The 288,358-nt window shown below is 45.4% G+C and overlaps 2 protein-coding genes and 1 long non-coding RNA gene across 8 annotated transcripts; 2 read left to right on the top strand and 1 right to left on the bottom strand.

Annotated features, from left to right (window-relative positions):
• Window positions 1–161,700: 161,700 nt before the first annotated feature.
• Dll1 (delta like canonical Notch ligand 1) lies at window positions 161,701–169,600 on the bottom strand. Its single transcript, XM_052750713.1, has 11 exons — window positions 169,489–169,600; window positions 168,968–169,261; window positions 168,252–168,312; window positions 167,797–168,054; window positions 165,934–165,994; window positions 165,174–165,304; window positions 164,881–165,050; window positions 164,551–164,767; window positions 162,640–163,438; window positions 162,407–162,524; window positions 161,701–162,308 (listed from the first exon to the last, which is right to left on the bottom strand). The coding sequence occupies exons 1-11, from the start codon at window positions 169,540–169,542 to the stop codon at window positions 162,303–162,305; spliced, it is 2,169 nt and encodes a 722-aa protein (XP_052606673.1). The 5' UTR covers window positions 169,543–169,600; the 3' UTR covers window positions 161,701–162,302.
• Window positions 169,601–170,310: 710 nt separating this feature from the next.
• On the top strand, window positions 170,311–247,853 carry Fam120b (family with sequence similarity 120B). Of its 5 annotated transcripts, XM_052750709.1 has the most exons (12): window positions 170,311–170,424; window positions 177,109–177,253; window positions 193,189–194,602; window positions 200,878–201,058; window positions 205,531–205,632; window positions 216,801–216,973; window positions 219,772–219,864; window positions 235,746–235,952; window positions 237,198–237,306; window positions 239,239–239,325; window positions 245,960–246,011; window positions 246,146–246,259. In XM_052750709.1, the coding sequence occupies exons 3-11, from the start codon at window positions 193,205–193,207 to the stop codon at window positions 245,998–246,000; spliced, it is 2,391 nt and encodes a 796-aa protein (XP_052606669.1). In that variant the 5' UTR covers window positions 170,311–170,424; window positions 177,109–177,253; window positions 193,189–193,204; the 3' UTR covers window positions 246,001–246,011; window positions 246,146–246,259. The 5 variants fall into 5 exon arrangements, with proteins under 5 accessions (XP_052606669.1, XP_052606670.1, XP_052606672.1 ...); XM_052750710.1 differs by lacking the exon at window positions 177,109–177,253; XM_052750712.1 differs by lacking the exons at window positions 170,311–170,424; window positions 177,109–177,253 and adding an exon at window positions 187,239–187,398.
• Window positions 247,854–250,245: 2,392 nt separating this feature from the next.
• LOC128118239 (uncharacterized) lies at window positions 250,246–267,949 on the top strand. Of its 2 annotated transcripts, XR_008221057.1 has the most exons (5): window positions 250,246–253,006; window positions 254,582–254,640; window positions 263,189–263,297; window positions 266,458–266,556; window positions 267,376–267,949. It is a non-coding gene; the product is annotated as an uncharacterized LOC128118239 (long non-coding RNA). The 2 variants fall into 2 exon arrangements; XR_008221058.1 differs by lacking the exons at window positions 250,246–253,006; window positions 254,582–254,640 and adding an exon at window positions 262,738–262,881.
• The last annotated feature ends 20,409 nt before the right edge of the window (window positions 267,950–288,358 follow it).

Below are 288,358 nucleotides of genomic sequence, written 5' to 3'. Positions count from 1 at the left end.
CCTAGGAACATCCGAAGCGACACCCACAAAGTCTCACCAATGCAATTGTTTAAACATGAGCTGAACAAGGACAACAACAGTACACATGCTAATTTGGAAGATGGGTAGCCCAGGAGGACTCAACCCTACACAAAGAACTACAGGAGACTAAAGAATGCTCAGAGTCTTCCCCTGGGGGCTTGCACACCAGTTGGTTATCAAATACCAAATGGTCATCTCCCAAGTATACATAGAAGTAACTTTATGCAGATTGAGTGGGTTAGATTTGTGTATTATTTAGGAATATATATATGTAATAACCATTAATGAAAAAAGAGGCCATGATTTCAAAAAAGAGCAAGGAAAGGTATATGGGAGGATTTAGAGAGAGGAAAGGAAAGGGGAGATGATATCATTATAATCTCAAAAAATAAAACAAATTATTGTTTAAAAAAGAAGCGTTATGAACCTCGAGAACAGAACTATATAAGCACAGAGATGTCAAATGCAGGTCCAGGAGGCAGGCCTCTCAGAATCCCTCTGGAGTAGGCTGAGGGACATGGGCAGAAGCTGCTGGACCTGGGGACAGAAGCAGGAGGCCTTTACTGTGGTGACCAGGTGATGGGCGAGAATGGTTGCCACGTGCTGCATTTCGGTCTTGAGGTTCTCACTGCCCCAGGGGCAGGTTTCCCAGCTGGTGTGATAGATTCCCTCGTATGCCTCTGTTTCTGACTATGATTTGATATATTTTCAAGTGTCATTCCTTAATGGCATTTCTTATCAGTTTGTGCCTCCTGGTGTGTAAACAAGATGTGAAGTCACCCTTTCTCGTCACGTGTGTCTCACAGTGGAATAACTCATGTCAAGGTTGTTGCTTTATAAAGTGGAGTCATTCTAGGCAACCCCAGCATGAACGTTCCCAGTCCACATATCACAGAGGAAGGCACAGTCCCACTCTTCTCAACTAAAACTAAGACTCAAATCTTCGAGTTTATGGTTGGACTGTGACCCAATGGTCCAGGAATTGCCTAGCATGTACAAAGCCCTGAGTTCAATTCTGTACACTCCCAGAAGTAATAAGGCACAATATTTCAAAAGTTAAAGTATCCATTCAGTCTAGTGTGATGGTAGATGCTTGTAATCCCACCACCAGAGAGGCTGAGGCAAAGAGAATCATAAATCCAGGGCTAACCTGAACTATATAGTGAGTTCAAGGCCAGACTGGATGTCATAGTGAGATCCTGTCTCAAACAATAAGTTAGTTGTAAGCAAAAATATTTGAGTATCTAGTATGGTTATTTTTTCTCATAATCTGTATTCTTTGCTCCAAAAGATGCCTGAATACGTTCTCCTAGAAAGTAAACTCAGGACAGCCAGAGCAGCATCAGTGTTGTGCACCGACCTATGTTCTTGGCTTCTGCCACAGCGTTTGGTGCCCAGGAATGACTCAGGAGCTGCCACTGGATAAGCACGTATGCCTGAGACACAGCACATACCCATGTGCACATCATATATAGGCATCGTGCCTGTGTGCACATGTTCATAATACATGTATGACCTTCTTTTTTAATGCCTCTGTTGCTTAAATTGCTCGGGTAGCCTAAAGACTAAAGACAGCCAATTCTCCTACCATGTGTTAAAAAGGAGCACTTTGTAGGAGTGGAAGTATGTCTGGCCCAAAGTCTGAGCCATTACTTCTCAGCCACCTGGCCTCTCTCTTCTAACCAGGGACTCAGATCAGGTCTCAGCTCCTGAGGTTCCGTGAGCACCCAGAATACTTGCTCACCAGCATGCCTTTGTGATTTAAAGGAAAGTCCTATTTTCATCCTTGGCCAGGCTGAAGTGAGGGTCTGGGCTCCAGTCCAGCATGACGCACAGTAGGGTGTCAGGCGGAGTTAAGATGTTGGAGAAAGTAGACAATGAGCAGTGTAAGGTTGTGGAGGGAGGGCATCCACTCAGCTTCTGGAAAGTCTTTTCCTCTGGGTCTCTTCTGACTCCTAGCAACCTCAGATAGCCCTGATGTGGGTCTTAGAATCTGGGCTTTTGCTGCCAGTACCTCAATTAGCTCAAATCTGTTGCCTGGTCATCACATTCCAGTCCCATTAAGTAAGAAAGCAAGGAGGGAAGGAAGAATGAAAGGGAGAGAGCCGAAGCCACCACCCATCTCATGCCTCATCTTTCTGTGTCAAGCATGCTCAAAGGAGGGACAGATGTTAACTACTCGTGTAAGTTGTTAGTTAATCACAAGGTTAAGGGAGTGTAGGGCTTTAGAGAAGGCTCTAGAAACGACTTGAGCTGAGTACTGACCCAGTGCTTATCTTTGCCCTACAGGAATATCAGAGCAAACAAAACAAAAACATTCTGGATCCACTCTATGAACTCCCACAGCCATGCCCAGGCGGACACCTGGCAGGGCTGACTGCTGGGTTATCACTTTCATCCATACACACTATGGCTAGCTAGGGTTCTGAAGAACACAGAGCATGCCAGGAAGTTCATGGTCGGGGGAGAGGTTGAAGGTGGCAGGATGGGATACCCTGATTGCACAGGAGTCAAGGACTGGGGGAAACTGCTCCCTTCCACAAAGAGTTCTACAGAAGACAGCCCTATCTGCTGTTGTCTGGAAATCAAGATGGTGGCTGTGCCAGCAAGGAAGAGAAAAGAGGCCACATAGTCTCTTCAAAGGAAAGGATGGCACCTGAAGAGAAAGTACTCTGGCTTGCACTTCTCATGTAAGAACCAGCCTGGAAGTTCTTTCTTGTAGGTTCAAGGTTGGATCCAAGCATACAAGGCATCTTGCCTCCAGGAAGATGGACTATAAAGCCATGGTATGTACCAGCCTCTGGAACACCCACAACAGATACAGGCTGGAGGACATGGAGGTTCTTGCCTCCCCTGTACATTGAGGAGTTTTTATTTTATCCTCAGGATGGTAAAGCAGTGATAGGTTTTAATGGCTGCAGAACAGAACGTAGACAGAGGATGGGCACAATGGAGACCTGAAAGCCAGTCAGGAGGTTGAGGGCAGTCAGTGGGGGATGAAGACAGAAAGCAAAGGTCAAGGAGGCTTTACCTAATTTGGTTTAATAATTTTACTACAAGAAGGAAGCATCTACAGTAGATAGAACATACAAGTAAGTGTGGGCCTTAGTTCTTTCCCACACACTTAGCTGTGAGAAAAAAAATTCACTAAGACAGAAGGTGAGAAAGGCAAAGGTCTATATAAATGGTCAGAGACTCACCTCATGCCCTGAGCCAGCACTGTGGGCAGGATGGAGAGTTTATGTGCTCACTGAGGTCTGCCTCTTCACAGGTGCACACCTAGAATCCCACGTTCCTATGGACTAAACCAAGGATTTAACTCCTAGGGCTCTTTCTCAACTCTCTGAATCCAAGGAGGTGTCTGACCCTTCCAAGGCATAGGATTTCCTTATTGGTCTGAAAGTTATCACTTTTAAGTTATTAAATATCAATTGGCTATGTAAAAGTAGACTTAATTTCATTGACAATCTAAAAGAGAAACTCTTGGAATGGCTAAGGGATCTGTGAGTCAGCAGAGATCTTGAAAAAATAATCTCTGACAAGATTTCCATAACCAATCAAGGGAAATAACATTATTTCATTTGACATTAATGTTGAGGGACGTTCTTAGTTGGAAAGCCTTGTTTGCTGTCCTGCAAACGAGTGCTGAATTTCAGGAGGCCACTCTTCATATAACTCTATATTCCACAGGGAAGGTTGGGGTAGCTCGAGCTTCAGCGCCCCCCCCCCCCCCCCGTAATGCAGAGATGCTGTGTACAGTTGGTGCTCCTGCCCAAGCATTCTAGTGGACATAAATGGAGGAAATAAATGCTTGTACCTTAAAGTTCATGATCACAGAAAGGGAGCTAAGGCTATTCTGCCTCTGCCAGGATGGGCTAGGTTATGCTTGCTAAGAAACAGCTCCAAGCTCTTCACGGATAAGAACTATAGATTTATTTCTTACTTCTGGCAGGCTTTACTTGTGGACAACAGTGGTTCTTTGGAGGGACTTCTTGATGGGAACACACTGACTGTCACAGAAGAGGAAGAGAACAAACATGGAAGACCATGTGTTCCCATTAACACTTGCTTTCCTTCTGCTGATCATGTGACCACACAAGCAGCCAATTTGTGACCCCAACGTCCACTCTAAGAGAAGCACCAAAGTTTGGTGGATAATGGTGAGCTCTTGCCATAATTGGAGGCAGGGACAGCAATGATTCTTTTATACCATTATTCTTAATGATTCTACACCAAGCCTCTTCTCCAAGATGCTGCCTCTGTGAGAGCATTCTTAGCATTAGAACATTGTGTATAAGGAGAGAACACAGGATGAACTCCACCAGCAGGAAAACCTGATGCCCAGATTCTGCACCCAAGCACTGGAAAGGAGCCCAGTTGGCTCTGTTGCAAAGAAGTCGGGCCAGCAACAGTATTGTGACACAGGGGTGATGACATCATTGATGTCCATGAGGATGAAACTAACACATCCGATGACTACTGAAGGAAATAGTGACAAATCACGGAGCATTACCCATCTGCCACATCTGCCACATCTGCCACAGAGATCTAATGACCTGTAACTACATCAGTGAGCTGAGCTAGATTAGAAAAGGAGATATTCATACCTTCATACTTATGGAGAAAGACAGACTCTCTTACCTCAGACCATGGGAAAGAGAAGGCTTTTCTAACACGGATCCTGTAGAAAACAGTAAGTTCTCCTACCTTGTTACGTGATTCTCTAGCCACAGGTGTTATGGGGAAAGCATAGAGCCACTCACATGAGATCCAGTGGGGTAGAATGGATTTCCCCTCCTGTATTTATGTATTTTCTCATTGCTGTCACCAAACTAAAGACCAAACATCTCACGAGCAGTTGGGGGTTGATTTTGACTTATAGTCTGAGGACCTAAAGTTCGTCATAGCAGCATGGTAGCAGGAGCTTGAGGCAGATGGTCACATTGTAAACACAGTTAGGAAGCAGGGAATCATGAACACTGTTTCCCAGCTTGCTCTCCTTTTTATGCGGTCTGGCCCTCACCTGATGCTGCCCACATTTAAGGTGGCTCTTACCACCTCAATTAACCCAATTTCCAAACTCTTTCACAGACACACTGAGACATCTTCTAGTGGAGTCTAGATCCTGTCAAGTTGACAATATAAACCATCACAAGTCTACTCCTTGTCAACCTGACGCCCAGACACATCACCTTGAAGCCATAACCTCCCAGTTTGAATGGTCCATGGCCATTTCAGTGCAAAATGCATTCAACCCAACTACAAAAGTTCACCAAAATTTTAAAGTTCCAACACTGTTAAAAATACAAATGTAGAGTCTCTTCTAAGACTCCAGCAGTCTCTTAACTCTGAGGCCCTATAATATCAAAGGTAAATCACATATTTCCAACATACAATGGCAGAGAATAAATATTACTATCCTAAACGAGTAGAAACTTGGCATTATGAGGAAAAATTGGACCAAAGCTCCAAACCCAATAAGGAAAATATCAAATCCTGCAACTCTGTGTCTGACATTTGCGGCTTACAATGGAATCATCTAGGCTCCAAAGGGCTTAGAGAGCCCTACCTCTCTAGCTGTACTGCCTAAAGCATATATGGCCTCAGACTTAGTCTGGTTTGGCTCAACTCCTTACAGGAAGGTTTTTGAGCAGATTTCCTTAGTCCTGATATTTTTGGTATCTTGAGGTCTCCATTGCAGCTTAGACCTTACCAAAGCTTCATACAATGTCTCCTCAGGGACTTTCTATGGCGTCTCTGACACTGCCATTCATTGCCTGGCCTCAGAAACTCTCTGGAACTTTGGTGCCAAACCAAAGATTGACTCCCTCAATCTTTGTTCATGTTTTCAAAAACCACATGGATGACACTACCCAGTTCTGCTGTCAGCTTAAGATGGTCCCTTAAAAGCTGTAGTGATCTTTTTTATCCTAGATTGTTATTTCCAAGCCCTGAACTCTCCCAACAGCATCTAACATCCAGACTCTCTCTTTTTTTTTTACATTGACATTTTTTTTTTTTAATAAAAAGCAGTTTTTGATTGGGTCTTTCCCTCGGGGAATCTTTCCTATTGACCCAGTGGAAAGTTACAGGTTTCTCTTTAGTGGCAATAGACTCTTTAGTACATCTGAATTCACAACTTCCTTTTCTGTAACTTTAAACCTGTTCTTTTACCCATCAAAGTGCACATTCTTTAAATCCTTCTGCTCCTGTTGTTCTCTCTCTGTCTTTCTCATTGTCGCTCTCTCTTTGTCTCTGTGTGTGTGTCTGTCTGTCTGTCTGTCTGTCTGTCTGTCTCTCTGTTGACCTGGTTAAGAACAGTGAACTGTAACCATTCGAAAACTTGAATGCTATATTGTTGTGAACTTTTCCTCCACCAAACAAATTAGTCCATTGCTTTTGAACTTGGCCTTAATCGGGTTTTCAGGATACTAGGAAAATGCAACCAGACTCATCCAGACACAACTAAATAACCGGTTACTAGCTGCTTCCCCAAGAGTCTCTGTTCCTCTCTGAAACCTCAAGAACTAGGTCTCCACTATCCACATTTCTCTCGACAGGCTGATGTTCCAAACTCCCACCAGAATGTTCCATTAAGCTGTGCCTGGAGCAAACTAGGACTTTTTTAGCCAAGAATTCCAAATTCTTCTACATTCCTCTAGCAAACCAGTCCCAAAGACGTAAGAACCACAAGGTCAGGTTAACAATAGTCATGGCCCTACTCATCACTACCAATTTTCTGAGTTAGTTATTTTTTTCATTGTTTTGACAAAATATATAATGAAAGCAACTTAAGGAGAGTGTGTTTATTTTGGCATTTACAGTTTTAGAGTAAGCTCATCATGGCAGGGACCAGGAATGTGAGGCAGCTCTGCATCCAGAATCAGGACTCAGAAAGCAATGGAAGCTAGCATTCAATTTGCTTTCTCCTTTTTATACAATCAAGACTCCAGTCCATGGATTGTGCTACCCAGATTTAGGGTGGGTCTTTTCTCACCCATTCTGCAAACTTCCTCACAGACATTTTCAGGTATGACCACCAGAGTTGAATTTGAACTCTATATTTACCAGCTACTTGAGCTTGGGCAAGTTAGTTAATTGTGCTATGCATTCAGTTTTCTTATCTGTTATCTGGGATGAATAAGGCCTTTGTACAGGAAGCTTATTATGAGAAATATGTAAGATATTATTATATAAAAAGTTAGCACAATGGGAAATTCAAAGGCACTATTAATCATAAAACAAATTCCATAAAATAAATTTTAACACATTTATTGATTAGATGATGGACCTAAAAGTAAAAGTCCTTTCTTTGAAAAGCATAACTGGAGATCTGGCCTTGGTTATTAACAAACCTATGTCTAAGCAAGTTGTCCTGCCCTTGTTCCACACAAAGTTTATTGCTGAATATAGAAGTCTGAAAGAGTAACTTTGCCAGAAACAAGTGTCATTGACCCTTCAAATGACAACTAGTTCCCACTTAGAATTTTGGGATTTTAGGAAATTCCCTCAGAAACCCAGAGTCCCATTTCCTCATGGTGCCTCCAATTAGTCAGTCACTCTACACCATGTAACTGGCATTGCTCAGCTAGGAAATTATGGCTCACAAGATGCTTCTTTTCCTTAACAAGCGAGGGATTAGAAAGAAAAAAGGTGTCTTTTTATCTTTTTAAAAAATGATTGTTTTGCCGGGCGGTGGTGGCGCACGCCTTTAATCGCAGCACTCGGGAAGCAGAGGCAGGCGGATCTCTATGAGTTCAAGGCCAGCCTGGGCTACAGAGTGAGTTCCAGGAAAGACTCCAAAGCTACACAGAGAAACCCTATCTTAAAAAAAAAAAAAAAAAAAAAAAGATTGTTTTATATGTGCATTGGTGTTTCACCTGCATGTATGTTTGTGTGAGGGTGTCAGGTCCCCTGAAACTGGAGTTACAGTTGTGAGCTGCCACGTGGGTGCTGGGAATTGAACCCAGGTCCCCTGAAGAGCAGCCAGTGCTCTTAACTACTGAACCATCTCTCCAGTCCCATATCTTTCTTATCTTAAATGTTTTTTTTTTTTTTCATTTTTTTCAGAGCAAGCAACAGCCTTGCAGCTGTGTGTCGCTTCAGTGCATATCTTACTCCTGATTACCTTGAATGCCCAATGGGAAGGCAGGTGGTAACCCAGGGAGGCAAAGCGAATGGTTATAGGGCATCTCCCAAGGCAGCAAGCAGAAAGTCCCAAGTGTCAGGGCTTGAGGGGGTCTGGGCTGCTTTAATCCTGCATGCTGAACAGATGAGAGACTTGGCCAAGGAAGTAGGTAAGCCCAGATCCTCCACAAGGTAAACCTAGGTGGATGCCATAGCCATCCCCCCCCCCCCCCGACCTCCCATGGATTTCCTATGAAGAGATGCTTCAAGAAAGACAATGATGAGACAATAATAACCCTTTCTCTTGGATGGAATAGGTAGAGTCTCAGTCTCAGCCTACACAGGTCGGAGACATGCTAAGGGGAAGCCACGGCTCTTCTGAAAGACCAGGAACCCATCTCCTCATACTGAATCCTTCCTCCTATGGGCTCTTCTTGGCTTCCAGGACTCTCCATTGTCACTTCACTCCTGCCCCTAAGACATTTTTTGGCCTCTTAGGCCTTGGACCAAGGTCCACAGACCCTAGTCCCCACGGCACACATGGAGGCCCCAGCCAAAGGGCTTGCACTGGCATCAGGGCAGAAGTCTTATTGTCCCTCATATTAGCTCTAGCCAGTCTTCCCCAGCCTTGTGAAGCCTATTGGAAACACATATTGCAATTGGACCAGAACTGCTCTGTTGAGCTGGACAAGGTGTCTGTGCCTAGGAAGACCTTTGTGTGATAAAGGTCTAGACCAGTGTTTCTCAACCTGTGGGTTGCAACCCCTCTGTGGGATCCCATATCGATATCCTGCATATCAGATATTTACATTATGATTCATAACAGTAAAAAATTACAGTTATGTAGTAGCAATAAAATAATCTTATGGTTGGGGGTTACCACAACACGAGGAACTATATTAAAGGGTCGCAGCATTGGGAAGGTTGAGAACCACTGGTAGACCAATACCATTCACTGTATAATGATATGATTCATTCACTGTGCACTGTCAAAGCATTTCAAGTTATTGCTTGTTATTTGTGCTGTTCACATTATACGATGGACTCATCTGCTGCTGCTGGACATGGTGGCCTTGTTCTCAACATACAGATGAGGAGGTCAAGGTTCAGCCAGGTCAAACATGTTGGTCGAGGTCAGTTATTTCAGGTCCATTGACCCCAGTCTGCTTGCTTTAAATCACAGTGTGATGTTACCCTCCCCCAATGCCAGACAGGAAGATTAATCATCTTGAGTCCACCCTCTGTGCTAACGGTCCCAGCAGCAACGGTGTTGTGATCATGTGTGCCCCATTTATGAATGATGGAAATGAGACATGCCAGCCCCAAGCTGTGCCTCCAAACATGAAGTCAGAGTTTAGGCTCTAACTTGATCGCTCCTTTTCTGATCTTCCTCCATCTCTCCTCTCCCTCTTTTTCCCACCCTCTAGTTATCAATGAAGTATGTATTATTTTAAATCTGCTCTGTGAAGTGTCAGTCTGTGAGGGAGTAATGCTACAGTAGTATGTGGTGAATATGTTGAATGAATATGTGAGTGTTAGTGAGTGAATTAAATGTGAGTGTGAGAGTGTGTTCAAGAAATTATGAGTGTGGTGAATATGAGTATGTGTGTGGAAAGGTTTGGATGTGTGTATTTGAGAAAGAGAGGAGTGCCTGAGTAGGTGGATGCAAGTGTATGTAGGAGAACATGGATGATTGTTAGTGTAAATCTATGGTGTTTATACAAGTGCATGTGAGTGTGTTGTGCATGTAAGTATGTGAGTATATGAGCATGTGTTTCTGCTGATATTGCCAATGTAGAAAAATGAAGCACCTGAACTTTTAATTGTCATATATTTTAAATATTTGCACTATGTTAATGTTAATGCTTTTATACACAATGATGATGTTTGATGATAATGGTCAAGCTCATAAGCACGTAAACATATTTTGTTATCATTGTCGAGGTATAGAGAAAAGAATGTCTCTGTCATGCTAGTGTATTTTTTTTTTTTTTTTTTTTTTTTTTTTTTTTTTTTTGGTTTTTCGAGACAGGGTTTCTCTGTGTAGCTTTGCGCCTTTCCTGGAACTTGCTTTGGAGACCAGGCTGGCCTCGAACTCACAGAGATCCGCCTGGCTCTGCCTCCCGAGTGCTGGGATTAAAGGCGTGCGCCACCACCGCCCGGCCATGCTAGTGTATTTTTGAGATAGTACGTTAAGCTATATTGGGAGGTGGAAATATTGAAAATATGTGATGCCCTTTGTAGTTAGTAGATTTTGGGAAAGTGTTCCACTGTTTTCCCTGGGATCTTGAGTCAGGGAAAGTATCCAGTTCCATCCTCAAAGGGGCAGAGCCAGGTAACCCCCACCTTATCCCTCTTTGCCCCAAGGCACAGTCCCTCATCCTGCAACAAACCACGGCGGGTTAGTGCCAGTGAGAAGTTCAGAGGATGAGTCCATAGTGATGTTAAAAGGATGTATGCTTGGGGTAAATGACCTGAGAGCACAGGGCAGTGGTCTGCGCTCAGGTGCTGCTGTCTCCACTCCAAGAAAGGTTTAGGCTGCAGAGAACAGCCCACTGATTACTGGGATCCAGGCTTCTGACATCCTTCTCTGCCTGATGTGGGTCCAGGCTTTGTTCACAGGCTTTCGCCTGAAGTACACCCTGATGTGGAATTCAGGCTCAGTTCAATCCCTTCCCTACAATACACTCTTGAGTTGATTTGACCTGTAATCACCCACAAGACAAACCTCTGGAATCTGTATCTGTTTGTCTGGAATCATAACAAATTACTTTCTTTTATAAGTTGCTTTGGTCATGGTATTTCATGAAAGCAACAGAAAAGTAACTAATATAGTCATAATGCCATGAATCATGTCTCAGCACAAAGCCATGGGCCTCTGGCTAAGCCGAAAGGGAAGTCGGCCTGGTCCAACAAGACCTCTGGGAAGTTCCCTTTGGCTACAGTTGCTGAGAACCTAACATAGGAGGACTTGAATAGAGGCAACCACTCTGAGCCTTTACTTTTCCTCCTCCAAAGGGTGAATAACATCCTCCATGTCCCTACAAATGCACAAAAAGCCCAGCATCTAATAGTCACATACCTATGAGACTTGTAAAAATACTAGTGTGTCCTGATTCACTTGTCAGCCACTGATAGTGATGTCAACAAATGAAGGCCACCGCAGTGTCCTTGACCCCGAGCCTTGCTGTTTTGGACACTAAGAGATGCCCTGGCCCCATACACAGTACAGTCTTACCCAGGCATTTGTCTGAGCTGTGGTTTCTCATCATGGATTGAATAGAGGGGGGTCTTCACATAGCCTGGAACAAAGGGCCCATGGTCCCGTCGGTCCAACAAGTGGCAGCTGCAAAGAGCTGTGTGGACACACCCGACCATTCTATGTGTTCAGCAGCAGGGACAAATCCATGCTTCATTTTGTTGTTTTAGACATTGTTTCTCTGACTTTGAGACCTCGGGATGTAATGAGCCAGGAAGTGACTGATGGTGGCAATATGGAGAACACAGAACCTGTAGCAGCAAAGACAACATGCACTATGGGGAGACATGTGTCTGTGGGTGAAGCCATGGGATGGATTTGGGGACTATTCACTTGGAGACCAGCTCAGGTGCCAAGACACCTTCAGAGAATCCGGTAGAGCATTCTCAGTAATGCCTGGACCTGAGGAACCTGCCCAGGCAGCCCACATCTCTGCCACTCGCCCTCGGCACTGGGCTGCACACACGTTTGGATGCTGAGTCACTTCTGCAGATGAAATTCCACAGTGGCACACGGTGCCAAACACCTGCCCCTGGGCCTGCCTGCTCCGGTGGAGGAGCTCTGGTATGTACATGAGGGGACAGGGGCTTGTCAGGTTGTCCATGTGCCTGGAAGACACAGGACAGGTGGGTCACATCCTGCTGATCAAACTAGTCTGAAGCCCATGTGGCCCATGGCATTTCAAAGTACTTCAGTGATCAGCTGTGGCACCTCTCCACTGTCCAACTCCTGCTGGGTCCACACAGGGAGTTACTATATCAGTGGTGTCTATACTTTCACACATGGCAAATGAGAATACTGTCCTGCACACTCAAGGAAGCAGAGGCTCGGAATATGAGCAACACACCACGGCCATATAGCTGGATGTGCCATATGAATATTAACTGTGGCACTGGTCACAGCTCATATCCTCAGCCAGCTCTAAATTTCACACCATCTAATGCATGCTACAATCATAGCCATGTGTCTACTTGGGTCTTCCTTCAAAGGGTCTTCAGAGATGAATAGATGGAGAACTTTGGAAGCATGTCCACAAATGGCCAGGCCTCTGCCAGATGGTAGTATCTGGATATAGCAAGCATATCTTAGGTTAGATAGCCACCCTTCACCAGCAGTCCTTGCCTATGGCCACTGGAACCAATGTAGGGCCAATGTCTTCCTGAGGAGACGACTAGAAACTCACCACTCCATTCGGTTTCTACTCCAAGCAAATTTCTGCTGTGTCTCAGTCGTAAGAGCCTCATTATAGACTGCAGATGGTGCTGGGGGAGCATGAGGTTCTGCTCCTCACTGAGGTTCTCCTCCTCAGCTAGTTAGTCCACCCAGCTGTTCCCTTAGACGACATTATAGCAGACCCAGGCATAAGCAGAAGTTGATCTCACACAAGTAAAATCAGTAAATTTTGTTCTTTTTTTTTTTTTTTTCACTTGAGAAGTTGGTTACAGGTCGTTATCAGGATAAACCATCAATCCCACGTGAGTAAAATGTAGACTCCCTAAACAAAAGGGCAGGTGAAGGGAGAAGAGGCTATATATAATCCAAAAACTCTAACCCAAAGGCAGCTGCAAGTCTAGACCCTGCAGGACTGCCTAGTGGTTGTCCTGCTGAGTCAGAAATGGGGAGCAGATGGAAGGACAGACAGAGGCAGAGACAGGAAGTGAGACAGAGACAAGGTAGAGACTGAGACACACAGGAAGACAAAGACAAGAAGAGGAGAGTTCTTTGGCCTTAATGTCATAGGGACCACTTGCAGAGACTTAAGAGAAATCTCCATATGTACTTTTGTCACCATGATTGTGTAGCTCCCACAGCATCCAGGAGCCCAAGGGCCACATCCCAGGACCAGAGGAGTGGGACCACTCCATGACCTCCCAGGCAATGCCCCGAGCCACCCTAGCCCCATCTCTATAGCAGCAGTGGCCATAACAAAACCCCTCGTGACCCACAGACCACTGACTGATTCACACCTGTCCTGGAGACTTTCACTCCCTCCCCAAGCATCTGGAGTTGGTTAGCCAGCTCTACACCTTCCACAGCTTACAAGGAGATCAACGGGTTGACTTTGTGCCAATTACAAGGGTCTCTGTGTCTTGGGAAGAGCTCTGAGAGCCCCTCCCTGCATCTCTGAGACTCAGTACAGGTCCAGGAGGAGGAAAAAAGGCCCATAAGAGTGCTAACATGCCCAGCATTCCTAACACACATGAGAACGTATGTGCACAGTTCATACACAATCATATACATACACAAGTACGCAATCTCACATATATACATATACTTGTGTGTGTGTGTGTGTGTCTGTGTGTGTGTGTGTGTGTGTGTGTGTCTGTGTGTCTGTGTACCCAACTTACACATGTGTTCAGGTATACACACACACACACACACACACACACGCTTGAGCATAGGATCGCATTGTGTGTACAAGTATATGCACAGACACAATACCTTCACATACCCACATGAGCTCAAGGTCGTACTGTCACATGTGGTACATGTATGTGCATGTGGTCCACCATTATTGTACCCAGTCTCCGGTAGTGTCCAAGAGGTGGGAATGTTAGTAGGTGCTTCTGTAGCCCTTGCTTGACAAGGCCCAAAACCCACCAGCTGCATGCAGCCAGGAAGCACTACCACCCCCACAGTGCCCTTTCCTCAAATGCCCACCCAGTCTGTTTACAGGTCTAGTGGGAAGGTCACGGCCCTGAAGTACACACCAGGGTACCCTGTGTCACCACAGATGACAGCCAACCTAATCAGCTCCTCACACTGCCCATGCCCTTTTTCCTTACTTCTAAAGCACGAGGCCTGAGAAGAAGCAGTGTTGATCAGGCAAGCTGGATTTTCCTCTCCACAACTGCTCAGGTGGAGGCACACATCCCTTCTCCCCATGGGCAGGATTGCTGTAGGTTCAGGGCTTCTGTCCCTCCTGGTAGAGCAGGACCCAGCCTCCCTCCTCTGCAGCCTGCAGTATAGATGTGACTGGCTTCTACATGCCAGCGCCTCTGATGCTAATTTTCAGGAGTATGCCAGTTCACTTTAAAGCTTGTTTTACGATGCGTCAACAGCCTCAGATCACAGTAGCCCAAACAGCCCAGTAAATAATTACACAAACCTGGGCTCCACTGGGATTCTCTTCTTTGTGGTTGATGGGCCTCTCAACTGTCTGGCTGGTGGACCTCTCCTCTGATTGGCTAAAGGACCTCTCCTCTGATTGTGTGGCTGACTGTGAGGGGAGGATGCTTAGATCTAGGTCAGCACTCACCTTGTAGCTCTCCTGCACACGGCTGTGCCTTCCAAAGCTCAAGGAAGCCCATGGCTGATTTTAAGTTTGAAAATATGTTGGAGGGACCTGAGTTTTGATTCTCCAGCAACAGCAACAAAAGGCCTCAGCAAAGCCATGCCCATTGCATGGTCATCGTACATACATGTACCATACACTGAAGTATTCAAAACATTCTAGATCTGAGCTCTGTGTTCTCCCTGGTGCTCTTGCTCTGGGATTAAGAATTGGGTCTATGGAGGCTCATCACCCCACACCTTAACATTTCTGTATTACAACGACTAAGAGACCACACCCCTGTTGAGGGCCGTGGTGAGAAGACACTTGTGTCGATATATGTGTGGACTAGTTCCACATACATCATGACCAGCTCAAGAGACCTAGGTCACCTCTTAGGCCTTTGTCCCTAAATCAGAAAATAAAAATTCCAGTCTTGTCAGCCAAACCACATAGGACGCTGCAAAGAGCATTTGCTGTACATAGGACAAGGATTGTCTCTAGGCTGGAGAACAGGTAGGAGCCACAGTGAGTCTGTCACAGACGTAGGATGGACACTGGGTATCACAGCATCCTCGGGCCTAGAAGTTCATAGAGGTGAGCATCACCCAAAGACTGTAGCCTATGTGTACTTGTCTAACCAACCTGAGTTCCAAGTTCAGAAGTCAAAGACAAGATGGACATCAGCTCCTTTCGTCAGGTCCCATCCACCTGAACAGAGGTAGCGCTTGGTGTTGGGCACCATCCACTTCAAGAGGGACATCTGGGTCTAGGTGTCTTGGCTTCAAAGAGACTAGAACTTTAAGGAAAGAGGAGTAGCCACATTTCCTGATGGTTGGGGTTCCTGTTCTACTGAGTCAGCTCTTCTGGCTAGGACTCAACTCATAGGAGAATATTTAGACTAGTAACCTGAAATGAGGCCCCTCTTTGTGAGTGACTGACAAAAGATAGCTGTGTCAGGGAAGAGGAGGAGGAGACTGTCCAAGTGTGGTTATGCACTTGTGAGCACAACACTGGGCATGGATGCAAGCACGGATAAGAGAACCACAGGTTCACACCATGTGGTTTGGGGGCCCAGGAGATTCTTGGTCTCTAGCCTCCTAGAAACCAGAATGAGTCAGGAAGGGAGTCAACCAGAGCAAAGGTTGGCACCAGCAAACTTTACCAAGGGCTCCTGCCTACAAGTTATTTTTTTCTTCTCCTCTCTATCCTGATTTAGAAAGTGTACCCTGGGGGTTCAGTCAGCATGCTCCTGCCAGGGAACCACCCCATTCAGGAACACTCTTGAGCAGAGACTTGTGGCAGGCTTATTGCCTGCCTAGGGCCAGCCTACTGCCTGCTTCAGGCCTGTGAGTTGACCCTCCCTGTACCCAGGAACCCAACCTTCCCCTACTCTTCAATAAGGCAGACCTGATGCAGATTCAATTCACAAAGGGACAGGTAGTTTCCTGATTTAGGACTCAGATAGACAGATCAGTGAGATAAGGCATCCCTGTTAACCACGTTGGACACGTACCCCTTCCTGTCAGCTGTATGGTTCTGCCCAGCCTGGAGAATCAGTCCAAACAATATTATCTTTGAAATACACATGGAGGTTCTACCTACCTCACATGCTGCTGGGAACATTTCCATTCATAAAAACACTGTGTCAGATACTGAGACTGGGCTTAGAACTGGATATGGAGGCCTCCTCAGGACCCCCTAAGCTGGTCCCTATTCAGTCTCCTTGGCTTCCTTGGCCTGTTCCACCAGTTACAACTGTGCTTTTGTACAATCTGGAGTAATAACCCTCATCCTCAGGGTTGGCAGATCTCCAAGGAGCTCTTAGTTCAGTGCCGGGATCACTGCACCAAGAACGTGCCATGATGCTTTCTTTTTCCTGTGGCCCAACATTGGGGTGCTATTCATACTTGAGAAGCACCCAGACTGAGCCATGGTGGATGGGCTGGGACTGCTTTGCTCTGTGGACCTTTGACAGTGAAGTCCACCCAGATGTAACCAGGCTCCTGTTCTGGTGTGGCTCATCAGCAAAGACTTACAGATGTAAGTACCATGTGATACCATGTGAAAATTACCAGCCATTACAATGCCATTATGCACAGATAAAGCCGTGTCAGAACACAGCTACCTTCTTTCAAGATTTCTCTGCCTGCCTTAACCGAAAGGCTGCAGGTTCATACCTGATGAGAGAGTGCTTTCCTGCCCAGGTAGCCACCTTCCAAGGACAGACTGTCAAGGACCCTGGGGCTGGACTGAAGTGAGCTCCACCCACTATCAGAGGGACAGCTGCTGATTGGACCCTGCAGCGGAAACAGAATTGGGATTGGATGTGTACCGTGGAACTTGTTTGTGTCCTTCCTCAAGCAAGGGTTTGGCTCCTCCTTTCCTCCCTGGGGGAGCCCACCCCACAAAGGGGTGTGGAGCACGGAGTGTAACAGGCACCTTGGGAAAGGAGGCAACATCCACCTACCACCTGCAGGATAAGGCTGGAAGGCAAGAAGCCATCGCACTCCCATACCACAGGCAGAGATCAGGAGGTACGTCTTCAGTTTAAGATTATAAGCCACATTCAGGACAGAGTCAGCCTAGAAGCTGGGTCCCTGTTTCTCCATCCCCAACTTTCCACCTGGGTGGCACTCATTCACCCACTGTCACCTGGAGACAGGACTTCCTTTGGCAGGAGTGTGGCCTTAGAACCTGCTACAATGAGTTACTATTCTGAGCAGATCACACTTAAACCTGGAAAAGAGCTGGATTAGCCAGTGTTTGAGGGAGGAACTGCCCTCCGGTTCTATAACCAGCACGCACCAGGGCAATGGACTGATTAGGCAGAAACTGCTGCCAGGAAGGGAGGAAAGAGGGTCTCTCCTGTATGTCTGCGGCTGGTTCCAAATACAGTCGCCCCAAGTCTGGGTGGGGCTTCATCCTCTGACTGGAGACACGGACATTCAAGCCACAGCTCAAGAGGGGGATGAGGTTAGGGACAAGGAGCCTGGGCAAGCCCGTAATGCTTCTCTGTCAGGCAGAGTCAGCAGTGACAAGCAGATCCCATCAAGGTTACAGCTGCTAAGGCAGGTCCCCCGTCAGATCCCAACGCTGTGCCCCAGGGGCCCTCCGTCTGGCCCCAGCCCATGCCTGCCCCTTTCCTTGGGGGATCTTCTCACGGTGGTGTAGCGCTTTGGGATAAACATCTGGAGACAACAGCATTTCTCAGGCCCCTGTCCCAGGTCAACAAGAAGAAGAAAGCGGGCTGTACCCCAACATTTGTTGCTCTCTCTGCTTCCTGGCCCACTGCGGATGCCACGCGACCAGCCATTTCCTTACTCTTCTGTTGCCACGCCTTCCCCACTGTGAAGGGCTTGGACCTTCGAGCTGTGAGCCAAAAGTACCCAATACAGCACTCCATAGAGTAGAGAAACGGAAACATGTCTTCCCTCACAAACAACACGTTCAAATTGATCGGTTATCGCATTACTATTAAGTCTCTTTGAACACGGTCCCTCTAATGACATTCTTACGGTTTCCTCACTTAGCCATGTTGTGTACCCGTTTCTTTGCTTTGAGTGTCAGCATTAGAGAATCCCATGGCTCATGAATACAAAACCAGAAACTACGATACTGCATTAGATTTAGGGACTGATGGCACATTACAGTGTGGAGCTGCTGTGCCCTGAGTTCACTCTTTGACCTGCAGGCTGCAAAGTCTCATTGGATATCCCGTGAAACCCTCTGCAAACCACACATCCTGGGCCAGACGCTATTAACACAGCCATTGGCGATCATGCCTCTCCTTCAGTGGATGGTGAGGGAAGAGACTCTCCATCAGCGAGGTGGGAAGCTCTCAAGCTGGGCGCAGCTTCAGGTATCCTGAGGTTCCCAAACAGAGCCCCCACAGTTAAGTTAGTGTGAGCGTCCCTCCTGTTCCTCACATTAGTGTGCGATCAACACTCTTTAGCTGCATTTGGTGAAGACGAGCCTGGAGTCATAGTGTCTCTCCATGTGCTTTTATCTACCCCTAAGAACACTTTTGTAATTTTTTTTGGCATTTACATGGAGGGACTCAGCCCCTTTAAAAAGAAACAGTATTAAAACTCAGTGCTTATTAAGTATCTTTTTAGTACAGTAGAGATTGAAGTAATTATCTCTGTCCCTTCCAAAGTCCCTTGTTGAAACACATGGGGGGCTCATCAGTCCCTTCCCCCAACTCCTAATATTTATACCTTTACAGACACCCGAGGGAAACACGTGTACAATAATCTACTTGTAATGAAAGTAGCTGGTGATAAGTGCACACTGAGAAGATGGCCTGAGGACTCCCTAGGTATCCAGCAGGAATTCCCTGCCTTGTGGGGCCCCAAAGCTGCTCCAGTGTTCCCCCTTTTCATCTATGTCTACCACCTCCACTGCAGAGAGGCCAGGAGCCAGCCACCCAGGACATTCCTAGCTCCTGACAAAGGGCCAGGAATTCCCGCCTGCCCTGCAGCATGCTTTCCCGCAAGCATTTGGTCACATCCGCCCTCCTCAGTTTCTGCCCAGGGTTCTGTTCAGTTTTGCAATTTCTCTCATGTCCCCATCCTCCAAGCCTGTCTCCTAATTTTCCAGAAAAAAAAAAAAAAGAGGGACATTATGAAAAGTCTTGTTTATCTTAGCTAAATATCTCAATTAAAACATTCCATTCTGATAGCACGACACAGAAGTTGGCACCTTCCTGGCTGTGTGAAGCAGCTGGCCTGTCGAGGCAGCACCAACACAAGGAAATGCTTCAGGTTACTGGTTCCAGACCCAGAGGAGGGGGAAAGTGGGGACACGTTGTCCCTCTGTGACTGCGGGCAGGGCTTTCATGGGAGTACGGAAGAAACACCCACAGAGTTCTGACGGCCATATTGCTCCTGGGTCTGGCTCTTGGGGTGTCCCATGGAAAACTCTCAGAATAAGGCCCAGTGTCCATCAAGACTGCCACAACTGTCCTGGAACCAGGTGTCCAGACCAAGGACTTAAAGAGCAAATGGCTTCTGCAGAACTGACTGGAACTCCTAGTGGAGTCGATACCAAACACCCTCTCTGTGACACGGAGAGATGAAGCACAGACCAGACAATACTACCAAGGGCTGCTTGCACCCAGCATAGGAAAGTGAGACCCAAGCTTCAAAGTGTAGGCAGAGCTCTGCCTGGGGAGTGACACAGAGGGAAGGGGCACCAGAACCCCTTTACGTTGGTCTTCTTGATGATCCTGAAGATTATCATGGTAGGAGATAGGAAGGAAGGTGCCCTGGGGTATCACATAAGAGGTAAGACAAGAATATGGCCTTGTTGTGCTCAGGTAAGAACACATCCCCAATGTTGAGTAGAATCCCCCAAAGGTCTTAGAAACATGGAAGGAGTGGGTTTCCCAGAAGCCAGAGGAAAGGAGCCTTTCCCTGGAGGTATGCCCAAGAGCCCCCAGGATCAAAAAGAAGGTGGGCAGGAGGGAAGCAGTCCTAGGTCTAACCAGAGAACAGGATCACCAGAGCTGGTGGCCACTCCTAGAAACTTGGCTATGGAAGGAAAGATGTTCTCAAGACAAGTGTTACGTGGAATATAGATAAAATTAAAGAAGATGGATGAGCACCTCCAACATCGAGAGGCCTTTGGGCATGCATAGTCCTTAGATCCCGCCTTTCAAAGATAACAGCAGATCCCTTTCTACCTCTACAAGTGGAAATCTTAGGACTCCTGAAAGCCTGTGTAGTAGTAGTAACATTTTAAATGCATTAAGGAAGTTGACAACTTTTTCCTTAGCGGATTTTCTCAAAGACTTAAGATATACTTTATAAAACATGGCCACCTGGGTCACCTTGAGAGCTTGTCATACCCCACCTTTCCCTCCCCTTTCCCCCACCAGTAGGTTCGTGGCAGGTCTGGAGGAGGCCTAAGGCGTCAGGTAACAGCTCCCTCATGTGAACACAGAGTTGAAGGGGGAAGCAAACACTAGCTTGTGTTCTGTATCTTCAGCTTGACACTGACCATGTTAACTCTTAGAAAGGAGAGCCTTCTTCCAATCCCCACATGCAAACTGTTTTGAATTATGTCAGACATGACGCTAATCTTTTTACAGTTTAACTAGCCTTAGTCTCACAGAGGAGTTAAAAGAATACCCGACTCTTCCTTCCATATTAAAGAAGCTTCCTGGAGCTGTACAGCACAGCCCTGGTGGGACGGAAGCCCTGAACCTCATCTTACATGAGGCTCAGTCAAGCTCTTGTGTGAGATCCAAGCAAGATTAAGGAGAGTCAAAGAGGCCTTGCCAGGGAGTCACAAATGGGCCACCTGCCTCCTGGGTGAGAGGGGACTCTGTGGGACCAGTAGCAGCAACAACAACCTCGGGTGGGCCAGGGATGCTGGCAAATGATGGTCCTAGGGAACCCGTGGCTAGGCAGGAGGCTGGGCTGCAGCCGTGGAACCTGTGAAAGAGTAGGAAGTTGCCCCTGTGCAGCCTGCATGTCCATGGAGTCCTGTGTTCCATAGGGCCCTGTACTTGACCAACCTTGGAGTTCCAGGAGCCCTGAGTTCCAATGAGCCTGCCGCATGGAGCATCCCTTCCATCCCTCCTCTCCCATTTCTTTCTGACATCTATACATCCCTGGCATAGCCACCTGGTGCTGAGGTTGTGTTGGGGGACCCTGTTTTGTGGTGTCTCTGCCTTGGGGACACTCTTGCCTTTCCTTCTTAGTGCAGCTTGAAAGACAGCAACATGCAAGCAGGTCTCGTGGCACCGACTGCTGAAAACTACATGATGTCGTAAAAAGGCATGGGGCAGAGGTGGGTCTCAACTTGCTAACTTTGTTCTTTGTGGGGCAGCTGGACTCTCCTCTCTGAGCCACTCCCCAGGACAGCAGGAGAAGAAACAGGCCTGAATCAGCACCCTTTGCTGGCAGCCCAGCACCAGGGTTATGAAGGGTGTCACCATGTGGTGATACAGGCCAGTAGCTTTCTCCAGAGGCTTTTCTGAAATGAAGAAGATGCCACTGAGAATGTTCTCACATACCAGCAAATCCCCTAGGAGAAAGGAAGAGGTAGTCTTGAGTCTGGATCATGTGACACCCAAGCACAGTGCTTCCAGTAGGGTTGTCTGGTTGTAGATGGAGCGCAGAACCCTGACTGTGAGCCAGTTCTTTTTCTTGTTCCTGTGAGGGTGATGTTATATAGCTTTAATCCCATCCTGGCAACTTGAGATCCTAACACATCAGAGTGATACACAGCTACAGATGGCATATCCACCCAGCTCTAGTCACCTGGAAGGGACAGCCCTCTCTGGGGCTGTGGAAAGGACAAGTGTAGCTAGAGTTTTCCTGCCTAGCCCACAGTCAGGACAAATCTCTCTCACCTGCCAGTCCCACAGCCGCTCAGACCCAACCAAGTAAACACAGAGACTTACATTGCTTACAAACTGTATGGCTGTGGCAGGCTTCTTGCTAACTGTTCTTACAGCTTAAATTAATCCATTTCTATAAATCTATACCTTGCTATGTGGCTCGTGGCTTACCGGCATCTTTACATGCTACTTTTCCTGGTGACAGCTGGCAGTGACTCTGACTCAGCCTTCCACTTCCCACTTTATTCTCCTCCTTGTCCCACCTATACTTCCTCCTGCCTGACTACTGGCCAATCAGTGTTTTATTTACCAACCAATTAGAGCAACACATTTGCCATACAGAACATCCCACAGCAGACAAGTCTGACATACATTGGCTTCTGGTAAGATGAGAAAATGAGAAACCTCAGGGCTCAGTGTTGGTTTAACTTCCCATCAAAGGGAACACTCATCCTCCACACTCTGTAAATAGTACACCAGCCATAACCCTTATTAGTCTGGAGGAGCATCCCTGAGGGAAATTCCACCTGAGTGTCCTTCAACAGGCTGTCCACAAGCATGTGGGAGGCTAGAGGTAGAGACCCAGAGACCACAGACTCACAGGTCTTAGTTGTCCTGATGCCCAAGCCCTGGTTGTCCCTAGGTTCTCAGCAGGATCTTACAAGCTGATCTGTGTTTCCACCAGTGTGACTCACCAGAGCCGTCATTGAGGCTGGAACACCAAGAAGAAGCTGTGCACTGTGAGAGCCCGCACAGTGCCCTGTCCTGCCTAGATGAAGTTCAGGCTGGAGGCTACTGTGAGTGATACAGGCATCGAAATGGCCAAACCATAGCTAGGCTTGGTGGTGCCCACATGTGATCCAAGTACTTGTGAGGCTAAGGCAGGAAAATAGAGAGTTCTAGGTCAGCCTGAGCTACAACGTGAAACCAAGAAGGAGGAGGGGGAGGATGCAGTGGAGCAATTTCCTCAATGCCTTTAGTTTCTTGTGAAATAGGATGTTTTTATTGGGTCCTTGTGAAGACTCAGAGATAATGCTCATAAAGAGCCTTATCTAGTACCTACTGCTCTTGGAGTACTTAGCAAATGGTAGTCACCATGGTGATTCCAAATGATTGACTTCTTCATAAATTCAAAATGAAGTCACATTTCAGAAGGCTGTGTGCTTTTCTTCACAGGCAGAGAGCTCTTGGCCAGCATGATGTTCTTCCTCTGGACCCTGACTTCTGGGCTCTGAAGCTTGTCAAGCTGGATGGCCGAACCATGCCCACACTCTTCCAGGAGCTCAGATCTCAGAGGCCCAGTGAGTGTCTCCAGAAGCTCAGCTTCCCAACACTCTCATGGAGGTCTGCAACTTTTGAATCCTTCTTCCTAGACAGACACCGGTTGACCTGGAGGGGACACCCCACCAGGTACAGGGCTATATGGTCACCAAGCTATGTAGCACTTAGCCAGAAAACATTGCTGGATCATGAAGGTGATGTGCCCACTCGCTGATGTTCAGGAATTGGTGGTTCGTGTTGAACTTTCTTGGAATCCAAGAGAGGAACTCTGCCGGGGAGTTCCCAGGGCTTCCCAAAAATTGTCCTGCCCCTAATCCCTCCTTGAAGAAAACCGTTGAGGAGGGAAGTTCCAGACCCTGAGAAGGGTGGCTGGCCTAGACGGGCTGAGCGTCTGACCCGAGGCAGCAAGTCTTCCGGGCATCTGGAACATCTTAGATTCAGGGAGTTGGCCAGACTTTGTATTTGTACACAGACAGTATCTCATCTAAGCTCCTGATGCAGCCACGTCAGCCTCAGCTAGACCAGTGTCCTCACAGGCAACAGAATTTTGGGGTTTATTCTATTGGCTAATTCCTCCTTGCCTAATTAAGTCAAGGTGCCTCTCCACACATGAAATGTTCCACAAACGTGCCAGCTTACCCGAGCCAGCTGGGAGTGGTTGGGAACTCAAGTGTCCCATCCCTAGCCTGCAGGCTCCCATCCCAGACAGAACTGACAGGCTGAGAACCTGGAACTGTCTCTAGCATTTGGTGCATGGCAGACACTGAGCCTAGGAGCTACCAATGAGTTCTCAGGTGTCAAGAGGAACATGATGAACCTCTTAAAGGGTGATTCTGTGGGTTCTCCCAATTTGTCTCCCTGTCCACATGCTGAGAAGCCATATCCCTTTCCAGATCTCTATACCATGCAGCTGTCCCTTAACAAATCAGATTTGCCACATCAGTTGTTCTTGGACCCATTCTCAGGCCCCACCTCTTCCCTCTGAAACCCAGTCACTAGTTAATCAGAGACTGATGCCCATGGCATCCAAGGTATCCACTGGGGGTTGGAGTAAGTGTGTAGTGCATGGTTCTCTGTCAAGTGCTGAGTTTGCACGTTGCTTCTCTTGATATTGGTCAGCCTGCAAAAGAGTCAAGGACTATTCTTTGGGCCCAGAGAAAGTTCAGCCCAGGGCTCCCTTCTGCAGAACGCAACTTGGCAGCCATATGAGCCACAATGGAGCTTGTAGACACTGCACCCCATGTAGTGACCAAACCAGGCCTTGCTCCCTTTATCCTCAGTATGCCATATAGGGGTGGTGGGAAGGAAAGATCTGAGCACTCCCCTGGGCTCTCAACAGTGGGGTGTGCTCAGAAGGCCAAGATCTGGTGCCAGAGCTTCTGCACAGCAAGTAAGAGTCCCAGGGTCACAGTAGGAACTCTGCGTATCCTATGAAAGTCCCAGTCAGTTTTCAACCACAGTACCTTCGAACTATCAGTGGGCACAATGGCCTCCTGAAGGGAACTATCAGTGGGCACAATGGCCTCCTGGAGGGCAAGAAGCACTTACGGGGAAGACTGACAGGCAAGCCTGGGACAAGAAATGCAAGTCTATAGAAAGAGTAGTAGGCTACTTCAGTGGGACAGTGGCCCCTGGCCCTCTGCTATCTTTGAATCTCTAGTCTTGACCCATCGGGATACTGGTATGACAGGAGTCCAGATGGAGGGCAGATTAGCAGGAATGCAGTCACCGTGAGTCCAACTCTATCTTCTCCCTTCCCAATCTCACAGTGTATGCACTGACTCATCCTCTCAAGGGTGACATACTATGAGTAGACCAGAATGATAATGCTGGACTGCAACCCCCGCTGTATGTCATGGTTCACAGCACTCCAACTACTTGAGTGAAACATGGTGCTCTTCTTAGGGTTTGCTGGGTAACAGGGTCCTGCCTGTCTCTTTCCTGTTTGTTTCTGGGCCTCCTTGAGAACAACAAGCAGCCAGGCTCCTCCATGTCCATTCCTGCAGAGGAGGTCTACTGCTTCCAAGCCTTGGAAGATCCATTTCTTCCTGTGCATTTGTTTTGCTCATGAAAAATAGATGCTCCCCTTCTGCATGAGCCAGGACCCCTGCACAGGGTACTCACATTCCTGGGCACACAAGATAATCCTTGGAATGCTTCAGTTTTAACAGGAGGAAGATGAGTATCAGAGGTCAAGATTATAGCATTGTTTTGTTGCTGTGTTTATTCAACAACCACTGTATAATCAAAACTATTAAATAAAATTTCAAAACATATTGAGAAGAAACTTTAAAGGGTTATTTTCCTTTCCTGTATTTGAACTAAGATGATGACGGATGTAGTTATGATTATGAAGATGAGGAATGAAAACAGATGTTCTCTAGGGCCTTCAGAGTGAACAGTGGAGCACTAGATCTGCCGCACCGGCCTCAGCCCTGCTGGGCAGTTGGGACATGCAGAGGACCCATTCCCCACCCTGCACAGAATCCACACTGCTGACTTCATTACCGTTCGCAGACAGGGTCCAACCATCTGGACCTTCTCTCTTCCCACCCCAACTTCTAATCACTGTGCAGACTCCAGGTACAGAGTGAAAGGCCAGAGGTGCTGGAGGAAGCAGAGGGAGGGAAAGGACAGAAGAGCCTGTATTTGGAGTTTGAGATTATTTACCTGTGTCAGGAAAGTGTGAGTCTGTACATATGTAGTGGAGCTTTGGGAATACTCTTCTCATTTTGATTATTGAGAAGCTTCACATTTTCCACACAGACAAATAATAAGTAATAGGTTAAATATACCTGTGAGTGTTTCAGAACCAACGAGAGAGAGAGAGAGAGAGAGAGAGAGAGAGAAAGAACACTTTCCAAAACATGGTATCAGCCCCTGTTGTATCCAGCTCTGAAGTCCAATGTTTAAAAGTCCTGAGTTTCTTCTTCTCAAGGCAAACCTTTAGTTGTAAGGTCCTGTAAAATAAAAAAAAAAAGTCACATACATTAGTTAACTAATAACACAGAGTAAACATTCCCATTCAAACATGGAGGAATAGAGAACAACAAGAAAAGATTAGGCCAAAGCAAGATCAAAATCTATCAGAGCAAACACTGAGTCCTGAAGCTCTATACCCAGTGTCCGGGGCTCATAGTGGCATCATCTGAACACTGGCCTGTCATGATTTACCCGGTGTCTGCAGCTTTCCTCCATACATGTCCTACTCTTGGCGAGATCCTGGGACTGCTACTGAAATGTGGACTTTTCCTTCACAGCTTTGTTGTTTCCTTAGGGCCTCCCTACAGGCATGACAGCCCTGCTACACATTTCTCGGCCTCACCTGCTTTTCCTGGAACCTTGGTGCAGGCCCTCAGGGCCTCATAATTCTTACACTCTGCATGCCTGCGAAACCAGCACCGTGTATCTGGGCTCCTGTTTATAACAGGTACACATAGCCTCAGAGCACCTGAATCTGAGAAAATGTTTCCCTGTTTCAGTAAGTTCAAGTTTTGGGATGGTGTGACCACATTCAGAGTGATCATTCCCATTAGTATGCTATACGTGGTATACTTCCCCTTAGTATACTTTAAAATCCAATCAAGGTTGACAATCAAAATCAATCATCACATGCCTTCCTCCACCACAGGAGGCTCCCCCACGGCCCCATGAGTGCCTTCCTATTTCTTACCCTGGCTGCCCCATCCATGAACCCTGCCAAGCCACCCCCTGCCACATCCTTCTTCCCAGGACCAAAGTCCCAACATTGCCACTTAATAGATATGGAAAGTAAAACATGATTTAATCCTGTTCTCACAGCCATGGTACCTCCCAGGGTCCAGCCAGAAGCCCAGAGTCCTCAGGCTAGCTTTGGCCCACTGAGAAAGACCTTGGGGAATCTCCCTCTTATAGTAACTCTCCTTGATCAGTGGCCATGGCATGCCAGGGCCCACAGATAGCCATATCACATCTCACTGTGAGAAAGTAGATTCCAGGCTCCCCAGCCAATGGCAGTACCTATGAAGCCCTGTGTTTTGACAGGGACAAGGGGAGCTAGGTTAGGCTCTTTTGAGGGCTTGTCTCTCCACCCACTCACTGCAGGCAGAGCCAGCCAGCCAGCCTATAGTCTGACTGAGGCATCTGCAAGCTGGTGCAGCTGTAACCCAAGGAGCAGCGAGGCTGATTGGCCATTTCCCAGCACCCTGCTGTTTTGCCTGCCCAAAGAGGTTTTTATCTCCCATATACTCTGCTCTCCTTTTCCTTTCTTGTAATGGGACACTCACTCTAACTAGAAAGCAGGACAGCAGGGAAAACCACCTACCAGTTGGATCAGGCAGCCCATGTCTGAGCCTTGACAGCAAGCAGAACTTTCCCATCTCCACTACCTGCCACTGTCTGAACTCACCTGTCTCAGTCTCAAACCTGGAATAGTGGGTCTGGCTCGCTGAGGAGCCTGGGACTAGGGCCTCTGTGGGGGAAAGTGTCACTGCCATCTACCCTGGGCACCAGTGTGCAGACATGGTCACGGCCAGGGAAAACTCCACCATCATCCCCCAGAGCATCAGTGTGTAGAGACTCACCAGGCTGGGTACTGCCCAAAAAAAGGCTTCATCACTGTCCCTCAGCAGTGTGAAGACATGGGATTCCTCCTTCCCATGAGCCTCACCTGGATCCTGACTATGTAGAAATGGAAAAATCTGTCTCTCGAAAGGAATGGGGAAGTGAGTTGTCCATGGAGTCTGGGAGCGGATGACTGAGAGCAGGTAGAACTGAAGCATTTGCTGAGGCATGTACCAATGTGAGCAGGCAGTAAAGCTGGTGGGGGCAGTGCCTTGGACGTCACAGATGCCTGGTGCAGAGGTGATAGAACCTTGGGAAGAAACTCAGGATGAAAGAATCCCCTGGATGCCTTAGATGGTCCTACTTCCTGGGAAAATAACATGGCATCCTGTGGAACAAGCCACCTTTTGAGGGTTCTGCCATTCTCCCATCCACAGTCAACAGGAAACGTTTCTTTGCAAAGTCTCCCAAGGACCCACAGAGTGAAGGACCACCTATCACGTCATCATCCTCAGCCAGAATCTCAACGGCCACGTCCAGAGTATCTGAGGATGCTGGTGATGAAAACTGGGGGCAGGCTCCCTGGCAGCTTTCAGGTGTCCTTGATTCTGGGAATCAGCAGAAGGCGGGGAATGTGGAATAGTCCCTATGGGGTTAGGTCCTTAAGTCAGAATACTTACCATACTCAGGGCCCTTCACTTGCTCTCATGCTGTGTTCCAGACTCACCCTAGGTCTGTAGTAAGGAACAACCTTAGGTCAGGGGTGGGGAGGGGGCGGGAAATGGAGCACTCTGCTGGACGTGGAACTCAACGGTATTCATAAATCCCCCACCTCTTGCACCTCAGCCGAGTATCAACTGGCCACCAACAGTAGAACTCATCTTCAGTCACTCAGCAAAGCTGCTCTGGCAGAGAAGGACAGCAGTTCCATGTAGGGATGGCTGGATTGGCTCTAAGCAGTAACTATGTTTAAAACCATTATCACTTCTAATGGGAAAAACGTCCCACTCCAACAGCTGCTAATGTTGGCTCAGCCCTGCCCCCAGACTTTCATTCAGGTCATCTGTGTTTTCCCATGTCATGGACTATTAACTCTTGAAGCCCTGTGCCTCTCACAGGGTGAGTGCCCCTGGGGAACCATAGAGCTATATAGGTCAGAAGACAAGGACTTTTTCAGTGTCATTCAGACCAGAGCCTGGGCACACTTAATGGCCATGCCTCAGACCAAGGGGTGGAAAATGATACACAGGGTGACCAGTGCTGACTGCTGCACTGTTTCTACCATATGCACTGTTTGAATGGAACACTCATGGCAGGGGGCTGCAGTTTGCAGGTATGAATGGATAGGCTATGGTCACAAACAATAAGTCATAGGTCCCTACGTGGGTATTAGATGCTTCAGCTGTGGCAGAGTCCCCAGGATTCTGATCCTTCCAGTTACCCACTTGGGGCCAGAGGCACCTATTAGAACAGACCACATTGCTGTCTGAGCACCATTGTCGGCCAGGCTGTGCTTCTGCAAGGCAGTGTCTGCCTTTCCCCTTGTACAGTGTCAGAGGGAAACTACAGTTCAGTGTCCCCAGATCTGTACCTGTGATGTCTCAGGAGCTCACCACATCTAACAGGTGACAACACTAACTGATGGAGAGTTACGTAGGAGTAACCATGCTTCTTGTGGCACGTGTTGAAGCAACTATGCTGAGCCAGGTCCACACTGACTCTAGAAAGTCAAGACGGAGCTGTGACATACAAAACAGTCCTCGGTGCTGCCTGGGAAAGGCACATTGGAGAGCTCTAGCCAGAGTCAGTGTGAGGAGAAACTCCGGAAGTCCTGTTCTGGCAGAGTGCATCTCAAACTCTCCAAAGAAGACTGTGGTTAACCATGACCCGATGGTCACCATGCTGTGAGTGCCTTATGGTTAGGATTGGTGGAAATCATCCATATGATCATCCTTTATGTCAGTGCAAGGGAGATGGTCAACCAACAAGATTGGAAGGACCTGCAGACCTCAGCACGAAGAGTTATGTCATCACAACACACTAAAGACCAACTCAACTCTGGCAAATAAATCTTCAGTGGGGCTGCAGGGCTCTGACTGACTGCCTTTTCCTTAGGTTCTCCAGCCAACCCCATTTCTCTTTCCATTCCTGTCCCTCTTAGTCCTTCTCTCTATCCCTGTCATTCTATCCATCCCTATCCTTTCTCTCTCTGTCTTTCTGCCATCCCCACCCCCTATCTATTCCAGGCACCCACCTTTTATTCTCCCTGCATCTATCCCTGCCTCCTCTTCTGACTCTACCCTGTTCTTACAGGTTTCTTCTTGATCTTGCTCTTTGCTGCCCACACAAGCTTCTCTACCCTCTGGTCCAGAAGGTCCTTGTTTTCCCTGGGCTTAGGTCTGCTCCCTCACAGGGCACAATCAAGGCATCGTGGATGCACAATGTCATGAGTGAATGTGGAATCTAATGGCTCACCCTGCACAGAGAACTTATGTGAGGACTTTTGCCTAAGGTGACAAGAATGTCATTGTGCACATGTTTTCACAGACATTACCCATTTTCTCTTGGGTAAATACTTCAGAGTGGAACTTCTAGATCCTGTGGTTGCTGTATGTTTTATTTGTTTAAGGCTCAGAAAAACGTTTTCCAATTCGATTGTGTCACGTCTCATCTCATTAACAGGCAGGAGAATTCCAGATCCTCCACACACCCACAAACACTTTCTGTGGCTGGAGTCTATGTCTTAGCTGTTTATTTCTGGATTCAGTTCTATTGACTTATGTGTCTATCAGAAGGTCAGACCATAGATCGTGATTGTGGAACTTCTTGGCAGGTCTTTAAATTGGCTGTGTGAGTTCTCTAGCTTTGTTCCTTTTTGAAAGATATTTTGAGTGATCCAGGTCCTTTTTATTTCTATATGAATTCTATCATCAGTTTTCATCTCTCTCTGTCTCTGACACACACACACACACACACACACACACACACACACACACACACACACACAGAGGATCCTGGCAGAGGTAGATTGAACATCTGAGTCAGTTAGAGAAACTGAGTTTTTGGCTCCATGAACACAATTTTAGCTATCCCTCTATTTATTATATCTTAGAACTTCTCTCAGTAATGTTTTATAACTTTCAGTCTTTCATGTGTTTTATCAGATTGGTCCTTAAGAATTTTGTGTTTTAGTCTATTGAAAATTGTATTATGTTTTAAATTTATTTTTTTGACCATTCATTAAAAGTATATAAAAATATCATTAACCTTTAGACACTGACTTTTTATACTGAAAATCTGATAAGCACATTTACTGATTGAGTGTTCTCTGGAGATCCTGTCAGATCTTCTATATACACAGTCATGTGGAGTGCCAGGGTGCTCCCCATTCAGTGGCACCTTTTGCACAGGAGGGGAGCATCTGTGTGGTCCTGGGCATCCTCACCATGTTTTGGCTCTTAGAAGAAAAACACCCAGACTCATGTCACACTCCATTAGTTGTATGTAGGCTCTTCAGAGATGTTTTTCAAGACTTGATGAATATTTTATTTTAATCGGGAATAAAAGATGGATATTATCAAATGCTATTTCCACACATATTGGAACAAATGTGGTTTTCTTTCTTAATGTTTGTCTACATTGACTCTTCATTTTTAAACTGGTCATGTTTTAACAATCTCGCATGGCTGCATGGGGCCCTAGGAAGTTGCTGAGCACTGTAACTCTGCTTAGGACATTTTGGTGTCAAGTCCCTCACCTGGTTCCAGCATCCAAGCTGCTCTGCTTTACAGACTACGTCTGGAAGTGTTTCTCTCTCAGCAGTTTCTAGGAGACTGTGTGAAAGTTGTGTTATTTTATTAGACATGTTTAGATGAATTCCCCAGGAAAGCCATGTGTGCTGGGAGGTTTCTGGTGGGAATAGGGATCTCATCTTAGGGTTTTTTTTTTTTTTTTTTTTTTTTAGTGAGTTTTAGTTCTAATAGCTTTTGAGGGATTTGTCCATTTCAAGTAAATTGTTGAATTTATGAAAATGACAAATTAGCTGGTACCTTTATCCAAAGTAAAAGTTTTTGTTTCAAAGTCCAGAATATACTTTCTCTCATATTAATGTCCCCTTGGTTTATCCAGACCTTGTGTCAAGGCTTCCCACACAGACCCTTCTGGCCACAGTCTCTGTGGCCTCTCTGCCCGTTAGTCTGATAAGAGCTAACTCAGGGTTAATCAATCTTTTCAAATAATCAATTTTGGAGTTTTACTGATATTCTCTCTCTCTCTCTCTCTCTCTCTCTCTCTCTCTCTCTCTCTCTCTCTCTCTCTCTCTCTCTCTCTCTCACTAATTTCCAGACAGACTCTATTATTTCCTTTTCTCTGCTCACTGTGGTTTAACTGCTCTTCTAGTTTTTTTAATCACTTGATCTGTCCTCACCTCAGTTCACATAAATACTGGTGGCCAACCCAGAGAACAGCCAGAGACCCTTCTTTCCCACCATCCTGGAACACAAGATAGGCCTCCAGCTTCGCCTAGTCCTCCACTTGCCCAGGCTTCACTGTAGCCCTTCGGCTTAGCTTCCTCCTGGCCCTCCCATACTCTATTCCTCCTGCCCATCCAGACAAGGCTTGTTCATTTCTGTATTTATATATTTGTGATATATTTATGCATTTATTGCTCTGCCTGGGATCAAGCTCATGGTTCATACCTGCTGGCAGGTGCTCCACCGCTCAGCTGTCACCCCAGCTTTCAGAAGAAGCTCCCAGACAGAAGCCAGTGAACATTACTGTTGGAATCCCAGAGATACCACGTCCAACTCCAGCCCATGGCTGCCTTGCCAGAAGAAGCCGCAACCATGAGGAGCTCACATTGCACCAAGAGATGACTTAAAACCCCAGATGTATTCCACACTCCCTCAGTTAAATGAACATTTCAAGCAAGAGGGAACAAGACATTCCCCGCTACACCCCATCCAACTTTCAGAATCTGTGGTGGGTGTGCAAAATAAAAAAGCAGCTTATCTGTGCAAAGAACCATAGTACATTCCTACAGGTGTCATAGTTTGACAGCTCCTCAAAGGCCAAATGTGGAGTTACCATATGAACCAGAAATTCAATTCATAGGTGTGTATGAAGGACAAGTGAAGAGACACATCGGGCCTGGCAGCTTATATCTCAGCATTTGTGAGACTGAAGCAGGAAGATCTCTGAATGTGAGGCTAGTCTTGGATATAAATATGATACTTTGTCTCAGAAAAACAAAACAAAATAAAACAGAAACGGAAAAGCACAGCCACATGAAATGTACACAGCATCACTCTTTGTAATCAAAAGGCTCCAATTATTCCATTATCCATCAACTAATGAGAAAACAAAACATGTTATGTAAAATACCATTTAGCAGGAAAAGGCAATGAAGGGCTAGTCTGTGCTATGATGTGGGTCTCCAACACACTGCTGAGTGGAAGAAAGCAGACCTAAATGCCCAGGGCTCTGGACCTCGTTTATATGAAATGCTCAGAATTAGAAATCCCATGGAAGCAGAAGGCACAGTTTGAGAAGGCTAGAGAGAGAGAGGTATTGGAAGCAGGTTTTCTGTTGAGTGGTAATGTTAGTTAGATTACAGTAGTGCCTATATTTTGTTCCTGAAAGCCCTTTACATAAGCAGACCAAGCTATACTCCGATGAAGCTCTTCTAAAAGGCCTTGTCACTGATCTGTAAAGCATTTAAAAGGAAATCCAACCTTTTCCATGAGTTACAGCTCTCCACAATGGTGTTCTCTGTCTCTCCTATCACCTCAAGTCTCTAGAGCCAGAGTCTAGGGCTCATCCCCCACTCACCCACCTTAGAGGCTCCACATGGTTCTATGCTCTGCCCACAGTTTTCCAGACCTTGCCCAGGCCTACACCAGGGTCAAGTCTCACCCTGATTATCCCACACTCTTCCAGGACACTTTAGAAGAAGCTATGGCCGCATGCTGCCTTCCTTTACGGCACAGGCTGCAAAGCTGTCCCTGGGTCTGCTCTGCCTCCTCAGGTGCAGCCTTTGTGAGGGTGTCTTGCTATCTTCCTCACAGTGAGCACAAGGCTGGGGGGGCGTGTATGATCACACACAGAAGTGTGGATGGACTGGGCATCTAGTGGAAGGGGCACTATATGTTTACACTCCTTCCTGTCCTCCTGACTGGCCGCCTTGCCCCGGTCTCTGATGTTGATTATACAGGAAGCCTTTTCAGCCTGCTTTCTTATACCATCCAGGACCTGCCCAGGAGTAGTACTGCCCAAGTGAGCTGGGCCCTCTCACATCAGTCATTAATCAACACAATACCCCAGAGACTTACCTACGGGCCAAGCTTATGGGGCCATTTTCTCAGTTAAGATTCCCTCTTCCCAGATATGTCCAGGTTTGTGTCAAATTGACAAAACCCAACCAACATAAGTACTTAACTTTTCATCCTAAATGAAGAGATACTGGCCAAGGTGAGACCTGGATTGGGAACTTTTCTCGCCTGTGCCCAAGTCCAGAACTTCTCCTAGGTGACAGGTACCAGTTAGGAAGATGATTCAGGATGATTACCCTATCACTCTTGATCTCTCTGCCTCGGATCCCATTCTCGCGGGGAGCTGTACACTCTACTGACCCTGAGCCCTGTATCAGCTTTACATATTTGGGGCAACAGTGTGCTTGCTTCGCTGGGCCGCTATCTGGAAGCATGGATTTGAGGACCTGCACCCAGAAAGCAGCAACGGATGCTAGAGGGGGAGCCACTGAGATGCTAAATTCCATCACCAGTTCTGCCTCTTTGGCAGCCATGAGGTTACCACAGTCTGAAAGGCTGGCCCTTTGAAAGCAGACAGGAGCCCTACTGTGAACACACAGGCCCCGCCCCTGTGGCCTGTGTCTGGCCTGGCAGGCAAGCGCTGGGTAGAGCTCGGGCTACAGCCTCTCCTCTAGCCTGTGAGGGCCCTGCTGGTTCTGACTGACTCACAGCTATCTTAATGAAGTCCCTGTGAGAGACAGTGGGGCAGCCTCGCTGCGCAGATGGCTCTTTGTCCCCATTGACACCTGCCATCTGCTTGTTTGTCTAAATGACGCTGCTGGGGCAGGGGGCTCCCAATCTGCTGCCCGGGCCCCGCCCACCTCTATGACCTCCTGACCCTGGGCCAGACAGGTCCGCAGAGTTGCTCTTGCAATGCAATGAGCCTGGCCTGCCCATGCTCCCAGCCTCTGCCTGGCTGATGCTCCTGTGGGAGGAGCAGGGGAAGAGGGGGGTCAGGGGGAGGAGCAGGGGGAGGTGAGAGTGCAGGGAAAGGGGGGGGGAGGGAGGAGGATCAAGAAGGAGAGTAGAGAAGGACAAAGACAAGGAGGGACAGAAGACAAAGGGGGAGGGAGGAGAGGATGGGAGGATGAGAGGAAGAAAAAGCAGGCGTGAAGGAGGTAGAGGAAGAGCAGGGATTGAAGGGAGGTACAGCAGCTGCCCCAGGCCCCTGGTTCCCCTGCTCAAGGCCAGGCTGCTAGCTCGAGTTTCAAAGCTGGGCCCTCACACCTGTTCACAAAGAGAATGTCACATAAAAGAGGCAAGACAGGATGGCCCGCCCGCCTCTGGACCAGACAACAGCAGCCACACAAGCTCATAGCTCTTCTTGCCTCCAGTCAGTTAAATACAAAGAGAAAAGTTCACTTTTCAAATTGTAGGAATGAAAGCAGACCAAAAAAAAAAAAAAAAAAAAAAAAAAAAATCTACCAATTAGGACATTTTTGAAAGTGGGGTGATGATGCCAGACAGGCAGGCAGGCTCACCCTGAGCTTCTGAGCTGTTCTAGTTGATCTTTAAAGGGGCCAGTGGTGTGGCCTGGCATTATTACCAACTCCCAAACAAGGAGGAGGCAGTGAAGCAAGCCTAGCCCGCCAGTGCCTGTCTGCAAAGCTCTAGTTTCATGAGGCTAATTAAATGGTTGCTGATAGTCTCAAAAAGACTATTTTCTGCCAGAATGTGGTGAAAACCAGTGGGGTGGGGGCATTTCTACCATTTAAAAAACTTCTCAAGGCCACTGCCTTGTCTCCTCTGGTGACCTTGGATGTGATGTGAAGGCCTGGCCTCAGAGATGGCCTTTAGAGGCCTCCAGCTCAGTTCTCCCAAAGACAGCATAAGTGCTTGTCATAGATTCTGAGGAGGAGAGGTAACCCCATAAATGTGTTCGAGAAAGGGCACTACCTCCACCCCCAAAGTCATCCTCTTCTGAGCACCTGGCCCTGATGCTGTCTTCCTCTGAAGAGAAACTAAAATCGAGGAACCCATGGGGAGAGGGACTACTGATATGGAGACTCCCAATACCTCAAAAGAGATTGGGAGAATCAAAGGAGATTGTGTGTTCAGACTTGCACCTGAAGATGGCTACTCACTGTCATACAACATGCATTGAAGACTGTGGACAGGATGATGGCATAGACTTCAGTCCTCCTGATAGCCCTGTGGGATGGGGCTTTTACATGTATGTCACATGAGAAATAACTGGCACAGACCACAGGCCAGCCCACATCCACAGCTAGGGCTTTGTCCTGGAGCTAGCCCCCAGAGATGTGAATAGTCTTTCCTCTGGCAGTGTCCTGGAAATGTTCCTTCCCTCTTCTATCAGCCACTCGGCCAACAGTTTGGTTTGTAGTCAAGCTCTGTACTTCCTGTCACTTTTATAGAACTGCATATGATGTTCAGCCTTCAAGCCACCTGCATAAGGACAGCATTTCACCCATGCTGACGGAGCCATTGGTCCCTGATTATGGTGGGTCCACACCCCCGCCACCACCACCACCACATTGACCTTCTGTTCAGGCACAGGAACTTCTCTGTGAAGTCAGGAGGTTTGGCTCAGATATCAGACAACCAGGAGTCATGTGAGTTCTTGGCAGAAACTTTGGTGCGGGACATTTGGTAGAACTCATTGATTTTATACACGTTCTTATTTTGAGTTTCAAGAAAGTAGTGGATGTCAGGGACCTAGCTCCAGGTAAGGGTCTGCCTACCTGGTTGTTCAGGGATGGAGACAGTTTGACCCTGTCTGGGTTAAATGCTGGGTCAAGGGGCAGTCTCCTCCCAGAGAACAGATGAACGTTGAAATGGGACGAGAACTACGTGGCTTATCATAGGGTCCACCATAGAGAAACAGCATCATGGGTGGTGTGATGTGGCAGGTAATGGGGTCTATAGGTTGAAATGATCATGACAGGAAAGGCGCTCCAAGAGAGTGCTAAGTGGTCAGGGGGAAAGGTCCTTGCTCACTCAGTCCTTTATTTCTTTTTTCTTTTTATAAATTGTTTTTATTGTATGTATTTATTTTGTATGTGTGAGTATGTGTGTGCACTATGTATATGCAATGCCCATGGAGATCATAAGAGGGCATTGGATCTCTTATAACTGGAGTTATAGATTGTTGTGAGCCACCATGTGGGTGCTGGGAACCAAACCTGGGTCCTCTGCAAGAGCAACAGGTGCTCTTCACCTCTGAGCCATCTCCCCAGCCATGACTTCTGTCTTTTATATCTGCATTCTGTCTTTAGCATCATGAGTAATCAGAAGAAAGCAGTGGCCCCTGATTTTCAGGTCTTCATCCAGCATGAGGGGAGAAGCAGGTCACGTTTTACTAAATTAGAAATTGAAAGAACTAATTGCAGATAACCAGGTTAAACCCATCTAACCACCCAAAGACTGGAGGAGTTGGTCTCAGCATCTCCCCACTTCACAGATGGGAAATGGAGGCAGGTCAAGACACAAAGCTGACCACAAGGAGTGAGACTCTCCTTCCATACATCTGTCTTTTGGCTGCAGGCCTTCAGTGGTTTACAGTAGTTGATACTATGTCTGTTGGGGTAGGGGATGGGGAGATCAGATGAGCGCCACCTCCCTTTGGGAAATAATAAAAAATAAAAGGTGCAATGGATGCCACTTAAGACTGTCCTAAAACTAAACAAACAAAAGATACACACACACACACACACACACATATATATATATATGTGGCACAAGGTGGCCCAGAGGGAGGTAGAAGGAAGACCATGTGGGATTGTAGTGAAAAAAAGAGGCCACTCACCGGGCGGTGGTGGCGCACGCCTTTAATCCCAGCACTCGGGAGGCAGAGCCAGGCGGATCTCTGTGAGTTCGAGGCCAGCCTGGGCTACAGAGCAAGATCCAGGAAAGGCGCAAAGCTACACAGAGAAACCCTGTCTCGAAAAAAACCAAAAAAAAAAACAAAAAAAAAAACAAAAAAAAAAAAAGAGGCCACTCATTTATGATCATCCATGGATCCCTCAACAGTTTCTCAGGTTTAGTACACAGTGTAACCTTGGGAAGGCCTGCCTATAAGGACATCTCCCAAGCTTCCTCATGTCTTCTCAGAAAGATGATGGATGTAACTTATCTTTGGGGGTATAAATAGGCTGACAGTGAATAATTCAGAATTCTCAATGTTCAGAAGTCCCAAGATTTACATGTTTATATGTGCACAGTGTCATACTTTCAGCTAATTATGTGTCTTAAAATAACTGTGTAGTAAGAGTTCTTTCTGATATTCCCTGAAATCCTGGGAAAGGACCTTGTACCAGTTAGCAGCGCTGACACAGTTGGTGGCAAAGGCTTCAGGGGCTGAAACTACCAGGCATTGGTCCATTCCATTGACCCAGTGGTCAGTGGAGGGCTGATTTCACATGCATTTGGGGATGCTCTCTGTTCTAGGGACAAGGTGTGATATAAATGGACTTCCCTGTACCCTAGCTGGTCTTAGGGAAGTGAGGCATATCTGTGTGTGCTCCTCCAAGAACTCTGCAGCTCAAATCACAGGCTGCCATGTTTAGCTGCCACTGGCACATGGGCTGCTTAGGGATGGCTGGATCCCGTTTGCTCTGCTCCTAGACTCTGGGACAGACCTCTGCTGGGATTGTGACTGCAACCTACAGACCACTTAGAGGGCAGACAGGATCCCACAAGAGACTCTTGGGAATTTGGCACCTCTCAGCTACCAGCTTGGTTCCTATGGCATCATGCTATCCCATCCAGCAGGTTCCAGCTTCCTGAGGTGCATGAGGACCCTGGATCTCACTTCTGCCTCTCTTGAGTCTATATTCTCATCTTCCTCTTTGGCTGTTTCCTTTTAGTGTACTCGTCTTTGTCCCTCTGTCTGTCCCCCAACTATAGTGCAATTTTCCCAGGACTCGGTATAAGCCAGAGTCAACACATCCAGTAATTATGTGCTGAACAACATAATTAAGTAATGACCAACAGTTCTCGTTGCCTCTTTAATAAAACCATTTTTTTTAAATACAAGAATAAAAGGCATTTGGATGAACATGTTTCTTGAATTTTCCATTCCTGGTCTCTAGCGAGATCATTGTGTGAGGCTAAATGACCTACTTTCCTGCGCAGGCCTGAGGCTTCAAGAGGCTGCTGTGGTGACAGCCAGGGAGGCATCTTCTCATTTCTGAAAATAGAACACTACTTCAACAAAATGTTTGAAACGTTGTTGGTTGACTAGGACAGTGTCATTAATCTCATTTGCATTTTCAATCAATTGTTTCTAATTGTCTTTATGATGATGGTTTATGAAAGACTAGAAGAATGGTTCTGCTCACACACACACACACACACACACACACACACACACACACACACACATACACACACACACACACGAAGACAAAAACCATTAGGTATGGCCTTGTTTCATTGGAGATCACACCAAGATGGAGGTTACTTCTGGGGACAAGAGAACAGCCAGTTAAAAAGGACCGGAAGGGTAAGGTGAAAACCCACATAGAGCACTTTTGAGTTCTGGGGAAGACGGAGGATGGGTGAGGATGGAGGTACGTGGAGAATGTGGTTATTACTGAGCTCTCTGCAGAACAAGATCAAGAAAAACTTATCCATATATTTGAGAAGTAGAATCTGTGTCATCACCAACAGAAGTTTAGGTTTCTTGGAAGAAAGTTGCTTTGCAACCCTACAAAACCAGCCCCCCATACTGCCTCCATCTCTACCCTCAAGGTAGCACAGAACCTTGCTGTAGCCAACACTCCACATGGTATCTCCAGGAAAACCCACACACGTGGGTCTCCCTCCCCAGCTTGTTCCCATGTAGTGAAGAGATAAGACAGAAATGCAAGAAACATATAGGACAGGACAAGTGAAACTGTAGCTTCCTTCCCCGCTGGTCCCGGATCTCCAGTCCTGAGTCCTGAGGAAGAGCTATGGGGATGAGTGGGTGGCGCTGAAGCCAGGCCTTGCGAGCAATATGGCCTAAGACCATGGACTGTGCTGGAGGGGCCAAGTGGGTGGACAGGAAGGGGGGGTGGTTCATGAGACAGAAACGAAAAAAGACCCATAAAAGAAGCCACTGAATGAAGGGAACCATGAACAGTAGGGAGACCAGATTAGAAAATTTTGAGGAAAGGGGTGAGTGTGAGGCCGCCAAGGAAGATGGGGAAGAAGCTGTTTTGTGGGACTTGGATGGACGTCTCCACAGTGTGGCAGGTTGGCATGGCCTGGAGGGATGGCACCGGGGATAGAAGGAGATATGAGTGATGCAGATGAGCTTCCAAGGCACAGGGCTCAGAGGCAGAGAGGAAATGATGGATGTAGGTGCAGCTCATGAGCATCAGGGGAACAGCATGTGAGAAGGAGATATGCTGGGGTGTGTGGCCACCTGTGGGGAACTCTAGGCTGAATGTACAAGCCAAGGAGAGCAGAGATGAAGGAGACTCTGGCCCAGACCTCACTATAGAAAGTATCTACAGAAAGGGAGATTATAAAAAGGATATGGTGTCTCCCCTAACCCCATACTCAGACTACCACCTGAGAAATAGTAATCCTCAGATCCTTTCCAATGGCTTGTGCCATGGCTTTGGGTCCAGAGAGGTGCCATCTGCATGTGGCCATGTTAAAGGAACCTCACTCCAGGAGCTATACAGCCAAGACAGAGACAAGACTTCATTTCATGCTCAGTCAAAAGCCTGAGATAACCATGAGAGGTCCAAGGGTCCAAAAGTGTGCAAGCCAGGTGACTCACAGGTTTCTTTCTATCTTTTGTTTCTGGGCAAGTCCTCGTGTGGACCATTGGCAGGTAGAAGTTACTTAGTCTTTGTTGTGAACACATACCTGACACATAAGGGAAATTATACCAGGACATGGTCCCCCTCATGGTGCCTCTGCTTGAACCACTGTAGGAAACACCTCAGTCCTGTTCATTGTGTGGCCTGGAATCCTTACACCCTCAATGATGGGAGTCATGGGCATCTGCTCTTTATGGATGTCTGTCATTGGCTGTCTTCAGGGGCTGCAGATAGGGTGGGACTTTTCTTGAGCTTCTCTGGGGAGCTGAGGTCCACTCCTCTGATATATGTTTATTCTTCCCACAAGGTAATAGCTATAACAGAGGAGCCTTGAGTGTTCCCATGGGAGATGCCCTTGGACAAGTCCTGAGCTAGACTCTTTTGCAGATTACCCAGCAAAGGGTCTCAACACACAGCCATGGTTGAAACATGCTGGTGTCTTGACACCAGAAATGTCCATGTCATGGCTTCCTTCACTCACCAAACATTTCCATTTCTAGGTCCTATCTTCAGGAGCATTTCAAAACTGTGAAAAGCAACTGTAAACCCAGGTTTTTATTTTTTTTTTCTTCTTTTAAAAAACAATACTAATGTACATCTTCCTCTGATAATGGTTTGGATGCCATTTTCAAATTAATATTTAAAAACAACAATTTAAAAAAAACCTATGTTATCTAAATGACCCTGAATAATCACTTAGGACTCCAAAGAGAACACTGTTTAAATTGTTCCTTGGAAGTAACATCCTGGACAGTCTAAGGCTTCACTCTCTCTGGCATCTGGTTACTGGGCCTCTTTTATCCAGTCTGTTCCATGGTCTTTGTTCTTTGACATAATTTTCAGCAGTTCTGGTGTCTTAGTTTTTTGTTTTTTTCTATTGCTGTGATAAACACCATGACCAAAAGCAACTATTGAAGGAAAAGGTTTTTTCACCTCACAGATTATAGTCTATCACTGACAGAAGTCAGGGCAGGAACTCAAGGCAAGAACCCGGAGGCAGGAACTGAAGCAGAGACCATGGGGCAATGCATCTTACTAGTTTGTCCTCATGGCTTGCTCAGACTGTTTTCTTATAGTACCTATGCCCACTTGCCCAGGAGTGGCATGCCCACAGTGGTCTGGGCCCTCCCACATCAATTATTAATAAAGAAAATGGCCAAGAGACTTGCCTCTAGACCAATCTTATGGAGGCCTTTTTTCAATTGAGATTTCCTCTTCTGAAATGACACTAGCTTGGGTTAAGTTGTCTTAAAACTAACAAACTGGGCAGGTCATCTTCCAAGTTTCTTGGCCAACCAGTTTCCGTACCATCCTGCACAATCACCCTGTGTTCCTCCTTGACACATCAATACAACTCTGGGGCACACCTGCAGGTCCACGTTCCTGATGACATCTCTTCAGTCCTTTGTTGTGACTGTGCTAGGTGATTTGTCCCATTCCTCACTTACCCCGTTTGTTGTCTAAATGTCCACAGGGTGAATGCTGAAGAAACCTATGGATCATAGAATCAATGTAATTTAAATTTAATTAATACTGATACATTTCCTTCCAAACTACAAGTCCAATTCACACATCCTCCAAAAGTTCCTGAAAGAAACTGTTAATGCACCAGTGATGCTTTCCCTGGCAGTAAGCATTTTCATTTCTTCTGCTCAGATCAGTGAAGAGTTTCCCACTGCATACACTGGCCTCTGTGAGATCACATGGTGTTCATTTACGTTTCTGCTTTTGTGCATTCTTCATGTTTTTGACCACTTACTTCCCTTCTTGTTATGAAGAGAGGACTTTGATTCCCAAGGAGAGTTTGTTATTTGTCCTCAATAACAACCCTTCCAGTCCCACACATTGCCAGTCAGGTTACATGGCATCTTCATACCCTGTAATGCTGACATGCCATGCTTACTAATCTTCCTTCTTTCACAGGTCTTTCTGTTCTATCTAAGGTATCCTTGGCCCTCAAGACTATAAAGGAATTCTTTTCTTTTATCACATATGAATTCTTGCATCACCACCACAACCACTATTCCTGGGTCTTTTGCTTTTTCTCAGGAATTTAATTCTGCAAATGGTATAGACTAGGGCTTGGGGCTCTTAAAATTTTTGCACCATTTTGACAATGCTTCTAGAGTGTTATGTGGAGGGTCTGGGGCTGCTGCTCTGGTACAACCATGTGTCTGCCATTTTCTCCAGCTTCCTGGAAAACCATTCCCACCTGCCTACCCAGTTTGCTGAGCCCACAGTATTGAGTGAGCTTGGCCCAGTCTTTCAGGTCTCGCCTCTCACAAGTACCTGAGTGGGACAAAGAATCATTTATCTAGTCATATGTTCCACCTTGCGCAGTTATGGGTAGTGCTAATATTGTAGAAAACCCCTCTCTCCCAGACCCAGTTGTGTCTAGAAAGCCCACAATGGAGTGCCTGTTTCCCTTGTCCTAACCAAGCTCAGCCATACACCCTCATTAGTGCTACCAAAATAGCTATTTCCTAGTAGGCCCAACTCTCCTCATACTTTGAAGAGTTCTAGAGTATCAAGGCTATGGCTGCTAGGAGACTTCCTGTAGCAAGGATTCCCATCTTCCAATGTGAACCAGAGTCTGGTAATTCAGAGGATCCCAAAGCCAGGTCCCATCTCTGATGTTGCTGTAGCTCAGATTTCAGCAAGTCCCTCCTACTTCCATCTATTCTCTTCTGTTCACTCTTGCACAAGGTATCAGCACAAGGAAAGAAACAAGCTAAAGTTATTCCATATTTGATCTCTCCTGAAGTTTGTTGGGATTCCACAGAATTTGGAGAGCAGTGGACTTACCATGGGTGAGAATCCCCCCTTCACACACACACACACACACACACACACACACACACACACACACACACACACACTTCACTGTTTCTATTGGGGTTCAGGAGGGGAGGGGGATATCAACCCACAGGAATTGGTCCACTGTGTCAGGGTCTCTGTCCTAGTTACCACATACTTGGATTTAGCCAGAGATGTCTCAACTTGATCTTCTTCTGACCACATTTTCACTCATGTTCTCTTGAGAGTATTTTTTTAAGTTGCAGTCTTACTACACTCAAATGGATGATATCTCCTGAGTGTTGTCTGCATACTGAGGCCAGCCCCTCCCCAGGTCAGCTTGATTCTCACATTTCTTACAATGGTCTTTAGTCATCGACAGTCTAATAGGAAGTGATTTTAGTGCTGAGGAGACAGTGAGCAAAAGATGTAAACAGTTAATACAGAGAAAAAGAAAAAAAGGTCAGTCGACAGGTAAAATGTCCAATATCACTACTTGTTGGGAAAATAAAAACAACATTTGGAAATTGTGGTGCAGAGCTGTAATACTAGCACTTGGGTGGCTGAAGGGGGCAGTGCTAACCTGAAAGGGGGCAGAAGCACACACCTCTCCCAGCACTCGGGAGGCAGAGGCAGGTGGATCTGTGTGAGTTCAAGGCCAGCCTGGTCTACATAGTTCCAGGACAGGCGGAGCTATATAGTGAGACCCTGTGGGGGGGGGGGACTAAATAAATTTTAAAAAGCCAGCCTGAGTCCTACCACAAGACATTGTCTTGAAAAGAAAAGGTTAAAAAAGACAAAGAAAGGGGGGAAATGAGGGGAAAATAAATGAGATAAAAAGAAAAAGGGAAAGAGAAAAGAAAACAGTGAACTACCACATGAAGGTGTCGGGACTGGCATAGTCTGAGAGCTGTACCGTGACAAGTGTTCTCTGTGTAAGTGTTCTAGGCAGATACTCATGTGCTCTCTCCATCATGCAAAATATAACTGTGTGAGTTCTCTGGCATCATGTGAAGTGGATACACTTGACATTCCAAGGCTTCTATTCTATGTCAAATCATTGATCCTCAATGAGGTACACTCTCACAAAAGTCACACACACACACACACACACACACACACACACACACACACACACAAACTGACTTCTCATTTGCTTCCCTTGTAAAGCTTTCTCCTCTGTGTGAGTTCTCTGATGTTTAAGGGATTTCTCCATGCTGAAGATTTTCCCACTCACTATATTTACAGGGTTCTTTCCTGAATGAATGTGCTTCTGTTTGACAAAACACATTATTATGTAGAAGGTGTTTCTACAAATGAAACGTTCATATGTTTTTTCTTGAGTGAATTCTCTGATGGCCTAGTGAAATTTTGTCCACACTCATTATACTGTGTGGGTTCTCCAATATTTCTGAGTGTTACCTTCATGTGTAAGAATATCCCATATTCTTCATGATCATAGAGTTTCTGATCTGTGTGAATTCTTTGATGTTGATGTAGGGATTTCTTTGCATTGAAGTTTTTCCCACAGTCCTAACATTCATAAAGGCTTTTGCCCCTTTGGGTTCTCTGGTAAATTGTAAGGACTGCCTTCTCATATTTCCCTACATTCAGTATATGTATGCGGTCTCCCTTCTGTTTTCTGTGATGTAAAATGAGTTGCGGTTTTGTGCCAAAAGACATCCAACATTTGTGATATTTGAAGGCACTCCCTGCCATGTGAATTTTCTGATGAGCAATAAGATATGGTCTCACTCTGCATCTTCACACACTCACCGCTTTCATGGGGGATCTCCCCAGGTGTTTTCTCAGATAGTCAATGCAGTTTGGTTTACTGTGATACACTTTTCCATATTCATGACACTCAAAAACGTGTTTGTTTGCTGTTTGTTTTTCTGTGTGAGCCCTTTTATGTCAAACAAAGCCCATTTCTCCGTGGAAGACTTCCCACATCTGCTATGGTCATAGCAGTCAACATTTTTATTCAAGTTTGAATCTTCTCATGCTGAAGGGGAGTATTCAGGCCCCCCCCCCCCCGCTGCTACTGCCACACAGCAGTGACAGGGGTCCTGAGAGACCAGAGCCTGAAGATTCCGCTAATATCTAGAGCTCTTCTTTTTGCTCTAACTTAAAGATTATCTCTAGTTTGGCCATATATAGGTCTGTTAATAGGACGTGACATAAAATATGAGTCAAGATGTCTATCTGAGTTTATGAGGAGTAGCAATATGTTTATGAGGTACTGCTACCAGGTCAGATCACCTCCTATGATTGGTCCTCTGATCAAGATCCAATCTGTGCCAGTCCTGACAGATGAAATCTACAGTCATATCCTTGAAAGACATGAATTCCCTCGTGGTGGTATAACTGATTGGAATTTGTGACTCACCACTGAAGCTTACCATCACAGTACATATTAATAACTTGGTACAGTCCTAAATCCAATGATGAGTGTCCTCTGAAGAGACAGAGGAGTCGGTGGCACTGTAGTTCCATGTCATTATTACAGTGGTCAAGACAAGCAGCATGGTCTTCATGGCCTTCATGTCAAGTGCCGAGCAGTCTACACAGAGGGTTGTAATGATCTGTCAAGTTCTCCTTTGCTCAGGGAAGGAAGCCTTTGGTTGAATTTCCCACTAGCTGGAATGTTCACTCTTGCCCTGATCTCCTCCCTCTTTCACAGCCAAAGGATCTTGGGCATGTAGGTCTAGTAAGGTGTGAGTCTCAATGGATTCTACAGAGGAACCACAAAATCATCAAGGACAGTATTGATACTGCTAGTGTCATTTCACATTTGCCCCAACAAGTTCACTACCACCAAATCTGCATATTACTATGGGTGGGTTGTGAAAAATCATCTTAATGTCTCTTTTTAAAAGATATATGTGTCTGTGTGAGTGTATGCTACATGCATGCAGATGCCCAGAGAGATGAGAAGAGGGTGTTGTATCTCCTGAAGCTGGAGTTACAGGCAGTTAGTGAGCTGTCTGATGTGGGTGCTGGGAATGAAACTCACACCCTCTGGAAGAGTAATAAGCACTCTTAATGGCTGAGTCATCTCTCCAGACCGTATTAATGTCTCTTAAAGGACATTCTAGTTTCAATTATAATGCTGTGATAAAACACTATGACAAAAAATGTTTTAGGGGAGAAAAGAGTTTATTTCAGCAGTCCATTACTGAGGAGAGTTGAGGCAGGAACTCAAAAAATATGAAGTCAGTCCTTTTTGCAATTCCATGACCAAGGAACTTGTTTCACAGGAAAAGAAGTGTATCAGGAACCATGGAGGATGCTGCTTTCTACCTGGCTTAATGGACTTATGCTCAGCTAGCTATCTTACAGGTTCAAACCCACTTGTACAGGGAATGGCATTACCCACAATGGGTTGGGTCCTCTTGCATCAATTATAAAAATAGTACTCTCCATATACATGCCCATAGACCAATATCATCTGGACAGTCCCTCATCTGAGACTCTCTCCTGATGACTTTAGACTGTGTCAAGTTTACCGTTAAAGCTAACTAGGACAAAAGAGACACTAATAAAATGAAAGAACTCAAGGTGGCACCAATTTGGGAACAGGAAGTTCCGTCAAAACCCATATACTAGAGATTAAGAGGAGGGCTAGGGGAGCCTGTTTCGCACATCATTATCAAATCACATTTATGACAGTCTCTCCCTGCAGCACAGATCAGAAATGTCCTGAAGCAACATCAGTTCATAGGACTAACCCTGTTAAAACTGCCTCTTGCATGGTTTTGTGGTGTGGTCTTCTACAGATCTGGATTCTGTAGCTTAAGGAAGTTCTGTGTTTTTCCAGATCCCACCAGGGGCAAATGGTAGCGTTACAATGCCAAACCCACACGCCTCTCCAGATGTGTCTTCCATGTGTCCTCAGAGTTGGGCAGGGCCTGGACCCCTGAATTCACAGGACTTGAGAGGTCAAGGATAACACTTTTGTGGTGTGTCTCATACCTTACACAGAGGACCTCTAGGTTCTCAGCACCTCACTGGTTCTCAGGATTCAAGATCACACAACTTGTGGTTATGACTCAGCCACGGGAGTACAGTGAACCTGAGTCAGTTCACATGTGGTCGCTATGCAACCTGCCACTTGTTGAGAGCCGCATTATTGATTCGGGTGCCCACAGTTCTGGCTACACTAAGGAGCAGAAATCTGAATGTATCTCATGTATGTGGCATGCACATACTTGTGAGGAACCCAGATCCCTGCCGTATTGCCACCTGAGGAGAGGGACTGCAGGCTTACTCTTCATATCTCTAATGACTGGTTGACTTTGTACGTCAGGTCACTGGCTTGATGGATGAGCCCAGAGATCAGACACACATCCCCAGATAATCCCCATGATGGCTGTGACTCAAGAGGAACTTCCAAATGTCCCTCACTGAGGTGCTGGGGCTGTAACTGGGTAGTCACTCCCATATGTACCATAGAGTGGCTCCAACTGAGGATGGACCCCTAGATGCTCTTTACTGTGACTCTGTCCACAGAGGGATGTCCAGATTTCCCTCACTGTGGGTTTGTCTGGGAATTCTCAGATGTCCTTTATTGTTTCTATCTGTGGAGAGACTCCCAGGTACTCCTCACTGTGGGCCTAAGTGGGGATTTTCAGACATTTCTCACTGTGGATTTGACTGGGAAGGGTCTTCCAGATATCCAAGATGGTGGCTCTGTCTAGTGGGAGAAGCCTCTATAACATTTTTTGGGCCCTTGTCCCATTCCCTCTAGGTGATCTCATCCTACCACACTGTTCTTGTCTTCCTTCATTCCCACAAATCTTGCCCAATAATCTGTTAACTCATATGCTCTAATTTGCTTTCTATTGCTCTAAGTAAATACCTTGACCAAAAGAAACTTGGGGAAGAAAGGGTTTATTTCAGCTTACACTTCCAGGGAACAGTTCATCACTGAGGGAAGTCAGGGCAGAAACTCAAATAGGATCAGAGATAGGTCCCATGGTGGAAAGCTGTTCCCTGACTAGCTCACTGACTCATGCTTAGTTAGTTTTCTTAGACAACCAAGGCCTACCTAGGCACAGAGCTGCCCACAGTGGGTTGACCTACCCCCTGTCAATCATCGGTTGAGATCTCTCTTATAATTCTCAAAGAATTAACAAAAAAAAATTATATTAAAATAAAATATAACACAGATTCTCTTAGACATGGCCACTGACCAGTCTGACTGAGACCATCCTTTAATTGCCATTCATTCTTCTTACTCTCTTGACTCTAGCTTGTATTAAATTGATAATAAAAACTGACCAGCACTTCCTTCCATGGACATATTCCCCACAAAGCCCCTCACCTCTCCTCAGATGCCTCTGACTACATATGCATATTTTCACTCACTGAAGCATGGACAAGTAGGGCTATATCATGGTCTCCCTCTCTCCCACACCACTGAACATCTTTTGCCCACATAAGTCTTGCCATAGCTTACTTGCCTGCAGGGTCCAACCTATCTGCTGAGCTTAAGATCCTCATAAACATATTTTCTCTGCAAGCTCACTTTTTACTTGGCCCTCTACACTAGGAGCAATCCTCTAGAGCCGTCTGGAGCTACCTGCGAATTACTTATGATGCTGGGCACATTGTTATAGCAATCTTGCCTCGTGTTGTCAAGGAACACATTTTCAAACTAATCTATCTCTGCCGTGATGCTTGAGTGTGAAGTGAATACTATCAGTGAGAGCTGGGATGAGAAACCTAACTTGGATGGCCTCTTCAGGAAGTCCCCACTGCCTGTATACCTCTGCAGAAGCCTCCTTCTCTCAGAGCCCCCAACACTCCGTGTCCTCACACCCACGCCTGGAACTGCTTCCAAACAGGGCTGACGGCATGTAATTATGGGGCTTTTACACAACCCCAAGGCAGATTCCTCAAATTAAACTGTTTGTTTTCTTTTTTATCCCCCACATCATGGCTCCTTTTTGGACTAATTATTTCAGCCAACTGGAACTGGTGATGCTCTTGAGATGATTTTATTGCCCCAGCTTAGCTCCAGGTTTTTGAGACTCGTAAGCACTCATCTGGTTTCATGGCATTGCAGCAAACAGCATTCCCCTGATGCTGTGAACCTGCCCTCTGCTGAGACAGTGCCCAGTGCCTTCACCTTTTTATCACAGTTAGGGACAGCAAAGTAAGGAGGACTTGGGGAGGACCCGGGTCACAGTGAGGAGAGCCTTGGGAGTGGCAGCCATGCCCTTAGTCACAGATCAGTAGCCTCCTTCAAGCAGGACAGTGACGTCAGCTGCCTCCCTTTCTCTCTGGGACCCTGGGGTGGAGGTCTGATCGCATTCAATAAGGACAATCACTGCCCTTGAAAGGACCCTGTCATCACCGGGAGGAAAAGACTATTTTTTTTGTACCACGTGACTTCAGCTTTTATGACTAAATGAATGCTTAAATCTTAAAAGTCTAATCATTACCATTTACTTCCTAAAAATAACTGTCTCCCTCAGTCCGTATTTAGAACAGAAAACACTGGGCTCTCCAGAGTCCTTGCCGTCTTAGAAGGGCCGCCCAGAGGAGCAGCTTCCATCACCCCTTCCTGGCTATGCCTGTTTGCTCATAAGCCCTGGGCGTGGAGACCAGAGAGAAGAGAGATCTACATCACAAAGGCTACTCTGTACCTACGTGTCACTAAGGCTGTGGTGGCTGTCCCTGTGAGTTAACACCAAATAGACTGGCTTCCAGGGGTCTTTGCACCCTTGTAGCCTCAACATCTCCATATGCCAGAAAAGGTTCCCATGTCTTTGTTGTACTTGATTTCCCTCTCCTGGGGTGGTATCCTTACTGCACTGGGCTTGAGACACAGCAAACTGAAAGTTCCAGGGCATTGTGGGGGAGGCAGAGCCTCTACACACTCCCTAAGTGGAACCAAGGCCTGAGGGGAGGCTGAGGGGAGGCTGAGGGGAGGCTGAGGGGAGGCTCCCCAAAGTTCAGGAAAACAAGAGGCACCTTCCCCACTCTGCTGTATCCAATGACCAATAAGAGTTTTAGTAGATCCCAAAATCATGCTAGGACTCATAAGAAATTGCTCCGAAATTTAAAGTGGGAAAATAAGAACTTTATAAAGAGTTGGAAATTCTATTCAGGAAAAACCAGGAAGTATGTCTGACAATCCACCATGTTAATCTGGATCTCTGAGGACAGAGAAGGACAGACAGAAGGAGGACAGGAGAACATTGCTGTCTACCTCTTCAGTGTTTGCAGCCAACACTGAGTGGCTCTCTGGATGTCGATGCTCCACTTTGGAGCAGGACAAGCCCCCAGGGCGTTTCTTAATAATGTGGGTTCTTCTCTTTGCTCAGAAACCAAGCTAATTCTGAGTCTTGACCTTGCCTATCTTTCAACAAGCATGCTTTGCTGCATATTTTTCCTTTCTCATCTATTTCTGTTGTCTATACATTCAATTAAAATATGATGCATTCTGTAAATCAATGAACAAGGTAAAACTTGATAAAATCAAATTTTCCTTTCTAAAATCACCTAGTAATACCAATCTTTGGCAACCAATACATCATTCTGCAAAAATTTCTGGCACTCCTTTTCTTTCATTGTTAAGGGTTGTTTGATTAAACACCAGGAGGGGTTATTGTCTTGTACTTAATGAACATTTTCATGTGAAAAATGTCATTTAGAAAAATGTTGGACCAGGTGTGGTGGCACACTTATAATCCCAGCATTCAGGAAAAGGACTGTAAACTGAGGATCAGCTTGGGCTTTGTAGAGACAGATGTTTGGGCATCAGACACAGTAGACAGTTGTTATAATTCACTTAATACTTTTAAGACACTTAACTCGGTAATTTATTTCTTTTCTACCTTCCTCCATCTTTAACTTGAATGTGTCCATGAAAACACACTTGTTTGTATACTGTATTCTCAGTCTGCATACATTTTTTGAATGTATATAGTATCTCATCATAACTATTACATTTTTGAGATTTTTTTCTGAATCCACAGCTCCACCACTAAACTACACTTCCAATCTCTGTTCATTTTGAGATAGGGTCTCACTATGTAGACCAGGTTGGGTTTGAACTCAAGCTTTAGTCTCTGGAGTAGCTGGAACGATAAGCATGGGCCCCAATATGGCTTTCACTTTTAGTTCGGTATTGCATTGAGTTAACATGTATTCTGGTGAGAACTTCAGCTTGTACATCAACAAGTCTTCCTGCATAAGATATTTCCACGGAATATTTTTCATCGGAACTTTTCTAATAATCTTTCATGCAATTCTATACTGCAGATTTTCTGTTACTCGAGTCCTTTAGGGGCTTTGGATCTTTGCTGCTGTAGCAAGTGCTTCTTATTTTCATTAAATCTTCTAGTAGTTTCAGTGTGCATTTATCATAAACCTGGAAATTTTTATGGAATTAATTGAACTCCTGATAATTTGTTTGTTCAGTCCCATGTTTTTCTTTTTTTTTTTTTCATTAAATCAACATGTATCATGCAATTACATGTCACTTTACTTCCAGTTCTTATTTGGTCTGACAGCATGATACATTTACACTGCTTGAAATTGCCATAGAGGATGGTCTGTTTCCAATCTTAGAAGGTTTTTTCCCCAAAGTATGGTTGGCAGCTGGTTAGGCATTAATGTTTGGAAAGGTAAAGAAGCGTTTAAGTCTCTGAAGACTGACCCTTTTACATCTGCCAGGAGAATGTGACTTTTCTCTAAGTCCGCTAACACTGCATTAAAAACTTCTCTGCTGTTGAACCATCCTTGCACTCCCAAATCAAGCCCTCCGAGTCGTATCATTTGGTGCTGCATTCAGTAGGGACCATATTTCATTTAGCAATTTTTGCATCTACATTCACAAGTGAAGTGAAACTAAAATTCTCCTTTCTCATTTTTGTCTTTATTGGTTTTGGAGCCAAGATTATAGCTTTGGTAACTAAGGCAGACATTTTATTTTTGTTTATTTATTTATTTTGCTATTTTCTATTTTCCAAAACAACTTAGAACTAACTCTGAGTTCAGTTTTGTGAGAACAATGAGATTTAATTCCCAGTGTACTTCTTGAGTGGTTTGTCGGCCTTAGCATTGTGTGCTTGGCTTTTTTGTTTTGTTTTGTTTCCATTGAGTGCGTCCATTTTGTCCACATTTGCAAACTCATTACTGTAGTTGTTCATAATGTTCTTTGATTAATTTCTCGTTTCTATTGTAACTAATTGAAGCTAAGTCACTATTACAGCTGTAACTAAAGCTATTCTGCCTTCTTCTTTTTGTGTTTCGATTCTGTATTGTTTGGTTGTGTTTTGTTCCTTGTCAGACTTGCCAGACGCCTCACAAACTAGCGAACCTTGATTTTGTGGATCGTTTCTATTCTTTTGTAGGCTTTGTTTTTTTGTGTGTGTGTTTGTTTGTTTTCTTTCTTTTTGCTCTGTTCTCTATTTAGTCAATCTGTCTCGTATCCATATTACTAACTTCCTTCTTGTTCTTTGGATTTGCTCCATTGGTTCTTTTTTTTTTTTTCTTAAATTCTTGACCTGAAAGCTTAATTTATGTGTCCTGCCATTCTGCCATTTGTTCAGATGAATATATTTAAAATATATATTTCCAAGCATGGCTTAGCTGTATTTCACTAAAAGTACACACACACACCCCACATGTTCATTTATGCATGTGCTTTTGTCTTATCTGTCTGTATTGTGGTGGCATGCAGCACCTCTTCAACCTTCACGGGTATTTTTATTCCTATTTCTTGCAATTTATTACCACCACCTTTCTATTACTGACAGAGATTCCTTTCCATAATTTTTAGGACCTCATTCTGTTGCTACCCTACCTCCCTGGTGAAGATGTTCAAATGCTTCCTCCTGCCTTAAAGACAGCATTCTTTAAGTCAGGAACTTGGCTGTCTCAGCAGTTCCCAGAGATCTTCATTGTTTTGTTGTAATTTTATGGTGGTGTTGTAGAATATTATTTTAAGGTGTGTTTCTTTTGTTTAGGTTGCATTTGTTTAACTCTGTGAAGCTGTGTTGCTTTGTCTGTCTAAAACACCTGATGGTCTAATAAAGATCTGAATGGTCAACAGTAAGGCAGGAGAAAGGACAGGCGAGGCTGGCAGGCAGAGAGGATATAGAGAAGGAGAAATCTGGGAGGAAAAAAAGGAAAGAAGTAGACAGCAAAGGAGGAGGACATCAGAGACAAGCCACCCAGCTATACAGCAAGCCATGGAGTAAGACTAAGATTTACAGAAGTAAGAGAATGGGAAAAGCCAGGGACAAAAGACAGATGGGATAAATTAAGGAAAGCTGGCAAGAAACAAGCCAAGCTAAGGCTGGGCATTCATAATTAAGAATAAGCCTCTTATTTATTTGGGAGCTGGATGGTGGGTCCCCTAAAAGAGTAAAAACAAAACAAAACAAACAAACAAAACAAACAACATGGTGGTTGTGCTTATCTGGGTTCACACTGGCCTCCAAGCTCATGTTTCCTTGAAGGCATCGTCTGTAACCCATGGAATAGTCTTGTTCATTGGAGAACTATGTCCAGGCTGACACCAAACCCCCAGGAAGGAGCTGAAAGAATGGTGGGGAGAGCTGATTACCTAAGGCTTTTTTTTCTTTTTTTTTTTTTTTGGTCTTTTCAAGACAGGGTTTCTCTGTGTAGTTTTAGTACCTGTCCTGGATCTCGCTCTGTAGACCAGGCTGGCCTTGAACTCACAGAGATCCACCTGGCTCTGCCTCCCGAGTGCTGGGATTAAAGGCGTACGCCACCACCGCCCAGTCAGCCACATCTTCTTAAACATTAGTCGAATAGCTATCTTATTTGTGGTTAACTCTTTAATGTTTTTCTTATAGGGCGTGTCATTGGTGGTGGTGGAAATGCTTGTTTGTTGCTCTTAAGAACAGGCTATGCAGCCGGGCGGTGGTGGCACACGCAGGCGGATCTCTGTGAGTTCGAGGCCAGCCTGGGATACCAAGTGAGTTCCAGGAAAAGGCGCAAAGCTACACAGAGAAACCCTGTCTCGAAAAAAACAAAACAAAACAAAAAAACAAAAAGAACAGGCTATGCATATTGTGAAGCTTGTGAAGCAGAAGAGATCTGCAGCTCCCCCTTGTCCAAGGCATCCTTTCTGGGGGTCCCACTTACCCAGCAGTGGCATCAGCGCCTGCCTCAGTCTGACCCACGGAGGGGTATGAGGTAAGAACATCGTTTTCCCTTTACATTTTGTTTGTTGTGTTTTGTTCTTTGGCAAAGAGAAGATAAATGGTTTGCTTGTGTATACATGCATTATGATTTGTTTTGAGTAATTAAGAAAGCAACTTTTATTATGGCTTAGTTATAAAGTTCCTCCCAAAAGTTTCAAGTGTAATGTTTGGTCCCCAACGCACTATTCATCTGAGGTGGGGACTGGGGAAGTGATTGGATTAGAAAGGCTCTGCCTGATAGGCTCATAATCCAACTCATGGCAGCATTGGAAGGCGATGAAAGGAGGTTGGACCTAAGTGAGGAAGTGACCCACTGGGCCATACCTTTGTGGGATGTGTTGTCCCTGATCTTCTTGACTTTTTCTTTCTTCTTTCTGGATGTCACAAAGTAAGCAGTTCCCCGACCTCAAGCCTGTAGCAATAAAGCCAGCTGGCCAAGGACTTTTAAAAATAAATCTTTAAAAAATATGTTTTATTTATTCAGTGTGCGTGCATGGTGTGAGTGTGTGTGTGTGCGCGCGCGCGCGCGCGCGCGCGCACACGCAAGTGCATGTGACACATTCCACATGTAGTGACTAGATAACAACGTAGAAGTTGGTTCTTTCCTTTCACCATATGGGTCCCAGAGATTGACCTCAGATCCTCAGGCTTGGTGGAAGGGACCCATTTCACTGGCCCAAAATAAATCCTTAAATTTTTCTACTTTCGATTTTACTAAGGTTTTTGTCATAGGGATAGAAACTGACTAATCAAGAAAAATAAAAGTCAACACAGAAAAATGTGACATGTAAAGGGCAGCAGCTCCTGCCCCTTATCACTTCACTTAATCAGGAATTCTGTGTTCAGATGATAATCTAGCTATTTGGCTATTCTTCCTTTCACTTTCCATATAAATGGACAATCTCTCTCTCTCTCTCTCTCTCTCTCTCTCTCTCTCTCTCTCTCTCTCTCTCTCTCCCTTTCACTTTCCATATAAATGGACAATGTCACACACACACACACACACACACACACACACACACACACCCCAAGTAGTGAAAAACCAACAGCCAAAACCTTACACTCTCTTTATCCTAAGGATATGTTAATAGGTTTACTGGACTCCAGAGAAAGAATGAAAATCCTGTGTAAACACTGACCCATGAGCACATCAAGAACTTAACCTGACCCTGGAGAAAAACAGGAGTAGACAAAAAATGAGTAATAATGTTAAACTGAGCAAAGAGAATCCATAATGCCAAGGAATTTACATTTCTTTACTTCATGTCTCAATCATGGGAGCTGTTTTTAACAAATTTAGGTATGGCTCTTAATAAATTTCAATTCTTTAATGGCAATTTCAATTCTTAATTCCTTTAAAAGTCTTTTTTTTTTTTCAAAAACATCACTGGCATTTTCAGCAATGCAGCCATTAGCCAGAAACTATTCTTCACTAGGTGGCAACTGTCCAAATTAAAGATTCAGTGAGAAGGAAGAAAATGCAAGACCACAAAGCTCCCTCCTTAACAGCCATCCACAGGCAAAAGCAGGCTCTCCAGCTGTCCAGCCTCAAGGTCTGGACATCCATAGATGATGACTATAGGGTCCAGAGCCTCTTTGGGATGGCCCTCTCACCCCTGGACCCTCAAAGCAGGAAGATAAAGTTTAGGGTTGTCTGGGGAGGACTACTCAGAATTTGCAATCAGTGGTAGAGCTGATATTTATCTCCCTGTCAGAATGTCTATCTGTCAATGTCATGATTGTCAATTTGACTGACTTAAGAGATATCTACACTTGTAAAACATACCTCTGGGCTGTCTGTGTGACATTTCCAGAGTGGGTTGACATCCTTTTTGATCTGAACCAACAGGGGACAGCTGTGTTGCACATCTGAGATCGTAACCTGAAGCCCAGTACCATAAAACCCGGGACATTACTTTACCTGGTCTAAGGTGTGTTCCTTTAGAGCAGACTGAGTTCAGAGCAATGTTCCCCATAGTTGTGAGGATCTGGAGGCTACTTTCCTTAGGTGTTCAGCAATATGGTTTCCAATTCTGGGACGATTTTTGTAGTCACATGAGAGCTGCCCCACCTCTGTGCCTCCAAGACAATTCCATAATGTCTTTCTCTCTGTTCTAAGACATATGGAACTCTGAGGTCATGATAACCCAAAAGAGTTGAGTTTGACTTCTGGTTAGTGTTGATCAAGCTGAAGTACAATGACCAATAAAGAACTGAGCATTCCTCCAGCTCTTCTGACTTCTCCCATGTTGGAAATAGGGCCTTTGCTTCTTTTGTCTAACAGTCCTGGGAGAGCCAACAGTTACCAACAGAATCTCCTGAGTGTTCTCCAGCCTATCCTCCTATTAGCTACAAACCATGAGTTTAAAACTTGCCCACTTATAGCACGTTGCAAGCCCAGACAATAACTCGAGATATGAATACTGGGAATACATAAAAATATCAGGAGTTTTTAGTGTTTCTCTAAGAACTAAGGTTCAGCTTTATACCTGCTTCTCGCTAGCTCATTAGAAATAACATTCAAACTGCCTAACAGATTTTTTTCTTAAGCTTCATTAAAAACGACAAAATAGACTTACTTCAACCACACATGACTGAGATATTTTGTTCACAAGGAGCCACAGAGCCACAACAGTACAGACCCACCTAGATGCTGAAAGCATGTATACACAAGTCACCTGAATGTTCCCTGCATCGCAGTGGCCCTTTGTGGAGCATGTGGAATAATCTCGGGCAGCATTCTTATGACACTACCAATTACTAACAAAAGGCAACTTCCAAGGGGAAGTGGTGAGGGGTCTGCCAGAGTGCAAGCACATTGAAGTCTCCAGAAGGGCCTGGAACACTAGGAGGCTCTGAAGCGGTGAGATGGAGAGGCAGCAGCAAAGTGTTCCAACAGCCGTCTCTGGTTGATCAAACAATGAGCACACAGATGTGAAAACTGTAATCTAAATTGAATTTTGGCGGAAGACATTCACAGATCAGCCACCACAGACTTCATGCACTATTTTCTTCAACAACAGACTTCTTACTGCCCTGCCAATGCAAACTGTTGCTGCTAAGGGCCCTCTGCAGCTCCCAGGCCACTACTAATTAGAGGGTATGCAGATACTTGGCTTTACCTCTTCAACTGTTTTATGTGAACACCCCCCTACCCCCCACCCCAGCAAAGGGCAGTTGTAATGACAGTTTCTTATCACCCGGGGCTAGAATTTCAAGCCAACCTCTACAGGAACTACATTTCTGAGCCACAAACAGGAGAGAATAGCACTATTGTGCTGGCCCTGGAGAGGGTGGGGTTGAGATAGGATCAGTCCCCACTTTAAAAGTCTTCAGCCATATTAGAAGGGAAAACTGGCTTTATTGCATGAATTTTAAAGACACTGTGGGTCAAGCTAACTCAGAGGCAAATTTCCGCTCTCCCTGGTATGTGGGAAACACCAACACTTTCCAATGGTCAGTGACCCACATCCTGCTCTGCAGAAATGCACAGCAGTCTGAGCAGTCAGCAGAGACCTGGCCTACAGGGAGCCAGGGCAACAATGTTGCATAGACAGAGCTGATTCTGAAGAAGTGACATTGTAGGATGGCCAATGACCGGGTAGCCTCATTCCAAAAGTGTGCCATGGGGGTTGCTCCTAGTACATCTCATGTGCCTGATGGTTAGTTTAAATATTACCAACAAATGACACTTTTTAAATGATTTCGTTGTATGAAAATGGAACTTTGAAAATATTTTTTTCCACGTCAAACACAAAGCCATATTTAGTTTGGCTTATATCCCTCATCTCACCTCTAGGCTTTACTGGCACAGTGAGTCATATAGAAGAACGCTTGCAAAGTTCAAACCAGAGGGTCCTTTCTGGTTCAACACAATTACTTCTCTCTTTGCTATGACAAAATGCCTACAAAAGCAACCTAAGGAAGGAAGATTTATTTTGGTTCACAGTCTAAAGGGATACAGTCCATCATGGTGGGATGGCATGATGGCAAGAGCCTGAAGCAGCAGCTGGTCACATTGCAGCCACAGTCAAGGGAGGAAAGCTGGATGAATGCTAGTGTTTAATTCCCTCTCTCCTTTTTATTCAGTTTGGGACTCCAACCTGTTGGGTGGTACGCTAACATTCAGGATGGGTCTTTTCACCTCAGTTAATCCAATCTTGAAATTCCCTTTACAGACACGTCTCCTAGGAAATTTTAGATCCTGTTCAGTTGACAATGAAAATTAAACATCATATACATAATTTAAAAAAGACTCTATAGACTAGGAGTCCCTCCTGAAGACCACTTCTGTGTTCTGCCCTTCAGGATCTCAGCACCATGCGCTAATGGGTGCCAGCTACCAACACTGCCAGGCAGCACAAATTCTTCAGGTTTATACTGGTGGATGAAGGACATAGACATGATTCTTGGCAAAGTACAAGGTCCTAAGAGCTGATGCTGAGCAACAACAGCTCACCGATGAGAAGTGTTGTTATCAGAATACAAAATATTCCCCACAGGTTCGTGTGCTTGAATGCCTATTTCCCAGGCTGAGGCACTGTTTTTGAAGGTGGTGAAAACTTTGGGATGAGAGACATCTATGGTATACCAGCTCCAAGCCCCATAGCACATCTTTGGGATGAGGTTACTCAATTGTCCGCCATCCTAACTCCAGACCTATTTCTAGACAAATTCTCACCTTTCTGATCCACCAAGATATGAACAAACCATGCTGCAGGCTCCTGACTGAAACACCATGAACTCCACCATGCCTTCCCTACCACAATGGACTGATATGTTTAAAACTGTAAGCCCAAATAAATCTTTCCTTTAAGTTTCTTCCATCAGGCTTTTTTTTTTTTTTTTTTTGGTCACAGTTAAGAGAAAAGTTACAAGACGGGGGAAAGAAGGCAAAGAATTAACCTCCAGAATACCCACAGGGCTCAGCTATTCCAGGTGCCAGGTGCCTCTCCTGAAGTCAGAGTCAGCAGCAGGCCGGACAAGAACCCCTGGGAAACCAAGATTAGATGCAGATGGCGAGGCAGACGCAGGTGGAGGTAAAGGTGCAGACAGATGCAGGTGCAGATGCAGCTGTGGATACAGATGCAGGTGATGCAGATTCGAACACAGATACAGGTACAGGTTAAAGGAAGATGCCCACGTGTGCCCCTGACTTTCCTCGTCCCAAGCTTTAGCTGCCAGCCTTCGACCTCTCCCAGTGTCTTTCCTGGCTCCCATAACAGTTCAACCTCTGCAGCTCCTTGTCCGCCTCCCACACCTGTCCTTTCTCCTTGTCACGTGTCCCTCCCTGCAGCCCTGTCTTCTCTCCATTCTCCTCATTCCAGTGGATTTTAGACGAGGCTGCGCCGCTCTAGGTGTGCTCTGTGACCTCTTAACAAGTGCCCGGTTAACTTCAGTACTGCTGATCCTGAGACTATACCTTGGGTAGTCACAAACCAGGTGTTGGCTGATAGTCTGGAACCAACTCTCCAGGAGAGAAGAATGGGGTCAGAGTGAAGTTTGTGGTAGAGGCCTGGGATCACAGAGTTTTATCCCAGCTCTTGAGTAACCTAAAGCACCCTAGGTCACACCCTGGGTCACAATCCTCCCGTTGGAAGCGCAGTAAGGTAAAATCCTCACTGCCCTGCATTGCTGCAGTTGTGTATGTGATAGATCACATGAAGAACAGGCATTGTTTATCTAGGAAAGGCCACTGCTACGAGCTCTACCTTGGCCCAGGGTTCTCCTTGGTCTGAGAGGCCTTGCGGCCTTGGGTGCTGGTGAGGAAGTAGAAGGGTAGGAAGGGGAAGATCAGCAAGGTCCCCACCCAGGGAGTTGCTGGCATCCTGGATGTCCACCTGGCAGTGTCCCTGGTCTCCAGCCAGTGGGGCATCAGAACATCCACATGCTATTAAGCCCTGGCTGTGTGCCAGCCTGCTCTGCAGCTTCAGGGGCCTCTTCAAGAGGCCATGAACTGTAAGAACAGGAAATGGAGGAGAAAATCTTCTGTTTTGTAAACACAATACTTGGTTTTAAGCAGAATGAATTCAAACCAAAGAACCTCTGCCAGACCACAGTCTTTCTGAGGAGCACGGTGTACTGTCTCTGCCCACCTACAGGAGAGAGAACCAGGCCGTGTTTCTGAAGCAAGATGATACGTAATTAATTTCAGGCTACAGAACTGTGGCTCTTAATTAAAACTTTCTTCACAGAATCCCACCTGGGTGGAAGTTCCAGCGCTGTCCAGGGAGACTGTTCAAGGTAAAGAGCAGTCAGTATGATCAGGCACTACAGATGCACTAGACGACATGTTGCACAGTACAGGATCCCTTTTATCATCAGTCTAACTGGATGAAGATGTTCACGAGTGTGCGAGCTCAGCAGCCCCAACAAATCTGCGCACCTTCCTGCAAGTCACTCCCAGAGAAGCAATGACTGCTTCATTCGAGCTGCTTTCCAATTTGGTTTGTGCAGGCCTCACAACACTGAGGGGGTGCAGAGAGGGTGACCAGAAGCAGGACTGTTTCTCTCCTATGCCCTGCTGTGTTGCTTGCTTCTAGGAAGCCCATCAGGAATGTTGGTGGTGTCCCTGTTCCCATTCCTGGGAAGACCTCAGCTGTGACCACTCCTGTGTCTTGGAGGTAACAATAATTTTAAGGAAGGGCTACTCGGCTTGAGCTCAGTGCATAGGACCCAGGCAGCAGGGCCCACTGTCCAGGGCAGAGCTACAGGGAAGAGAACAGGAACACAAAGCAGCGGGGGGGGGGGGGGGGGGGGGGGATTTCCAGCTAGCCTCTTAACAAGTGACAGTGAAGACTATGCATTTAAGCATGCTCAGGTGCTTTTTCCGCCGAATGGCAGCTTCATGTGGGCTCTGCTAGAAAGGGTTGTTGTCTTCTCGAGGGGCCCTGCCAGACTGGACTGGTGGTTAACCAGAGAAACTGCTCTTATTGGCCATGGCCTATATTTGGCTAAATTTTTCAAAGTATTTTCCATATTCCCCCCCCCTTCAGAGGATATTTGTCAAATTAACTTAGTATTTCCTCCATCTAACAGCCGTAGAGAGCTGCCTTCTCCCTACTGGGAGTCCTCACTCCCCAGCTTGGGGCTTTCCAGGACCCAGAATCACTCTGGAATGAACACACAAATAAACCAAGAAGAAGTGTTGGTTTCTAAGCAGCACCCAATGGCCTTCTGTCCTCCTATAGATCTCAGGAGCCTGTTCTCCATCAGGGAGATTGAGGCCAGCACCCCTGTGCCTTGAGAGCCTTGGGAACCAGCCCAGGGCAGGGATAGTAAGCCCTTGAGTAGTATAACATCCCATGACCCTCCACACAAACCTTTACAGTGCCGTCTGGCTCTGCCAACTCCTCCCTCAAGCCCCTCACTGCCTCCTTATTTGACAGCCCATTGGGAACAACTGCAGACATAGGCTGGTGGTGTCGATGGACAATGACTTTTCTGGGTACACAGATCTGTGAGTTCTAATAGCTGTCTGCTAAGCTACAACCAGTCAGGACACGGCACCCTGACGCACATAGCTCCCACCATCTCCCTGCAGCACTGCTTGCAGAGCCCTGTAGCTAAGCACTGCCCTCTACTTCTGTCTCCTGGTGTCTTATAGACGGAACGATATGGACCTAATCTGGGGTCTGACTTCGAGTTGGGAAAATACCTTTAGTTTTACCAGTGTTATTTCTCCTTATTGCTGAATGGCATTCTGTGGCACGGGTGTGCCCAGGGTGTTCACGTAGCCACCTGGGAGGAAAACATTTAAATTCATCTTAGTTTCCTCCAACCATGAACACAGCTGCTATATGTATTTGTAGGCAGACCTCTGTGTGAGCACACAATCTCATCTCCTACAGTAAGACTGGGGAGCAGGACTATTACTATTTAACTTTATAAGAAATTTCCGGGCTGCTTTTTATAATACTGGGCCATTTTACACTCCTGTCAGAAATGTAGGCATAGCTCAGTTGATCTGCAGCCTCATCAGAACCTGATGTTGTGGATCTTTGCTATTTCAGACATAATCTTTTTAGTCAGGTCTTGGTGATTGTACCGGGGGCTTTGTATGTAACTGGCAAGCTCTCTGCTACTCAACCACACTCTCGTCCATATTTTAGCCATTCGAACAGGTAAGGAATCAGAGTCTACCTGATGTTAATGCCAATTTTTTCTTCCCTTCCACTGAATTTCGATTGTTATTTATATATTGAAGACAAATCCTTTGATGTATGTGATTTGCAAGTATTTTCTTGTGGTCTATAATTTACTTGAATTTTCCTTTCCTAGTAGTATTTGTGACAGAACAAAAGTTTTTCACTTTAGTGACATTTTAGTTACTGATCTTTTTTTCCATGGGTTATATTTTGGATATGTTTTAAGACCTCTGTGGCTAACCTAATTTTGAGGCTTTTTCTTTGTTTTCTTGTAAACATTTTATAATTTACATTTAATGTTGCACTTCATAAAGTTCAAGGTTTATATCAACATTCTTTTATTTTTAAATGAATATCCCATTGTTCCAAAAGCATTTCTAAAAACTATATCCCTTATTCACCTGCCTTTGAACTGCTGACAAGGGTCAGTTCTGGGCAGTCTGTTCTGTCCCATTGATTTGTGCATCTATCTCTGCCACTATCAGAATCCTTTAATTACTATAGCTTTTAAAATTGAGTGGTGATTTTTTTTTTTTGTTTTAGTTTAGGCTTCTCAAACTGGCTTTGACCATTTTTGAGTCAGCTGTATAAGTAAAAGTCTAACAAGAATTTCAACTGGAACTGTGTCAAATATGAAGGTTAAGAGGAGTGAGCTGGCACCTTTGCCATCTCAAAGTTTTCAGTCAGAGAAAGGGTGTTTTCTCGTCTATTTGTCTTTTTAAATTGTTTTAAATGGTGTTTTATGACGTTTAGCCTACAGACTGTGTGTATGTGTATGTGTGCACGTGTGGGTGTGTGTAAGATATATAGATACATGCCACAGTCTTTTTGACACTATGACAAATACTTGCAATAAACAGTTTAAGCAAGATTTATTTTGGCTCACTAACTCAAAGGTTATGTGGTTTGGATGTTAAACATCTCCCACAGATTCTGTGTTTGAACAACTTGGTCCCCACCTGGTAGGGCTGCTCTGGGAAATAGTAGAAATTTGGGGAGGTGGGACATGGCTGGAGGAAGTGGGTTACTGGAGAAGAGCCTTGAAGGTTATAAGCAAATATTGCTTCTGACCCCCTGTCTGTTTTCTGATATGACAAGATGTGAGCAAGCAGCACTTCACCATTGCCTCAGGGCTGTCTGCTGCCATGCCGTCCGCACCATGATGAACTATTCCTGTCAAACGTAAGTCAGAATAATTCCCTCCTCCTTTAAGTTGCTTTTTATTAGGTATTTGGTCACAGGAATAAGAAAAGTGACTAATACAGGAGATTCCCACCCGGAGTCACTTGGCCCTGTTACTTCTGGGCCTGTGTATGGTCAAGGAAAAACATGATGGTCAAGATCGAAGTGGCTTGCCTCATGATGGACAAGAGGCAGAGAGGAGACGGGAAGCTACCAGGGGCAAAGTATAACCCTTCAAAACTGTGCCCACTGATCTTCTTCTAACCAGAACCTGCTTCCCAACAATCCATCCAGCTATGAATTCATCAGTGAGCTAACTTGTTGGTAAGGTAGCTCCTTTGTGATACAATCATCACTTAGTAATACCTCCGTATGGGGACCAACTCATGAACATGTGAGAGACATTTCATAACCAAACAATAACATCCCAACCCTCAAAGACTCTCCATCTCACAATACAAAATGCATTCAGTCCAGCTCCAAGAATTTCCAAACTCTCAAAAGTTCCAGAATTATGGCCGGGCGGTGGTGGCGCACACCTTTAATCCCAGCACTCGGGAGGCAGAGCCAGGCGGATCTCTGTGAGTTCGAGGCCAGCCTGGGCTACCAAGTGAGTTCCAGGAAAAGGCGCAAAGCTACACAGAGAAACCCTGTCTCGAAAAACCAAAAAAAAAAAAAAAAAAAAGTTCCAGAATTACTCAAAAATCCAAATCCAAGTTGCCTCTGAGACTCAGGGAAACATGTATCGATAAGCCCCTGTAAAAGTAAAAAGCAACCCGAATAACTGAGGCCTTTGCTAAGACAATGGGTTGCTCTCTGTAAACAGTGGGGTCCCATTGCCAAGGACAGCACTCACACAACTCATTGAACTGGTGCCTACATGGAGACCTCACGCCATGTTCTAGTGTCTTTGGTGCAGGAAGGTACTCTGCACACTGTGGTGGTATTGTGTTCCCCAAAATATTGTGCACCCTAATACACTTATCTGGGGTCAGAGACAGAACAGCCACTAGATACAAAGGCTAGAAAATGGTGGCACTCACACCTTTAATCCTAGCACTCCAGAGGTAGAAATCCCTCTGGATCTCTGTGAGTTCAAGGCTACATTAGAAATGGCCAGGCATGGTGACACACACCTTTAATCCCAGAAAGTGAGCCTTTAATCCCAGGGAGTGATGGTAGAAGGCAGAAAGATATATAAGGCGTGAGGAACAGGAACTAGAAGCATTTGGCTGGTTAAACTTTCAGGCTTCTAGTAGCAGCAGTTCAGCTGAGAGTCATTGGGATGAGGACATAGAAGCTTCCAGTCTGAGGAAACAAGACCAGCTGAGAAGTTGGCCAGGTGAGGTTAGCTGTGGCTTGTTCTGTCTCTCTGATCTCCCAGCATTCACCCCAATACCTGGCTCCAGGTTTGATTTTATTAGTAAGACCTTCTAAGATTCCCGCTACAGCACACTACTAAAAGAGAGACATAAACATCAGCTCAGCCACAAAACCTTTGATCTACAATCTGTCCTCCCTGCAAAATATGCTCGGGCAATGATGGTGCAAAACTTGTGGGAGTAGCCTAATGATTTGACTTAAGGCCCACTCAACGAGAAGGAATTTGTACCCAACACCGCTTAGGTAACCAAGAACCAGAGACTAGGTAGCCCAGAGACCTAGGGTAAAAACAAACACTACTAGTCAAAAAAAAAAAAAAAAAGAAAGAAAAAGAGGGGGTCAATAAAATGACTTCTAATGATATTCTGCTATATTCATAGGTCAGCACCTTACTCAGCCATCATCAGAGAAGCTTCTTCCTGCAGCAGATAGAAACAAATGCAGAGACCCACAGCCAGATATTACACCGAGAAAGAGTCTTTGGAACACACAGCTTTAAATGGGATGTCTCCACCAAATCACTCCCTACCTCCACCCCAGAGCTCAGGGAACTCTGCAGAAGAGGAGGCCAAAAGAGTGTAAGAGCCAGATGGGATGAAGGCTATCAGAACAAGGCCCTCTGAATCAGCTAAGCAAGGCTCATGTGAAGTCAGAGACTGAAGCCACAAGCACAGGGCCTTCAGGGGTGTTTGCCAGGTCTTCTGAGAATATCCTATCGTTTTCAGCTTAGTGTCTTCATAGGACTCTGAGTGTGTGAAGGAATGGGTCTCCGATTCTCGTGCCTGCTCTTGGGGCTCTTTCCATCTGTTGGGTTGTCTTGACACGATGGTTTTTGTTTGACCTTATTATATTTTATTTTGTCATGTTTGGTTTTTATCTCTTAGAAGCCATTCTTTTCTAATGAGAGACAGAAAGGGAGTGGATCTGGAGGGGAAGGGAAGTGGGGGAGGACCTGGGAAGAGTGGGAGGGAGGGGAAACTGTCATCAGGATGTATTGTGTGAGAAAAGAATCTATTTTCAATAAAAGGGGAAAGTGGAAAAAAACACAAGTTTAAAAAAAAATTAATAATAAAAAAAACAATTTACACACTCCCAAGATACAATGGCAAAATTCCAGAAGATAGGAATAGCAACATAGAAACAAGTGAGGACTAGAGCAAAATCAGAGCCCACCAAGGCAAACGTTAAATCTTGCAGCTCCCCTTTAGGCATCCAAGCATGTGGTTGGATATATGAGACTTGAGTAGCATTTCCCTTCTACAGTAGCTAGCCATTGCAATTCCCATGGCCTCTCTGTGAGCTGGCTCTGATTCTGCCTGTGACTTCTTTCAGCACACACTCTAATGACTTGAGATCACCCTGGCATCCTTAGCTTCAGTTTTATAGCTTCATATTTGCCTTCTCTGGGACTCCCTGACACACACTGCCTGGCCTCCTAGACCTTCCTTTGAAGTCTGGGTGGAAGCCTCCATGATCCGTATCACTTGAAGTCTGCATGCCTACAAAATCAATCTCACACAAATGACTCAGAGTCTGCCAACAGTTTGAGCAATAGTCAGACCCTCTTGGTCCGTGGCTACAGCAACCTCAGAATTGTAAGAGGCTGAGGCAAGTGGAGTCTCAGAGAAGCAACTTATTATCTTATGAAACATACTGTGTTACCTCTTCTGACTTTCATAGTTCCTGATGAGAAGTTTACTGTTACACATTTTCCACTAAAGGTAAGAAGTTGTTTTTCTCTGGCTACCTTCAAGATGTTGGTTTTCAGAAGTTTAATTAGGATGTTTCTCGGTGTGGATATGAATTCACCCTGTTTGAAAATTCATTTCTCAAATGTGTAAAGGTGTGTCTTTTGCCAAAATTGGGGAATCCTGTTTAGACTGCATTTCCACAATACAGTTGTTCAATCAAACATTAGTCTCAATGCTTTTAAGAAATGGAATTTTAAGAAATGACTTTCAGAAAGAGATAGTTTCTTTAATGAGCCTGGCATAATCAAGAAAACTCTCAGAAAGGAATGGGGCTTTTCCTGGCAGTCCTGGAAGTGTGAACAGGATTCTACTGGAGCAGCATTCCATCTGCATCTCCTACTGACTTCCAAGATGGTGAGGGAAGAGGGAGACTGAGGACACTTTGAGAGCAACTCATCTCATGGCCTGCAAGACATTATAATCAACCTTTCTCTCATGAGTCCAGGAGGAGAATAAAAATGCATTAGCAGCATGTCTCGGCATTGACAATGGACTTTGGAGACTTAACAGTTAAATCTGGTCACAGACATGTCTGTCTACAGCTAGACCTGTACATTGGACAGCAGACATGTGGACTGAATCAAACTACTACAAATGTTGTTAACCTCCATACACATCTCTCTCCCAAAACCACCCTGGGTCTGAAAGTGCATCCACACTCTTTCTTATAAGACAGTTTGGCTTTCACCACGCCTGTTCACAACTCCTAACCAAAACGCAGTGTGATTCCATTCCTATTCTGGTCTGTAGCTGCAAAACCATCCACCCCTTGTAAAGCCTTGAGTCTCTTGAAGCAACTAGAACCTTCCTTGTGGTGCCCAACCTTACTCTATGCTCACATTCCCCTGGTGTTCTGTGCTGGCAAGCTCCAGAAAATACTGTACCACATCATGAGCTTAAAGAAGGTATGAGCTGCAAATGCAGTCATACAATGATCACTCTGAACTTTGATGACCAAGATAGGGCACAGAGAATCCCGTGGAGGCAGACCCAGACTGCTAATACATAGTTGTCTTAGTTAGAGTTTTTGTGGCTGTGAAGAGACACCATGACTATGGCAATTCTTATAAAGGAAAACATTTAATTGTGGTGGGTAGCTTACAGTTCAGAGGTTCAGTCCATCATCATCATGGTAGGGATCATGGTGGTGTGCAGGCAGACATGGTGCTGGAGAAGTAGGTGAGAGTCCTACATCTTGCAGGCAACAGGAAGTGGTCTCTGTGTCACACTGAGAGAGGCTTGAGCAAAAGAGACCTCAAAGCCCACCCCCACAGTTACACACTTCCTCTAACAAGGCCACACGTATGCCAACAAAGCCACACCTCCTAATAGTGCCACTCCCTTTGGGGGCCATTTTCTTTCAAACTACCACAATAGTAAACAAGATAAACAAATGCGTCTCATTCTAAGTCACAGTTTGTGGTGATCTGTTATACAATAGAAAATGTATTTCCTTTGCCTCCTTTCTCCTCTTCTTATAAAACACTGTGTTTCTTTGTATTGGATCATTTGAGTTTATCTTCAGTTTTATAGACTTTTCCTCTGTCTCATATGCTGTTTGTCTCTGTGCTTTTTATTTAGATTTGTTTTTAGTTCCCAAATTGCCATGTAGTTTTTCTTTGAACATGAATTTTTTTTGCTAAGATAGAAAGACATTTTTACTCACAAATGTTTGCTCCCACTTGTTATAATGTCTTTAAATAGTTGTCCAGAAGTCTCTCCTTGCAAAGCCCAGTACCTTTGTCGTGTTAGCACTGGGGTCTATCGCTTGCCTTTCCCCCATGAAGATTCCGAGTGTTCTGCTTATTCATGTGCCAAATCATTTTCATTGCAACTTGTATATTTTCGCTTTCACGTTATAAGACTGAGTCCTGTTTGACTCCTCCTCAGGGGTTATTTTTTATTTGGCAGGATGTTAACCAGCTACATTCAAGCATCAAGTTCTAACCTGCCTCTGTGGGCTGTGGTGCCAGTGTCAGCTCAGTTTCCACTTCTGTACAGACCTGTCCCTCGTGGGCCATTTAAGAAGCCCAGGCCCATACCTGCACTGTCAGAGGACACACAGAGAACTCAGGAACAGCCTCAGGGATGTTGTCCTATCTCTTCTCTCTGTGACTCATGTTGTTATGTTCAAGAACTGGGTCCCTTAGTGTTCCTCAGAACAGGAAGTTAGGCCATCAGTCTCTGCCATGCTGTGTGCCTCTCTCTACTCCATCCTCCCACCTCTGGGGTCAAGTGACAGGAGGACAGCTGACGCCCAGATAGTAGGCTCACACTATCTTAGACCTCAATCCTGAATCAATAGAGAAGGCCTGTCCTTATATCCCATAACCCCCTCTATCCTTGATACCACAGTGGCTACCAGAGGACAGGGTCCCAAGGTACAGAGCACAGAGAAAAGGGAAGAGGGCTTTAGGTGTTTGCTTCCTGCTGGGTATGCTAGCACCAAGTGCCCTCCTGGGGCCCCCCCAGCCTCCCTTGTCTGTGTTGGGTCTGAAGCTATGGCCAGTGAAGCCAGTAATTCCCAGGAGGAAAAGCCACCTTAATACCAACCAGGTGGTATGGTATGGTGGGCACTGGCATCTCCAGATCACCCACCAGGACTGGCTCAACATCCCAGTTGTAGTTACCAACAACCCAATGAAGCATCAGGGTGGAGCTGCTCAGAAAAAAAGAAAACTGGCCGGGTGGTGGTGGCGCACGCCTTTAATCCCAGCACTCGGGAGGCAGAGCCAGGCGGATCTCTGTGAGTTCAAGGCCAGCCTGGGCTACCAAGTGAGTTCCAAGAAAGGCGCAACACTACACAGAGAAACCCTGTCTCGAAAAACCAAAAAAAAAAAAAAAAGAAAAAAGAAAACTGAAGTTCTGAAGATTGAATTTGAAGTGGAATTGAATTATTTCTTTGATAACTCACACTGAAGCTTTCTTTATTTTTAGCTCTGGTTGCCCTGTACCATGGAAAGCCTTCAAATGGCCTCTCAGGCTCCCTGTGAAAGGATAAATAGCCAATGTGTCAGGAGAAAAAGTCTTTGTTAACAAGAACCCAACAAGTCCTCGGAAAGCAAGACTCCCCTGATGTGAAAAGCCATGGTTTAGTCTGTCTTACAGGTGTGTACAAAACTGAGACCAAGACACCTTCCAAAGAACGTATGCCCGATAAGGACAAGGTCCTGCAAGTGTTTCAGTCTACCCACACAAATGCCCTTCTGGATCAGTCATCTCTCTAGTCAAGGCTAGAGGTCAGTGACTGTGCTAGGCCAAACATACATAGGAAACACAGCCTTTATGTAAAACAAAATGTGACCTGAATACAAATATTTTTACATATCATTGTGCTGGTTATTTTTTTGTCAACTTGTAAGCTAGAATCATCTGAGAAGAGGGAACCTTGGCTGAGAAAATGTCTCCATCAGATTAACCTGTAAGCAGGTTTGTTGGGCATTTTCTTGATTAATGATTGTTGTGGGAAGGTCCATACCACTGTGTGTGGAACCACCTCTGGGCAGATAGTCCTGGGGTATACAAGAAAGCAGGCTGAGCAAACCATGGGGAACAAGCCAGTAAGCAGCATTACTCAAAGGCTTTGCCTCAGTTTCTAACTCCAGGTTCCTGCCTTGACTTCCTGCGCTGACTTTCCTCAATGACCAACTGTGATCCAGACCTATAAAACAGATAACACTTCCAAGTTGCTTTTGTTCATGGTATTTACAGAGATAGATAGAAAGCAAACTAGAACATTATCTGTGACTGCCCAGCATATAAATACTTGACTAGCAAGATGGTCCACCTCTGCCTACAACCAAGGCAGACATTATTAATCAATCTGCACTTATGAGAAGAATTCAGAACTCTTCTCAGTTCTATATTTACAGAGCTCCAACCAAATGACCTAGCATTAACACACAACTTTGCCTCCCCTGTTTTGTCTGTGGTTGGAAGAAGCCAAGTAACAAAAAGAAAATTTTCTGTCTGAAAGTGAGGCTGATTTAGGTTTTGGAAGGCCCAAAATTTAAATAATGTTCAAGCTCCCTTATTAAGAAAACCATCTCCAAGCTATGAACACGACATCCTTCCAGAACCTGAGAAAGAACCCATGAATGGGACCTGGATACTTGGGATCTTGGCTTAACAGTAACTCTGCCTCTAGAAGGCTGAATGACCAAAATCTTTAGCGGATGGAGAAAGCATGGCCCCAGGCTTGACAATGCTTCAAACCCTTCTTCACAGTCTTGACACATTTCTTGGAAAAGCAGCTCTTGATGTGGTGCGCAGCAGCCACACACCACATAGGATTCCTGTTGGAACACGACACCAGATATAACTTCACTTCAGGTTTCTAGCTGAAAGGAAGAAGGGATGTTTCCAGGCAAACCAGAAGACAGCATTCTGAGCTGACTTCCCAGACATATACCACTGCTGATCAGGTACCACATGGTGACCAGGGGCCACAAAAGTTTGGAACTGTCTCTTCTGGAGCAGGAGTCCTCAGTCTGCAAGGCTGGGAAGATGGTGGGAAGGTGCCTGGAAGGAGGTACCATCTCTCCTCATTATGGAAAGAGATCTTGTAACAGCCAGGAGAGCCTAGAATTAGCCCAGCTTCTTCCTTACAGCAGACAAGGGACAGCTGGTTTCGGTTCCAGGCCAGCCTCACTTTGTAAGTAAATTAGGGAGTTAATCACACCGGTGAAAAAGACCAATAATATTCCCATGTTGGGGTGCTGGCAGGCTAACGAGAACTACCTGCTGACAAGTGTTTGAACAGACATACTCTCCTTGGAAGATCTATTTGACAAAGTATTAAATACTCACTGTTTTTTTTTTTAATGTAACCATTCCACTTTTATAAACTGGTGGTATTCACAAACTGAGCAAAGATATATGAGAAGTATATCCGTGTGATAGTGTTTGAAATTGTTTTAAAAAGTAATATACATAAATATACATAAAGCAAAATATAATGTCACCTTAAGAATTTTTTTAAGTTATTAAAATGTTTAAGGGGTACTGCTGTGGGATGGTCTGTACGTCAAATGTGTTGCTGATTGGTCAATAAATAAATCACTGATTGGCCCGTGGCCAGGCAGGAAGTGTAGGCGGGACAAGGAGGAGAATAAAGCTGGGAATTGAAAGGCTGAGTCAGAGAGACACTGCCAGACGCCACGATGACAAACAGCATGTGAAGATGCCGGTAAGCCACGAGCCATGTGGCAAGGTATAGATTTATAGAAATGGATTAATTTAAGCTGTAAGAACAGTTAGCAAGAAGCCTGCCACGGCCATACAGTTTGTAACCAATATAAGTCTCTGTGTTTACTTGGTCAGGTCTGAGCGTCTGTGGGACTGGCAGGTGAGAGAGATTTGTCCTGACTGTGGGCCAGGCAGGAAAACTTTAGCTACAGGGTACTTGATGAGAAAGACAATTTGATTACAATGTTTAGTGTACATCATTTCTGTGAAATAAATACTGTGTGTTTTATGTCTGGGAAAGTTCTAAGACAACTCATGTTGGCTCTTTATGACTACTGTTTGGGGGACGTGTGACTACTGGCATTTTGTTTCCTTTCAAAGTAACTTAAGTATTTTATAAAGAGCATGCATTAATACTACAGGCAGAAAAAACCCCACAAAAATAAGCATGGTATAGAATAAAATACCTGTGATGCTATTTACAGTAAACATTTTACTTGTAACCCATATTTAGTGTTGTTTGTATTTTTTTATACATATTAAAAAATCTAGAAGGACATGTGGACTGGCTAGTTTTATGTCAACTTGACACAAACTAGAGTCATTTTGGAAGGGGAAACTCAATTGAAAAAATGCCCCTACCAGATTGGCCTATGGTCCATTTTCTTAATTAATGATTGATATGGGAAGGCCAAGATCACCATGGGTGGTGCCACCCCCAGGGAAGGCAGTCCTGGGATGTAAGACAGCAGGCTGAGCAAGCCATGAGGACAAGCCAGTAAGCAGCTCCTCTCCATGGCTTCTGCGTAGTTCCTATGTCTGTTCCTGCTTCGACTTCTCTGGATCAGGGACTACAAACACTCCCCTCCCCGAGCTGCTGTGTTCACGGTGTTTTATTACAGTGATAGAAACCTAACTAAGACAACATGCAACATTCCAGAATTACTCTTTCCTCGAGGGCAATATTTTTGGAGAAGAGCATGAATTAGTTTGCAATTATCATGTATTATTGGAAATATAATGCTGGAGTAATTATAGTTCACAAGTCTGAATTCAGTGGCAAATTTCTCATTGTTCTTCCATTCCATAAGCAAGTAACTTAAGGTGTAGAACATACATTTTTTTCCTATGAACTCCATAAGAGGTATTTCATTTTGAATGAACACAAAGAGTGACATTTTTCCTTACTACATACTCCACTGAGATCTAGCTCCCAAGATGGCAGACAGTACAAGAGAGGTTGTATATACCATTTACAATGCAAGTTTGTCTGAGCACACACATATACTACATACATACATACATACATACATGCATGCATATACACACATATATACACAGATACATTGTGAGCTAACACACTCATCAGAAACATACACAGTTATCTATTTTTGGAGAGGGAAGAAACTGAATATGGGTGGAGTTCTGGCCTCAGGTCAAATTTAGCAGGCAGACAGCATCCAAGGTGGTAGGTCCCATGAGAGTGCTGTAGAAACAGAGGCTCCTTCAGGGAGTAAATGCATGGTGGCTAGACACACCCACAATCCTGGACAGTTCAGCAGGAATGCCAATTCATTTGTCCTCCAGAATGACCCTGGTGGGGCCTAGCCTCTTGTCATGGGGCACCTCTCACAGTCAGGACTGCCAACCACACTGCCTCCAAAATTTTACAGCTGCAGAGGTCCAACTTTCCCCATCTAAGATTTACTTCCTCATCTGTGACACCAGGACCTATGACCCAGGTGCCTCTAAGTTGCAACTCTGAGAATCTACCTCCCACAAATGCCACCTCTAGTCTTTGGCATCTGGGAAGTAGCCTCCAAGGTAAGAGGGGAGGCTTCCCCAGCGTCTCCACCTTGAGGCACAAGTGTGAAGACCTGGCTGAGTCACAACAGAAATATGCCTATGTCAGAGTCTAAGGAACCTCCTTCCTGCCTGCCCAAGTCCTGGCTGAGCAGCGTGACAAATGCTTGAGCTGGTTCACCTGATGGCAGAGACTGGGGCCAGAGACGTTAAGAGACAAAGTCACATGGTCATGCTTGACTGGCGGTGAGCACATTGCTCTTCAAGGGAACAAGAGAGAACAACATGAACTTGCTTAGGAAGATGAAACCACCTTCCTGCTAGCAACAGAGGAGAAGCTGCGTGGCTTCCAGCGCCCTGTGAAGCAGAGGCGGCAGAGCAGCCACCATGGAGGCTCCCGCTCGTGAGGAATGACCCCATGTCCCCACTCTGCTTTCTAGTAAGAGTGGGCAACCAAATTTGGGGAACAAAGGGCATAGTACAATACAGAGGAAAAGTAAGGCATCTGTTCTCAGGACCCAGAGCAGGAGGAGGACACAAGCACAGCACCTTCATCCACCTGCTCCCCACACACCAGGCTACAGAAATATCCAAATCCAAGTGGTTCTGTACTTCAAGCTGACCCCTTGGCAAAGTACCTCCTGTCCTGTCACTCAGTCCTTCCTGTGAAAGGACACCTTAGGAGTCCTCCTACTCTGAGGAAGGACCTGGAAGGTCAGGGATGGCTGTGGGTCACAGCTCTCCTGGCCAAGACTTTGCCTGCCCTACCCTGCCAGGAGGGCCTGAACACTACTTTCTATTTACGGTGGGCCAGTGAGCAGCCAGCTGTGCAAGGCATGTGGGAGCTGGGAGCATGCTCTGGCTCTAGCCTGGATCAGCCAGCCTGGCTTAGAGCCAGCCTGGTCTGGGAGTAGAACTGGCAGCTGGCCCAGGAGCTACAGGCGCTCAGAAACTCCACCAGCTTAGCTGAAGGTGAAGGTGTTCCGTTCAGCTCCCCACTCTCCCGCCTCACCCTGAATTCTAGAAAAGAATGCTGCTGGGGATTCTTACATTCTTCAAAGACTAAGAGGCATGCACCCCTGCACTCCACATCCACGTTCCCTTGCTTGCACCCAGCCCAAGTGTTTCCACATTCTTGCCATGTAACATGCCAGGTCATGATGACAGGTGTTGGTAACAGGCCCTCTGAGAGAATATATGCTGCTCTGACATGGCATTGATGCCCCTGGGCCTCTAGGACAAACACACTCATTGCAGGAAACAAAAGTGGTAGCTCCAAGGGGTTTATGGAACAAGTAGCTTGCCCTGCTGGGCATGCAACCTTGATGCCCAAGATCTGTCCATGAGGCTGCTCCCTGGCATCCAGTACTCAGATGAGGCAGATGGTACACCAGGAACAGGTCAGAGAATCCATTTCCTAGGAATCCAAACCCAAACCCAAAGCAGAGCCTCTGGCACTGGGCTAGCCTTCCAAAGGCACCAATTAACAACTTGTAAATTTTCCCAGGAAAAGCCTTGACTGGAGGCTTGCTATCTCATAAACAAGGTGTCTGGGAGTTCAGGGGTTGCATGACACAGCCATAGGTGCCCTCTGTATATCTCTCCTAAAAACTCACAGCTACCTCTGGGCCTCCCAACTACACATTACCTTTGTGAGAATCAGACGGAGTCCAGCTCTGACCCGCTCCCATCTTATAAAGGGTTCGTGGGTGGAGGAGAGAGGGATGAGAAAACATTTGATAGAAAGACAGACCTAGACAACGAGGAGAAAGATAAAGTATAACTTCAAGAGGGCCTGGGTCAATACCCAACAGCCCAGAGCTTAATTCAAAAGGGCTTTTTATAATATGTCAAGGGGAGAGGCAAGAAACCTCCCCCTTGCAAAATCAAAACACACCATGCAGCCAAGTGTAGACCCTTCCAAATATCTGGTAACCATGCCTGTAGCCAAATCATCTCCTTAGGCAGCCCTGCTGAGTAAAGCAAGCTCAGATTCTCTGACCCTGAGTAAGGTCTCACTAAGAAGTCTCTGTGGGTCTCCATGTACCTTCCCACCAGACCTGTAGCTTATGAAGCACCAACCTGGCATTTTGCTTGGGATTGTGTATGCCCCAAACCCAGAAAGGTGAATCTACCTCATGCCTTGGTCCTCAAATCCCCAGAATAACCTCTGAGCCCACCTACTGCCTGGGCTTCCAGTGATACCCAAACACTTCATGTTCTGTAGTGGGCTCTGCTTTCTTGTCCCGTGATGCATCTGAGCAGTCATCTGAAACCCGGCCACAGAGGCCTTTTCTGGGGACTCTGGGCCTTTTCTGTGGCCATTAGAAATATTTGATACCATTAGAAATACTTGACATCCTGTGACTTCTGGAGCCTCGGCCTCTCCTACTGCCAGCTGCATGACCCTTGCAGGTGTGTTTCCAGAGGGCTGAGTACTATCAATTCCTGAAGTCCCCATTGGCCACCCATCAGAGCTTGGACTGGTGCATCTAGAAGCCACCCTCTTTGCCCTTGTCCTCCCACATGTCTCAGGAAGTGGAACCCCTGCCCTAGCCCCAAATACAAGGACAGAGTACACAGTTCTCTGCTCAGGTAGAAGGTGCTCATGACTGAGACCGTGTCCTTACACTTCCTGTCACCACACTGCCCTAACCATGGCACGGTATCACTGATCTCTTATTTTTCAGAATCTCTAGAAAGCAGAGTCCAAGGGTTGTGCGTTCTTTTTCACTCGGGTCTGGGCCTCAGCAACATGTCAGCATGTATTAGGCACCCAGTACTTGTTTGTTGAGTGAATGGATAATTTTAGAATGTTGTTAAATCAGTACCAGTGCCTGATTTCCATGCAGCCTGAGAGGGTAACTGTCTTAGTTAGGGTTTTAGTTGCTGTGATAAAACACCATGACAAAAAGCAAGTAGGGGTGGAAAGGGTTTATTTCATCTTACAATTCTCAGTCATATTTCACCACTGAGGAAAGTCAGGGCAGAGACTCAAGACAGGAACCTGGAAGCAGGAACCAGAGCAGAGACTATGGAGGAACACTGCTTACTGGCTTGTTCCCTCTAACTTGCTCAGCATGCTTTCTTATAGCACTCAGGACCACCTGCCCAGAGTGGCCCTGCCCACGGTGAGCTGGGCCATCCTATATCAATCATCAATCAAGAAAAAATGCATTACAGGCCAATCTTGTAGGAGCCATTTTCTCAACCTGGTGCTGTGAAACAACCTTTGTACACTGTAAATATGTATTACTCTCATTGGTTAATAAAAGAGCTGACTGGCCAATAGCTGGACAGGTACAGGTTAGGTGGCACTTGCAGACAAAAATAGAGCTCAAAGAAGGAGAGAGGAGTCTTGGGAGTCGAGAGACACGGAGAGAAGCAAGATGAATTTGCCATGTTGAAAAAAAGTACTACCATGTGGCAGAGCATAGATAAAAAATATGGGTTAATTTAAAAATGTAAAAGCTAGTTAATAACAAGCCTAAGCTATCGACCAAACATTTATAATTAATAATAAGTCTCTGTGTAGTTATTTGGGAACTGGCTGGTGGGACAGAAAAGTCCACCTACAACTGAGGTTCCCTCTTCCAAAATGACTCTATCTCATGTCAAGTTGACATAAAACTAGCCTGCACAGTAACCATGGTCCCATGAGGAGTTCAATGGCTGCAATAAGTGCCTGTGTCCTGGTCCTCAGGTCTCCAAGGGTGGCCTCAGCAAGGGCCAGCTCAGAGGCCAGGGAACTGATGTAAATTCAAAGTTAGGCCCCATTTCCCCCCATTTTCTTATTTAAAAAATATTTATTTTATCTTCAATTGTGTGTATTGTGTGTGTGTACATGTACGTATGTGTGTGTGTGTGTGTGTGTGTGTGTGTGTGTGTGTGTGTGTTAGTAAAGGTGCCCTTGGAGGCCAGGAGATGATGCCAGAACCTCTGGAGTTTTGGGTGGTTGTGATCTGCCCAGTAGAGGTGCTGTGAACCAAATTCTGATCCTTTGCAAGAGTAGTGTGCACTCCTAACCATGGAGCCATCTCTCCAGGCCTCATTTTCAGCCAAACTATTTGCCGTGGCAGAATAACAGAAACACTGCAAACTTCTACCTTTGTAGTGTTAGCTTAAGAAGCTAAGCCTCAGAAAGGAAGGAGGCCCAGGCCCTGGGGAATCTGAGCCAGGCCAGCTCCAAGGGCACACACGATGGCTCTCCCAGTAGGGCCTATCCCTAAGGTTTGGGAACGAGAACCTACTCTGAACCAAGGAAATGGCTCTGGGTCTGAAGAACAAGGTTCCGAGATTGAAGCCCTTGGAGGAGCTCCAGTCTTACTCAGCTATATGGCTCAGAAGTCATTGCCCAGAAGTGGAAAGATGATGTTCAGGCCAGTCTGTGCAGAAGTATGACTTCCAGGTAGGGATGTTATACTTCAGAATGGAACTTCTCAAAGAGAAAACAAACCCAAGGCTAGTAGGAAAGCAGGCCGGAAAGGGGTTCTAGTACCAGTTCAAGGGTCAGATCCTCCTGGGGCTGCCTTGTCCTGAGATGGGTCCTGCGGAGTTCAGAACACAATGGAGAAACAAGGCTGAACAACTTAGACAGAGCAGCTGCCCCACAAGTGGAGCGGTTCCACTGGACACGGACACAACACAGAGACCCTCATCTTCAGAGAACCCAGCCACAAAACACTCATATCTCAACAATACAGAGTCCTCAAAACATCCTTGCCTTAGCTGGCCATGACCCTCAGAACACCTCCCCATCAACTAGCCACAGCTGTGAAGCACCGGACATGATACTTAGAATACCCTCAGCTCAGCTGATCGTGGACCTCAGAATATTTTTACCTCCAATGGATACAGGCTCCCTTTAGACTTGGTTGCCCCTGGAAACCCAAGTGTGTCAAGCAGCCATCTGCTCTCAGATGTCTACCTCTAGGTGTGCGTGTGTCTAGGTCAATGCCCTGCCTGCACTGGGGGTGAGAAAAGCAGGCAAAGGTCCACACATTGTGGACCTGTCAGGTTTCTCTTCCTCTGAGCCAAGACCCTAATCCTATCACGGCTTTGAACCTTTGTAAAGTTTCCTCTCAGCGAAGACGATGGAGAAGGTCAAATACAAAGTCAGTCTTACAGAAGAGAACACAGATTACACTTTTAAAAAATTAAAAATGAGACATGTGGGGATGAAATACTCAGGGAACAGGAGCTGGTGGCAATCAGACCACCTGTGCGGCTGCTGGTCCTTGACAAAGATGAGGCCAAATCCTCCTTAATGCCCACATTTGTGGAGTGATAATTAGTGTCTCCAAGTTACCTGGGACCCCAGCCATGGCGCAACATAATACACAGCAGCCTCACAGGGTGGAAGGCGGGTGTGCTTGCCCATTGTCTGAGAAAATAGTTGAAATGCATTAAAGACCAGCAAGACCATCCACGAGGAGTGGAGTTTAGAATGGTAGCGTGCACAGGGGATACATCAGGGTTCCAGGAGCAAATCCAGTCACAACACAGAACAATCAATCTCTTCCCGCCAGTGGTAACCATAGGTCTCACAAGTTAAGCAGAGGAAGGGCTGATGAGCTTTTCTGCCAGCTGTATGGGGCCCTGCCCAGGGGCCTCTATATCCCAGCACTGACCAGAGCCAGCCTCTGTTTTTATGTGACTCCCGCTGATACCAGGGGATCTGATATCAGACCCCTTGGGAAGACAAAGAAATTGAGGGTAGGGAAAGAAGGTGAAGGATCCAAGTCTGGAAACACTGGACTTTGAAGCCACTGGTCAGTCCGTGCTCCACTGGGCCAGCCTCTCAGGGGCTATGAGGATGAGGCTGGGAACTGGCCACTCAGGGAGCAGCAGAGGAGAGAAGCCATCAGCAAGGCCTTGACCTGTCCCCAGATTCTTTATGAAGTAAGATCTCCCTAGCTACCAATATCTAGGCTGTTTGTGGGACAGATGACCTCTGTTCCCAACAGGGTCCCTCAAGAAACTGCAGGTTCAACAGGCCTACCGCCAGGTAGACCTATGCAAAGATCCAGTCAAGGGAACCACAACCATCCTCTTCCACAAAATGCCTTACCCCAAAATCACACTCAGCCAGTCAGGGACACATGCCACAATGTGGGACACAGCTTGCCTGCAGGCCAGACCTCTTCTCACTGGCCTTGGACAGGGTCTAAGGTCTCATAGTTCAAGTAGATGTGTATGTGTTCACAAACACTGCCTGTCCCCTGCCTTAGGTCATTATTGCAGAGAGATGCAGTATTCAAGTTCAGTGATTCCAGACTGTATACAAAATTGCTTCATCAAAATCACTTGGGAGTGTATCACAGCTACAAGGATCTTTATCCTCTGCTCTTCAGCCCCAGGAATGCCTTTCCTCTGAATCTATATTGAAGACTGTATAAGCCCCTTCTGGAGAAAGCAGTATAGCACAGCAAGACTTCTGTCACTAACATTACGCTCAGCCTTTGTCACTTAGAAACATCATAGGGGACAGGAACCTCTGAGAATGGTGACGGGACGTCTCTTGGTCCCGGGACTTTTTTTCAATAACTGTGACTTAGTGAAATTATTTCCCCTCTCATCTATAAAAGTAGCTTTCTTCTGAGGTCTCAAGCAACTTCCCTCTTACTTGTCAAAAACAATAACAACAAAAATGTGGTTCCCAAATCCAAGAAAAGATCGGTCAATGTTGAAATTCAGATCTGTATTGTTAAAAAACTTAGGAAGGCCCATGGCCCTCCTGCCATCCAAGTGTCCCTCAGTTGTCAATTGGCACCTGTGAGAAGGATCCTGGACTTGGACTTGGCCCTCAACACTGGCCCGGCCTGACAGCTCAGGGCCATGCCTCACTCCACCCAGATCTAGTTCTCTGCTGTTCCTGCTCTTGACTTGATCTCATCTCACCTTCATGTCTAGGAAGAAGATCCTTTTAAAGTGCTCCTGTGCATCATTGAACTCTATTCCAGTTTTGTCAAATAATAATGTTGTACCCAAGACTACAAGCTAGGAACAGCGAGATGACCCAGGGTAATTACCATCCACCAAATGAACAGGCTCCAGGGGAGTGAAGGAGCCTTGCACCACCTCCCTTACAAGGTGGTCGTTTTCTCTCTCCTATGAGAACGTAACGCCTGCTTCTGGGAAGCAATAGGAAGCCAGCTGGCCATCAGAGACTTACAGGGTCTGCCCAAGCCTTTCCTGTGTCCTAAAAATACAGCCTATTCCTGCAGAAGCTATTTTGGAGTGAGGCAACAAAGTGCTTCCTCAAGATGAAAAGAGCTGAGACTCCATAAACAGCAGCCAGTCCTGGATCCTCTTGGGAATAGAGGCCAAGGCCACACGCCCAGCCAGCTCTGCTGACACCAGGAGAAACTGACTTGAGGGAAACCTGTGCTTTTGTTTTGTTTATATTTTGTATTAAAATTCAAAACTGACCTGGAAAAAGTTGAACATGAAAAAATATTCAGGACTAACCAGGAGCAATGAGACACGACTTTAATCCCAGCACTCAGGAGACAGAGGGAGGCAGATCTCTGTGAGTTCCAGGCCAGCCTGATCTACATAGAGAGCAAGGACATCCAGCACTACATAGAGAGACCTTGCCTCAAAAAGCAAAACAAAAACAAAACAAACAAACATAAATAAATATTCAGGGATGAGAAAGGAAAATCTCAAAGGACTGAGAACTGTAACCTGGGTCTGGGGTCATTCTCCCAAGCCAAGCTCCAACCTTCATTGCCTGTACTCTGTCAAAGCTAGAAATCCTATAACATAAAAAATACATTCTCAGGCTAGGTGTAATGGTACACACCTTTAATCTCAACAGTTGGACAGAAACGCAGGTGGTTCTCCGTGAGTTCGAGGCCAGTCTGGTCTATATATGATTCCAGGCCAGCTAGAGACCCTGACTATTTTTTTTTAATTCTCTCTGGAACTGGGGTTAGGGTCTCCAACCCACAGCAGAGATGAGAAGTGGTTCTCTAAGTCACAAGACCAGCCCCCACAATTTGCATTTCCACCGAGGAAGACCTTGTTGGGCTCATTGGGAGCCCTGTCAGACAACTGTATGGCCTAGAATAGGAGCTGCAGCCCCCATACTATACAGATGTCAGCCTGGACTCTTCTTGGGTCAGTCAAACCCAGAGCTAAATCCCAGATCCCCAGCTGATGCCTCTGGTGTCACCAGCAACATCTTCAATCTAATATAACTGAAATGTAAGAGACTCAGAAAAGCATAAGTTTGCTTGATTGATTTAAATGAGAAAATGAGCTGGAGGATTCTTCCCCTGGCCCAACTCACCTGCTCCCCACAATGCCTGTCTTGTCCTCTAGAAGGACGTTGAACTCAGGGCAAGTGTGTCATCCTGGAAGGTCTGGAGATGGACTCCACTGCTTGGTTTGTCTGTGCCCTGACACCCCCAGGGTTCTTGCCCCCAGGCTCCCCACCATTGAGGCCCTATACTTGCTCTTCACCCTAGACTGGCTCAGATGTCTCTGCAGGCCTCTATCCCCCACATCAGGACCGACCTTCCTGAATTCCCTTCCTCAAGGGTCCTCTTGACTCAGTTGCATCTGCTGTCAGTGGAAGTGGAGCCCAGGGTGGTAGAAGACCTTTTGTTCACCCTCTGTGAAGCCATCTGCCTCCTCACAGCCTCACTTCCATCTGCACCTTTGGATCTTAGTGCTTTGTGTCTCCTCCTCACTTGACCTTCTACCAGCCCCACAAGGGCCCCCTTCTTCTGCCCTGGTTCCTCTCCCTAGCCTATGATGCACAGTGGCATCTATACCCGGATCCCACAGCTTTTCCTAAAACCCAAGACCCAGTTACACTCCTTGTAGACAAATAGGCTGAATTCAACCCTATAAATTCATAGCCAATGTCAGAGACCAAAACTCTATTCACTAAAGTTACTGAAAGGATCTCCGGCAGAGGTATATGAGAGTCCAGGAACCTGTAACTAATCTTTAGGACAACAGTCACCTTGGGCTGACCTTCAGTCTTTGGGGGGAGCAGGAGGGCATCACAACCTCAAAAGAGGTACAAGGCCTAGGGCTAGGACCCGGGCAACCATCTCTTAACAAACTGGACAGCTGTGACTTTTTATTCCTAGTGTAAACAGAAAAGCACCTTCATCCACTATAGGCAAAAAAAAAAAAAAATCACATTTTTTAAACTAATGCAAATGAATTACCATGAGCTAGTGTAAATGGAAGCTTACCATGAGCCAATGTAGCTGAACTCATTCATTGTAGGCCAGTATATGAGATAAACTCACTCACCACATGCTAGTGTAGATGAGGCTTACTCATCACAGGCCTATGGCTGTGTGCCAGGAGGAATCCTCTCCCAGTTTAGGAAAGCCAGAATGTGGGGAGGGCAGCAGGGCAGCAGCTGTGGGATACGACGTCCAGTCTGTAATAAATACAGCAGAGCATCTGCACCTACCCTGGAAAGGCCTTGGAGACCTCCAGAATGTTCCATGATGTCATCTCCGTAATCTGCAGCATGCCTTGAAGCCTAGGGATGGGGACTAGGCAAAGTGAAGGGTGGGGCCCTCTGTGACTGCAGTAGACCCAGGAATTCACCACCACCACCTTCCCATCCCAGACCACCTGAGCACCACTGAAGGTGGTATGGATTGAATACTAGGTAGTTAGGGAAGTGGAGAGGTCAGCTTGTCTCCTATAGAGTGTTACTTACATAAATGCAAACTGTGTTATTTTGGAATTGCTTAATCTTTGGGTTTGATTGGCACTGTTAGAAAACTGTGAAGCGTGTGCAGAGGGAGGTAAGATAATACCCAGTTATGTCCAGTGAGTTCAGAAAGAGCGGCCAATCAGAGCTACCTCTTTTCAGTCCGACAGCTCCTCCATACCCCTCCCCTTAGGGGACAGAAGTTGGCAATTCACAGCCAAGTGTACTTCACATTTACCATTCTAATAATTTGCTTTTTTCTTGGTAAGTTATAAGTTAATAAGCAGAAGCTTGAAGCTTTAAAGAAAAAAGAAAAAGAAAGAAAGAAAGGAAAGTCTTTGCACATTTTCTTCAAAACAATTTGCAAGAATAAGAAATTGCCCCTACAGCAAAGCCACCTCAGCTCAGGTAGCAAAGAGAAGTTTTAGCACTCTGCCTTGACTTAGGAGATGGACAGCCTAATCACTGCCTGAAGCCTACAACGTACAGGAGATCCTGGGACAGCAGGAGAAGCCACATTATAGGCAAGTGTTCACAATGATTGGAACAGTAGGAGACAACACAAGACCACAAAGGGCTGTTGGAAATAAAGCATTGTAGACGCACATGGTGGTTTTCCTGAGAAATATCTCCCATAGGCTCAAGCATTTGAACACTTGGTGGCACTGTTCGGAGAGGTTGTGGGGAGGCATGGTGTTGGTGGAGGAAATACATCGCGGGGAATTGGCTTTGAGAGTTTAAAGCCTTGCCCACTTTCAGTTCTCACTTGGTTTTGAGTTAGAGACATGATCGCTTAGCTCTCCTGCTGCCATGCCCAGCACTCAGCGGGCTCCAGCCTTGGCTAGGCTTACTTATGCTACTCTGAGGGAGCTAAACCACTGAGTTCTTGATGTGCACACACTCAGAACCTTACAGGCAAACATTACGATAATCAGCCTTGATTACGAAAGCAAGAGTGTTTTCTAGGCTAGACTCCATTCACCGTCCAAATCTAAGAAGGAAGGAGATGGTGGGCAAGTCCCCCGAAACAAGCTTTTGTGGTGGTCTACCCACATGTCTATTTGAAAACCCTTTATAGGCAGGAAAACTTCTTCAGGGTACAAAGGCTTTGTCTGGAAGTCTTGAGGGGAGAGGTTCTGTTACATCCCACTAGCCCAGCCCAAGCAGCTCATTAAAGCAGTGCCCACAGCCTGGGTCTTCTCTCTCTTGAGAACCTCCTCCCCTCAGTGACGGGTAATGTGCCCACTGTACCCACAGGCATCTTCACCTGTCTTTAATTAGAAAGCCCCAGGCCAAGCCTGGCCCTGCCCACCCTTGCCTGCTCCATTAATCCAGATTGGTTAAATAGATAATTGATCATCTGCATGTGCATTGATTCCAAGATCCCCACTGACTGAGGGTAGTAAATGATGTGCAGACCTCATTAGGAGTGTTACAAGCATCCCTGGGGGCCAGCCCAGGCCTCAACCCCAAACACAAATAGATGCACATGCCCTTGGCATGAGTATCCTGCCACACCGCCATCAGAGCGGCTTGCTCACCCTGTCCTACAGGCACAGTTTCTTGGCCTTTATCCCATATACCCCAGTAGCCAACTACGCCTCTAAATACCCCCACTGGCCTGCTTTCCACCCACTCTTAGAGAGAGGTCCACTTGGATGGGGTAGATCAACAAAGAGGATAAAAAATGGCCATGGAGTGGGCCGTGTCCTCCACAAAGCAAATAGGAAGTCGCCAGCACCCACGGAGTTCAGGATCTCTCCCCCAGCCTTCCCAACTGGCTTTTGCTTACAAGATAAAATTCCCATGGATCATTTTAGGCTAGGCCACAGTAAGGAGCTAGGACTACAGGACATCAGACAGGTCTCTAGGGGCTAAATTCAAGGTATGGTAGGGCCGGAGGTGCTTTCTGGAAACTCGTGGTGGGGGGGCTATTTGGTAAACGATGCTCCCTAAAAGATAAGTTGAAATCCTAACCCAAGGACCTATGAACATCCTAAGTACCAAATTTCCTATTCGGAAATTGTGTCTTCCCTTATGTGATCGGGTTAAAAAGAAGGCAGTATGATTATTTGGGGGATTATATTTTTTCCTGAAAAACTCACCAAAGGTATCATTTCACAGGCTTACAGAGTGTATTTTTGTGGGTCGAAGTATCTACCTGGACATAGTCCTCTTAATACCTGCACAGATGTGGCACATTGAGTGATGAGTCTCTGAGATTGTGAGCACCCAGATGCCAAATAACATCTGCCTATTTGCCTGGTACTCGGTACCACATATATTCCATTCACCCCCAACCAGGACCTCAGTCCCATCTACACTGCCTTCACTCACCTGGGTCTCAATGTTACCTGCATTTTGTCTACACCAGCCTTGCTCTTGGAACTACCTGCACACTGTCCACACACATCTGCTTTTTAGTACCACCTGTATTCCATCTAACCCCACCTGGGTTTCAGTACCATATTAACACAATCTCCCCCGACCCCACCTTATCTCAACACCACCTGCATATTATTCACTCAGAGTTAGATCTTAGTACACATACACACTGTCTACACCACCTGCGTCTCAGTGCTACTTGTACATTGTCCACATCCATCTGCATCTCAGTTCTCTCTGTCCACCCCCACCTGGGTCTCACTCAGCACCACCTGTTCTGCAGGGTCAAACCCATAATGCAGGGCCTGAGTCCTTGGTACTACTCTTCCACAAGGATGAGGACATGATAGATGTCTGGGTCCTGTGCCCTGGTGGTGGGTCTACGTGCATTTAAACACTTCCCTTCATGCCTGTAGACATGAACTATGGGTTCAGTCTTGGCATCTGGAACCTGAGGATCAACTATCTTTTTCAGCCAACTCCAATTAGAATGACATTTCCACATAGGCAGAAGAGCTGGACACCACAGGTTCCTGAGGGAGCATAACATTGCCCATGGAGACCTGAGACACAGCTTGGCCAAGGCAGCCAGGATAATCTTTCACTTGGGAGGCTGGTCCTAAGGTGGCCCATGACAAAACACAGGGCAAGAAAACCTTTCTGGGTACTTTTTGGAACAGGGCTGGAACTCCCCTACCATCCTCTGAGGTAGAAGTCCTTTTGTTTGCAGATGCATCACTGGTAGCTATTTGGGGTGTCTCTCTTACTTCACCCACAGATATCCAGTGTGTTCTTCTATGAAGTAAAACAGTGGATGAGGCAGACTGGGGTACAGCAGAGAGTCTCTTTTCACAAGTTTCCTCTCCACTGGCCAAATTGAGCGAAGAGGGAACTTGGACCATGGTAGTTCTGAGGAAAACAAAGGTCACTGCTAATCCCAATACAACCTTGACCTCATCTATCTCTGAGAATACTCAACCTATGACTAAGGAAGGGTGTGCCTTCCTTGCAAGAAAAGTACGTCAACTAAAACCCTTTTTTTTTTTTTTTTGGGTGCCTTCCATGTGCAGACAGCTGTACTATCAGTACATCGGCCAGTGAGCACAGAAGGTTGTGGTAGAGCTCTCCCCTCTACCTGAGGAGGCTGTCAAGCTGTTGAAGAAACAGAGCACCCAAAGAGAAGTCCCGCCTGGCCCACAGATGTGAGCTAGAGGGTAGACTCGGAAATAGATTGGGAGCCTGTGTTGTGATCCACGGTACTCATTGGTATGTATTCCTCTTTCACACACATGGTAGCCAGCAACTCCTATCCACATCCGTAATGAGGGAGATAACACATCTGGGCCTGTGTTCTGCATCCACCTCTGCTCAAAGTTGGCACCTGCTGGGGAGGCACCCTAACATTCAGGAGCTGAGTTTACCCCCCTTTCTAAGCAGCTTGTGAGTTGGGGCACAGTCCTAGAGACCAGGTTGTGATGTAACGGACTCTAACCCAGCCAGAGCCGTAGTTGTGATGGGAGATACTCTGCCAGCGTGTGGCACCCTAAGCTCTAACAAATGACGTCAACTGGTGGTGGTGGCCTTAGACTCTAGAGAACTTACATGCCTGACCCAACATTCAGTACTTCATTCAGATTAAGTGGCTTAATGTCATCTTCACAGAAACACTTCGAAGCAGCTGATGTCCTCAGATACAGGTGAGGGTGCTGAGGCTCAAACATTTTACAGACTGCTCAAAGTCAGGCAGTGGTCGATGGTTTAGCCAAGGTTTGAGCCCAAGGTTATGTGCCTTCCCCAAATTCACAGTGACAACTGATCCTCCAGGCACCAAACACCTCTCTTCAATCTCTTCCTTTTGTACCAATTCTGACCCAACAACTAAAATGAACTTTTTCAAATTTCAGTCTCAACTTACTTATCATAGTTCTAACAACCATGACTGCTATCTATCATCATTTTATATGCACTAATTTCAAGAATGGCAACTCATAAAATGTGCTTCTCTAGGCAACACATAGTTCAAGTCTATGCAGAAATGTCCTTTGCTGGCCCCAAGGCCACTTACTGCCTGCTGCCTGGGGTCACCTGCAAAGAATAGCTAAGCCCAGAACACAAGCACACGACGCTCTGGCACCAGCCATCTTTGGCCTAAATCTGCTCCCCCCCCCCAAAAAAAAACCCAGTATCATTGGTTGCCCCCTCGTTTTGCACATTTGTGTTCATTCTTACAACCATAGTGTTGGGTTTGGAGCTATTGTAGGAGTCTGTAAAAAGGAACAAACAGTATGAGGAAAGGAGATAAGCCCTCTGCATTACAGATGAAGACAGAAGCCTGGAGGCTATAAAACCTGACAATGAGGCCCAGTCCACCCCAGAACCAAGGACTACCCTGTCATAGTTGAACGTAAGTCTTTAGGCATTGGTACCCAGTGCAGCAGAAGTCTAGCTTTGGCTGGGTACTCTCTGTGTTCTGGATAAATTCACTCACACATCCAACACACACACATGCTCACATGTGAATGCATGCACACAAGTGCAAAAAACACATACATACCACCACATATACATGCTTGCATGCATTTTCACATCTATACTGAACACATGCCTACATGTTCACATGTGCCTGTGTGTAATACATGTATAAATACATGCATATGCGTGTATACCAAATAGGCATATGTTCACATAGGCACACCAAAGATACAGTTTCCCTGAGATAGAGGCAAGCTCAGCAAACAGCATGTGTCTAGAGTCTCCCAGAAGCATGACTGAACCTTACAATGTGACTTCAAAGCACACCACATATGCAGGGTGCACACAGGGCCTTCCACATCTACATAAGCAGTACACTTCAGTTTTCATGGTCGTATGTGTTTGTTCCACATCTATGTCATCATTCTACAAAGTCAGCACTCATTGGAGAAGAATGGCACCTGCAAGGCTATCCAGAGCTCATCTCTAGAGCCTGTGAATAGACTGTCATAAGGGAATTGCCAGGTTCCATGTGGCACTCGTGTTGGCAGTCTGCTGCCTGGGGAGGAGGTACTCAGAGAATCCTCAGTGGGAAAAGGACTCCAGAGACCCTCTACGAAAAAGATTCAGCTGCTGCTGAGCTCTGAGGAAGGATGGGGCCATATGCCATGGAATGTGGCACCTCCAGATTTGAAGGGGACCAGAAATGGAGAAGGATTCTCAAAGAGCCTGCAGAAGGAGCCAGCTCTGCACACCAGGACACTAGCCCAGCAAGGCCCAGGTCAGACATGTGACCTTCAGAAGGGGGTGATAAGTGTAGGCTGCTGTATGTACTAAATATGAGCTGACAGCAACCACAGGAACCATACCCACTCCAAGGAGAAGAGCTAAGTGGCATGAACTAGCAAGAGTATTGTAGGAGAAGATGGGGTCTGGGAATTTCCAGGAGTGACTTTCCAGGTGTCTTTTCCTGGGGCACCTCTCTGAAAGGACACTGGGTAAGGTTCAGAGTCAGTTGAGGAAAATCTTTGTTCTTTGCACTAGTTAATGAAAACATATCACAAAACTGAGGTTGAGTAAGACCCAGCTCAAAGTCATCCTCTCTCGGACTCACAGGCCACTTCTCATGTCCACTGCTGCAAGTCTAGCCATCTCCGTGCCTAAGGTGTGGTTAACTCATGAACTTTCCTAGGCAGAAAGTCATGGGTCACTTTCCTGCTCAAGCTCTGGGGGGGGGGGGGGGCTCACAGTTAGCCTTTCAAAGGAAAAGCCATGGGAACATTATGATGAGGGACACACAGCAGCAGGAGCTGAGACTCCAGCCCATGCTTCAACCTCTCCTCTCCTCTTCTCTCCACGTGCTCCCAACAGCAGCCCGAGGCCCAGGAAGATAGGAGGGCCTTCCATAGGCTAGGGCCAACATCTCCATCCAGACCCAAGCCCTGCTCAGGACTTTGTACATATATAAGGGTGGTCCCATTTAGTTAGTCCTGGGCTCCAAGGGGCAAAGCTTCTAGGGGCAAAGAGTTTTGTGTCTTAGAGACCTGGAGGGCCCCACAGTGAGGGCAGGAGGGAACCCCTCAAATCCTCCAGACCCAGAGGACTGGAGCCTTGGGGTTGGCCTCAGGGCTACTCATTGGAGTCTCACAGGACTGTACTCAGGACAAAGCCTGGCTGTCTACCTGCCATACATGCATATTGACACAGACGTATGCACAGTGGCACACTCACTGCATGCATATACCCAGATATATGTATGCACATGTAATAATGCACATCCACATGGTCACGTGCCTACTCCTTCACATGTTTATGTGTGCAAACTACACCCTTCCTGCTGAGCAGCCTGGCTGGGTTCCAGCTGCTCCGTGTAAGGACTGGCCAGAGGGTGGGAAATACATCCACATCCTGTGTTTATGCCTCAGTGCTTAGTAATCCCACTTGCTGTAAACTCAAGTCAGTGCCTGATGTGTCACCAGATAGGCGTATGAGCCTCCCAAGCTCATGGTCAGCCACCCAATGAAAGATGGGCAGAGAAGTGCTGTCACAGCACCAACTGATGGCCCTGGTTAGCTCCTACCAGACCCAAGCCATGGGAACCTAGGCACATGACCATTTCCCTCCCAGGACTGTCAACGGGAGCTCCTAACAAGGACACACTATCAGACCACGAAGGTCTCAGGAAGGGAAGAAGGTCTCACTGAGATGTCTCAGCCAGTCCTGGAGCAGCCCAGAGCAAGGCTCCCACCTGTACAGCATGACATACTGGCTTCATTTTCTGGAAAGGAAATGTAAAATGAAAGGCTGGATGTATAAGAATCTTTTAAAAGCCAGTAAGTCAGGATGCTGCATGTCTTAATGGCTGTAATCTGCCTACCTAACAGGTAGAAAGTGGCACATACTTCTCTTGGGCTAGAGCATACATTCAGCAGCGATAGGCACCAGGTTTATTCTCATGACAACATAGGAGCAGCTACTCCTCCAGTAATGTGGGAGAAACTGAACTGGGAGATCTTGAATGTTAACACAAAGGTCAGTAGCAATAGATGAGGGTGATCCTGCTTAGTTAGTCCTGGGCTCCAAGACCATACCTTCTAGGAAAGAGCTTCAGGTCTTAGAGACCTGGAGAGCCCCACAGTGAGGGCAGGAGGGAACCCCTCAAATCCTCCAGATATAGAGCACTGGAGCCTTGGGCTTGGCCTCAGGGCTACTCATTGGAGTCTCACAGGACTGCACCCAGGACAAAGCCTGGCTGGCTACCTGCCCATTCCCTCATGTGGCTTATAACCGAACAGGCTCTGGATAGCATGTGGCAAAGTGGTAATGTATCTATTCCTCTTCCTGCCACTAGTTTCTGTGATGTCAGGACTTCCTGTGTACGTCTGGTTCTGTATAAAAGCCAAATTTGACGTCTCTTACTGTTCTCTGCCAGCCTGTTTGCCCCTGGAGTCGGTTCGACTCATTAGCAGCTCCAGCTGATCCTCTTTGTCTTGTCCCAGTGACATCAGGGGAAACCTGGAGTGGGTGGAAGGCAAGCTGGTGCCTCAGACCTGGTCACATATCAGGACCCACACTGCTCCTACTGATGGGGGAAGGGCTCCTGGCCTCAGACTATTGTTTCCTATTGAGAGGAGGGTCTTGGTGAGCTGCACTCTATTCTGGAGGTCTTAGAACAGTGAGGCATCCTGCCCAGAGCTTCCTTCTAGTCTCCTCGAGTCAATGAGAAAAATCTTCCAACACAGTGACTGACCACAGGCATCTCCAGGGTACAAACTGAAATACTTAGCTGTGCTTCTGTGTTTCACACATGTTGTTTCCAACTCGGGCAATCACCCAGCCTCCACGCTTACCCAGCCTCCACGCTTACTCCCACGTTCTTTCCTATTCCAAGAAAGAGACTGATCTCCCCAGCCCCCAGTTCTGAGACTCTAAGCAACATTCCCAGAAAGGCTGTGTGGACCAGAGAGCCAGTAAAATCCAGGAGTTTCTAGGGGGTGTGTTCCTCCTACCTGATAGAGTCGGGACCCCGTGGGAGGCCTTGTGCTATCTGATGTGTAAAACCACCACACAGGACCCGTGAAAGCCCCTCCACAGCTTTAGAGTTGTTCGTGTTAGAACTCTGCAGTCAGCAGGAGAAGACGTGCAGTTTCTAAAGAAAGCACCTGTGGGAGAACACAATTGGGGGGGGGGGTGGAAAACATAAATTATTCTGGAGATTAAAAAATGCACCGAGGGTGGGATGGGCATTTGAAACTTTGGATGGAGGACAGGCAGGGAGGAAAATAGTAACTAAGGATGAAAGTTGGGTGAAATCTGCAGTACCATTCGAAGATGTTTGCCCTTTTTTCTAAATGTGCCTTAAACTTGGAAACCTCTTTTGACAGTGCAGGATCACAACAAGATCAAGCTGTCTTCAGAAGGGACAGTGTGAGAATGAGTTAATGTCACAGAATAACATATACAACAAAAAATTACAGGTTTGGGGAATGTAGTTCAATTGGTAGAGTGTTTGTCTCGAATGTGTGAAGCCCTGGGTTCAAACCCCAGCACCACATAAACTGGAAACACACCTGTAACCCTAGCACTCCAGAAGCAGAGAGAGGCAGGAGGATTTGAAGTCCAAGGTCATACCTGGATACATAGCCAGTTTACGGCTAGCCTGGCATATATGAAACCCTGTCTCAAGAACATAAAATTATCACTCGTATCTCATGTGAATGGATGGGAAACACACACAGAGATGCGGGGCTCACTAATTAAGAACATCAGGAAATATGTCATTCTCTTGTTGCCTTGGTGACCGTGTTACACAGCAAGACACTAAATGGCCCCAGGCCGTCTCCTGATACCCGCCCCCCTCGTAGACATACTGCTGCCACAGGGAAATGGTGTTAATACAAGTTCAAGTAGCTGAGAGTCTGTTCTTACTCCTAGAAATAACACAAGAGAGACAGTGGTTTGTCTGTCTCAGCCATTCCTAGGCCAGCTCTCAAAGCCTCAGTAAGTGGTTCTTGGGGACACAAGGCTGATCCGCCTCCAGCAGCAGGGAAATCCCACTATGTGAGCAAGGCACAGCTGGGAAGGGAGAAGCCATGAGGGCTCATCACAGCTCAAGGGGAAGACGGCACAGGGTACCTGCCCAGCTCAGAAGAGAGAAACCCACCACAGCTTTAAAGCAGCCCTGAGGACAGGATGCCCTTCCTTCAAACCGTTATCACACGGGAATCAGGTTTGTCCACAGTTTCTGTTTTCCTCTTCCAGGAATGACTTCTTTCCAGCACAACACGATGGGACTAGTTTTTAATATCCCAAATAATTCACCTAAACCTCCATATTCCTAGGTCCACCCATAAGACAGAAGCTGGCTAGTGCAAACTGTCCTTTCTTCCCATGAGAGATGCAAAGATTCTGGCTTTCTCCCTGGCTGGGTCTGCTCTCCACAGCAGTCACCCGGTCCCTTGGTTGGATATGTTCCTTTTCCTTTGCTACCAGAGGTGAGAAATAGGGACTGATTGATGCAAGAGGCAGGTTCTTAGGGACCAGCCAGGACTCAGAGCCCCTCCCCTGGCTTGTTTACATTTCTGACCTAAGGAGCCAGAGGAGGTCACAGTTACCGTGAATATTTAAAGAGACCTTTGCAAGTGCACAGATGGATTACTGCTGTACAGCAATCCACACCACAAGTACTTCCTAGAGACTAGAAAGAAATGGTCAGCATCGGGTCATTGGAGAGGTCACAGCTAAGATCAGTCTATAGAAATAAACACTCCCAGAGACAGGAACTAGGTGAGCAGGGCACCTGGAGCCAATGTTGTGATTCTGCGTGTAGTTTAGAATCCTGGGCATAATCTATCCCTACTTGCCTATCCACCTTCTGCCTTGGCTCTCTGGTACTCCACCTGGGAAGGAAAATGCTGAGCCAACTCAAACTGCAAGAAAGGCAGCCCGTCACCCTGACCTGCTGCCCGCTGGCTTCAGTCAGCTGCTGACTTTTAGCTGCCAGCCCTGGGCAGCCTCGGGTACCTACACGGTCTCGGCCCGGTTCCCTGAGCTCACTCACTCACCTCTGCTGTTGGAGATGAAAACATTACCTTCTTATGTGTCTCTCCTACAGACTCACTGGATGGGCTGATAGTTTTATGTCAACTTGGCACAAGCTAAAGTCATCTGAGAGGAGGGAGCCTCAATTAAGAAAATGCCTCCAGCTAGTGAGATGGCCCAGTGGGTACATATGCCTGCTGCCCAGCCAGATGACCTGAGTTCTATCTCCAGGACCTACAAAGTGGAAGGACAGAACAGATATCTAGATATCCTGTGACCTCCACAGGCACATTGTGGCATACACATGTGCACACACAAAATAAGTAAATAAGTAAGTAAATAAATAAATAAATAAAATGCAATTTTAAAAACAAACAAAGGAAATGCCTCCATTAGATCTGGCTGTAGGCAAGCCTGTGGGGCATCTTCTTAGTTAGTGTTTGATGGTGAAGAGGCCTGCCCATAATGGGCGGTGTCATCCCTGGGCTGGTGGTCCTGGGTTCTATAAGAAAGCAATTTGAACAAGCCATGAGGAACAAGCCAGTAAGCAGCACCCCTCCATGGCTTCTGCATCAGCTCCTGTCTTCAGGTTCCTGCCCTGTTTGAGTTCCTGTCCTGACTTCCTTTGATGAACAAATATGGAAGTGTAAGACAAATAAACCCTGTCCTCCCAAACCTGTTTTTCAGTCATGGTGTTTCATTGCCACAATAGAAATCCTAACAAGACACTGGGCTACCTCTACCTCAATATCTTATCTATAGCTATTAGTCAGCGATGACCCCATTTCTAAATAGTTGAACATAAGAGAAGCCTATACTGAAATTGTGGGTGCCCACCTGCAAAGAGGCCAGACAAAGGGCTGCAGACATGTTGTTTATGTAGTCATAAAACCTTTACACCCAAAGAACTGTTAAGCCTTTGAAAGATAGTAATTAGATATTGACAGCCTTGTAAGGAGACAGCTGACAGCTGGGCTTCTGTGGGGTGCTATGTTGGTTTCTGAGATGCTGTAAAACATCACAGACCAGATGTCCCACAAGATAAAGACCATTCCACCATTCTAGTTCTGGGATGGAACCTGAGACTCGGGGCCCCAGTGCTGTCTCAGTACGGGTCAGGCTCTGCTCGGCTGTTCTCCATGGGCGGCAGACACCTTCTCCACCTTTTCACACCCTCTTCCTTAGCGTCTGTTCCAATCTCGCTATCTCTACAGATGCAGCTGTTTTGGATTAAGATCACCCCAGTGACCTTATCTGGAATAATTGGCCCTCAACGACCCCATCCCTGAACAGAACCATACCCTGAAGTTTTGAAATCTGGATGTTCACGTAAGGACTCCAAGGGCACGGTCCTCTCACATGTGACACATGCTAAGTCACTGTTCTACCCAGCAATCTTACAGTGTATCCCTAGAGACTTTGATACCCAAGTATCAGATGTGCCAGTGAATCTTCTTCACATCTTGATTCTAGAACCTTCCTTTAAACAGGGCAGAGCTTCCTGCCCTCAAGTCCTGGGCTGCACCCCCTGAAAGGGGATGGGACTTCATCAGCTTTGGGCCTCCAGGAAGTAGCCAAGACAACATGTCTGAGTCTTCATTGGTCCTCTTTTTGGGAACCAACAGCTGTTTGGTAGGCTCCTAGGGATCTTTGCCCTCATTTGTCCTTGACAGCTTCAAATAGTCCTGTCTGTCTGCCCACTAGGGAGGATAGCCCATGATATACCTGCTAGTTCATCTCTAATGACTGTGATCATTTCTCACTTTGACCTTGAATTGAAGGTCAATGATTGATGTCCCTCAGACCATGTTAGAAAATTCTAAGACCCTTCATAAAGCAAACAAGCAAACAAACAAGAAAACAGCCCACATTCTTGAGTGTTTTAGAAGAGATCCCCTTAACTAACCAGAGGGTGTTTATGGACTGTTGTGCATGGTGACAATTCACAGGAGAAGCACATTTGGAGAGGTGGTGATTAGGAGTTTGATTTGGACAATTTTAGCTTTGGAGCACAAGTTGTACAAGTGGAGGAGTAGGCAGTCTGTGAGCTATAGAATAGATGTGGGTGCTCAGAGATGGAGACTTTCAGAGACAGTCGTGGTGTCTCTGAAGACACGCAGGGCAGAAGGCACAGTAAGACCTCTGGGATGGAGCCCAGAGAAGAACACAGAGAAAGCCCCAGCCCAGGGATGGGCCTAATGGCTAAACCAGCAACACAAAGCAGTGGGAGGCAGCCCCTACGCCTGACAGGAGCAAGAAACAAGGAAGGGGACATGTCAGAACACCTGTGACAGACAGACAGACAGGTACCAGGAGCAAGAGAGAGCACTAGTCTCCTGCACTATGCACAGTGAAATGTCAATAAAAATCACTTCTGTGAGTTGTTTTCATCTTTGTCCTGTTTCACTTTTTCAAGAACAAACATCTCTTTCTCCTGAGAACATAGTAATTGCCAAGGAGGAGAAAGGAGGAAGAGGCATTACTGATCAGGTCTCGCTGAAGGTACCCACCAGCTGCTGTCTCCTACCCTGTGAATTGTTTTTCTCACTAACTAGAAACACTCCACTCTGGTGTTTCTGAGCTGGCTAGGACACATGAACATAATTTAACCAAGGGCTGGGATGGAAGGACACCCACTAAGGGCTGGGTCCCTGAGAGCCAGGCCAACTACTCGTTCTTAAAGAAAACCTGGTGGTACATGTAGGCATTATATGAGAACACCCAACCTCCTTGGGTCAGAGCTGACCAGGGCAGAGTAGCCTGACCAGTATAGCCAATGCCTAAGCAAAAACATTAAATTTGGAGGCTGTCCTCAGTATACCCTTCAGTCATCATGTCCATTTCTGGAAGGTCGCCAACAGCGTCTCACAGTAGAGAAAAACCACCAGAAATGGAGCCACCGTCCCAATGGTAGGCAAGCATGCGGAGCTTTAGGGAGGAAAGAGGAATGAAAACAATCTGAGGGCTGCCTTCCTGTCTGGCCTAAGTGCCTTTATAAGGACGTAGGGCCTTCATTCTCACACAGGAGGCCGAGGGACTGCAGCTGTTTGCATGAGAATGACCCCTGGAGACCCCGATGTTTGAACACTTGCTCTCCAGTTAGCACTGTTTGGGGGTGACTAGGAGGTGCGGCCTTGTTGGATGAAGTGTGTCACTGGAGGTGGGCTTTGACAGTTTAAAGATTCCTCGCTCTTCTAGTTAGTTCTCTCTGCTTCCTACTTAGGTTCAAGGGTTGAACTCTCAGATTCCTCTTTCTGCTGCCATGCCTTGTAGCGGGCGTCTTAAAAGTTCTTATTAATAAAATCAAACCCGAGGCCAGTTATTGGGGTGAACGCTGGAAGATCAGAGAGACAGAACAAGCCACAGCTAACCTCACCTCGCCAACTTCTCAACTGGTCCTGTTTCCTCAGACTGGAAGCTTCTGTGTCCTCATCCCAATGACTCTCAGCTGAACTGCTGCTAGAAGCCTGAATGCTTAACCAGCCAAATGTTTAACCAGCCAAATGCTTCTTGTTTCTGGCCCTCATGCCTTATATATCTTTCCTTTCTACCATCACTCCCTGGGATTAAAGGCTCGCCTTCTGGGATTAAAGGCGTATGTCACCATGCCTGGCCATTTCCAATGTGGCCTTGAACTCACAGAGATCCAGAGGGGTTTCTACCTCTGGAGTGCTAGGATTAAAGGTGTGAGTGCCACCATTTTCTAGCCTTTGTATCTAGTGGCTGTCTGTTCTCTGACCCCAGATAAATTTATTAGGGTACACAATATTTTGGGGAACACAATACCACCACAATGCCTGCCACCTGTTGCCATGCCAACACTCCGCCGGTGTGGACCCTTCTTATCCTTCTGGATCCATCAACCAAAATAAACTCTCTTCCTTAAGTTGCCTTGGTCACAGTGTTTTGTCACAGCCAAGTGGATAATACAGGGGCATGCTCAGGGGTCTCCAGACAGACTGCCAGCTACTGAAGCAAACTGGCCCACGGCTGTAGAAAGATGGCCCAGTGGTGACTGGGAACTTGGCAGTAAACATCACTGAAGAAAAATAAACCCTTTTCTGTAGCCATTGGATCCCTGGTCTCCATGAGCACTGCTTCCTACACTGTGGAGAACTCCCACTGGACCTGGAGACAGTTCCCTCACACTCAGCTTCATGCTCCAGAACCAACAAATAAACTGACCTGTTACACAGGGGTCCTAACTACCCTTCCCTGAAACCAATGTTATAATTAGAGGCAGGAAACTGAAGGCTACCTACCTGCCCCACATACCTCACCTGAACTCTCCATAGCTGATGCTGACCCGTCCATCACCCTGTTATTATTGGATTGGAGGGTTTTTCTTTTTTTTATTGGTTTTGTTTTGTTTTGTCTTTTTAGATGAGACACCCAAGCTAGTTTACAACTTGTGACCCTCCTGCCTCAGCCTCCAGAGTGCTTGGGTTACAAGTATGTACCATTGTACCAGAACCATTTTCTGAAGGCAGAAATAACCTCTGAAAGTGACTGGAAGGTTGATGAGACAACTTTCAGTTTCCAAAGGCATTGCTGTTGTCTGTATGACCCTGCTGAAGATGTCCCCGTTCCCTGAGGCCACTACCCGGAAGTCAAAACTAGCCACTGGGCCCACAAGGATTCTGGAATGATGAGAACTTGGGAAGATGGAGGACAGTATCAGAGTCAGTAGAGAGTAAGGGAAACAAACCCTAGCTAAACATCTTTGGGCCAAATTGTTTCAGCAGCCAGCAGATTCTAGAGGAAACCCTGACCACGGTCCTTCCAGGGTAGCAGCACACTGATATCCTACGTGTGAATAATGGCTCTTAAGTCCACTTGAAGGAGCACAGGACCAGACAGGCGGATGTCCTTCAGACTCTTAACCTCCTGTTTTTCATAGGCAGTGTGACATTGTCTCCAGCAAGAAGGTCACGGGTCATATTCTACCTAGCTCACTCACTCTTGCTCTGCCCAAGCACCTGAGGTTGATGGAAGAGCAATGGCCAAGGGAAGCTGTGGAGAAATGGGCAAAGACAGGAGAGTTCCCATGTCTGTCTCGCACTGTGCTGCAGCGGCACTAGTGGTGGGAGCCGCCCACTCAGCCACTCACCACAGCCACACCTCGCCTGTTGTAAACAGCTATTATTGCTGATCAAAGAGTCACAAGGACTTAATTACAGAGCTTAAAAATGAAGGAATGGAGAGGGTTTGCCCATAGGAAACAAATGTGCAGTAATTTCACTCTGGCTTACTCTTCATGTCTAGTAGGGTTCTTACCCTCCTCCTGTCTGTCCCCCCATGATCCAGAGGCAGAACGATTCCAAGCACAGATGATCAATTGGTAGCACACAACACCCATTCAGATGATCAGAAGTGAGATTTCACAACCCAAGGGGACAAGAACTAAATCTAGGATGGGATGGGTGGAGATAGGAATGCCGGGACCCAGACAGAAGCATTGTGGATATCATGGACCTCATTTCAGATCCATAGTCAGGGACCTTCAGTCACCGATACCCTCCCTGCTAAGAACAGCCAGAGATGGCAGAAAGAAGAAACTTTACCACTAGATGGTGTGTTGCATGAATCTTAAAGAGTCTTATTAATAAGAACAAACCTGGGCCCAGTAATTGGGGTGAATGCTGGAAGGTCAGAGAGACAGAACAAGCCACAGACACCTCACCTGGCCAACTTCTCAGCTGATCCTGTTCCCTCAGACTGGAAGCTTCTGTGTCCTCATCCCAATGGCTCTCAGCTGAACTGCTGCTAAAAGCCTGAAGCTTAACCAGTTAAAAGCTTCTAGTTTCTGGTCTTCACCTTATATACCTTTCCTTTCTACCACCACTCCCTGGGATTAAAGGCGTGAGTCACCATGCTTGGCTGTATCCTTGAACAGATGGATTTCTGCCTCTGGAATGCTAGGATTAAAGGCGTGTGCTACCACTGCCTAACCTAAGTATCTAGTGGCTTTTCTGTTCTGACCCCAGATAAGTTTATTAGGGTGCACAATATTTTGGGGAACACAATACCACCACAATGGTGTCTTACCCGCTTGTAGCTTAAAGTTTTCCTGACTGGCCCACAGTCAGGACAAATCTCTCTCACCTGCCAGTCCCACAGCCATCAGACCCAACCAAGTAAACACAGAGACTTATATTGGTTACAAACTGTATGGCCGTGGCAGGCTTCTTGCTAACTGTTTTTACAGCTTAAATTAATCCATTTCCATTAATCTATACCTTGTCACATGGCTCATGGCTTACCGGCATCTTTACATGCTGTTTCTCATCATGGCGGCTGGCAGTGTCTCTCTCACCCAGCTTCCTGTTCTCTCAATTCTCCTCTCTGTTAGTTCCGCCTATACTTCCTGCCTGGCCACTGCCAATCAGTGATTTATTCATTGACCAATCAGCAACACATTTGACGTACAGACCATCCCACAGCACTTCCCCTTTTCTTTTCTTAAAAAGGAAGGTTTTAACCTTTACACATCTCCAAAGTCAGCTTGGTATATTTGGGAATTTGGGCGTAGCTTCTCTTACTACTTCCTGCTGGAGGGGGGCGCTGTATCTTCTGGGGAAACAAAGAAAATTTTAGGATCATGGAGTAGTCCGTGAGGCTGTATCGTTTGAGCCAGTTGCCTTGAGACCATTCTGGATGTTGGATCATCTGGGCCTTGGTGTCACCTTTCAGGGGGTCTTGGCTGGTCAAACCTGATGTATCTTAATCTGGAACAAATCCATAGCCTCTGGCTTTTTGTGGGAACAAAAGCAGAATCTCCTTTCCAAAGCAATATATCCTTATATCCAAATTTTGAAGTCAAGGTACCTTTAAAATATACATTTTGGCATAACTCAACAGCTTTTACAATCAAATGTTTTTCTGCAGTTAAAAATCCCAAAAACAACACAATCCAGATTCTCTGTGTAATATTCATCTTCACGTGGCTTATTTTTTATATTAATTTTACTGTCTCTTTAAAGACTTTATTTTTTAAAACTATGTATTTGTTTCTATAACTGTATATATCACCTTTTTTGTCTCTTTCAAGCCTACGTATATTTTACACACATTCTAAACTATTACATCTGAATCTGTCTTATTGTGAGTCTATTGCTTTAAACTGCAGCAGCCGTGGCTGCTGGCTCCACCCACCTCAGCTTCCCAACATGGCGGCGGTATTACCGCCAGCTCTGGGAGCCATCGTGGGTCCATGCCTTTATCCAAGCAGCGTGCAGCCCAAAATACTCTTTTTTTTTGTTTTGTACTAGCAAAGTCTAAATCCACCATGCAGCTTAATGTGCCACTTGCAGAGGCCTCATTCCCGCCATATGGCGGCAGGCCGAGCGCGCACGCTAGGAACCCACCAGTAGCTCAAACCGGCAGCTGCCGCTCATTTGAGAGAGACAATTAGGAAGCTGTTTTAAGCTCCATTTTAGAATCTTTTTTGTCAGTTTTTAGGTGGAAACTCTTGCCACCACGTTGGACGCCATTTGTAGCTTAAAGTTTTCCTGCCTGGCCCACAGTCAGGACAAATCTCTCTCACCTGCCAGTCCCACAGCCATCAGACCCAACCAAGTAAACATAGAGACTTATATTGGTTACAAACTGTATGGCCGTGGCAGGCTTCTTGCTAACTGTTTTTACAGCTTAAATTAATCCATTTCCATTAATCTATACCTTGCCACATGGCTCATGGCTTACCGGCATCTTTACATGCTGTTTCTCATCATGGCGGCTGGCAGTGTCTCTCTCACCCAGCTTCCTGTTCTCTCAATTCTCCTCTCTGTTAGTTCCGCCTATACTTCCTGCCTGGCCACTGCCAATCAGTGATTTATTCATTGACCAATCAGCAACACATTTGACATACAGACCATCCCACAGCACCCGCTTGTTTCCTACTAGTCTAATCAGTAAGTTGTCATGGCCTCTCAGCTGCCATTCTCATATGCCGTCTGCATGTTCAACACCAGTGCCAGGACCAGGCCAGAACTGTCACATCTCAGAGCCCAGTAGCAGCATGACCAGGTCTCCTGAATGTCCCAGGGCCTGAGCCTGCCCACGGATGCTTTTCTGGACACGTCTTGCCGACAGGTGACAGTCTTCCTTCCCTCACCCAGTAGACACAAGCTCCTAGCATTTTTTTTTCCCCTTGGATATTGCAGTGGAAGGAGTGTGTGTGTGTGTGTGTGTGTGTGTGTGTGTGTGTGTGTGTGTGTGTGTAGTGGCTGCAGGCTAAGCCTCTCTGGACCTGTGTCTTATCTAGTTTCTTTTCTGCTGTGGGTGAAAAGACTACATGAGTGGGCCACCTTACTCCTGTTAGAGAATTGTGTAGTCTCAAGGCTTTCTGCTCTTTGCAGGACACGCCCTGGAATCTGAGAATAAGCATACGTGGCGGCTCTTACAGGCCTTTTGGGGGGGCTACTTAAGGCAGAAGGACTGGTTTCCTAAGAAGAGTGATCTGCTAATCAGATTCCCACACTACAGCCCCAGGGTACAGCACCAGGCAGACATGTGTGTCAGACACAGGCACCTCTCTTCTTTAGCTTTTTTTCCCTTCCTCTTCTCCCATTGCTTCTTCACTTCTTCTCTCTCTCTCTCTCTCTCTCTCTCTCTCTCTCTCTCTCTCTCTCCTCTATTCTTCTTTCCTCCTACTCGTTCTACCTCACACCCCTCTCACTCTCTTCGAAGCATTGCCACTTGTAGCTTCAATTAGTCTCAGACTTGCTTGCTATGTAGCCAAGGTTGGCCTTGAACTCCTGATCTTCCAGCATCCGCCTCCCATGTGCTGGGATTACAGGCATGCAGCACCACGCCCAGCTGTGCCACTTAAAACCTGATCTCCCGCTCCAAGCATCAGTGAGTGAAAAGCATCAGAACTGTGTTGTGTGACTCAGCCAGCCTCCCCAGGTGTGTCCTGTTCACTCACTCGACAAATATCTGTTCTTGGCACTTGTTAAAATGTAGATATTGTTACATCCAGTTTTGCATTCTTAGTCTTTAGTTCTTCTGATTAAATTTATTAGGTAAACTGAATGACCAAAGTGTGTACCTCACAATTGGAACAAAATGTCAAGAAATGTGAAACCCCAGAAAATCTTCACAAACATCCAGCAGTTGTGAATCACTTCACCAGATTTGAATATTCCTCCAAAAGGTCATCTCTCAAGTGGAGAATTTTATTGTCAACCTGCTGTCATAATGCAAGTTCATAGAAATTAGCACACAGTTGGCCTGTTATTGGTGTATTTGAAATAGAATTTTGAAACTAAGACATGGTCTTCTTCTTCTTTATAGATTACAACACATTAGCCATACTTTAGAGCCATGGAAACATGTCTTTTCTAAGACTACAGAAAAGATCATATACTAGGTTCTTTCTCATGAAATTCTGAAATAAGGAAAAGACCGTCTAGGGGTCAGAACAAGCCAAGCCAACCTCAAAAGACAGAATTTCATAAAGAATTCACAGCCAGGTTCCTGATTCTCCTATCTCAGGAATGCTGGCTCCAGAAGAGGCAAACTGTCTGGCCTCCAAGAGCCCTGACCCCTGGGACCTGCCTCAGCCAGATCAGAACCAGCAGAGGGGCCAGGTCCTGGCAAAGCAGTGTTGGCAAGGGATGGTCTGGAAACATGAGCACAGAGAGCATCAGAGCAACTGAGTAGCCGCTTCCTGGGAAAGCAACAACTCAGTGTCTGGAAGGTAAGCCCCTTTTCTCCTGTGTTCAGCCATGAACCATTAGGAGTTCAAATCACCAACGCCATAAAGAAGAGCTGGCTGAACAAGTTAAACTGAAAGATCTAGTCAATCCTGTCACACTTTGATTAGTAGAACTTTAAAACAGATATTTTTTTAATGAGATTTTAAAAAAGTTACAGGAGACAAACCTCTCCCTAAGCTGCACCTCACATCTGTCCCTCGGCCATTTGCATGCAGCCAGGAAGACCATCAAGAGTTACATTGGTATGTATCATACAGCCCCGAACCACTGATGCATGGCACTTTCAGAGTCTTGGGTTTTTTTTGTTTGTTTGTTTTTCCCAAATGTGATTAGTTGATAAACCATCCCAGAGCCTGAGAGATAACAGAGCTACCCATCCTGCCTGCCCACCTTTACTTAGAGAGGAAAACCTGACTCCCATTGGCCCAGAGGCTTCTCCCTAGAGTCAGTCTCAACTCCACCAAAACGCTCACAATCAGAGGGACCTCTACAGGTTTGCACAGGGATGGAAGGGATCAGGCAGGGCTCTGGGAGCCCTAGGATGAGGAGCAAGGCCAGAGCTTGTGGATCCCCAGTATAGTGCTGGAAGCAAGCCCTGAGGCACTAGCATCCTCAGCAGGACAGTGAAAAAACAGTAAGAGACCCTATGACCCCCATCTAGAGTCAGCCCCAGGGTCCCAAACGCTACTAGGCTAATGAGATTTTAAAGCAACCCATCATCTATTTGTTTTCTATTGTGTAGGTAGCCTAGACTTGTGAATGGGGAAAGTCTCCCTGTCTGGACAACAGGCTAGCCTAGTAGGGTTAGTACTACAACACTCATTTGAAACTTTTGTTTGACAGAGGAGTCATCAAGGTGGTGTTCTTAACCCATACACTTCAGGCAGCCTGCAGACTCCAGACTCTGCAAAGACAAGGAAGTTACTCCCCAATTCCCTGCCTCTCCTCTCTGTGTTCCAGGAAGAGCAGGGATCAGGTTAGCTCTCTGCAGGCACCCAGTAGCAGGTAGATGTCTGGCTGCTCATATCCCTGGGGAGGGATTCAGTTTCCCGTCCTGTAACAGAACTCCAAGGTTACTGTTATTGGGATCAAACAGACCACTTTCTTCAAAAGGTTCCTGAGCTGCCTTGACAACAAGCCAAATCGATCCATGTCCCAGCAGTCTTCCAACATCACCCTGCCTTCAGATTTCCTGTGGTTTTGTTCATGACAAGAATATCAAAATACTGAAACCACAGCCCTCCCTGGAGACAGGATTCTGTTGAGAAAAGATGAGTGACATGGTGGCCCTCATTATCCAGACTCCAGTGTCAGGCTAGGCCACTACCCCAGACCCTCTGTGCTGGTGACCAGACACATGGATCAGCACCAAACTTGCTTCCTTTTATAATGCCTGGTCTTTCAGGTCTGGGGTAGGAGAAAAGGGTCACTGATGCCATGCAGACCTTATGGAAATGTCCCCAAGGAGGACAATATTTGGATGTTGGTAGTGTCTTTGATTGGATGCCACAATAAACATGGCACAGATACTATATGGTTACAGAATGGTGGCCTCAGCAGTCACCTGACTATGTCTCTATTAGGAAGATAACAACAGACATCTCCCTGGTCCAGAGCTCACAGTCATGTCCCTTGGCCATCCCTGCTAACAGTCATGTGGTCAGGCCAGTTCTAGAAAGGCCATGGAGGGCTGTATTGATATGGTCACACAGCCCTACAGTACTGGTGCGTGGCACTTGTGGGGTCTTAGGCTTTTTCTAACTGTGATTGGCTGATAAGCCAGCCCAGCGTTCAGATGACAGTGGAGCTAGCTACCCTTCCTGCCTGCCTACCTGCCCAGGACTTAGTAAAGAAAACCTTCCTCTCATCAGCCTAGAACAGCCCTGGATCCCTGAATTTATCTTGATGCAATGGTTCTCAATCTGTGGGTTATGACCCCTCTGGGGTCGAATGACCCATTCACAGGGGTTACATAAGACCATCTACCTATCAGATATTTGCGTTACAAATCATAGCAGTAGCAAAATTACAGTTATAAAGTAGCAACAAAAAATAATTTTATGGTGGTGGACTGTGGAAACCACAAAACAGTCACACAGAGGAGCTCAAGCCCTCAAACCTACTGAGATTTCAGAATTAAGATCATAGCTCTGCCCTTCCTCAACTACAATAACCCACGCCATGGTGGGAATGCATTCAACAGCATCCATGGAGAAATATGGAGCCTAACTGGCTGATTCGGGTTGTCAACTTGACTACTCCTGGAATCAACTAAACCACAAGCAGATGGGCATATCTGTGAGGGAATTTTGCAATCAGATCCTTGGTGGAAAGATTCACCCTAAACCTGGGCCACCCCTTCTGGTGGCAGCCCCTGTGAAACGACACAGAGGAAGGAAGCTTTTGCTTTTTGCCTGTTTGCTCTCACTCTTGCTGGCAAATGTATCTGTCCTTCAGCTGGAGCACTCCTTTGCTGGTACTAGAACCCACTGTTTTAGGGATTCTAATATAGACTGAAGATCAGCAGCTTTAGGAATCCTCCAGAACTACAGCTCCAGATTAGGACTGCTGAAACACACAGACTTTTGGCCTGAAAAACTGTTGAATTCTTGACTTTTCCTTTCAGAGACAACCATGGTTGGACTAATCGTACTACGGACTGTAAGCCATTCTGATAAATTTCCTCTTAATACACTTTCATTCTATCAGTTCTGTTCCCTTAGAGAACTCTGACTAATACAGAGCCCTTCCTAACTTAGTGTCTACAGTAGCTAAAAAATGTTCCTCATCCAGCCTTGGGTTGACTCAAGGACAGAAGCGAAGCAGGCATTGAACATGCAGGCCCTCTTCCCTACCTCCACGACCTGCGCCTGTCCCTAGGAAGGGTCAGAAGAGCCCATTTCACACTCTCAGCAAGTGTTGCCTCTCCCTGCCAAATTGGAACATCGGGAAGGCCCACCTGCCTCCAACCAAGCCAGAAACATCCTTCCTGAGTCAACCTTACCACAGTGGTTTATTTTGCACCCACAATGCAAGGCAGGTGCCAGCAAAGTTCTCAGTGTGCCCAGTACAGAGAACTCCAGAGTGTGAGCAGAACTCAGTTCCAAACTTTCCATTTCGATATTAAATATGTTCAAGTTTTCCATAATAAAATGTAAGTCTTTCCAATAGCAATCTCTGAAGTCTCCAGAAAGAAGATGGGGCCCCACAACAAGGATTCTACCCAGTCCAGAATGATGCCGTGGTACTCATGAACATTACTCAATGATCAACCTTGGACTGAATACTCTCCAGGACAGTTCCAAGATGAGATGGTCCATCATACCAGACTTCTAGACAGAATCTCAGACAAACTTACTCATCACTCTGAGACTGTCTGCAGAATCTACAGTTAGTCCAATTGAGACCTAACTGTCTGAGCTTTCTTACAGGACCCCATAGAGATACTGTCACCCCCTAAATGGCAGGAAGCAATTCTAAGAAAACAACACCCTTTCTCCCAAACGTTTCATGTTTCTCAGGGTTATGGATGATGGTTATAGGGTTGAGGGTGGAACAAAAGATTAGACTCAGTATTCTCCTTAAGAAAAGAAAAAGGGGAATGGATAGGTATAGGATATTAGGTACCTACTAGTAAACTAGTAAAATATCAGCCTTAGATAATATGCACTGTTATGGATTCTTGTATATTGATACAAATGTAAACTATTTTTATATTCCTATTTAAGATAATTTGTATATTGATACAAATACAGAACTATATTTATTGTTATGTATATATATTTTTACTCCTTTTTGAAATATTTTATATATTGATACAAATGTAAAATTGTATTTGTCATACTGTATGTAAGTTCTACTTCTGTTTAGGATATTTTATATATTGATAAATATTTAGGATTGTTGTCATATTGCATATTGCATTATACATTTCTACCTCTGTTTATGATATTTTGTGTATTGTCATAATTTTGAGGTTATTGTCCTTTTACTGTACATTTATTTACAGACTGTTTACCTTGTTTTTGTGAAGCCTTAGTCCTTAGGTTATTTAGGTAGCTAAGACTTACAGATTTATAGTCACTCATGCTTGTCATTTCTATAGTTATGTTAGTTAAGTTGTCCAGATTTATATAGGTCAGATGGACAGGTAATCTTCAAACACTTCACAGACCTAGAGAATATGGCATTTAAATAACTTAGAATTCTGTTGACATGAGACACGATTGCTCCTGGCAGCACCTATCTGATCCCGAGAGAATGTTGGGCTTTTAAGACACTCTGTTTGGAAGTTTGTCTTCTTCCTGGTGCATAATGGCCTGCTGGGCAAAGAACTTCCCTTGCCTTGACTGCTGACAGTACGAATATTGTCCTTTCTGGAAAAGCAGGACACAAAGAAAAGCAACTACTGAACTCTGCCAAGACAGGGTAAGATGATCTTTCAAAATTCCTGCTTCTGAAAAATGGTCTGTCAAATATTCTAGGCCTGTAGCCAAATTGGATGCACCAATGATGCTGAGAAACTTTAGGTGACTGTTCAAAGGCTGTCTCTGTCTACTCTCTCAAGAGTCCCAAAAGTTGCTTCCATGCTTTTCCCATTTTCTCAGGTATTATTATATTCTTTCTCAGGTATTTGATGGTGTTGAAGACTGACAGTCACAGTTACAATCTTCTCATATCTTAGCTAGAATATAGTAAGTACTAGATTCAGATTCTTCAGGATAGGACAACTTTTGGAATAATCTCTCTAACATACCATTTACCTAATTCTGGACTTCTCTGGATTTTAGTGTATGTCTCTTGTTTGATGTTGTTCTTGGTGGTAGTTCCATTTGTTTAAGTCATTACTCTTTATTTCTCCTTGATAATCATTCTTATTGTATATAGTTTTGTGTTAGGTTAGAACTTTCTTATTTAGACAAAAGGGGGAGATGTAGTGGGTAGCTGTTTGAGCCATGCCCTGTTACACCTGCCTATGACCTTGAGGTACCTGCCCCTGGAGCATGGCCACCAGGGACTCTTAAGACCTGGGATGCACGTTCTCTCTCTCTCTCTCTCTCTCTCTCTCTCTCTCTCTCTCTCTCTCTCTCTCTCTCTCTCTCTCAGCTACCTTGTGGTTTTGGATGCTGAGATTTTGGACCAAGCCATTCAGCATGGGATGTAGCTCAGCTTTCTCGGACCCTACAACAAATCTCCAATAGTTGTAAGTTTACCCCCACATAAATTCCTTTGATCATTAAGCTGATTCCATGCATTGCTAGTGATGTAATCACATTAATACCCTAATGCTGACTTCATTTATCCAGAGTCTTGAGGCTGAACCCTGCTGAAGCCAGCTAACCAGAGATCATTCCTGTCCCTTGCCTCTGCCCCATCCTAGAAGAGGGCTTGCTTAACAGGCCTCACAACTGACTGATGCTAAGTTTGAGAATAGCCAGTGACATAGGAAAGAGCATGAGCCACCTGCTTGGCCACCCTCTGACAGAGGCACATAGCCCTCAGCCCTGTAAAGCCCATCTGCAGCTTGCCATCTTGCCCCCTTGTAGCAGGAGGCTATAAAGATCCAGAAAGTTTTTCTCCCCTGTTCACCTTCACATCTTGTTAATCATGATTCCCCGCCTCCCTTCCCAGACCAGTCCCACAGCATCCGTCCAGGCCTTCTTTAGACTTGCTCTCACCAGGCCTTGTCTATCCCAGGCCTCTGCATACACTGTTCCCTCGACCCTTCTTCTCCAAGCTCATAGTGTCCAATGCTTCTCTAGGGTGTTTCCTAGGCTGTGCTTATGATGTGTTTATCCAACTACCTGGTCAGTGTTGGTCCCTCCCATAAACTGCAAATCCTAATTTGGCAGAGGCTGGTTTTGGTTTGGCAACCCACTGTAACTCGCATAACCAAGAACCTACTAATGTAGAATGAGCACGTGAAGACAGAGAGGAAACAGCGACTTTGGATGCAACAGCAAAGCTAGAATGAAGGTTGTTCTGATGAAGAGTGTCTTGGTTCTGGGCCATCTGAGCCAGGGTAAGAGTGTCACACAACCCTGAAAGCAGAGATACAGACTAGGAAGCCTCCACACCAAGCTTGTGCAAAAGTTTGTAGATGAAGAGGGGCAACCATCAGGCCTATGGCACAGCACAGGGGCCCAGTGGCTGATTCCAGAGGTGCAGTCCCAGAGAGGGAAGGTCAGCAAAGACCACAGGTTGATCATGTTGAAAATTCACTGTTCTCTTATGAGTAAAACTAGACTCACAGGAGCTGGGACAGGAGTAGTGTGCTTTAACGCTCCCAGTGTTGGCCATGGAAGGTCACTGTGGAGTCTTAACCCAACATATGCTGAAGATCCACAAATGTAAGCAAAGACTGAAGGCACAGAGTGAAGTGGGGCAGAGGGGCAGCAGAGAGTGTCACATGCAAGAAAGGCCTGTGAGACGCGCTTTGCAAACCAGGGACCACAAACGTGCTGCCTATCCAGAGCTCAGATCCAGAAAGGGAGTATAAGAATGGGAGCAGGTGAAGAGCACTGCAGAACAAAGAAAAAGGACCATGATTCCAGGTAGTGAGTTTCAGACTGTGAAGAAAGTTCCATACCAAGAACAACAAGCTTGTCCAGCCAACAACAGAAGCCATGGAAGGGCACGTAACTCCGAAACGATGACCTTCACACCATGGTCAGCAGAGATCGGGTGTCATGTACCTGCCCTTCCTAGCCCCCTATAATGATGCTAGGAAGAAACAGAGCAAAGTGCAGCCCCTGATGCTCACTTGAGAGATGGTTAAGATGGCAAATTTGATTATGTGTATGTTACCACAATAAAAAATAGTTTATTCAAAACTTTGGTGAGTGGAATTTGTGTGACCACCCCCCTCCTCTCCAATTCAAAGTCAATAATTCCCCAAATTGTGAGTTGCCTCTGAACTGGAGTCTTTCTCACCCCCACATTTTCATAGAGAAGAAAGATGACACCATTTTAAGCTCATGTCCCCACCGTGTTTATCAGGCTAGAATCCATGGACATCTAGCAATAGCCTCCCTTCTGAGTGCAAAAAAAGAAAATCCTGTCAAGGGCCCCGGCGACGATGGGCCCACAGGCACCCAAGCTCATTAAGCAATGATCAAGACAGAAAATGTTGCTTAGGGTTAATGAGGGGCTGGTGGCTGAGAATACACAGCTGACAGCCTGGGACCCCTGCCAGGTCCCACCCCAAGGCAGTCAGCGCTGTTGTCAGCAGAGAAGGATCCAACTCCGAAGGGCAAGGATCACCCCACCTCCTGGAGGCCACCCGCTCCCTTTCCTGTCTGCAGCAACCCCTCACCTTCCAGCCAGGCCCAGCTGGGAACCACAGCCTGCCTGCATTCCATCCACTGAGAGCCTCTCAACCCTTTGGACCCATGGACACCTAATTAAAACAAATTAATGATCTGAGGCAGAAACTGTGTTTAATGAAGCCTCGCTTGGGCTGCCCAGGTGCCAGGGCTGTTTGTCTACAAACAAGCACAGCCCTCCATGGGGCACAGCCCTGACCACCTGCTCCCTGCCTGCTAGGCATGCAGACAGGCTTCTCAGGGCTTCATCACCTTCACTGTCCACACCCCTCCACATGCCATGGAGTGGCTTGGCATGTCCACCCACAGCCCATCTATCTTCTCTACTCAGCTGGGATCCTCAGAGCTTCCCTTTTTTAGGTTCCAGTTAGCTTAGGCTCTGGCTATCTCCAGGTTAACCAGTACCAGGACAGAGTTTTTATGGGTGGAGCCAACAGCCCAAGCAAGCTATCAGTAAAAACAAAAGATGGTGGTGGTGGTGGTTGTTACTCTTGTTTCTCCAAAACAGAATTAGATCCACCTGGGAGTCTGTTCCAAAGAATTGCCTCAACATTCATTTCAGATCCAGTATTATTGTTAATTACATCACTATTATGATAAAGAACAAACTTGTTTTAAAAACAAATCTCTATTTTGTCTCCAGGAATGTCAGAAGCTACACCCATAAAGTTACAATAGGCATGCTGTCTTAGTTAGGGTTTTCTGTTGCTGTGAAGAGACACCATGACCACAGCAATTCTTATAAAAGAAAAACATTTAATTGTGGTGGTGGCTTACAGTTCAGAGGTTTAGTCCATTATTATGGTGGGAAGCATGGCAGCCTGCAGACAGACATGGCACCAGAGAAGGAGCTGAGAGTTCTATATCTTGATCCACAGGCAACAGGAAGTGGTCTGAGACACTGGGTGGTATCTTTGAGTATATATGAGACTCAAAGCCCACCTCCACAGTGACACACTTCCTCCAATAAGACCACCCTCCAACAAGGCCACACCTCCTAATAGTGTCACTCTCTATGGGCCATTTTCTTTCAAACTACCACACCTGCTAACATGGATGAGCTGGGGGGTGGTTTACAGGGGAGAAGCCCAGGAGGCCTGGACCCTCCACAAAGAGCTATGGGCAACTAAGGAATTCTGAGAGCAGGAGAAACAGCCTTTCCCAGGGAAGAGCACACCGATTGGTTATCCAAAACCAAATGGTCAGCCCTGAAAAATAGTACCACTCACTGTACAGACTAAACATGTTGTACCTGTGTATGTAGGCATATATGTGTGTGTTATATGTTATATAGGTATATATGTATGTATATATACATGCATGTATCTAAAGCAGCAGTTAGTGAAAAAATGAGGCCATGAATTTGAAAAAGACTGAGGAGGGGTATATGGGAGGGTTTAGAGGAAAGACAGGGAAGGGGGAAATGATGTAATTATAATCTCAAAAAAAAAAAAGAAATAATTAACATTAGAAAGAGAATTCAGTCCCAACCCCAGAGCACCATCTCAGTAGTGCAAGAGACAGTGTTTGGGAAATTTTCTAGCAGACAAAACCCATTTTAAAACCTGAACTTCCTAGACTGACCACTTCACATACCCATAATAGACGTCTGTGGTGTAGATAGACAAAGACACTGCCATTAACGTAAGAGTGTGCTCTGGGGGCCTCTTAATAAATACTAATTTTTAATAAAATGCAAAACATTGATACATTTCCAGTGAAACTATTTTGTACATAAGATTAAAAACTAAAATTTTACTGTTTTGTCTTCAATATAAAAATATATACAAATTAAAAGATACAAACAGACCTCTAAATAAAAGGATAAAGGGGAAGAAGGAGGAAGAATCTAAGAGAGAAGGCAAGAAACATGACAGGAAGAGAGGGGAAATGAACACATCACAGAAGCAGCAGGAAAAGCTGAGTGTCACCTTGCGTCAGTGGTGTCTCCAATGGTCCTCCTCAGCAATGGTGGGCAGCTCTGGAGTGTGCAGACAACCCGCTGTGCTCCTTGCTTCTGGCAGGGATTGTGCCCTCCTCAGCCTTCCACACAGTTGGTTGTTCCACACGCCTAGGCTCTCCACACCTGAGTCTTCAGGCCTAGGCTGCCACACACCCGTGCCCTCGTACCCTCCACATCCAGACCCTCCGCGTACCCTTACTCTCCAGCCAAAGGTAGCCTTGACACTCACATCTGTGTGACTTAGTTGTTCCAAACTGGGTTATTTGGACAGAGGAAAGGTACATATATAAGGATCGGAGACACTCGGGAAGCTGATAGCTTCCCCAAGGTCAAAAACAATGTATAGATCAGATATAGGGCTCTGTGGTACTCCAGAAACCCCCATGTCCTGGAGAACAGACTTGCCTCCCATAGTGCCTGAAGTAGAGCCCAGAGTCCACAGTGCTTTCCAGGGGGCACATGGAAGGTTTTGATATTTTTTTTAATAAGAAAAGATATAGTTTCAGTGAGGAAAATTTTATTCTGAGACACTGATATGTTCACTTTTTCCCAGGGCAGTTGTGTAGTGACACCTGCGTGTTTTGTGGAGAAAGGGCCCATGCTGTCATGGTGAGGACTTTGCAGCTGCCAGAGTGACAACTAGTGGGACTTCCTGGTCCAGCAGCAACAATTTATAGGTCTGTAGGAATATTTGCGGTCTTACAGATCTTGGAACAGTCTGTCAGATCTCAAAAGCCTTCTGTCTTCGGGAAAAACAGTTCTCCATCTGACGAGTCCCACGGTCTCAGCTTCTCCCAGAATGGCCCTCCTGAAAAAGTGAGTCTCTGCTCTATTCAACTTCCTGTCCTGTGCTCTGAAGGAGATATCCCAGAGACCAGAGGAAGCTACCACAGTCACAGGTTCAGGCAGAGTGCTACCTGCCTGCCTGGTCAGTCTCAGCCCCTGCCCTCACTGACTGCCCAGACCCCTGGCCTGTGGGGACAGGACTGAAACAAGCCCAGGCCCGCTTCCCCCTATCGTTCGCCTACCTTGCTCTGCTCTGCATTCCTGGCCTGGCCTGCAGCTTCAAATTCCTACCAGGCTGGAGGCAGGAGTATTTATTTGACTCAGGAATTCACTTTCTCACCTGGCCTGTAGCAGCCTGAGCCCAAGGGCCTGAGGGCTCAGCACAGGTCTAATCTGCTCTCAGGTAGCGGCACAGCAGCCTCTGACTCAGGGAGGGAAGTCCCTGAGCTATAGGCCATTAATTTTCAGACCCAGGCGGCCAGGTGACACCCATCCTGAACGTAAATAAGGTGAAATGAATTTGCTGCATACCAGGCCTCTAAAGACAAGTTGGCTCACAGGTGTTGGGAAGCACACAGCTGTCTCTCAAGCCAGTCTCCAGTGTCGGTAGCACTCTGGTGTCCCCAGGTGTGCACAGGCAGAGCTGACATCGGGCTGGAGGATGGTTGTCACCCCACAAGAATGTTATCTGCTGGGAAGGGCTCGAGATTATGTGAAGCAATCTGGTCGTGCAGAAGCACCGCTTCCAAAGTCAACAGCTCTGAGGGCTCAGCAGCTAAAGACAGAAGAGTTACCTGGAGCAATCCTGAGGCACAGGTCACGCCCGGCACTCCCAGTGTTTGCTTGGTGTGGAGCAGGCCCTGGCTTACACGCTAATCTTTTGGTGAGCATCTCTTCCTGCCAGATGCAGAAGGCTGGCTATGAGAGGGCCCAGGTTGGCCTTGCCTAGGAATCCAGAGTGCCAACAATCATACCCAGCCCCTATTCTCTGTCTCTACCCACCCACCCTGGACTCACCTTCCCAGGCAGGCTTCACCCACAGCATTTTAGACTCTTAACATACACAGGCTTTATGCACATCGATTTTTACTGCTATTTGGTTTTTAGGCTTTTGTTACTTTTTTTTTTATAAATAGGATCCCATTTAGAGCATATTTCTCTCAAACAGCAACTGTTTACCAGAAAAATGGATCCTTTCGTCATCCTATCCAAAGCCACAGCAAAAGCCTATTGCCAGCGGGTTAATAGTATTAAACCATCACTGGTGACATTCAGAGTGGAAGAGACGTGGGCCCAGCTCTGTTAGCTAGAGAGTCAGCCTCAGCTCTGGCTCTTCCTCTTCATCCTATTACCCCTCTTAGGCTGTGGGGCCTACCCTGCCCCCTAGGTACTGCTGAAGAGGGGCAGGCCCACATCAGAGGGTGAACTTGAAGAGCAGAGCCTCCTATATTTCATAAGGCCTCTTTCTAAACCTTGAACAAGCTCACACTTGCCGGGTGGAATCTTCCTACCATGGCCCCTGTTCCTGGCACCTACGCGACTTCTGCAATATTATCATGACCTGGCAAGAACCTAGTGTTTGCAGATGCCGGCAACCCCATACTCTCTGTTGACATGCCAAGCCAAGAGCTTGGAGGAAGAGCTCATCCCAAAATGACTCCTGGAGCCCAGAGTTGGTGCAGACAAAAACAAACATAGTCTTAAACCATATTTGACAAATTCATGAAATAAAGATATGCTCAATAAATGAGGTCCAAGAGTGGAATACAACGCTCTTCATTTTTTTATCTTTACCTGCCGACTTCACACTGTGCTTACTGCCATCAAATTCTCTGGGTTCCGGGGTGGGGATTTAGCTCAGTGGTCGAGCGTTTGCCTAGCAAGCACAAGGCCCTGGGTTCAATCCTCAGCTCAAAAAAAAAAAAAAAATCTGTAGTCTATGTTTCTCTAAAGAAACCCATGATTTTCATTCAGCTTACAAGAGCACTTCTCCACATGACCAGAAGTGATAGGCTGACTCCAGATTTTCTGTAGTCCCTTTTTTTAACAGGATATCCTTCCCACCATTTCCTGTCAATTTGTGCCCTAATTTGGAGTCCCCAATGCTCTGGCTTGCCCAGGACTTTCCCTAGTTTAACTCTAAAAGCCCCTGCCCTGGAGCAATGCCTCCTGGGCATCCAACATGATTAGTAACCCTTTTACTGTCCAAAATTAAGCATGCTTAGTTTGTATTAAAGTGAGTATAGTCTTAGAGCATAAAGCTTTTAAAAACTTAATAAGATAATTTCTAGGGAAGGATAGAGAAATACAGTAGGAAGACCCAAGACTTGAACCAACCAAAACTCTGAGGAAAGCATAAAGTCACAGGCTTTCTCAGCAATACCGCTCTTTTCTTCAAAAAGTCTCACTTTCATTTACAGACAGTATAGTTTCAGGTCATGAAGGTAGATAGGATTTACCAACAGGTCTCCCTTCTCTGTTCCTCAGACACAGCCAGCAAGAGGGTGGTCAAGAAGGAACAGATCACGGAAACAGACGATTCATCCATAAATATCACCTACTAACTGGCCCTCTGTTGTCCACAGCTCTTCTCCCCTGGGGCAGAGAGTGGGCTGCACTGCACTGGACCCACTTCCCCAAGGGGAGGCCCTGCAAGATGAGAGCACTGGCCTCTGCCTGGTTCCAAGAACTCACATGGAAACCAAGGGCCAGTGGTCCAGTGTCAGCCTGGAGCATAAATGCCAGGGCTTAGCCCCAAACGCACAGAACATGAGCCTCCTGCACAGGATGGGCACCTCCAGTCCTCACTGTTGCTTTGTCCCCCAGAGGGTGCTAGCTGGCACAGTGTCATGGAGCAGAGAGGAGACATCTGCTCAGCCAGTTTCCCGAGCAGGACATGGCAATGCCCTGTGTTCGTCACGAGGCACATGACCATCTGGTCATAGGGGTAAGTCACTGCCAGCACTAAATGCTATTTTCCATCTAATCTCAGGAGTTCTGAGGTCTGAGCAAAGGACCCTGAGGTGGGTATGCCTAAAGTTCATCCCTACATCTACTCTGATCTTGGGCAGAGAGAAAATGAACAGGACTGAGAGAAGATACGCACATTTGTACGTGTTTGTCTATGTGGGCATAGGCAGACACACAAGTGTGCACACCGGTAAAGAACTAAAGAAGCAGGCATTCAGAGCACTGGAGAATGGAGACCAGATGGTCACAGGAATCGTGCAATAATACATAAAATAAGTCATGAAAGAGAGAAGGAAGCCTGAATGCCTGCAAAGGGTTAAAGACAAGAACTTAACTATGCAAAGAAATGGAAAAGAAGAGGCAGCCCAAGGAGTGGTCATAAATACCACCAACAACAACAATGAAAGGAGAGCCAGAACTCCCAGCAAACCCAGACACTGCCACTCACACCCTCTTCCACATAACCCAGATGAGACACACTTCTACGCTGTTCCTTCGGAAGCCTCCCAGGAGTATAGTGCATGGGGCTCTGGGCCTGAACATAGCAGAAACAGGCCCAAGCCTCCAACACTACCTTTCCCAGTATGTTTCCTTGTTCCCTCTGAGCCAGGCTCTTCACTGACAGGTTCTTTGCCTCCTCCTCTTAAATACTAGATAAGGGCTCCTCCAGCACCCCTGTTGTGAGTCCCAGAAGTTGCCACAAGTCTGGAAATTTATCACAGTTGGGGGAGAAGCTAAGAATCCCAAGGTGGTGAGATATTGTGCTCTCCATAATTTGTACTTTGGCATGGTAGGAACCAGAAATGATAGAATGCCAGGTGGCCACTTGTTAGTGGTTTCCTGGGTTGTTTGGTCTGTTTCTCGGCCCAGGACTGTGCTATATTCTTAAATGAGACCTGACTCCTCAGCTTCAATGCAGTACACATCAACCTTTGATACCAACAATTAAACATGTTTGGAGAAATCAAAGGAAGCCGTAAAGAAAGGCGATTTTAGATTATCAAGGTGATTTTCAAACTATTTCCTTCTATCCAGGAACCAAATAATCGATACAATAGAGACTTACAAGTATGAATCAGCATCTTCCACTGTGGTTGTTCTAGAAGCTTCTGGAACCTGAGAGCCAGCAATCCTGGTCTTGGAGAACTTGACTGTGAACAGCAAACAGGTCCTGGTAGGAAGTAATATGAGCTGAGCCTGTGGTAGAATGGGTGGGACTTCAGGGCCTGTCTGTCCCTCAAGCACCCTCCCCAGTCAGCCTGGCCATGAGCTCAGGGACAGAGTGAGTGAGTGGCTTTGGGGAGGACCATGCCCCAAAGCAACAGCAACCAGCAGTAGATCACATGACACTGACACCAGAGAGGGTGACATATGATGGAAGTCACCACCATGGGTCTGCCGGAGGCTGTAACTTGAGCTCTGCAGCTGGTGATCCCTGGTGGCCACAAGAACAATGACTCGGGACTGTATTGAGACCCTAGCTTTGTGCTGGCCGACATGTGAGTGTGTATGCACATGTGCCACAGCCCAATCCTGGAAAGCAAGGCTCTCCGGTGCCAAGATCCATATCTTGACTCCAGACAGAGCCCTGCACCTGCCATGTGGGGCCATGTGGGTCTTGAGGGGCCGCAGGAACCTAGGCGGCAGCTTTGCACACAGATAAAGCACATGTTAAAAAGCAACTTACTAGATCCCGGCTTCGTCAGAGCTATTTAGAGATCACACACTTGGCTCCCTCCGAGGGATGTGTGGGGCTTAGGAAGAGCCCAGGGCTTGCTTGGGAACCTCAGAATTCTAACATCTGAAAAGGGGCTGAAAAAGCACACATTTTACCAGCAGAAATAGTCCTCATTCCTGTGTCCTGGTTGCTATAAGGCACATTGCACCTTCACCATATGGCCAAGAGTTCCCAGCTGAAGTGAAAGAAAATGTCCACCGAACAGCCAACAACGGCTCTGGTGGCAATGGTGGCAATTCAAACATTTCCCAGATAATAGCAACGCACCACATTTGGATGTCAGGGATCATAGGCAAATCTTTGTTCCCTGCCACAGGTGCAGATCCTATCCCCTACCCTCAGTCTCTCTGAATTCCAGCACAGGGAGAAAGCAAGATACTTCTCGGGGCTTCCTCAGTCCCACCTGACTGAGCACCCACCTTCCTCCATGCTGCTCCCCTACTCTCCCAATGCTACCACCAACAGATTGTGTCACATGGCAAGTTTCCCTGTGGCTTGTTCCTGAAGGAGAGAGAGATGGAGGGAGGAAAAGGTGGCTCCCCAAGGTCGGTAGAAAGCAGAATCAGAAATCTGCCCTTCAGAACTGCTGCCTGGCTCTGCCCTTCCATCTGTTCCTTCTATGTTGAGGTCAAAAACATATATGCATGTAAATAAATAAATGCACAAATGTAAAAAAAATGGGTGTCAGAGGTCTTTAATATCCCTACAAACATATGTAGTACTATGTCACTATCACAAAAACCACTGTCACAAGAAAACATTGCACAAATGTTTGGGCACTCATCAGTCCTAGGTGCAATTAACTTTATTACTGTCATCAACATAAAACCACCACCCCTAACACAGTATCAAGCTCCCTTGTTTGTCTGATCCACTTTAATTATAGCAGTTCTTCAATTTCTTTCCCTTCCCGTTCTCGCTCCCATGGTCTTAAGAAAGTTGGTTTCCGACAAGTGGGTGGGTCCCAGGGTAAGACCAGGGACCGAGAGTACATTGGGATAACCCCACACAGGCAGGGCAATATTTACTAATACATACTTAAAATGCCTGTCTTTAAAAAAATTATCTAAGCAGCTAACTTATTCATTTCGTATCTGACATTCCAAATTTATGTCAGCCCTTATAGTCTGGCATTGTCTGAAGTTTCTTTATTCTTAATACATGAGCTCAAGCCCAGAACTACACCTCCTCTATATCCTAAAATGAGAGAGCTCTAGGGTGGGCACTGTATGCAAGCCTTGGCAGGGAAGGTGGATGGTACAGTTTCTGGACTACATCTCACTTTCTTTCCAAAACACCCCCTATAGGCTCAGGGTCATGTCTACATCTCCATTAAGGTCATTTTGTATGAGGGAATGGAAGAGTTTCAGAAAGACAATGAGAAGGATTAAGTACTCCACCTGTGTTCACAGTTGGCCTGTCTTAAAGAGGTCATGAACTCAAGTTCAGAAAAGTCCAGGCCTAAGCGTACCGTAGGACTTAGCCTGTATCCCTCCCTTCAGGCCTCAAGGCTCAGAGTGGAAAGGGGGCCGCAGCAGGCAGAGCACCTAAGTGGATGTGTGGGGTACTCAGAGTCAGACACAGCTCATGTGTTCTGCTGTTCTGTAGAGTTTCCTCAGCGCAAACCCTGACAGAGAGCTAGTGTGGATTTTTGGCCTTGGACTTGTTCCTTCCATCTGCTTCCAGAGCAGGAAAGGCTCAGGACATGGATTCAGACCTGGAAAAGAACATGGCGTCAGACACAAGGAAGATCATGAAGCCAGATACGAAGAAAGCTGTAGCATCAGACGTGGAATGACTATAAAATCAGACAGAAGAGGACCAGGGGTGTCAGGTGTGCGTGGAACACCGCGTCAGCCACGGAAAAGGTCACGGGTCAAACAAGGGAGAATCTAGGAGTCAGACATGAGGAAGAACACAGAGTCAATAACAAGGATGACTTCAGACATGAAGAAAGACCAACTGTCAGACACAGGGAGGACCACGTAGTGAGACACAGGGAGGACCATGGAGTCAGACACAGGGAGGACCATGGAGTCAGACACAGGGAGGACCATGGAGTCAGACACAGGGAGGACCACACAGTGAGACACAGGGAGGACCATGGAGTCAGACACAGGGAGGATCATGGAGTCAGACACAGGGAGGACCACATAGTGAGACACAGGGAGGATCATGGAGTCAGACACAGGGAGGACCACATAGTGAGACAAAGGGAGGACCATGGAGTCAGACACAGGGAGGATTACATAGTGAGACACAGGGAGGATCATGGAGTCAGACACAGGGAGGACCACATAGTGAGACAAAGGGAGGACCATGGAGTCAGACACAGGGAGGACCACATAGTGAGACACAGGGAGGATCATGGAGTCAGACACAGGGAGGACCACATAGTGAGACACAGGGAGGACCATGGAGTCAGACACAAGGAGGACCACATAGTGAGACACAGGGAGGACCATGGAGTCAGACACAGGGAGGATTACATAGTGAGACACAGGGAGGACCATGGGGTCAGACACAGTCAATGTAGTGAAGTCAAGACACAGAAAAGACGGTGGCCCCTCACCACATGACTCAGCAGACCCTTTATTCAGGAGCAACTTTCAGTTTTCTGTGTATTTTCTGGGTCTGAGCCCTCATTTTTACTTTGTTGGGCAAAAACATTAGCTTCACAACAGTCTCCAAATGTTCCACGGTCAGAAGAATGGGATCAGAGAGAGAACCAGAGCAGCCTGTAGACCTACCCACCTCTGCACCACCTGGTCCAAGGCCACCTAAAAATAGCAATTTCATGTACTTCTTTTTTTTAATTATTATTATGGTGTGTGTGTGTGTGTGTGTGTGTGTGTGTGTGTGTGTGTGTACATGATAGGCAGGCAGGAGGTGGGGGCAGCACCCACACAATGGCAAGTGTGTGGAGGTCAGAGGACAACTGTAAAACAGGTTCTCTCCTTACAACTTTGCATGGGTTCTTTGGACCAAACTTAGGTTGCCAGGTTTATACAGCGAGAGCCTTTACCCACGGAGCCACCTCACCCACCCCAACACCAGTGTGTTCTTCATGCAAGAATAGTCATAGGCAGAAAGCAACCAGGCAACCAACTCACCAAAGCTCCTAATTCGGAAAGTTCATTGCATGGAAGATTTTCATAAATCAAGTTAGCTTTTTCACTTTTATTTTTTGAGGTTCAAATTGAGAACGGAAAGAAGAAATACCTCTCTTTTAGTGTCTGCTTTTTCTTCTCCCTCTCAAGGCAGCTTGGCTCACCACTGCACCCTCTCTGCTCTGAGCTCAGAGTGGCACAGCTGGCTTTTGGCTCAGGCAACACCCTTGCTAGCATGTGGCCTCCGGGGCTGCCAGCCAACCCAACTGCTCACCTTGGGCAGCAGTGTTTGCTCGTGTGCTGTGCCCCTCAGTCTGGGGGGGATTTAAGCACCATGCTCCTGACCAAAGGCCCTTAGCTTTGAACTTTAAAAATCCCTTTAATATAATTGAACAAATTTGTTAGCAAAATCGTTCAAATTCTTCACGAAGTGTTACTCTTCAGTAAAGATGCTCCTCTTTAAAATGGTCTCTAAAAGATTAACTATATATTCTGAAAGAAGATTTTGAAATCTGCATAGGATTTAATAAGAATTTTATCCAGAGTGAATGACACTCCCATTAAGAATTCTAATTAGCGAGATAGTTAAGAAAAAAATGTGGCAATGAAAATATGTATTTTGAAGCAAACCTGAGGTTGCAGGAAGTGGAAGCCACAGCCATCACAGCCACCGGGTTTTTGTCTCCTTCACTTACATATCTTTTCTATTCTGTTAAAAAAAAAAAAAAAAAAAAAAAAAAAAAAAACCTGCCAATTAGATGGATTTAAAATTCGACCTAGGAGTGATTTTATTCAAAGGAAACCATTTTAGCTTGTGAGAGGGCCTGAATACGGAGACTCCCTGCTGGGCACTGATCAGCTATTGATTAGGGAGGGGGGGTTGCCAAACTGAATCATCATTGCCAAATAATAGGGCCTTGAGCTCGGAGGGTTGGGCCTAAACACATTTGCTCTAGGAAAAGCAAAGCCAGTCTTTTGTGGAGAACCAAAGGCCCTGGTCTCTCCGGAGGGAAAGAAATGTTAATTGAAAAATTCCTTAATAGGTGGAAGCTCTGAAGTCTGCTCAACATAAAAGGTATGAAATCTCCATCGGGCTGTGAAGAAAGGGCCCTGAAGTTTAAGTGGGAGATTTCCCTCTAATGGTGTTGATTAATTCCTATTCACGATGATGGGTTGGTGGAACAGGCCCTTGACATCTGGACCTCGTGCATAGGGGAGCCTGAATTAATTGTCTCCTTGACAGGGAAAATTAAAACAAAAAGACTTCCTATTGGATATAGAGAAACAAAGACTGCGGGACTAGAAAATATCCAACACGTGACCCTTTTCTGATTCGTCTAAAAAAACTGTCATTTTGCCATCAGGACTGTTTCTCACTATGACCGTTAGCACCATGACTAGGGAGCACTGCTCGTATCAATGAGCCGTTCCCTTCCTAAGGCAGAAAGCGGAGAATTTTTTAGTAGCTCTAGAAAACCACAGGCTGAAAGACAGTGGACTGGCAAGAGCAGGCAGAGATGAAGGGGTGGACATCAGCTAGTCCTGCACTCTGTACAACTGCCACACCCTTTCCCTACCCTCTCTCTCTCTCAAGAACGAGGAGGGACCTGGTGTAAGCTCTCTGTTCTTTCCTTTCCTCATTCTCATCATTGGCCAAGGGAGCCAGCGACCTGCTGGCCAGAGTGTGTGGAAAGAAAACATTTCAATTCCTTTTGCCTTAGCAGGGGGTGGGGGAGCCACCCAGAAGGACAAGGGGACACAGGGTATATGGGCATTAGTTAGGCTACCAGGATGGCTGGACGATGAAGCCAGGACAAGCACAGTGACACAAGGGACTCAGAGACTCCACACCCAGAAAGGGCCACAGGTAACAGGTGCCCGTGTAACATCACTGAGATCACCAAATGTGCCCATCCGATTTACTGGCCATCCTACGTAGACAGCGATAACAATGGAAGAATAGGATGAATGAAGATTGGAGGGTATCTTTAGCCAAGGCTCTGGCAGGGCATCTGTGTAAGGTGTAACACCTACAGAACCTGAGTTGCTAAGAAAAAGCAGGTATTTCCTTAATGTTTCCTCTCTCCTGCTAAATGAAGAGCACATGGAGAGACACTCAACACTAGCCAGCCTAATTTCTGTTCCCTCCCCCCAGCCTCCAAGCATAGGCAGCCAAGCAGCTACCCAGCTACCTGGTCTAGGTAGGTAGTATAGCAAGTCAGTTCAATAGGACATGACAGCAAGTAGCTCCTAATTGGGGTAGTAGAGGAAGACCCCCGCAACCCTCTGGGTTCATAGAGAAGAGTCCATCGGGCTGGAGAGATGGCTCAGTGGTTAAGAGAAGAGTCCATGCTGTTAGGAACATAGCTCACATGGAAGTTAGGCACAGAGTGCACATGGACATTGCAGGGTACACCCACTCAAGTGAGTTTAACTTGTCAGTAGGATCAAGGGCCTTTTGAGACAGTTTGTTGCTCTGTGTTCTTACAATCAAACAAGACAGATTCCCTTGTACCTGTGACATTCCTTCAGGAAAAGTAACCTGGAAAAGACACACAGATGTGTCACACACATACACACATACACACACACACACACACACACACTCGCCCCCAACACTGTGTAGACTTTGGGGACTGGGCTTCATAGTCAGACCTGAGAGAGGTAGTGGGGGGAAGAGCCATTTCTAGCCAAAAGCAAGTGCTGAGAACAGTACACCAAACCCATGAAGACAACAACCACAAGGTCGGTGAGCCCAGGGCCTTGTGCTTTTGCTCTTGGCTTTGGAGGTATCACTCCTGGGCCTGTCCTGGTTCTCTAAGGCTTAACTTGGATGAAGGTACAGTGAACTTTGACTACCACTCAGCCAGGCCAGGGCTTGCCTACAGCTTTGCATGATTCACAAGCCGGCCCCCTTGCACACAGAAAAATCTACTCCTTAGATAAGGGTGCACTGGCCCCCTAGATGCCCATGTTTCTGGAACCAACATGGGCTGGATTTACCAGCTAGTAATAGGTATCAGGATACAAATGGCAGGAAGGGCTTAGAGTGCTGTCCCCTCACACAGGCTTGTCAGTGGAAACATCCTGGATGTGTACTATAGAGAGGGACTGAGGGCTGGCACATCAAAGAACTGCCACATTAGTCTCTGCAGAATCTGCACAAGTATTTACTGAGCTCTTTGGCCAATGAGGGGAGAAGGTCTCTGTAAGGCCAGGTTTTTGTTTATTTATTTTTTAGCAGTTGAAGAAAGGTACTTATTGGAGATGAGGAAATACACATATGTAGCAGGCACACAGAGAAAAAGACTCTCTGCAATACAGAGGAGGAACTTGGAAAGCTAAAAATTCCAATCTCTTCCTGGGATATGGGGTGGTTTTTTTTGTTGTTGTTGTTGTTTTGTTTTGTTTTTAAGTCTCTGAAGAGTTTTCCTCCCTTAATTTAGTATCGGTCAGTCTGAAAAAACCTAGGATGATCGGCCCAGAACTGTTGTGTGTCGTGTCCTGAGCAGACCTTGGAACTTGTTGAGCCTTTCCATCATCGGGGGCCTCCTGGTGGGAGTCATAAGCCTAAAATGACTTTAAGATGCCAGGCTTTTGTCTCAAGTCAGAAGGGTGAGGAGGAAGCTGGCCATCTTGGAAACTCACCACCTTCATTACCTAGACGTGTTAGGGAGTAGTAAGAGCCATGACTGCTCTTGGGTGCTTCGAGCTGGCAAAGAGTCAGCAATAGGGCACAGCAGTTGTGTGCCTCAGAAGAAAGTCTATCTAAGGGGCCACTACAAAACTAACCGCCGGTGATGAGCCAGAGCATTCGACAGCCGTTTGGTGATGGTTGAGTGTCTCTGGAGCTCGCCATACAAGTGAGGTAGCAGCTGTAACATATAAAACGTGAGATTATTAGTAGCCCTCTAATTCCTCCTGGGAGTGTAGTTAGCACGTAGCTGGGGCAGTGTTGCCCTCACTAGAAGAAGTGAACAGGCCAGAAAACTATCCAAAGAATCCTCGACAGGCTTTGTTGTAGGTATCTATGAGCTGATGATTTCTCTGCTGCCATTGTGTGCCATAAGATGTGCACAGTGGAGAAGACCATTTATCTAATTAAGAGTTCAAGGAGACTTTTATCAGTCAGTTAAGTTCAGAAGCCAGCCATTGGGTTTCTTCTCTTGTAACCTCATAGGGGAACATTAAGAGACAAGGTTAGGGCTGGGGATTTAGCTCAGTGGTAGAGCGCTTGCCCTGGGTTCAATCCTCAGCTAAAAAAAAAAAGAGAGAGAGAGAGACAAGGTTAGAGAGGAAAATTTTTTGACATCATTGGTAAATTTTGTTTCATAAGGTGAGGCATAATTTTGTAGTTGGCTAGACTATGTACTAGAAACATTTTATCAGAATCCTGTAGAAGGTCTATTGACAAGTGCCTCTGACCTTGTACCAGCTGTATCCAGTGGAGGTGGACAATATGGGCCCAACCTGAATAAAATTCAGGTTTCATTTGTTGAAGTCACAACTAGACATTAGTATCTATAAGTCTGACAACAGGCTATCCGGCAGCCTCCTTTAATTGGGGAACATGATTGGTTAGGACACAGGACATTATGTTACAGCTGTGAGATGTACTGTTCTAGAAACAGATTGTATTATCAGAAAAAGAATCATTCATGAGAAATAGTTGTCCAAATAACATCACATATGGTTAAGTATAACCCCCGAGGATTATTAAAGAAACATAGATATTGGTCATATTAATCAAGGTCACACTTTCCTTTTGGATGTTTAAGACCTTGTAGGTGGCCAAAAGTCATGACTCTCTGTTTGCTGTCAGGAGATCTGGTCCTCAGGGGTTACTTGGGCTTGGGAGGGGCCTGTAACTCCTCTAGTCTTTTTTTCCAGTTAATCCATCTATGTGAGAATAAGTCAAAGGCCTTGCTTGACCATTGCTTTATTTGAAGCATGAAGAAATTTTTCCTCTTTCCAGGCTGGAGAATGATTAGAGTGCACTCAGTGGCATCTTCATGGCTTCCCTGAACAAGAGAATGTGACTTTTCACAATTATTTAACATTTAGAGATGCCCCACAGTTCTCTGAGCCAAGGAAGAAAATGTTCTCCCTTTTAATTCCTCTGACCACATTAGCATAGGTCTCCAAATATGGTTATTTAATACACAAAGGGTCTATTATACCAGTTTATTACTTTGAATTCATTTGTAATGTTTAGGTGAAGCTTGAGCAGAAATTAAGCACTTTCAAAATAAACTTGATTAGTCACACCAAAGTCTACTACAGCTGGAGTCTGTGGTTCTGTCCTATAAGCAGTTAGCAAGATTTGGATGATCCCACAGTTAAAAGAAAAGCTAGGTGTAGGGGATTTTAGGGGACTTTTTTCTCTCGCTTACAGAATAACTATAATTGAAGGATAGTATTATAATTAAGAGTTCCTCCTGGGGCCACTTTTTATTTTTCTCCTATAGGATATTTAGACCACACAGGGGTTAAGAAAGAGACGAAGGCTGTCCTCCTAAGCACCCAAGGACCTAACTTACTCAAGTTGTCCAGGAGGCAAGCCAGTGAGTCACGTGAAGGAATCTTGGAGGATTCTGTCCCCATCTGTAAAGTGAAAACAAGATTGGAAGAGGCCGATGGAAGTTTGCCTGACCTTCCTTGTGTCCCTCGAGTCAGGATTTGGAGAGAGTGACTCCTAGACCCCAAGGGGTGCTTAGCAGCAGCAGGACCCAAACACCCCAGGACTGGTTTGCTCTTCGCCATGCCTGCAGTTCTGTTCCCTGCCAGCTTTCACTTCCATCCTGGGTGTCGTCAGGGAGGGACCGACATTAGCTCCCTAGGGCATACATGACATGGATTCTGAGCAATAGAGACTTTGCTCGGGGTCTAAATAATGACCTGTTTTCTTGTGATGTAAACTTAAGCAGCCCCTAGATTCTGCAGGGAGAAATAGAACCTCAGTGTACCTCAACTAGTAGCCTAAACAAAAAGTATCGGTTGCTCTGCATTAGGGTCCCCTGGATCTCATGTCCATTTTTTTAAATTTTAAGCTGTAAATATATATTATTTTTCTTCAGATATGAAGCAAGCATGCTGCTACCCACTCCTGACTTTTTTTTAGTTTAAAGAATATTATCTAAATTAGGAGTCTTTTTACAATTTACCATATGTAAATTGGGTTTAAATGCTCATAACCTGGGAGAGTAAACACAGAAAACAAAAGCAAATAAAAAGACATTTTGAAATTGAAAGAACTCAGAAGGTGATCATACTGGACTATTTTGTTTTTGTTAATCTTGTTACTGTAACTGAAAGTCTCAGAATTAAAACAAAACAGAACATTGAGGAAAATGAGCCATCTACGAGGTCTAGTGTTGCCTCCTTAGTCTAATAAAAACAGATTCAATAATAACCAGAGAACCCAGTAGGAATGAGAAGTTTTTTTACGGGGGCTGCCATCCTTAGTTTCTGTCATATGGTTACACATTAACCCAGACAGTGGTCAAGTAACACCTCTGCCTCCATCTTGATAAAGACAGTGGTCAAGTAACACCTCTGCCTCCATCTTGATAAAGTCACCGGCAAAGATGGCGGCAAGCCATGGGGCCGCTTTATTCTCAAGGCGAGCCCAGCTCAGATCAGGCATGAGTCCCTCTGGGATCCACCTGTCTCACTGATTAAATATGGGCCTCTGTACACTTTTCTTTAACCAGACACTTCAGTTACCATGAATGAGGGAAGAAGCAGTTTCTATGGTAGGCCCCAATTAGTGAAATAAATGTGAGGAAAGGATTTGGGTCTTGGTTCAGAGTAACTCTAATCAGTTTGAGGTCTCTCTAATTTAGAGAGGAGAGAAGAAATTTAACCATCATCCAGTTGTAGTTTCAAACAGTAGTTGGCCTTTCTCACTCGCAGCATGGCAGAAGGGACAGGATGCAAGATACAGGTGCTTTGAAAAATCCAAAGGTATGTCCATCTCCAGGTAGAGAGGTAACTTTTAAATTTTTCCTAAAGATGTCTCTCCTTTGGACACCTGGATTATATTGCACCCTGACCAGAGTGAGGTAATATTGTCAGGTTTGAGTTTATAGTACAGGGTTGTACCTGTTTACAGATCTCTAGTCACCAAACATTTTAACTGGCCTCCTAGGGTATACAGACAGAGTTAGGAGGTCTGAGTGTACCTTCCTTGTTAGAGAGAAGAAAATAAAATCACCAAACCAGTTCCAAGATAGGGGAAAGGTGACAGCTGCTTCATGGATAGAACACACCTTCCTTCCTTCTAGGGTTTGACCTGACTTTTTTTTTTTTAATTCATTTTACATACCAACCACAGATCCCCCTCTCAATCCCTCCTCCTGCTCACCCACCCCCTGCCTCCACTCCCCACACTGACCCCTCATACTCTACTCCAAAAGGGTAAGTTCTCCCATGGGGGGCCAGCTAAGCCTGGTACATTCAGTTGAGGCAGGACCAAGCCCCTCCCCCTGCATCAAGGATGAGCAAGGTGTCTGACCATAGGTAATGGGATCCAGAAAGTCAGCTCATGCACCAGGGACAGATCCTGATCACACTGCCAGGGGCCCTTTAAACAGACCCAGCTACACACCTGTCTCCCGCATGCAGAGGGTCTGGTCCAGTCCCCTGCAGGTTCCATAGCTGTCAGTCTAAAGTTTGTGAGTTCCTATGAGCTTGGTTCAGTGTCTCTGTAGATTTCCCCATCATGATCTTGACCCCCACCCCCTTGCTCATATAATCCCTCTTCCCTCTCTTCGACTGGACTCTCAGAGCTTGGCTGTGGATCTCTGCATCTGCTTCCATCAGTTACTGGGTGAAGGTTCTATGATGACAGTTCAGGTATTCACCAATCTGATCACTGGGGTAAGCCAGTTCATTCACCCTCTCCACTATTGCTCGTAGTCTAATCTGGGGTTGTCCTTGTGGATTCCTGGGAATTTCCCTAATACCAGGTTTCTCCCTAACCCTGTAATGTCTCCCTCTATCAAGATATCTCTTTCATTGCTCTCCCACTCCGTCCCTCCCCCAGCTCTACCATCCCGTTCTCATCCCCCATCCCCTCCCCCTCTATTGCCCTCCTTCATCCCCAGTTTACTCATCGTGATCTCCTCTGTTTCCCCTGCCCAAGGTGATCCTTGCATTCCTCTTAGAGTCCTCTTTGTTCCTAGTTTCTCTGGAGCTGTGGGTTGTAGTCTGATTATCCTTTGCTTTACATCTAGTATCCACTTATGAGTGAGTACATGCCATGTTTGTCTTTCTGAGTCTGGGTTACCTTACTCAGGATGATATTTTCTAGTTCCATCCATTTGTCTGCACATTTTATGGTTTGACCTGACTTCTTACTTTGATGAGCCTGGAGTCCTCAAGAGGATCTCTGAACAAGTCCCTAAAATGATACAGTCTAGGGGTCTGGATCAGGTTTGTTTTCTCTGACAGTTAAAGAATTAAAAGGTAGGGAAAATCTGAAGTGCAAGAGACAGCAGCAGAGAAATGTCAAGCACTGTAGACAGATTCAGCAGGTGAATAAAGGTGTTTATTGAGGGTGAAGAAACACACACATGCAGCAGACAGACAAAGACAAAGACCTTCTCAGTGAGGCCGGTTTTCCTGCATGCCTGCTCATGAGAGTAAAATGCAGGCTCCTTCAGAAAAACAAAAACAGATGAGGGGCAGGGTGGTTTAACTGGATGGTAGGATTAGTGGGGCTATGACCGAACCCTTGATGAATTCATAATGTGATGTATGATGCCACTATTGGAAAGTGTTAGAAACTGAGTGTGGCTGGTTGGAAGACACCAGTCATGGGGGATGGGTAATGCCTTTCTTTGAAGTATCTTTCTCTCCCCCACCCCTTCCTCTTTCTCTCTTCCCTCCCCACCTCCCTTCTCTCCCTCTCCTTCCTGGCTGCCATGAGGTGAGCAGCTTTATTCCACAATCTATCCATCCTCTGATATCCTGCCTCAGCACAAACTTATTTTGATGGGACCAAGCAACCAAGACTGAGACCTTCGGATCTGCGAGACAACATAAATCTTCGCTCCTTTAGGCTGATTTGCTCAAGTGTTTTGTCATAGCATTGAAAACTAACACAGTTAGTTAAGTTTTAGAATATCTATGAAACTGAACACTCAGTAGACATTATAAAATAATATTTCAAGAGTGTGCAGTAACAGAGAGCACCATATAGGAAGTTAAACACTAGTTTCATTGCATAATAGTCTATGCCTGGTTGATAAAATTGTCCTACACAAGTGGAAATTTCTGAGGCTGAATTTTCTGTCTGTTTTTAAATTCCTTAAAAAAAACAGAATAAGCTGGCCTTTGTGCCACACACCTTTAATCCTAGCAAGTAAGAGATAGAGACAGGCCGGGCGGTGGTGGCGCACACCTTTAATCCCAGCACTCGGGAGGCAGAGCCAGGCGGATCTCTGTGAGTTCGAGGCCAGCCTGGGCTACCAAGTGAGTTACAGGAGAGGCGCAAAGCTACACAGAGAAACCCTGTCTCGAAAAACCAAAAAAAAAAAAAAAAAAAAAAGAGATAGAGACAGATAGAACTCTGTGAGATCCTGTCTCAAAACAAAGACAAACAAAATATTTTGTCAAGGACTTACATGATATAAATACAGGTAACAGACTTTAAGGACCCCTAACTGGCAATAAACTCCAGCCTAGACACTCTGGTCTATCTGTCCTTAGTGTACATTCCTTCTGTGAACAGGAGAAGTGGAAACTTCTTTTCCCTTTTCTACACCTACTCTATTGTTTTACCTCTGAAAAATTAGCTTAAGGAAGTAAATGTGGTGCCAGAAAAATATTTTTTCAAAACAAGTTCATCCCAGCCTTATCTGTGAAAGCATTTTACTATTTCAAATATTTAATATTGAAAAAAGTTAAGTAACAAAATCTATCAAATCAATAAAATATTATAAGACAATGTTTACAAGACAGAGAAAGGTACCCACAGCAATGTAAACAATGTCAAGATATAAAGTGACATGTGATGCATAATTTTCATAACGCTTTAAAACAATAGCCACGCACGCAAGACAGCGCAGGGACAGACCCTGCAGATGACAACCTTCACTTCTGCGCTTGTCTCTACTTCTAAATTGTCATGAGCAGCTATTATTTCTGAGTTGGAACAAGTAATAAATTTCATTTGTAAGTATAAAAATAGTGTCAGGCTTCTTTCACCTCCAGAAGAAATCAAAAGCCCCAAGACCCTTCACACTTGCCTTCTGGAACTGAGACCCTTCACGTGTTCCTTCTGCAAGCCAGCCAGGGCTTCATGCACAGAGCCAAACCAGCCATGCAGAAGCCATCTCTCAACTCAGGCTACCACAGAGCCCTGCGGTGCCTTCTGCAAACTACCCCAGTCCTGGGAAGGAGCCTTGAAACATAAAACATGCATTGTTGGAAGTCCTAGGATTGAAATAAGCTTTAAAGACTCTCTCAACTCACATTGGAAACCAACAGTTTTAGGGCCAGAGGGATGGCTCAGCACATAAATGTGCTTGCTGCCAAGCCTAAAAACCTGCGTTCAATCGGGCACACCATCATAAAAGGAGAGAACTGACTCAAACAAGTTGTTCATTGACCTCTAAGTGTGCAGCATGGCACAAGTGCCTCTCTCTTCTCCTTATCCCCAAGTAAATAAATGTAAAAAAAATTAATTAAAAAACAGCTTTGTCTTTCATAAGATCGATCACTGGGCATGTCCATGTGTTCTCATTCAACAGATACCCATGAGCACCTCAACTGCTCATATACATAGACATAGCCCAGCCACACCCAGACATATACACACATGAAGAACCATGTAGACCATCGCCCCCTCCCATGTTCATAGTCCTCCCCACAAACTCTGCACCTTCTACTGAAATAAAGCATCCCCATAAGAAAGTCATCAGTAGAGAATTTCTATTCCCAGAAAGAAGGTCATGGAGAATTAGATTGTGTCTTTTGTTCTCTAGCCTTTCAGGTAGGAAACTGCAATTTACAAGAACTTCCTTCAGGCACACACGGTGGCATAAACAGGGACGCTCTCAGCTGATGCCCCTTGTAAAGTGCTGAAGACAGAGATTGCAAAGGCTTCTGGGCACTCATCCTATGTTGAAACCAGCCGACTCCGTACAATAAGATGATAGATAACATATCAAAACCAGCATGCAAGGCTTTTAAAACTTCACATTTGGCATTGAGCAGCATCAATTATTTAAACGCAAACTGAATTAACAAAATATTCAACATATGTTCTTTTTAGATTCTGCTAAATCGGATGAGGCCTCCAAAAGCTGATTTAAGGGTCAGTTGTTGAAAGAGAGTGCAGGCATCCTCTGGAAGGGGTCACATTAAAAGGCAGAGGAGGTGGTCAGCTTAACGTAGCACAGGACACTCAGCTCCCAGAGGAAGGGTGATTAATGCCTACACCTAACCCTGACCTCATCAGACCCTGCTGCCACCATCTGCTGGCTTAATTCCTCCGCAATGCCTGTATTTGCTGCCTCCTCTGACAAAGGGTGGGGGTGGGGAGGAAATGCTCCCTGCGCCGCCGCACCAGCTCGCTGGTTGGCTGGCTGGCCCCAGCAGAAGGCATCTGTTGCTCATGGTCTGGCAGCATCTGCTACTATTTCTCACTTTCCCCACCATGCTGTGAGATACGGTTTCTCCCAAAGGTGGCCTTTCCCTGCACATTGTCAATCCCGGCATTGTCTGCCCCGCCTGTTCCCACGGTGCCGTCCTCGCTGCCATGCTGCTGAGCTTTGCTGTCTGTCTGTCTGTAATCCAAGATATTATGTGATTGATTCATGCCATTAGCCCTTCCCTATACACTGGGACATTCAATTAGGCTCAGAGGCAGGCAGCTCTGATTGGGAGGGTTTCAATCCCAGGAAGCTTGAGGGCTTGGGATGGTCCACAGGGTGCTGGCACAAACAAATTTAAAGTCCAGAAAGAAATAACTTTGCCAGGGCTGCTTTCACTTCCCTGGATTTTCTTTTGAAATGCTACATAGGATGCATTGGTTTTCTCGGGATTCTGCTCCAGGTATTGAGCATTGTAACAAGTATGTATCAATACTATTCAAGTATCTATTTTTGAAACACCTTCTGTTGGCAGGATATGGTTTGACTGATGATGCATGCAGCATCCCAAGCTGTCACTTTCCTGTCTACTCCAGGCACATCCACTGCTTCTGGGGACCTTCAGAGCTGGCGTCTGCCCTTCCTCCCACAGCTATTTCTAATTCTAATGCTATCTTTAGTCACAGAGTGAATAGAGAATCAAGGGCATTGGGTTCTCTTCTTCTGGACATTCAGAGTTCAGGAGAGGCCTCCCACCTGAACACCACCCTCCCTGTGGGCTGGGGAGGTTTTGAATCCCTGAAAGTCACAGAGCAACATGAAGAAGCTGCTGTTGCCTGGATATTCTGTGTTTTACATGTGGGCTACGCTTCAAGGCTCTAAAACTACCCAACTGTTTTGCATACAGTGGAAGACCACGAAGTAGGTGCTACAGATGAAGTTCCAGATAGGACTGAACTACACAGGGGGAGCTTAAAAAAAAAAGTACTGATTTCCTTTAAAAGAATTTAAAGTGGGGAGAGAATTGAATTTAATGCTCACAGTAATAATACACCAAGTACTCAGTAATTCTTGAATATTCTAAATTTGTACATAAGTAGCAGTTTGTATTCACTCACTCTTCATTGACCCCATGCAAATAAGAATATGCCTCGGCACATAGCAATGCTGCACTAACAACCAGTAGAGAGAACTCCTGCCTGACTTGGGCTACCAAACCATTGTGACCATAAACTATGAAGGAAAAATAAATATGTAACACCACCGCTCCACTGCTCTCCTGGGATGGTCAAGAACATGGATTTGCTCAGCCTGCCGAAGCAGGTTGAAACTCCAAGTCTAAAGCTACCATGAAGAGCTCTCACTCAGAAGAAAGCTGCTCATAGCAGTCAAGGTACAAGCATGCCACATCACAAAGCTTTACAGTGTGACCTTCTGCCACCCAGTTCTCTTGTATAGTGGATCCTTGGGAGCAGAAATCCTGGATCCCATAGCTTCTAAGGGGTACTATGAAGAAACCATCAATAAAGTCACCTTAAACCCCGAGGCCCTCAAGACTCTTGATGAGGACTGGGTAGCATCTGGACATGTGGGTGCCTGGAGAACGTGTAGCATGATTGATAGGACGGGGCTCAAGAAGCATTTGCACACTCTACAGGAGCAGAGGCCCAAAGAAAGCTGTCTTGGTTTGTCCTAGAGCTCTCACGGGAAGAAACTAAACTTGAAGGAACATTGTCACACCATGCCACTAACAAGTACAGAGTAAGCCTGAAAGGCCACATTTCTGTGGACATTACTGGAAGCAGGGGGAGTACATCCTAGCCTCGTTAGTACCAGGACTCCGTCATCATGGATTACGCAAATCTTTCTTGTGTATAACCCTCACCCCCAGCAACAGGGCAAGGAAGGATCCACAGTGGGGGCCCAGCCACACATACATATCCTATTCTAACTACCAAAGTCTCTGAATCAAGTACAGGTGCTTTCGCTTTAGAGACAGGGATCCTACAACCCTGGCCACTCAGATATCTCCTGCACATGGCAAGGAGCAGTAGAGCCCAGGGATAAGCCTCCATGTAAGGGACAAGATGGCTCGGCATAGTATGGACACAGGGTGGGCTGTGCCTACAGTCTTACTGGCATTAAGTCAGTGCAGAATCCATCTTTTCATTTTACTCTGTACCAGGTGCTAAAGCCAGTAGTGAGGACCAAGAGCTCTAGGAGCCTACCCTCCCTAGTCAGAAGAATGCTGGCTGCCCTCAGTGCCAGCTCAGACCCAAACTGGACCTGAACATTGGCCTGTACTTTATTGTTAGGAATAACGGAATACTAAGTACGGCCAGCTGACTCTTCTCAATGAATGAAAGAGATGGTAGGTAGGTAAACTGAGGCAGAGACCATGAAATCACAATTTATAGTTTAAGTCACTCATGGTATTGGAGGTAATGAGAGTGTCCCCACTCACATACAGAATGACACAGGAGGGCAGACAAGAATATAGATGGTGAGTTACATGCCAGCTGCTCCCAGTGGGCATGACAGGGTCATCATGGGATTGGCTGGTGTGTCTTTCTTTGCTTCACCTTTCCTTACTTTGAGGAATCACCTAAAATGTGATCTTTTCAGAATGTTCTCTGCTTTTCCAAGGCCCCACCATAAGGCACCCTGCAGAAGCAACTTTACCACAGGCAAAGCATGAACAGCAAAGCCCTCCTAGCCACTCAGAACCCAAAGCTACATTGTTGGCCTTGTGGCCCTAGAAGAAGCACCTCAAGATGCCAGGAGGAAGTGCCTGGCCTCTGCATCTCCAGGAAAACACCCAGAGGAGTGTGGCAGCCCCTTAGATACCCCCATGCCAGACTGCCTTAGCTAGGGTTTCTATTGCTACAATGAAACACCATGATCCAAAAGCAAGTTGGGAAGAAAAGGGTTTATTTGGCTTACACTTCCAGATCTTAGTCCATCACTGGAGGAAGCCAGAACAGGAACTCCAGCAGGGCTGTTTCTGAGTCTTTGTACTGGCTGGTTTTGTGTGTCAACTTGACACAAGCTTGCGTCATGAGAGAGCAAGGAGCCTCAGCTGAGGAAAGGCCTCCATGACATCTGGAGGCAGGAGCTGATACAGATGCCATGGAGGGTGTTACTTAATGGCTTGCTTCCCCTGACTTGTTCAGACTGCTTTCTTATAGAACCCAGGACCACCTGACCAGGGATGGCACCACCCACTATGAGCTGGACCCTCCCCCATTGATCACTAACTGAGAAAATGCCTTACAGCTGGATGTCATGGAGGCCTTTCCTCAGCTGAGGCTCCTTGCTCTCTCATGACGCAAGCTTGTGTCAAGTTGACACACAAAACCAGCCAGTACACAGACTCAGAAAGCCAACACCGTGGGAGTCTGTTAACTTTCCTTGAAGGTTATTAGAATTACTTTCTATGAAGAAATTGTCAAGGAAATTGTGAGTTCAACGCTCTAGACCTGGCTACAGGTTATAGCCTTGTGTGTTGCCTTGGGGCAGGCTGGCCAGTGGTGGCCACCCTCATGATGGAAGTGATGGTATCAGATACATTTATCAGTAACTCACCTTTTTTGGATCTATTTATGCTATTTATAGAAATGGTCTATTCATCTCACTGCATTCTATGAGAAGGTGGAGGTGGTTTTTAAAAGGCAATGTTTGAGAGAAGAAACAAGATCACAGGAAGAGGACTCTTTTTTTTTTTTTGGTTTTTCGAGACAGGGTTTCTCTGTGTAGCTTTGCGCCTTTCCTGGGACTCACTTGGTAGCCCAGGCTGGCCTCGAACTCACAGAGATCCGCCTGGCTCTGCCTCCCGAGTGCTGGGATTAAAGGCGTGCGCCACCACCGCCCGGCGAGGACTCTTTTTATATACCAGGTAGAAAGCCATGTAACAGGAGGAAAACTTTTGGATTCTGTGAAACCGTGTGCTTATAGTTTTGAGCTACTATGTTTCAATTAAGAAGTTTCTGATTTCCCCCACCCAACAATGAGTCCCTACTCCAGCATGCTAGGACAAAGGGTGACGAGTCTTACTCAACGGAGCCATTGTATTTAGGTGATTGATTGAATGAACTGGAAAGTCTAGGGTAAAAAAGAAGGAGTGAGCAAAAGACACTGGGCGCTCACTGGTTCATGGTTCCCAGTGTAGACTTTCAGCAAAAGGTAAGTCATGGTCTCTAGGACTCAAAGAGATTCCCAAAGATCATCCTGGACCTCAAGAAGGATCCACAAGGGCTTCCCCTCACTCCTCTTGTCTTTGATGGAGATTCCTACAAAGCCATTTATCTATGGATCCAAGTCACGGGATTGATTTTTGTTCCAGATGAAAGTGGTCTGTAAGATGTTATATTTCTTTATCCCACAGTTTGACTCTTGACAGATCTTATGGCTTTGGGTCTGGTGAGGGACCCTTTCCTGAAGAATTAGGCATGTGCCTCCAGGAATGACCCTCAGCAATGTCCCAACATGGCTGACAATGCTCAGAAGACCAGGAACCCTGCAGGCACAGCCCAGACCTTGGGAATCTCCCTTATGCCCTCCTATAGAGTGAACTCTATAGCATGGATGATAAGATGAAGCTTCCCAACACAGCCCTCGCTCTCTGGAAGCCCATGTGGACCTAGCTTTGGACCCTGGGAAAACAGAAGTTATTTCAAAGTCAGAATTTGGGGACCATCACAACTCATGGCTGCTCATTATTCATTAAGCATGTGAATTCACTAGACATTCTGCTCCCTGACAGAAAAGAGAATATGGCTTCTAATACACGGAAGTCGGGTACTATGCAGGTGAGGTGAGTTGAGGTCAGGTTTGATCATTATAACACAAAGCCAGGATTTAAAATTTTAATCCCATATACTTCTGCACGTTCCTCATTGAAATTTACAAGAGAACCAAAATAAAATGTCATCTATTTGTCTGTCACATCCAAAATGTTGTGTAAGGAACCCCATGGTTATGGAGCTGTGTGTTACCTATGAGTTTTCAACTCCTGTTTCCTTTGGTCTCCAGCTACGAGTTTTGCCAGCTAGTAATGGCAAGCCAAGAGCCAGTAATTATCCTTGAAAAGTCATGGTAAGTGTGCCACTCATTTGTCTGTGGCAGAACAGATACCACTGAGAGACAGGTGGGACCACTGTCAGCTGAGCAGCTGGGAGGACAGACTCACAGCAGTGTGGATGCTCAGCCTGTGGAAGCTAGAACAGCATGGGAAAGTGCCCTGACTGTCTTAGAAGCTGATTCCACATGGATAGAGGTCATGGATCGGATGGCAATGAAAAGTGCTAATACACATAAACTAACTCAGTATTTTTTTTTATCTTTTAGATTGACTGACCACAATCCAAATAAGTTCCAAATATGGTCCAGAACTGTTCTAGATTCAGGAAAGAGATGGAAAGTCATTCATCTCTGGGGAAGAAGCAGACATGCATCCTTCAGCCTTGCTGGAGAAACATTAACCTTACACTGTAATTGGGTGGAGGCTTCCTGGAGGAGAGGACATGAAGGATAAATGGGACTTTCTTAGGATCACAGTTTGTGGAACAGAATTATTGGAGTTATCTGGAGCCAGCAGGTCCTGTCCAGCCAATGTGTGAAGCTTGCTGAGGAAGCAGGCAAATCAGGGTGGGTAACTCAGAGTAACTATGCAGGCCTCAGTATCCATCTCCTGAGGACATATGGGCCACCAAGAACTCTTCTCCATTCACTGACTTAGACCCTTGCCAAGATCACCACAGACTAGCAAAGCCTAGTTCTTTTGAGGTAGGCACTGTGGAAATGTTGAGTCTTAGGGAACAGTTCTTTGTCCTTCTCCCATGGAGACCACTCTGGGATGGGAATCTCCACAACAGGCTCAAGAGAGAGCCTGGACACCATGCCTCCAGGAGAAACTCAGCACCCATCGAGAAGGCTGACTTCTCGATGGGGGACCCAGCTGTGGAGGGCCCTAGGCCCAGAGCCCAGAATTCACCCCCCTGCCACACACACACACACACACACACACACACACACACACACACACACACACACACACCCCTCAGTCAGAAGCAGGGAGCTACCTGCTCCAGCATTTGGACAGGAGATGGGGCTATGTAGGTCAGACCACTCAGCAGTAGGAGTCATTAGCACCTTTAGTGTCTGGTTTGCTGCCTCATCTATTTCCAGTCTCTCTCTCTCTCTCTCTCTCTCTCTCTCTCTCTCTCTCTCTCTCTCTCTCTCTCTCTCTCCCTCTCCCTCTCCCTCTCCCTCTCCCTCCCTCTCCCTCTTCCTCTCTCCCTCTCCCCCTTCCCCCCTCTCTCTTTCTGTGTGTGTATCTTTCTCCATACCTCTCTACCCCTCTCTGTCTCTTCATCCCTATGTCTGTCTCTCCATATCCCCGTCCTCCAACTGTCCTAGGCTTCAGTAATTGATGATGTGCTCCACGCTGAGTGACAGGTCCTGGTCTGGTGACACCTCAAAGAGCTCTATGTCTCCTTTTTCTATAGTGATCCATCCTGTGGAGGCTGACATCTCTCTTAGATCTACCCTACCAACCTAAGGAAAAGAAAAACCTTATCCATCCATACAGTAGAGATCAACGGTGCTTCCTGTAGCTAAATGAACATCTTGACCAATGGCAGCATGGTCCTCTTCAAATTCTACCACAAATAAAAATGTGTATTCTTATTTCATCTTAAAGATCCTCATTCTGGCAAACACATGGCATTTACCTTCATAAGGCTGGATATTATTGCTGAAAAACATTTCTGTTTCTAGTGAGAAATTAAGGTCTATGAGTTCTGGGCACTTACCTAGAATAAACCATGATCTGACTTCCCAACCCCATTGTTTTCAGGGAATCCTTTACATAGTACCAGAGGTTCTTAAAGCTGTTGTCCATCTCCTGTTTGCTGGGCACAGACTCTAGACTGCACTGTCCTCAACAGTAGTTCTGTGAAATGACTAGGAAAAAACAACTTGAACAGAGAACAGTCACTATCCACGGCATCCCATACCTGTCACCCTGCCCGACTGCCTCCCTTAGCCTCCACCTGCCTACAATGTTATTTCATTAGGACTCTCTGTGCCACTCCACACTGACGGACATCTTCACTTGTCAGATTGAGCTCACGTACTCTCCTCAGTGATGCACCATGAGGGCTAGGGAGGTAGTCAGGGCACTAAGGGGAGAAGCTAACTGAGAGCAGGCGGCTTATCACTGGCTAACCCTCCGGAGAAGGTACATGAAACCCCAGAGTGGACATGAATCTCCCGGAAATCTGAGAAACTGTTCCCAGGCCTTCGGAGAGGAAGTACACTCTCTTCCCCCTACCAAGGTAGGAAATAACAGCTAACCCACAACTACTCAGACTCCACGGAACAAAGCCTCAGGTAGACCAGACAAGCTTCTCAGACTGAGTACACACCATACACCAGGGGTAGGCAGAGTTCAGGCTCAAGCTTAGCGAAGATGAGGCCCCGGTGCCAAAGTGTGGTCGCAGAAAGACAATCATTCTCAAGTCAATCTATTGGCGATGACACCTGAGGCCTGACTGTCACGTGAACATCTTGGGACGCACAGCCTCTTGTGTGCCGTAATCGCACTGGGACGCTATAATTGTTGCACACAGACATTTTCAAACTGCTGACTTCATTCACCAAAGTTCTGTGCTGAAGGACACAAGATGAAAAAGAAGAAACAGGCTCACTGCCCGTCATTCTTTTTAAAATCTCTTTATTTTATGTGTATGAGTGTTTTGCCTGCCTGTGTGTATGTGCACCAAGTGCATGCCTGATGCCCAGGGAGGGTCATACGATGGGGTCAGATCCCCCTGAACTGGAGTTATGGATGGTTGTGAATCATGTAGTCACTGGGAATCAAACCTGGGACCTCTGCTATAGTAACAAGTGCTCTTAACCGCTGAACCATCTCTCCAGCCCCCATCACTCATTCTTAATTTTGTGTCTCTTTGGAGCAGTCTCAAGTAGCCCAAGTCGTCTTCAACTCACTATGTGTCAGACAGTGATATCACTGATCTTCCTTCCTCCACCTCCAAAGTGCTGGGATTGCAGACGTTCACCACCCATTCTACCTCTCCTTTTATTTCTTCTTCCTTTTCATTTCACTTCGTATAAAACCACGCGCAGGATGTAACCAGTCCCCGGCCTGGAGCCCATTGGTGACAGTGAATTTGCTTTGGATTATCCCCTGTGAGTGCAACAATTCTAGCTCCAGAGAGCAGCCATGGGCTTATGGAGTGACTTCATCCCCCGAAAACTGAGGGTTTTGTCTCCATGCAGCCAGCTGTTCCTGTCGGCCCAGGGCACATGGCACTTTGGGGCCTCCCCAAGGCTGTCATCAGCACAAAACACATGGGGCAAAAATAAACCTTCATGCCAATAAATGAGCAAATGAAAATAGAATTTCTTTTTTTGGTTTACTGCTGCCACACAGAGACCTATGTTGGGGATGGGCTGAGGCACTCAGAGCACTTGGTCCCACCCTCATCTGACTCCTGGGAAGCTGAGAAGGTTGACAAACATCAGCACATTCCACGCTCTGTTGCCAGCATGTGATGATGGTGCTGCTTGCAACACCACAGCCCTCTCAGAAGAGGAAACATAGTAGCTACTCCTGGTCATTGATACATGCCTCCTTCCTTCAAATAGCACAGTTCTGGCTGGCACAAACATGCCTACCCACTGGGCACGGATGTAATCACTCCAAGGGTTGAAGTGAAGCAGCAAAGACATGTGCCTAGGACATCAGTAAACTTTCTTACAAATTTATTTACACCCAAGAGTGCTCTGAGCCATAAAAATAAAGTGTGGCCCAGGAGACAGTACCTTGTCTGAGCAGAATAAATATGAGGGCTGAGAATTCATATAGAGTATGTCTCTAAGCTCTTTCACATCTACTTATAGCACCAACCTTCCCAGAAGTAAATAAAGTAGCAACTATTATCCCTACCTTTCAAAAAAGGGAGAAAGTGTGACAAAGTCAGGCAGAGGAGTCAGATGGAGCTAATGATGGAGCCCTGCTAGAATGTTGGTGGCTAAGGTCCAAGCCTTCACGAGACCCAAAGGTGCTTCGAACTCCTCAGGCACCTTGCCATGATACTGAAAACTTGCCACAGCAATAGGGAAGAGGTGCACAATTCTCCCTTCTCATCTCAGTGAGCTTGGTCAGACTCTGGAAGGAAATTCTAGGGCACAACCACGTCTTCTGCTTTGAGCCAATCACCCATTACTGCTTTGACACCAAGCCATAAGCTTCACAAAAATGTTCAAAGTACTTGCTGAGCTTCTCCGGAACATTTGTTGCTGAAAATCTTCTGATTATATAAAAAGGCACAAAGAAGAAAGTGAATCCCTAAACAATGTATCTGGACCACAATGTCCAAGCTTGAGTAAGAGATTCAGGTGAACAATGGTGAAATCTCAAAGAAATGTATGTGTGGGACCGCTCCCAAGTCTCCTCTTGAGCCAGGAGCAGTGAACAATACGATAGAATCAGAGAGGACCTGGGCACCATTCCTCACCAACTTTGTGGCCAGAAAAATATTCTCACCTCTGTGAGCTTCCAGTCCATGCATCCACAATAGCAACACCAGTCTTTTAGAACTCCCTTGAAGAACGAGGATGTTGTGTAAGAGGTTGAGCTGGTCACCAGTACCCAATTAGTGGCAGGTACTTGGCTATAACTGGCATTGGCCTAGTTTTCTCCATGCACTGGATACAGATTATTTGAGAAATTCATGCATACAATTTAAAGCATAGAGCTAATCACTCCTCACTGACCAGCAATCATGCCAGGAAACTGAGCCAATGCCCTGGACATTGATGGCTCTGGGCAGGAACCAGATCATGAGCTGAGAAACCGAAGCTGATGCTAGAATTCCTGAGCTGCTTTCAAGCTCTTACTACAGAGAAAAGCCATACAGGGTCTTCTTCTATGGCTAAAATAATTTCTGAGAGATTGATGTGTTGGACAGATACCCACTTTGGCAGCTGAATGTACCTTTGGTCCCCAAAACAGTAACATATATCAAAGTAGAAATAAACAAGGTTTAAGCAAGAAAATAATCTTTTAAATCCTTAAGTTTCCTGACACATTCTGATAAGAGTTACACCAACATTGAAAAGAGATGTTTATTGTATAATAAGTTCATAGGAAAATCATTACCATGCTGCTAGACAGTGGAAAAAGAAAGGTCATAAATCCTACAACACGCTTAGGAGCAGCACACTGGAGTCAGCACACTGGAGTCAGCACACTGGAGTCAGCACACTGAGGGCACCACACTGAGGTCAGCACACTGGAGTCAGCACATGCAGGGGCAGCACATGCAGGGGCAGCACACTGGAGTCAGCACATGCAGGAGCAGCACATGCAGGGGCAGCGCACTGGAGTCAACACATGCAGGGGCAGCGCACTGAGGTCAGCACACTGAGGTCAGCACACTGGAATCAACACATGCAGGAGCAGCGCACTGAGGTCAGCACACTGGAGTCAGCACATGCAGGGGCAGCACATGCAGGGGCAGCACACTGGAGTCAGCACATGCAGGAGCAGCACACTGGAGTCAGAACACTGAGATCAGCACACTGAAGTCAGCACACTGGAGTCAGCACACTGGAGTCAGCACACTGGAGTCAGCACACTGGAATCAGCACACTGGAGTCAGCACACTGGAGTCAGCACACTGAGGTCAGCACACTGGAGTCAACACACTGGAGTCAGCACACTGAGGTCAGCACACTGGAGTCAGCACACTGGAGTCAGCACACTGAGGTCAGCACACTGGAGTCAGCACACTGAGGTCAGCACACTGGAGTCAGCACACTGGAGTCAGCACACTGAGGTCAGCACACTGGAGTCAGCACACTGGAGTCAACACACTGGAGTCAGCACACTGAGGTCAGCACACTGGAGTCAGCACACTGAGGTCAGCACACTGGAGTCAGCACACTGGAGTCAGCACACTGAGGTCAGCACACTGGAGTCAGCACACTGGAGTCAGCACACTGGAGTCAACACACTGGAGTCAGCACACTGAGGTCAGCACACTGAGGTCAGCACACTGGAGTCAGCACACTGGAGTCAGCACACTGAGGTCAGCACACTGAGGTCAGTACACTGGAGTCAGCACACTGAGGGCAGCACACTGGAGTCAGCACACTGAGGGCAGCACACTGAGGTCAGCACACTGGAGTCAGCACACTGGAGTCAGCACACTGGAGTCAGCACACTGAGGTCAGCACACTGGAGTCAGCACACTGGAGTCAGCACACTGAGGTCAGCACACTGAGGTCAGTACACTGGAGTCAGCACACTGAGGGCAGCACACTGGAGTCAGCACACTGAGGGCAGCACACTGGAGTCAGCACACTGCGGGAAGCTCATGGGTCCAGCACACTTAGGATCAGAACCCTGGGAGCAGCACACTCAGAGATAGCACACTCAGGGACACACACTGAGAACAACACACTTTGGGGCGGCACACTGGTGGTAGTCCACTGTCAGCAGTATGGGGGAGGAGCACACACAAGCATCCCACACCATGGCAACACACACACACATACACACACATACACACACACATACACACACACACATACACACACACATACACACACATACACACACACACACATACACACATGCACACACATACACACACACACATACACACACACACACACCTTGGACACAGCACACCTACTTAGGCATAGCACACTTAGGTGTTCTTCCTAGACCTCCTTGGGCCCATCACGCTAACAGGTTGCTTTTGAGGGTTGAGTCAGAAGCTCCAGGTTTGCACCAAGGTCCCCCTCGGATCAATCCTTGAGCCCCTAGGCACCGAGGTAAAGGATAACATGGACGAGCTCTGGATCCTTTTCCATGGCATAGTACATAAAGGGTCTATACACAAGAACCTGTCACTCAAAGCTGTCTTCCCTAGAAAGTAGGTGCTTCTCTTGACCAGATTAGAGCCTGTTTCCATGGCCAAGGGAAAAAGGAACACTCTACCAAAATAAGATGTAGGAGGAACACTCCAGACCCCAAAACCCAGTATGCAGCGAAGCCAGGACATTTGATGGGCTGCACAGAAGTTCAGTTCCCCACCTTGATGAGGTCTATCCACAGTCCCTCTGACCTGTGCTGTGGGTGTTTGTCCTCTGAGCATGGGACTATTTATAAGCAGACGATGCAAACACATAAATGGATGATGTATGTTCATGAAGGGAGTCCCACAGGCCATGGCCTCAGGAAAGGCCTCCACAAAGGATAGTTAGCCACCTGCAAAGTGCTGACCCCGTCTGGAAACAATGAAACTTCTCCTGTTGGCCCATGCCATTAGCGTTTAGGGGGAAACTAGAAAACAAACACTGAGGAATTTCAGAGAAAACGTTCAATGTTCATTTAACTGACGGTATTTACTCCTTTAAAAATACTCTAGAATACAGGTGGAGAGGAGAAGCAGGGAGTGGTGGGCTGAGAGGCAGGTGCAGACAAGGACCTCTAACTCCTAGATCCCTTTCCTGCGGCCAGAGAAAAATAGAAGCAAGTCGGGATACAGCAGACTGCTCACCATCTAATCTGCACTGACCTCCACCCACCCGTTATGGCTGTGATTTGGGCCTTAGCTGTTTGAGACAGTCATTAACTTTCTATTTTGTTTTTCAAAGAGGTCAAAGATTGGAGGCCTAAGATGAAGAGGCCAGAGACTCAGTGTGGCTTCTTAGAAAACAGGCCTCCTACCAGGAGAAACACTTCTGTCAAAAAAGCCAGTGCCAACCAGATGTCACCGTCTCTCTCTTTTTTTTTTTTTTCCTTCACATGTCCCCTCAACAGCTGGCAAGAATATCAGTTTAAATTATTCACTACGAGCATACACTTTCTATTTGTCTCCAGATAAAGGGATTTAAACGTTGTTTGTCAGTTATGGGTGGGAAAAGCTATGGAACGGACTTTCCTAGACAGACAGCACATGATTGGTTCTCCACTGCCCTGCATCATTTCCAGCTGTGGCTGCAGTTCCTGTAATTCAAGGACAATTCCCTGGACTAAGCAGGCTCAGTAGACCAGGCCACCTGTCCACACAGCTGCATCTGCTGATGGAACACTACTCTACCACATGTCAAGAGTTTCCATAGTTTTCATAGTGCCTGTCACACTTGGCCTCTGATCTAGAATGTTCTTCCATATCCACTCCTACAGGCTTTCCTGGAGGACCTGGTTGGTTCCAGCATCAGTCAGCACCTCTTTACCTCAGGAATATTGCCACACTTCGTTCACTTCCCTGGGTACTTCAACAGAGAGGTCTCAGAAGTCACCTGCTGAGGAAAAGCCTGGGACAAAGGAGCTTTTGAGACCTTGTTTGATGATGGTGATGATGCATCTGTAGAAGACATGATGGGGCCTCTCAAACTCCAGTCCACCCAGTCCTCACGTATGACTCTCACCAAAAGAAGGGCTTTGCTGTAGTTATGAGCAGAAGTGAGATCGGGTTGGTCTACACTGGACCCTAAATACAGACCGAGGTATTTAGGGCACAAGAAAGACGGAGATGGAATATGTCTACACACTGGAGCAAACCGAAGACTTTAGCATCTGCAGAGGCTTGGGGAAGACAGGAACAGACTCTCAGGAGAAGCCCACCCTGCCTTCCAGATCTCAGACATCTATTCTCTTCCATTCTTCCATTTAAAAAAACTAGATTGGGATCCTAGCCTAATCTATTTGCAGTATTAGTTATAGAGATTGTAGGAAAAGCCAAAGAGAGATAAAAAGGTACTAAAGTGAAGCATTCAGGGTAAAGACCCCCAAACAGCCTGGCTTCCCCTTGATGGAGGTCAACTGGCTATGGAATAGGACCCCTAGATTAATTAATGCCATAAAGGGGCTAAGGAATCTGTCAGAGGAGACCAGTTTTGTAAGATGAGCACCCCCAGCCATGCCCTCAGCACCAGAGGGATGAAGTTTCGCCCCAGAGGAGCTTCCAGAGACCTAGTATCTTAGTCAGTGTTCTATTGCTGTGGAGAGACACCATGACCAAGTTAGCTCTTACAAAAGAAAACATTTACTTGGGGGCTGGCTTACAGTTTCAGAGGTTTAGTCCATTATCATCATAGTGGGGAGCATGGAAACATGCAGGCAGAGGCTGGAGCAGTTGCTGATAGCTACATCCTAATCTGTAGGGGGAGAGAGAGAGAGAGAGACTGGGCTTGGCTTGGCTTGGCTGGGCTTGGCTTGGCTTGGGCTTTTGAAACCTCAACGCTCACCCCCAGTGACACACTTCCCCCAACAAGGCCACACCTACTAATCCTTTTAACCATTTTAAATAGTACCACTCCCCAAGCATTCAAATATATGAGCCCTTGAGGGCCATTCTTATTCAAACCACCACACCTGGTCCCTAAGAAGTTAACTCTGGCACTGAGCTAGTGATGGGATGGGAAAGAAAAGCCACTGTGTCAGCTTGACATGCTACATCTTCCAGAGTAGCTTCAGAGATGGCTGCTTAGATTTAACTAGATAATTTCTCATTTTACTTTGGGATTTTAACGACAGAGAAAGCAAAAGACCAGACCCTTATTCTACCTACCTGGAAACAAGGAGATTCCACCTAAAGCTGAGTAGTTGGTTAGTTATAGGCTCACGGAATAACTTGTAGCAGGCCCAAGGAAGGGTCAGGCTCTGAACCCCAGCTGGGGGTAGTGCACAGTAGAATGGCATGCATAATGTGCTGTGCCTTCATGCATCAGGCTCAACAGAGTCTGGGTTCTTGAGGGCAACATCCACTGTCAATTCTGAAAATATCTGTGGAACTATTTATTCTCAAGGCCGTGCATTAACTCCCTCCCAAGAGTTGGACATGCAGCACCTGTCATTAAGGCGAGCCAGAGCGAGGCTGTTTCCTCACCGTTCTCTAGAGTTTTGCTGCAGTAGCAAGTGAGGGCATCTGTATCACCAAAATAGAGAAACAGTGTCACTGAATGAAAATCAAGAGTAGAAATTGTTGATTTGCCTGGGGAGTCTAAGTGCTGTGAGGCCATGGGACCAGGTTCCAGCTTGCAGGCACGGGGCCTCATTTTATCTCCCATGTACAGTAGACACATTGCACATCTGTCCTGTGGGCCATAAATGTTCTGCTGTGAGCAAGCACAGGCTCAATGCCAGGTAACTCAATAAATATTTGTGGAGTGAGTGAGCAAATGCAATTACAGCCTGGGATATGTCGTGTGTCCTGGCTTGCTCACAGGACAACCAACAGTGCTGGAAATGCTGTGTGACAGCAATACAGAAGGTGTCTGCCAGAGACCAGACCAGCTCTAGCTTGGTCCTGCCCTCCTCCCTTCTCCTTGTGCCCTTGAGACATTTGCACAATTTACACTCTCTCTGAGAGTTTGTAGTGGCTTGCAATGGAACCAACAATTCATCTCAGAAAGATACCAGGGAAGAACCAAATGCTGTTTCAAAGCAACTGCGAGGGGGTAGTAATTGAGGTTTTTCCTCTGACCTGTGGCTTTCCAGGGCCCTACCTCCTGACTCAGCTCTGCAATAGGAAAGGACAGGAAATAGCCTTGAACATTCCAGACCAAAGCACCTCTGAAAGCCCTTGGTTTCCCCACACAAAATATATCTGAAAGAAGAGCTACTGATCGTCAGCAGCTGCTCCTGGCACCTGTTACTTATTCCCATTGTTGAAGTTCTAATGTCATTTTGGAAAGAACTGTGCATTTTTTTTTCCTGGAGAAGTACCCGGGGCTCTGGACACCCAGTTGACCGCATCCAACTGATGGTCAAAAGAAAGGGGCTGAGAGGTGGGTCCACAGCAGAACTAGTCCCCGCTGACATCGACCCCATCTTCCTTGTACCCTCCCTCCCTTCTTGTTCCCACTGTGCAAGGGCACAGGTGTCCTAGAGAAGAACAGGGATGGCTAAACTGGCCTCTGCTGTCATGCGTGTCTGGAGTAACAGAAGCCTTCAAGGCATAAGAAATAAAATTCCAACATCTCAGCAGGCTGAAGAAGATGTTGAGCACAGAACCTGCCCTAGTAATTTTCATCCCCGCCCCCTTCCAGGGAGCTGCCCTGTGTGTTCATTCCCTGGCTGCTGTCACAGCACATCACAGCAATGACTTTGGCAGCACAAGTTATCACTGGAGTCCAAAGGTCAGGAGTTAAACTGGGGACTTACTTGACTAAAGTCCAGGGGTCCTTAGCGATATTTCCTCTTAAAGATTCCAGAGTAGAACCTATCTATCTCTGCTCCGTCTCAGCTCCTAGGAAACACCCCAGTAGCTCATGGCTTCTCTGCAGCTTCAGAACACTTGCCTTCATCCTCCAGCCACTCAGAGTCACTGGCCCCATGGCTGCCTTCTTCCCCAACTCTAGCCCTCATGCCCGCCTCTTGTCTTAAGGGCCCTTATGACTCTATCAGGGCTCTAGTGTTTGGGGAAAATCCATGATGTAATCACATCTGCACGGCTAGAGAGATGGCTCAGTGGTTAAGAGCACTTGTCCATCTTGCAGAGCACCCTGGTCCAGTTTCCAGCCCCCACATGGCAGGTCACAATCATCCACAGCATCAGCGAAGGGGATCTGATGCCCTCTTTGACCTCTGCGGGTGGCAGGCACAGTATGCACATGCTGAACCTACCTACATACATGCAAGCAAAACACTCATATAGAGAATTTTTTTAAGTTACATCTGTAACAAGCCACTACCATATGGGGCTCCAGGATTAGGACAATGGCATCTTAGGGGACTATTGTTCTGACTACAGTATTGATCTCCATAAGTGCTTAATGACCAGTTTTTGCCATCCCATGCCACAGACCTCTCCACCCAATCTTTGACTTGGCTTGTAGTCTTTGTGGATTGTTTGTTTGTTTGTTTGTTTGTTTGAGACAGGGTGGCCTCAAACTCATAGAGATCCTCCTATCTCTGTCTCTCAAGTGCTGGGATTAAAGGCGTGAACCTCTACACCCGGCCTTAGGTTGTAATTCTTCAGAGCTCTGTAGGATGGATGTTATCCAGGTGTGGTGAAGGAAGTTCCTTTTAACTTTCCCTTCCACCAATAATATACTCAGCAAATACTGATGAGTATATATCACATAAGACGCTACTCTGGAGACATAAAAAGATGATAGGTCTCAGGAGCATTCCAGGTCACATTTGGGGCAGCTACCATTGAATAGAGTGTAGCCACAAAGAATAGAACCCTATGGACATAGCCTAACATTTCTACTGTAGACATAAATACAAAACCAAGGAGTCACCACAGAAGGACTACTCTCTTGCCTAGTAGAATAATTCAGAACCTAAAATCAGTATCATTGTTCAAATCCCTGGGTCACATGTGGCAAACAAGCTTTTAATTACAAACCATCTTGTGGAATCACACTGTAGACACTATCTGAATAAAAAACAGTATATGGTTAAAAATAATAATAATAACATAGACCATGTTAACCTAAATGATCTCATATGCTAATTTAGGATTTTTACTTCCTCAGTAGGCCAGAAGAACAAAATGTAAATGTACAGAGATGCTAGAGATCTGCTTCCTACAATAGTGAACATTGAGACTTCCTAAGGGGTGGGGGTAGCTGATTGACACTGTGCAAAGAGGAGATCGCTTCAGACCCGAAAGGAGTCACCACAAGTAAGAACTGACTACATTACCGAGGGCTCTAACAGTCTGAGCAATGTCACTCATGGGTTGCCTCATGTTTTCTTATTATGTGGCCTACAGTAAGTAACTGAATATCTTGGCACATTGATTTGGGGCAGCAAATCAATATAAAATGTGAAAGGGCAGCAGGCAGGTACCATGGCTTGGATATGGTTTGAATATTCACAAGGCTTTCCTGAGGTAGACCCCACTGTGAGGGGTAAGACAATAGGCACTTCATCTGATTGTGGTGGTCAGGTAGAGCATGTGGAGGGTGGTCAGATGAATAAGACCCTAGGGTAGATAGAGCCCCGTGTTGAATCCTTTGGGATTTGTAAGGAGAGAAAGACTACTACAGACACCTGAACAATCCCATTCTTCTACACCTCAGAATCAATCAGCAGGAGGCCCTGGCTCCTCACCACAGTGGACATGGCAGGCTGTTCTAGAGATCCCTCACAGGCAAGATCATCTAAAGAGACTGATGTCACTTTGATGGTGGCAGCAAGGCTGGTGTCTCCAATGCTGCCCAGAAGGTTCTAATGAGGGACCCCAGAGGCACATGTCTATCTCTGCTGCCAGCAATGACCAGCTGAACCATACACTGTTTTTTATTCAGATAGTGTCTACAGTGTGATGCCAGAAGACGGTTTGTAATTGAAAGCTTGTTTGCCACGTGTGACCCAGTGATTTGAACAATGATACTGATTTCAGGTTTGAATTATTTTTAATTTTTTCAAGTTGAGTGGATAATTGGTTAAACTCTCCCTCACTTGGCATGAGAATGGGTGTTAAGATGTGTTCAGTGACTGGGAGAGGTCAAGTTCTGGCTCAGGCTCTAGGAAAAACATGGGAGGCCACAGTCCTGATGGCAGATCCAGGTAGAGAGTGACACAGAGGTATAGAGGCACCTCCAGGTCTTGTGTTTTCCATTCTCACACTTACAAGTCTCCAGACCCTAAGTCACATCCACAGCCCCTAGGTGCCCAATTTCCCTTCCCTACCTGGTCCTAGGTGTCAGCCAGAGGTGATGGTTTAATCGGACCAACATTGGTTGGGGAGGGAGGGAGCGGCCGCTCTTGCTCCTTCCTGGAGCCATTAGGGGGGCCATTCCTTGCTGTCCTAGCCCTGTCCTCCAAACTTCCTAGAAGAGCTGGCATGGGAACAAATGCCCAAGACCTTCAACAGGGGAGCAGTAACCTCAAAGAAGCAGAATGGCCCATTAGGTGGAAAGTCAGCAGATTCAAGGGTTCAAGAAGAGGGGCAGGGAGCTAATCAAAGCCATTAGCATTCACCATTGGGAGCCTCCACAAGACAGCATTAGACAGATTGGGGAGAGAAGACAGATCCTATCTTCTCATGTGAGTGGGGAATGAGATTAGGGTTCCAATCATCTGCCCTATCCATAACAATTCTATGGAATTGCTAAACAATGTATTAAAACAGTACCAATTCCTACAAATGCTGAGGTATAATACTGATACATAAGAGGAAATTCCACGTCATAACATTTTTATCTGCATATAGAGGTCAGACCTGTGGTCTCAGTGGCAAGAACTATCCAGAGGTCTCTAGGTGCAACGGTGATGTTTTGCCTACATCACAGGTTGGATCTCACAGTGTATGTTCTTTTGTGCACATGACACATGTGCATTTGACTATATGTATATCATAGAAGCACATCTCCCCTCATTGTATGCCTTACTGTATATAACCCATAGACACATATCCACCACACTGTATGCAAACCATAGACACATATCCACCACACAGTATGTAAGCTGTTGATAAACACATCACCATATATAAACAATTGACATACATCCACTGTACGTAAATCATTGATACACATCTACCCTACTATATATAAATCATAGATACACATCCACCTCACTATACATTTAATAGGTACATGCTTATTTCACTGTATTAAAATCATAGACATATATGTCTATGTGTATGTAAATTATTGAGTTTGTACATCTCTGTGTAAGTCAATAATAGGTATGCATATTGCTGTATGTGAACCCTGCCTAAAATAACGCTAGTTAGTTCTAAAAAGAAGAACAAGCCAAGTGCCTGTAATCCCAGCAGTCAGGAAGCTGGGGCATGAGGACTGGTGTGAACTCAACGTCAACCTGGGCTATATAGCAAGACCCTCTCTCAAAAAAAAAGAAAAGAAGGAAGGAAGGAAGAAGAGCAGGAGGAAGAAGATAAGACAAAACCACACCAACAAAATAAATAATAGATAGAAACCCAAAGCACATGGAAGAATTTTCTAAATATGTGATAATTTCAAGCAAAGTGTCCAATGATCTGTAGAGGAATGTCCATCAGCCAGACCTTCCAGAAGGGGATGCCCACATCAGGCTATGTTAAACAGAATTTTAAAAAAACTGTGTTATTTTTCATTTCTCACATTGACAAATGAATTTTTAAAATCATAGTATCTCTTTGGTGAAAGAACAGCTGGTAACATTATGAATTGGTATAAATTTTCCGATGGGAGTTCAGAAATACGTAACACTCTTTAGAATGTCTATTCCTCTTGACAAAACAATTACACTGCTAGAAATTCATTGTAAATAAAAATGGGACAATCTGTGTGTTAAGTGTGTGATTATTCAATAAAATGTTATTAAACTGACAATATTTTGAATCAGTCTAGAGGAAATGGTAATATATATATATATATATATATATATATATATAATGTATATATATATATATACAGAGAGAGAGTAGCCTGCAGTAATTTTTCCACTTGATATTTTTGCCAGTGACAATATAAATGTTGGAAAGATCTGTTTATTGGTTTGTTAGCTGGTTGGCCTGAATAACAAGCTTTAAAGACAGATTATTTTTGTAGGACTGGGTGTAGTACCCAACAAGAGAGGCCAAGGCCTTAGGGATGGGTTAACAGAGCCCAGAGCAGGAGCTCAGCATGAACTGCTGTAGTCCAGGTGACTACACTGTGGATCCTTGGCCAGGATGATCATGTGGTCACATGTAACCCCAAGTTTGAGGAAAGCATAACTTTCAGGCTCCCAAGAAAAAAAAACAGACCCTGAAGCATCAGTCCTGTGTCCCCATCAGTCCCGAGAAATCTGTGCCTTCAAAGCGTGTGTGGTTCTCTTGTTGCTCACCTGTTGTGGAGACCGGCATGGACACTGGATTCAGTAAATACAGGAATCCATAAACTGCTTTAAGGAAGTACACTTGCTCTAAGGCATGAACAAATAGTCTCAGTAACAGCATATGGGCATTTGTGTGGTAAATACTCTTCACTTCCAAGGTCAAATCATTCCAGTCATTTCAAATTTGTGACCTCTTTTTCTTTAATTTTTATTATTATCTACATATGTAAGCATGTCAATACACAAATACAACCTACTCAGTCTGTTTTTTTTTAATCTTTCACATATTAGTTTATTTGTTTTGCTTGTATAGCCTCAGGATGAGCCCAGGGCCTGCTGAGCCTGCTTAATGTTGACTGTCTATATGTGACTTCTGGGTTGACCACTTGGTATTAGACAACCAGCTAAGGGGCTCGTCCCTGGGGGAAGACCAGTTCCCCCTCTCTCAACATTCCTTCCTTGTCTGTAGTTTTTTATTTTGTCTAGGGGTGAGGCCCCATAAGATTCCCACACACACACACACACACACACACTCTTTCATGTTAGCATGTCTGTTTGTGCTGTCCTTGTTCAGGTCCTGTTTAGGGTGTAGCTGCCCTGTCATTTCTAGGAGACCCAAACTGACAGCAGAATTCCTGTTCTGGCTCTTAAAAATCTGTCCACTGTAGCTAGAGTTTTCCTGTCTGGCCCACAGTCAGGACAAATCTCTATCACCTGCCAGTCCCACAGTCGCTCAGACCCGACCAAGTAAACACAGAGACTTATATTGGTTACAAACTGTATGGCCGTGGCAGGCTTCTTGCTAACTGTTCTTACAGCTTAAATTAATCCATCTCCATTAATCTATACCTTGCCACATGGCTCGTGGCTTACCGGCATCTTCACATGCTGTTTCTCATCGTGGCGGCTGGCAGTGTCTCTCTCTCAGCCTTCCACTTCCCAGCTTTATTCTCCTCCTTGTCCCGCCTACACTTCCTGCCTAGCCAATGGCCAATCAGTGTTTTAATTATTGACTAATCAGCAACACATTTGACATACAGAACATCCCACAGCAGTCCACTCCATTTTCTGTGGTGTTCCCTGAGCCTTAGGTTCAGGAGTTGTGCTGTAGATGTACCTACTGGGGCTAGGTATCCCATGACCAGTTGTTGTCTGCATTTTGACTAGTTGTGGTTTTCTGTAATGGTCTCCATCTTTAGCAAAGAGAAGCTGTCTTGATGAAGTGTGAGAGCTACATTTACCTTTGGTTATAAGTGTTTATAATGCAGATAGAAATTATGGTGGTTTAGTACTATTTTTTTTTCCTTTTGAGACATGGTCTCTATACGGCTGTCCTGGAACTTGGTTATGTAGACCAGGCTGACCTCTAACTCACAGAGATCTGCCTACTTCCTCCCAAGTGTTTATACTAAAGCTGTGTGTCACCATAACCAGCACCATTCTAACTCATAAAGAAATGATGATTGTTATTCTGCAAGTGAGAAAACTACCTGGGAGCCAGAAGTCCACCTACTCTCCCTCCCTCTGTCTCTTCCTTTCTCTCTCCCTCTCTCGCTCCTTATTCCCCTCCACCTCTCCGTCCCTCCCTCCTTTCATCTATCCCCTTCCCTACTCCCCTGAAACAATACTAATCTTATCAAAGATACATCTCAGATTACTTTTTTTTTAAGCACAATGACCCTGAACATCTGGTCCAAAGCGGAATCCACAGTTTGAACCACCATTGACATCTGCAATGTCTAAGTGGAGTTCGCTAGGAGAAGAAAGTAACAGCTTCTGATTCTGTCTCTGAAAAGAGATTTTACCCATCAACTGTCCACATCCAATTGTGAAGCAAGCCTCCTTGAACTGTCAAAGTTTCATGAAACAGCCAGGACCTCATAGCAGATACACCTTCTATCTGTCCTTCTTCTTCGATCACTGTGAAACTTAAGTTCACACAGAAAATCAGCAAGCTTTTCCTCAATGGTGTTCTTTTCTGGGACAAAGTCAGAGAAGCTTAAGAAGGCATGTGGCTGTATGAACACTAGCACAGTTTGAATGCTCTGCTGAAAAGTCACCCACCTCCTGGCCAGTCACGGACCTCTTTTGCAGCAGGAAGTCCAGCCTGAGATCCTGAGCAGTTTCCTCTTATGCAGCTGCAGTTTCCCTGTTAAGATTTTAATGAGTGACCCTAGTCTTGTCATTTTTCCCATCTGTGAAGATGTGATACATCCTACAACATAGTTTCACTCTGGTCGCCTTCAGCACTCAATATCATTTCTATTAAAGTTGAAGTATTAAGAAGAAGTATCCAGAAAGGGTTGGCTGCAGAGACTTGGATGTTTCCTAAGAAGCAAGGAAAATGAGAGTGCTTTGCTTCTCCTCGGCTGGAAGACCTAACGGTGGCACCCCGCTTCCCCCTCGGCAGCGATATGAGATGGAAACACTTGTTTATTTGTGCAAATGAACATAAATACAAGCTGTTGTGTTTTTTTTAAATAAAAAAAGATGCTAATATTCTGCAGGGACACACATTCTCCTAAAACGTTGTCTCTGACTTGTTTTCAAATGACAAATGTCAGAAATGTCAGGGAATCTTCAAGCATCTTGGACTCCCAGTGGAAACACTACTGTCAATACTGTCTCGTGGCACACCCCCTGTGTGTGAGCTGTGTTACAATCAAAACAGAACCCTCTTTCTGCAGGTTTCTAGGTATTCCAGTGCTATTCATTAAAACTACCTTCCCTGATGTTTTTTTCATAAAGTTCATAGACTGAAAAATAGCTCACTCGATACCAGGTAAACATACACTCACTGCGTACTCTACAACCTGCTCTCAGAATAAACACAAAGTAATACAGTCACCCACTCAGGTAGTTTCTATGCTTGGATTCAAGTTGATGGTTACAAATTCTTGGGACACTGATCGTGATCCAGTGTCCAGGCAAAGCCTTCCTGACTGTAGGGCATTTTTAGGGAGTTGATCCGAATGACAGCGGAACACAGCATACAAGCAGCTGGAGAATGACTTGCAAAGTTCCAGGTTTAGGGAGCTTCCCACAGCCTATTTGGCTAGAGCCAAGGGCTAAAGGGTCAAAGGGAGAAGAGCATGAACTGAAATGCCGGGGACAGTCAGGAGCCAGATTACACAAAGGCCCAAGGGGCCAAGTTAAGAATTTGGAACCCTATGCTGAAAGCAGTCAGAAACTGTTATTCGTCTCAGCACATGCTCAGATTGGTGATTTGAACCACACAGTGGTAGCAACAGCAATAGGACCTGCAGCAATCCCACACACAGCATCACTACTGCATCGCCCGCTAGTCACAGTCTCAATGGAGCAGATCGATCATGGGCAGAGCCCACATGTAGCAGAGTTTAGACCCGAGATTCTGGTACCAAAATCCTTGAATGAACTGCTCTCTCCACCCAACATAGATTGCTTACCTTGAGTTTTGTAAGATCTGAAAGATGCCAAGACGGAAAAACCTCAGCTAAGCCCGTCACACTTGTACCACCTGTTAGAACATCACAGCTCACAGAAAGATCACTGAACACATACTCATGGAAAGGTTCGTCTTAAAACTTCTGCTTATGGGAAGCTTCAAGCATGCAAGAAAGAAGTGAACTTGATTCTAACTATCTTTATCCAGCTTTAACCACTTGGTATAGCCCCTATTTTTTCCTATTCCCACTTGCCAGCACATCCCATCTACGAGATTGAAATAAATTCCCCAACTCTTACTATTTCATTCATAAATGCTTCTGAGTTTTTCTCTAAATGATAAGGACTCTTCTATTTACTGAATTCAAAGCAAGAATATATCACACCTAAATACCGAGAAAGTACACTTTTTCAACCGCTGAGGTAGCTGGGCAACATTTAAGTTTCTCCCGTTTGTTCATAAATTTTTAAGCTGTTTGAAACAGGAACCAGATCTAGACGTTGCCATCAGTTGATACATATCATCCCCTTTTAATTTGTCAGTTCTCTATCAATTTATTTGTTGTTCCAGAAGCTCATCTGACCTACATAGTTCCCAGGATGCTGAATACAGAACTGCTGTCCTTGAGGATGCTCTTGGTCACCTGTGATCCTCTGCTGTATCATGAGATTAGAACTGTATCAAACGCAGGTTCAATCTGGAGGAAAGAAAACACTTTGTCACTGCCATTGTTGACTAATGTTGAATTTACATTCATCAATTCACAGCAGGGAATACAACTGTGGAGGTCTGCCCATTGGATGAGTAAGGTCATACGCTGAGCCCTTGACGAGGCATGCACAAAGCCAGCACATTGATGTTTCTGTGGTGGTCATTACCTTGAACTTCATAAACACACAAAATTAACAAAGCCATTGCTGCTTTTCCTCCACCGGAAGGAACCAGGGAAGCTGAAGAAAGGCAAATTGCAGGATGCGTATAATGAACTTGCAGGGAAGAAAGTGCTCAGAACACAAGATCTTGTGGGACAGCCCAGCCAAGAGGCCAACCACACTCAGCACCATTACCTGCTCTGTGATATCAAGAGAGATAACCACAACCATCTCCACTGGGTGACAACCACCCAGGATTCCAAGCAAGCTGTGACCCGTGCCGTGAAGTATGGTGAATGATGTGACCTGCGTGGAGAACGATGAAGTGGAAAGCCCTCACAGACTATGATTTTAGTAATAAGTTTCTTCCCAGGAGTCATACATGTCTGGAAGCACAAAGTTAAGTCCAAACAAAAAAAAAAAAAGAAAGTAAGAAAAAAAATGTAGGCCGGGCGGTGGTGGCGCACGCCTTTAATCCCAGCACTCAGGAGGCAGAGGCAGGCGGAGCTCTGTGAGTTCGAGGCCAGCCTGGGCTACCAAGTGAGTTCCAGGAGAGGCACAAAGCTACACAGAGAAACCCTGTCTCGAAAAACCAAAAGAAAAAAAAGAAAGAAAGAAAAAGAAAGAAAAAAATGTATAAACAAGATGTGGTGGTTTGAAAGAAAATGAGCCCCAAAGGGAGTGGCCCTATTAGGAAGTGTGGCTTGTTGGAGTAGGCATGGTGGTCTTGTTGAAAGAAGTGTGTCACTGTTGGGGTGGGCTTTGAGGTCTCCTATGCTCAAGCTACTCCCAGTGAGACAGACCACTTCCTGTTGCCTTCGAGTCAACATATAGCAGCTCCTTCTCCAGCACCATGCCTGCCTGCACATCACCATGTCCCACCATAATAATGGACTGAACCTCTGAACTATAAGTGAGCCACCCTAATTTAACATTTTCCTTTATAAGAGTAGGGATGGTCATGGTGTCTCTTCACAGCAACAGAAACCCTAACTAAGACACAAGAATATATCCCTCCCTTCCCTGCCTTCCATCCCAACCTGTGGTCTTACTGAAATCCAGAGGTGCTGGCTATGGGATTTGACAGGAGGAAGTGGGGGGGGGGGGTGTCGAGCCTCCTGTTCTGACCACTGGATCCGTGTTGGCACAGGTCTTTCCTACTATGTTGGCAGCCAGCCATACTCCAACACTTCTCAGAACTTGAAAATTACTGAAATCCAGCTCAAGTATTATTCCCATTAAAAGGGATCTTCTATTTTTACACCATCATTTTAAGAGCATTCATTGTTCCTTCCTCGTTCCTTATGGCATACTTGGAGAGAGACACTGTGCAGGCCTTGGCAGGCATGACCAGAGGCTAAACATGGCTGGGCGCTGTTTGGTGTGGTGACTCACCACTGGCCCACTCACGTCTATGGTTTTATATGGCTGTTTTTAACTGATGTACTTGAATTTCCCACTGCAGGTGGCATCATCAACTCAGACTCTGAAAAACCACCTGCACACAGACATTTTAGCTTCCACTCGGGTGCTGGATTCACAGCCAGAAGTTCTAAGCCACCTACTTTCTTCTTAAGCAGGTCACTTGCTTTCCCTAGATGAAAGATGAGTTACCCTTTGGTTTTTACAAGGTTGGGAAGATGAAAGAGGTGTTGTGTTTAAATACTTTTGTAGACTGGGCTTCACAAGAATCCTAGCATGTTACATACTCCTGAAACTGGTGTGATGAACATACCAGTCACCGCTCATCCCTGACCACTTACTTATAGAAGGAAAAGTAGAGCTTTCATATTACCCCTCTCCAGCTCCCCTGATTCAAAGAGCCCCGAAGTAATCAAGAGAGAGGTTGAGTAAGCGGTGGGGTGGAAGACTGGGCCCTGCCTCTACTTCACTAGAGACCTTCCCATTATTCTAAATTAACAGCCAAGGTGGTCCTCAGTGAGAACTGTGCCTGGTGATGTTCAAGACAGAAGAGTCTGTGGGTTGGACCTTAGCAGTGTTCAATCCCTCAGCATCAGCACCACGGGGCCTCGATACAAAGACTGATATGTGGACAGCTCTGTCTGCTTTTTTCAGATAGTCGTACCGGGAAGGCTTTCTCCAACTACCTGCCCGCTTTGTACACAAGAATAAGGCCCCTTCTTCCCCAGCGTGGACTTACCATCTGAGAGCTGAGTCTGTACTAATTCCTTGGAAGGAATACAAGCATAGGTCTTAAGTTCCCAGATCATGTTTGCCTGGATCTTAATGTTGATACAGCTACTTAGGAGTCCAGAGTCAGTAACTTCACCTACAAGCTCCATTTTCCTCTCCTGTAAGGCAGAAATAATAACACCATCCTCATGAGTGGGACATAATGAGGGCATGGCACCCAATAGGTAGCAATAAGGGAGAGGTTCACTGCTATTTTTCTTTCCCACCATGACTGCTTGAACTAGCCAGAAACTAACCCTTTTGAATTAACTAGAAATAAACACACTAAGACGTAAGTAAGCATTGTTATAAGACAGAACACCTTTGCCAAATGTCAAAGTAACTGATATTTGATCCTAGTGAAGCTTTGTCCCAAGTCTTTAAAAATATATAATTTGGAGGAAGTCACGAGCTCTCCAAAGCATCTCATCACCACTGGAATACAGCATTGCGGGTGAAGTGCCACTCTAATGGAGACAATTTGTGATGGCAAATCAGGAGTTCCTGAGAAAGCAGAAGGAATGCTTTCCATACTCCACTGAACCAGGCGAGGCCTTTATAAAGACGCGAACACTGTCTCTCTTCTCATGGTCTCGTGAAATGGATGTGTGAGGAGGCAATGACCAGAAACTACACCTGAGGTTGTAGTTCATTATATTTATTTTGGAAAAATATTTTTAAGATGAATTTCTTCATTAACAAAACAGTAAAAAACTCAAATAACATTTGCACAATATTCCATAAATACATTTATATACAAAAAATATAGTCACATAGACCCGAAGTGCCTTTGTACATATTTACCAAAATTTAAATTATAAAAAATGAACATCACAAAATACTCAAGCTTTACAGATATCATGAAAAATATTTTTACAAATCCAAAAAAATAACACACGTTTTTTTCCATCTAGAAAAAAAACACATTTCAGTATCAAAAAGGACAATAAAGGCAGTTGTGTTTCTAGTTCAAGGAAAGACTGGCTCATAGTAATCCAAGACAGACATGTCGGCAGTGCGTGCTTCCTATATGTATCAAGTCACTCGTCCACTTAAATATATCATCTTCAAAGCAACTGTCCATAGTGCAATGGGAACTTCCGGCAGGCAGTGCAGCAGCGGCCGAAGCCCGGGCTGGCAGTGTCCAGCACCTCTGCTAACTCCGAGAGAACCAGCTCCGCCTGAACCTGTTTCTCAGCAGCAGTCCCTGGGGTCTCCCTTTCCTCTTTCAGCAGCATCCGTGGGGGCTATATCCTTGGAATTTTATTTAAGAGAAATGGGAATTTTGCCATCTTACGCTTCCATCTTACACCTAGAAGGCCCAGGAGACAGGACAGGAAGTTAACTTCAGGCAGAAATGGACCTTCCACCACATTACCCACCTCTGTGACAAGAATGTTGCACACTGACCTCAGTTGCTATGACACACTCGTCCTTCTCTGCAGAGAGAACATACACCGACTGGTACTTGGTGTCCTTCGAAGTAGAGTAGACAGACTCGGGCCTTTTTCTGTCAGGGACCTCTCCACTGAAAGGAAAGTGAGAAAGAGCCACAGTAAACACACAGGAATGTGGTTGAACAAGGACACATCCAGAACGTGTAATGACCTCCCTGCCCTCCTCGCCCAGGTCACAACACACACCCCCTGAGTGTTGAGGTGCCCTTCTCTTCTCCTGCAGAGCCCTGTGACTGGCACTTGGTGTCACGTTTGCTGTGTGCATCCCTGATGGTGGCTTCATCTCCCTTGAGGTCTCGAACGAGGTTATAGTCCACAGCAGGGTAACGGGCCTTAAAGCTGCTCTTGTCAGCTCCATGGTCCCCATGAAAGTCCGCCTTCTTGTTGGTGTTCTTGATCTGTGTAGCCCCAATGATGCTGACGGAAACATCCTTCTCACGCTGGCAATTGGCCAGGTTGTTCATGGTCTCTGTCTCTCCCCCACAAGGATCGGGTGGAGCCTGGTGCTTCTGAAGCTTCAGCCGGACGCACACCACTACCGCAGCACAGCCCAGCAGCAACATGAGGACAAGCACCACCCCGGCACACACGGCCACCCAGGGGAAGGGCCCGCCCTGGCTCTCCATATGCCTGTCAATGAGGTCCACCACCATGGGGCCCTGTGGTGGCTCAGGGAGCAGGAACTGGCAGTTGGGGCCACCATAGCCCTGGGCACACTCACACATGTAGCGTTGGCCCCTCTGGTGGCAGGTGCCCCCATTGTGGCAGGGTGCGTGCTCACACCTGCTGACGGGGGCACTACAGTTCCTGCCTGTGTAACCAGGTGGGCAGGTACAGGAGAAATCATTGACACTATCCCGGCAGGTGCCCCCATTGGCACATGGGGAGGAGGCGCAGTCATCCACGTTGTCCTCACAGTACCTCCCAGAGAAGCCAGCCTGGCACCGGCATAGGTAGGTATTACCGAGGTCCACACACTTGGCACCTGGAACACAGGGCAGGCATAGTCATATACGGGCACACAGAAGTTTGTTCACCAACCAGACATGTTGATATAGCACCTGTAAGTCCATAATCTACACACACCAGAGACAATGGCAGTTTAGTTTTGTACTGCATAGACTAGGATCTCAAATACAAGGTTGTTGGGGAAACATCAGGTCAAAACCTACACATTAGACATAATAAGAGTTTGGGTTTTGTTTTTTGGTTTTTTGTGTGTGGGTTTTTTGTTTGTTTGTTTGTTTTTGTTTTTGGCCTGTATTAGGCAAAGTCTCTACATCACCAGTACCTCTGGTCCCCACATTTCTGCCTCAAACAGGGTCTTGCTAGATTTGCCCAGGATGGCCTTGAACTTGATCATCTTGCCACAGCCTCTGGAGTAACTGGGATTACAAAGCCTGTGCCACCACATCCAGCCTCCAGATTAGCGTTTTGACAGCACTGTGTACAGCATCTTGCCTGATCACTGTACTCCTCTCACAACCACCAGACAAGGGATAAGACACGGCTAGATCCAGGTTACAGGTGGAGAAATTAAGGATTAAAGACAATGTCACATTTGCTGACATCATACTGTTAGTGAGAAAAGAGGACTGAAAACAGAGAGGAGGGAAGGCAGGCAAGAAGGGAGAAAGGGAGAAAGGGAGGGAGAAGGGAAGGAAAGAAAAAACAGGGGAAGGAAAGGCAACTGATGGGCCCCGGCTTCCCTAAGTCTATTCAGGTATCCTGACCTCTCTTCTGCTAGCTAGCGAGAGGTCCACAGTGCACAAAGCATGGCTCCTCATTCTTGGTACCCAAACTGCTATCTGGAGCGAGACTCCCTTCTAAAGACACCATGGCTGTGCTTCCTCTATCTGAGCAGAGCCTGCAGAGCCATGGATGGTGACAAGCAATGCCACACTGACCCTGAGCAGGTTGTGGCCTGCTGACCAGGGTATTCCCTGCATTACAAATATGCAACTAATCCTCCTGACTGTCTTCCTTCCTCCTGAATCCTCATGGAATTGATTCAGGCATCCACACAGCAACATGTTCCTCTAATAAGGATGCACATGCTTTTGGAGTCAGTCCCCAGACATCGCCATTGACCCTCACCATTAGAACAAGCGGAAGAGCTACAGAGATCCATCTTCTTCTCACAGTTGAAGCCAGAGAAGCCTGAAGGGCAATGACAGGTGTAGCCTCCGTCAGGGTTGTCTGAACACCGTCCCCCGTTGAAGCAGGGACCATCAGCACAAGTCATGGCACTCAGCTCACAGATCTTGCCATAGAAGCCAGGAGGGCAGGTACAAGAGTAGCTGTCCTCAAGGTCCTGTTCAGGGAGGCCAGAAAGAGGCTTTCTTAAGCTCTCCCACGAACTTACACACTTTATTTAAAACCCAGAATCCCTTCTTCAGGTAGAACAACACCGTCCACCTGACTCACCGTGCAGCTACCTCCATTCCTGCAGGGGCTTGGAGCACACTCATCTACCTCCAGCTCACAGTTGGCACCTGTATACCCTGGTCGACAGGAACACGTGTAGCTCCCCTGGCCCGTGTTGGTACAAGTGGCCCCATTCCTGCATGGCTTGTGGTGAGTGCAGTAGTTCAGGTCTGCCAGGGCAGAGACAGGAAAGGGGGCAGGAAGCCCAAGATCAAATACAGGAAAAATCTACTTTTCCAGTGGGCATCAGGCTGCTTTGAGAGAACCTGGCAGTCATAGAGGGAGGGGCTTACCCTGGTTGCAGAAGAGGCCCCCCCAGCCTTCCTGGCAGTTACACTGCCAGGGCTGCTGACAGGTACCATGGAGACAGCCTGGGTATCGGATGCACTCATCGCAGTAGCGGCCCTGCCAGCCGACTCTGCACCTTGGAAAAAGCAAAACACAATCACATTGCCTTCTAGATTCATAATGTCATTCTCACACGCCAAAACACATATCCAGAAGCACCAATCAGCTACCAGTCCTCAAACTAGGCAGGACCAGGACTAGGTTAAAGCCCCTGAACTGTCTGCTCTCAGAGCCTTTGATGAAGGGCACAGGGGCTACCCTGGTTGCCTTTCACATGCACAAGGACTATGGATGTAAAAGCTCATTTCCCATACAACCTTTGTAACTGAGGCCTATATATTCTCATTAAGAATATGAACTTAAGTTCATACAGCTTATACATTTTCAGACCCTTATTAGAGTAACATCTCCCACTCAACTGACTCCCTGGGGTGTTTTACATACTATATGTGGAAAAAAAAAAACAAAAAGAAAGGTGAACCAGGCATGGTTGCATGGGGAGCCTGCAGCAAAAGACTGTGAGTTCAAGGCCAGCCTAGGCCACATAGAAAGACCTCTGGGCTACATAGAAAGTCTCATAGAAAAAAGAAGAAGGAGAAGAAGAAAAGGAACAAGAAGAAGAAGAGGAGGAGGAGGAGGAGGAGGAGGAGGAGGAGGAAGAGGAGGAGGAACAGGAAGGAGACAAAAACAACTTTGCAAACTTACTTGCATTCCCCTGGCTTGTCACAAAATCCATGTTGGTCATCACACCCCGGCAGACAGATTGCTGCAAGCAAATAAAAATATAGGTTGAAGCCCCACCCCAGGGATTCCCCAGTATCACACCAGGTAGGACTGGGGCAAAATTAGCAGTACCCACTCTGTAGGTCCAGGCTGAGTGGATCCCAGGCTTCAGAGCCTGGCCCACCCTGGCTGGTGGCTTTGGACTTCATTCAAGCCTGGGATGAGCATTCTTCTTAACATAGTGCTTCCAGGACAAAAGGGCTCTCAGAAGCCCCCACTCCTACCCCTGTCCCTTTTTCTTCTAAAAGAGGGTCAGAAGTCTTCTCCCTCCTCCTCCCCCACTTCCCAATTCTATGCACAAAGCTCCACCTCTTAATATCCCAGAAAGTGTGTGTGCAGATAAGAGTGGACAGCTGGTGTGCAGCGTGCAGGGCAGGACAGCTGCTCCATTGTCTCTTCCCTCCCGCAGCTGCCCCAGCACAACAATGCTGCCCCCACCCAACCCCCAGCCTGAGCATGTGTGTATGCACTCACACAAGCGCGTGTGTGCACATACCCTTCTACCAATGGGAACAGGCAGTGTCCCTACCGCCTACCCTCAGAGAGATCTAATCTATGGCACGTGTAAGCAGGGGCGGGGAGAGACCCCAGTGTTTGAATAAGAAGAAAAGTTTAGATTTCTGGCTACCCCAGAACCATTGGCCCCTGGAGAGGAAAGTTACAGTGGGAGGCCAGAGAGCCTGAAGAGGTGGGGGGCGGCCACAGGCTGAGGCTTTGAGCTGGCTCACTTCCCCAGTTATGAAACTCATTAATGATCAGCAACTCCAGTTCTTAAGAAAACAGCCATCTCTGGCCAAGGCGGGGCATCAAAGGAGCTCCAGAGCCCTTAAGGATATGGGAAACTAGGCAACAATGACATTCAGGCTCTCGCTGAAGTGAGGACCCCTTGTTCCTCGGCAAAAACTAAAGCTAGGAAGCTACTCCATATCCTCCCCCAGGCACTGACAGAGGTTCTGGGCCTCACAGAGTCCAATGTTCAACTGCTCCAGGGCAGGAGAACAAAAGTTCACCAAGCCCTGGCTGGAAAGAAATGCCATTCCTACAGGTTGGACAGATGAGGCCTCAGAGAGCTGGAGGGAGGTCTACTGAGGTCCTTATGAACCAGAACCAGAACTGGAGTACTCCCTTTGGCCCTGGTCCCCCGGTTTGCAAGAGCATTACAGGACATCATTTACTGCATTTCATTACAGACAGCCTGCTGTAAGCATTTAGAGCACCGATCAAGTGCCCTTCACCGTGTGGCCCTGCAGTCTGCCTCGGCACACCTGCTGGTGTTCCACAGCCCAAAGGACTGAAGACTTCACTACAGGACAGGACACAGAGAACATCACAGGGAATCTTTGGAAATGGATTACTCTGTGGGCAGGTCAGGCATCCTAACTCTGTGGAGGAAAGGGAGGGCTTCCCAAAGAGACACTGTCACAGCAAGGAGAACTGTTGGAAAATGAGCCCTCCACATCCCCTCTCTGCCCCTCCCTTCCTTCCTCCCTTCCCTTTCTAATACAAAGGCCTAGGGAGAGCACAGCCTTACTTCCTGACCCCTGGCCTTGTCTCTGAACTCCTCCCTGTGAAGAAAAGCAGCTTCCTACAGTGGATACAAGGTCTCCCTTGTTAAAATGCCTAAGTTGAGCCTAACTCTGACACTGACTATAAGACCTTAGCAAGACACGTCTGCTCTTTAGGCCTCAGTTTCCCCCACTGAGCCATGGCTACCATCTCCTGTTGCTAAGTCCTGTGTCTTTCCCTGTAATCGGACCCTGCGGAGTCATCCTCCCGAGGACTCACGTTCAGTGCAGTACTGGCCTTTCCAGCCAGGGTCGCACATCTTCTCCCCTCTCTCCCCGCAGGTGAAGTGGCCAAAGGCATCATCCCTGGGTCGGCAGAACACAGAGCAACCTTCTCCGTAGTAGTGTTCATCACACACAAAACGGTAAGAGTACCGGAGGTCTGTGCGTCCGCTACTGTGAAGGTCCTGAGACCACTCCTCTCCCACAGTCAGGTGCCTCTGCGTGGTCAGTCGGCTGATGAGCCTTTCTGGGTTTTCTGAGAGAGAAGATGCTCAGGTTGGTTCTGATAACATTCAGAGGCCAGGAACCGAGGGAGTGTCAGGGATGCTGTCAACATGGGTTGGACTCTGAACTCCAGGTGCAGAATGAAGACATCAGAGGATTTGGGTGAGTGGGTAAAATAAAGTGTTTATCAACAAGGAGTTTGCACAGTTTGTGGGTTTGGAGTCTTACCTGTTGCGAGGTCATCAGGAGAATCTGTGTGGAGGGCTTCAATGATCAGAGAGAAGGTACCCTGGGAAAAAGGGAGAGGGTGCATGATAAACCAGAAGTGTGGAGGAGGAGGAAAAGCATTCAGGGAAAACAAGTACAGAGTCAGACCTCTGTATGGTGCCAGTGAGGGTCAACTCCTATCACTTTCCTTAAGAAAACAGAATAATTTTAGAATGGTTTTCCTGCGTGTGTTTTGTTAATATGTTAATATAGGATATTGCGTTTGCTTTTAAAAAACAGAGAGAGTGCTGGAGCCAGCAAGGGGGGGGGGGTGGAAGAGGAGAGGGCGTCCGTGTCTGTAATTAGTTTTCTGGGATTGAAATCTTGAGGGTGGAGAGCAGTCGCTGCTCTAGTAGTGACACAATCAAAGGCCTAGGAGCTAGGGAACACGAACTCTCCCAATCTTGGGGGGAGAAGAGGAGCATTCGACCCTCCAGATAAGTACCAAGGTGTGTGAGAAATGCCCTGGACTTGCAAAAGCTTCTGGTGCTCCACATCCCCACCTCAACCTCCAGAGACTGCAGGTCAATTCTCGGTAAGAAGTCAAGACCATAGGCGTGTCTTTGTGGGATTCTCCAACCCTTTTCAGTGGCCAGTGCCTTCCTCCCGCTGCCAGCCACCCGCCCGCCACCCCTACCCCTCCAGGCCCAGCCGGGTGCGCGCAGGTGCCCACTCACTGGCCAGGTGAAGCCGAAGGGGAAACGGATAGGGTTGCTGAAGGCAGGGTCAATGCCTGCGCCGTCAGGCAGGCTGAAGGAGTCGACACCCAGCACTGGCGTGACTGCGCTGCCGTAGGTGCAGGGTGGCTCCGGGGACACGCTGGCCTGATAGTGCTTGAGGCATACGCGGAAGAAGGTCCTGCAGGCGCACGGCGGGCCTGAGCCCCCGTGGCAGCAGTTGCGGTTCCCCAGCAGCCCCTTCTTGTTGACGAACTCCTGCAGCTTCAGCTCAAACACGCCAGAGCTCCAGACCTGCGCAGGGAAGGGGCGTGAGGACGCACTGGCGGCGGAGGGGCCCGGGGCGCGCGGGCCCTTGCTAGGGCGCAGAGGCCGAGCGCACCGCAGCTCCCGTCCGGAGCCGCCCGCTGCCGGGCAGCTCTCAGGGTCGTAGCTGCCGGAGTCACTTGGGGATGGACAGCTGATCAGCTTGTCCAGCTCCCCTCCCTCCACCGCGCAGCAGCCCCGCCCGGGCCCCCTACCTGGCACAGCAGGGCCGAGACCACAGCAAGGGCTAGCGCGCTCCGACGGCCCATGGTACCGCTGGACACCCTTGCTCTCCTAGAGTATCCTCTGTTCTCTCTTCCTCAAAGACCCAGGAATGCCAGGAAAGTCTATGGTGACCCGAGGAGCACCGGCGGAGAGGCGTCTCTCGGCTCCAGGTGTGATAATCAGGGCCAGTTGCTTAAAGAGGGTGCGGTGCTTCGGATACGTCCCTGACAGAGCTCTGCGAGGCACTGAAAAGGGCAACTTTCGGTTTCCTCTTCTGGCTTTCAGTCCACGGGTAGGTGAGGGTCGCCTGCTTTCTAGATTTGCCTTAAGCTTCTTCCCGGAGGGAAAGAGGAAAAAGGAGAGAAGACACGGAGGAAAGAGAGTCCAGATGTTCAGCTTAATTCCCAAGAGAGCTTGCAGTGGCTTCCTTCGGAGGCCTATTAGAGAGCGGCGGTCTGGAAATCCCACCGGTGAGGCGATAATCCGGGGCCCCGAGGGGCGCGGTGGGAACGGACGGCGGCGGTGGCAAGAACTGCGGCGCGCGCCCTGGATTCCCGGCCGGGCGTCACTCGGCGGCCGCTGCCGCTCCCAGAGTGTACTGGACCGGTATCTCCTGCGCCACCGCGAAGCCTCGCGTCTTCCCCAAGAATTCAGCCAATGCCATGCGAGAACACACACCCAGGACCGGAGGCCGAAGCGTGGGAGGCTCCGTGCCGCACCGGTGCTCTCCCGTGACCTGCCTCGGTCAGACAGGGTAACCGCGGGTGCACGCCGGAGGATCTGGCCGAGGCAGGCGCCTGCCGCCCTTAAATCCCGCCGGCCGCTCGCATAACTAATGAGATGCAAATGAGCAGCCCCCCAATCTGGCGAGAGCTGTCACAAAGGAGCCACTTTTCCAAACCCTCCTCTCAATGGATCGCCAAATGGTCAGTGAGCTGTAAAATGTGCAACCCTCCTCCCCGCCCCCACCTCCCCGCCCCCTAGTCCTCTCTGCCTCCGCCCTCGCCCCTTCGCCTCCCTCCCCCAGCGCAAAACCCGCTCATTTACATTCCTGCAAAATGTTCGCTGCGACGAACCGCTCTGCTCCCGGAGCTGGAGCTGACGCCGTGTCTCCCACCGCCCCACCGACACAGGCCCGAAGACCCTAGGCACGCTGGGCGGCCTGCGCCTCCCACCCGCGGTCACCGCTAGACTCGCGCGCAGGACCCGGCCTCCGGACTCTGGCGTCTCCAACGCTGGCCGCCTAGGCTCTCCTCGGTTGTTCTGTCCTGGGGACTGAGGAACCGGGGAGAGGTTAGAGGCCCGCGTCCCCGACGCTGCCCCTCCTCCCTGGCAGGCTCTTTCAAAGGAGGAGTCTCCCGGAGGGGGCGGGGGCGGGGACCCGGCAGGAAAGGGACCCTTGAAGAGGTGGGCGAAGGGTGGCAAGAACACCGCGGCAGTTTCGGGAAGTTTGGGGAGGTTAGACACGCTTATACCTCTGGTGGAGGATGGCGATTGAACCTCGGAGAGCGCCGATGGGCTCGCGATCCCGGTCGGGCTCCCCCAGAGACCGCAGCGTTCAGGAGCCCTGGTGTCTCCGTGTTGTCCGCGATCACTGGAAATGGGAATCCAGGTCCGGGCAGCGTATTCCCTGAGTCAGGAGAGCCAAAAGCTTCAATTCACCCCCTTCTCAATGTACACACCCTCTCCCGGGAGATTTTCGACCGCCACCACCTTCACTGGTGTCCGGGTCCCACTCTCCCGGGTATTCCCCTCAGGCCTCTCTCTGCTTGGTAAAAAGTGAGTTTGGTGTGTGTCGTTCGCGTGGCTGTCATTAAGGCAGTCTGTTATTGTGCGAGGCTGAATCAGTGGTTCTTTGTGCGCTCAGCTGTATGGTAATGCAGACAGCACCTGCTCTCCGCACAATGCGGAGAGAAAGAGCTCCCCTCCGCGCACGCCGCGGCCTCTGCGACAATGTCCGGCACATGTTCGAAAGACTCTCTCCCCCCCTCAACCCCCCACCCCCAACACACAACCTTTACACAACCGTCACCTTATTAGGTTTTTACACATCCATCAGACACTAGAACTTTTGTTTTCATCTTTTTAAGGGAAATGAGTTTATTGGGAGGGCCCAGGACACACGTATCACAATGAATTATCTAACCTGCTCCCCTGCTTACAGGCTCCAGAGAGAAGTAAATGGAGGTATAGACTCTGACTTAGCACCTAGCTTTGTGTTGAGCATGCAATGAACTGTGTGTTCCCATCTCTGGAGGGTCCTTCTTATTCCACCCCTAACACCTTGGCCGCTTTATTAGAATCCCAAGGTGTGATTACTGGAACTAGTGTTGCTTTGATTGTAGAACAGCCCCTAGGGTGTGCCTGACAGGTTTCCCCACTGTGGGTGTTGTCCTGGTGGTGAGAATGAGCCCTGTCCTGGCAGAGTATCTTTATCTTTTAGGCCAGTATCTGGATCAAGATCTATATAACGCACAGAAAGAGAAAACTCCCCCCCTCCGCCCCCATAGCCAGGAAAACACTGGTAAGAATCTAAGCAGTTGCTTGGCAGAATCATCTCTGTTGGGCCATCTGGCAACTGGAATTATAGCTCCTTTTCTGATGACCTAGCCTGTCTCCAGCTACCCTGTCTCCCAAACACTTGCAAAGTTTCAGATTCAACAGGAATCTGCACTTCAAGTTGTCATTGCTGACTCATAAAAAGAGTTAACCGGAAAAAAAGAAAAACCCTTGTGTACAATGCTCAAGGTTGAGGCAAGAGAAGCAGGGTTGGACCCCACTTTAAGAAAAAAAAAACCATCAACTGTTTATCATAGAACAAATGGGGTCTTCAAAAGACACTGCTACCCCTCTGGCACACCCCCACGGCAGTGGCAAAAGCAGAGTCCCTGCCCTTTGTAAACTGTGTGGGGACTTGCTCCATCACCACAAGGCTGGGCTAGCTTGAATCCTAACTTAATCTTGCCACCTAGTGTCGGGATCCCTTTTTCACTGGGTTAGCATTTCCTCTAAAAGTTACTTTCTGAGAACTCTTCTTTAAGCTCAGAAGTTGCTCTCTGGGGGGCCTGGGGAGAGGGACTCAGGTGAGAGGATTCCTGCAGCAGGCAGAGGCGAGTCAACGGAGAGAAGAAACAAGGTCAAATGCAGAGTCCTCTGTGCTTCCAGATTACAAGAAGAAATGAAATATCAGGAACCTTTTAATTAGAAGATGGAAGTGGAAACCAGGGTCGTTTGAATGCCTGTTTAGAAAACTGGTAATGAAAAGTTCCACACGCAAGGGCTTAGACCTTGAGGGGGGAGGACTTGTCCCAAATCTTTAACAAACCCCCCTCGGTATCAAGTATTTGTTAAATTGACATGGCACAGATTTCTCGATTACAGTGGCAAAGCAGGACTGAGCGGCATCGTAAAATCCATCAGAATCCTGCCCAAAGCTTTCATTCTTTTCCAACTTAATTTATGCCACACCATTCTGTATTGAGGAAATCAAGCAGAAAGCTCTTTTTTCCCTCCCTCCTACTCCTTCTGCCCTTCTTCTCCTTCCTCTTCCTCATCCTCCTGTTTCCCCATTCTCAGCCTTCCAGCCCTAAGTTGGTCCCTATTCCTCTCTCTTTCAAAAGCAGAGCTAACGGGAGACTGTTTAACTTCAGTGTTTCTATAGGAGCCTGTTGTAGTTTAACTCCTGCGTACCAGTAGCTGAGAGGAACAAAGGGGAGACTCGAGGTCCAACTATTCATCCTTTCTTTGCACTTTAATTTTCATTGATTGGGAAGACAAGGGGAGCCCTTAGGGATTCGAGCTGGAGGGGAGGACACGCCTTTAGACGCCATCAGCCCCCTAGCCAGCCATCTGCTCTGAACCAAATGGCGTTTTTTCACTCCCTAACTGCATGTCTCTATACTCCCACAGCTAAGCACGCAGAACCCCCCAAATGCAGGAGGGAGCTTAAGCCAGAGTATGTTAAATAGATTTGCCTGAATGTTGGCCTAGCCAACAGATTTCCCCTCCCCACACACCATAAATCCTCACCTTGACCATTAGAAGAAAGAAGGAAACTTTCTTTTAAATGCTTTTTGATGTTTCAGCAAATTTACTGTACAAAGTGAGGCTCATTAGAACTGAGAAGACACCGAATACATCAGATACAGGACTTGAAGGAAGCATTTGTTGTCTGGTGGTAGTGTTGATTTTTTTTCCACCACCACCACACCCCCAGTCTGAATAATTGCAGTGGGTGGATAGGGCAGACTCAGGTTGCATAATAATCAGAATTTAGACCACAACAAATGCATCTGGAGTTCTGTCTGTAATTGATCCTGATTGTTTTCTGTATTTTACTGGTCCGTGTGGTAATAAAAACTCCCAGCCTCAATCTTATTGAATTAAATGTGCCCATCCTCAGCACAGGTCACCTAGCTCTGATCCTGCTCCTTCACACACACACACACACACACACACACACACACACACACACACACACACACACACAGGCTCAGTTTTCAAGGTATGGATATACCGTGGCTGCAGACAAGGCAGTATCCATGAACAGCTCCCAAACAGTTTTCAGACAAGGCCAGCACAGGTTCAGTTTTCTGTGTAAACAAATCTGGAGACTTGAGTGAGGTTTGTGTTTTCTCAGACCAACTGAACACTGTATACACAACAGAGGTTCTCTTATTCCTAAGAATTAGGATCCTTGTTCAGAACAACAAAACTGAAACTTCCAAGCAGCAAATCTGGTGTTGATCAAACATGCCAGCTTGCTTGAGAGGAGGAGGAAGAAGAGGAGGAGGAGGAGCCTGCGTATTAATTAGAACTAACATCACAACTTGCCCAACAGCCCTTCTGTCCACTTTCCTCAGCCAGTTTTAGAATCAAAAGCAGTTAAAATATAAGGGAAAAAAAAACCCTCCTTGCAGTGAGATGGAAAGCCAGCAGGCACCTGTGGCCCACCTGTCTGGTGTGATTATGGTAGGTAGGTATTTACCAAAATCTTCGGCAGAACCCTCTTTTTAAAAGCCTCACTATAGTGCCAGAGCTGGCCTGGAACTCGAGATTCTCCTGCCTCAACCTCCCGAATTCTGGAATCGCAAGCATGCCAAACATAATCCTGGCACACACACTTTAATGTTTGTACAGACATGTGCATACTTGATTGCAGTTAGCATTTGGCTTCCATTTAGACGAGAGAATTCGCGCCTCAGATTCACCGGCACCAGGTGGGCCGGATGGCCCTAGCCTCTCGTGTGCTGTTGGCAGCACACTCAAAAGAGTAGGAGACCCAAAAGGTTCTGGCATGGCGTCCCTCGAACCCCAGAGTGGATCAGGGTCCTAACTCCATCAAGCCTTAGGATCACAGCCCTTTCTTTTTTCGATGGAATCGGCTGTCGTGTCCTCTGACCCACATAGTTGGTGGTGTTTTCCCTTTGGGTGGCTAGATAGGAAACTCTGAGCCTTTGTATGAGCTCCGAAGACACCTCACCCTGGGGTGCGTGGGTCTTGGGACGCCGGCTGCAGAAAGTTGCAAAGGCATGTGCTGATTTACATGAGAAAAGGGGAGGCGCGTGGCTCAGCTGGCGGCTGCCGCGCAGATGACAGATCGCCCCACCCGCGGCCCCTCCCCCTATGCCTCTCCTTCCGCGGAATCGTGGGTTGTCTGCTCCGGGCTGTCCTGCGCTGATTTCCATGACAAAGCGCGTGTTTACCTGCGGCTGCAGCCCAGGCGGGCGGGCCTTTGTCCCGGGATCAGATTACCCTAGCAGCTGCTTGTGGCCAGCCGGAGAGAGTCACGCACGCACCTCGCGCTCGGAACTTTCCGCGGCCCTTGGTCGGGAATGGGTGGCAATGGGGTGAGAGGTTTGTGGAAGGAAGGCTGCAGCAGGGGAGAGGCTGCGTTTAGCTTGCGCGTAGGATCGTGACTCTGAACTAGAGTTAGCGCCCCTGGGGCTTCCAGACAGTGGCGATGCTGGAGAGGTGCGGGTGGGAAAGGGGGAGGTCATCCTTGGGCCAGTAGATGGGGGTGCGACTTGAGGGCGTAGTAACCTGAGTCACGAAGCCTTGAGGCGAAGCCGTGACGGTTCCATGCAGCTGGGCCCAAACCATGGCGCTCTCACCTCACCTGATAACGAGGAGGACCAGACGGCTGTACGACCGACGTCAGAATGACGAGCCGCCCCCACCACCCCACCCAGCGTCCAATTTCCCAGGCTCTGGCCTTGGGCGGGAGAGTTTAAAGATAAGGCTCAGAGTCTCTTGAACAATAACCTCAAAAGCCGGGCGCTCTCCGGCTTGTCACTGCTAGAGTCTGGGCTAGGCTTGCTGGGTGCGCACGTGTGGTTCACGGCCTCCCCCACGAAAGTCCCTGTTGGACACAACAGCACCCAAAGGCCACTCACTTCCAAGGAACCCTAGACAAGCCTCGGGACCTTGGAAGCTTTCAGTGCTCCAGGCTTCCCTGGCCTCCCCCACCTCCCTTTTCTGTGAGCATCTGCCCTGCAGAACAGATGTGGGCACCTGCAGTGACAGGCTGCATATGCTCTCTCCTATTCACAGGCATTCAGACGTGGCACAATGCGCGGCTTTTGTGTGCAGAGAGTCACTAAATATATTAATCTGTACTCCCCAGAGCACCGGGCTGTTTAATTTTTCACTAGCAATAACATCTGATCTAATCCTTAAATCGGCTCCCAAAAGCCTTCCCTCCCGCCCACCCCCTCTCCTAAAAAAAAAAAAAAACGTGTGAAGTTATTCAACTTCCCACCTGTTGCCTGCTGTATTGGGCCGGTCACTGCGACTTCTAATGTTGGTTCCGGCAGGGGGTGAGAGGAGGGCACATGCTTGCTACATGAGCATGGCCATGGTGTGTTTATCAGAAGGAAAATGAATACTAAGTGTGGAGTGTGGCTCCCCAAATGTTGTGCAAACAAAGAACAATAATTATTAAACAGCTTCCAAAGCAACTCAGCACACTTACCCTGTCTGTGTGTGCACCTTTAAAAATATACACTGAGTTCCCATTTATCTTTGTGTTTATTAAACTCTAGTGGTTATTATAAGTACTGGTCAATAGGCTATACAGCCCAAAGGTAACATAAATCTCAGATGTCTTTTTTTTTTTTTAAACAATTTTGTTGCAGAACTCTTTTATCTTAGCATCCCTTATTCCATTTTGATTTGTTTTGGGCCACAATGAATCCTTTAGTGCCATTGTGGCTGTCACAATGCCCAGGGACATCAGGCTGTGAATGAAGACAGAAGCAGTTTAAACAAGCCAAACTCTTTCTTTCCTTTCTGTGCATTGTCTTATGAATGGGCCTTCGGCTGCATTCTGCTGCTAGGAGACCAGACTTGCAAAGCTCTACTCCAGTAAATCTGCTGGGGAGAAAGGGACCCAAAAAGCAGCCCGAGTACTAGAGAGGAAAGAAAGGGGACAAACAGTCCTTTTCCACCTCAGTCAGCATGTTTCTTGATCTCAAAATGTAAAACATACTTTCTAAACGTTTCTTGAACGTTGCGTTTAAGTTTTCTGTCTTCATTCCTCCACCACTTCCATCAGGACGTAGAGGACAGCACTGGGTCACTACCAACATTTGTTTTCAATTTTCTTTTAGGAAAGCGAGAGCATGTCCATCACCCAGTGCTTCCAGAATGTGCATGCTGCTAGTCAATGAGAACATGGAGATGCTCCCAGAGTTTAGTTATGATCACAGCTGTGACCTGTGTCGGTGACGACCGGAATTGTTCCTGTCCCCACTAGTAAGTTGAGACAAGAAATATCACTGCTTTCCAGTTACGAAGGTCCTAAGGACCACTCTCATCACGTGTTAGCTGGTGATCCCTCATTCCTCAGGGATGGATAGAGTCCCATTACCACTGTCCAGGTCAGTGGGAAACCAGATGACTCAGAGGTAGGGATAGGGTCAGGCATGGCAGGAAGCGGAAGGCTGTTCATTCTCTGCTCACAAGGCTTGGAGTCCATCTGAAATCAGGCATACTGTCTGTTTCTATAACAAGTATAAAACAAGTTTCAAAAGGCTTTCTTGTTTTTCCATTTCCTGAGTGGGTCTGAACAAGATTAGCACTCTTCCTTAAAAGCACGACAGAATTTGCCAGTAAAGCCGTCAATGCTTGGTATTTTTTTCTGCAGAAATACTTTTGCCCAATTTCTTGAATACACATAGGGTTTTTATCTCTTAAATTACTTCTTTGGTCAGTTACACAGCTCAAGAAATTTCCTTGTCTAAAATTGCTCAAAATGTTGGGGCTGGAGAGATAACTCAACTGTTAAAAGCATTTGTTGCTTTTTCAGAGGACTGGGGTTAGATTCCTGGTACTCACATGGCAGCTCGAAACAGCCCCTAGCTCTAGTTTCAAGGAATCTGACTCCCTCTTCTGGCCTCTGCAGGTACCAGTCATGTACACGGTGCACACGCATACATGCAAGCAAAACATACATACACACAAAAATAATAAATCTTTCAAGTTGATCAAATATCCTTTAATCCCTTTACTGCACGTGAGATCTATGGTAATATGATCTAACATTGTTAGTAGGGGTCATCTGTGTCTCCTCTCCCCTTATCACAGAGGCCATCCTTTTGTTCATTGATTTTCTCTGTGGGTCTAGGCAGCTACTGAAGCAGTCATTAGTCTCACTCATTTCTTGGTGTCTGAATATGGTAATTTTTGTCAAGCTTTGTGGCTGTTTAAAGTGGGAGGAATAGTTCTGTCGGAATTTTGCCTTCACAGGTGGAAGCTGAAACAGATACTTTTGATGCAAGTAACAGAAAATTCTAATTCCATATTTAATACATGAAGAGACTTTGTTTTATTCCATTAGTTGGGAGGGGTGGTAAGAGTGTGAGTAATTTGACGGCTCAACTCATCACTCAACCCAAGGCTTCCATCTGCCCTGTACTTGGTGAGCTCCTATGTCCTGGGAAATTGCTCATACAGAAGGGACCATGAGGAAAGAAGGGGTACTTTCTTCCCAGATGGTATCCTATACCATGTGAAACCATGTGACCATGTTTGCATAGCTCTGATTTTCTTCTTTTCCATTTTCATATGAGCTGTACCAAATAAAATTTGGGGCCCATGTGGTTGCCACATTCAAAGACACTCATTTCAACATTGTTCTTCAGTCATTATAATGATTACCTTTTTGGAGGATGTGACCACTGGTACGTTTCCCTTGCTCAAGTGAATGGCCCCACATCCCACATTTGGGCAGTGCTAACTGGACTCAATGGGTTATTAAAGCAAACACAAAAAACAAATCATGAAGTTGGGAGGAGTATTTTGGATGGGACATTGGAGAATAGTTGATAAGAATTGAGCATGGAAAACCTACCAGGGGCCACATCTTCAAAAAAGAATGATTCTTCCTTCCCTAGCAACTACCGATGGCCAGCAGCTCCTCAGTCTTGACCACCCCGTAGGCCAGAATTTTGGCTTGTTTGATCTTGCATAGGTCTTGTGTAGGTAAACACTGCTATTTTGAGTTCATGATTGTGGTAGTTAATGTCATGTCCAGGTGACAGCATTTCACAGAACTCCTCCTCATCCTTTGATTCTTATATTCTTTGTAATTTTTTAAAATCCATATGTGCATTGCTGTTTGGCCTGCATGTGTGTCTGTGTGAGGATGTCAGAGCCCCCTGAAACTGGAGTTACAGACAACTGTGAGCTGCTATGTGGGTGCTGGGAATTGAACCCATGTAGCAGGAATCTTAAAAGTTCTTATTAATAAAAATCAAACCCGAGGCCAGTTATTGGGGTCAATGCTGGTAGATCAGAGAGACAGAACAAGCCACAGCTAACCTCACCTGGCCAACTTCTCTGCTGGTCTTGTTTCCTCAGACTGGAAGCTTCTGTGTCCTCATCCCAATGGCTCTCAGCTGAACTGCTGCTGCTAGAAGCCTGAAAGCTTAACCAGCCAAATGCTTAACCAGCCAAATGCTTAACCAGCCAAATACCCCTAGTTTCTGGTCCTCACGCCTTATAAACTTTTCTGCTTTCTACCACCACTCCCTGGGATTAAAGGCTGCTTTCTGGGATTAAAGGCGTGAGTCACCATGCCTGGCTGTTTCCAATGCGGCCTTGAACTCACAGAGATCCCCAGGGATTTCTGTCTCTGGGATGCTAGGATTAAAGGCGTGTGCTAACATTTTCTAGCCTAAGTATCTTGTGGCTTTTCTGTTCTCTGACCCCAGATAAGTTTATTAAGGTACACAATATTTTGGGGAACACAATACCACCACAAACCCAGGTCCCCTGGAAGAACAGCCAATGCTCTTAACCACTGAGCCATCTCTCCAGCTCAGGTTCTTATATTCTTTCTGCCTCTTCTCCCATCATGTTCCCTGAGTCTTAGTGATTGTGGGATTAATATAGATGTCCCATTTCAGGCCAAGCATTCAGCACTTTGGCCACTTCTGTATCTCTCCACTGACTGCTGCCCACTGCAAAAGGAAGCTTCTCTGACCAGGGTTGAGAGCAGCCCATGTCTAGGGGTATAAGCATAAATATTTAGAAGGCAATTTGATGGCATGACCATTCAGCAAAATAACAATAATGGCAGGTTTATCCTAGGGCCTATGTCCTTCTCAGCCATAGGCTTTTGACTGAGGTTATACCAGGCAAGAAATGCCCTCCCATGGAGGAGGTCTGAAATCCAACCAGGAAGTGATAACATTAGGGTCGCTGTTGTACCAGTAGGCACATCTTGTCTTGGCAGGCCAGTATTGCAACATACAGGGCGCAGTGCTGGGTAAAACCACTGATGTCTTTTCTCCCCAGCAACCTGCATGGCATCTCCTCTGATACTGTGAGTTAGCCAGCAGGAAGGGAAGTTTTCCAGTAGACTTAAGATTGATTTCTCTGTGTTCTGCAGTCAAAGCGTAGTGTTTTCATCAAAAGGATCTTATTGTGTAGTTTTGGTGGCTAGCAATTTCTATGCACCATTTTCTTCTAGTCTCGAAAGAAAGAGACTTTCAGATAGTCTTTGACTGGCTTTCCCGCCACTATAGTATATGATAATCTTTGTAGGTTCATTTGGTTTTTGTTTTTCAAAACAGGATGTCTTAGTTAGGTTTCTATTGCTGTGAAGAGACACCATGACCACAGCAACTCTTATAAAGGAAAACATTTAATCGGGGCTGGCTTACAGTTCAGAGGTTCAGTCTATTATCATCACGGCGGGGAGCATGGTGGTGTGCAGGCTGATGTGGTGCTGGAGAAGGAGCTGCAAGTTCTTACATCTTAATCCAATAGGTAGCAGGAAGAGACTGAGCCAATAGGCCTGGCTTGAGCTTCTGAGACCTTACACCCCGCCCCCAGTGACACACTTCCTCCAAAAAGGCCACACTTCCTAATAGTTCCACTCCCTCTGGGCCTATGGGGGACATTTTCATTCAAACACCACAGTCTCCATGTCAGTCTGATTTCCAATCTCTTAAGTTTATCTTCTTCTAGACAATTTGTTTTTTTTAGACAGAATTCTCACTACGTAGACCAGGCTGGCTTGAACTCACAGAGATGCACCTGACTCAGCCTCCATGTTCTAGAATTAAAAGCATGTGCCACCATGCCCAGCAACTCAGAATCATTTATTTCTGGTGTTTTGAAGTTTTGTGAGGATGTATCTTGTAGATCTTTTGAGGTTTGCTTTTTGAGCACTGACTGGCATTTCCAACACGTCTTCTAGATATGAGAAGTTTTCTTCAATTATTTCTTTGATGATTTTCTTCTCTTCATTTAAGAAATTCTCTCTTCCTGTAATTTCTATTTTTGGATGCCAGGACACTTGTTTTAATCTAGTTGTCTTGCATTTTGTTTTCTCAGTCTCTTTGTGTTCCATCATCTTAGAGATGCCATTCTATTTATCATTCATTAATTTATCTATAGAGTAATTTTTATCATTCATAAGTTTTTAATTAATTTTTAAGATTTCCCTTATTCTAAGTATCCCCTCTTGTCTTTTTCATAAATGTAATATCTTCTGCAATGGCAGATATAATTTTGCATAACATTTTTCTCTTCCTTGCATTTTTTATTTTTTCTACTATCTTATTTTTATTAGTTTTTTTCTTCCTTGGTTGTATACTTTTAGGAAACAAATGCTTTGGAAAGCTCTGTGTGGTACATGAGGACTAACAGATTGGCAGTAGCTTGGGGCTTTGGTCTGCTTATCGCCACAGTCTACCCTAATTCCCCCTTGCCTCTCAGCATGAATCCTCTTTGAGAATTTTGTCTCCTTGGTGGCTGTATCACAACACCCAAGTTTTTACCTTCAGCTCTCTCTTAGAATTATACCTTTTGCTAATCAGTCCTTTCTTTTCTAATCCTCTCATCTTCCCACAACCTTTCCACTCTGTCTTTCTGTCCTTTGTCATCACTGTCCTGATCCTCAGGCTACTCTGTACTGCAGTCAGAGTACAGGCTTTTCACATAGACCTTGTGCTGATATCTGAGATCAGAGTGCCAGGACAGCTGGATTCCAGCAAGGTCTCTCCTTTAGGTTGATTGTCTTCTCCTTATTCCCTACATGGTAGAAATAGGGCAAAAAGACCCTCTAGATCAAATGAGGGCTCTACCATCAGACCCCATTCACTTCCCAAAGCACCCCACACTTCAAACAGCATCATAGGTTTTGAAGTCTGAGCTATTGAGGACACAGACATTTAAAATCTTACCGCATGTTTCACTGGTGTTCTAGTGTCTAGTGTGTCATTTGTGTCCTCAACCATAGTGAGCTCCTTAAGACTAGAAGCCATTTCACATATTTTTGGTGAAACCCAACTATCCTTAACCAGCAAGTTCTGGGCACTGTTTGTTGATTTTACTTAGAAGAAAAAACTCGATAGGAAATGATAGCCTTGATTATCAGAAAGATGTCTTTCCCTTTAATATAATTCATGGTGTTACTTCAACTCAGTTATGTATTTTGAGTGCTCCATTGAGTGTCCGACCAGAAATCCTGAAACAAATCAGAGAATGTTGCCCCTACTTTACTTGAATGAAGTTTCATTAGTTTGCTAGAAATCAGAAAGTCCCCACTGGGATGAAGAGATAAGTTTTGGGATGCACCTTAATCAATTTGGTGTATTAATAATTGGATTTTGTCAGGAGTTCACATTTTAAAAAAATCATATTGATCTCAAAGCCATTCTGCCTTACAAGTGGCTGAACAAGTGTTCCCCTGATTGTAAAGACGTTGAAATGGAAACTACAGAAGTGAATGAAATTGTGATGTAATCAAGAACTAGGAGCATCTTGCTACAAAGCTAAGTTTGAGAGTATCCTGAGTGTCAGTGGCCCTATTTAGGAATATCAAGATTCAATCCTTAAGCTTATTGCAGGATGGAGGTTAATAATTTAAGGAAATGCTCACTGAAGAAAAGTGTTAACGTCATGTCAAATCTTTGTTAAAAGTGTCCTTTGATATCTTCCTCTGCTGAGTGTTGTGTCTTAGTTAGGGCTTCTATTGCAGTGTTAAAACACCCTGACCAAAAGCAACTTGGGGAGGAAAGGGTTTATTTCATCGTATAACTCTCAGGTTACACTTTATCACTGAGGGGAAACCAGGGCAGGAACCACAGCAGGAACTAAATGCAGGAATTCAATCAGAAGCCATGGAGAAACTGGCTTGTTTTCCATGGCATGCTTAAGCTGTGTTATAATACAAATCAGGACTCCCTACCCAGGGATGGCACTGCCCTCAGAGGGCTGTGCTCTTGTAGATAATCATTAAGCAAGAAAATATCCTATAGACTTGCCTAAAGGCAATCTGATGGAAATATTTTCTTAATTGAAGTTTCTCTTCCCAGATAACTCTAGCTTGTGTCAAGTTGATAGAAAAAAACAAAAACAAACAAACAAACAAAAAACCCAGCCAGGATAATTGATCTCTTATCAACTTGACACACAAATACATTATTATTACTACCATAGTCCTTCCCTTCTTTTGTCTGTCCCCAAGATCTCATGTTCATATCAATATCATAATACAAAACATAAATAACTTTAAAAGTTCCATGGCTTTAAAATTTTCAACATTTTAAAAGTCCAAGTTCTCTTTAAAAAACACAACGTGTCTCTTTAAAAGTCCAAAGTCTCTCAACTGTGGGCTCCTATAAAATCAAAACAAGTTAAATATTTTCTTACTCCAAGAGGGGGAAACCAGGGCACAGTTACATTCAAATCAAAGCAAAAACCGAAGTCCACGAGTGTGAAGCTTGTTGTCAGATGCCTAGGTCTCATGATCTTCAGGGCTCTAAAGGACTCTGTGGCTGTGGCATCCACAGCACACATAGAACATTTCACAGGCCCAGGCTACCTGCATTCCATAGTTGTGTGACCCTTGATGGCCATATCTATGGTACTGACATCTCCATAATGCTGGGGTCTCTGCTGGAACTGGACTGCACCTTCACCTACATCCTCTCCTGGACTTTCACAGTGCCAAGCCTCAGCCGATCTCTATGACTCCTTCATGTCTTCAAAACCAGAACCACCGGGAAGACTCTTACACATTACCAAATTCGGCGGCCAGTACGAGGTATAAACATGGCCCCGGCTGGATCACAGCTCCTGTGTGCTGACACTGATGAAACACTTCCTAGAAGAAGTTGCCTCAATAATGCTGGTCTGTTCTTAATTATAGAGGGTTCTCCAACCTCAGCTGGCCAGTACTGATTATCCCAGCAAAGCAAGTTTCACTTTAATAGTTCTGCTCTGGTTAAACATAGCCAGTTCTTCAGTTTCGCCTGACCAGAACCACAGATTATTTTATTATTTATTTTTATTTTATGTGAATGAGTGTTTTTGTATATATGTGCTTGCACGATGCCCTAGAAAGTCAAAAGAGGGCATCAGATTCCCCTGGGACTGGAATTATAGATGGTTGTGAGCTGCCCTGTGGGTACTAGGGATCAAACTTAGGTCCCCCTCAATAGCAGCAAGCTCTTAACCACTGAGCCAATTCTCTAGCTCCTAGATTCTTAATTCAAAATATAGAATGGCCCTGATGGTGCCTTTAAGAGACTCTCAAACTTCCCTCTGAACTTTGAAAGCCAGACTTTCATCATCTGCACTGTTCTCAGCATTATCTTCTAAGTTCCCACAATAGCTCAGTAAGCTCTGAACACTCAATGGCTTTTCTAGTCCAAAGTTCCAAAGTCCTTCCACGATCATTCCCCAGACATGGTCAGGTCTGTCACAGCAATATCCCATGAACCTTATACCAATTTTTATTTTAAGTTAGTGTTTTCATTACTATGGCAAAAAAAAAAAAAAAAAAAAAAAAAAAAAAAAAAAAAAACAAATGCCATGACCAAAAGCAACTTGGAGAGGAAAGGCATTTATTCAGCATCTATATCCTGGGTCACAGTCCACTGAGGGAAGCCAAGGCATGAATCTGGAGGCAGGAAGTGAGTCAGAAGCCATGGAGGAATGTTACTTACGGGCTTGTTTTCTGTGGCTTGTTCAGATTGCTTTAATGCACAACTGAAGACTCTCTGACCAGAAGTGGCACTGCCCCAAGTAGGCTGGGCCCTCCCACATGGAATCTTGATTGATCAAGAAAATATCCTACAGCGTGGCCTACAGGCAGTCTGATGGCAGTATTTTCTCAGTTGAGGTTTTTCTTTCCAGATAACTCTAACTCGTGTCAAAAATATCCAACCAAAACATGTCGGATGGTTTGGTTTCTGGACTGACAAGTATCATCAGGCCATAGCAGCAGTTGCCTGAGAGAGAGAGACTGAGTACAGTGGTTTGAGTGAGAAAGTCCCCTATAGGCTCAGATAGTGAATACTTGGTCCTCAGTTGTTGACAGTTTGGGTAGGTTTGGAAGGTGTGGCCTTGTTTGTGGAAGTGTGTCACTTGGGAGTGGGGGGCTTGGAGGCTTTAAAACCTCGAACTATTCCCTTCTCATTTTCTCTGCTTCCTGCATGTGGTTGGAGATGTGAGCTCAGCTGCCCCTGTTGCCACACTTCCCTACTGGGATAGTGATTCCCTCTGGAATGGTAGTCTTGGTGTTTTATCGAAGCAATAGAAAAGTAACTAAGGGCCAGGTGGTGGCGGCACATGCCTTTAATCCCAGCACTCAGGAGGCAGAGCCAGGAGGATCTCTGTGAGTTCAAGGCCAGCCTGGTCTAGAGAGAGATCCAGGACAGGCACCAAAACTACACAGAGAAAGCTTGTCTCAAAAAACAAAACAAAACAAAACAAAAAGAAAGAAAGAAAAGGAAAGGAAAGTAACTAAGATACTGAGAAACTAACCTAATATTGGCAGAGATGAAGGCTGAATTGGGAACACGGCACTGTCTCCACTATTCCCAAGTCTGCTAAGGCTGCGAATGATATCGCTGCCACTCCCGAAGGACTGAAGGACTATCAGGATGGGTCTCACAGTCAAGCAGGAACTACAAGTCGAGCAGCTGCCCTTGGAGGTTCCTCAAGCTGTCACCAAGGCAACTGCAAAACTCTTGTTCTAGCCACCAGTGTCCAGAGACAACTTCAGGTCAGCTGTGGATGCCCCAAAGAGACTTTGCTTCAGTCAGGGAAATCGCTGCAATTAACCACCGGCCCTGCTGTGGCATTGCCTTAGGAAACTCTGCTTTAACCACGACACCTTGAGATGATTCTTAGATGACCCTCCTCAGTTCCTCCAGACCTCACGACCGTAGACAGACACGTCCTGTGCTGCCAACAAAGTTCACTCCAAGTGGTTTTAATGCCAACTTGTGCTCTTTTATCATGGGTAGGCTGCATTGGCTGCATGAACAGATGAGCCCAGGGTATAGCTCAGGGTATAGCACCCAGCAGAAGAGAGAGGCTGTCGTAGAGACCATGGAGAGCTGAGGCTGTGCAGGGCTGCCGAAGTGTTGGGAAAGCATGACACAGAGAAGAACAGGAACTGCCAAAGGTAAAACTCTACAAAACGCTGAGACTTGAAAAACTGCGAGCTGCAGCTGCTGCCAGAGTCCGGGAAAGTCACTGAGTTGCTACCTCTGGCTGCTGAGGAAGCCTCCGTGAGCTGTTAGGCTAAAGGCTGAAATCCCTGTCGTCATAAGGCTAACACAAGCAGCTGGGTGTGTTGACTCAGAGCTATTAGAGCCAAAGCTGTGACCTTGAGATCCAAGGGTTTTCAGCACCCCAAGCTGGGGGCTACTGACACAAAGGGAGCTACGCTTTGCCTGTTGGGAATTTCCATCCAAAATACCGCCCCAGACAGCACAAACGTGGCCCACACCACAAGGCTGGCCACCCTAAACTCTACCCAGCACAGTGGGCGGCATCATTGCCTGTGACCACTCTGTATATGGGCCCTCAGCCCTAAGCGCTCAGGTGTCCAACCTGCGCCTCCCTTCACTACTGGTATTCCCAGGGAGATTCAAGACCAGGCCAGTGTCCTCACAGCCTCCTACACTTGGCGGGGACACAAGTTGTGGTCTATGGGGTGGCCAGGGTTTCCAGCCAGTATTCTCAGCGGCCTGTCTGCATACACTGCCCGAGCAAGTCAAGAGGTGCTAGTGCCGGCCGCCACCGGATCCTGAAGATTCAGTCTCTAGGACCAACCCATCTAGCGCCGTCAGGCTACCCAGGGGTGGGCGGGCCTCCGAGGCTAGCCCCCGGTTGCCGGGTAACGGGTTGAGGCTGTCCCTCTTCCCCAGGGTCTGAGCACCGCCCACCTCGCGCCTGGATCCAGCGCCTGCGTACTACATCCCTTTCGTCCCACCGTCCCTCTACACCCAGTTACGTAAGCACAAGCTTCACCTTGTCTCACAAGGCACGGGCGGAAGTGCATACGGCGGAAGCGGAAGTGAGCGTGCCGAAGACTGCGGATCTGAAGTCTCGTTGACGCGTCTGCAGTTACTGCGGTGCTCCTCCTCCAGGTAGGCCCTGCTGGAGGGATCGGCCCTCGGCCACCCGGGACTCCTCCCTGCAGCAAGTCCGCTATCCGCCGCGACCACGCCCCTCCGCGCCCTTGGCCCTGACTGCTCCTGCGCCCCGCTGGTGCGCCCCGGGAGAAGGGGCAAGGCACCCACCCTCCTGCAGGTGGAGCGGGGCGGAGGCTCTTCCCGACCCCAGCCGCAGGACGCTGAGGACCAGCGAGGTAGAGTCTGCTCGTCTAGAGGCCGGGGGAGGAGGAGCTAGTGCCTGCAACGCCGTGTTGGGGAGATGTAGGACGTGAGATGGTGGAGGGGCGAAGGGGCTGGGCCTCAGCTGTGTTGAGTTCCTCCGGGGAGGGGATCATCCTTTTGGTTAGGCTTTTTCTGCATATGCTCGCAGATTTTTTTTCCGTCTTAGGGACTAGCTGTTACCCACGACCACGTTCTTCAATAAGTCTCTCGTCGTTTTCCCCCCTCACACCCATCAGCGGATATTTCCTGACCTTTCCTGACGTTAGTGTATTGTAGGAGCCCTGGCTACTCTTTCCTTACCCGTTTTTGAAAGGCACCAACAAGAGATGCGTTATTTTTCTTACCACTCTCCCACTTTAAAAAAATAGAAAGGAAGAAAGAAAATCCTGTCCAGCCAGTCTTCCAAACGTTGGTATCTGTGAACGAACACCTTTGGCCCGAGAAAACTTAAATGGATAACATTTGAGGTCATTTGTTTTCAGCATTCGGAGATTCTACTCTATCTCCAAACTGGAATCTGGATATATTTATAGAACTGATCATGAAAAGTTCACGATTTCAGGCTTTGGGGTCTCTTTTCTTACATGGGCAGCTTTCAAGGCATTGGGAACGCAATAGCTCTCTGTTCATAACGGGCATTCTTTTTTAAAAAAGAAGTATCCCCAACTGTATATTGTAGGCCCTTTACAACTTGCCATTGGTCTTATCTTGCTGCTTTGCAAATATTCTTGTCCTAATCTTTCCCTTCCCATTTTCTCCACCCTCAAAGCAGTGCTTGTTTTTGGAATGTTCTAGCCATCAGGTGGAACATTATAACTTCTGTACTTCAGGTATTAGATTAATTTCGTTTAATTTCTGAGTTGACTCCACCTTGGTAAGAAGGATGTATTCCACATAATGCTATCAATTATTGTTATAGAACTTAATACCAAGTATAAATAGTTTTTATTTTATTGTTAGACGTTATTTGTCTACTTAGCTTTCTCTTTGGCTATTGTGGGAGTCTGTAAACTGTGAGTCGGTGCTTGATCTTACTTTATAGACTGGCCCTTGGTTTATTCATTTGTTTTTTTCCGACTAGGCATTGGTCTTAGCATATAGGAGACATTGTGGGATATGTTGTGATGTGACAGACAATGATGTCATTGTCTCAAAAGGCTCACCCTATTGGTAGTGATTCTCAGAGCATCTCAGGCTGTGTTTTAAGCAATAGGACTTCTGTCTAGTAGGAGAAGGGGTGGGCTCTTTGGAGAGTACCCTCATCTCCGAATTTATTTACTGCTTAGGTACCTGATAATTATCTAGCTGTAAAAATTCTCCAGTTTATTGTACATTTTTTTCCAGTCACCTTGTAATAACTTGAGGGAACTAAAAACCTCCTTACATGCTTTTAGCAATAAAGAAAAACAATAATAATTTAAACAATATCCATAGCTTCTGTCTCCTGTTTGGCCATTTTATTTTAAAATGTACTATCTGTGTTGTGTGATAGACACTTTCTGAAGAAGTGTAAACATGCCTGTTCACCCCAGGTAGCCCACTGACAGCAGTCTGGCTTAAGGAACCAGTGTGTTTATTCAGGTCGCTTACAGGAACGTGGTGACTCAGACGCAGCACTATAACCAAAGCCCACTGCAGCATGAGTAGCAGTGCGAGAAAACTGTATCTGTGAGGCTCACGCCACAACTTGCAAGCACCCTGGCTATCTGGAAATACCTTCTCCTGAGCAGTTACTGCTTTTGTAACTTTGGGACAGGTCCTTAAAAATGTTATAAGTCTGGGGAGCTTCCTGAGTCTTAGGAGGTTCCCTCTTCCTTTCAGGAAGGAATTGGATGTTGTACACATTTAGCAATTGAAGACCTTTAAATGTCAGAAGGCGTGTTCTAATGTCATAGGTCCCCATACCTTTTCTAAGTACCTGTGTGTGCGTGTGCTTGTGTATGTGTGTGTCTATGTGTGTGTATGTATGCATGTGTGTGTTTGTGTGTGTGTGCATATGCGTGCATGTGCGTGTGTTTGTGTGTGTGAGTGATATGTCATTTTTCTGTGAATATGTGATTCACAGTGTGAGAAATTAACAGTATGAAAGCTAGGATGAACTGGTGTCTGCTCTGTTAAAATAGCAGGCTTCCCATTATGGCTTGAGGAAGGAGCAGAAACATTTGAATAAAACCAAAGCCGTGTACCGAACCTGGTTTCCTGGAAAATAAGGAGACTGTTTCAAGAAACTCATTGTTGTCTTCGTGGCTTTAGTAGAAAATATTTGAAACAAACAAACAACAACAAAAGTGCCCTCTTACCGACAGTGGAAGACCGCAGCTCCAACATGGAGGATGCCACGATGCACCTGGCAGCTTGTCAGTCCGGAAAAGAGTGGAAGATTGGTGCTGCTCCCTGTCTCACTCTGTCTTCACATGTTGTTTTCTGTGTTGTGAGTGATGCTGAAGGCTTCTGTAGTCACTGCCCATGGACCATGTGGCCCTGACTCGTGTCTTAATGGACACGGCTCTTGGATCCTAGCTCCCAGTGAAGAGCTAGGAGAGAAGTGACATTTTCTCAGTGCGTAGAAATGTAGTCCCTGAATGAGTAATATTTACATCTGTCTGTCCATCCACAGTAAACTGTGGGACTTAATCCAGAGGTAGGCACAGACCAATGGTCTCGAGTTTGTGAAATCTGTGTGCTGTTATCTGTCTGCTCTGACTAGCCTTGTCTTCACATATCCCCTTCACAAAGTCTGTCTTCTGTATACTGGGTTGGATCATATTAAGGCAAAAACCACCCTTTTCCAGAAATGAATGTAAATTGTCAGGGGTTGTGATATAATTCAGTGGCAGAATGTTTGCCTACATATGTGAGACCCAGAACTACATTAAAATGATAACAGCGAGAACAGGAAGTGCCACCTTCCCAAATGTGGGGTCCAAACCCAGGAGTCCAAGAGATACCCTGATAGTTGAGATAATGGTGTCATCAGGTTCAGACCCTGATAGTTGAGATAATGGTGTCATCAGGTTCAGACTGTGGTAACTCAAATATCGTCATTACAATTTGATGATAAATCTTTTGTGTGTGTGTGTGTGTGTACATACATACATACATATATATGTATATATTACAGTAGTAGTTTTAACATAAAATACATAATATTTATGTCCACCCAACTTTTGATGTCTAAATTGCTATATGACAACTTCAAATTCTACCAGGAGCTAGCATCTATTAGTAACCAGTAAATTCCTAAAATGATAGTCCTGTGAAGGTACCTTTGTTTAGCCTAGAGTTTTTATAGCTTCTTCATTAGTATAGTGGAGCTTGTAGCTTTTACCACACATCAGTCAATTTGTTTTACAGATTAGTGTTTGTGTGTGTGAGTGCTCAGCTCTGCCTGGCTGGTGAATATACTATAAGATGAGATAGTCTCTCTGCCCTAGGTCTTCAAGAGGCATTATTTTGTGTTGCTTTTTGTATATTAAGGATTTGTTGTTGTTGATATTTTATCAAAGGACTTAGTGGCATGATGCCATGGTAAACAAAAAGAAAAAAAAGGAGAAAAAATATACCATTAAGATGCAAGATTTCTTGTGGAATTTTTTTTTTTTTTTTTACTATTGATGGACCTGTTGTCTGCCTGAAGAATGAATGTCTTTCATTTATATACAAGGACATATGTAAGTGCTTCTTACTAAGTAAAGAATTCGGATGATACTTTCCCACATTTTGAATTCTGACTCTTAAACTATTTTGTATCTATATCTCAGTTTTTTTCCATAGCCATTGTCTCAAATGATGCAACTATTTAGCATAGTACATTTTTATGCAGCTTCTTGTTAACACCTTTATTGAGTGTACCTAACGGTTTACCGGAATAGTTTGATACATTTTAACATTTGTGTTAAATATATATATATATCATAGTTTGATACATTTTAACTTTTGTGTTAAATATATATATATATCAGCATAGTAATAGTAGTATCCATACCTGCCATTTCCAAAGAACACCCTTGGGCATGCTTTCTTCCTGCCTGCCTCCATCAGAGACACCACTGTTAGATCACAGACCCACCACATGCCTGTGTCACCTAGAAGGGAGCTCAGCCCCTTTTATGCCAATCCTTAAGAAAACCTTGAATAATAATTTTACTTTTATTTAGTGCTTTCATGTCTTACGACTCCTGGCAAGTAGGCTAGGTCACATGATATGGAACTGTCCCCCCCCCCCTCAAACAAACAAACAACAAAACCAAAACAACATTACAATCTGTTTGTTTGTTTCTTGTAATAGAAAGAATTCTCTCTTCCTTCAGGACCTCATCATGCCATCTGTGGTCTGGTGCTGTACCTCTCTTACCATTCTGGGAACTGAACAGTCTGGTTCTCTGCTATAATTGCCCCTGTCATGCTCGATCTGTTAGTGAACCTCTATTTGGACCTGAAGTCTTCCTCTCCTGCTTCACTGTCCCATCATATGGCTGCCTGTAGCCCTCTAAGCCATAACCCTAATAAAGCTCCCATCTGAAGGGAAGTCATGTCAGCCTCTTTTCTACAAAGCAGTAACATGTATTTATTTTTTATCTGTGGCAACCACTAGTCTGATTTTGTCACTACAGACTTGCTTAGCTATCAGTGAACTAAAATTGTATGTACGTCAAGTCAGTGTGTTCTTTTGGGAGGCGGGGTGGCGTCTGGCTACTTTTGGTTATGTAGTTATTCAGGCCAGGTGTGATGGCACACACCTTTAATCCCAGCACTCAGTAGGAAGAGGCAGATGGGTTTCCGTGAGTTCAAAACCAGCCTGGTCTATAACCAGAGTTGCATGGTGAGACCCTATCTAAAAAAAAAAGGTAGTATTTTGAAGGTTGCTCATGTTTCATGTTCCAGTTTATATTTTAGATTTTAAAAATAACTAATACTTAAGTTCTAGGTGGGAAATAATTACCCCTTTAAAAACTTAACTCAGGCTGAGATGGCTTAATGGGTAAGGATGGCTGCTGCCATGCCTGATGACTTGAGCTCAGTTCCTAGGACCCACATTGTAGAGGAAGTTGCACAAATGTCCTCTGACCTCCACACATGCACCCTTGCATGTATGCATGCCACCTCCCACCCCCTGCTGCCTCAAGACATAAATGGAAAGTAAAACTTTACCTCTTTGAATTTAACTGAGAAATGCCTTGAATAATAAGTGAGATTTCAAAAGATTGCTATGCTGGATATTGTCTTTGTGAAAGTCCCGCTCTAGAAATTAATGTATGCTTAGTAAAAATGCCTTCTGTATTTCCACTGAAAACACTACACTCCTAATCAGTATGTCCTTAGTGTGGTAACACAAGATTTTCAGAACATTAAATATTGTCTGTGTCTGCTTTGATCAATGTCACATGTCTAGAAATAATGCCAGAGTTACTAATTATGGATCTTTCTTTCTTTCTTTCTTTCTTTCTTTCTTTCTTTCTTTCTTTCTTTCTTTCTTTCTTCCTTCCTTCCTTCCTTCCTTCCTTCCTTCCTTCCTTCCTTCCTTCCTTTCTTTCTTTGCAGATTCATAGAATCAATTATGGGTGTGAGAGGTTTACAGGGTTTTGTGGGAAGTACCTGCCCACATATATGTACAGTAGTAAATATCCAAGAGCTGGCAGAGCGCCACAGAAACAAGTACCCTGGATGTCCCCCTACCATCGTGGTGGATGCCATGTGCTGTCTCCGATACTGGTACACACCAGAATCCTGGATCTGCGGTGGCCAGTGGCGAGAATACTTTTCTGCCTTGAGAGATTTTGTAGCCGCCTTCACATCTGCCGGCATCAAGTTGATATTCTTCTTTGATGGCATGGTGGAGCCAGGTAAGAGAGATGAGTGGGTAAAGCGAAGACTTAAAAACAACAGGGAGATATCCAAGATTTTCCACTATATCAAGTCAAAGCGAGATCAGCCAGGCAGGAACATGTTCTTCATTCCCTCCGGGCTAGCCATATTTACACGGTTCGCTCTGAAGTCCTTGGGCCAGGAAACCTTCTGTTCATTACAGGAGGCAGACTATGAGGTAGCTTCCTATGGTCTCCAGCACAACTGTCTTGGGATCCTTGGGGAAGACACTGATTACTTGATTTATGACACTTGTCCCTACTTTTCAATTGGTGATCTCTGCCTGGAGACTCTGGAAACCATCATGCTCTGTCGAGACAAGCTCTGTGAGAGTCTGGGCCTCCATGTGGCAGACCTTCCTCTGCTGGCCTGTCTGCTTGGCAACGACATCACCCCAGAGGGCATGTTTGAAAGCTTCCGGTACAAGTGCTTGTCCTCCTATGCTTCTGTGAAAGAGAATGCTGGCAAAAAAGGAAATATTATCTTAGCTGTCTCAGACTATATCTCCAAAGTTCTTCACTTGCATCAAGGTGAGAAAAAGATAGAAGAGATGTTACCCTTGGGACCAAACAAAGCTCTTTTTTATAAAGGAGTGGCATCATATCTTTTGCCAGGGCAGAAATCTCCATGGTTAGTTCAAAAACCCAAAGGTACAATGACAGACAAGCAAGTGGTGAGTTTAAACCCTGAATCTAAGCAGGAAGTTCCTATGTGTGTAGATCTGGAGTCCAAGCAAGAAGTTTCTGCATGTAGTAATCCCGAGTCCATGCAAGTAGTTCCCATGTGTATGGATCCTGAATCCAACCAAGAAGCTTCCATGTGCGCAGATCCTGAATTCAAACAAGTTCCCATGTGCACAGATCCTGAATCCAAACCAGAAGTTCCCATGTGCACAGATCCTGAATCCAAGCAAGAAGTTTCCATATATGCATACCCAGAGGTCAAGCAAAAATTACCTCCAGAAACAGAGGCTGAATTTAATCTAGAAGTACTCATGTGTACACACTCTGAAATTAAACAAGAAGACGCCATGGATATGGAACCTGAAATTAAACAAGTAACCATGGTTTCAGACTCCGAAATCTTAAAGGTAAGGGGACATGCTTCTCCCACCTCTACCTACGGGGTCATATTTGAAAGTATACCTACTAATGATTTGCTTGTGGGAATTTACTAATTATCTGCAGAGAACTGTGGGAAGACACAGACTAGACACCTCTTGAGTCTAGTTAGGAAGATATCTCATAAATATGAAATCATATTGTAAGCACATTTGATATTGTCTTATAAATATGATGAGAAAGAGCTGTCGGAATTCTAAGGAGAGAATGTTTTGGGTTAAGGTATAAAGAGAAGGTTTCCCAATGGAGTCAGGCCTTACGGAGGACAACATTTGCTCTGAATAAGTGAAATGTGGGGTTGTGGGAACCCCACAGATGTAGTGATTAAATTAGTGTCTCTGTGAAGCATACTGGTAAACTATCCAGGCAAGAGCCTAGGGCTTGGGGAGAGGGAAACTTGGAGAAGATAGAGTGTAACCACACTATAAAAGTAGCTAAGTGCCAGGAGTCCAGGCTGATTCTAAGTTAACAATCTGTAGGCTCTGAAGAGTTCACTCTGGTGGAGAGTCACTGTTCAGTACCTATCTGGGAGGCAGAGGCAGTTGGATTTCTGAGTTCAAAGCCAGCCTGGTCTACACAGTTAGTTCCAGGATAGCCAGGGCTACATAGTGAGACCTTGTCTCAAAAGTGAGACAGAATTCCTAGATCTGTAGTTGAATAATGGTAACACACTGTGGTACTCAAAGTTTGTGGGTAAAATCATGCTTGGTTCTCAGCTTGCAACCTTTGGACATCCCTGTGGATATCCACCGTATTAGTACAACCAAGACAACAGGACCGGGATGTAACTCAAGGGCTAGCACGTGCTTAGCATGAGTGAAGCCATGATGGTGGTGCTAGGGTTAAAGTCTGTGCCACCATACCTGGCTTTCTCCCTTTTCATAACCAATCTTTTTGAGTCTTGCTATATCTATTAAATGAGTTTCAAATTTGTGCAGTATCCATTTCTTCCAGCTATCTTTTTCCCTAGTCCCAGCTATCTCTTATGGAAATTACTATCTTAATTGTCAAGAAATCCTCCTGAGTAGACTTTTGCCCTTTTTAGTTCATTTGTCATGCTGTGTGAAGAAATAAAGTCCTTTATTTTGTATTTTCTTATAATTCTTATCTTGTAACAAAAAACATGTAGCCAAGAAATAATGGTATGTAGCCTCTGCCTGTCTCCAGCCTTGCGTCACACTGGTTTTCCTCCTCCTCTGGTTATGTGGTCACCACATCTCCTGCCTTGTGGACCACTACTATGAATCTTTCTCCATGTTAATGCTTACCGATATCTTCTGTTGCAGCTTCTGTTAAAAGTGTCTTACCCACCGGTCTGTGTGCTCCAGTTGGAATCTGTTTGTGTGATCAATGTCTGTCTTGTGGTCCTCAGGCAGGTCATTTGTTTTTCCAGTGCTGTATGTTTTAAGCCTCCCATACTGTCTTTTAATAGCTTTCCTTTAAATATTGGTGGGATAAATGACTTCCTTCCCCTGCTTTAGCTCCTTAGTGACCTCCTGCTACAACAGTCTCTCCTCCTTAAAAAGCCATCGACCTTTTTTCTGTTACATGGATTGTGGCAGCTAAACTAATAGCAGGTTACAGTGATTACAGTAAAATGTAGACTCTCACATCACCTAAGAGAATCATAGGTAGGCAGATGTTGAGAATTTAAGAAAACAAAATGGTTGTTTGCACTTGGAAGTATTTGCTAGTGCTTCCTAGAAAAGGTAGAGGGGACCTTCAGGAAACTGCTGGCGGCCTGTAGAGTAGTGAAGTGTATGTGGTGTGGCAGGAAGATTGGCACTCTTCAGCACAGGGAGAAGGTGAGTCTGACCTTGCTTAACTTCTCTCAGTTTTATTATGCAGATTGGATGTAATAATGCTACTTCTAATGCAGATCTTGTAAAGATTCTCCTCAGATTCCTATGTCTGTAGGGCTTCTTGTTTGTTGAAGGCAGTGCTCACATGCACCATTCAGTCACCAGGCAGGTCTATGGAGGTGGAGGCTCTTGTCTCCCTTCTGACCTGAGGGCAGAGGGGTCCAAGGCCCATGACACCCAGCACTAATGCCAGGTTCCAGTCTCTGGATCTGACCTCGAGCTGAAACCCAAGTCCGCGTCCATCTTCTCTGCTGGCCTCTTGGAGATGAGGTGTGGTCAGGAGTTCCAGGATCGCATGAAGCTGCCTCCTCCTGGTCTCATGTGTGCCATTTGAGGTGATATCTGACACAGAACTTAGCCTGGGATGGCCCAGAGGGAGTCCTATTGCTGATTCTGCAGCCACTCAGCTTGCTTCTGTCTCCATCTGTCCCTTCCCATTCTCTGCCTTTCATTACCTTGCCTGCTTGTGTCCTGTGCATGTTCTCTGTGGCTCAGGCTCTGTTGTGAGGGTCCTTGTACCCCCTCCCAACTCCACAGCCTGGATAGCTCTCTCAGCTGCTGCAGGTGCGGTGAGTCTGACTGCTCAGGTTAGACCTCACAGGGAACCCCTGAAAGAACTTAGTGCTTGATTTCTGTACCTCGTAAAGCAGTACTGCACATTTTTAAATAGTATGTGATGGGATTGTATGTTTGTTTTTGAAACACTGGTTATACTGCAAAGAATGGATTAAAACTCACTTCAGAAACTCAAGTAGGACAAACTTGGGTAAACGAGCTAGAATTGGGAAATGGCAGTTGGAGAAGCAGCTGCATCATGCTTTTTGGTTTGGGGGTTTCCCATCCTAGTTTAAAAACTAATAGTCGAAGGAGCCCTGCCGTTAGAGGCTTAGCACTAGCTCTGCATGGGTTAGTTGAAAATGCTGAGGGGGTGACGGAGCACACACAAGAGCAACAGATTGCATCATTTTGATGATCAAATAGCATGATGTAAAGGTCTGATATCAGATGGAGTGTTGCTCAGCAGTAGATCATATGCTTAGCAAGGCCCTAGCTCCAATCCCTGGCATCAAGAAAATAAATAAACATAAAAATTGATGTCAAGATTTGAACTTAAGTTTCCAGTGTAAAGAAAGGAAATATGGGAGAGAACTTGGAGTTCAGAAGTGATCATGACTTATCTCTGCTAGAATTCTCGATCTTTCTGCCTGAGCCTCCCAAGTGCTAGACCTGCAGGCGTGTGCCACTGTGATTGGCTTGCACCCTGTTTTAGAAGTGAGCTAATAGTAAACAGGTTTGTGTTGTCAAGGGATTCCCCCTAGTACAGCTACAGCAGCTGAGAGAGGTGAAGGGCCATTTGCAGGAACGTGATTAACTGAATTTTACTGCAGAAAAACGTAGTGTAGCACCTTTGACATGTGCACACAATGAAATATGGGCCTGAAGTTCCATTCCTAGTAGGAAAGAGACAGTTAGAAGCCATTCTCTTTTTAAATGTCTTAGAAGCCTTCAGTAGAAGAATATGTAGGATGGAGGCTTAAACACTCCACTGAGAGACAGAGACTGAGGTGAAAGTAATTCTCTTCTAGGAGGAGAAAACATGTAAGCTGCATATGTCGAGGTATAAAAAAAATTAAAGTTTTTTTTTAATAAGTCTTGGGCCAAAATGCATCTGGGTTTGGCAGTTGGGAGATTTTGGTAATTATGGACAGTGCTACAGCAAACGTGTAGGTAGGCTGCTTGCTGGAGTCTGGAAAGGGACAGTAGGAAGACGGGGTCTAGAAAACCTTACAGGCAAAGGCAAAGTACTATGCAGTGTGTAGATTATGTGTTATATTTACTGATGAACTTAATTTTGTTGCCTTTGCAGTTAAGTCTAGGCAGCTAGAATTCCAGTTTGCATGATTTAACCACATGTGGCCAAACAAAACTTTGGGTGAAAAGGCTTGATGTGGAACATTGGCAGGCACAGCCACAACCACATACGCATGCTTCTTCTCTGTCAGTAGTCGAGAAATCAGATTGAACAGGACATTATGTAGTTTTCATTGCACTGGACAAGCTACGATAAATAAAGACAGGGCAAAAACAAAGAAAACTTAGGTGGTATTAATATGACTGAATTAAGAATCACAAGTACATAACTGGAAACATGATACCTTTAGAAGAGAGCATTATATCTCAAGGTATACACAGTTGCCAAAATTAACAATTTACTGGAAGAATAAGTATATATAATTCATTATTATTTTCTAGGCAAATTTGTAAAACTACAAACTCCTTTGAATTAAAGGCCAGGGATGGTGGCACATGCTTTTAATCCTAGGATCTCTGTGAGTTCGAGGCCAGCCTGGTCTACATAGTAAATTCCAGGACAGCCAAGGCTATGTAGAAAGACTCTGTCTCAAAAAAACAAAAACAAACACAAACACAAAGTTAGAATTGAAAATTAATTAGAAGTAATTTTGTCAAAAAAGACACGATGAAATCCATAAGTTGAACATCTGTATTGGAGTTTACATTGAAAGGGCTTCTCATTTTCAAGGTTGGTTGTCCAGTGCCAAAAGATCTCCCTGAAAACATACATATAAGTAACATTATATGGACTCAACAGGTTATATTTAGGAATATATATGTATATACAAATACATATATGCATGCAATATCAGTTAATTAAAAAAGAGGCCTTATATTTGAAGAAGAGTGGGGAGGCGATATGAGAGGGTTTAGAGGGAGGAAAGGGAAGAGAGAAACATTTTAATTAAATTACAGTCGCAAGTAAATAAACAAGAACAACTAGAACCTGTAGTAGGATTGCCTTGGTTTAAGGAAATCTGGCGGTGAGTGGACATTATGTCAGGAGTCCTGAGTAAACATTTGTTGTTTACTGACACTGTAAGCTGTCAGATGTGTTAAGCACATTCTGGGTATCTGCTCATTTAAACCACACAGTGATCAGTGGCTTTTTAAATAGAACTTGTGTTATAAAGAAACCAATGAATAGGGTGATTAAAACTCAGGTCTCAACAATGAATCCATATAACTAGTTCTACTTAGGTGCATATAAACTCGATCCAAAAATTTGATAGCCCAAGTCATCCTAACAAAATCATTATAAATGCCTCTTGGTAAGACAGTTTCGATTTAAAATTCTGAATAAAGTTGTAGACATAATATAGACTTTATTCCCACAATAAAGAGATGTGTTCTTTATAGGGGGGAAAAACCCTACATGTAGGTCATTATAGACCTTTTGATCTAAATTGCTTATTTAATGAGAAAATAGAGTTTAAATCACATCTTATGGCCTGCCACGTAATGTGCAGAGGACAAATACATATGCTGGAACATGGATTTTGCTAATTATTGAAGCCAGGTGCAATGGAACATAAGAAAAAAAGTGAGAGAAGGAGAAAAGTTGAGCAAACAAATGAACACAGCACAGCTTCTAACACCAAGATGTTTGATGTGAGAAGTAAGAGTTGAGTCTCATGAGCAAAGGGTGGTTAATTCCAGTTGGGAAGCTGGGATAGGTTTGTAGAGAAGGTAGGACATGATTGAGGTGAGCCCAAGATGGTTAGGAAGCGGGAGGTTAGGAAGCCGTGGTAGAGCAGACAGGTGGGATTCGTGCTTCCAGAGCACAAAGTGGAAGAGAACTACTGCTTGGAGACAGTGATGTCCCCTGAAATGAGCATAGCAGTTTCTGTGAGAGCAAAATGGTATACAGAGAGGTAAAGGAGATTTGAGACCTACTGGGACTAAATGTCATGGTGAAGTTTGTGGTAGCCATTTGGATGTCTTATACAGGGAAACAGATTTATCTGTTCCTGAGAAGACAATATGGTGGTCATATGAATGAGCAGTTGGTATGGGGAGAAGCTCTGCTGGGGACTCAGTTGGGAGCCCTTTGTACCAATCCTACTGGAAAACAGAAGTGTGTTTATTGGGAGGCCTTGAGTAGACATAATAATAAGATACTAAGAGCTGGGCATGAAGGTATGCACCTTTAATCCCAGCACTCAGGAGGCAGAGGCAGGTGGATCTCTATGAGTTCAAGGCCAGCCTGATCTACAAAGTGAGTTCCAGGACAGCCAGGGCTGTTACACAGAGAAACCCTGTCTTGGGGGGATAGGGGTCGGTGGAGATACTGCACAGTAAGTGTAAAATTGGTTGATTGGAGGCCACAGGAGAAGGGTAATACAAACAAAGTTTGAACTTGTTAGTCCAAAAGAAAAAAAAAAAACATAAATACCACTTGATGTGCTTGAATGACAGTTTCTCATTTGAATATCTTAGATTAAACTGATAAGTGGTATTGACTGTTTCTGTTTGAAACTCAAGTTTGTTTTCAAGGAGAAATCTGTTGCATCTGAATCCTTGAGCAGGTTGCCAAGATGAATCATGTCCACTCAGAAAGCTACCTAGTGTACAACATTATGAGCAGTGGAGAGATTGAGTGCAGCAACACCCTGGAGGATGAGCTGGACCAAGCTCTACCCAGCCAAGCCTTCATCTACCGTCCAGTCCGGCAGCGTGTGTACTGGCTTTTACTTGGGGACTGGAAAGGTGAGAGCCAGTTGGTCTCTTTTAGCAATGATTCTGTTTGGAGTTGGGTTCTGAGAAATGTAGGAGAGTGCAATCTCCAAGGACAAGCAGACAACAGGTTTTGTTTGTCTGTAAAATCTGTACTTGAGAATGCTATTAAAGATTAATGCCACAAGATATTACCATCTAATTAGCATAATTGGTCAGAATCATTAATGAGGATTGCACTGTCACTATGAAATGTCATATTTTTATATCTTAAAACTGTGCTTTTTAAAAACTGAAAACTCTTACCTGCTGTAGTCATGTATGGTGTGTTTTTGGGTACTATCTATATATCCCTCAAAGTAAGATTTTCGTAAAACAATTGTATAAAATCTAATAATTTAAAAATATAAACAGATGTCCTTTAGCATTTTATGATATGTTTATATGTTTCCTAAAGCATTTTATATTGTGAACATAGCAAAAGAGTAGTTGAGCATGGATGACCAGAGCAGTAAAAATGAGAGGTTCTTAAACACCAGGGTTTTCATAACTCACAAAAGGGTGCTTATGTCTGTTTGTCCGAACATTATTTTGAGATAACAGTATTGTTATTATTTCTTCAAGAAAATAAACCTGTCATAATTTAAAGGTGGGGTACAAAGCAAGGGCCTGGTCAGTTCTGTTTATAGCCATGGGTCCTTTCCTTTTTTTCCCTCAGAAGTCAGCTGCTCTCTTACCATGTGACGGCTTTCACTCAGACTCACCACTGTGGCACCTGCCTGGTTATTTGTGTGCTTATTTGTCTAATGTCCATGGCCAAAGTAATATTATAGTGACTTCTTTTGCCCTGGTGTGAATCAAGTGATTTCTGTGTATGCTTTGAATGTATGTTTAAACTTAATCTTTCCTGGGGTGTTGGTATTTAGTAAGCATTTCTTAGAGACAGTAGCCATAGTGGTTGAATTGCTTGCTCAGATGGGAGATTTGGATTCTCAGTATCATTAGGTGAGCAGCAGTGGCCATGTTAATTTGCCTATCCGGAAAAGCCCATCCATGTACCATGCAGATTGGAGGGTGAGGGTCCAGCACTGGAGCTCAGCTTACGCTTGCATAGCCTTTTGCCAGAGGATCTGAAGCTACACACACTGAATTGTGTTTGGAGTGTTTAGCACCCCTCCTGACTGCCTTTGGATCCTGGCCTCCTGGGAACACTAGGGCATCTAATTGTCCCAGAGGGGAGCCTCCTCTGGGACTGTAGACTGGTATTGCTTTATTTGTACTTATGTGGTATTCACATGATGGGAAGGCATTGTGGCTAACACTCACTCCCTCTGAGCATTCTTGCTTTTATACCTGTTCTTTGCTATGGTTATCTCTCCCTCTTTTTTTCTCTGTAATAATAATCATAACATAAATCAGAATGTCTTAAGCAGTTTTTACTCATGACCCTTTTTCATGAGAATTTTTCCTATGGCTCCAGGTATATAAAATATGTATGCACATGAAAGGTTTGATGTTAATAATGAATTTACTTTAAAACAGTTCTTTGGCATACATGTAATCTGACCTTTGTTAAAGAGAAGTGGACACTGATGAGATGCATGTGCTTGTCTAACACAGGACGACCCAATGATACACTAATTTGATATGTACATACTGAGAAGTGACGGCAAGAAAACATTAAAAGTCTTTGTTTTACGTCATTAAACCATTGTGTTTCTGTAGTACAGAAAACTCTGTATGCATAATGAAAACACTGCTGTTCATAACATACAATAGTCTTGAATCTAAGCTGATGTGTTTTGAGGAGTATTGTTGGGATTGCACGGTATAAAGGCATGTATAGTACAAAATGCACATGTTGTGTGTTCAAGGTTGCACTGAGGTTGTACTGTGCAACATGGGAATGCTGCCAGAAACACCCCAGATTTATTATACATTTGGTTTTGAATTAATTTTTGGTCCTTGAGTGAATGGTGGTTAGTGTTAATTGTCAACAGAATCTAGAATCACCTCGGAGACAAGACCCTGACCATGCCTCTGGGATGATCTTGATTACTGTGGGCGATGTAGGAAGACTGTGGACTGTGGGTGGGACTGTTCCCTGGACAGGGGATCCTGGACTATATGCAGTGGTGAGAAGGGGCTGAGCAATAGCGTTCGTTATCAGCTTCCGCTCTCCGACTATGGCTGCTTCAGGCTCCTATGGCCATGATTTCCCTGTCCTTATGGGACTGCACGCTATGAACCAGAATCAGTAACCTTCCCTCAAGTCACTTTTCTCCAGGAATTTTATCACAGTTTAAAAAACCTAGGAGAAGTGTTCCGAAATCTCTTACTGTTTCCAGTTTTTGTTTGTTTACACTGAGCAGTCGGTGCTGCAGGGAGAGCTCCTACTCTACACCTGTAATCCCATTAGTTGACAGTGTTGGAGAAACATTGTCAGCCCTCAGCTTTGGACGTTTGGTTGATTCCAGTTTCTGCTGGCATTCTGAGGACAGCTCTAAGGCAACTAACAGCATTGTGTGAGGGCAGGCCTCAGCTGAGCCTTCAGTCTTTCAGAGTCCCAAACATGTTCTTAAGGATCAGTTAAAATAGTGTAAGAACCAAAGCTGTACACAATTATGAATTAAACCAATAATATAAAAATATAGAACTATAAGAACAAAGTTTTTTTTTTTTTTTTTTTTTTTTTCGAGACAGGGTTTCTCTATGTAGCTTTGCGCCTCTCCTGGAACTCACTTGGTAGCCCAGGCTGGCCTCGAACTCACAGAGATCCGCCTGGCTCTGCCTCCCGAGTGCTGGGATTAAAGGCGTGCGCCACCACCGCCCGGCTCAAAGTTTTTTTTTTTAAGTTGGGGTAGGGCTGTGGAGATGATTCAGTGGGTAAGAGTGCTTATCCCAGAAGTGGGAGGACCTGAGCTTGAGTCCCCAGAACTCATGGAAAAGCCAGACATGTAGCACAAGTGTCTGTTATTCCAGTGCTCCTGGCGGGAGATGGGAGGGCAAGACAGGAAAATCTGGAGCTCCTGGGCCAGCTCTCACTACCCAGTGAAAACAGCAGAGACTGTGTCAAACAAGGCAGAAAGCAAGGGCCGACATCCGACATGTGAGGTTATCCTCTGAGCTTCACACACTTGCATTCAAACACACCAGTGTGTTCAGCGACCCCCACACACCGGCTAGAGGAAGCCCCTTCGGAAACGGGTAGGAGAATTACCACCAATTCCAGACAGCCTGGGCTGTCAAATGAAATCTTATATTAAAAAACCAACAAGCTGGGCATGGTGGCACACACCTTTAGTCCCAGCGCTTATGAGACAGAGGCAGGTAGATGTCTTTGAGTTTGAGGCCTACATAGAGAGACCCTGTCTCAACAAACAAACAAACAAAACACAAGGGTAAGACCCTGTCCTGACAAATAAGCCTGCAGGATTGTACCAGATTGGAGTGTGTGAGTGCTGAGGTTAGAATCAACTTGGCTATTCCATTTTCTCTTTGCTTGCCCAATACCAGCCTCATCCCAGGTAGTTGAAATCAGTATCTCTTCTCCCTGCCTGTGAGAAGAGGCCAAACAGCACTTTATAAATGTGTACAAGTCATCCACACAAGGGTTTTTAGGCAAGAAACCAGAAATATAAACACACATATTTAGATAGTCCTAGGAAAAACAAGTACTGGTTAAATAGAAAAAAATTTTCAAAGTGTAAATGCACTGCTGGGAGAGAGGTGGAGGGTAGGTATCACCGATGAAGATCAGTCCCTGAACTGAGATGAGATTAGGTACAGGCAGCCTTGATCTCTTCAGTGTAGGAAGTCAGTTCAAGAGTGGATTCATGGTGTGAACGTCTGTTCCCAGGGTAGTGTGTGACACAACCTACCCTGCCTTCCCACTTACCTCTCTCCTGTGCCACTGTTGTGAAAGTGTTTAGTAAGAACTGCGATGTTATGAGAGTCCTTTTTGGTCTTTAATTTTTTTTATGTATCAGAGTGTTTTGTTTGCATGTATATCTATCTTTGCACCGTGTGTGTGCCTGGTGTCTGTGGAGGTCAGAAGCGGGTGTCAGATCCCTGAAAATGGAGTTTATGGTTTGAGAGTGGTCATGTGAGTGCTGGGAATTGAACTCAGCTCTTCTGTAAGAACAAGTGCTTTTAACCACCAGCCTATCTCCCCAGCCCCCTCCTTCTGGCCTTGAACTCAATATTTGAAGTCACATTCAAACCCTACATTAGACTTTTCAAAATAAAAGTTCTTCTGTATGTTTGGTGAGTAATTATTGTAAACTTTCAGTTGGCTCAGGTTTTTCTGTTTTTGTTGTTTTCTCCTTTTTAGCAAAGCAGTGTGAAAGGAATGGATGGGTCACCGTTAGACTGAAGAAACATAATAGCTGTTGGTGACACAATCACTTTCATCCCTGGGGTGAAAGGAAACATTCATGAGGCAAATGAGTTTGCAAGGGCTTTGTGGTCCTCCTGCACCTGCTGACCCTGTTATCTTTACTCAGATGGAGCCAGCACCGGCCCGGTGGTCAAGGAGTGGTTTGTGTACCCTGGGAACCCCCTGAAGCAGCCAGACCTTGTTAGGCCTCTGCAGATGACTGTTCAAGGTATGTACAGTGTAGCTGACATTTCCTTTGGGCCACCAGTCAGCTGCCAAATAATGAGACAGCGACTTCTTATTAATTATCAAAGCTCAGCCTTAGCTTAGGCTTGTCCCACTAGCTCTTATAACTTAATTTAACCTGTTTCTGTTCATCTACATTTTGCCTCAGGGCTTTTTAACCTTTCTTTCATTCTGTATGTCCTGCTTTCCTGCTTCCTCTGACTGGGCTGGCTGACTGGCTGGCCTCTGGCTGGGCTGGCTGGCCAGCTCTCCTACTCTCTGCTCACCAGCCCTGCCTGTCTCTCATCTGCGTAACTATTGATCATTTAGCTTTTGATTAGACCAGTCAGGTTCCTTAGGCAAGCAAGGTGAAACACCAACACATCTTTACATAGTCAAACAAATGCAACACATAACACATCTTTACATAATTAAACAAATATTCTATTCCACAACAGTACAGTCTTAAGCTATCCGTCTTAAGGTGTCAGCTCAAGAAAGAACACACTATATGAATGTCTGTGTTGCAGAATTACATGTTAACTGATACTAGTTTTAATTCCTATCCCCTGAAAGACTCCAGTGATGGAGTTGGTAACTGATAGGCTTTGTGGGGGTGAGGAGTGGGAAGGGTCTAGGAGGGGTGTGGATAGAGGTCAGCACTGAGAATCTTCTTCAGTCCATTTTGATTCTATTTTTTAAAGATAGTCTCTCACTGAACTTGGAACTCCTTGGTTTGACTAGACTTGCTGACCAGTGAGCCACAGAGACGGCCTGTTTATACCTGCCAGCTCTGGTATTGCAGATGCATAGCATTGCACTTGGCTGTTTTGTGTGTGTGGATTCTGGAGGATTGAAGTCAGGGCCTCATGCTTATGTGGGTATTTTACCTACTTAGCCCTCTCTCCAGCCACCTGGTAGGCTTTTTGTGACTGGATCTTGAAGGCGCTGACCTAATCAATGGCTCCGTCCATTGATGGAGTCATAACTTGATGGTATTATTGGGAACTTAGGAGGTGGGCCTAGTTGGGAGGTGGGTACCTGGGATGTGCCTTTGAAGGCATTCTCACTCTCAAAGCATGTGACACAGACAGGGAGACCCTGTCAGTCATCCTCCTCTCTGGTATCAGGGGAGACTTAGAAGGGTTTTGCTTCAGCCTTGTCCCCATCTCAGATGTTAGTTTTTCTTTTCTTTAAAGGTAGCTGTCACTGGCTGCCTCATAATGCTTCACTTTTCAGTGAGCCTTCTCTGTTCTTTCTCTTTTTAAAGGCCTTTCCCGAGACTATAATTCCAGGGATCATTTCTATAGTTCGTCAAGGCCTTTTCCTCTAACAGTGATGTTTGCTTATTTGACAAGTAGAATAAAAAAGAAACCAATATTTTCAACAAAGTACAGGGGGATAGAGGATTGCAGAAAAAAAATAAAAAGAGCTTCCTTAAAAATTAGGAAGGAGAGTTGGATGTACTGGCGCATGCCCGTCTTAGCCTCAGTACTCGAGAAGAGGAAGGGTCCGATTCAAGGCCAGCTTGGGCTGCACAGTGAGGCAATATCTCAAAAAGGAAAAAAAAAAAAAAAAAAGCGGGAGGTAGTTCAGAAAAGGGGGGGAGGGGGGAAGAAGGGGAAGGAGTTAAAAGTTGGTCAACAAGGAAACAGTAAAAGAAGACGTGCTCCTGCTTGCCTTGTTCTAAATATGTCCTCCAAACTTATGTATTGGAAGCAGAGTCAGGAATAGGATGGTTTTTGACAGCCAAGGGACCTTTGGGAAGTGGTTGACAGTTAGGTGGGAGCTGTGCCCTTATAAAAGGACACCAGAGGAAATTGTCCTGCTCTTTCCCCCATGAGGACACAGTATCTGTGCACCAGGAAATAGGCCCTCACTAGACACAAGTCCCTGGTCTAAGACTTCCAGCCTCCAGAGTCTTGAGGAAAGGCTCTGCTGCTATGACCTGCCCAGTGTGTGGCATTTTGTTATGTTAGCAGCTCAAGTGGTCAAAGGTACTGGACGGCTGTATTCAGAAAGCTCATTGATAGTCATATCCCCCCACCCACCCACCCCACCCCACCCCCGCCATGTTCCCGTGTTGACGTGCTTACATGTGTGTGCACAATATTCCACTTGGCAATGCATTGTGAAAGATGGTGTTTTATAACACAGGAAGGGATTTAGTTTTGCTCTCTGGCTTGAGAAGTGCATGTATTCCTTCATCCCCACCTCATTTATGGTCTCGTGTCCTGTCTGCAGAACTAGACGTCCTTTGGATGAAAATAGGTGATTTCTTCCCAGTGTTTTTTTTTTTTTGAGTCATTATGAGTAAATCTTTACTGCAGAATCCCAGGGAAGCTGACTGAATGCACTGATTGCTTGGTTGGTTCTCTTGAATAACTGTTAAGTGTTGTTCAGCATGTAAGTAAACAGTGTTTTCTGACAACATAAGGGCATCTGACTTACCACAGGCTTACAACAGAATATCTTAGAAGACTCTTACAGAATAATGAAGGTAAAGCCTTACATTTCGTGAAAAAGGGTACTACTGTATCTGACCCATTCTGTTCCTGCTTTCTTGTTTTAGCTCCTCCTATCCTGACAATATACATAGGTGAGGAACGATTTCTGTGTCCTGAACATGTGCAGCTGAGTGGGAAGTCATCTGTTGATGCAGCTTTGTGGACCACCTATAGAAACAGTGTGGCACTGTCAAGTGACTGTCACGAATACGTATTACAGGGTAGCAGTTGCAGTCTACACCACACACCTTTTAGGAACCACGGTGGCTATTTTGAATGCACTAGATAGAAATAGGGTAGCAGCAAACATGAAAGCAGATAGCTTAGCCATGTGTGGACAGAATTTAGTATTCTAATGCAATCTGCTTCATTTATATATGAAGAATTTTTTTATTATGAGAAATAGCCAATTGAAATATATCCAGATAAGATTCACTTGGATATGAGCATTCGGGGTTTTTCTTTAACTGATAGCTTCACATTTCTTATCCTGAGTGGACACAAGCCAGACAGTTCTATATATGTTGGAAGTTTTTGTTTGTTTGTTTGTTTTATTTTAGTTGTATTTCTCACTTTAGAAATAGATAACGAGAAACCCCTTTAAGATAAATAAAAATCCCTAGCATTTAATTTGCTTATTTCCATATGAAGAGTACATGCAGGTACTGACTTCACATTTTTATATGTTTATCCGTCGTATCTTATTCATTCATTTATGTTTATAGCTGTGAAAACACAAACTTGGTATTACTTATACTTATTTGGGGAACCCCACTGTAGTCCCCCAAATGTGTCTTGCAGTTTTCAGAAGTGGCCTCCCCTTGCTTGGCTTTGGGGACTCCATCCTCCCTAAAGCCTAGACTATCCTACCTGTTCACATAGACCTTTACCACATTTGCAATTAGGTTTTTTTTTTTTTTTTTTTTGGTTTTTCGAGACAGGGTTTCTCTGTGTAGCTTTGCGCCTTTCCTGGAACTCACTTGGTAGCCCAGGCTGGCCTCGAACTCACAGAGATCCGCCTGGCTCTGCCTCCCGAGTGTTGGGATTAAAGGCGTGCGCCACCACCGCCCGGCTGCAATTAGGTTTTGAAGCTTATGTTCACTCACTGTGGTCTGGAGACAAGAGTGCACATTCTGGCCTCTGGATTCTAGCTGTAAATACCTCAGCTCCCCTTTCCTTGTGCATGAAATGTAGGGGTTCCATCCGCTCCTCAATGATTTGTTTTAGCCCAGACTCTAGATGAGACTATGTGTGTGAATGTGTGAATTGAGAGAGAATGTATATCTGATAGTGTATCTGCTTGTGTGTATCAATATGAGTCTGAGTGCATGTGAATGAAAGTGTGTTAGAGCACAAATAAAATATCACCACATTTCCCCTTTTTTTGTCTAAAATAAAAAAAATTATGGGCCGGGCAGTGGTGATGCATGCCTTTAATCCCAGCACTCGGGAGGCAGAGGCAGGAGGATCTCTGTGAGTTCGAGGCCAACCTGGGCTACAGAGTGAGTTCCAGGAAAGAAGCAAAGCTACACAGAGAAACCCTGTCTCAAAAAACCAAATATATATATTTAACTGTGCTCTAACAAATAAAGCTTGCCTGGGGATCAGAGGGCAAAGCCAGCCACTATATTAAACATAGAAGCCAGGCAGTGGTAGCACATGCCTTAATCCTAGCATTCGGGCGACAGAAATTCATCCAGATCTATGTGAGTTCAAGGCCACACTGGGAACAGAGCCAGGCATGGTGGCACACGCTTTTAGTCCCAGTACTAGTTAACCATAGAGGTCTGGAGGTCTGTACAGACAGACAGGAAGTGATAGAGCTGTGCAGAAAGAGGAAATGATGTAGCTGGGTGGAGAGAGGAAGTAAGACGGCAGGGCACAGAAAGGTATATAGGCGTGAGTATATAGGAAGTAGCTCTCTTGGGCTGAGGATTTCCTAGTGGTAAGACGTGGCTGGCTTGCTCTCTGATTTTTCAGCTTTCACCCCAATATCTGGCTCTGGGTTTTTTTTTATTAATAAAACCATTTAGCAATTCATGTTACAAAAGTGTGTGTGTGTGTGCATGTTTATGCATGCATGTGTGTGTATTTGTGGTTGTGCCTGCACATGCATGTTGAATTGTGGTTGAGAGTGTATGTATATAGTTCTTTCCTATGCTAGCTGATCTCCTGAGCTAATCATGTTATAATTCTGTTAAACATACTTTTTGTTGGGTGTAGATGTAACCAACCGTCTTATTAAAATAAGAAACAGAACCAATGCAAAGAAGAAAGCCAAGAGATCAGAGCTAAGAGCCTTACCCATCTGCTGCAGCTAGCCACTTCAGCCAAGAAAGACCTACTTCCTGCGTGTTTATCTTTATAGAGACTTTCTGTTCTACCTTCTCATTGGTTGTAAAAACCAACCACATGACTGCCTCGTCACTGTCTGTTGGCTGTATCCTTGAACACACAGAGATCTACCTAGCTCTGCCTACCAAGTGCTGGGATTAAAGGCGTACACCACCACCGCCCAGCTTTTGCTATGACTCTAATAGCTCTGACCCCCGGGCAACTTTATTTATTAACATAAAATTAAAATCACATTTCACTACAAATAAAATACCACCATATTTCCCCTTTTCTATTTTAATAAAAAGAAAAAAGGAAAAAGATTATAACTAACATAAGAAAAACTATATACAAAAGTACAATAACTATATACAATGTATACAAGTAATAAATACCTAAATAATGTCTAGTCCATTTGTATTTGACAAATTCAGAGGAAATAATTCCATTATCTATCCTATTTTGGTAAGTCCAAAATGTACCTAATTCACTTTCTATCCTAACTAGTCTTCAACTATAACTAACTAATCTTCAACTCCCTCAGAGATCCAAGAAGGAAAATAATATTACCTAACAAAAAAAAAAAAAAAAATATATATATATATATATATATATATATATATATATATATATATATATTATGGCAATTTTTTAAAAACATACTTTTTATACAGTATAGTTATTTAACTAAAAAAAAATTTCTTTTTAGGCAGTCTCAGCAACCAGTTAGTCATTTTTCTTAGAGCTTACTATTAAAAAGAATTAATCCAGGCATCCTTCAAAACATACCCTACCCAGCACTGGTAAAGATAATATTGGAGACCTATGGGAGAAGGAAGAGAAAAGGCCTGTAACAAAAGCCTTTGTGTAGATGCATCAGAGGGTCACATGTTCTGAAATGTTCATTTATGATGCTTGGAGACAAAGTCTTGGTGTGTGCAGTGTGTCATAGAAGACCACAGCTTCTCCAGAATGCCACAGAGATGCTTTCTCCTACATTCCATGGACATGGCACAAATTATTGATTTCATTTGGAAATGAATTTCTCTGACATTAAGGCATTGTGAGGGGAAGAAGGAGGCCCCAGCAGCCTCTGCTGCAAAGAAGCAAGAGGCCAAAAGGATGGTGAATCCTGTTTGAAAAAGGCCCAAAAACTTTGGCCTTAGATAAGACGTCTAGCCCCAAAGAGAGCTCACCCCAATCCATTCAGCTGCAGCAACAAAGGGCTACAAGTGGCTGAAAGTACCTCCTGCAATTAACCAGTTCACCAGGTCCTAAGCTTGCCCACAATACAGACCAAAGACTTAGCAAAAAAAAAAAAAAAAAAAAAAAAAAGCAGAAGAGTTGATTGGCTCATGCTGAAAAGAAAGCTGTTGGCTAAGGGGACAACCCCACTGAGAGACCACCTGTCCTTTGAGTAGAGGTCAGTACCACCATTCCTTGGTGGGGAACAGGAAGCCTCAGCCGGCAGTGATCACCCATGATGTAGACCCCATTGAGTTGGTGGTCTCCTGTGTTGCAAGATGGTTTCCCCTACTGGATCATCAAGGAGGAAGCCAGACTGGGGCACTGGTCACAGGAAGACATGCACCATCATTGCCTTCACACAAGTTAACTCTGAAGGCAAAGTAACTCTGGCTATGCTAGTGGAAGCTATCAGGACTGATTACAATGACACATCTAATAAGATCAGCTGAGAGGCAACATCCTAGGTCCAGGAATCTGTCTTTCCATTGCCAAGCTGGAAAAGACATAGGCCAAAGAACTCTCCACCAAACCATGTTAAATGTACACTGCTGAGTTTTCTGTTGAACATAAATATAACAAAAGATTGCTGAGTAGGGGGAGAAGAGGAGGGAGAGAGGGAGAGAGAGAGAGACACAGAGAGAGAGAGAGAGAGAGTGAGAAAGAGAGACAGAGAGAGATTGACTGACTGACTGATTTTGAGGTACTGGAGAGATGGCCTGACAGTTAAGAGCACTCTTGCAGAGGACCTGGCTTTGGCTCCTAGCACCTACATGGCAGCTCACAGCAGTCTATAACTTTAGTTCCAGGAAATCTGATGAGCTCCTCCATGCACATCACACAAGCACACACACACACACACACACACACACATACATACATTTTTTTTATTTTGAAAGAGAGATTTGAGGTATGGTTTTTCACTCTGGTGGCTCTCTGTAATCTCTTAATTTCCAGGCTTCTCAAGAGCCAGTTTCTCATTACTGGTAAATATACCTTAGCCTGTAAATGGTAAAGGATGTAAAGGATGCTGGGTTATATAGGGACTTTGTAAGTATCAGAATCTCCTGGCTTGAATGCAAAAACACAATTGCTAGCTGACTCCCGAGATTTTCTATTTGGGTACAGTAGGATGGGCCCAGGACCGTCCCTCTGAGTTACCAGGTCATGCTGTGATTGCTACTCTTCCAAAAAGACACTGGGCTGGGAGGAGAGAGTGGAGCCTGCCAGTTCCACATTCGTTTTTACTCATTGCTGATGGGTCACCAGGGTGTCCACAGCATTTGAAGACCAGGATCCAAAGAAGCAGTCACATTCATATGCATCACTGCCTACATGGGCTCTGTACTGGTCCCTGTGAGGCCCCACTGCAGATCCACACTTTGCAATGGATGCCTCTGTTTTCTAATGCAGGGAATACCACCTCAGCTTCTCTTAGGATTGGCCTGCCCCCCCCCCCTTTTCCTTTTGATGTTTCCAGTCAGTTCCCATTACAGCCGGAGTCCTCTTTCACAAATGTGATTACAACTTCCCTTGTGGTCACCTCCATTTTATTTCCAAGGCTCCATCTTAAAGGCCTGAGACATTTCCCATCTCTGAATGTCTCTTCACACTAGCTAATTCCTTTCTTCAGTCGTATCTCACACCTAATTTCTGTTGTGTGGTTAGTTCCTACTGCTCCCCAGGCTGTGAGCTCCTGAAAGATGACACTGGCCTATCTTGTCCCCCATTGGGGCTTGAGTCCCCACAGTTGTGCCTTGTTATTCAGAAGCAGGTGCCACATGGAAGACTGTCTTCTCATTCTCCACAAATTACATGTTTTTATATTTGTTATGACTTAATCCAAAATTCCCCACAGGCTCCTATTTCCAACAGTTGGTCCTTGGATAGTGGTGCTGTGGTAAAGGCTGTGGCTGCGTTAGGAAGTAGGGTCTGCCTGGAGCAGTGGGTCACTCATAGTGAGCCTTACCTGCTTCGGATTACAGCCCGTGTCTACAGTTTGTGGGTGGCAATGTGAGTAGCTGTGGCTCCTGCTGCCATCACTGTGGTGCAGTGACTCCTCTGAAACTGAGCTAAAATCACTCTTGTTCTTCTGGCTGCCCTGCCACGTAGCTCATGTGATATTGGACTTTTGTGTGTGAGCAGAGGAAGCACCAAGTAAAACCTCACTGTCTGTGCCAGTGGCTCTCAGCTGTGCTGCATTTGAGATTTACTTGGATGGGGGGAAAGGAAGAGGATCTTGGCATGTGCTCATTGCTGCCTGCTTGCAATTCCAGAAGCATTCTTCCAACAGCACTCAGAACACATGTGCCTGCCCCTCCTTCATGAAAGCCTCTTGAGAACCCTTCCTCAGTGCTCTGGTTTTTCCATTTGACCTTCAGTGATTTTGTGGTAAAATCTTTACATTTCTTTTGCAGAGCTGGGATTTAAACCCAGGGGCTTCTGCATGCTAAGCATCTGTCTGCCAGAAAGCTAAATACCACCCCTAGTCTTTGCATTCTTAAATTTCTGTTTGCTTGCATGATCTTTTTTCTTTCTTGAGACAGGATCTCTCTATATAGCCCTGGCTGTCTTGGAACTTGCTCTGTAGACCAGGCTGGCCTCGAACTCACAGAGATATACCTTACTCTGCCTCCCGAGTGCTGAGATTAAAGGCGTGTGCCACTGCACTTGATGCATAATCTCTTTACTGCAGGTTCTTCCAAGGCAGTAGTTGGCCACCATTTATATGGATCTCCATATAAGCTGACAGGGTACCCATGATTATAGACATCAGTACATGGGAGCGATCAGAAACTTCTGGGACAAGAAATGAAAAAAATAATAGTTGACTTGTTTTGATTTTCTTTGGTAGTTGGGGATCAGACATAGGCCCTCATAGATGCTAGGTCAGAACTCTCACACACGGAGTGCCCCCAGGACACTGTCTTTTGTTGGACAGATGCTTAAAATTTTCAACTCAGTATCTAAAGCTATCTCTTGGACTTGAGTCCCTGAACAAATGAGGGCCATGAGTGAATAATGTCACTACTTGTTCAGTCAGGGAGTCCCTCATTCATCACTTCAGTGACTATGATTCTGGGTATATTTCACAAATCTCCAATTTTTTAATGTTAAACTTTTATATATCCAGACATCATTTTTGTAAAGAAATCTGTACTGTCCTGAACAGCAGGTGAACACTTCAGTCCTCACTCTGGTTGGTGCTCTGGTGGGACTGGTCACAGTCTTTATACATTCTACCCCTGTGTTCTAAAATATTATAATGTCTGGGTGGGGAAAGTGCAGGTTACTTACTTTTTTTATTTTTTAAAAAAATTTGCAACATTTGGCTTTTATAGTAAAAAAAAATCTCTGAATACTTTAACATTTGAAATAAATATAATGGTAGAAATTCATTATTTCGCTGGGCGTTGGTGGCACACGCCTTTAATCCCAGCACTCGGGAGGCAGAGCCAGGCGGATCTCTGTGAGTTCGAGGCCAGCCTGGACTACAGAATGAGTTCCAGGACAGGCGCAAAGCTACACAGAGAAACCCTGTCTCGAAAAACCAAAAAAAAAGAAAAAAGGAATTCATTATTTCCTTTATATCAGAGGTTAATAAGCCTTTTGTTTCTGGTGTCTCGTCGTAAACGTGGTAGGCTTTGTGGGCCCTGTGACTTTCTGTTACTTGTAACCTGTCATCAAACTGGAAGAAATCCCAGATAGTGTGTGCACAAGTGAGCCCAGCACCTTTCCAGTGAAACTTGACCAACTTTGAATTGACATTGGGACTTTATAGTCACTTGTGCTAGGAAAGAGCCGTTTCTTTTTATCTCCTTTCAACCATTTAAACAAAACTTATTAGTTCTGAGGCAGACCATCATAAAGATTGGGAATCGTTTCCATCAGATTCTCAGACATCCTTTGTGACCTTGGAGTGTGATCGCTTAAGTACCAGTCTCTTAGATGACAATTACATTTCTTTCTCTCAAAGAAAATGTTGTTCTTCCTAAAATAACAACCAAAAAAATGCTTTTGGTAAAGTGTTTCATTTACCAAAAGCATTTTTTTGGTTGTTATTTTAAACACTTTAGCCTTTTCAGGACTGCAGGTGACTTGCTGCACTGTTTTGCTCCTGACGGTGGGAAATTCACTACTGGGAAGAGTGAACGACAGTGTTTGAAACAAAGGAGGAACAAGAATTTCCTTTGAGTCACTGGCTTCTGATACCATTTGGTTAGCCGCTTTTTTTCATGGTGGTCGTGTGAGACATCCCACCCTAGTTGCCTGGGCTTTTGGCATGGGCTTTCAATCAGTGTCCAGCAGAGAGCCCCAGCTGCCCGGAGAGGTGCTGCCATCGTCGTTCTTAGACCAGCACCTTCATGTTTGTGTAGGGTTGCCACTGTTTGTCACCAGTATTCATGGCAGCGTGTCCTTGTCAAGTTAACAAGTAAAGACCTCTCTCTCTCTCTCTCTCTCTCTCTCTCTCTCTCTCTCTTGTGCATGCAATTGTTTCTATGTACCTGCATAATAAAGAAATGGAACACTAAAAATTACCTTTTAGGAACGTTTGTTTGGTGGTTTGTGGCCATAGATGCCATGCTGTCGGTTGTTCAGATGCACAGTCACCGGCACATACACCTCTCGGATCAGCAGGTTTGTGTGTATCCCAGAAAATGCATCACGAAGTCTCTGCAACTGATTCTTTTGTACATAAAAGTTTGAAAACCACCCATTTGGAGGAGTCAGAGCCGGCTGAAGGGGTGGACAGACAGCATTTCCTCACATGCCATCCTGTTACTAGATCCTTGAATGGAAGGTTGTCTTTTCTGAAAAGCATTCCTAACTGTAGGGTGCACAGCATGAATATACGTGAAAGCCCCATTTTCCCTACAAACCTAGTTATTGAAAAGGATAGGTCAGTGGGGCATGTGCTCCCCTGTGGGTTTGTTTTCTTGAAACCAGGAAGCTGTACTCACTTTTGCCCTCTGGTTCTCCTAAGCCTTAATGCCCCAAGTAAATCCAATAGAGGAGAGGTGAATCATTCCTCATTGTACTTCCAAAAGTCTATTGTGATCATGCTATATGAATTTCTTTTTTTAAGGGGGAACACCTAGTTTGGAAGTTTTGTGGTTGAGTCAAGAGCCAGCAGCACAGGCCCGGCGCCTGGACACATTGCTGGCCTGCTTCAACCTCTCCTCCTCAAGAGAAGAGCTACAGGCCGTTGAGAGTCCGTTGAGAGCACTGTGCTGCCTCCTAATCTACCTCTTTGTCCAGGTAAACGCTGTGCTCACAGTTCTTACATATAATAAACATACAAAGATGCTGTAACTGCCACACGTTCCTGGTCTCATCTTCCTGAGTGCTGTGTTTCCGTGGGCCAGTTCCCATGACCTCTTTCCACAGAACACAATTAGTTCTTCAATATGCTCCTAGAGATGTTAAGTCAGGACTTCTCACAACAAAGAGTTCATGTATCAACAAGTCAGTGGTGGTGTCTATTTGTTCATAGGATTGACTGTCTTCTCAGAATACTGTGGTAAACCTAGAAGGATAAATTATAAAATATCATGGTCTTATGTAGGTGAGCTTAGGTTAGGTTTTCATTGTATGTGTATGAGTGTTTTGCTCCACCCATTCCATGTATGCATGTGTACCACCTGTGTGCCTGGTGCCCATGGAGGTCAGAAGTGCCCATTGTATTCCCTGGAACTGGAGATACGGGTAGTTGTGAACAACCATGTGGATGCTGGGAGCAGAACCCTGGTCCTTTGCAAAGCAAGAAGTGCCCTTAACTACTGAGCCAGTTCTCCTAAATTAGCACTTTTGCTGTGCAACATGAAGTAAAATTACATATCATTCATTGTATGAAAACTGAATTGAAACTAGTTTGATTTGGTCTAACACACTTAATAAGACTTAAGTCTGATTTGAAGGAATCTTGGAAATGCATTTATAGCTTTGGTTCTTACTACACTAAAATTCCTGGCCAAAGTGACTTAAGGAAAGAGGAGTTGTTTTGACTCACAGTTTAGGGGGACCATCTATCCTGATGGAGATCACGGTGGCAGGAGCACAAGGCAGTCGGTCCTGTTCGTGCAGCATAATGATAAATGCTGGTGCCCAGCTTTCCCTTTTTCATTCAGCCTGGGATCTCCACCCACAACTGGGGATCTTCCCATTCAGTTAACCAGTCTAAAAACTCCCTCACAGGCATGCCAGAGGCTTGTTTTCACAGTGAATTCTAAACCCCATCAAATTAACAATCATGCTTAGTTACCTGTGAAAAAAGACACATAGCTGTCCACTAGGCTGGTGTTTTAAGAACAGCCTCCAAACATGACTAATTGTGGGTAGAATTAAATACTAAGTCTTCAGTCTAAGCAGAAATGGCAATTTACAGATTTTAAAATCTGTATTTGTGCTTGGCTTTGTCACAGATCCTACATTTGCAGATTTTGTTTCACTCATATAATGGTGATGCCTCTTTTGGAATAAACATGGAAGAGGGTGGTGACAGGTCAGCATTTCCAGATCTGTTACCTGTGCCTTCACTTGAGTGGTAGCACGTGCCTGGGTCAAGTGCTGTACAGTGTCTTTCCAAGAGTTTCAAGGTTAGGGTGTCAGAAAGCCAGTGCTCTTTCTGGTTGTGGGGACCATTTTATCTGAAGGAGATACACAAGCATTTTCTTTCCCAGGTGCTCTTGGTTAAATTTCTGTGATGGAATTGTCATTGTTCTGTTTCTTTCCCCATAGTTTTTGCTGCCACAGTTACTCCTTCCTCTGAAAAAGAGCTCTGTGTAAGAGTAGAGTTACTTCATAAGTAGTTAACATGTTGATTCTACTTGATGACAAATGTCGATATTGTGCTGGCTACTTTTATGTCAATTTGACACAAGCTAGAGTCTCTTTGGAAGAGGAAATCTCGATTGAGAAAATGCCCCCACCAAATTGGCCTGTGGGCAAGCCTATGGAGCCTTTTCTTGATTGATGATTGTGGCAGGGTCCAGCTCACCGTTGGTGATGCCTTCCCTGGGTTGACTGTCTTGTGTGCTTTATGAAAGCAGGTAGAGCAAGCCATGGAAACAGGCTAGTAAGCAAGCAGCTCCCGTCATGGCTTCTGCTTCAGTTCCTGCTGCCAGGTGCTCTGACTTCCTTTGATGATGCACTATGATTTGGAAGTTTAAGCAAAATACACCCCCTCCAAGCTGCTCTGGTCATGCTGTTTCATTACAGCCCTAGAGAGCTGAGAGAGAAAAGGTTTATTTTGGTACAATTTGAGGAGGTACAGTTCATTGTGGTGGGGAAGGCACATTGCTTTCACAGTCAGGAAGCAAAGAAAAACAAATGCTGAGACTCAGCTCATTGTTTTATCGGTCCAGGACCTCCACCCATGGGATGGTGCCACCCACATTCAGCATGGGTCTTTCTCCAAGTGAAGCCTTCCTAGAAGCACCCTCATAGACACACCTAGAGTGTGTTTCCATGGTGATACAAAGTTCAGTAGTGTTGGCTTGAAGATTTACTATCACAGTGGCTCGGTGCAGACAGTGTCAGCCTCAGGAGTATGTGAGGTTGAGTGGAGAGCTACCCTGTCCTTGGGTCTCCTCATCCAAGTTAATCCCTCTCTGTGTTTCCCTCATTTCTCTGTCTTCCTTTGGTTTTCTCCCACACTTTTTGATTCCAGAGAATGGGAGGGTCTCGTACTTTGGGACCTTTATTTATGTTGTTGGGATCCAAGGATAAAGGTTACACCCAGGATTGTTGTAGTGGGATGTTCCTCCAGTCCTGGCCACCTCACCTCAGCCTCTGGGTCATCTGTTTTCGACACCGTATGCAGAAGGGATTGCCCCATCACCCTGTTAAGAGCTTTGTGGCCTAGGGTTGCGGCTGCTGAGAGTATCTGCACAGCCACACATGTCACTGTTCATTCACTGTGCATGTATATGTGCACATGTATGTTTTCCTGTGTGTGTACCTCTCTCTGTGTCTGTGTGCATATGTGTGTTGTACATTTATAAAAAGTGTTGATCACTTCCAGTAGGCTCACAGTGGCCCTTTTCTGTGCTTTTCAGGTGGACACTCTTTCCCTGGAAGATCTACACGCGTTTATTGCTCAGGCCTTGTGCCTCCAAGGAAAGTCAACCTCACAGCTTATGAACTTACAGGTATAGTCATAGTCATTCATCACAGCCACAGAGGCAGCCATGCTGTGGTCACACGGTCAGCATTCTTTCTAGCCTTTTCCTGTTGTAGTTCATAGGAAGCACAAGGCAGGCATGTGTGGTGAGGGTGTCTCTACAAGGAAAAGGATTGTCATCCTCCATCGATGACTCCTAGATGGGTGTGGTTTCCGAAGCCAACAACTGCTGTACCCTTGCTCAGGAACGCAGCTTGTTCCAGGTCCTGGCCTGGTCATCTCGGTTTGAAGAAAAGCTTTTGTAAGCCTCTTTGGCGTCAGAGAAACAGTGCCTTTTCTGGTCCAAGCTTAACTGTCATGTCCCTTTGTACACGGCAGGGTGGAGCCAGGCTGCCCTTCCTGTATCCTCCTCACTCAGCACCTAGTGCTTGGCATGTACTTTGTAGTTCTGTTGTCTTGTTTTCTATGAAGAAGGTGGAGCCCCGGAGGCCATGTATAGCAGAGTGACTTTACACCCACCAGTTAAAGCTGCTTATATTGAGCATACAGAATTGTTTTAAAACTATATGTATGTATACATTTATTAAAAATCCAGAGTTAGACTATATGTATAAAGATCTGTGTACATATTTTTATACTAACCTTCTCTCTATGGCCATAGGTTCCCCATCTAACCATAGATTGAAAATAATTATTTTTAAATGGCATCTGTACTGGAAATGTACAGACTTTTTTCCTGTCATTATTCCCCAAACAATATGGTATAGGTGGAGTTTTTCATCAGGACCACCAGCCAGCACCCAAATATCCACACAGAGACTTATTATTAATTATAAATGCTTGGCTGGTAGCTTAGACTTGTTCCTAATTAGCCCTTACAACTTAAACTAACCCGCATTTCTTATCTACCCTCTGCCACGTGGCAGTACCTTCTTTCAGCATGGCATGTTCGTCTTCCTTCTCTCTGTGTCTCCTTGCCACCCAGAGACTCCTCCCCTTCTTCCTGCCTAACCTTATCCTGTCTAGCTATAGGCCAATCAGCTTCTTTATTAACCCAATCGCAATGACATATATTCACACAGTATATAAGAATATTCCACAATACCGCATAACAACTATTTAGATACTATTTCTATTACACTGGGTATAATTAATTTAGAGGTGACTTCAAGTATATGGGAGCTTGTCTGCAGGCCATGTGCAAATCCTGGATCATTTTGTTTGGACATATTTGGGTAAGTTGTTCGCTAAGACTGAGTGTCGCTTCAGGAGGGATGTACATGGCATGATGAGGGAGAAAGGGGACACCCACCTAAAATCAACTGTGGTAATCAGTGGGATGACAGATGTTATGGCTAGATTGCCCTCACATTCCAAGGTCATTTTGAAATTATTTTCTTGCTAGGATCTTTGTAATCAAAATAGTAGTCTCTTGGTTTCAAGACTCTAATAATCTTTAAATTTTTTGTGAACTTCTGTACTTTGATAACTTAAGTTGTAAAGATTCCCGGAGTTGGAAGCTCACTTCATTATGCACTGCACATTACAAGCTGTTGTTAGCACTTGGACTCATCCTCTGTGCCTGTCTCTTGTTTTCCCTTCATACTTTCTTTCTTTAACTTCATCTTTTCTCCTGGTTCTGCCTTCTGGCTGGAAAACTCTGTGCCTCTCAACTTAGGCGGAGATTCTCCTTCAGCAGAGACTCATCCGTCAGTTGTTGCTTTTGCTGAGCTGCCTCGTGGCAAGTTCCATATTTCTGGACTTTTGACTCTATCTCCTTCATTCCCTTTCCTGAGAATTCTCCAACACTGTACAAAATTGCTGAGACAAAGATGAAAACATGGTTACGTGTTATGTCCAGTGTACTCACGGAAATGTAGATGGATTCAGGCCATTCAAAACTTTCTTCTGTGTATGTGTATATGGATAGACATGCAGATGCAGGTGGTTCTAGGCCATTCACAACCCTTCGTGTGTTGTCTGTGTGTGTGTGTGTGTGTGTGTGTGTGTGTGTGTGTGTGTGTGTGTGTGTGTGTGTACAGACAGATTGTAAAAGGATTCCAGCCATTCCTAGTACCTTCTTTATGCTGCCTCTCACTTGGGAAAGAGTAAGATTCTGTGACCCATTCCAGCAGTAGGAGGTGAGGGTATTTGGAGGAGATTTCACGGTCTTGATGATTATATAGAACCAGAACCGGGTTGTCATTTTCTCCTTAAATGTAGACATAATGTTGGAGCTGTAGGGACCTAACTCCACAAGAAGAAAATGTTAACAGTTTTGAGTCAAGACAGGAAGAACTGTGGGTCTAGGATGACACTAACCCCAAGGTCACTGAATCCTGCTTTTCTGTCAGCTAAGTGACAACTTACAGATCCTACCACTGTTGCCTGTGGCACCCACATAGCTAACGTCCTCTCAGGCACTTGCACGAGTCCATCTGTGAGTCCAGGTTCTCCTGCCCATGTCTCACTTCACAGCAAGTCCATCAGTGTCCACGGGGAACGTGAAAGTCATGCTGGAGTTCCTTGAGTCCTTGCCTCCCAGCTGAACTTTGGATAAGTTTAAGGAGCATCTCAAGTGATGTATTCAGAGAGGGTAAGAGGTTTGGAGCCTCTGAGGGTAGATGTGATGGACAAGAGAATGAGCAGTTGGATGGGTTTGGATGCTCCTTCCTCCCATCTGTTTTTACCTTTATCCTCCTTCTCTTTAACTTCATCTTTTCTGCTGGCTCCACCTTCTAGTTGGAAAACTTGTCTCTTAACTTTGGCAAAAATTCCATCTTTGCTAACCTCGTGCTGGGGTAGCTTTCTCTAGGCAAGTCCACACCAGAGAAAGGGAGTTACACATAGGTGAAACCAGAGCCATGTCTCTCGGAGAGCCCAGGAATACCTGAGCAGGAGCCTGTATTTTTGAAGGCATGAGCCTATAGCCAGAGTGTAGACCAGCTCTGGGTCTTGGCCTCTGAGCACAGCCTTGGAACACCCACCTTAGAGGTACCTAAAAGCCTAGAGAAGGAAGGACAGGAATGCATTGCACAGTGATAGATAGCCCTAACTTCTAAAAGGAGTCACTGTAAGGACGAGGAGCCACCACAGGATGAAATGACGGAAAAAAAGACAGAACAGGTGGAAATTTTAAAATGTTTTCATTTTTAGAGCTGTGGATCTCCAGGAGACCTATCAACTGCCCCTAGGAAGCCTCTGTGCTTCTCTTTTATGTGAATTTATCATTTATGATCTTTATATTTTGCTATACTTACTTATTTGTGAGTCCTTTCCAGAATCTATCAGAAAAAAAAAATAAGAGAGCTTGTTTTCCTGTTGATTATGGATTCTAAGCCTCAGAGAGAAGAAATGCGAACAGATGGTGGTCAGTGGCTGAGGACACTAAGAATGTGAAGGATGCTTATGAGCAGTTGATGACACAGAGGATGCCAGTGGTATGTGTCACTGAAAACGGTGTATCGCCTGCTTATGTACAAAGACCTGGGTTCTGTCTCCAGCACCAAACCCAGAAAACACAAAGCAGAGAATCCCACAGCCTAGGGAGGATGAAGAAAAGGCTGACAGACATTTGTTGAGCAGAAGGCATATCCTTCTACCCAGCTGATAGAGTCGTACCAGATAGAAAAGTTGCTGGTGGAAGGACACAGAACAGAAAGAGCCCAAAGAATGGTTGATTTATTTGCTAGTGAGAACTAAAAGTGCCCACAGCCAGGCTTGAGTGTGGGGAGGGCTGAGAGAGGCTCAGAAGTTCTCTGTGCTTTGATGTTATTGGTTCCTGTTTCATTGGTTTCAGCCCTGCTGTTCTGCTGCTGATTATTTCTCACATCTGCTCTTTGGGGTTTTATTCTTTCTGTTGTTACAGAGCTTGCAGGTGTGGTAAGTAACTGATATGAGATGGCTCTCGTTTTTCTGATGTAGACACTTAGTCCTATGAACTTGCCTCTTGGAACTTCATTGAGCCCATGGGTTTGGGTATGTTGTGTTTTTATTTTCATTCAATTCTAAAAAGGTTTTAATTTTTTTCTTCTTGACTCTTGTCTTGACTCATTTTTCATCTAGTAATAAGTTGTTTAGTTTGCATAAGTTTGTATACATTCTGCTGTTTCTGTTGTTCAACTTTTTTATCATTTGTGGTCAGATAAGATACAAGGTGCTATTTCAGTTTTCCTGTACCTATTGAGACTTGCTTTGTGTCCCAGTGTGTAGTCAGTTGTGGAGAAAGTTCCATGAGCTGCTGAAGAGAAAGTATATTTAATGTTCAGGTGAAATGTTCTGTCCATTTGATTCATGACTTTGTTTGTTTGTTTGTTTTTTGAGACAGGGTTTCTCTGTGTAGTTTTGGTGCCTGTCTTGGAACTCACTCTGTAGCCCAGGCTGACCTTGAACTCACAGAGATCCGCCTGCCTCTGCCTCCTGAGTGCTGGGATTAAAGACATGTGCTACCACCACCCGGCTGATTCATGACATTGTTTAACTCCAGCATGTCTTTATTTAGTTTTTGTCTCAATGATCTGCTGTTGTTGGTGGGGTATTGAAGTCACCCACTGTCATTGTGTGAGGGTCAATATGTTATATTAGCCATAATAGTATTTGTTTTTACGAACTTTGGTACTCTTGTGTTTGGTGCATAAATGTATAGAATTATAATATCCTCTTGGTGGAGTTTTCCTTTAATACATACATGATGTCCTTCCTTATCTCTTCTGATTAGTTTTGGTTTGAAGTCTTATTTTGTCAGATATTAAAAATGGCTATATCAGCTTGCTTTTTAGGTCCATTCACTTAGAATATCTTTTTCAAACTTTTACCCGAAGGTGATGTCTTTCCTTGATGGTGAATTGTTCATAGGTATAGCAGAAGGATGGATCCCATTTCCTAACCCAGTCTGTTAGTCTGTGTCTTTTTATTGGAGAATTGAGACAGTTAATATTGAGAGTTACCAGTGAGCAATGTTTATTGATTTCTGTTATTTTGTTGTGGTGTAGGTGGTTTTGCCCCTCTTTTGATTTACTGTTCTGGGATTCTTTATTCCTTATGTCCTGTTTCATGTAGTTAACCTCTTGAGACTGAAGTTTTCCTCCTAACGCCTTCTGGACTGGCATCTGTGGTCTCTCTTCTGGCTTCCAGAGCCTCCATTGAAAAGTCAGGTGTTATTCTAATGGGTCTGCCTTTATGTATGACTTGGTCATTTTCCCTTGCAGCTTTTAATATCCTTCCTTTGTTCTGTACATTTAGTCTTTTGATTATTATGTCATGGGGAATTTTTCTTTTCTAGTCCTATATATTTGGTGTTCTGTATGCTTCTTGTACCTTGATAGGCACCTTTTTCTTTAGATTAGCGAAATTTTCTCCTGTGATTTTTGTTAAAAATATTTTCTGTGCCTTTGACCTGGGTTTCTTCTCCTCCTCCTTCTACCTCTCATTCATAGGTTTGATCTATTTATAGTGTCTCAGATTTCCTGGATGTTTGTGTCTGTTTTTTTTTTTTTTTTTTTTTTTTTTTTTTTTTTTTTTTTTTTAGATTTAACATTTTTATTTGACTGAGCTATTCATTTCCTCTACCTTGTTTTTAAGACCCGAAATTCTTTCTGTGTCTTTTGGTGAGGCTTACCTCTGAGGTTTTTGTGTGACAATTTTTCATTTCCAGTTGTAATTTAGTTTGATTTTTCTTTATTAAATTCTACTTTCGTGTCTTGAAATGTTTTCATTTTGTTCAGCTGTTTCTGTTGTCATAGTCTTCAATTACAGCATTTATTTAGATCCTCTTTAAGGCCCTTGAACAGATTCATAATTGCTATTTTGAAGTCCTTGTCTTGTGCTTCAGCTGAACTGCTTTTCTCAATGCTTGTTGCTGTAGGGTTGCTGCCTTCCGTGGGAGGCATACTGTTCACTGTTCATGTCTGTATTTTGTTTAGACCTAGGCATTTAGAGTTAGAATGTTCGAAGTGTTTCTTGCTATAGACATCCTGTCTAGTCTTTGTTGCCTGGGTGCTCCATTCTTTAGTTGTTATTGCCACTTGGATCCTAGCCAAATGTGGTGACTGTAGGGTCCCTGGTAGAGAGTGTTTCTAGGGGTCAGGGGGTGTCAAAGAGGAATGGAGATGGGCTAGAAGGAAAGGCTGAACAGGGGAGTGGGAAAGAACTAGGGAGACCCTGGGTCCACACCAAGAAGTTGAGTCTCCAGGGAAGGACGGTGGGCAGAGAAGAGAGGCTTCTGCTGGCAGGCTTCAGCAGGACTAAGAGTGACTCTGGAGAGACTGGAGTGGAGGACTGGAAGGACAATAAAGGTCACCTACCAGGTCCTAGACTAGTGTGACCACTGGGGGTCCCTGGTAGAAAATGGTTCCATAGGTCTGTGAGTGTCTCAAAGCAGTGGAGATGGGCTAAATGGAAAGGTTGGAAGAGGCAGCAGGGCCTGGTCTACAGAGAGAGTTCTGGGACAGCTAGGGATACATAGAGAAACCCTGTCTTGAAACAAAAACAAAACAAAATGAAGGAAGGAGGAAGGGAGGGGAGAGAGAGGGAGAGGCAATAGGAAAAGGGACCCTGGGTTCACACAAGCAGCAGAGTTCATCCCTGATATTCTGCTTCCACGTGGTCCATTCTATTGGTGAGACTGTCTGCAGGACTTTTTATTTGACCTGTTGTGTTTTTCATTCCTATCATTGTTTTGGTTTAGGATTCTTCAGTATTTATCTCTTTATTCTCTTTTTATGTTGTGGATTAGCTTCTTATTTCATTCAGCAGCCTGTTTGTGTTCTTGTAGAAAATATTGGAGTCCTCCTTATAATGTTTTCCATATTTATAATCATTCTTTTTGATCTTACATCCAGAATTTCATCTAAATAATATGAGTTGTCTTGGTTTTTCCTGTTACTTGTGTTTTTGCATTGGGATTTGCTCATCTGGGATTAGAGTATAGGTTAAGATTTGTTGGTTGTGTTCTTTTAATTCAGCTTGCCTCTCTTCTTTACATGGATATATTTGCAGTGTTGGAAGAGACTAGGTTCTAATACAGTTATGGTGTTGTCATCTGTTAGACTGTTGTTTCAGGCACTGGACTCCACCTAGACTCTACCCCTGTGGGTTGAGTACCAGCTGCAACTCCAGTAGTTAAACAACGCCAGGATTGTGGTTGCAGGTAACCACAAAACAGACACTTACTAGTAGGGATTGATTTAGAAAGTAAATGGACCCCAATAGTACTATGAATACTAGTAATGCTAGTATGAATGCAGAGAAGAAAGGAGGTGAACAGTCATGGTGAAACTAGCAATAAGCTTTAGGTTGTTAGATGGGAAGCAGAGGAGAAGGGCATAGTTAGGCGTGGTAATCATTAAGCAAAGGGAAGATGGGGTGGAAAGGTGGGATTTGGATTAACAGTAGACTAAAAAGAAGTAAAGATATACTTAGTGATTGTAAACCAAGTCAGCCGTGGACTTGGGGAGATGCAGCACCAAGTGGAATAGGTGTCGGAAAAGAGAAAGGAAGAGTGTGAGAGTATAATGAACAGTAGGGGGCAGTGTTGGCCTGCTACAGTGCCCTCCTGTGCTATATAGATGAGAAATAGCTCTAGTGGGGAAGGAGAGCTGGGAAGACGTAAGAAAATGTGAGCAGGAGCCTGAATGTGGATTTCTTCTCCTGGGCTGCCCTGCTGCCCCGGTCCTGGTGGAGGTTGTGTTCCCTGTTGCTGTTAAATGATCTCATCCCCCCACCCTTCCCGGGCTTACAGCTCCCCTTGTGCGTGGAGTTTTCTTGACTATTTTGGTGGCTGTGGAGAGCTGAGGTAAACTCAGTCTAGCTGAGGCTGCTGCCCTCCCACAGGGTTGGGAGCTGCTGGGGGCTGTGCGGTACCCAAAGCACTAGTGAGCGCTCGTGCTTCGCTCCCTCTGCAGTTCTGTCTTTCCTCATTTGTGGTGTTGATGGTGTACCTGGGAGCAGTCACTGGGGACCCTTTATGTGACATTCCTATGGCTGTATTGTAGATTTCCTGGCAGGAGTCCTTTAGTCCGGTTTCCTTGGGTGAAGTGCTGCTTTGGAGCGTGGAGGGCTGTTTGAGTGGCAGCAGTGAATCCATTCATGGGTCCTGTGGCAGAAGAAACTTGTTGAAGTGTTGATCAATCTATTTCAGGATTTGGAAAAGTAGCAGATGGAGTGATAAAATATTCATATTCCCTTTAATCCCAAACTGTAACCAGCGACTCCGTCCAATGCGGCTTCTGTTTTGCCATCTTATCCAGAAGTCTTCTAAAGGAAAGTCTCAAGGGATTGCAAAGCCAAGACAAAACAGCAAACTCCTAGAAGAGTTAACTGTCAGGGTGAAAGACCCACATACAGAATTCAACCACATTTCCAATGTTAGCAGTGAGCACACAGAAACTGAATTGAGAAAACATGACATTCATAATTTTTTTTTTTACTAAATTGAATTGCCTAGGTACAAATTAAACATACGTATGATCTGTAGATCCAAACTTGCAGTCCTGCTGGGTGTGCTGGAGCATGCCTTTTATCCCAGCTGCTGGGAGGGAGGAGGCAGACAGGATCTACATATCAAATCCCAGCCGGAGCTATATGGAGAGCCCTCCCCTCAAAAAAAAATTATAATCTTGATAAAACAAGTGAAAGAAAAGCTCATGTATCTGGAGGTCAGAGGATAACTTTCAGGAGTCAGTTCTCTTTACTCATACTGTAAATGGAAAAAAAAATAGGGTTGTGTTAATGGACTTTAGAAATATTGTATTAAATTGAGTTCTGCTCATGGTAGACTCTGCAGACCAGACTTAAAAGTTTTACATTAGTGAAGAGCACCCACAGGCCTTACGAGGAATTCCTAGTATCTCTTTGTAAAGAATGGGTACTTTCACATTACACCTCTAAAAACGGTTTGTGCAGCTAAACCCCTTCAGAGTAAAGGTTAAATCTGCAGTGATCCAAGTTTATGATAAACAACGTATTTCATGAGACAGGTTCACACACTGTATCCCCTGCTGGGTCTTACTGTGTAGACCAGGGTAGTCTTGAACTGGTGACAGTCGGCCTCAGCCTCCTCAGTTCTGGAATATAGCCATGTGCTGCTGTCCTTGTGCTTCAGTTCTTAAAATAACTGTCAAATTCATTTAAATGAGACCTTGTCTGTGAAAGGGTTAAAACATCTGTCACTCTCTCTTACCTTTCTCAGTTTTATTAACTATGTTAGATATGTGATAGTGTGTAACATTGGTCAGTGTGTGTAGCATGAATTTTAAAGGTTCTTATTAATAAAATCAAACCTGGAGCTGGGTATTGGGGTGAATGCTGGAAGATCAGAGAAGCAGAACAAGCCACAGCTTCCTCACCTTGCCAGTTCCTCAGCTGATCCTGTTTCCTCAGACTGGAAGCCTCTGTGTCCTCATCCAAATGGATCTCAGCTGAACTGTTGCTCAAAAGCGTAAAAGCTTAACCAGGCTCTAGTTCCTCATCCTCACGCCTTAAATACCTTTCTACCTCCTGCCATCACTTCCTAGGATTAAAGGCGTGAGTCACCATGCTTGGCTGTTTCCAGTGTGGCCTTGAACTCACAGAGATCCAGGCGGATCTCTGCCTCTGGAATGCTAGGATTAAAGGTGTGTGCGCTACCATTTTCTGGCCTCTATATCTAGTGGCTGTTCTGTTCTCTGACCCCAGATAAGTTTATTAGGGTACACAATGTATTGGGGAACACCATATCACCACAAGTGTGAGCAAAGCAGATTCCCAGAAGGTGACTGGCTCACCTGTGCTCCCATTTCCATGGGGTTTCTTGGATATTTGGAGTGTTGGTGCCTGCGGCAGATCCAGCATTCCAGATCCATAGCGAATACGTGTGGATTCTTGTGGGATTGTGGAACTCTTTGTAACATAAAGAATGGCTTCTCCAAGAACAGAAGGAGGCTGAACATAAAGGTTGATTTAACAAAGAAAAGAAGTAGTTCATGTTAGCAAGAGATTTTATTTTTTATGTGTACAAGTGTTTTGCCTGCATGTATGTCTGTACACCATGTGTACCTCTGTACTCTACCTGCAGAGGCCAGAAGAGGGCATTGGATCCTCTGGAGCTGGAGTTACAGACAGTTGCCATGTGGTTGCTGGGAATCAAACCCAGGTCCTCTGGAAGAGCACCCAAGCTCTTAACCACTAAGCCATCTCTCCAGAGCTGAGGCAAGATATTCTTAATTTGTAAAAACTCAGGCACCGTCCTTTTGAGATTACTTCATGTTCCATTCTATTTTTAAATGGTATTCAATTGAAATGAGACTAAGTATGGCTTTTAGAAACACAGGGAGTGTCTCTCCCTTCCCCTTCCTCTTTAAAGAAAATTTCTCAGGGGAACAAACCCCAAAATAAATTATCTTCTAAGTTCTACCTAGTGGCCACATCTTGTATTAGCCCAAATTTTCCTGGAACAGTGTCTTAGTTACTTACCTGTTGCTATGATGAGACATCATGACCAAAGCAACCTAGAGAAAGAAAGCATTTAATTGGGGGCTTGCTCACAGTTTCAGAGTAGAGTCCTTGACCATCATGGTGGGGAGCATATCAGCAGGCCGGCATGGCAAAAGAGCAGTAGCTGAGAGCTAACATAGAATCCACCAGCCCAAGGCAGACATGCACAGAGAGAGAGAGAGAGAGAGAGAGAGAGAGAGAGAGAGAGAGAGAGAGAGAGAGAGAACTGGGAATGGTGTGGGCTATTGAAATTTCAAAGCCCACCCCCAGTGACACACCTCCTCTACGGCCACTTCTCTTCCAACAAGGCCACACTTCCTAATCCTTTCCGAACAGTTTCACCAACTGAGGACCAAGGATTCGAACATGAGCCCATGGGAGCCATTCTCATTCAAACTACTACAAGCAGGATGGTTACGTTCCAGATCTGTGTAAGGAGAGAGCTCACGTGAGTGTCTGCTGCCGTAGTGGGTGGATGATGGACAAGGGTGTGTACCTGGACTGGGCTCCCATAATGCTTCTCTGGCATTGCTTGTTTGTTAGGTCTTTTTCAGTCTTGCTCAGGAGGCCCAGTGCCCTGATCAGGATTTGGCAAGCACCTGTTCTGAAGACTTAACACCGTGGGACTGTGTGGAGGCCCACAAAGGTTTCCTAGTGAGATCTGAGCTTGCTTTACCCAGCAGGGCTGCATTAGAAGATTGCTTGACCACGTGCATGGTTACCAGGTGATTGGAAGGGTCTATATTTTGCTGAGCTAGGGGGAGGTCTTCTGCTCCACCCCTTGGCATTCCTGTAAAAGGCCCTTTAGAAGAGTCAGAAGGGGCCAGTGGATAAGGATCCAGGCCCTCCTGAGGCTATCCTGTGTTTCTATCTGTTTCTCTCCCCTCTATCCTTCTATCTGATATCTCTTATTCCTCATTCCTTAAGAGTACCCTATTGTAAAATGTGGGAGCCAGTCTCCCAGTTGGGCTCCCACAAATGGTGCCCGAACAGAGACTGGGACTTGGTGAAAGGAGTATCAGGGGCGTCACAGGTGTAAGGGGGCATGCTCAATAATGAATTAAAAATAAAGGCGACAGCATTTTATTCTTGGGAGTGGAGGTAGGCGGCTGAATGCTGAAGTTAAAAGTGAGGTTGCAGCAAGTATCTCTTCTCCATCTAGGTTTCTTTCTTTTTTCTCTCTCTTAATTTCTATCTGTAAAATTTAAGGAAAAAATGTAAGGTAGAATATAGGAATATTGGGTAAGAAGAAACTTAGGGTAAAGTAGAATATAGGAATATAGTGTAAGAAAAAACTTAGGATAAGAAAAGCAGCAAGACAGAGGAGCTGTGTTCTTGGGAGTCTGAACACAAACTCCTGGGGAAAAATCGCAGTCATGAAAAAATACTATGAAAAAAACTGGCAGAAAAAGATTCCTGTGGAAGCTTTTGGCCTGTGAATAGCTTAGATCTAAGCCCTGAGCAGCAGGGAAAGAATTTTCCGAGGCAGATGCAGGTGAAATAAAACTCTTCACTCCCCTGGCTCTGCCACTATATGAAAACATCAAACCGTCAGAATTAGTTTCCTCTTGGCCATGAAGCCAAAGTTTAGGGAACAGAAATCTTGGGGAAAACTTAGTGATCTTTCTCTAAAAAACTGAAGGCTTTTCAGGTCTTTCCTTCTCAGATCTCTTTTCTTCATGTAAGTGCAAAATTAGATTCACCTGGAAATAACATCTATCAGAATGGGAAAATCACCTAGGGAAAAAAAAAAACAAACCTTGAAAACATGGCAAATCTTCTCTGATAGTCCTGTCTCCCCATCAAGCCAGTATTAGAGAAACAAAAGCCAGAATCCCCTGTGGCCAGAGCCTACGCCCAAATAAGTACAGGCAGAAAGCCGAGTAGGGACAGCTTCCCTCCAGAGTGGAGCCCCAACAGAGGTGGTGCAGGACCCGGGGAGGGGCTGCTGGTGTGAGCAAAGCAGTGAAGGCTTTGAAATCCTCCCTGCAATGAGGGAGGCAGGGTCTAAGTTCCTAGATCGGGAACTCAAGCCCCTACCCCCAGAACAGAAAGCAGTTAGCAGAGAAACTGAACCTCTGCTAAGGCATCAGAGACTCTGCATCTTGGGGGAGGGGACAAGCATGGACAAGCAGAGGATCTATGAGGGGGAGGGGGAATCTTAACGAGGAAGCTTTATTTCAAGTACTTTCATTTTCTTTTACTGACCCAGAAAGGTAGGAGACAAGTGTTGATCTGTAAGTGCGCACCTGGGCCCGCTTCTGGGACAGTATTAGGTAAAAGAAATCCACCTGCCAATGCCAGCTGAGGGAGAACAGAAACCACCTGTGGCAAAAAAAAAAAAAAAAAAAAAAAAAACCTCGCTTGATCTTGATTTTCAGTATGAACACAAACCGCATAAATGGAAATAGGAATGCAGCGGACCCAAAAGGAAGCTTGGGAAATGTAGTCCATAACTAGATTGTAACAGCATGACGCTATAGAGAAAGGCAGCTTGGGAAATGTAGTGCGTAAAAGCGAGGCAGCATAGGCAAGCATGCCTGGAGAAAAGGCAGATAGACTGGGACAAAAACTTTCAAATGTTCCTGTAACGTAGCTGCAGAATGCCCAAGGGAAATACTGCCAGTATAGCCCCCCCCAAAAAAAAAAACCCCAAATGCCATTTTTTCCACAAGCTTTGTTAGCTTGCCTCCTGGAAATGAGAAACGGGTAAACAGCCTGCCTGTCAGGTGGGGATTCTTTGTTCTTGAAGAACAAGAAACAGGTGATGCCTGTCAGAAAGCAATGAAAATGACACTCCTCAAGTCATTTTGAAACCCTTGACAAACGAGGATTATCAGAGAAGTGTTTTTTTGCCTTTTGAACAACAGCTAGCAGTGAGTGATTCCTTTGCAAATATAATGGGGAACAAGGAAGCGTGTATTTAGAAAGCAGTGACTGTTTTGTAGATGGGGACCACACTCCAGAAAATCTAGCTGTCTTACAAAATAGAGTCACTTCGCTTGAAAGTTCCCCACAAGAAAACAATGCTACATTAGAACGCTTGCTTAGTGAATGCACTGGTGCTCGTGAGGACAGGGAAGTGTGCCACGTCCTGAAGGCTGAGTTACAACTCCAGTCTGGGCCGAGTGACCCATGGTCAGAGAGGACCACAGCTACTGGTCAAATGGCATCGGGGTTGAGAAGCCAGTGAATGAAGTGAAAATACTAAATCATGAAAATGTTCTTCCTCAGAGTGAACTAATGAAAGATGTGTTTCATGATAAATAAGACAACTCTTTTGGACGGTAGCAGTATCTGAACAAATAACCTTATCAGAAACATTGGGCTGATAAAAATCTATCCAAGACAAAGCCTTGTTAAAAGAGGCAATTCTAAGATGCAGCTTTAAAAAAGTAAGAAAAGGGAGTTTTACCCTCAAGCTTAGAGCCACTGATGAATTAGGCTCTAACTTCAGACTCTCAAGAAAAGTTTCAGAATGATATCAAGTTGACTATAAACTCTGAACTTTAGAAATGATTTACATACTTCCTGTCTTGTTAGAAGAAAATGTAATAGTTCAGTTAAGAAATCTCTTGTAGATGTTTGCTAATAGAGTTTGCTTTTGAATATAAGTTAGTTCTGTTAAGAGATTCTTTCTAGTGAAAGTTAGTTCTGTTAAGAGATTCTTTCTAGTGTTAGTTCTGTTAAGAGATTCTTTCTAGATGTTTGCTAATAGTTTCCTCTTGAATGTAAGTTTAATAAATAGTTCTTTTAAGAAATCTCTTCTAGATACGTGCTAAAGCTTGTAAAATAAGTTCTATGGAGTTTACTTTTGAATATAAGTTTGTAAAAAGTGCAAATATGTGGCCGGGCGGTGGTGGCGCACGCCTTTAATCCCAGCACTCGGGAGGCAGAGCCAGGCGGATCTCTGTGAGTTCGAGGCCAGCCTGGTCTACAGAGCGAGATCCAGGAAAGGCGCAAAGCTACACAGAGAAACCCTGTCTTGAAAAACAAAAAAAAAAAAAAAAAAAAAAAAGTGCAAATATGTATAAGTTTGTAAAAATGTAAATTATATAGTGATAAAAAGTATAAATATGTATTACAGTTTTATTTATGCTAGTTGTAAATATGTATAGTAATGTTTATACCAGATATATTTGAACATGTTTTTATAATAGCCCAAATATAATTTTATGGTCTCAGTGGCCCCTGGAAAACCTAAAGAAGGTGTCATAATTAGGGGAGCTTTTCTGTCTTCCTAGAAGTTTCCATCCTCCTCTGTTTCTGTTTAGAAAGGGGTAGGCCTCCCACAATTGAGTTAATTTATACAGAAATTCTATTGCTGTGGTAGGAACACATGTATATGTGAGCTATTTAAACAGCTAAAAGTGTCTTTATAATTAGCATGAGTTTTTGTTTACTTGAGTGGATACTTTGAAGTGTTTTGAAATGACTGTTTTCTCCTGGGAATCAAAACAGTCTCTTTAAAATTTTATTGAACATCTGTTAGAAGAGAGTTTTGATTTAGAAAAGGCTTGATGGAGCTAAGACTGCTGTAGTCATCTTAGACCCATTCCAAAAAGGATATTCCACCTTTATTATCCTCTACTCCTTTACTGGGAGGTGTGTCGGCTGTGAAGATCACTGTGGATGTTTGCAAGCTCTTAGTAAGGACCTGGGCCAGAGCTGAGTGAAACTCTGTACTTCCTCCTGCCAGAGGCTGGTAGCCAAAGATGGGCAACTTCTTCTTGATAGTTTAAGATTATTCAAGAATGACCTAAGACAGTCACAGTCTATCTGAGGGGCCTGGAGGGCCCTTTATTATATCAAGAAGGGGAGTTGTGGTGGCCCACAATGGTTTCCTAGTGAGATCTGAACTTACTTTACACAACAGGGCTGCATTAAAGGATTGCTTGACCACATGCATGTTTACCAGGTGATTGGAAGGGTCTACAATTGGCTGAGCTAGGGGGAGGTCTTTTGTTCCACCCCTTGGCATAACTATAAATAGCCCTTTAGCTGGGCAGTGGTGGCACATGCCTTTAATCCCAGCACTCGGGAGGCAGAGCCAGGCGGATCTCTGTGAGTTCAAGGCCAGCCTGGGCTACAGAGAGAGATCCAGGAAAGGCACCAAAACTACACTGAGAAACCCTGTCTTGAAAAACCAAAATAAATAAATAAATATATAGCCCTTTAGAAGAGACAGAAGTGGCCAGTGGATAAGGATCCAGGCTCTCCCGAGGCTATCCTGTGTTTCTGTTTCTCTCCCCTTTATCCTTCTATCTGATATCTCTTATCACTCACTCCTCAAGAGTATCCTGTTGTAAAATGTGGGAGCCAGTCTCCCAGCTGGGCTCCCACAGGACTGAGACCCTCCAGTCAGCTTTTTGATGTACACACCTAACTTCTGGTTTGAGCCATCTGTCTTGAGCTCCCTGTGTGTGTCTGTCTCCACAGCTGGATTACATTAACTCCAGAGCTGTGCAACTGGGGTCCCTTCTCGTCCGAGGCCTCACCACATTGGTACTAGTCAACAGTGCATGTGGCTTCCCTTGGACAACAAGCGAATTTATGCCCTGGAATGTGTTTGATGGCAAGCTTTTCCATCAGAAGTACCTGCAGTCTGAAAAAGGATATGCTGTGGAGGTTCTTTTGGAACAAAATGTGAGTTCTGGTTATTGAATATTAGAACAATGAGTAAGTTTGAAGCCAGCCACTCTGGTGTACCTAGAAAGTCTGCCCATCTCATTAGTTAGGAAGCTTTAAAAAATAGGCATGATCTCCAGAGTAATCCCCATCACCTCACACAGCTGGTGGGACTGTGCTGACAGTTCTGTAACTGCTGTCCACACGAGGTTGGCTCGGTTTAGCAGCATCAGTTGGAATCTACATAGCTAATTGCTTTTGTCGGAGAGTAAGCTGAAAGAAGGGTTTGCACTGTCTGCAGAGGGCTTCTCTAGACAGCAGACTAGTTGAGGAGACTCTGCTGCTACAAAAGGCTGCCCATGTCCTGGGGCTACTGACTGCTGCCCTGGAGTTCCCCAGATAGCAGACTGGTTAGGGAGACTCTCCTGCTACAAAAGGCTGCCCATGTCCTGGGGACACTGACTGCTGCCCCAGCTTTCTAAGTACAATTGCTTCATGATTCCTGGAAGGTTTCCAAATGAGGCTTCCCGCCAAGCTCATTTGGAATGTTTTATTACCCACAGGGATGAGAAGGCGGTGTGATTGTGAGAGAACATGCTGATCTGTTAGATAAAACACTCCCAAGTTTTCACACCAAAGGGAAAACATTTGGCAATGTGTTGCTGTCACCATTTCTCACCGAAGTTCCAGGGTGTTGCAGGATTTGTGAGTGTTTAGAACTTAGAGGAGCAGAACAAGAGCAAAGCCCTTTCTCAGATTTGGACATTGCTCTAGAAGTGATTGAAGGAGATGCAGCCCTGGGGCACAGCTGCTAGTTGTTTGTGTACCTCAAAATACATGACTCCTCCTTGAGCACCCCAGAGGGACTTAAAAGAATCATCAAGGATGAAATATTGACCAGTAATTCAGGAAGCTATGAGAACAGTGCTGATGTTCATACCCCTATCTGCTGCTGTTGGATGACCCCAGCATCTCCACTTGGCGTTCTTAGATTATCACAGGAGTAGATTTTTAGTCATGACTGTTTAGTCTCTAATATCTAGAAGCAGGCATCACAGGTACTTGATGTCATCTGAGACCCTCTTGAGGTAATGCTAATTGAGAGCTGCCACTGTCTTCACTTGGTGCAGACCGTGCAGCTACGCGGGTTGATGTCTTGTGGACAGAGACCACTAGGAGGTTGCCCCCCATCCCTGCCACCTCACACCCTGCTCCTTCACAGAATGTGCAGCTAGCCTGCATTTTCATCTGATCTGTTTGCAGAGATCGTGGCTCACCAAGTTCCACAACCTGAAGACAGTGGTCTGCAAGGCCTGCTCAAAGGAGAACCGACGCATTGTAGGCAGAACACATTGGAACTCTCACTACACAGGTGGGCAAGGGTTGGGTGCTTCCCCTTACCTGTCACTTAATGTGCTGAGGCCAGGGGAGACTTACCTGCTTTCTTGTGATTTACTGATAAAAGAACAATGAAATTATGACAGATGAATATGATTGGACTGTACTCAATAGCTTAAATTCTGGTCCCATAAGGAAAAACATTTCAAGAAGGATTTGTTTGTTAATTGAATAAAGAACTCTTTCTCTGATGTATCATCTGTTTCCCACAATTCCCCTAATTAAAGGCTGCATGAATAGTGTTTGTCTACCTGACAGAAGTTGAGGTTTAGTTTTTCTCATAACAAATGGACATTAGAAAAGTTCAGTATGTATATACCTATATGTGTACAGTAGCAGTTTTTACAAAAGTGGACATGAATTTGAATAACAGTAGAAAAGGGCAAATGGGATGGTTTGGAAGGAGGAAAAGGAAATGTTGCAATTAAATTATAATCTCAAAAAGAGAATAATTAAATAGGAGCTTTAGAAGATTTATGGTTCTGTCACCTAAAATGGCAACTGTTGGAAGATAATACACTTCTAAAGTGTCTTCCTGTGTCACAGTTCAAGATTCTCACCCTTCCACATAGCATTCATCACATTAAACAGTGGCCAGTCTTCCTCCACTACTGTCCATGTTTGCAGTGGATCCTAGACAACCAAGGGCCTCAGTGGTGAGGGTGTCAGTAACAGACATTCCAGTAAGCTGATTGAGGGAGCCTGGTGGTCTGGGGAAGAGTGGCTGTAAATTTGGGTGAATTGCAACAGAAGGAGAAGCAAGGAAGGTCAGGAGAAGTTTAGGGTATAGAATTCTTCTTAATGCTAAACTTAAGAGTTGATGTTTGTATCCAATAAATTGAGGAATTTTTGAAGGTTTTGAAGTGGTGTTATCAGAAAAGTACTCTCAGGACAGCAGTGAAGGGAAATGGGATCAGGAGATGGATGACTCAGGGATTGTCCTGGTCCCAGGTGAGAGGTGGCCCTGGGGCAAGTGCCTGCACCCTTGGAGTATCTCAGGCATCACATAAGTTGTGCTTTGATCTTTTCCCTTCACTGGTGGGTGAATCTAGTATTATGGGTGCATTGCTTGGGACCTTGTCCTTTTTGTCCACAGTGGCTCCAAGCAGAAGGGGAGTTTGGTCTCTGAAGGCCCTATCATACATGTGTTGTCCTTGGGAGTTCCTGGCCAAATGCCACATTGCCTAGCAGACACACCCCAGAGTCTGCAGTGGGCACTTGGGTTAGGAATTCATTCTTTCTGTGGAGCGTGAGAAATAAAGATACCTTAAAAAGTCCAAGATAGCGGGGGGGGGGGGGGGGGGGCCTGCACACCTTTAATCCCAGCACTTGGAAGGCAGAGGCTAGTGGATTTCTGTGAGTTCGAGGCCAGGCTGGTCTACAGAGCGAGTTCCAGGACAGGCTCCAAAACTACAAAGAGAAACCCTGTCTCGAAAAACAAACAAAGTCCAAGGTAGTTTGTAATCAGTGGTGATTAGTGATACAAAGGAGACATCAGAGTATAAAAAGTATGTGTTAATGCATTTGTGGGTAGTGTGGAGGAGCTCACCACAACCCAGGAATATGCTCAAGGGGAACACATCCATACGATTGTGTTACCTGAAGAGACTGGAGGTGGGCCTCCTTATAGGGGGAATAGCTTTTGCAATTGTTGCCTCTGGGTAAGCAACAAGACTCCATTTTAAAGACACATGGTGAGATATATCTTAGTACTGGTCATAAGTTACCATTTGACTTCTAGTCCAGATTCGCTGCACCTCTTCTGAGCCTTTGTCTATATAGTCTTAGTCCCATTCTGCCGTTGTGAGCATACTGAAGGTTTACTGGCCTGGTATCACTTGCTACACTATTAAGTGTGAGACAAAATGAGTGATGGTGTGCTGATGTGTTGACCATGTTCCCACAGGGAGGCTGGGGAGACAGGGCTCCAGCTCCCACAGGACAGGCTCCACACATGGCCATCCTGGGCAGCCATGGAGAGATCAGGGTTCAGGTAAGAGGCTACCACAACAGCCATCAACTGCTCATAGGTGCTGCATTCCTTTACGCTATGTTTGTGCTGAAACATGCTATGTTTCCTGTGTTTGAAAACAAGTTGTGTATTTAGTTTGAAAACAAATCAGTGTGTTGGCATACCTAATTCTTTGTTATGGAATAGAGACAAGTAATAATAATCTTGCTTGATGGTGATATGTCTGCTTCTTACTGCTTTATTTTCTGCCAATTCATTCATCTCTTAAAGACTCAATTTTTACAATTTACTCAAAGGCTTTTCTAAAGATTGCTAGTAGAGGGCTCAAATAGGAGCATTCTGCTATCATAGGAGCATTCTGCTATCTTTCATGTCATGGATTACATTTATAATGTTAGAAATGCAGCTCTTTATATGTCATATGGGTGTATTGATAATCACTATACTTAATTTGATATGCAATTAATTGCACTTCAGTATGTAGAGAACTTCCCATCAGTATTTGAATTCAAATTTCTTTTAGGTTCCAGAGCTAAACTTGATAGACTGAAATTACCGAAGACTTAGGGTTTTGTCCTTTTATAGAAATATACTCAAATGTGACTTTTACTTTTGTAAACCGGACGTGTGCAGATTTGCATGTTGCTCAGATTACTGTCTAAGACACGGCAGCTCTTTAGCAGACCTGAGTGCAGCGAGCACAGCCATTTCTGTGGTGCTGCTGAGGAAGGACTCTCCTCAGGCTGTAGACAGCACATGTGTACAGTGCCCAGGCTTATCTTCTCGAGTGTGGGTATTGAGCAACTTCGAAGCTGCTGTATAGTTTAGAATAATCCAGTTCCTGGTGGAAAGGCTGCTCCCTGGAGAAGGAGAAGCACCATCAATGTAGACTTAGGTTGGCTTTTGACTTTCCTTGAACTTACACAGGGTGCTCCATCACTCCTGCCACTGACTGTCTTCTAGGGCCTGTGGTGGCCCAGCTGAAGTTCTCCTGAAGCTCTCCAGCATAGCCTGTGTCCAGGGCCCCCTGCCACACTACCAGCTAGCCCATGACTCTGAGCTGACCCAGACAGATGTTTGTCCAGAATAATGGCAAGGGAGGGTCAGAGTTCTGACTAGATAGATGTCTCTCAAGGCCAAAGACCACCAAAAGCAGTGAAAGCCTCTAGACCTTCTTTGTAAAGCTACCGTGACACTGGTAACGGCTTTAGCCCACTTGAGTTAGATAGGATCTAGGTGTAGGCCCAGCTATCTGCATGTCCCACCCTGAAAATGTTTACGCATCCTGCATCCTGACACAAGGCACCTGGCTGGAAGTCAGGCTAGTGCCCTTAAGGCTTTGGCCCTTTGCCCTTGTGTGTTGGGGAAGAGCTAGTGGCCCTTCCCTGAGGCAGCTGGTCCCCGCTGATGGTTCTTCCCCTGCTGGCAGCCGCAGTCCGCCTTGCCTGGTGTGCCAAGGAAGGTGATGCCTTCTTTTTGTCCTCTTTGGCTTGCCATTGTCCCGTTCCCATGTGCAGAATCTTGATGCTAGGCCAGATGACAGCTGTACAGTTGTGCGCAGTAAGAGGTTGTCTTCTCTAGGGAGGCTCGCACCCTCACCAGCTGCAGGAGAGCACCACCAGTGTTGTCAAATCTCCACACTCAGACTGTCTGGTGACTGTCCTGGCTCCTCCTTCTCTGTCAGGCAGCTGGCATCAGTAAGCTTGTGTACCTGCAGCTCTGCAGAGCTGTGATTCTTTGATTCATGGTTGGTGAATGAGTATAACTCCTATAGGTGAGTAGGAAAGGTAGTAAGGTGCTATTTACAGAGGTGCCATAGAACCAGGCCCATGCCAGTCTTCTCTGGGAATCCTGGGCCTTAGTAACCTCACCTGCAGCTCTTAGGACAGTCTCATAACCTGCACCGGAGTGCCTTTAGTTTTCCTGACAGGCATTCCTTAGTATAGCTATGCCACTGAAACTGTAAACCCTACAAAGAGTCGTCTATATCCACAGAGCCCTGTCCCCGGCTGAGTGCCCAGAAAGAATGTCACAAGAATTGGATTATTCTCACCCTTAGTTCCATGGTAGAAGTTACAGGGGTATGTTTCAGATACCCTAGGAGGGTTGTTGGTCATGAGGGTGTGTGTGTGTGTGTGTGTGTGTGTGTGTGTGTGTTGATTTCTTCACATTCTTTTAGCAGAGGGTATTGAACATGTCCTCATATAGAAGAAAATAATGGAATGACTCCCTAGGAGAAGTGCTTTCTAAGTCCCAGGTCTCTACCAGAGAGCTGTCTACCCTAGAACCCACATCACTGAGCATTTCCATTGTCCAAGAGGTATCATGGCATCTGTATGTCCCACCAATGTGACAGCTGTCTTCATGGCACCAGGATGCATCCTACATATGTGACACGTCCTTGTGGCCAGTGATATAAGGCTAGAGGCCTTTAGCCACATGTGGAGTGGATACATGTTTTAGGACATAAGATTGAAAGCTAGTAAGATAATGGTGGTAGCCTCTGCTGGGCCCAGAGCTGAGGTCAGGAGATGTCAGAATCCCAGGACTGGAACTACAGTGAGTGAACTAGAGTCATCAGCTGTTCCAAGGACAGGTAATCCTATTCAAGCTGTAGATGTCTTTCCAAGGGTGCTATTCCCATTCATGTTTGTAAAAAATATTTGCTACCAATGAGGAATTGGAAGCATAGTGAGGAACTCAGGGCAGCAGCCACAGCTCTTGTGGTTCTTTGTATGTATGCCACGCATCTCCTGATTTCCTGGTCTTTGACCCATGTGGTCTGCAGCTCTCTCACACACATCAGCGGTCTCAGCCATGGCCTGGCCTGGTGAGATACACTCTCCTTCTGGACCTTTTGCATCTGCAGGATTTGCTCCTCCCTGAGCCATGGGCTCTGATGTCCCCAGCATTCCACATGCCACTACTTCCTGGCCTCTTGTCTGCATCCTGGGCCACAGTCCTATAGCCCAGCATTGACATCCCTTTTGGTAACTAACGCTCACCAACTTAATGAAACAGATGTGGTGAACAAAGTCTGGACAGCTGTGTGTTTCCTGGTTGTGTGCTCTACGTTGGTTTACTTTGCATGCATGTTCTTCGAGTTCCATAGGGCAGTGATGGAGACAAAGGTCTTGCTCTTGCTGAACTCAGTAAATAATGTCATGCTTCCCATCATATACCCAGTGTTTTAGTTCTAAATCCAGTATGCACATCCACAACCACCAATTTTCTATATCTCATTTCTGATATATGTATCTTGAAAACTATGTTTACACATATAACGAAAAGGCCCGATAATCAAAAGCAATAAGCAGTTCTTCTGACCCAGAAAAGAACAATGTGAGGTTGTCATCACAGTTACAGATGTGCAAGCCCTGAGGACACACAGGGCCCTGGACAGTTAGTCTGTCCAGTGATTGAATATGCAGTACCACACATCTCTTTACTCAACTGCCTAATTTCCTGCTACCAGCCAGGCTGGAAAGTTGCAAGAGTTGGCTTCTATCCTCCACCTACATGGCCTCACTAAACTTGACACATAGGGAGTGTTGAGTGGTGTGTGTGTTATCTAGCTTTAGACCAGAGAAGCCCATTTACCCTGTTGTTCTGGTTACTTGAAAACAGAAACATGGCGCTGGTCACATTAGTTAAAGCCTAAAAACTACGTAGACATTGTGCCCTGGTTTGAGACTTGGGACTTTGAAGGACAGCTCTGCTTTATTGGGGTGGGTTATAATAGAAACATGATCACAGTCGTGATTGTGAAGGTTGGACTGGGAGGAGTTCTAGGGTCCTGAGGGAAAAAAAGGCCAATTTGAGTGGCCTGGGTGCTGGGTTGATGTCAGGTTGAATGGCTAAAGGTGAGTCTAGAAGCAGCTAGGGGTAGTATGTGAGCAAAGGACAGTGCTCCATTGGCACCTTGCCCATGGGAAGAAAGTCCACAGGCCACCTGCTGCTGCTGCTGCTGCTGCTGCTGCTGCTGCTGCTGCTGCTGCTGCTGCTGCTCCTCCTCCTCCTCCTCCTGCTGCTGCTCCTCCTCTTCCTCCTCCTCCTCCTGCTGCTCCTCCTCTTCCTCCTCCTCCTCCTGCTGCTCCTCCTCTTCCTCCTCTTCCTCCTGCTGCTGCTGCTGCTCCTCCTCTTCCTCCTCCTCCTCCTGCTGCTCCTCCTCCTCCTCCTCCTCCTCCTCCTGCTGCTCCTCCTCTTCCTCCTCCTCCTCCTCCTCCTCCTGCTGCTCCTCCTCCTCCTCCTCCTCTTCCTCCTGCTGCTGCTGCTGCTCCTCCTCCTCCTCCTCCTCCTGCTGCTGCTGCTCCTCTTCCTCCTCCTCCTCCTCCTCCTCCTGCTGCTCCTCCTCCTCCTCCTCCTCCTGCTGCTGCTGCTGCTCCTCCTCCTCCTCCTCCTCCTGCTGCTCCTCCTCCTCCTCCTCCTCCTCCTCCTGCTGCTGCTCCTCCTCCTCCTCCTCCTGCTGCTGCTGCTGCTCCTCCTCCTCCTCCTCCTCCTGCTGCTCCTCTTCCTCCTCCTCCTCCTCCTGCTGCTGCTGCTGCTCCTCCTCCTCCTCCTCCTCCTGCTGCTCCTCTTCCTCCTCCTCCTCCTCCTCCTGCTGCTGCTCCTCCTCCTCCTCCTCTTCCTGCTGCTCCTCCTCCTCCTCCTGCTGCTGCTGCTGCTCCTCCTCCTCCTCCTCCTCCTGCTGCTCCTCCTCCTCCTCCTGCTGCTCCTCCTGCTGCTGCTGCTGCTCCTCCTCCTCCTCCTGCTGCTCCTCCTGCTGCTCCTCCTCCTCCTCCTCCTCCTCCTCCTCCTCCTGCTGCTGCTGCTGCTCCTCCTCCTCCTCCTGCTGCTCCTCCTGCTGCTCCTCCTCCTCCTCCTCCTCCTGCTGCTGCTGCTGCTCCTCCTCCTCCTCCTCCTCCTCCTGCTGCTGCTGCTGCTCCTCCTCCTCCTCCTGCTGCTCCTCCTGCTGCTCCTCCTCCTCCTCCTCTTCCTGCTCCTGCTGCTCCTCCTCCTCCTCCTCCTCCTGCTGCTCCTCCTCCTCCTCCTGCTGCTCCTCCTCCTCCTCCTGCTGCTCCTCCTCCTCCTCCTGCTGCTCCTCCTCCTCCTCCTCCTGCTCCTGCTGCTGCTGCTCCTCTTCCTCCTCCTCCTCCTGCTGCTCCTCCTCCTCCTCTTCCTCCTCCTCCTCCTCCTCCTGCTGCTCCTCCTCCTCCTCCTCTTCCTCCTCCTCCTCCTCCTCCTCCTGCTGCTCCTGCTCCTCCTCCTCTTCCTCCTCCTCCTCCTGCTCCTGCTGCTGCTGCATTAGTGTTCTTTGGTGTTGTGTGCAACATCAACTTTTACACATTTGGTCCTTAATTGGAATTTTTGTTGTTGTTGTTTTAAAGACCAGGCAATCTACTTTTTCTGCGAAATTACTGAGTTGTGTTTTTGTTTGGGCCAGCACATTTTTGTAGTGGGTTTTTTTCCTGCCTTAAATATTTTTGTATTTCTTCAATATATGAAGTGGAAAGTTGTTACTATTTCAAGATTAGAAAAAAATAGACAAAATTCTTCATGTTAAAAAAGACTCAAAATGTTTTATGTTCAAAATGTTAGTGTTCAGTTTTGGCATAGTTGACACATTTTCAAAGTCTGGACCTAACTATACATGTGGGCCCTGTGGAAGCTGAGGCCTCAGGGCCACTTCAGGGACTGCAGCCTGGCAGATGGGGTGGGGTACATCTCAGAGATAGTCAACATCAAAGTCTGGGGCCCAACCTAGCCACCCTGTGACCAAATGGCTACCAGAGTTGAAGTTTTGACCTTTCCCTTGCTATTATTCAGCCCAGCTGGTGAGGGAAAACGTGTTAAATTCCATTAAGGAGCTGTAAACTAGGTGAGATTCTTCACTTTGCCCGTTCTCATGGTGACTGCACACTAGGAGACTCCAGGATGACAGGGTGGACACCTGTCAGGGCCATCACCCTTACACCTTAGGGGTCATTAGGCAGAGCGTGTTAAAGCCATTGCTTTCATGTACCAAAGAAAGCCAAGAGCAAGACTTGGAGAAAAGTGTGTTGTCTTTGAGAAAGAGTCTTACTATGTGGCATTATCCTGCCTGGAACTCACAGAGATCCACCTGCCTCTGAGTCCTGAGTACCACCATGCTCAACCAACAAGTGTCATTTTTAAGATGTGGAAACTGTCAGTTTTCTTCAAGGCTAGCTCTGCACCAAGTCCCTTCCCAACACCCCGTGTCTGTCAGAGGCAGGAAGTGGCCAGCTACACTGTGGGGTTGGAGGGCTTGTATGCTCAGCCCTGGAAAAGCCACACGTGGCTTTCTCTGTGCTTGGCAGGAAGTCCTGTCAGAGCCATCTGCATGAATTTCCATTTCCAAAGTCATTAGCAGTAATAAACATCTAGATGTCCTGCAGATGGTTAGAACTGGCACCAAGAAAAACAATTTTGACAGTTTCCTTCTACTAATAGCACTACCTCCTAATTAATTGCTTCCACTTTAATGGAATAATTATAGAACAAAATTTAATGACAGGTGGTCACAGCTGAAAAATGTTCTGTCTTCCAGTACAACTCAGCATTCTGTCTTTATGCATACTTAGAACCACGCCACTTCTTTCAGTTAGTGTTTGGAGACAGTTCTTCTTACTTTGGTTTTTATTTCTGTTTGGTGCAGGAAGCCGACAGTATGAGCATGACCAGTGGAGACGATACTAGACATCTTGCAGGTAAATTCCTCACCAGCATCTTCAAATGAATCAGTAGATGCTTTGTCTTTACAGTTGAGAGCCAATATGTCACATGTGGCAGCTTCCCAACTGGGATCCACCAACTTAATTCAAGATGTGTTTGCTTCTTCCAGAAAGTGTGGGAAGAGGATGCAGGGCCCAGACTCCACACTCCTTCAGAGTAACGTCACCCAGTCTGACCAGCAAGGCGATGGCAACTGGAACCACACTTCAAAGGAAGGAAAAATTACCTTTCAGAGGTTTCTCCCACACGTATTGTAAAAAACACCCATTGGTTTGGTTCCAAAGGTTGCTCCTGACTCCATGACCCACAACACCATCACTGACATCACATATGCTCTCCTGATCTTAGCAGGACTCTAGATTGTGAAAATGTTTTCCCAAATCATTAGTCTTTGAAATCATGGAGTCTTAGTTACTTTTCTATTACTGTGAAAAGACACCATGACCAAGGCAACTTATAAAAGAAAGCATCTGATGTGGGGCTCAAGGTTCCAGAGGGTAGCAGAGTCCATGACCATCATGTCAGAGAGCATGGTGGCAGGCAGGCTAATGAACACTTACTAACTGGGAATAGCTCAGGGTTTTGAAACTTCAAAGCCCACCCCGTTGACACACCCCCTCCAGCGTAGCCACGCCTCCTCCAGCGTGGCCACTCCTAATCCTTTCCACCAACTGGAGACCAAGCATTCAAACATTAGCCTGTGCGGGTCATCCTCATTCAGTCCATGACACATGAAATCTAATAGCCATACAATCTGTTGGAAATTACTTTTTCGTTATAAATTCTAACAGAAGTCAATTGTCTACTTCTTTTCTTGATCCTCAGAAGTGTTTGGATAGAAAAAATAAACTAAACTCTTGCTTGCTTATGGGAAAGTTGGTTCTGCTTGGAGGAGAGATGGCTCAGCAGTTAAGAACAATGGCTGCTCCTCTAGAGGACCCAGGTATGGTTCCCGTCACCAACATGATAGCTCACAACTGTTTTTAACTCCAGTTCCAGGGGACCTAAAGTGTCTTCTGGCCTCTGTGGACTCCAGACACACAAGTGATGCACAGACATCCATGCAGGCAAAACAACCATTAAGATGAACTAAAAAAGTAAAATAAACTTTTTTAAAGGAGCACACTGGGTCAGGCTTAGAAGTAAGGTCCTCTTTAACCTTTGAGGTTATTACCTGTCTCCACTGGGGACATGAGAATAGCTGTGCCCAGGGCCCTTATGGCCATGCTGTGTCTCTGAGGACACTTAGTTCACTTGGGAGATGCAAGCACTCCTGACCCCTGAAGATGTGTCCTTCCATGCTGCTGTCTGTAAATTCTTAGTAAGCCTCTAAAAATGCTCATTTTCATCTTTACACTGACAGTTACCCAGATGACCCTGGCTCAAGTGTGCTGCACAGAGCTCTTGGGTTTCACCTTGAAATTCTTATATTTACCAGAAAGGTATATAGCTCCCACATGTGAACACATTTGTATTTGGTCAGCTCCTTTCTGCTCCTGAAGGACATCTGCATACTGTGTCTGCATACTGTGTCTTGTAGCTGCTATGACTTTAATGCCTGGATTTGGAACTGGCCTTTCTGATCCTCTAGTGAATGTTTTGTTTCCCTCTGATATTCACTTCCTGTCCTCCTCATGTGTGCTGCTTTGAAACATTGCTGCCTTTAGGTGTTCTGTTTCTCTGCTGTTTTCCTGTGTAACTTCAAGTTAAGTTTATGATCTCTTAGAAAGTATATTTCTATGAAAGCTGTTTTCCTTCACAGAATCTGTATTTTGACCTGTCAATAAAATATGAATGTCATTCACAAGCTTAAATGAGCCATTGTGTTGGTGGATATTTATCACATTTAAAATTCCAGTGTGCAGAGCTTTGACAATGAGAATATTGCTTATGTTGTGTTCCAGTCAAGTCTTGTAGAATTTCCACATATCGATCTAAAATGCTCATGATTGACTTCTTCCTTCCTCCCTCTCTCCTTCCCTCCCTCCCTCCCTCCCTCCCTCCCTTCCTTCCTTCATTCCTTCCTTCATTCCTTCCTTCCTTCCAAGACAAGGTCCTATTCTATTGCCTACACAGCCCTGGGAGTCCAAAGGCCTCAGTTATATCCTGCTATTGTACCAAACCTTCTTAGGTATGCCATATCTTTCTTTGTTCTTATAAAAAAAATGATGTTGAGCACAGAATCAGATAGTGTTCCTAAAGTAGGAAAAATCAACACATTTTCAGGAATCAAAAAATAAAAAAAAAAAAAAACCCAAATATCCTTTCTAAGGATATGAGTGTTCTCTAACAGAATGAGTGCTTCATTCCACAGAATGTGGGGACTGTGTGAAGCAGTGCTGGGCAGAGAAACAAGTGAAATGGGCAGGTGTTGCTAAGCAGTATCGAGCGATAAAAGCGTAAGGCAATAAGACAGCAGGGGTCACGACTCTGGATTAGTACGTGGGAAGTGATGGTGAAAAGTGAAGGCATGTTTTCTTTTCTTGCTTAGAAAACAATATTTTTATTATCTGTCAATATTTTTAGAACTATATGCTAAAATGTATGTAAAATGCGATATGAACTAGAAAAACGAGTAAAAAAGGAAAGCCACTTACACTCCTCATGCTGGAATCAATTCCAGAGTCCAGGTACCATGGAAAGAGAGAGAGTACAGCACGTGTGTTTTAGAAACCAGCAGGTCAGATACAACAAAAATAATGGCATACATGTGAGCAGTCAGTGCCTTTTGGTGTATATTCTTTTTGAACACGTGTACAGTTCATTGAACCTAACTATGAATTAGACCCATAACAACTCACCATTCTAAAATATTTTTTGAGGAAATGACTTGCAAATTTATTTTAGAAATACTAATAAAGGTACTACATTTAAAACTCATAGAAGGGAAGTGATGTCACAGAAGATAAATCAGGAAGCACCAGAAGTCCAGCTCAGTCGCAATCATACTTGCATAAATGTTGAAGCTGGCTGCCAAGGTAAGCTTGATTGATCCATTGTAGTTAATTTCCACTTATTTCAGTTGCTTGGCCAGTGACAGCCCCTTGTGCATTTCTGATTCAGGCTGCCAGAGCCAGGGAGCAGAACATCTTGCTCTCTGAATGGGGTGCTATGTAGCAACTGCTGCTTTTGTTTCCTGAGAAGCAGGCACAGAGGCTGGCTGTCGTGTGTCCACTCCCCTAGTTTATGTAATCCCAGGGGGGTTAAAGGAATACCACCTGTGGGTAAAGATTAATTAGGGGATGGAGAGATGTCTCAGCAGTGAAGAGCACTGGCTGCTCTTCCAGAGACCTAAGTTTATTTCCAACACCCACAGGGTGACTCACAACCACATCTCACAGCACACATGTGGTGTATACACATAAAGTAAAAATAACTACAAATTTTTACCATTTAGGGAGCCAGTCTTTCAGTGATCAGGACATTCAAAAGCAACCTAGTGTAAGGGTAAATTTAACAGTACAGCAAAATGGTCAGGACCCAGCAAGGAGTGGAGAAAACTCCAGGCTTTCATTCAGGTTGACTCACAGCACCAAGATACCCTTTACTCATCAAAAACAAACCCTGAGACTGATTTTCAGAGGTATAATTACATAAGACTCAACATTTTCAACTTCCAACAACAAAGTCACAAGCACGAATCAGGAAAACAAAGTATATTCAGAAGTCAGAGATAAACAAGTTATCCCAGAAGAAAGCAAGACATCAGAGTCATTGCACAAAACTTTAAATCTTAAAGATGCTCACAACTCTAAAGGAAGGCATGAACAACATCTGTTTATACATGTAGGAACCAAAAATGAGACTTGATATATAAAGGAACCAAAAAAGAAGTGTAATAACAGAAATGAAAAGTTCCCCAGAGGTGCTCTAGGGTGGATTTGAGAAGACATAGAGCAAATTTGAAAGTTATTAAGCCTTAAAAAATTAAAAGAATAGGGCTGAAGAGATGGCTCAATGGTTAAGAGCACTGGCTGCTCTTTCAGAGATCCTGAGTTCAATTCCCAGCAACCACATGGTGGCTCACAACCATCTTTAATGAGATCTGGTGCCCTCTTCTGGCCTGCAGGGACACATGCAGACCGAACACTGTATATATAATTAATAAATAAATCTTTTAAAAAATTAAAGAATAAAAGAAAACAAGGAGCCCATAGAAACCCTGTATTACTTTTCTGGTGCTGTAATAAAACACCATAACCAAGGAGACCCACAGAAGAGTTTGTTTAGGCTTATGGTTCCAGTGGGGTGAGTCCATGATGCAGAGTGGAGGCATGGAAGCCGGAACTGAAAGCCAAGGGCTCACGTACTTAACAGTAAGCACAAGCCGAGCAACCAGGAGTGGGGTGAGGCCTTGAGCTCTCAAAGCCCACCCACAGTGACAGTGACATACTTCTGTCAGCAAGGCCACATCTCCTAAGCCTCTCAAAGAGCATCCAAATGGGAACGAGTGTTCAAGTGTCTGAGATTTATTTATTTTTGTGTTTTACCTACATGTCTGTATGTCTGTGTACCACTTGCATGCCTGGTACCCACAGAGACCAGAAGAGGGCATCAGATCCCCTGAGAGTGGCGTTACAGTTTTGAACAGCCCTGTGGGTGCTGGGAATTGAACCTAGGTCCTCTGGGAAAGCAGGCAGTGCTCTTAACCACTGAACCATCTCTCCAGCATAAAATGAGTCTTAACAGGTTCAAAAGATATATGTGCAAAGTATCTTCTCCAATCACAATGATATAGAAACGAGCAACATAAGGAAAACTGGAAATTTCACAAAAATGTGGCAACACCCATGGTACTAAACAATCAGAAGCAGAGATGAATGAAAATTAGGAAATGCAGTAATAGCAGTGCTGAGGAAATGTATAGCCATGGAACCTACATTAAAAAGAAGAAAGCCAGGTGTGATGGCTCATGCCTATAATCACAATTTAGGAGTCTGAGACAGGAGAATTGCTGTGAATTAAAGGCCAACCTGGGCCATAAGCTTCAAAAACATTAACCCATACATACGCGCGCACACACACACACACACACACACACACACACACACACACACATATAATTAGTGAGGGGCTGAAGCAGAAGGATTGCAAGTTCAAGGACTGTCTGGCCTATGGAGGGAGTTCAGGACCAGCCCTGGGGAACTTAGTGAAACCATGTTTCAAAAAGTAGAAAGAGTGCTCAGTGGCAGAGTACTTACTTAGCTTGCACAGGGCCCTGAATTCTGGCCCCAATACTGGCAGTAGGGGTCTGTCTCAACTGACACAGAAAGTTTGTTCCTGCCATGCTTATCTCTGACACACCCCTGCCAAGTGACCAAGTTAAGCTTGTCTCTCTGGTCCCTCTTTTCACATGATCTGCATTGGGAAGAACTATTGAGTGCCTCTCAGTCTGCCTCCTGATAGCCTCTTCATGCGGGCTTTCTACTGTGTGTTGAGGAGCCGAAATCTGAAGGCATATTAACAAGTTATCAGCTAGAGCCCTGCTCAAGCAGCAGTCTACTATTGACACTCCTGCGGTGGGCAGGAGACCGTGAATATTGCCTGTGTATCCTGGCCAGTTTTATATGTCAACTTGACACAAGCTAGAGTCATCTGATAGGAGGAAACCTCGATTGAAAAAAATGCCTCTATAAAGTCAGACTGTAGGCAAGCTTGTAATTAATGATTGGTGTGGGTGGGGCCAACCCCTGGGCTGGTGGTCCTGGGTTCTATAAGAAAGCAGGCTGAGCATGCTGGGAGGAACAAGCCAGTGGACAGCAGTCCCCTCTGGCCTCTGCATCAGCTCCTGCCTCCAGGTGCCCATCTGCTTTGAGTCCTGCCTTGGTTTCCCTCAATGGACTGTGAGTCAGGATGTGTGTGCCGAATAAACCCTTCCCCCACGCAAGTTGCTTTCCGTCATGGTGTTTCATCACAGCAATAGTAACCCTAACTGATATACCAGGGTCACCAGAGAACAAGTCAGGTAGGTATTGGTTTCAAAAGAGCAGGGAATTCATGAATCCAGTCAGTGTTACACCAGGCCAGGGACAGAATGAAGTCATAGGGACTCTGCCCACTGAGCACCGTTGGGTCCAGGGACCAGCAGACACTGTAGTAATGGGCCTAGAGACAAAGGACTCAGCCTCTAGTGGCTGCAAAGCCCGTGCCCAATCCTTCACCCACCCTGCTGGATAAACAGAGACTCAGCCCAGTATCCAGTATCCAAAAAGCCAGCTGGCTGGCCGGTGGCTGTGGGAACCCAGAGATGTATCCTTGTGGGATTAACAGCACAGCCGCCAGTATGAGACAGCTGTGTAAAGGTGCGTGTACTGTTGATTCTTCACCAAGACCCCTTGAGTAAATCCCACGTTCGTGATGGTGGAGAGCAATATTTGACATCTCATTTGGCCATTGCGAAGGTTGATCCACCGCAGAGAATATCTGAGCCACAGGAAACTGAGATCACTGTGTCACACCAGCCAGAACTCAGGAAACATGAAAACACATTTTCAACTTCTAAGTTCTTGCCACCTCTCAGGACACCATTCTTTCTCCCTTGATCCCAGTCACAAAGGAAAGTGTAGTTTCTGCTGTAAACAGCCACATAAATTGGAAGCTGGAAATACAGACAGGCAAGGCAACAGCTGCTAAATGAGGCTGGGTGGCTCCTGTGGCTACCGACGTGGCCTCGGTTAGGCAAGACTGAAGCTGCGCTGCTGTGTTAGTAACCACACAGCAGCCCCCAGAACGCTAATTTCAGTCAGTGCCCTCTGACAATGCACCCCAATGAGCAGGGAGAGAAGGAAATGTCAGGTTATGTCCCAGGCCCACCTCCCGCCCACCCTCCATCTGTGCCTGTGTCAAGGCTCACGGGAACATATGCTGCCTGTTGCTCACTGACCATCTGTTCACAGGGCTGTGAAGTGTGCCCGTTACCTTGGAGATGGGACCCTCGATTGGCGCAATACCACAAACATTTGCTGCTCAGGTTCCACTTTTATCTGTGCTCTGGAATGGGGCTAGGGGAGGCAGAGGGGAAGGGGGCAGACTGGAGGGAAGTGTGAGCTAAGAGGCCAGGCAAAGGGGACCGGGCTGGAGGAGGGGCTGGTTCCAGGGTGGGCTGGGAAGGGCTTTCCTAGGCATCCCTGTTTGTTCTCCCCAGCACCCCACCCACTGCCCGGTCCCCACTCAGGCACAGCTGGGGGTGCAGGGCGGCTGGTGAATCCAAAGCAGGGATCTGCCTCTCTTTCCCAGGGTTTGTTGGGCCTGACTCCAGCACAGACTCCAGCTCAAAAGCTGGTGTCTGTGGAGCCTCAGCCTTCCATCCATCCCAGCTCAGACTCATGATAGGACATCTGTCCTCCCCCACGCTGTTGGAGCTGGTGTGAGGAGGAACAAACAGGCTGTTATTAACAACAATCAGTCCTGAGAAACATCTCTTGCTTAGTTTGGATGGTGGAGGCGGCTCTGCCATGGTCCCAGGGGGAGTTCCAGGTTTCTGGCAAGGGTCAGGAAATTGGAACCACATCTTTTAAACAAGCTGCCCTATTCACACTGCAGCCATCCCAGCATAGGATAGTCACCTTTGCATAAGGCCAGGGTCAGGAGGGGTTCTGTTCTTTTCTTATTAGAAATCTGGGGATTCAGAGTCACTAAGTCGTAAGTCTATTTTTTTTTCTGCCCTTGCACAGTCTGGTAGCAAACTTACATAACCACATGGAGGCCATTTGAAAAGGGAGCTATGACCACCGGGACCACACTGTAGTGCTTCATCACAATGGGCAAATGTGATGGCACCCCCGTCAGAAGGAAAGACTGGACAGCTGTGGTCTAATTGCCCAGCTTCCCACATTGGGACTACAGCCTGGTCCAAGACCTCTGCTTGGGGTCCCTGGGGCCTCTTTGTCACTGGCAAAGGAACAGTGTCTTCCATATGTTCTCAGGGAGCCAACATCCCTGTAAGTTTCCTTTTGGGACAAAGTCATATCGGAATGGCACCATCCCCCTCACACTCTTGAAGTCCTTCCAAAAATGCCCTGGCCAATATGCCTGTGGTGATCACAACTATTTTAAAAGCTTTTTTTGTGGCATTAGAAAGTGCCCAGACCTCAATCAGGGCCTGGGTCTGGGTCTCAAAGGCCACCTTACCAGGCTATCCGTCCCCAGTTTAGCAGGGGCCTGCCCTCTGTCCTACCTCCTAGTCTTCCAAGGCCAGAGGACTCCTTCTGACCTTAGCACCAGCCTTCATGTCCTCAGTACTCCCTCTTCCATGGCCAAATGTCTGTCCAGTGCCTTGCTAAGCCTGTGAGCACCTTGTTTTATAATATGCCAATCAACTTCCTTAGTCAATCACTTATCATTGCAAGTCTTGAACCTAACTACCATCATTTAAATAAAATTACAATATGATCTTTAAACAACTTCCAAAAAACAAACATGTTGGGCACAAAATGGATGTGAGAAGTAAGTCAAACTTGGAATTTTTACCAACTCCTACCTTACACATTATCATAACTGAGATTGAGACCCATTCTTCATCTCATTTATACTTTAATTCCCATAGGTGTCCACAAAAGGCCCATCTCCAAGGATAAGAACTTCAAAGTCATCCATGGCTATATAGTAAGTTTGAGGCCAGCCTGGGTTGCATGAGACCCTGTATCTAAAAAATAAATAGAGAAATACCTGCTTCTAAGCTGTCAGTAGAAGGAATGAGAAATGTCAGTTTTCATGTTGCTATTTTCTCTGACTCCACCCCTGATATTCCTGACACACACAAAAAGCCTCAAGTTTCCTTACAGAGCTAGCATAGCATTTCTACCTAAGAGTAAAAAGACAGCTTCTAAAACAGTATTTCTCAACCTGTGGGTTATGACCCCTTTGAATTCAAGTGACCCTTTCACAGGAGTTGCCCAAGGCCATCCTACATATCAGATATTTACAGTTCATAAAAGTAGCAAAATTATAGTTATGAAGTCACAACAAAAATAATTTTATGGTTGGGGTTCACCGCAACCTGAGGAACAGTATTAAAGGGTGGAAGCAGGGCAAGGTTGAGAACTGTTGCTCTAAATGCTGATGTCTCAATAGCCATGTAAAATCCTGTATAAGACCTTGGCAAACTGCATCTCATAGCTGAGAGCTGGGCGGCCTAAGGGTGAAGATGTGGTGATATATTGTCATAAAGGCTTGTAGATTTACCATTTAATAGAACAAACAAGAACAGCAGCATGACCATTTAGAGTTAGACACTGGCAAGCAGGTGAAATTCAGGGTCCTCCCATTCTCTCTTTTGATTACCATTACTGCTGATGAAGAGGAAGTACTGTGGGACCCCTGGTGTATGCTGTCATGTGAAGGAGACACTGGTGTGCGCTCATTGTGGGGGAAAAAAACAAGTCACAGACGAAGAAAGTGCAAAGGAGAAAGGAGAAAAAGTGAAGGTTACTATAGTGAGAAATCCACAGAGTCTGTTTAAAGGGCAAAGGATTTTATTAAGAAAAAACTCACTGTCTTAAGGGTCGCCAAGAGGCCATACCCAAAGTCATAGGCAGGTAGTGCAGTTATCTCCTGCATCTCTAGGGGCGGTGCTTCAAGGTCATAGACAGAACAGCTATCCACTACAGGTTTTTTGAAGATTATTTTACTATGTAACTGGATAATTCCAGGGAGGTAGCCAGACAAAACATGAGAGAATTGGCTGGGTATAAAATTAGAATAGAAAAGTCCGTAGTGTTCTGGCTCTGGAATGGAAGACCCATTGATCTTGAAAAAATAAGACTCTGAGAATAGATCTGGGAAGTGTTGAAGACCCAGATACTAACTTTCTCTGAAGTGCTATTTAAAACTATATGCTACTTGCAAACGAGTAACCTGAAAATACAGAATTTTCAAATTATATGAAAAAGATATTAAAAGTACTACAGGATTTTCCTGCAATGGTGTTGAGCTGATAATTTCCTAAAAATATGACAAAGCTTGTCTGAATTCAATTAAAATTAATTATAGGCAGATCAGAGATTGAAATATTAAGGATACAGTGGAGACAGGTAGCAACAAAGAGTACTAGAAAAGAACATGGAAAGAATATCGGTGTTCTCCTCTCCCTGTCTACCTCTCTGGCTCAGGATTTCAGATCCCAGGCTGTACACAAAGGTTTTTCTGAGTCAAGACCCAAGTAGGGAGCAGGCAGAAGGCATCCAAGATTAGGGTAGTTTAGAGGCTGGCTGAAGTTCTAATACAGCTCTTTAGCAAGTTTCTTGGCTTCTCTAAGACTTGGTTTCCTGTGGTAGGGAAGGGTTAACAGTAGAATTATGGCAGAGACCAACAAAACACGGGAAATATTCACACAGAGCCTAGGAGGAAAACCGGCTCTTTTTGAGTAGGGTCATTCATCACCTCTAAAGCGTGATACAGGTGGAAGTCAGTGAATGGCCATAAGGTCTTTCTGGAGAGAGGGAGAAAGAGAATGAGGGGGAGAGGGAGAGGGAGGGAGAGAGTCAGTGTGCATGTGCATGTGCATGTGTGGATGTGATGAGCCAAGGGCTGGTCACCAGAGAGCCTCTCACTGTCCCACACATGGCTTCAGAGTGCAACATGACCACTTCAACACTCCCCCTTCACGCATCTTTCTCAACAATGTGGGGTCCTGCCAACCTGCCTGGGAAGGGATAGGGTAAGTCTCATTAAACCTGTTCTCAGCACCTATGATGGTGTCTGTGGAACTAAGAACAGCTTTTTCATGGGGAGCAGCAGATTCTCCTGAATCCCATATTTTTATGCAGTCTGAGCATTCTGTGGACATCCCCTTTGAAACGTGCAGAACAAAGAACTTCCCAGAACTATCTGAGTTTTGTGAACATGGCATAAAAAATATTTGATCAGGTTTTAGACCACAGCAAAAGAAGACAGACATTTCCCTTGCAGACATGGTAGGTGCACATTGTTCCTGGGAAGGCAGCACTTGTGTCTCTCAGAGACAGGAGAAGCTCCAGAACACTGGCCACTCTGTCCATCCTCTGCCCTACCCCCTTCCCCAAAAAGCCACCAGGAGATGGACTATGTCAGGCTTGGCTGTCTGTGGGAGGCCTAACATCTAAGCCTCACATTTCTTGCAAGCACGGGAGCCAGTCTTGTGTCCCCCAGTTGCCAAATGTCTGAAGTGGAAGTGGATCTACCTCGAACCACATGGGCTCAAAGCCCCACTGTGGGTTGCTTTCTTGCTCATGCTGCCCTGTCACTAATTAGCACAGCCCCGTCGGAGGGTCAGCCAATGAACCAGTTTGCTCAGGGGCTGGGCATGTAGTAGCAATGCTGTCTGCCCACATTCTAAACAGGGTCTCATCACTAGTACTGTCTGGTCCTACTGTATAACAGGATGCAGCATCTCAGTCCTTCAGTAATATATCTCATATTAGTGGAGAACTAGCATCCGTTAGCATCTCCAACTCTGAGTGTCACACTTCACTCTTGAGAGATGACCCTGAGTTCGAGTCCATCTTCATATAGGAAAGACCAACATCCACTAACATATTTAGTCTCCAGGTTCTTGGTCCTGTTTGAAGCAAAGCACTGAAGTACAGGGACCAAGATATAGTTGTGCCATGCACAAAGTGCTCATAGGGGAATGAGAGTTGCAGGCTTCAGGAAAGTCAGGTATGTTTGTCCTTAAATTTGGGCTATAAAGGGTCCACTCCTAATGTATCCTGCTCTCCTGGGTTCTGGCCCAGGCTGGGTGGAGGATAGCAGTTCCTGTTGGAGCCTAGGGATTCCGAGTTAAGCGAAAAGCTCAGGAGAGGCCCCTAATCTACCCATCCAAGTACCCCAGCATCAGTGTGGTAGAAGGATCTGCTGTGATAAATTCCCTCCCTGCTGAGCCTCACTCAGTATAGTTGATAGCCCAGCTTTTCTGTGCAGGCTTGAGACAGCACAACGTGGCAAGCAGAAATCTGTGGTTCCTGCCATTCTGCTCTGTGCTCAGCGTTTCTCTGTCTGTTGATGCCTCATTTGCTTCTAAAAACTCAGGAATAGAAGAAGACTAGTGACATCCTGTTCCAGAACTATCATTCTTATGTGGTAGATAAAGGTAGCTCAATCTGTCTCCTCCAGAACCCTAACTTCAGGTCTGTGTCTCTCCAGGGGCTGCAGCAGTCAGAATTGCTGCACTGGCCCTCCCTCCTACCTGGCTCAGGGTCCATCTTGGCACACACAGCTGCATTATTGCTTTCTAACTCATCCTCATATTGCCTGAACCCAGGAGCTTCTTCTGAAGGTCGTGACCCCTCCTCAGAAGCAAAACTTAGAAATAATTGTCATGGGATCCACTAAGAATACTGTAAAAAGCTTCCAAGAATGAGAGTCCCACACAGTACCCTGAAATCACATAGGGTGCACCCACTATATCCCCCCCAATGTCACCTGTGGGTTGGGTCCTCACTGTACCCATTGTGCCATACCCACCCACTAGGAATTCAGCAGTGTAAATAAAAAGCAAAAAACCAACCAAACAAAAAACAAGTATGGTGCCTAGCAGTTAAAATTTGAAGTTTAGTTAAAGAAAAAAATCTTCAATGTACATATCTAAATACAGTATCTGAAACATATTTGCCCTAAAAATTTTTTTGTTGCTTATCTAAAATTCAGACTTAGCTGGACATTGGTGGGTGTTTTGCTGGTCCTGTCCTTCCCAGAGCCTGTGGCTGGCCTTTAGGAGCAGAGGTCCCCTCTAACCCGACCATCTTTACCCCTCTCTCCCCTCCAGCCTTTTCTGTCTTATCCTTTTGAAATTCTCATTTCCCAATAATGATGCTTCTTCCTGCTATCAGAAGCACTCATGGTAGACATGAGTGCAGGACAGTAGCCAGGGCCCAGATTAGGCATGTAACTGGGTCTGTATACTATGGGTATCAGTCATTTCTCAAGTGTTTTTCAGAAAAGAAGCAGGTTGGGTGAAGACCTTCAGGGCCAGGAAGTAATGTTCCCTATTAGTGGCTGTGAGCAAGCCAAAACTGCTGGCTGTGGCAAGCGTACAGAGACAGGATCTACACAGACACAGCTGGGACATTGTCCTTATCCCATAATGTGGTGATACATTGTGTACCCTAATAAACTTGTCTGGGGAATCAAAGGACAGAGCCAGCTACTATTAGACATAGAGGTCAGGCAGTGGTGGCACACACCCTTAATCCTATCACTCGGAAGGCAGAGATCCTTCTGGAGCTCTGTGAGTTCAAGGCCACACTGGAAACAGAGCCAGGCAGTGGTGGCACATGCCTTTAATTCCAGTACTGGGAAGTACAGCATGCCTTTAATCCCAGGAAGTGATGTCTGGGCAGAGAAAGGTATATAAGGTGTGAGAAAACAGGAACTCACTCTCTTGAGGCTGAAGATTTCGCAGAGGTAAGAACTAGTGTCTGGCTGCTCTGCTTCTCTGATCTTTCAGCTTTCACCCTGATATCTGGCTCTGTCAAACAACACACACCATCCTTGATTTGAAGGCCACCAGAGAAGTTTTTTCTTCTTAATGCAAGTGGCCGTGGTAGCAAGCGTGGAGGTTGCGCTCCACGGTGTTGCCCACAGCAGCCTGCAGAGTTCTGTTAATCTCTCAGGAACTTAGACTCAGATAAAACTAGACCCAATGCTTCACTGCAGAAAAGAATCTCAAAACAAGCTCCATGAAACAATAATCCTTCATTATAGTGATCACAGTCATGTGCATACCATCTTTCCTAAGTTTTATCTTTCATAACTCTCTTTTTTTGTTGTTATTTATGTAGCTCTTCTGTAACATGCTTAAGCTTTCAGGGTTTCTCTGTGTAGTTTTGGTGCCTGTCCTGGATCTTGCTCTGTAGACCAGGCTGGCCTCGAACTCACAGAGATCTGCCTGGCTCTGCCTCCCTAGTGCTGGGACTAAAGGCACATGACACTGCCACCCAGCATCCTCATTTCTTTTTATTCCCATTTTAGGACAAAATTGTCATCTAAAATCTTCTTTCTAAATATAAAAGCATTCTCTTTAACCTTTTTTACTAAAACATCTCATTTTTATAACTGAATATTTCTTTTCCCTATTTGGTGACAATTTTTCTTAGAAAATTTAGAAATTATTTTCCTTTTAAAGATTTTTTTATTGCTTTTACATTTGTGTGTGTGTGTGTGTGTGTGTGTGTGTGTGTGCGCGCGTGCGCGCGTGCATGTGTATATTTCTTGCATATCACAGTGTGCATGTGGAGGTGAGGGACAACTTTTGAGAGTTGTCTCTCTCCTTCCTCATCTAAATTCTGGAAATTGAATTTAAATTATCAGGCTTAGTGTCATGTGTCTTACCTGTACTCAGCCATTTTACCACCCAAAATAAATGTAATCATAACAAAACGATGATATTGCACTGTACACTGAGGTTCTTCCTTTTGCCGTGACTTAGACAAAAATCCTATTAGAGCTGTTTGCTCTGAGTGTTTCTGCCATAGCCTGGGGTGTCGTCAGTCACCTGAGTTCCTTGTGACTTCTAACACTAAGGAACCTTGGCACAATGGGGCACATGACCATTTAGCCTGTTATATCAGGATCTTAACCTGCTCTAAAGCCTCTTACCTTTTATTTCAATCCTACATGGCATCCCTGTTTATCGAGTTTTACAGAGGATTGGCAGGTTGTAGTATGAAAATCCACCCACTAAATACCTCAGGATCCCCAGAAGTATCTGAAGCTCTTTTATATTTATGGGCATAGTCTGTTGTAGAATATTTTCAGTAACTTTGTCAAGTGTCATACATGTTTTACCAGACCATAAAACTCCCAAGAATTTTACAGCTGTGTTTGGCTCTTGAAACTTGTGTGGACTGATCTCCCATCCCTATTCCTTTTGGTATACTTGTGTGTCTTTTAGATGCTTTTTATATCTATAAAACCATGCAGCGGTTAATATTATGTTACCTATGCAATGAAACCTTTCCACAGAGGGTTATAAGGAAATGAAGCAAGATCTCAGGCCACTATCCTCTGACAAATAGTGGGACAGTGAAGGTAACTGTAGGGTAGCACTCTGAAGATCCATTATTGGCTATTTCAAGTGAATGAAAATTGGTCTTGATATACAGCAGCTCAGGGAATACTAAAGAAAAATGTGCTATCAGAGTCTAGTCAAGCATGGAAAGATGCCCCCTCTCCATTACTTGGAGCTGTGGTTCAGTCAAAAGAACAATATCAGGCACAGTGCAGTGGATGGTAGAACTACCCTATTGAGCTCTCTGTAATCCATGATTATTCTCCAAGAGCTTGGCTTCTTCACAAACCATACTAGGATTTTGAAAGGGCCTTTGCCTGGGCAAATGATCTCTACCTTTTCTAGCTCTTCAATGATTTGATCACATCTTCCAGGCAGTCTCTACTGTTTGATACTTACCACCCTACTCAGGGCAGGAGATTTTACAGGCTACCATCTTGTTCAACCACTACCTTTACAGTTCAAGCCCTCTGGAAGAAAAAAACTCCCCTCAAAAACATTCAGGGTGTACTCTAGCAATGCATTCACTCCCAGAATTCTCTTTTGCAATGGAAAAATGAACACTGTATACTTCATGGTGGGAGAAATGTCCACCCATAAGACAAGCTTGTTCATTTTTACCTTTACTGTTTTATCCCCGCATTCATCCACAGCTGCCAATTGCTCCAAGTGCTTTTTGGATCCAGTATCCACCAAAACCTAAGTAATTTGAACATTAATAGCAGACCGATTCTTTCATAATTCTAATGGAGGGCAACAACTTCCAGGGGCTTAATTGAGGGTTGGTGGGACTGGAGAGAAGGAATCTGATTCTATCAGGGCCTTGCCACCCTGGACCAGGCAGTAATGTAGATTTGGGGAGTAGGAGGTACCTGGGACCCTTTTAAGGAAGATTTTTGTGGCTCTAGTAAAAACTGATGAAGGCTTGGGCCAAGTGTGATGCTTGGTCGGCAGCCCAAGGTCGGCTGGGTGTCCACAGGCAGAGGAAGTTGGCAGGCAAGCGGCCTCTCGGATCTGGAAGGCAAGGCCTTCTTTCCATCGTCTCATGTTGAAGTAAATTCTGGATCTGCTAGACCTTCTTAAGCAGTGGTGACTTGGGGCCTGTGTCTATTATAGAGCCAAAGTTACCCTTGAGATGGGAGCATGTAGATTTTAAAGGAAATATCTGTTGTAAGTGTGAAGGGCTGTGTAGGATCTGTGTCCTGGATATACCTCATGGCCTTTCAATCTAAATAGAGAGCATGCACTGCCTAGTCTTAGGACTTCTTCCAGGAGCTTATAGTTGCTTGAGGTCTTCACTGACAATAACCCAGTAGGGTGTGATAGGCAGGGCTAGAAGGCTACATGTGTTAGAGTTCCCACTCTTCAGACAGACCAGAGAGCACATTGCCCAGAGAGAGGCCTGCATTTGTAATGGGCAGAGCTATTTGGGAGTTGTTTTGTGGGGGGATAAACATAGGGGAGTGGTATTAAGATGAGCCCATGGAGCAAGTGCTTGCCTGAAATGTTCTTTGCAGACACTGTATTGCTCTGATAGAACACACTTCTTGATACAGGAAGCAGGATTCATTCTCCACCCCCCTCCACTGCCCACCCTGCCACCCCCACCACCCCCTCCACCCTCCATCCCCACCACCCCCACCACCTCCTCCACCCCACCACCCCCCTCCACCCCGCCACCCTTGTACTTCAAATGTCATCTGCAGAAGGACTAAGACCAGCAACAGCCACATGGGTCAGAAGAGCCTTCCCTGGCTTCCAGGATACTCAGTCCCAGTGAGATGTCCAACAACCCACTGTCTGGTTTGTGTGCTTCAAAGAAAGCCAGAATTCTGTCTTCCCAGGCCTGCCAAATAGGGGTATGAAGTGATAATAAACACTGAAAGTTCTCAGACATTTGCAGGGGAATCTAAAGCAAGCCTGCAGGAGTGAGACATTTCTGCAGGAAGCAGTGCATTTTGAAGCATCTCAAGAGCTCTTGCTCATGCCTGACCTCTCCTGGACAGAGCTCATAGATTTCCCTGCCCAGCTCTTCCAAGAGCAGTCCCAGGGACCCACCTGAACTTCAAGCTCCTTTGTGAATTCAAGGGCTTGATAAAATTAAACCATTCACACTTGCCTGAGAAGATGAGATGCACCACCTCCTTCCTTCCCCTCTGCTTACAGATGGCCCTGTGGACGAGATCAAAAGCGAGCCCTGCTCTCACACGGTCTTAAGGAACTCACAAATGCCCAGGTGTGGAGAGTTGTATGGCTGAGACAGCCGGGAAAAGAGGTAAGGAAGGGAGAAGGGCTGGATAGCCGCCAGCAGGTGGGTAACAAGATGAAATATATGAGCTCCTTCCCACCTTAGAAGATGGTTTGGGGAGGGCTGATTTCCAGGAATCCTGTATCCCACACGCCCTGGTCCCACAGTGCTCCTCACTTCATCTCTTCCCAGCCGCAGCCCTAGCAGAGCCTGCAGCTGGGGCTGGGATGCAGAGCTTCCTTAACAGAGAAAGCAAGGACAATGAGTAGAGAGAAGGATGTAGTAGGAAGTCACAGTGTGAAAAACTTAATTCAGGGGCTGGGGTGGAGAGCATGGATTTCCTCAGACAACCAATTTTCCTGAACTTTTCTCACTGAGTTGTATTTGTTTAAAAAAAAAAAAAAAAAAGCAAGCAGGTAGGGCAGCTGTTTTCGTAAGCAGCTGTGAGATGAAAGTGTATTCAGTGACTAATCCCTGAAATGGTCCAGAGGCCAGCAGCAGGTACCTGGCTCCCGGGATCTGTCACTGCTCCCTCTGACAACTTTTCTCACTGAGTAAATGATCTGATTCACGACAGACTGAATCCTGTGGTTTATTCACTGTCATCAAATAATTTACCTGAAACTTTTCAAATGATGTATTGCTAGTTATTCCTACTAATGTGGAATGCTATTTTAAAGTAGTCATTCCAAGTAACTCTGTCTTTGTTCCATCTACAACTCTTTGGCTTGGTTGTGAAAACTTCTGCCCTGCCTTTTAAATGATTTTTCTCGAACAAGAAGCTTTCAGATAACTCTCAAGTTACCAAGGCCTGGAGCCCACATCCTATGAGCAATGCTAATAGGCCAGGAGTCAGGTTCTCTGATAGGCAGATGGGGAGAGGGACCATAACTATGTAATAAAGAAGGTGAACTTCCAAAATGGCCGGCTGCTTCTTCACCCTCCTGACCTGAGACAAAGGCCTGTAGGGTCCCCTGTCTGTGAACCAGCCCAAGATTAGTGTCTGGTAGATGGGAAAGTGACCTCTCTTTCCATAAGCATACAGCAAGAAGGGACCAAGAGAACATAAAAGCAGCTCAGAGGGAACTTCAGCTAGATCAGACTATGATGAAACTCTCATTTTAGACCTCCAGCCTCTGTGTCTGGGAGAGGATGAATTCCTGTTGTTTCAGCTGTCCAGCTATGGCATCTTGCTATGGCAGCTTCACTTTTCCAGTCTACTTACTAGATGGAAACCACACAAAAAAGGTCCCAAAGCCGCTACCAGCTGATCCTGAGTAACAACACAAAACAGAACCTATAGTGCCACACAATCCACCCATTGGTTCCCTCGTAGAGCCATAAATACAAGAAAGAAAATTCATGGAATAACACACAGCAAGGACTCACTGTAGTTGCTGATGTCTGATGACACACATTTATGTACTTCAGTGGCTTTATATTAGTTTAGTGGTGTGCAGACTGACATAGGAACTCTGAGTCTGGTAGAATCCATTTTGGTTTAACTCTCTCTGGTGGACTAGTTTAGAAAACAGTAAGACTGCCGGGCAGTGGTGTCGCACACCTTTAATCCCAGCACTCAGGAAGCAGAACCAGGTAGATCTCTGTGAGTTCGAGGCCAGCCTGGTCTACAGAGTGAGATCCAGGACAGGTACCAAAACTACACAGAGAAACCCTGTCTCGGGGAAAAAAAAAAAAAGAAAGAGAGAGAGAAAGAAAGGGAGAAAGAAAACAGTAAGACCCACTTGCTTGACAAAGGCCAGGCTCCAGCTCAGAATTGTGATTTGAGCTGCTGGGTCTCTGGCTGTGTCTTTGATGTCATTAAACTGCTGTTGATCACCATGTGGGTAAAATTCCTCCTCGGGGACACTTGCTGGGTCGAAGGTGAGGTGAGTGCAGGTCACTTATCAGTTCCAGGCAAGACCTACTGTGCATCTGTGTAGCCATGATCTTGTCCCTTCCAGATAGAGGGCCTGTGAGTAGAGTTCTTCCTGATGTGGGAAGCCATGCATTCCTGCTCAGAGCACTTGTGTTTACTATCATGGACAGCAATGAACGTCTAGTGCAGCCATCTAAAAGCAAGGCATGAAAGAATGAGTTTCAGGGTCCCTTAACTTAGTTTAAAGGGTAATAAATTGCAAACTTATCTCAAAAGAGTGCTATGAAAACTGTAAGAGATCATGTGCACAGAGCAGACTTTCCAACATGTGAATCTACCACATTGTGCCCACAAGCACCACAGTGGTGGGTCAGTCACCACTGCCCTCCAGGAATAAAGGGATCCAGGTTCTGGAGAAAGTCTTGCAGCCCTTTCCCATTTCTTGAAGGAGCCTTGGGCTGCCATTCAGCTTGGTGCTAGGTTCAGTTGGCCCAGGCCTTATTTCAACCCTCCTTCTTGACTGTTGACTATACTGGCTACACTGACCTTCTAGTCTGTTTATGACAGTAAGGGTGTATCACCCACAAAGGAGTGATGGAAACCTCAGAGGGGACAAGGTAGACTATAGTGTCCAGGACAATGGAGCTAGCCTTGGAACTCATGGGACCCTCCAATCTAGAGTTGTAAACCTGGGCAACATCCCCAGCCCTATGCTAGCCCTAGACCATTGTAGCTGCTTTGCTTTTGCACTTTGGGAAAGACAGGAAGGCAAGGATACTAGTGGAGGGTGTGAACCCAGAGGGTGTGAATGTAATATATCTTGGATTTGTTTGGAAGCATTTCATCCTACTTACCTGTCTTGAGGCACCTCTCCATGTGTACCCCTAAGCTCTCCATTGGAGTCCAGCTTCAGTTATGGCCTCTTCTTCCAGTAGAATCAGAACATCTACTGAGTGTCAATCAAAACCACAAACCACAGACCCCTGGCTTACACTTGCAGTATCTGTCAGCTTCCTGACTTTTGGGGTACAGCCTGAGGCCTTATTCCTTCCCTTCCTACCAAGCTTCCTATAGAAAGTAGACCTCAGCTGCCCATACAGAGGACACATGCACTGTTGGAGGGTGTAGTAATTTGAATAAGAATGCCCCCATAGGCTCATATATTTGAATGCTTAGTTATAAGGAAATGGCACTATTTAAAAGGATTAGGAGCTGTGGCCTTGCTGGAGGAAATGTGTCACTAGAGATGAGCTTTGAGGTTTCAAAAGCTCAAGCCAGAGCCAGTGTCTCTCTTCCTGATGCTTGCAGATCTGGGTGTAGAACTCTCAGCCACTTCTCCAGCACCATGTCTGCCTGAGTAAGACTGTACTTCCTGCCATGATGATAATGGACTAAACCTCTGAAACTGTAAGTAAGCCCCAAGGAAATGCTTTCTTTTATAAGAATTGCCATGATCATGGTGTCTCTTCACAACAACAGAACACTAAGACAGAAATTGGTACCAGAGGGTGGAGTATTGCTGTGACAGGCCTGATGGTGCTGCTTGTTGGCAGAATGTGCACTTTGGAACTTTGGATTAGGAAAACAGTTGAATGCTTTCAGCAGGGCTTAATGGGCCATACTAGAAGGAGCATGGAAGACAGTGGTGCTTAGAGCAATGTAAATAATGACAGCCCAGCTCAGGAGTTTTCAGAGGAGAGGAATATTAGTAAGTGGCCTAGAGACCATTCTCGTGATATTTTGGTGAAGAATGTGCTTTCTGCCCTTGCCCAAAATATCTGCCTGAGGGTAAATTGAAGAGTTTTGGATTAATAGCATTGGCAGAGGAGATTTCAAGACAGCTTAGTATTGACTCTGTCATATGGTTACTAGTGGTCACTCTTATGAAGATCTATACTGAAAAGGAGAAAGCTGAGCAAGGAAAAATATAAGTTGTATAGTTTGAGGAGAATAGGAGCACCAGGAAGTGTAATAGAGCTAAGTCCTGTATTCAAGGAGATAAACAGATTAAAGACAAGCCTGATGCTAAATGTAAAGGTGACCTCAGAGCAGAATTTCACCCAGCTAAGCTTCCAATTTGTGGAAGGAATTAAAGAAAAGCTTAAGTAGTGAAGGAAACCATAGAAAACAGAAGGCCAATGCACAAATAATTGAATGAGGGGTCCAGGTTTCAGTCCCATCAAGCAGAATAACTTGGCAACTTTGACCATGTGGTTCTTGCTTTAGAGTCAAGGATACAAGAAAGGGGTTATGGAATCTCCTTCCTCATCTAAGAAAAGCCACTGAGGTCAGGCATGTGTCAAGAGTGTTCCTGGATGGAGGCCCAGGGGGGCCATCGTGTGAAGCTGTGAAGGTGAAGCCTGGATTGTGTTGGAGACTCTAAGATGTTGGAGATGCCAGAGTCGTGGGATACCTGCCAAGAAGAGGTACTAACAGGGTGTGGAATCAGCCCAAGAGAGAGAAGTGTGCTGCAGTCAGCAAAGCTGAAAGGAGTTGGAGATCCAAAGAGTACTTTGACATCAGACAAGGAGATGCAGAATTTGTAGTTTGCTCTGTTGTTTTTAGTCTTTGGTCTAGTATTTCCTCACTATGCTCCCCTTCCTCCATTTTGGAATGGTAATGTGTATTCTATGCATTGTATGTTGGAAGTATGTGATCTGCCTTTTTGTTTTCTTTTTTTTGTCTTGTTTTGTTTTTTTAAAACAGGGGATTACAGTTAAGAGGCTGCCATGAGTCTCAGAAGAGACTTTGGACTTTATAACAATGTTGAGACTGTTAATAAACTATGGGGACTTTTGAAGTTGGCCTGAATGAATTTTTGCATTATGAATAGGAACAACCCCCATAGACTCACATATTTGAATGCTTAGTCTTTAGGGACTGGCTCTATTTGAGAGGGATTAGGAGGTGTGGCCTTGTTGGAGAAGATGTGCCCTTGTTGGAAGAAGTATGTCACTGGGGAGTGGGCTTTCAGTTTCCAAAACTCAAACCAGGTCCAGTGTCCCCTCTTCCTGCTGCCTGCAGACCCAGATGTAGAGCTCTTAGTTTCTTCTCCAGCACCATGTCTGCCTGTATGTGGCCATACTTTCCAACATGATGATAACCTCTGAAACTGTAAGCAAACCCCAATTAAATGCTTTCTTTTCTAAGAGATACCTTGCCTTGGTCATGGTGTCTCTTCACAGCAATAGAACAGTGACTAAGACAGAGGGTATGGCACAGGACAGGTGACATGTCCCCTACTGCTCATTATAGCTCTTACTCTGAAGTCTTGTCTGCTGAACCCCAGGATCTTTGCTGTTCATCTCATTCTTGGGATGCACTCAGGCCCATGCTTTCAGCCCACAATTCCTCACCTGATATGGCTACTTTCCACCCATTAATCCACTAATCATGTCTTCATTCATGTATTAAATAAATAACCAGATATGTAGAGTGTAGCTGGAGAGTTTTCTCTCTGGGTCCCGCCAAGCCCCAGCAGTCCGACAGCCCACTTATAAAATAAACATACAGATGCTTATATTATTTAAACTGTTTGGCCTAATGGCTCAGGCTTCTAGCTATCTAGTCCTTACATCTTAAATTAATCCATTTCTATAAATCTATACTTTGCCACGTGGCTCATGGCTTACCGGCATCTTCACATGCTGCTTGTCATGGCAGCGGCTGGCAGTGTCTCCCTCCACCTTCCTGTTCTCTCAATTCTCCTCTCTGTTAGTCTCACCTATACTTCCTGCCTGGCCACTGGCCAATCAGTGTTTTATTTATTGACCAATCAGAGCAACACATTTGACATACAGACCATCCCACAGCAGTAGAGTCCTTTGTACACTGGGAAAGAATGCTGTGAGGTACCTACCAGAGAAGACCACAGTTTGGCATCCTGTTTGGCATTTTCACTTTTTGTCCACTTGGTTTGTGTATAGGTTGAGCGTTGGGGCAATTCAAGTTCTGGAGAGGCTTCACCAGTTCTAGGTCTACCTTCTGGGTGGCCAAGTCTGCTGCCCTATTCCCTTGGGTCTCTGAGGATTTCCCTTTTTGCTACCCTTTGCAGTAGACAATGGCTTCCTCTCTTGGCAGCCACATGGGCTCTAGGAGAGCATGATGGACATGTACCATGGCAAATGCATACACCTGTGTACAAAGTGAAGGCTTTGCCCTTTCCCCAGTGAAATGCCTGAGTTAACCCCAGAAGCTCAGCCCTTTGTGCTCGAGTCCCTCAGCTGAGGGACTGGGCACACACCATCCTGTCCAAGGTGACAACTGAGGCCCCAGCATTCCTGATTTCACCTTGAACAAAACTGCTCCCATACAGTTCCTCTTCAGGTCTAACAGATTGGAACGCGTCACTTTCAGGAAATTTGGACAGACTCTACTGGAGGTGGAGCCTGGAGCAGAGGCCAGAGGCTCCTGGCCCACGAGCCCCAGAGAGAGGAGTGGAGGTGCAGCAGCCTCTGCCACAGGGGAATCAGCAGCCAGGACCAGAGCCCTGCCTGAGGTGGGAGCTGAAGCTGCTGTAGTCCATCTTTTATTGCAGCTATAAGAGCTTCTGCATTGCCAGTCCTGCAGACTGGAGCTGGAGTGGGCAGACCAGGACACCAGGACTGCATCTCCCTTCATGGTGGTGGGTTCCAGGGGACCTCATCAGCATCCAAGGCAATGTCACATACCTTGCTGTGCCCCAAATCTGGTCAATGGAGTCTGATGATCCTAACTTGACTGCTGTCTTGTAGCTCTGCTGGGTTACTGTCTGGCAGTATGCTGACTGGGCTGATGGCTGAGGTTTTACAAGAATTGGAAATGGGGCTGGTCCAGGAGAAGTGCCTGATAATGAATTATTTGGGCATTGTACATCTACCTTAGGTCCACCTTAGGAAGGCCTGTACAGAGTATGGGGTGATTAGTTTCCTGCCTATCTTAGTTAGGGTTTCTATTGCTGTGATGACAAACTACAACCAAAGCAACTTAGGGAGGAAAGGGTTATTTGTCTTACACTTCCACATCACTGTTCATCACTGAAGGAAGTCAGGACAGGAACTCAAACAGGACAGGAACCTGGAGGCAGGAGCTAATGCAGAGGTCACAGAGGGGAGCTGCTGACTGCCTTCTCCTCATGGCTTTCTCAGCCTCATTTTTTAAAAATAGAAACCAGGACCTCCAGCCCAGTAATGGCACCACCCACAATGGACTGGGCCCTCCCCTATCAATCACAAATTTAGAAAATGTCTTACGGACTTGCCTACAGCCCAGTCTTATGAATGTATTTTCTTAATTGAGGTTCCCTCTGATGACTTCAGCCTGTGTCAAGTTGATCTGGCCAACACACTGCCCAAAGTCAGTTTGTCCAACTCAGTTCTACTATACTATAGTATAGCCCAGGCTGGCCTGCAGTTCTGTAGTATATTTAAAAGCTTGTAGTATAGCCCAGTTCCCAACCAAAAAAGAACACCAATTCGAAGTCCCTCCCTACTACTTCCTGTGTGTTTTTCTATCCTTTTTCTAGACTCCATCTAACTGTCTATGGCTACTTCCTGTCAACTAGTTGCTGGCTCCACCTCCTGACCCAAGGTTTTATTCACAGTGTGATCCAATATTCCACAACATCTTGCTATAGCCCAGGCTGGCCTCAGATTCATGGGGATACTTTTGCTTCAGTCTCCTGAGTGATAGGATTATGGGTGTGAGTTGTCAAGTCCAACTTAATTATTTAAACAAATAATTAATAAGCAACGACAGTAGCCATGAAGTTGGAGGCAGTGCAGGGTGCTTGGGGCCCTGGCCTTCTAAGGACAGCATCATAGAGTAGACACGGAACCAGGGGGTCAAGACAGAAGCAGAAGGAAGAGCAAGGGAGATGTCAAGGCTTCATAAAGAGGCACTGTGACACCAGCATTTGAAAGTGACTCTGAGTTCCAGGCAGAATGGATGGTGAGCTGCCACCTCTCCAGAGGGCTGCAATAGTGTGTGAAACTTCATAGAACAACTGATTCACAAAAAAAAAACTACTGTATGTTGGCTTCAAGAAAGCCTTTCCCATATTTTCCTTTGTCACAGACAGGGAGCCAAATGAACTCCTGCAGGTAGGAGGTGATGGGCACCCAGTCCTGTGTGTATTAGATTCTAGATCATGCAGCCATAAACTGAGTATATTTCATCAACAATAAGTGATGGGGTCAGAAGAGTAGGAAAGAGGATGTGACCAGTCCTGGGTCATAAAAATCTAAGTTTAACAGTATCCATGACTCAGAGAAACATGGTACTCTAACAGTGTGGCAAAAGTGGACATCAGCGCCACTTCAGATCCTGGCTGTGGTGATCACAAGTCTGAAGAGAAGGTCCTAGCCAAGACAGCCAGCCACAGGGCTGAACACCAGTTTTCTCGGGTGTTACCTTTGCTCGTGTGTTCTAGCCTCATATCTTAACAACACCTGAGGCTCTTCCAGGCTCCTAAGCCCACCTGGTTGTGCTCCCTTAGCTTCATGTTCCAGGACAAGATGCTGGCTTGTGCAGCATGCTGACTCAGTGTGACATTTCTCAAGTCCTCTCCTTTTAAGGCCATCAGGGATCTGAGCCACAGGCAGGGAGCTAGCCATGCAGCAAGCATGCAGGAGTCACCACTACACATGGTCTGAATCTTAAGTTTCTAAAAAGGAACCTGGACCACCCTGAGTCTCCCAGAGATGCTCAAGTCACTTTGACTCTGCGGCACCAGGCAGGACCAGGTGCATATCGTGAAGCGGACTTTGTGAGCCTCAGCTGTGAGAGTTAAATGTGGCCTACAGCTGTCACTGGCTCGCTCCCGAAATAGGCTGCAGTAATAAAGATAACGGCAGAGGTGGTCAGGAGACTATGGGCAGCTCACCGCGACTCTTGTCCCTCAGAATAAAACCTGTGACTCGAGAGCTCACTAGCAGAGAGCACAGAAAACAGTGCCAAGCTGTAAAAGGAATCACATGACTGGGGGAACAGCTAGCAGGCCAAGGTTCTAGTTTCACTTCTGTTGCTGAGATAAAATACTCTGACAAAAGGCAACTTGTAAGAGAAAGGATTTATTTTAACTCATAATTCCAGGGCATAGTCCATCACCGAGGAGAGGTCGGGCAGCAGGAGGCTAAAGCACCTGGTCCATCACATCCAGAGTCAAGAGCGGAGACAGGGCCGACAAGCAAGCAGCTCAGCAGGTAAAGGCACTTAACTGCCAAGTCTCATGACCCTAATTCCACCGCTGGGACCGGCATCATAGAAGGAAAGAATCTAGTCCTACAAGTTTTCTGATTTCCACACAAACCCCCTGACCCATAAAAATAAATAAATAAATAAATAAACCTAAAGATTTTAAATTTTAAAGAGAACGGAGAGAAATGACTATGCACATACTGAAGGCAAAACTAGTTTTCCTTTACTCTTACACAGTCCAGTACCCCAAACCAAGGAATGGTGCTATCTACTTTCAGAATAGTTCTTCTCATATCAACTAAGGCAATCAAAATAATCCCTCACAGACACACTCAAAGATCAAACAGAGGAGCTACAATCCCTCACTAAGACTCTCTTCTATGATTCTAGGTTGTGTCCAGTTGACAGTTAAAACTAGCCATTCTTACCATAGAGATGGCTTAGAAGTCATGAGCCTACAAGTCTTGTTCCCAGCACACAAGTCCAGCGGTTTACGAGATGGCTTAGTAAGTAAAAGCACCAACTCGCCTGATGACCTGAGTTTGATGCCAGGATACACACGGTGGGAAGAGAGGGACAGCTCCCACAGGCTGCCTGCTGACCTCCACATGTGTCATGGCACACTCACCCTCCACCAAATACATACATATATAAGCCAAAAAACTAAAACAGAAATAACTCTTAAAAATCCCTAACCATCATAACCAATAACTGTGAAAAACTTGAGAATATGAGTGAGATTTATACTAACACAGAGTGAGATAAGATGACAGGGCAGAAATACAAAAGAAAAATGAATGATTTGGAGAAGCTGAGATGAGGTAGAGTGCTTCTTGACAAACCACACCCACTGGACTGCAGAGTGTATGCAAGGAGCTCTCAAGCCAAACCTGGAGGATGGTGACTACCCTCCAGACAGGCAAGAAGATCTTGTGAGAAAACAGGACAGGTGCCGAGAAAATGCAAATTATTTCATATTGACATAAAAGAAGACAAAACAAAATGATACTCTGATATTAAAAAAAGATTTATGGGGCTGAAGACATGAGTCAGCTGTTAAAAGTACTGACTGCTCTTTCAGAGCAACTGGGTTCAATTCCCAGCACCAATATGGAAGCTTAAAATTGTAACTCTAGTTACAGGGGATCTGACACCCTCATACAGATATAAATGCAGGTGAAACACCAATTCACATCAAATAAAAATAAAATAATTCTGGTTTGTTTTTTGTTGTGTTGGGTTTTGTTTTTTTTTAAAGAGGGATGGAGGGAGAGAGAGAGAAACAAAAGTTTAGTGAGTAGAGGAGTGGGGAGGATCTGGGAGGAGTTGAGGGAGGGGAAAATGTTGTGGGATATTTGTACACTGTGTGAAGAAGTATTGCTGTGACTGGTGTAATAAAAAGCTGAATGGCCATTAGCTGGGCAGAAGATAAAGGTAGGACTTCCAGGCACAGAGAGACTGGGAGGAGGAATCTAGGTGTGAAATTTCACCAGCAGACTTGGAGCAAGTTGGATGTGCTATACTAAGAAGAGTTAACCAAGCCACGTGGCAGAATGTAGATTAAAAAATATGGGTTAATTAAGTTATAAGAGCTACTTGGGAAAAGCCTAAACTAAGGCCAAGCTTTCATAATTAATAATAAGTCTCCAGGTCATTATTTTCGAGCTGGTGGTCCAAAGATAGTCCAACAACTTGCTACATGAAAATATATTTATGAAATTTTAATTTTTAATTAAGAAACAAAGATCTTTTGGGGCTGAAGAGCTGCCTCAGGTAAGAGCACTTGTTGCTCTTGCAGAGGACCCAGGTTTAGTCCTTAGAGCCCACCCATAACTCCAGTTCCAGGGGATTAACAACCTTTTCCAACCTCTGTGGGCACCAGGCACACATGTGATGCAAATACATACATTTAAGCAAAAGCACTTATACACATAAGACAGAATAAATAAATCTAATTCTTTAAAAGTACATTATTGTTTAACTAGTAGTAACAGGTCTAAACTGCTCTTCTAAGTAATGACTTGTTCAGTTGGTGAAAAACAGAACAAATGAAATCAAGTCTCTAAATCTATCCATTTATAGGAAAAGAGGGACAAAAAAATACAAGAATGTAATTGGTGACAACCAAAACATGGGGACTTTGCAAGACAAACCACCTGTTTCTTTGATAAGTAAATTTGAAGAGTGTGAAGGTGTGAGGAGGTGGGGGGGCCTTGGAATCTGAACAAACTGTTAGCAGACACTTGGGGAACAATGAAGGGATTTTAACAGATGGGATGGATATTTGATACTGAGGAATTACAGTTAATCTTGAAAGTGTGATTATGATACTGTGATGTTATTACAAAACATAGTCATGATCTTTAGAATACTTACAAGCTAAAATTACAGGCATTCTGAGATTTGTTTTAAAATAGTCTGGTAGGAGTGTAATGGAGAACGATGCAAGGTTAGTTATGAATTGTTGATGGCACGGTTGAGAGGTACCTGGGGTTACTGCACTGGTCTCTCTGTGTCGTCTGTATGTATCTTATATGTTCCATGATAAAAGACAGGAGCGAACCAATAAAGATTTAGAGAAATTCCAAGGAAAAGTGGCTTGTGCTTAGTGATGACTTAAAACAAGCACACTGGGCATTTTAGTGATAACAGTTGGACAGCGTTGTCTACCCCACAAGTGTCCCAGTTTAGACCAGACATGCCTATCTAATGAGGATTATATACTGGTTAAAGTGGAATACTTATTCTTTAAAATGTATCTCTTATCAATTCAAACCAAGTGCCAGCTGTATTTTTCAAGGTGATTAATAGACAATAGCCACAAAGATTATAACTATTTCATGAAATTTGGTCGATTCTTTTGGAATCATACAAAGTTTGAGCTATTAAATATGGAATTCTAAATTTATTAACTTCTGTCCTAAAATTTAAAAATAAATGATAAAGGTCCATCATATAATACCTATAAAATTGAAAATCATCCAATATTAGGCCACTCTGTTAATCTGAGTGGTCTTTTTCTTCTCTATTAATATATTTATGTTCTCACATACTTGTGATCACTCTGTACAGTTTTGTGCTCTGGATATTTCATTCCCCTTGTGCCTTAATATTCTGTCATGTTGCTTTAAGGCCCTCGGGGCCTCTACCTCCAGTGCCTGCACAATATTCCATGTAGTGAATATAAATTACTCAGCCATTTCCCATTGTTACTCACTGTGTTAGTCAGGGTTATCTAAGGGAACTGAACTGATAGAAAGAATAGATATATATTTATTTACATATATTAATAAATATACTTGTATTTATGAACTGTTCTAAAATTTAAAAATAAATGATAAAGGTTCATTATATAAGGACTATAAAATTGAAAAATCATCCAACATTAAGTCAGTATATCAGGCCCATATATATACAGTTCGGTTGTTTTTCAGTCTATAAGGCTACATGTCTTGATAGTTCTAATCTGGTGCTGTAGTCCCAGAGGACTCCTGGAGAGCTGCTGGTCTTCAGTCTACATTGGAATCTGGAAAAAGCACATTCTAATACCAGCAAAGGAATGCCTCCAAAACAGGACAAATGGAGTTGTCCGTGAGAGTGAGGGCAAGCATGGAAAAGTAAAGCTTGCTTCTCAGATGTCCTTTTATGTTCACAGCCACCAGAAGGTAGCACTCAGATTTAGGGTGGGTCTTCCCACCTCAAATGATCCAATCAAGAAAATCCCTCACAGGTGTGCTGGGTTGCTTGGGTTTCAGTTGATTCTAAATGTTGTCAAATTGACAACCAAGATTAGCTATGACAAGAACACCCCTTGTCAATTTGACACACTGTTGTTAGAGTTTTTCTGCCTGGCCCACAGTCAGGGCAAATCTCTCTCACCCGCCAGTCCCAAGCCGCTCAAACCCGATCAAGTAAACATAGAGACTTATATTGGTTACAAACTGTATGGCCTTGGCAGGCTTCTTGCTAACTGTTCTTACAGCTTAAATTAATCCATTTCTATTAATCTATACCTTGCCACGTGGCTTGTGGCTTACCGGTACTTTACATCTTCCTTGTCCTGATGGCGGCTGGCAGTGTCTCCCCCACCAGCTTCCTGTTCTCTCAATTTTTTTTTTCTGTTAGTCCCGCCTATACTTCCTGCCTGGCCACTGCCAATCAGTGATTTATTCATTGACCAATCAGCAACACATTTGACATACAGACCATCCCACAGCAACACACAATCACACATCCCTCTGTTATGCTTAATTTCCAAATGAAAACAACAGCCAGGCCATAATTCTACCTAACATGCTATAACTACGTCAAGTACAACTGAAAACACATTAAAGATTTTATAATAGGTATTAGTGTCCCTTGAGGAATACTTAGTCTTTTTTGGGTCTCATAAGTTAAATATAATAGCCATTGATATTGTCTCAATTTATGTTACATTACATGATAAAGAAACAGGAAAGAAAACACAAATATCTGCTTTATGTATATATGCAAACACAGTCTCTTTTCTCTTTTTTTGTTTGCTTTGTCTTGTTTTTGTTTTTGTTTTGTTTGTTTTGTTTTTTGAGACAGGGTTTCTCTGTGTAACAGCTTTGGCTGTCCTGAAACTCATTTTGTAGACTAGGTTAGCCTCAAACTTGCAGAGATCTGCCTACCTCTGTGTTTTGAGTGCTGGGATTAAAGGTATGCATCAACACCTCATGGTTGCATAAACATATTCTTAAAAAATAAAACAGAAACATCATGTCAAAAGTCTTTGCTGTGTACATGCTTTCCAGAGCCTCTGGAAATCAATGTTGTTAATCACATGGCTCTATTTCACAACCACTGCTCAGAACCTGTTCCTATTCTCTCCTTCCTCTAGATCACACTGGATCCTGGAGAGTCTGCAAACAGGAAGCATTCCTACTGGGGAGCTTTACAAAGAAAGTACGATTTCCAGGGGATGTTTCACTAAGTTTAAAACTTTTGAGCCCTACCTGAAATCCAGGTACAAAATGTTGGTAAGTCCTGTGTAGGCTTTGCCATAGTTTGAGAAAATTCCAGAGACTGTGGAAGTTATACTGCCAAGGGCAGAGAGAACAGGCTGGTAACAGTTGACAGGTGGAGCTAGTCCATGTTTGGGATCTGTAGATGCGTGTTCCTAATATTCTAAATGAGGTGAAAAATTGGTAAGACTACCACAGAACAGCAATGACTTTGTCTTCTAGCTGTTACAATTAACGCTCAACAATCCATTCTAAAAAGCAGATACAAATACCAATATGAAAGTTGGTTTTGAAATAAAAAAATAAAAAACATTTTAAATAAAAAAAAAAACACTAGGAGTGATGGTACATGCCTTTAATCCCAGAATTTAGGAATAGGCAAGAAGATATCTATGGGTTTGAAATTTATATATATATGGCAAGTTCCAGGCCAGCAAGAGCTGTAGACATAGTGAGACTCCATCTTTAAAAAAAAAAGTATATAGCTCCAAATAAATCCAGTGTTCTGATTTTTTCATAGTCAATTCCCCTTCTCGTCCTCCTCCTCCTCTTCCTTCTCTGTGTCTTCTCTCTCCCTTCCAGAACAAACACATACCTAACATGCCTCCAGTGCAATTATCACCAGTTTTGTTGAGTTTATCTTCTGTCCTTTGCACTTTAATATGTGGAAGAGCTGAGATTGAAAGCATCCACAAAATGTTATTTTTCCAAGTTAACAACAGGATTCACCCCTGGCCTCAAGTTCTCGTTTCCTGCCTCCCACAGAAACTAAACTCAATCCTGGGGAATGTTAGCAGCAAACTGGGGGTGTCAGAGGTAAGTCCACAATGCCATCTGGTGGCCTCTAGGAGGGTGACATGGAGTCTGGCATAGTTCAGAGAGTTAGACTTACTTAGTTGCATACTTGACTAGACTTTGGCCAACTTTGCAGCTCATGTCAAAGCAGGAGTCAGGTCATAGGTCCGATGGAGATTACAATGGAGTCCACAGTTCAAATCAGCTGTGTTTACCAGATACTCAGCCTTACAGACAACAAGCCCACATTCCATATCATAAATATTTCCTTCTTATGAAAGAAATGTTTTCCAAAGATGATTCACAAACTCTACAGAGCCACTCAAGAGCAAATAGTGGTCCTAAGAAGAAGTTAGCTCTAAGAACCCACATTAAAAAAAAAAAAAAAAGAGGCCGGGCAGTGGTGACGTACGCCTTTAATCCCAGCACTCGGGAGGCAGAGGCAGGTGGATCTTTGTGAGTTCGAGGCCAGCCTGGTCTACAGAGCGAGATCCAGGAAAAGGCGCAAAGCTACACAGAGAAACCCTGTCTCAAAAAACCAAAAAAAAACCAACCAAAAAAGAAAAAAAGAGAGACAGAGAAAACTCAAAATAATTTAATGATGTAACTTAAAACCCAGAAAAATGAGAACAAACCAAACCCCAAATCAGTAGATAAGGAGAAATACTTAAGAGTAGAAATTCATGAAATAGAAATGACAAAAAAATAATACAAAGTGAGTGAAATGAAGAGTTAGTTCTTTAAAAAGATAAGATGGACAAATCCTTAGCTAAATTAACCAAAAGACGCAGAGAGCAGACCTAAATTAATAAGATCCAAGATGAAAAGGGAGGACATTACAATAGATAGCCCTGAGATTCAGAAAATCATAACATATCTTACAAACCTATATTCCATAAATCTAGCCTTTGAAAAAAATCTAAAGAAAATGGATGAAATTATATGCAAATAACCTACCAAAATCATAGCAAGATGAAAAAAAATAATTTAAATAGTCCTAAAACCAGCAGCAAGACCAGAGCACTTGCAAAAATCTCCCAACTGAAGAAAAGCCCAAGTTCAGATATGCTCACTATAGTTCTATTTACCCTTCACAGAAGAACTTAGATCAATATTTCCCAAACTGCTCTATAAAGCAGAAAAGGAAGGAAAACTTCTGAACTTCTTTATAAGCCAATATCATGCTGATACCGAAACCAGACAGAGGCAACAAAAAAGAAAATTATAGACTAACGAACACAGATGCAAAAGTTCTCAACAAAATACTAGCAAATGAAATAAAGATCATTCACCATGATCAAGCTGACTTCAGTAAAGAGAAGATTCAACATATATAAGTCAATAAACACAATCCATCACATAAGTAGACTCAAGTACAGAAACGAAATAGATTCAGAAAAGGTCTTTGACAAAATCCAGCATCTCTTCATGAAAACTTTGTTAGAGAATAGGGATACAGGGGACATAATTCTCAACATAATGAAGTCAATATATAACAAGCCCACAGCCAACATCATGCTAAAGGAAGAAAAACTTTGCAAATGAAATGATTTTAATATAAGAGATGCTATCCACTCCAACAGAAAACTAGAGCTGATAAACACTTTCAAAGAGTCTGTTTACAAAAAGCAGATGAAGAAGCAGAAGCTTCTATACCAATGAAGAGCATGCTGAGAGTCAGGGGAACAATTCCATTCAAAGTGCACACTCACACACATACTCACCATCTTGGTTGGAATAAACTGAACCAAGAAAACAAAAAACCTCTATAAAGACACTAAAGAAACTAAGGAAGAGATGAGAAGATAGAAAGACCTTTCATGCGCATGGACTGGAAGAATTGATATCTGTCAAAATGGCCATCTTACAGAAAGCAGCCTACAGATGTGTGCTGGTTAGTTTCATGTCAACTTGACAAACAAGAGTTATCTGAAAGGCAGAAACCTTAATTGAGAAAATGCCTCCATAAGATCCAGCTGTAAGGCATTTTCTTAATTAGTGATTGATAGGGGGGAGCCCAGCCCATTGTGGGTGGTGCTATACCTGGGCTGGAGGTCCTGGGTTCTATAAGAAAGCAGGCTGAGGCAGGCAGTGGTGGTGCATGCTTTAGTTTAAGGCCAGCCCAGTCTACAGGTGAGTTTCAGAAAAATCCTGTCTCAAAACAGAGAGAGAGAGAGAGAGAGAGATATAAGGAAAACAAACAAAAAAGCAGGCTGAGCAAGCCATGGGAAGCCAGTAAGCAGCACCCCTCTATGGCTTTTGCATCAGCTCCTGCCTCCAGGATCTTGCCCTGTTTGAGTTCCTAACCTGACTTCCTTTGATGATGTACAGATGTGAAAGTGTAAGCAGAATAAATCCTTTCCTCCCCAGCTGGTTTTTTGGCCATGATGTTTCATCACAGCAATAGAAACCCTAACAGTAAGACACAAATGCAATACAATTTCAGTAAAAATTCTAGGACCATTCTTCAGAGACATAGAAAACAAACAAACAAATGAAATTAATATGTAAGCACAAAAGACTAAAGATTGACAAAACAACCCTGAACAAAAATAATACTGCTAATGGCATCACCATACCTGATTTCAAGTTACACTACAGAGCCATAGTAATAAAAATGGCATGGTTCTAGGCCAGCCTCATCTACAGAGTGAGTTCCAGGACAGCCAGGATTGTTTCACAGAGAAACCTTGTCTCAAAAAACAAAAAAACAAAAAAAAAAAACAAAAAAAAAAAGTTAAAAAAAAAAAAAAGGGCACTGGCACAAAACCAGACATCTAGATGAATGGAATGGAGGACACAGATAAAAGTCCTCACATCTACAGCCACCTGGTTTCAACAATGATGCAAAAATAAATAAATAAATAAACATTAGAGAAAAGTCAATCTCTTCAGCAAATGCTGCTGGGAAAACTGAATATCCAGTTGTTGAAGAATGAAACTCGATCCTATCTTTCATCCGGCACAAAAAGTAACTATAAATGAACCAAACACCTCAACATAGAATCTAAAACCTTTATAGCAGCAAGTAGGGAATATGGAGCTAGAGAAAAATAGTTTAGTGGTTGAGACCACTGATTGCTCTACCAGAGGCTGTGTTCAATTCCCAGTACCCACAACGTGTCTCACAATCTGTATAACTAAAGTTCTAGAGGATCTGATGCCTTCTTTTGGTTTCCATGGTGCACAGACATATATGCAGGTAGAACACTTACAAACATAAAATAAAACTAAATAAAGTATTTTTAAGCAGGAATATGTGTCACCACATAGGCATAGGTAAGGGGTTTATGATAGGGCTGCAGTTGCATGGGAAATAAGGCTAACAATTAACAAATGAGACCTTGAGAAAACAAAAGGCTCTGCACAACAAAGAAAACAGTCAACCAAGAGAAGAGAGGCCACAGAATAGAAGAAAATCTGAGAGTTACATATTTGATAGAATATTATTACTTAGAATATACAAAGGGCAACAAAAAAACAAAACAAACAAAAAACACACCAAAGAAAACAGTGGGTAAAGGCTGACCACCTGTTATGTGACAGACTTTTCCTTTGGAGAGGCAACATACATGTCTACTCACCCTAGATAGGGAGTTCACAACAGACAAAAGTATGGACACCACCAAAGTCCAACTTGGTGAACCAATGAGTTTTATTGGGGATATTTAGAGGAGTATGGGTGTGGGATTACTTACAGGAGCAGGATGACTCAAAGACAGCTGCTTTACCAAAGCCCACCCCAGCACGGATGACAGCTCACACACCAGGAAACCTGGAGCACACTGCACAGGCTGCAGGTAGCCCAGCACGTTGGAGAGCGTCCTTTCCAGTGCCTCAGTTGATCTAAACCTCTTCCAGGAAGATCTGCTTCTTCCAACCAACTAGTCTAGTCTCAAAGTCTTCTTTGCAGCTTGGCTTGTCTGAGAGTGACTCTCAACAGTCTTTATTGTTTAATCTTGGAGGGAGGAACCTAGAGAATCTGGCCAGTGTCAGGGACTTCCTGTAGGTATTTTGACTTGTTTACCATTTGTCTTAAAGCACTTACCTGCAGGATGGAATGTTTCAATAAGAAAGAAAATTGCTACACAACACTATCCAAGTTCCAGCCCCAGGATCCACATAATGGAAGGAGAACTGATACATTGTCCTCTGACCCCTACATTTGCACCATGGCATGTGAGAATATGTATGTGCACACAAATTTAATTAATTAAAAAAGGAACCCATTTTTTACTTTTATTTGTTTATGTGTATGGATGTTTTGCCTGTATGTGTGTCCGTATACCACGTGCATGCCTGCTGCCCACAGATCCCAGAAGGTGATTGATCCATTGGGTCTAGAGTTAGAGATGGTCAAGAGTTTCCATGTGGGTGCTGAAAACTGAACTTGAGTCTTCTGGAAGAGCAGATAGTGTTCTTAACTGCTGAGTCATCTCTCCAGCCCAACATCCTAATTTTAAAAAGTTGGTTATTAGCCAGGTAGTGGTGGTGCATGCCTTTAATCCTAGTACTTGGGAGGCAGAGACTGATGGATCTCTGTGAGTTGAGGCCAGCCTGGTCTACAAAGTGAGTTCCAGGACAGCCAGGGCAACACAGAGAAATCTTGTCTTGAAAACAAAACAAAAAAATTGGTTATGGAACTGTTTTAGTTTCACTATGTTGCTGTGATAAACACCATGACCAAAAACATGTGGAGGAAAGGGTCTAACTGGCTTATACTTCCAGGCCATAATCTACCACTGGGAGAAATTAGGGCAGGAACTCAAGGCAGGAAACTGAAAGGTAGGAATACTGCTTACTGGTTTGTTCTCTGGCTTGTTCAGGGGCTTATAATCAGCTAGGTTTCCTATCCAGCTAGGGATGTTGTTGCCCACAGTGGGCTGGGCCCTTGCAAACCAATCATCAATCAAGACAATCTCTTACAGACATGGCCACAGCCCGGTCTGATCAAGGCAATTCTTCAGTAGTTCCCTCTTCCCAGATGATTCTAGACTCTGTGAAGCTGACAATAAAAACTAGTCAGGGCACTCCACTTCTTGTCAGCTTAACACACAGAAAAATCACTGTTAAACCATGACCTTTCATTTCTTGTTTGTCACCATATTCTCATGTTAGTATCATAATATAAAATACAGTACAATTTTAAAAGCCCCATAATCTTTGTGGATTTCTGTGGGCCTCTCTAGCACTTTGCTTCTTCCTATTCTCATGTGGTCTTTATTTACCATGGTCTCCTATTCCTTGTTCTCCCTCTCTGTTCTTGATCCAGCTGGGATCTCCCGCTCCCCCAAGCTCTCTTTCCCTCAACCCTCGCCTTTCATTACCCCCACTCATGTCCAGGCTGTTCATGTAGATCTCATTCCATTTCTCTGTCATTGGGTGATCCCTGTGTCTTTCTTGGGGTCCTGTTTTCCAGGTAGCCTCCCTGGTGATGTGAGTAGCAGACAAGTCATCCTTGTTTCATGTCTAGTATCCTGCTATGAGTGAGTACATACCATGTTTGTCTTTCTGAGTCTGGGTTACCTCACTCAGGATGATTTTTTCTAGATCCATCCATTTGTCTGCAAACCTCATGATGCCATTGTTTTTCTCTGCTGAGTAGTATTCCATTGTGTATATGTACCACATTTTATTTATCCATTCTTCAGTTGAAGGGCATCTGGGTTGTTTCCATGTTCTGGCTATTACAAACAATGCTGATATGAACATAACTGAACAAGTGCTCTTACACAACAGACTGCTGGCAGTGGTCGAGAGACAGCCCGAACTGACCTACTCTGGTGATGGGATGGCCAAACACCCTAATTGTTGTGCTAGAAACCTCATCCAACTACTGAGGGATCTGGATGCAGAAATCCATGACTAGGCCCCGGGTGGATCTCTGGGAGTCCAATTAGCGAGAATGAGGAGGGTTTATATGAGCGAGAATTGTTGAGACCAAGGTTGGATAAAGCACAGGGACAAATAGCCAAATGAATGGAAACACATGAACTATGAACCAATGGCTGAGGGCTCCCCACTGGATCAGGCCCTCTGAATGGATGAGACAGTTGATTGACTTGATCTGTTTGGGAGGCACCCAGGCAGTGGGACCAGATCTTGTGCTCATTGCATGAGTTGGCTGTTTGAAACCTGGGGCCTATGCAGGATTGTTTGGCTCGGCCTGGGAGGAGGGGACTAGACCTACCTGGACTGAGTCTACCAGGTTGACCTCAGTCTGTGGGGAAGGCTTTGCCCTGGAGGAGATGGGAATGGGGGGGGGGGGTTGGGGGGAAGGTGAGGGGGACGGGAGGGGGGAGAACAAGGGAATCCGTGGCTGATATGTAGAACTGAATTGTATTGCAAAATAAATTAATAAAAAAAAAAAGCCCCATAATCTTTAAAAAATTCCAGTGCCAATTCCAACCCAGATGGTTTAGCAGTTAAGATCATTCCCAGAGGAACTGAGTTCAGTTCCTAGCAACCATGTCAGAAGTAACTCCAGATCCAGGGAATCTGATGCCTCTGGTCTCCAAGGTACCTACATGCACGTGCAGGTGATCTCAGTGAGTTTGAGGCCAGCCTGGTCAACATAGCAAGTTCCAGGACAGCCAAGGCTACACAGAGAAACCCTGTCTTGAAAAATCAAGAAAGAAAAAAGAAAAAAGAAAGGAAGGAAGGAAGGAAGGAAGGAAGGAAGGAAGGAAGGAAGGAAGGGGGAGAGGGAGAGAGGGGGGAGAGGGGGAGAGAGAGAGAGAGAGAGAGAGAGAGAGAGAATGAGAAAGGAAGGAAGGAAGGAAGGAAGGAAGGAAGGAAGGAAGGAAGGAAGGAAGGAAGGAAGGAAAAGAAAAAAGAAACCAACTACTTGATAAGCTAATTGAAAATATAACAAAAAGTTTGAAAGGAGGTACCCTGCATGGATAGATGATCCCATAAGCCATGGTTTATTAAACAAAAAATCCACTGCCAGACTTAGGATACCTTCCTATGAGTTATTAAGGAAGGCCCCAGAGGCCCCCAAAACAATACAAGCTGTTACCACTGTGCCCACCAAAGACAAATGGTAAGATCCTAATGCTGAAGATACCATATATTCTGGATACAAGACATGGAGAAAGCCTATGAGAACTAAGAAGGAAGCTTCCTCCTTGCTGTTTAGCTTTCACAGTACTAAGAGCTGCTACACACAAACAGTGGAGAAGGAAAATGGTCTACCCAGCTGTGGACCTTGCATGCTATAACAACAATGTGCCAAATGAGGTGTGGCTGCTGGTGCAGTAGTGGCCTGTTACAGGGGTAACCATTTGCTTTCTACTTGGGTCTGAGATCTGCCCCTCAGAAGGGAGTTCATACCGGTACTGTGGACCTGGTCAAATGTCCATGGCTAAGGCCACAGGCCAAGGTGAACCTATTGCTTCTGTTTTGCCAAAAGGACGTTTTCAGACTGCCTCCTTTTTTATTTTACTTTAAGGTTGAGGGCTAGTATGATTTAAAATAAAAATAACAAGACAGGCAAACTATAAATTTCACAGCTGCCCAGAGGAGACTAGAGAAGATAAGCCAGCAGGAGTCAGGGGGAATCACTGACATGACAAGGGTAGGGGTTAGAGAATAAGGAAGCCCAACTCATTGGGAGTTAAAGTGTCCTTAAGCTCTGGCCACAATCTGAAAGAAAAAGAAAAAGTAATAATTATGCCTTTCTGAGTTGGGACTTATAAGGTAGGCAGACCCAACAGAACTTCATGGTGGCTGGTAGGAACTACACTATGGAGCAGGAATTCTGGGAAGGAAAATTGTATTATTGTAGATGAATCTGCTATCTTAGGTGCTTCCCTTATCCAAGCCCCTGTTTTATACAACTGAGGTAACTTTTAAGGATGGGGACAAGAGTTGTCTCCACACAGATGTATTACTATAGCAGTTTTATAATTTCGTCAAACTGCCTCTTAACATTATTTATGTTTATACTGACAGACTAATACTAACCTGAGCCTTGGTCAGATGAACATCTACATGCAGTGAATGACAGTTAATACAGAGACTCACGGCTGGTCAAGGTGCTGAGTGCTGAGTAATCAGCCTTAATGAAACAGCAATGTCTTCCCCTCCAAGTCTCTTTAACCATCATAACAGAGGACAGAAAGAATGCAAGGGCTGGATGATAAAGAGGACAGCTGTGAAATGCTGTCTTCTGGGCATGGCCTGGTCAGAGGACTCATGAACTCACAGCTGACTACAGCGCTGGCACAAGGCTGGGCCTATAAACTTAGATCATGGTTTGGGGAGGAGCTTATGTCTCTAGGAAGCTATTGGCAGTTGGTGCTGCTAGGGGAGGAGCCATTGACTTCTGCCTCAGTTAGGGTTATTATGCTGTGAAGAGACACCACAACCAAGGCAACTCTTCCAGAAGCAAGCATTTAATTGGGGCTTAGTCCACGATCATCATGAAGTTGAACGTGGCAGCAGGCAGGAAAAAAAAAAATCCCCTTGCCGCCACATGCATGCTGTGTGCCGTGGCACATGTACACCTGCTGGGCGGTGGTGGTGCACGCCTTTAATCCCAGCACTCGGGAGGCAGAGCCAGGCGGATCTCTGTGAGTTCGAGGCCAGCCTGGGCTACCAAGTGAGTTCCAGGAAAGGCGCAAAGCTACACAGAGAAATCCTGTCTCGAAAAAACAAAAACAAAAAACCAAAAACATGTACACCTCTCCCACATAAATAATAAACAAACATATAAATAAATGCAATTTTTTAAAAAAAGAAACATGGCAGCTGAACTCATGCTACAGTGAGTCACATACATGTGACTCTCCCACTGAGCAGAGGGGCTAAGCCTGAGAGAGTGCTCACAGCCAAAAAGTCACAGGCTATTTCTTTCTTTGGATAAATGAACATCAGGTGCAACCTTGAAATGCATACAGATCCATTGGTGCTAACAGACAAAGGCATAGCCATCTTGTGGGTGAGACAGTATCTCATAACACTGATTTTGGGGAACAGAGTGCAGGAGCCTGGGCTCCTGACCTGCCTACCTCAGGATCCTGAGTGTTGTTGGGAGGTTTTTGCTCTTTTGAGGGGCCACCCAGCTCCCAAATAAATCACACAGAGGCTTATTCTTAATTATGAATGCCCAGCCTTATCTTGGCTTAGTTTCTTGCCAGCTTTCCTTAACTTACCCTGTCTACCTTTTGCCTCTGGGCTTTTCCCGTTCCCTTTACTTCTGTAAATCTTACTCTTACTCCATGGCTGGCTGTGTAGCTGGGTGGCTGACCCCTGGAGTTCTCTTCTCTGGCTCCTCAATCTCCCTCTTCCCAGATATCTACTATATATATTCTCTCTGCCTGCTAGCCCAGCCTATCCTTTCTCCTGCCTTGCTATTGGCTAGTTCTTTATTAGATCATCAGGTGTTTTACACAGGTACAGTAACACAGCTTCACAGAGTTAAACAAATGCATCATAAACAAAAGTAACACACCTTAAAATAATATTCTACTACACTTGAAAGCACAAATTGTCATTGTCCATGGACACAGCTGCCACCTCTCCACAGAAGAGAAATTCCTCCCAGATCAGACTCAAGCCAGTTACCAGAAACTCAGGAAAAGGAGATGGAGCTTCACATAGACCCAGCATTTCTTGCACAGCCAGAAACAGGCAGCAACAACAGATGATATATCATTTAATTAATAATATTAACACATAAATGTCAAGTTCATTGATACTCTTAAGAAACATAAAAAAATGTTGAGTTGAGGAATACCAGTAAAGGAAAAAATACTTTGTGGATCTTAAAGAATATAATTTATAAAGTTTCAGTGGACAGTACATGCAGCCAGACAACACTAAAATTACCGAATTAAGAATGAAAACAGTATGGGGCTGGAGAGATGGCTCAGAGGTTAAGAATGAGTTCAGTTCTAATCATCCATCATAGTTACACAATAAGTCAAATTCAGATTAAATAAACCTCTAAATGGTTTACATTATATGTAAAAATGTACATAGGCTTAAAATATATATATATACAATTATATTTTTAAAAGTTTTAAAAAATAAAGTCTTTAAAAAAACAGTAAAAATAATATAAAAATTAAGCCACATAAAAATAAATACTACACAAAAAAATCTAGATTGTGTTGTCTTTGGGATTTCTAACTACAAAAAGACATTTGATTATAAAGGCTACTCAGTTAAACCAATGTATATATTTTAAAGGTAGCTTAACTTCAAAATTTAGATCTAAAGATATATTGCTTTTAAAAAGGAGG

This window comes from Peromyscus californicus, unplaced genomic scaffold (genome assembly GCF_007827085.1).
Source record: "Peromyscus californicus insignis strain IS unplaced genomic scaffold, ASM782708v3 Scaffold_22__1_contigs__length_63687245, whole genome shotgun sequence".
Lineage (NCBI taxonomy): Eukaryota > Metazoa > Chordata > Mammalia > Rodentia > Cricetidae > Peromyscus > Peromyscus californicus.
The sequence above is the reverse complement of the archived record's forward strand: the minus strand, read 5'-3'. Positions and strand labels throughout refer to the sequence as shown.

Bases quoted from the DNA above. Each gene is read 5' to 3' on its own strand.
- Fam120b (XM_052750710.1), top strand. From the start codon at position 193,205: ATGGGTGTGAGAGGTTTACAGGGTTTTGTGGGAAGTACCTGCCCACAT. The intron at 194,603-200,877 runs GTAAGGGGACAT...ATCCTTGAGCAG, and splicing joins CAGACTCCGAAATCTTAAAG to GTTGCCAAGATGAATCATGT. The intron at 216,974-219,771 runs GTAAACGCTGTG...TGTGCTTTTCAG, and splicing joins TAATCTACCTCTTTGTCCAG to GTGGACACTCTTTCCCTGGA.
- Dll1 (XM_052750713.1), bottom strand. From the start codon at position 169,542: ATGGGCCGTCGGAGCGCGCTAGCCCTTGCTGTGGTCTCGGCCCTGCTG. The intron at 168,055-168,251 runs GTAAGACTCCAA...CTTCTCTCTCAG, and splicing joins TCCTGATGACCTCGCAACAG to AAAACCCAGAAAGGCTCATC. The intron at 163,439-164,550 runs GTGAGGGTCAAT...CCTGTGTTCCAG, and splicing joins CTCTTCCGCTTGTTCTAATG to GTGCCAAGTGTGTGGACCTC.